The 288,358-nt window shown below is 41.6% G+C and overlaps 3 protein-coding genes and 2 long non-coding RNA genes across 9 annotated transcripts; 2 read left to right on the forward strand and 3 right to left on the reverse strand.

The window, feature by feature from the left end:
• Positions 1 to 17,940: 17,940 nt before the first annotated feature.
• On the forward strand, positions 17,941 to 44,736 carry LOC146441614 (MARVEL domain-containing protein 3-like). Its single transcript, XM_085052068.1, has 4 exons — positions 17,941 to 18,081; positions 18,729 to 18,884; positions 22,254 to 22,423; positions 35,794 to 44,736. The coding sequence occupies exons 2-4, from the start codon at positions 18,769 to 18,771 to the stop codon at positions 36,492 to 36,494; spliced, it is 987 nt and encodes a 328-aa protein (XP_084908194.1). The 5' UTR covers positions 17,941 to 18,081; positions 18,729 to 18,768; the 3' UTR covers positions 36,495 to 44,736.
• On the reverse strand, positions 18,011 to 24,740 carry LOC146441615 (uncharacterized). The gene is made up of 5 exons (XR_014849992.1): positions 24,707 to 24,740; positions 23,123 to 23,245; positions 18,583 to 18,736; positions 18,400 to 18,483; positions 18,011 to 18,103 (listed from the first exon to the last, which is right to left on the reverse strand). It is a non-coding gene; the product is annotated as an uncharacterized LOC146441615 (long non-coding RNA).
• A 3,857-nt stretch (positions 44,737 to 48,593) lies between the features above and the next one.
• PHLPP1 (PH domain and leucine rich repeat protein phosphatase 1) lies at positions 48,594 to 184,964 on the reverse strand. The gene is made up of 17 exons (XM_085052067.1): positions 183,349 to 184,964; positions 111,687 to 111,883; positions 109,567 to 109,692; positions 94,283 to 94,449; positions 84,324 to 84,470; positions 83,559 to 83,789; positions 81,366 to 81,568; positions 79,706 to 79,766; positions 77,718 to 77,813; positions 73,762 to 73,917; positions 65,304 to 65,504; positions 64,131 to 64,293; positions 59,615 to 59,745; positions 55,947 to 56,051; positions 54,824 to 55,018; positions 52,597 to 52,825; positions 48,594 to 50,665 (listed from the first exon to the last, which is right to left on the reverse strand). Exons 1-17 carry the CDS (start codon positions 184,700 to 184,702, stop codon positions 49,547 to 49,549), a joined length of 4,881 nt encoding a protein of 1,626 aa, XP_084908193.1. The 5' UTR covers positions 184,703 to 184,964; the 3' UTR covers positions 48,594 to 49,546.
• A 15,427-nt stretch (positions 184,965 to 200,391) lies between these two features.
• On the forward strand, positions 200,392 to 203,963 carry LOC146441617 (uncharacterized). 2 transcript variants are annotated; one of them, XR_014849991.1, is made up of 4 exons: positions 200,392 to 201,351; positions 201,971 to 202,582; positions 202,677 to 202,713; positions 203,676 to 203,963. It is a non-coding gene; the product is annotated as an uncharacterized LOC146441617 (long non-coding RNA). The 2 variants fall into 2 exon arrangements; XR_014849990.1 differs by having other exon boundaries at positions 201,971 to 202,713.
• An 18,683-nt stretch (positions 203,964 to 222,646) lies between these two features.
• Positions 222,647 to 267,431, reverse strand: ZCCHC2 (zinc finger CCHC-type containing 2). 4 transcript variants are annotated; one of them, XM_085052070.1, is made up of 14 exons: positions 266,134 to 267,430; positions 252,552 to 252,663; positions 249,119 to 249,195; positions 246,858 to 246,929; positions 243,524 to 243,636; positions 241,514 to 241,608; positions 238,114 to 238,197; positions 236,171 to 236,228; positions 233,381 to 233,516; positions 231,817 to 231,881; positions 230,839 to 230,933; positions 227,856 to 227,984; positions 225,646 to 227,154; positions 222,647 to 224,652 (listed from the first exon to the last, which is right to left on the reverse strand). In XM_085052070.1, the coding sequence occupies exons 1-14, from the start codon at positions 267,061 to 267,063 to the stop codon at positions 224,585 to 224,587; spliced, it is 3,543 nt and encodes a 1,180-aa protein (XP_084908196.1). In that variant the 5' UTR covers positions 267,064 to 267,430; the 3' UTR covers positions 222,647 to 224,584. The 4 variants fall into 4 exon arrangements, with proteins under 4 accessions (XP_084908196.1, XP_084908195.1, XP_084908199.1 ...); XM_085052069.1 differs by having other exon boundaries at positions 233,381 to 233,519; XM_085052073.1 differs by lacking the exon at positions 238,114 to 238,197 and having other exon boundaries at positions 266,134 to 267,431.
• Positions 267,432 to 288,358: the final 20,927 nt, after the last annotated feature.

The raw sequence follows: 288,358 nt of genomic DNA on the forward strand, positions 1-288,358 counted from the left end.
CAGGCACATGTGCAAAACATCCACCCCTCTGTCTGTGTCCATGAAGGTGGCAGAAGTCAGCCTGGAACTGAAAGAAGCAGCAACAGCAACAGAATGTAATGCATGGACTCTGTCCTCTGGGCTCTGGGATTTAACTGTCCAGCAGACAGCAAGGTTACCAAATCCTGTACAAGGTAGAAGGTAAACCACATTGCAGTAGGGCAAGTGCTACCATTTCTCTCTGCCATTATTTTGTGAAAAAAGAAGACAAGGACTTGGGGGAAAGCAGTCCCAGCGCTGCTTTTTTCCTACTTAAAACCTTACAAAGGAAGATGGAATTAAGTTTCCACAGGGAGTTCAGCAAAAAGAGGTAAATTAGTTCAGTGGTTCTCCTCTTTCTGCCCAGTCAGATGACTACAATTTTTCTAAAATTCTAATAGCACCCATGATTAAATGCTTACCTTACCACTGGAACCAAACACAGTGAGTGGATGGCAAGAACAGAAGAGGTCTGAAGAGGATAAAGACAAAATTAACATTAGACCTGATAACTAAGGTGGGTTTTGGCTGTCTAAAAAATAGGTAGGAGCACCCTAAAAAAATAAAGTTTTGCTGGGCCAAAACCAGAAAGCTCTCTTCTCAAAACATTCCTGAATGGTTTCAAGCACTGTAAGTCTCCACTGAAGCTGCACAAGTAGCAGCATGCTGTTGTCCTTCTGCGGCACCAGGCTCTCCATCCTGGAGCACCTATAGCTGCTGCTTTTGTTCTCCACAGCTGTTAAATATTTAATGGGAGTCTACAAGTGGTACAAAGTGAAGTTCATTCCGCTAGGAATGGCTGGGTACCAACTGCAAGGCATTTAAGTTTCACATAACACCTGACCCTTGGAGGAGCCAGCCTTCTGCTTGGAACTAACTTTTTGGTATCAAGAACTGTCTCTGAGGACATTTTACTCAGGGCAAAAGACCGTGGAGTCAAGATTTGTGCTCTGCAGGAAACTGACTTTTAAGGTACAGACACACTTCTTGCTATCCTGCCATATACTGAGAAGTGTTTCTGGATTAGTTCAACCAGAAGATGCCTCTTCCCCTCCGATAGGGATACCTATTCTGGTACTGACCTGTGCAGCTCATTTTAAATGTGCTGAGTTACCTCTTGGATATCCTGGAGAAATTTATCAGCCTGCCCTCTTCTGTGTTTGTCCTCCAGAACTCTTCTTACAAGCACAACCACATTAGTGGGAATACAATGCCTTGATTGTGGTGAAAATTCGTTCTCAAACAATTGCTCATAAAACTGAAAGTGTGCATTTGGAACAGAGAGTACTGATGCAAAGCCTTATAAAGCCACAGGTGACAGAGACAAAAAACCCTAGACTTCATTACTACTGCAGTGGAAATAATCATCCCTGATTTACTAAAAGTTTACTCAAAAATACCCTGAAAACAAGTCACTCATCAAAAAGCCTCTTGCTTCTGGATTCAACCCTCGAAGTCACTAGTGTGACAGCACATACCTCTAGTTGCCCAAGCATGAATGCTTAGCATTCAAACTGCACAGCCTTTCACAGAATCATAGAATGGTTTGGGTACTGAGGGGTCTTCAAAGATCATCTAGTCGAACCCCTGCCACAGCCAGGGACACCTTCCACTAGATGAGGTTGCACACAGCCCCTGGCCTCAAAGACTTCCAGGGATGGGGTATCCACAACTTCTCTAGTCAACCTGTTCAGTGCCTCACCACCCTCATCACTGCAAATGGCAAACCACAGAGACCAGCTAAACTGCTCCACTTCCTGGCCTGAGCCACCTCCACTGCCATCCTCCCAGCAAACAAGCAAGGAACCCACTGGCAGGGCCCAGCAATGCCAAGCACGTCAGCCAACCTCAGAGGCGAGTTTTGGCAAGCCCACTGCCACAGTGTAAAGATGCCAGCACCCTGTAATCCAGCAGGCAGGCGGAGCAGAGCCATGGAGCTGCAGGATAATTAATGCTGCCTTTCAGCAGGGAGCTGGGGCACAGACATGCTCTGTAATGTTTGCATCGGAGCCCAGCCAGGAGCCTGGGCTGTCTGCTCCAGTGCCCAGATGCCGTGGCCTGAAAGGGACCACTGCCTGCACTGCTCTGTCCTCCGACAATTCTGCTTGAAGTCAAAACTGGCAGCAAACCAAAGCGTTCTCTCATGAGACTGTAAATTAATGTTGCTGAAGGAAGCTGGCTAGTAGTTCATGTGGCTCGGGGTTTGCTTTACATCTGGTGTCAAACTTTGAATTCCCTCTACAGCTAGGAATAAAACAGGTGAGGTGCCTGGGCCACTCAGCACCCCCTACACATTACTAATTTCCTTTCATCCAGGCCTTTAAAAAAAAAAATCCCCGATCTTGCTACAGTTTTGAAATGTTATAGGGTTGGGGTTTTTTTCACTTAAAAAAGCAGCTGTTATTTCTCTCCAGGCTTTGCAAACATTCTCCCCATTAAGTAACTCATTTACTGCTAGCAGCAGGCACAGCTTCCTCCAGCTCGCAACTTAAAAGAAGCTGATACCTTTTACACTTGAAAAACGTGGCCATGGAAAAGAAACAGATGTATTTCAAAGAAAGATGCTAATTTTCAGCTCCTCCTCACTCCTTCACCTCACAGACCATGTACCTAATAAGCTCGTCACTCCAGCTGCTGACCACCCAAATCAGCATGATTCTTTATCCCAGTGTTTTCATTAGGGACACAAAATCAGTCTTTAACCAAGGACAAATGCCATTGCTTCCAGTTACATCCAAATAACAGCTTCCAGTTCTGGAATTAGATGTCAGTGCTGTTACATTGTAGTTGCTTCCTTGCTTTCTGCCAAGATGGAGGGGGAAAGGAAGGGCGGTCCAGAGGTCATGAAAGATATTCAAGAAGCCTAAAAAGAAAAATTTTTGCAGCTACCTCTAACATGAGATGAGACATCATCCAAGGTTCAGATAGACCTAGTCTCCTTTTCACATCACACATTTTTCAAAACATGCTACCCACTTGAGGACTACTCCCATCATCATCTCCTGGGAGCCTCCCATCAACATGAATTGGAGCTAGGCAGAGATATTTTAGTACTTGCACTGGAAGTGGAGTCATTGATAGCTGTAGAACAGCTTGAACTGCTACACAAGGCTATTCAACTACCTGAGAAAAGCCTGGGTCTTTCTTCAAGTATGTTTACTTTTCTTAAGTTCAGGTTGACAGTGGTGGGCAGCCATGTGGCTGGGGAAAAGACCAGGCAGCCATCCCAAATATTGCTCATCCCTTATGAGAAGAAAACCCAGCTGTCCCTTGCAAGTCCCTTTGAAAGCAGCATCAGAATCTGTAGTACAGTGAGAAAAGTATTAGGAAAATGGTCCATAATACACAGCTGCAACACGTATTACAAGTGAGCGTGGCATGTGCAAGCAGAGATGTGCCCTGCTCTAAGCAGTATCCCTTTCTTCGTTTATTTTGCTTGCTTGACAAGTGATGTTTTACCTCATGCTTTCCCAAGTCTTTCTGTAAGTGATTTCTCTATGCATCTCCTGAATGCCACCAACAAGGGTATGATCAAAAAGTCTCCATTTGCTTGCCTTAAAATGTTCAAGTTCTCTCCTACTGCAGAAATCTTATTTTAAACAAAAAAAAAGAAGAAATTAGGTCTTTTTTTTTTTTAGTAGATACTTGGAAAGAAATAGCTAGTTAAAAAAATATGTCACTTTTGGCAAACAGAAGTATACACACCCACATAAAAAAAATTGTCCTGTCCTTCATTTTCAACTGTATGTCCACTGCTGAATCATCCTTTAATTACAGCTGACAATTGCACAGATGTCTCCAATGCCGTTTTCTCATAAAGCCACATTCATTGCAATGAGATACATGACAGACTTCACACTTAACAGTTGTCAACATAATTTCATTAATGTGTCTTGAGTATCCACTTGCCCACCCCCACCCACTTCAAAACCAAAATTAAAACCTGCTTTTCTTCTGTCATCACATCCTCCAACAACTGTCACCACTCACTCAAGTGTTAGGAAAATAAGTCACTGCTTTTTCCATAATCCCCATCAAAAATTGCTACTTCCAACAAAAGCAGTGTACAAACAAACTCAAAGTCACAAATGAAAGAAGCCATTTTCACTTCCCAAAGACCACATCTATTTATCTTCTTGACCCATCCAATTAGGTGGTATGATTCATCGATGACTAGTAGTACAAACATACATTCATGTCTTAAGTTCTGTCAAAACATTACAAAATTAGCAGAGAGCAGCTACTGTTGTAAATTTAATGATGTACCTATGATGACTGTAGCTGCCAAAACAAATGTTCCAGCATTATAAGAGTATTTTTAATCCATAAATATTTCCTATAAAAATAGGCTTGCACACTTAGAAGACATCATCTTTATTGGGTAGAAAAGACCTAAATGTTCTCACGTATGAATGTCAGACAAGCTTATCTTATGCATATGTGGAGCAGCAGCCCCAGTGGAGACAACAAAAGTTATGGGATTCTATACAAGAAGAATGCCCATGTATTATATTTGTCTATGCAGGAATTGAGATCACGACGGAATGTGTCTACGGATGGAGCCAATTATCTGAAAACAAGAGATGTTCGCAGATTTCGGTTTTTGATTAGAGACATTTATCAGTCAAAACTACTTGTGACTCATGCTAAGATTAAGTTTTATATTAGAACAGAGAATTAAACTACCTCTTGGTGTCATTATTGAGAAGACTGATATTCAACCTGCACTCATGAATTTTGCCAACTTTGCTGTAAAAGTCTCTTGACAAGGACTTGGTTACAACACTGCTCAATTTTTATACACTCACAGGAATAGAAACAAAATGTTCAGCTCTGGCACCTCTTCATGAATACTTGAACTGAAAGAAGACTTTGAGGTAGAAGAAGATCAAGCCAGGTTCAGTAGTTCCTCCTTAGGAGGAAGTCCCTCTGAGTCCCTCCAATGGTGTCTCACTCTGCCTCTTTGCTGTCTCTCCTCTTTTGTGCTGCAGATGTGTGCACATACACAGCTGTAAGTTCAGTCCCCAGCACCAAAGAATGTCATCCTTATTGTTAGCCACATCTCCCCATCACTGGCTATATGACAGAGAGCATTTATCCTCACAGATATGTGTCCTCATGAAACAATCAGTGCTGTGAAAAAAATTTTTCCTGGAGTTTGCCTCTCTCCTCCAGCCTCCCTTGTTTGATGGGAAGATGGAACACAGCAAGAAAAGGAAATTATATAGCTGGAAGTTCCCCAGTAAACCTTGGAATAGTTCTCCAGTGGAAGAAAAACATCCATAGCAGTTATAAAATCACTTTTAATACTAATGATATACTAGTAATGATATATCTGTATTGCTGGAAGAGTGCAGTAAATCTTTCTTTGTGAATGTGATTTGAATATATGTAGGCAGCACTGTAAGAAAAATTTGAGTTCTGGCAAATGAAGACTTTCTATTACTCTGTATACTCAGCTAAGTAGACATTCAAAATTACACACAGCAACATGAGAAAAGAAGCAGTCAGACTGACAAAAGGGGGGGTTGTTTGGTTTAAAATGTATTTATTTTGTCCAAAAGTCCATCTAAATGAAAAACCTTGATATGTTATCTTTGATGCTGCTATTCTACCTGTATAACCAGTTTAATGTCCCTGAACATTTAAAGAATAGTGTGGCAATTATGTGATTCCATCTTAATGCCAGCTTTAAAACGAAGGGGAAAAATCACTTCTGTATGCCTCACAGAAGCAAATAATTGCTTTAAATCCATCTTCCTTGAAAGCACGCTGTAAACGCTCCAGTTTCAAAACAGACAGATCAATCTTATGCAATTTGTCTGGGTTCTAATTATTAAGATAATTCATAATAAAAAGCTGGAGGGGGTAGAATTAGGTGCTAAGGATAGATGTTTGGGCACACATCAACCACCAAAATGGATTGAGATCACATGAAAAAGAGAGAACAGAACAGCTATTAAACTTCTGCCTCTTCACTGGGGCTGTTGTTATAAATTTGGAGTACAGCTGCACTTAATGACTTTGTGTAAAAGCAGACATTATACAAATGGGAGAAAGTAGGAACTTCATCCAATTAGATAAGAGAATTGGCCAGCAGCCTCCAATGAACTGAAAAGCTCTTCCAACTTTAGGGATGAGAGCTAATTATAACTCTGTTTTTGTGTGTGCACCATGCTACTAAATTATTAAGAAATATTGTTCTGTCAGAAAACTATGTCATATGTACTGACTTGATTATTACCAATAGAGGATTTTCCAGAGACAGGGCTGGAAAGTGATTAGCCTTGATAACAAGAGAAGTCATTCTGCCACCAGACTTCAGGGTGCAAACAGCTTCCCTTCTTGAGTTTCTCCCAAAATTTGGGCAATCAGGTGGAATGGCAAGAATTTCTATTTCTTCTTCTTGGTACTATGGATGCAAGTTAGACAGGTTAACGTAAATAATTATGTGCCTGTTAAGAAAGGTAGCTCAAGAGATGTTCACTGTTGAAACTAACTCACAAACCACGGTATTGTTTCCTTTTTAAAATTTTTTTTAAACACACAATAAGACAAAGAATCAGAAATAAGCAAGATATAATTGGCCATAAAGGTTATCCTTTTTGCTTGACAACAATTAAATACCTTGTTCAGAGAGTAGACTGAAGTACAGAGAAAAAAAGGAAATTATGTTTCATCTCCTCCTCCATCACTCCCAAACATGCCTCCTTAACATATGATGTAATATGTAGGGTGTGCAACTCCCAGTAGCCATGGGCCAAACATCTTTCAGGGTTCCATGGCCAATTAAGTCCCCCAGCCATTTCCAGACTTTCCATCAAGTTGAGCAATTTTCAGGAAATAAATGACATTTTATGTAAGGGGGGAAAGTGTGAGAGGACATGTGCTCACTCTGAGAAAATTCATGCTGAGGACAGCAGGGAGGGGAAGTGAAATTAGAGAATTTATTAGTATTAGAAAACAGGTTCAAGCTCTGGACCCTGCTATTTCACTTTACTCATGTCTCCTTTGGAATAAGGGCTTACGATAACTGCCAAACAATATCTCTCCTTATAGCCAAACACCCAGGCTCTGTGCTTACTGACAACCTGTGCACACTGTCCTTATGAGCACGAGTTTAGTTTGGTTTACTTTTCAGGACAAGATAGAGCCACTGGCACTCTTTGAAACAAGCCAGAAAAACAAGATGGAAAAATCCCAGAGCAGACAGAGCACACCGGAAGGCTGAGACTGCTAATGGGACAGCTGTAAACAAGGATGAAAAACTCAAATACAGGATTAAAAAAAAAAAAAAAGGGCAGTGGGAAGAGTCCAGAAGAGCACTGTGTTTAAATCTAGCCAAGCCACACTTCCAAACTAATATATTCGACTTTCATTATCCCAGAAGCAAATAAAGAAATTAACTTAGATTTAAATCATCAGCAAAACAACCTCTCAAGAGACTTTCCACAATCTTTCGGACTTTGAAGGAAGACTACCAATGCCAGTCCTAAAAGTAACAGAAGCAAGAAAGAGGTTTAAGGTTCCTAAAGACAGATTCAGCATGTCAGTTTTGAAATGCTAAATAAAAGCATTGGTGTCTTATTAAACGAAAAGCAAATCACCAAGAAATCAGCTTTAAGGGATCTACTGAACTGCCACATTGTACTTGCTCAGAAAATTACCCAGCAGTTTTTTTCTGTACCAAGAAACACAAATCAGTTTTGCTTAGCAAATGCAGGAGCCAAACTCTTCTATTGTGAGGGCTTCAATAGACACTCAAATAACTTTGACAGCAGCATGGAGGGGGAAGGGTGTCTCTGACCCAGTTTCTGTATTACAGCGTCGCTTGGGTGATGGTAGTACAAGTGTTCACAGCAGAACCTCTTTTCTTTAATTTTCCTCTCCTGCTTGCCCACCACCACTTTGTTTAAATAATCCACAGATGTTATCATGGGCACAAGAATACGGTTAATTGAGCTTAATGATTGCTGGCGGCTTCTTATATGCATTCAGCTGGTGATTCTTCAGCAGAGAGCCCTTCACACAGTGTGAGAGCAAAATTTGTTTTTTTCTTTGGCTTTCTCATTTCATGGCCATTCTGAAAGCAGAGTTCTCATTTCTTCCTGAGATCTTTGCCCAAATCCTCTTAACGTTTCCGTGGGAAATTTTGAAGGTCAGGCCCTCTTCACCCGGTGGAACCTAAATTATTTTTTTCTAGGTTCTTCACCACGAAGTTTCTTGCTACTTCTCACACCACTGATCCAGAAGATTCAACTGCTCCTTTTTGTAGAACAACAAAAGGCTACAGAGGCAGGGAAGTGGACTACTGAACAAGTGGATAAATGCATAAAAGAAAGGCCCCACATACCCAGGCAGCAGGGAAATGAGGACTCCATGTGTGCAGACACCTAAGAGCAGTGTCCCTGCCAGGAGCCTGGGCAAGAGATGAACTGGGATGAAAACACTGGAAATCTGAGCAAGAGAGGCAAAATCCAAAGGACGCACATGAAGCTAAAGTCACAAGCTTTTTCTCCCAGCAAGGGCTGAAATACACTTCTGAGCCTGAACACCCACAATGAAATTTTCTCTTAAAAAAAACCCTCACTGCTAGCCATGTTTCAAACTGGTTTTCAACAGATCTTGAATTATTATGAACCCTTGCTTGTCTGCTTTTACATGTCACAAGCCATCACTAACCTGACAGCTCTCTGGCAGACTTTCAAGCATCTTCAAAAATACAAAACCAATCTTGCTTTTAATGTTTTCCCCACTACCAGCTCCTAAACCAAAATCTAGTTCAGAGATTTGAAAAGAGCGGAATCCAAAATAGATTTTCACAAATGTCATGATAATGGAAGCTGAAAGTAAAGAGTTACACTGTCAAAAGCAATCGTATATTGGGAAAAGAAAAGCAGGAACAGTTTTATGTCAGACTGTAGGCTGCACTGTGGTGTATGCCACAGCCAGGGGTAACCAACCCTTGAGAAGCCCATGAATAATTCTGCTATACATAGACTGGGATTACACCAGGTGGATCCTAGTAGAGGTGCATGAATTCCAGGGCTACTGCACCAAGAGGACCCAGGCAGTGGAAGGAGGTGAACCAGCAAAAAGTGCTAAGGAGATCCCTGTTGTACTGGACAGTAAAGCAGCCAAAGTCACAAAGAGCCTCTGTCACCAGCCATAAGACCTCTTCCCAGCTCCCTCCCTCTCACTTTCCTTGGTTCATGAGTGTTCAAAGTGCTGTGCATGTTTTTTAGGGCTAAGGAGACTGGTCACACTTGCACTAGTCATTCATACCCAAAAGACAAAAAGAAACGACTGGGACTGGAGGAAAGCCTGAAGAAAAGATGTAGCTTTTATTTTTCCATCAACAGTAAATTTGCATTCTCATTCCACTGGCGAAACCAGGTCTGTTTTTTGCTTTTTTCTCAGGTCTTCTTCTTCTTCTTCTTCTTTTTTTTTTTTTTGGGAGGGGGGGTTGGTGTTTTTGTTTTGTATACTAGGGGAAAAGACCAGTTGGAATATTTACATTATAAATTAAGTCCTTTTTGTTCGAATCCAATAAATTTTACTCTACTTTCTTAAAATAAATACATTTTCTGCAAACATCTTGTATAAATTGAAAACTCATATTTGTTAAGAAAATAGTGGTGGTAAAAATATTTGACCATTTCTAGTGATACCTTCTTTGTAAGAATTGTGGCACTTCCCTGGAAAAGGTCAGCTATTACACTAACTTCAGTACTGTTAAATTCTCTCAGGTGACAGAATAATAATTTCCTCTGCTGCCAGAGACTTCCCTCTTAACTCTGGGCTATTCTCTTTGCCTTTGTGTTCCTCAAATCCAGCTATAAAATGGGTATAAAACTTGTACTTTACAGAAGCACCACGGGCATGAAACCATTCATTATCCAAAGCTTTTGCGTACTGTGGAGGAAGAAGGTATAGAATACATAAAAACCCACTTGAATTAGGCTTTAGAAATATGCTGGGAGGATGATGGACCTGACTGAATTACTGTGCACAACTGAGCAAAGCAGTGTTGCTTCCTGAATGACTAAAGCCTTAAGAATCTCTTAGCCTTGCAAATAGCACTACAAAATCTCTAATGGGCTGCAGATAGGCAGAACTGCTGTTTTATAGCCCAGCCAGAAGACAAGAATCATTCTGCTGCTTGAGCTACAAACATGCACTGGCTCAAGCAGACCAAAAGGAAAAGCAGCCAGCACCTCAGAGTCAAGACCAACGAAATAAACACTGTCATTCCCAAAGCACTTTAATTTTATTTTCAGTGGAAAAGCCAGGCTCTGCCTTGCTTTGCCAATGGTATATGAAAAATTTGCTGTTTGATGCAGTATGCCTGTGATGTCACTTCAGCACTGGACATTCATAGCTCTACTACTGCAACCTAAAGCATGTTTTCTGAACAGAGCCTAAGCTAAACATCCCTCTCCTGGCAAGAATTGATCTCATTCACTTGCTGGTCTTTGACATCCCTCGTATAGGTTCAGGGTGGTCTGTTTGCCTCTCTCTGGAAACACAGGCCAGAGCTGAGCTCAACATGGCAAGGCAGGCAGCATCCCATGCAGACACAGGTTAACAGGGAGCAGCCGAGAGCCCAGTGCCCTCCTCTGCCGCCGATTATCAGCTGTACCTGGTATCACAGCTAGCTGTGCAGGGGGAAAAGGGAGAAAAACTGAGAAAAAGCGAAGCTGATGATTAAGGAGTAAAGAATGGCAGATGAAACTAAAAATAGTCCCCTCGGCAGTTGTAAAGGAAATTCGTTTGACAGGAGGCTGCTTCTTTTGTCGAGAGTGGTTTGTTATGCAAGAGACGATACCAACACCGGCTCTTCTTATCTGGCTTGTCAGTTTAACTGACAAAAAGGAGCAGGGTTAACATCTCTGGAGCCATTGCCAGTCTCAACATTTGTTTGTTTTCATGCATGTCCGTGTTTTAAGAGGCAGCCCGGGGATTAATACCGTCCAGAAACTGTGGTGCAAGCTCAGTTAGGCAATTCCACAAAAATCTTCAGAGTACTTACTTGTCATTAAAGGCAACAATTAAGCCCCTGCCTGCTGCTGGTTTTGTTCCCCTGCCTCCTGCTTCAGCCATAACATGGTTTACTGCTCTGCACAACAGAAAACTGAATGCCCACGGGTTTTTCCACACACAGGCAGCAGAGCACAACCTTGCCCCTACTCTGCTTTTCCCGTTCTCAAGGTAGATGACTCAAAACCTGCAGAGCCTCCTGGATACAAGAAAATGAAAAACTAAACAAAAAAAAGTTGTTTCATTTCCCCCCACTCCTTCCTGATGCTGAGCCTTCAATAGCACTTACACCTCTATGTGCGAAGGTAAGAAGTAGGAAGGAAGAGGCTTTAAAAGACACCACCTTATCACCTCCTCTCTTGCAGACGAGAAGCCACTGTAAAACCCGGAGGAGAAGAAGTAAAACTGAGGCTATCAGCAGCTTGCTGGCCAATTGCCCGTCTGAATGCAGGTGAGTCTGCATGTTCCCCATTAATGTGCCTTCTGGCATGCCTGAAAGCTTTTGGAGAGAGCCTGGTGGTCACGGCTGCCAATATCTGCTGGTGAGGAGGTAAGCAAATCACAGCCTGTCCAAGTTAAACAAGTTAAAGCCAGGACTTCGTAAAACTCAAGTGACCCACATACGGTGTGCAGGAGTGAGCACTCGGGTATGATGTAGGTGTAAGGGCAAACAACTCTTATTTGTCTTCTTTTCATAAGACTTCCCTGAAAAATTCATTTTTAGACCAAGTATGCTGCACTAAACTAATTAGAAACAGGACTCTCTCCTCTATTCCTGTTTTTGGAGGGAATGTTCATCAGCACAAACACAGCAATGCAGAAGTCCCATCTCCTTGGTGGGTAAGTGAAATCATCCTCTCTGTCCCAAACACCAAGTGCTTGGCAGAAAAATATGCAGAAGAAGATAAAGTCCAGGGTCGTTTTGGTTGAAAAGTATATAGCAAAAGTATATAGTACTTCAGGTTTTAAATGTGCACCGAGTTGAAATACTGTGGGCTTCTTTTGTAAACTAACTTAGAAATAACTTGATCCCTTTTCTGCTCAGTGCAGGGAGACCTCGGTGGCAGATTCTGCCCTAAACCAAACCTACCTGCCATGAACTGCTTGGGCCACAGGATGCCACTGTTGCATTTCTTTTTCAGAAGGTCAAAAAAAAGCGCGACAAATTGTTTTGCATGAACTGGACACCTAAATTTAATGCCTCTTATTCCTTCTTAACACATACAATTGCCAATGTTTAGAGCTCCAGACAGACTGACCAGATGTAAATAGCTCAGAGCTGCATAGGAATATGTGTTTTCATCAGGAACAAAATATCTGAATACCTTTTAAGGCTCCATTACTGAACGCAGCACCTCTGTAGGTTCATAAATTTTCTATGCACAAGAAATCTTTCCAGTGACTGCCAGAAGTGTTGACTCCAACACTGATAGTTTTGACCACAAAACAAATACCCTATTATTGGATTTTATCAGTGTCCAGATGAGAAAAGAAAAACACTAGATGGGAGAGTAGATTAAATCAGAGAGAAGGCAGGCTGCTCATAATTCCTACCTCTTGTGAAAGAGCAAGAGCCCCTACTATGTTAATAAAACTTCATAAATATTTTACTAATATAAAATGAAATGCAATGTATTCATGCCAGGAGACAGGGAAGTGGTCTGAACTCCCAGATAGCTGCTCTTGCTGCAGGTTTGTGTAATTTTCAAGCTGGCACACAGAATCAGAAGCCCAGGACTACTGAGACCTTCTGGGACTGTCGAAACAAAAGCACCTCACAAGGGTCCACCAGTGTGAACTTTAGAGGAGTCAAGACTGCAGGATCTCCACAGAGACTAAAAGTGCTCTGAAAGCAAATTTCACTCCTGAAATATTTTTACATTTAAGTGGTAAATTATTACAGAAAAGTAAGTACGCGGTTGTACACAGTCTCCGAGATCTGCACAGACAAGGGTTCCCCCAAGTTCAGCACAACACAGATGGAATTTGTGAGAAAGGGTTGTTAAGAAATGAGGGAGAAATTTTAATGCTAACAATTTCTCAGATTTCAAAAGCCATTTTGGTTTTCCTCAACGTTTTAAAAGGGAAAAAATGGCTTTAGCCTACTACAACTCCACTTAGGAACAGAGAAAAAGAAAATGAATGATAAGGTTACAGATACATCTTGGGTGGCCAGCAACAGAAGAACTTGAGGAAAGCCAGCATGAAAGTGACAGCTGTGGTGATGCAGAGCATTACTGAGGCTGATGTTACAGCTTGGTACTTCAAGCTGATGTAAATATGAAGGGGCCCACAGATAACAGCCTTTTAGGATTCAAGGCTTCAGTAGAAACATCCTCACTACCTTCAGCCTGTTTTGGATGTGTCCCAGAAACTCAGGGTCTAGATTCTGTGAGACAAAATCCTGCTTTTCAGAAAGCCATGCTGTAAGATCTCTAAATCAGAACTAGAACTAGACAATTACTCAGAAGATGCTGTGAAGGACTCAGCCTTGTAAGAGAAACAACTACCAGCCTAACAATTCACACATTTCCAAAGACAATAATAAAAGAAGCCCAAGGACTGGTTCCATTGCTTTTAAAAATAAGTATTTGTAATAGCACACACCAAGGGTGCAATATTAATAATAAATCAGTCATGATTGTTTACATTTCTTTTGCTGAAAATATTTTTAATGGTGTTATTTTTTTGTCATTAGCATAGAAAAAAATTGACCACACATAGCCAATTACTTAGTTCCCAAACTGAATTTACCTCCCATTCCAAAGACCAGGAATTTCAAAATCTCCTTAAGAAAGGAGGAAAAAAAACCCGAAACCTTCAACCCAATTCTGTTCTTGTTGTTTATAACAATAAACAACAGATTTCATATAAAAGCAACAGCACAAGGGTAGAAAATAGTGTTCCAAAGCTAATTTTAGTCCTGCTGATCTCAAGAGCTTAGTGTTCCTGTCAGACTGAACAGACTCCAGTGGTGCTGTGCCTGTCTGGCTGGAGAAATCTGTCCCTGGAGATCTATTTATAGCACCTTATACCCTGTACCTAGATTAGGTTTTAGGTTTTTTGTTTTGTTTTGTTGTGCTTTGTTTTGTTAGACTGGAGCATGTATCCAGGACTACATTGATCCAAGACACAGATGTGACCTACTAGAGTAAATTACAAGGAAAAAAAAAATCAAAACAGTTCACACTTCATTTTCTGCACATCAGTCCCTCTGGACTTCATCAGCTAGCCAAAATTCATTCCCAAAGGTTATTTCTATTACACAGAGAAATTGATGACCAAATCAAGTGTATCCTTGAATGTAACCCACCTGCTTACATACAACACAGCATCCTTTCACCTGCAATAAAGTAAGAACAAATTATCAGATCTTTTTCCTTGGTGGTTATAATTTAAATTTAGCCAGTACCATATCTAATCCCTTCATGATTTTCTCCTTAGAAACACATTCTTACTCCTACATTTGGATGCTTCTCCCTAGTCAGCATCATTTTTTGTGGCTTGTTTCACTGGTTCTTATGTCATATATAGGCATCTCAGCAGTCACCATTTATCTTGTGTTTTCTTCATGAGTTCCCAGGGAAAAACCTTTATGACATAAGGTTAAGTTTTTTATGTAGATCTCACCTTGTAATTCTGCATTAATTTTGACCCTGTTATCTCTACCACCTGGTCCCATGACTTTAACCACTTTTAAACACTAACTTTGCCCACTAGTTGCACTAAATTTTACCCAGTCCATAAAAGCAGTTCCACCCAGTCTTCCATCAAACCAAAATGGCCACATCTGAATGCTTTCAGCCCAGAAAGAGAAATATTTAACAAAACTACTGGTTATACTGCAAACAGTGGCTGTCAAAGATACTCTTATATTTCAGTCTCTCCAAAACAGTCTGTTTCCAGACATGTCTCCTTGTGATTTTTTGACTGTATGAAACCTGCCCACCAGAAGGGAGATGTAATTCCTCATGCCCCCTATCAAGAGCAGATATCCTCTGCTGGATACAAATGATGGATCTATTTCCCAAATATTTGTCATCTAGACAGGAGAACGGAGTTCATGCAGGCACCCTAATCTTTAGGGTAAGATCTGCCAAACTAGCTTAAACAACCTTTAAATAGAAACAGTAGGAACTAGAAACAAACAGAGCTACAAAGCAGTGAAACACTCCTGCTGTTAGGCTGCCTTTGCTAGCCAGATGATAGCCCCAAACTGAGAAGGCGTAGCAACTGATGGGTAGTGGTGTCTCAAACTGCAATTTCATGTCAGGGCTTCAGCTACAGTCACCACTCACTGCTGCCAAGAGAGGTAGCCCTCTTCCCCCATCCCTCCCCCAGTTTCTTCCCTGTGGGACATGTGCTTCTGCCAAGTCCTTGCTCCAGCGCACATTTGATTGCAGCACAAAGCCAATTCAACTCACTAAAACAGCAGAAAGTAAATTGGTTTTGGCTGGAAAGCAAGCTGAATTGGATTATTATGTGATCAACCAAGCACTAGGGTTGGTGCAAGACAGAGAGAAGAAGACAAACTGAAGTGTACAGCTGAAGGCAGGAACAGCAAAAGTGGTCTAGGCAAGGCGAGAACGGTAAAAAGCAAAAGAAGCTGTTAACACAGCTCAGCCAGAACAGGGAATCACACTGTTACCCCAGTTCAAAACACGTGCTTTGAGCATTCAGTTCCTGTAGCTATCTCCTCATTTCAGGGACAGTAGCTCCTCTGATACCTCCATGTTTCTTACAGGGGATTTGGGATTTAGCTTTGCCATGGGACTGCACTAACTCTCACATATCTTAAGCCCAAATTCACAAAGCACTGGTACCCCAAGCATGCAGCTGTGAAAGCCCTGGGAAGGCAAGGGATTTTCTACTCCCAGCTCTTGTGCAGGACAGCACCACAGCCTAGGGAAGCTTTCCAAAGCTCAAGATTAGCCGGGCACAGTGTCATGTTAACACCACCATCCTGTTTCCCAGGCACAGGCTGCTTTTGTCAACAGGACTGTACAACCAACAAGCCATTTGTTGCAATGCTGGTTCAATGGCTTGTCCAGACTCTCTCCAAAAAGAGATTATTATAAACACCAACAGAAGGCATCCTGAGGAGACCAGCACATTGTTCCTCTGTAAGAGAAGCATCACAGGCTGGCAGTGAGGCGACAAAGCCCCTGCAGATACACCACAGGGAGGGCTTTCAGCAGAGCACCAAGAAAGAAGGTTGCATGCTTTCAAATGGTTGTTTACCCAAAACATGGCTCTGCACCAGAGGAGCACTTATCTGCTTACATCCCCGTTCAACCTGTCTAGCATAACATGGCCCATTCCCACACACTTGCTCCTGGGGACAAGTTTCCCCCATTTTCTTTCACCTTCTCTCCTTCACTCACCCAGTCCTGCAGGGCTTTCTGTCCGGTATGCTGCCAGTCGATAGAAGTGGCTTTAGAAAAACTGTAAGGCAACCTGTGTGGACCTTGAATTTCAGCTTTATTAACCTTCACGTTTTATATCCTCTTGGGGTTACCAGATTCTTCCTCTGCACTGTAGGGCACGGGGACCTCATTTTATTAAATGTAACAAAGCCCAGGTTGTGCTATGCTCCCAGACACCAGCCCATTCCCACTGCCCTCGTTCCTCTTCATCGCCCAGCGAAGGGCAAGGAAGCTGGTGAAGTGTCTGGAGCGCATATCCCATGAGGAGTGGCTGAGGGAGCTGGGCATGTTTAGCTGGAGAAAAGGAGGCTCAGGGTGACCTTATCCCTATCTACAGCTACCTGAATGGAGGGTGTAGCCAGTGGGAATCTGCCTCTTCTCCCGTGTACCAAGTGACAGGACATGAGGAAATAGCCTCAAGCTGCGCCAGGTGAGGTTTATGTTGGACATCAGGAAGAATTTCTTTCACTGGAATGGGCTGCCCAGGGAGATGGTAAGCTCACCATAACTGGAGGTATTTACGGAAAGCGGTACTCAGTACCATGGTCTAGCTGACACGGCGGTGTTGGATCACAGACTGGACTCGATGATCTCAGAAGGTCTTTAGGTCTTTTCCAACCCAACCGGCCCTGTGGTTTAGCGATTCCGCGTTCGGATTGCCCCGCGGGGCAGAGCCGGCCCGGCAGGCGGGCGGGCGGACGTGGAGGCCGGGCGGGCACAGGAGGGCGGTCCCGGCGGCTCCGGGAGCTGCTGCGGGGCGGGACGGAGCTCGGCGCTCCCTCAGGTGAGGGACGGGGATCCCGGCCTTGGCGCTCGGGGTGCTGAGGGACGGGCCTGCTGGGGGAGCGGGCGGCGGGCGGGAGGCGAAGGTGCCCGGCGGGAGGCGGGAGGCCCGCTGTGTCCCCCCGGCTGTCCCGGGGCAGTGCCGCGCCAGGGCCCACCCGGGGCTCCCAGGTGCTCTCGGGTCGCTGTCGTGGCGCTGCGGCGGCGGGAGCGACACCGGGAACCCAACCCTTCCCTTCCCTTCCCTTCCCTTCCCTTCCCTTCCCTTCCCTTCCCTTCCCTTCCCTTCCCTTCCCTTCCCTTCCCTTCCCTTCCCTTCCCTTCCCTTCCCTTCCCTTCCATTCCCTTCCCTTCCCTTCCATTCCCTTCCCTTCCCTTCCCTTCCCTTCCCTTCCCTTCCCTTCCCTTCCCTTCCCTTCCCTTCCCTTCCCTTCCCTTCCCTTCCCTTCCCTTCCCTTCCCTTCCCTTCCCTTCCCTTCCCTTCCCTTCCCTTCCCTTCCCTTCCCGTGGGGAAAGGTGCGCGGCTGGGCCCGGCGGAATGGCTCCTGCCCGGAGCTGCCGCGGGGGGAGACCCTGAATCTTTCCCTCTTAGATGTAAACAAATAAAAGTTAATTTATCCCTTTGTATAACACTTATAAATATTTATTTACTTTATAACACCTAAAGGAGATGGAGGAAGGTCATCGGGCCTTGATCAGTCCAAATTAAGCCGAGTTGCGGGCACTTCTGCAGGGATGTTGAAGGGCTGTGATGAAGGCAAACGACTCTAAAGATTGCTCAGGTGCTTGAAGTCCGTGTTTCCCCATTTTACAGGTTTGTGCTTAATTGTACTATGCTTGAAAAGATAAAGACACTTTCAGCAAATAACAACCTGCTAATATTTGATACAGAATGATCAGGGTATAGCCTCCTGCCAACTTATTTTCGGCCCAGCACAGCTTTGTTCGTGCCTAATGTTCATGAAAATCACAGTGACGTTTGGCAGTGACTCTGTTTACACCCACGAGTGCCCTCCTGCTAGAAACTCCCAGAACAAAGGTCACAGCCTGCTCTTCCTGACTTCCCTGTGCCAGTGGCAGCTGCACACACACTCATGCAGTGCACTGGCACTTGCTGGGCTTAATACTTTACCTGAGACACACCATTCCAGAAGCCAGGATTCAGTCCTTGCTGGACACCATGCCTTGCCCTGGCCTCTCCCGAGTCAGAGCAGACCTAGTAAATAAGCTAAGGCAATAAATGTCAAATATAGAAACGTTTTTGCTTGATGAAAAGGAAAATATAGAGAAAAACTTTCTGCTTTAATGAAGTTACCTTGTAGTTCAAACGGTTTTACTTCCTTCACTTCTTAAGGAAGTCTGTACTAATTGTGAATCAGCATGAGATGGAAGTGAGTGCTGGTCAATGAATAACCTTTAAGTGGAGCAATAAAATGAACCAGTTTTATTTCTCTGGCCCAGGAAGCTATCTGAGAAGGAAAGAACACATCTAAGAAACAAGATGTCTCATTCTGGGAGTCAATACCAAGATAAGCAATACAGACACCATGAGAACCATAGATCTGATAGATACAAGGAAGACAGAAGAGCAAGAAAACCATACCCATACAATGCAAGGTACGTCTTTCCCTCCTAAGAGAAATACATCACAGCAGGTCTATAATTTCTGTCTTTTCTCTTTGCTCTTAAATAGGCTCATATTACAATAGTAGAGAAAGCCATGAAAGCATGAGTACACCATGTTTGGAACAGGGAGCTATTTTACACTTAAAAATTTAACCTTTTTTCTTTGTGTGGAGCTTGAGATGGGGCAGAAAGATAGGCTGTGTGACACAGGCAGAGATGTGAATTTCCTGGGATTATCTGAATCAAATTGGGTCACAGGTAGGTGAGGTGTGGCCACGAGTTTTAGTACCATTCCTGAAGACACTGGTCAACAGGTGACAGCAAGCTGTGGCTTGCCAAATATGCATTGCTTAAATGAGAATGTTACTTGACTGAGACCAGCACAGGGACTTCATGAGCTCTAAAGTTGCTCTAGTTCAGATGGGAACATATTCCTGTTAATCTGAAACAAAATTACTTTCAGTAGTCGCTGTCAATGGATGAGTGCTTGTTTGAGCATCTAAAGCTGTTGGCAGCACTTGAGAGTGGGTCAGGCCCTATCACCACAATAAGCAGATCAACTAATGGGTTTCCAGTGCCAAATAAACTCTTAGGATTTTACACTTCCCCTTCCAGCCTGGCCAGGCTGCAGCATGCTAGATGTGAAGTTAGGCCGTTTTCCTTTTAGGTCATGCCAGTGCATGGCTGCACTGCAGGAGAGAAGTCTGGAGTTCTAAACACCACTGGCAAATTGGCCATGGCAGTAGAGTGTTTATCACTCCCCTTTAGTCTCTGGGGACATGATTGTAGGGGAATTATAAGGCAAAGAGGGAGAGGAGATAAATATAATGAAGATTATTTAAAAGCTGAAATACTGAAGTACTCCTTGATAATAGGCATTTTAGCAAGGAAAACAGCATGAGAATAAAAGAGCAGAGAAGAGCACTGTGTGGACTACAGGGAGTACTTATGGCTAAGTATAAAACACTTGGATAGTGGTAAAACTATTGTGTTGTGAAAATAGCTAATGAATTTTTCTTCTTTTTCTCTTAAATGATGAAAAACTGAAGAGAAATGGGAACAAAGACCAGCCTAAGAATTATCCTCAGAGGCTGAATGCCTGTCCTTAGCAAAAACAGAGATTGGCAGGCAATATAGTTAAATTATCTTGAACATATTAGAAGTGAGAGCAGCTAATGCCAGTAACACATTAATAGCACAGTGCAGAGAAAAAGTGGAAAAAAAAAAACAGTCGTGGATTTGATGTGTGCTTTCTTGTTTTTTTTTCATGTCTAGCATAATGTAAGCAAAGTGTGAAAGGCTAGCTGTAAATTAAACCACGGCTTTTTAATAAAGCACTTCTCTGGATTTCTTGTTTTTGCTGTTAGTTTTGTATGTCTGGACATGTAGATCGAAAATTGATGGACGGACTGTAAAGATTCACAGACATCCCTGTGTCCACCAGGGATTAGAGGAAGGGAAGCTGCAGTTACAAATCTGTAACAGCCATGAAGATAATTCTTAGAGTCAAGTCAAGCATCTGGGGGCCATCAGGCCCCAATAAAACAACTCAAAACCTTTTCTATCAGTTGTTTTGGAGGAGTTTGGCTTAACCTAACATTTCCTCTGCTTGGTTCTCATGAAGTTCTCATGTTTTTTTGGTGAAAACTTTGGCTGATTAATCAGAAGATCACCAGATCCTGTAATGAAATGCATGGGAAAAATTTCATGGAAGCTGCAGTTTGGGTGCCTAATAGTTTCATCCCTGAGGAACTTGACTTTCTAGCCAGGGTGTTTCTCCTTCCAAATGCATTTCTGTCTGAAACTCCTACAGCAACCTTCCTCCCACTGTTGAGGAGGATTGCCTAGAATGGTAAAGTCCTCAAGGAAAACAGCAGCAAAGGTGGCCAGAACAGGCCATAGTGAGGAAAAAAAAATGATCCTAAAAGAGGATTTTTTTTTTCCTATTTGTAGTCTGTTGCTGAAATTAGGGGGTTTTTGGTTTGATTTTTTGTCTTGTTTTGTTTTCTGGCAAGTAGGAGGAAACAATAGAGAGAAGCAGCTGCATCAGAAGTACCAAAGGGATTGCTTTCAAGTTACTGGAAGTCTTATAAATCACACAGCTTATTTAATTTATGTGACACAGCTGCACAGGATGCTTTGGTAGTTGCACAAGACACAGGACAGAGGTCAGAAAAATCAGAAATGTTTCAGCCAAATAGAGCTGTTGGCAACTAAACGCGGAGATGTTAGCATTGGTCTTGTTATTGAATGTCTTAATTAAAATGTAAAAACTACAAAGAACATGATTTAATGTGGATGAATGAGATAATATTGAGTCTGGAATTGGATGAAGATAAACCTTAGTGAAGTGCAATGATACTAGGAAACAAAACTACAGTTGAAAATGCTGATCTGTGGATAAGAAATTAAAGATAAAAACTGAATATAAAGAAGACTTTTAAAAATAATAATGCTGAATGAGACTTAAAATACCCTTTAGTAACAGACTCATGCAGCTGTACCTTCAAAAAAGCAAGCTCCAATTCTCTTTCAAATGAGGGAGAAAATTTCAATTAGACCCACACAATAAAATTTGCAGCCAATGATTCTTTTAACTTGAGTGTTAGTTCAGTTTAAACAGGGAAAACTGCACTTTTCCTATAAAATAATCTGAATCTCACCAACTCTAAAGATCACCAGGCTTCAGATGTGGAGCTGTATGTCATTGCAGCAAACTGGACCATTTTGAAGTGTATCAATGAAGAGACTAATTGGAGAGAGGAGAAATTGATTTATGGTGGGGGTAGGATTGATTTTAGAATCTTCTTCAAATATCATCAAGGACCTCAAAAAATTTGAATAGACTATTTTTTTCCTTAGTTTAAAATCTTTATCTGTTTCTTTTAATAGTTTTTATTCTTTTAAAAAGCATCTTTGTGAGAGACTCCAGTTGGAAGTACAAACTTGACAAAACACCTATGACGTAGTTGTGCTACTTCACACTTTTATTATGTCAAAGTCTTTCTCATTTTTATTATATGGCCTGCTATGGATTAGCTAAAATTGTTTAGGTTTCATGAAAAGCTGCTATTTCTTCTTCCTACCTTTTGCCACTGAGCTGAGCAGCTCAGCCAGCCTACCCAGTGAGTACACTATTGTCCAAAATAAGGACCATTGAGTGCAAATATCCTTGTGAACATTGATTTATGCAAGTTTTGGGGATATTTTCTTTCAAAACAGGCAAGCAAAAAAGGTCAAGTGCCTGTGAAGCAAGCTAGCTGCTTCCACTAAGAAGACCATCTGACAATTTCTCATGTTCTAATGTTCAGGAGACACTATGACCTAATTAATAAACATTAGTTGTTTACTCCATTTTAGATCAACAAAAGACATCCGAGGTGGCCAGCACTCCAGGACTTCTGCTGTTTGCTCAGACCCTTACTCTAAAACCTCAGGAGCAGCACAGGAGTATTTTGGCCCACCACCAGAGTTTTATCCTCCCAAGGAAAGCTTCTCAATGAAGTGTTCAAAGGTATGCACAACAAGAGGTATGTGAGATTCTTATTGCCTGCCATCTGCCCTTCTCCTTCCAAGGACTTCTCTTGGATTTGGTTTCTGTGTTTAGGAGCACAACAAAGGAAAGCTAGAGGAATATTAAAACAAAATGAAACAAATGAAAAAGAAGAAAAAAAACACCACCAAAAAAAAAAGCCCACAAGAACTGAGAGAGTTGACTCAGGGTTATGCCGTTTTAGACATCTAAAGGCAATATTTATACAGATATTTAGATACTTGAAAGTACATCTCTGTAATATGCATCCAGAGCACCAGTGTGGGTCATGTGTGTAGTCAGCCAGTCTGTGCAGCAGACATAAAATAGGTATTTGCATCTGTGAGAAATTTAAAGATGGCTATGGAAGTTTTGATGCTAGTTTATTTCCAACACATTCTTCTCAGAGCTTTTGTCAATTCTGGATTTACTCCAGTCATCACTCATACATCTTTATGAAGCATCATTGCAGGAGACAAAACTCTTTTCTGGACATGAATCAAATACGAGTTTTGGAGAGATAACTTGGGTTTTCCATAGGTAGAAAACTACTGCAACAAGGCTCAAGAAAGGAGCCTTAATGTGGGAGGAAATCAGCCTTAGTAAACTCATTCCTGTAAACTGAAAAAAAGAAGTCATTAAAATATTCATTACCCTTTAAAGTTTTCCCTCTTCCAGGGGCAATGATAATTCTCACCTTTTCTGTAGGAAAGGTCCACTGCAGTCTGAGTTGAACTTGCAGTAGGGTGCAAAGTCTTTGGCTGATGTCTATAAATAGACTTTCAGTGTCCTCCAGTAGAGAGACAAATCAAGAGAATAGCTGTTGGAAGTAAATTAAAGTACATAATGTTAAATTATTGCTTCACTCCATGTAGGAAAGTTAAATAACACACTCAATTTGCTCTTAGTATTTGGTATGTGAATATGTGAACAATGTTAACAGTGAGATTAACTATTTTCTCTTACACATATATTCTGTGTATTAGTATGCAGTTTTTTTTCATCTTCAGATGTAATTGCAAACATTAGTAAAGGTTTAATGACATGGAGCTGTACTGATCTTTTATCCATGATAAAATTGTATCATCAGTTACTTCTTCAACCATACTAAATTATTTTAACTTGTCTGAAAATCTGCAGAAAACTCCATGCCCTATTTTATCAAAACATTAGAAAAATGAAGTGGCAAGTTAGTTTTAGTTTTCAGTTTTATTGGTTGTTTAGACTTATGGATATCTTAATGTGAATTTCTGGGTTTTTGGGTTTTTTTTTTTCCCTGCATTTGCTTTTCATTATTTCAGTGCATTAAACATCATTAAGATTTTTTAAATGTCCTACTTTTGGATGCATCAGTTGACAATGATGATTTTACTCCCACCCCTCCCCTAGGTATTGCTCAGTGTTTTCCAAAGATTTAATGTCTGAGTTTGCAGTGGAGGAGGGAAAAGAGATCATGCAGAAAAGAAACAATTTTACGACCAAATTTATTTCAAAAAATGAAAATATATTGAAGGTTGATAAGATTATGAGGATGTTACTCCCCTGTTTAATTTTTTGAATTACCAAGATTTAGCAGAGTTTACTAGAATTGTTTTGCAGAATTCTGTATTCCCTGCAGTCATGGTAGATACTATAAATGAAGTACATAAATTGTTTACTAAGAAGTCAGTACATAGGAGCTGCAACACTTTAAAGCATGAAAAGTTCCTGTAAATACTTCTTAACCGTCTTTTTCTTTTGCCAATGATTTATCGGCACTCTGGTGAAATTCCCCCTTTACAATCACCATAATTCTAAAATAAACTAGACTCAAACAAGGCTGGAAAATCAAGTGATGAAACACAGTCTTTTCTAAAGCAACAACTGAAAGGTGAACCTTAGTTTCTGACTGTTCACTGAGTAGTTGAGCTTTGCAGGTTTTTTTTCTTTTGCCTAGCACACCTAGGTTATGTTCTTTATGCATTTTGAGCAGTTTAGCAAACTAGAGAGGAATTCTATACAATCAAAGCTTTTAAAAGTATTTGCTCCACCCAGATAGTGCCCCCTTCATCCATGTTTTTTACCAGCTATATCCCAAAAAACTAAAGCTGAATTTCAGAAATAAGCAGCTGGTTTTTTAGGTATCCTTTGAACACCTTAGGACGTTTTAGGACCTCATTTTCCTATCTTTGTTATTCCCCCCTTCCCTCCCTAATCCCTGCCCCCCTTTTTTCCCCTTCACAATCACATTAAAACAAAAGAATCCAACCAAAATATAATGGAAGAAACAACTGATACTGACCCGTTTTGCTGGTAGGAACATTTGATACCATCTAAGAAACTTCAAAACATTCTGCTCTTTTTTAATCCTTTCATCTTGAAAACAGAAGGGGGGAAAAGGTTTGTTAAAACATTATATGAGGGATACCTATTCAAAGCCATTCAGGTGGGATCACATGGATAGCAGTCCTGGATCATACCTCATGACTCTTCCTCCCAAACAGTGGATTAAAGTGCAAACTTAGGAGGACTATCAAAGTTTGGACCAGCCCAGAGTGAGCTGTCTTCTGGAATACATTCTAGACTTTGGATTGGTGGAATTTCCTGTATTGGAAGACTGTGCTCACATCTGTTGTGTTTAATACCTCTTTACAGACCCATCAAATTTGTTTAATTCTCTACTGAATCCCTTTTTGAGTGTTTGACCTTCACATTACCTTAAGATAAGGAGTTCCAGAGTTTCTTTGTGCCACTTGAAGAGCTACTGTTTTATTCCTTAAAATGTTTTAAAGAAGGTGTCTCTGATTCTGATGGTATTCTAAATATGTAGTGATAATCTCATACATTCACCTTCTCCATGAGATTTATAGTTTTAGAGTAAAGTCTTCCCCTTTTTTCTCTGCCCCTATTGCTTCTTCACTGATTCAACAATAGCCAGTTCTGATCAGTTTTCCAGCCTTACCCCTTTTCCAGATCCATCACACCTTTTTGAGGTGGACTGACCAGAAATGCAGTAAAAATTCCAGATAAATTCTCAAAAGAATCAGGCATCTGCACATGGGCTCAGGTTCTGTAATCTTATTCTAATGCTTCCTAGCTTTTTGTGTGGTGTTTGACTATCAGTGAGCACTGAGCTGATGTGTTCAAAGAAAGGTACCTGAAATGGAAATGGTTTGCTTAGTGCCCATCTGTGTGCTCTGTCAACAGAGGGGATGGGTGTTTGTGGGTGTCTCTGTACAGCTATTAAGTGGAGGTTGCTTTTTAAACACTGATTTCATTAATTTCTTATTCATGAGCTTGAGCTCTCAGCAGTCTACCAATTTTACTGTTGGCAAATGTGAAGAAATTTTTATGATGATGATTATTATTATTAAAGCAGAATTGACCATCTCACTTTCCAGTCTTTTCAGTTCTTTAGTCTGTGCATCTACCACAGTATTTTGGTATGTAGTTTTGAGCTGAACCTGTTTGGAACCTCCACTTACAGCTCTTTGGGCCACATTGCAGAGCAGACCCTGTATTTTCGTTGGATAAAATTAAACGAGAGAGTGAGATGTAACTGCTAGCAGACACTCTGCCCTTTGGACCAAACTAGAGCCAAAATTAAGCACTTATCTCTGCCCAGAAAACATCTATGCCTTCAGCTCCACCTGTCTGACTCTACAGCTCCCCTCCCACTGCACTGCCAACATGGGCATACTGGTGACAGGCAAAACAAACCTGAGATTACTCCCTGAACTCTAGTTGCCTGAAAACTGGTTGTTTCCTTTTTATTTTCCTCTACCCACTGCTAACCTGTGAGAGGATCGTTTATCTCACAGGAGCTTGTGTCATTTAAAAGCACTGCCTTTCTTCATATATCTGCTGATTCTTTCAAGGGACTTCCCAACAACCAACTTTTGACTATTCCCTGCCATGCTGGCTTTATGTCTAGTTTCTGTATGTTGGGTTGTTTTCCATAGGAAAGGTACACTTGTGGGCCTGCAGATTACATATTCAAAAGGCAGCAGGAACACAGAAGTCTGCCACCTTCTGTTTCTCCAGTAGTGAAGGAGATTTAAGGAATAGCTTATAGACTGGTGTCAAACTGCCTAGATGGACTACGTAATTTAATGGGAATTGGAAATAAACTGTTTGTGATAAAGACACACCTTTCATTAACTAAGGAACTGCTGCTTGCAATAGCCATTTCTTACAATTTACAAACAATATATTACACATGCCATATAAAGTAGCACAAGTTGAAAACAACAACAGTGTTTTGACCTGGGGATACTAAGAGCTTAAATTCTGTCAGAAGGAAACATTCAATTTGCTTTTCACAGTACAGGTAAAATTTCTGTAGTTCTCTCTCTTCTGCGCAGAAAAACTAAATTAGTAATCATTTTGCCTTTCCAAGAACCCCCCCTTGGGATATTAGAAAATATAACCAGATTCAGTTCTTTTGTTTAGCAGAGGGAATGAGAAATGTGTTCAAGGCTGGCTGCCATCCTTCACCTCAGTGAGAGTAAAATCCAAGTTGGACCCAAGAGTGAATTGCTCATCCTAAATTGGTCACAGATATTTGGGCATTTGACCTTGAAAACCTTTAAATTTCTTTTTATTATGTATAATGGTGTGAAAGAGATGGAGCAATACAATTCCAGGATAATGCCTCCCGTAGTTTTGCTAAAACAGCAAATGTAAATTAAGTTTCTCCCATCTGTGGTCAGTATGTGACTCAGGGAATTACCTGCACTTTTGCCTTCTGTAGAATTGTACTGTGCTGGTCATGATTCCTGAGCAAATAACTTTTTTCCTTTTTTAAATTTTTTGACCCATTTGGCGTTTAAGGGAGACAACACAAAAAAGGTTACAAAACAGTTTGTGGGGCAGCAAGTATAATTGAATCCCTGTTCTTTGCTGCCATGAATACAGCTTTGCACCTTGAATAGTGTCAGATTTCTTAAGCATATTGTAGGCACTTCCAAACAATCATGCCTTTAGCCTACATTCTAACATCCACAATTGTTAAAACCTTCAGACCAATTTCCTCTCAGAAAAAGACAGCATTATGGTTTGTAACAACATGAAAAGTCTCCAATTTCAAGCATAGCCAGGAGGAAATATCAAACTAAATTTATTTGGAGGAGGAAATAGAATTAGGGAGTAACAATGACTTTCTGCAGGATACATTCATGCACTAACAAGCCAGCATTAATTCAAATGTAAACATCTATAAGCTTTTGTTTTTACAAAGCACAGTCATTTTTTTTCCTTAAAGCTATGCATGATGGGAAATACTCATAGACTAGAAAAAAATACTGAGATGAAAAGTCAGCCTAAACACAGGGTTCACACTAACAGAGACTTGCTTTGAGTTATGCTATTGTTCTCAGCCATAATACTGCTGTTGTTACTTTGCTGCGTTATGTCGTGATACTGTTTCTCTTGGAGTCAGACGTGAGAGCAGGAGGGGAGAAACATTTTGCAGAGCACTTGTATCCCTTTCAGTGCTGCGGAAATGTTGGGGGAGAATAGTGGTCTGCAACAGGCTTTGGACTGAAGTGAAAAATGTCCTGTAGCTTCAGTTAACATGCATTCAGAAACGCTGAAGGGTCATTAAATGTGCATAGTGCAGGTAACTAACTCTGTGGGTTAAAACAAGCATTTGACAAGGACATTCAGCAGCACATTGCATCTTTTTGGCAATGCAGGACACCTACATTTCTGTGGGGGCACCCAACAGGATTAGAAACTGTTGTGTTTTGTAGTCACCATCTTCACATTTTGCCCCCACAGTGTGCCGTGCTTAGAACCTTTAAATTGTGCTCAAAGCTGCCTTACAGTGTTCCTGTGGCAGTTAATTTCCATATATTTCTGCCTAAGAAGGGAGCACTAGGGTCCCCTATAGTCTCACTGTAATTAGACGGCTTCCTCTTCTCTCTGTTACAAAGTATATTTTAAATACAGTGTGGCTAACAGACTGAAATTGCCATCGAGTTTTTTAATCTTGTAATTGTGAAGATGGACGGTATTAGTAGTGGGAATTGGATGGAGCTGCGCAGATTAAAATAATCCCAGTTATTTAAAATGCTTAATTAAAGTAGCCCAGTAACAAGATACAGCAGCAGAGCTGCAGGTAACCTTCCTGTTCTGATGTTAAAGTATTTCACTTGGAGCTCAGTCCTGTTTGCTGTGAAACACAAACAGCCTTGAGCAGTTAGCTCTATAAAAACATGCAGAGGAGCTATACTACTTACAGATGCCAAATCTTACCTTTAGCAAAGTGTTGTCTTGCCAACACACGGGACTTCACTCTGCCCACGTTTTCATACGAAATTATTCTCATCCACCTTTTTGCATTGTGCTAACATGTACATGATTTTTTTTAGAGAAGGGAGAACTACAAGTGAGAAGACTCACTGAAGTTGGCAAGGGAAGATATTGGCAAAGTTGCTGTTAGGTGTGTGTTAGACTCCAGCCCGTGTTTCCCATACTGGGAAATCTTAGTTACGTTTGCTCACTTACATTACAGAAGAAGAGTTACACCATCTTTCCTGTAAGAGAACTAGGTTTGTCTTCCCCACATCTGACTCAAATTATGGGAACAAAGGAAAACTCTTCTCTTTAAAAAGTGGCTCTCAAAGCCAATTGATACAGCAGACAGGCTAGCTATTGAATGTAGCTCTATTTCTTGAGCAGGTGATCTTAGCTTGCTTAAAGGAGAGAAATCCACCTAGATTTGGAATGTTGCTCACCAAGTGTGACAGCCCACAATTGGTAAGGTGAATGAGAAGCTCAGGTTCACAGGTGCCTCCAACCTGACCTACCTTCAGCCAGACTATGATTACGTAAAGAGCAATAACACCCCAATCTTTGTACTTTCTAAAGGTGGCTCAGTTTCAGTTCAAGCTGAGGGAGTGGCCTCGGAAAGTTGGCATAAGGAACAAGAGTGTTCCATTGTTTTCTGCACTCTTCTTAAAAAACTCCTGCAAGCTGGTTTCAATACCAAGACACTTGTTTACTACTTGAAAGAACTATCAGTACATTAAGAAAAAAAGAAGCAAAAAGGCCATTTCCTGAGTGCAGAATGTGAGGGGACCATACAGAGACCTACCAGTGCTGCAAATACAATGCAGCCATTTACAGTTGTTGTATTTAAGCAGTACGGTCAAACACTACAGTTTAATGTAAGATCTTTTGCTTCCCACCCGCTCCAAAATTATGAAAGATGACTCATGTTCAGTTAGCAGGAGAGAAATCAAGAACATTCTAGAAGTGATGCTTTGAAGAACCTCTGGGTACAAGTAAACCATGGCTGTTGTTCCCAGGCAAGGGCTGGGTTGTATTGAAACTGTTTCTTACAGTGGTGGAAAAATATGGGGATAGAGGATGATGCAGTAATTGTGCAATTTAAGTCCACCCTTTCCTGTGAAAATTGGACAGCACTGTTTGGAGGATGGGAGGGTATTAAGTAGAAAGAATAGAGCAGGTGGGATAGTTGTTCCTTAAGGGAAGAGGATACACAGAAAAAACAGGATAATATATTTGGATCTGAGCACTCTGTGAGCGTAAGATTTCTCTGAGTCATTAAAACCAAGGCTGGTCATCCTTTGAGATTTCCTAACAGAGTGATTATCTTGACTAAAGAGAGACAACTTACTAAAAGGTAATAGTAATGTTTTTTCTACGACACATAAATCATTTAATTTTCCCAGTTTTAAACTATTTTTTCACTGACTTCCAGTAAGACGGATATCTCAAAAGAGCATAAGTGTGTTGGGCACATCCGTGCAATTTAAATTCAGTTGGCTCTGAGTATGTGCATCCCTTGGGTCCTCTGAAAAGCCAAGATTTTGTTGGTGTTACATTGCCTAATCCTTGTGTTTTAGGGTTGGGTTGGTTTTTTTCTGTCCTTGATTTCAGTATGACTAAGTAAAAGCTAAATCCCACCGCTGGCTGAAGAACACAGAGACCTACAAAAATAATAGTGGGGTGGGGGCTTGGGGGTCATGTCTTTGTTTCTGACAAAGCTATCACCCTTATTCTGCATCAGTGAAGGTGGTTGAATTCTTGTAACTGGTTTCAGTAAAATCTTGCTTTCTATATAAAGGGAATAATACCATTAGAAAGATATTTTAATATCTTTGCATCCAGATTTTATATTTTTGATCTCTTGCAACTGTTGTTTTAATTTCTTTTCCCTTGTACAGTTCTCCTCCTCTGTTTTGGGTACTCCCCACTTCTGTCAAATTTTGTTCCCTTCCAAAAGAAGAGCCAAGCCCTGCTTCACTTTGACATTTTCTCCCTTTCCCCATATGTTTTTCCTCCTGCCACTGACTCAGTTTAGCAGAGAGGTGACCAAAGCTGCATTGAGCTGTGCCTTCAGTCTCTGGGGAATGCCAAACCTTCCCTGGCAAGAGATGTTCTGCATTTGAGATCCTTTTCAGGACTGACTGCTGCTTTTGTAAGTCACTATATATGGTCAAAATACTTGTCTGCTCCTTTGAGGGGGGTAAAAAATTAAATAGAAAGATTATCTCTGAAAATCAGAAAACTACCCAAACTGGGGGGGGAAAGAACCAAATGACAATTTTCAGTGAAAAAGGCTTGGAGAATGATTTTTCATGCATGTATTGTAGAGTCTAACTCCTCTGTTCCCTTTTCCTGGAGCGACCCCTAATGGAATTTGGCATGGGTGCCACTGACCTGTGTGTCACCAGCCCTGCCACTGGGGTCCAGGTGTCCAAGAGGAGTAGCCACACCCCTGCAGGGCTGCCCCTGGCTCCTGCTGGTCCCCGTGGTACGTGGTCTACAAAGGAAGCAGAGGCAGAAGGTGAGCCAGAATGGAGAATGGTAGATATAGAATATCTTGGAAGTACACAGCAAGGTTCACTGAAGAGGAGGGAATAATACCAAAAGACACTGGAGGAGGAAACCATGGGCATTCAGCAGAGAAAGAGGGTGTCTCCTGTGCCAGACTTAGTGGAGTGAGACACTTTGAAGGCCTTCTCTGCTAGCCTGGCCCTCATGGAGTCAGGGCAGTTCAACAGAAAGAGCCAGAACTGTTCTGTCCTGCAAATTCATTTATGGCAGCTGCAGAAACAAAGGAATGAACAAGAATTGACCATTTTATGTACATGTGTATACACATACCATGACCCCCACACCTCAACATCCGGGCCATCCTGCCACAGTGCCTGCATGAAAATTCCTCTTTACAGCTTCTGACACATGAGATTGAGTGCACAGCTGAGTTCCTGGCTACCACACACTTAGACACAGTGTGGTTTTATGAGGCAGAGGATGCATATTTAACAGCTCACCTCACCTGAGAAGGAGAGTTTCTGGTCCTTCTCTTGTCCTGGCTGTTACTGTCCATGCTATACTCATGCCAACATGATTGCTCATCAAATATGCTGTGAGCCACAAGTTGCTAAAGTTGCAGTAAAAAACAGCAGCACACAAGAAAAGAGTTAAATACTTTCCTGCTGTTTTAATTTATTTGAACAACTCTTGGAAGGGTTTATTATGGAGGTAAGGGAGAAAAGTAGGGACTACCCAGCCAAGGGTAGGAGCTGTTAGAGTAAAGTCAGCTGCCTGTGGGTCTGTACATTTAACCATCCTGCCCAGCTGCTTTGCTGGATGGTCAAGCCCACTATTTGACAGAAAATAAAACCATTGTTCAGTGGGTTGATACCATGGAAATAGCCCAGCAAGGAAAAGAAAGGGAATGAAAAAGTAAATAGCAGATAAATAGTATAAACTGGAAGGCTGCTGTTGGTTATAGTAGGAATCCTACTCACAGCAAAAGACAACTGGATTCAATCAAAATTAACAAGTATGATACATTGAAGTTACTATCCACTGCAGATTTGGATTTTATAGAAAGAGTGAAACAATTCTCTTGAAAGCTCTGGCAACACCCTCTGTCTTGTACATAGCTGTGATTCTCCTGTGCAGGAAAAAAGCAGTGCAGGAAAGAAGCATGGAAAAGGAAACAGCAATGTGGGATCCCTGACCTGAGCCTTGTAACTTGCTCAGTAAGGAGAGGGTTAGTTCCCAAAGCCAGCTGTTTACTGTGCTGATTTTAATACAAATGAGTAACATTTTAGATAAATCCAAAGATTTTGAACCTGAGAAAGGAAAAAAAAACCCAAAAACCAACAAGCAAATAGAATGTTGAGCTGTTCAGACCTCTTATTATTTTACACTAAAATCTTCCAATGCATTAATTGTTGCGTAGGATTAGGGAATTACTGTAGAAATAAGCAACTTCCCCCTAGGAAGACTTTTTGGCAGTCTGGTTTCTGCAGGTATAACTCCAAGATGACATGGCTAACTGGCTTGTAAAAGTGGAAATGGCAGCACAGACTTGGAAGCATGCTTTGTATCTCAATCCTTTCTGCCAGCAGCTCACTGCTTGACACAGGTCACTGCTAGGATATGTGTGACCATACCTTGGGAGAGCTAAGATTCAAAACTTAACTGTCCTTTTGTTCCTTACTTCTCAAATCTGTCTATTCTGTTTCTACTAGTAGGATTTGGTATCAGCCTGTAACTGTCACAGATTAAGGTTGCACAAGGCTTTTGGGGTGCCTGGGTCTGAACATACTGTAGGGATTAATATTTCCATCAAAGCCCTGATGATTATACAAGGTCTTAAACATTTCCACTAATTGTCTGCTACGTTCATAAACCCAGCTGGTGGTCATCATGGACCTGGAATTCATTCTACATACTGCTTATCATCTTAGAATTGTCTTTAATACAGGAGGCTTTGTTATTGCACTTTCTTTAAAAAAAAAACCAAACCAAAAGTTAATCCAAGTGATACAAGTAACTGGTGAAGTAGCTGCTGCTGAACCTCTCTCCATTGTTTAGTTCCTCTAATCAATCCTGTAGCAGGCTTGTGTTACAACTGTGCAGGTACAAAACCTGTCCAACCTGAATGCCCTGTCTAAGGAAAATTTTCAGGCATGCCTTTAAAGCATCTGCTGCTGCAGTTAAAAATACAATAGGCCTACACTGGTCACGTTTGTCATCCCATTAGCAATCAGCTCAGCAAAGTTAAGGGGTTGCATACAGGATGTGTGTGAACATGTAGAAAGTTTTGGAGCAGCGACATTGAGGATTGGGGTCAGTTATAAATGTGAGGAGGTTAGCAGCAGGCAGTGACTACTTTGGCAACTGAAAATTGCCTTTTCCAAAGCTCAGCAAGGTGATGTAGAGGAAAAGTTGATGCTCAGCAGGTCAGAGGGCCTCAGTACTCATAAACGAAAAGGAAATTCTGAAGTCAGCAGCTGACTGATCATGAATTCCCAACTACCAAGTTGCCAAACATACTTAAAATTTATGTTTCCCTTAATCAAATGGTCTTTCCTCCATGTGGACTTGTAAGAACTGTTTCCTGGTGGAGCATCTATGAAATCAGTAGTCAGCCCTTAAAAAGGAAAGTGCCCTTCTGCATCCAGCACTCTCCAAGGGCCCTGAGGATCTAGGTTGACTCCCTGTATTTGGAAAGCATAACGTACAACTCAACTGAGCAGACCAAAAAAAAAAAAACCTGATTGAATTCCAATTAATGTCCTCCACAGCTACTACTCTTTCAAAATACTGTGAACAGTCCTAGTAAAGTGATGACTCTTTACCTATTAAAAATTATGAGTCTTTTGGCTGCATTGTTTGGATTTGGTACAAGGAGTTCCAAATCCTAACTCCAGGGCCAAAGTTAAAATTTTTCTTTATGTTTAACTCCACAATTATCTCCTTTGAAATATTTGAAGCCTCCTGAACAAATTTGGTAACTAGCATAGTCATTGCCCCACTTTACAGAAATGATAGTGCAGAAGGGTCAAAGAAAAGGCACACTGTCATGCAAAAATCAGCATCACCTCTGAAGAACACGTACACAGAACTGCTCATTTGGTTCCTCTTGAGCAAGAGGAACAATTTTGTCTGGTATAACTAACACTACTACCTTCCTGTGCAGAGCAAGTGGCAGCAGGAAAGGACTCATTACCTTAGTCCTCTGTGGAGGGAATAAGAAGGGGCAGAATGGGAATATCCAATAATCCTTCATTGTGGCTGTTGCTGGCTTTCTTTGGTTAGAAGCATCTGGCAACACAAGAGAGAAATTTGTTTCATTCCCTTGCGTTCCTGCTTCAGCCCTTCCTTTTCAAGCCTATACAGCCTTGACAGCAACTGAGCCATTGCTCAAGAGGGAAATGCCATGTGGATCAGTGTTAGCAGCATAAAATGAAAGCCTGTGTGCAAACCACAGATCCTGCCCCACTTTAAAGACAAATATAGGACCACTGTGTCGAGCATCCTACATTCTTGGCTGTCAGACAGCAATGGAATAATAAGATTCACAATTCTGTAATTAACTTCAGAACTTTGGAGCAACATGCCTGACACGCCAAGGGTTTTCATTTTCCCCAACAGGCAACTCTAGCTGTGCTCTGCTTCAACATCCGTCATGTTTACTAATCTTAGTCTGACCCCTAGTGAGCTGTCACAGAATAATCAGATTTAGCAAACATGAGGCACCTTCCTGGGACGCAGCTACCACAAAAATAAGTGATTTTTCTGCTTTTTAGTTTTGGGTTTTCTTTGTATTTTTTCGCTTAAGAAAACTTGGTTACTCTTACTAGTAGCCTAACATTAGAAAAAGTGGAGAGTCAAATCAGAAGTTGTAAGGCTTTCTTCTGAGGGTGAGGATGTGAAAGAGAACACGACCTAGTATCAAATTCACTTAATTTATCTCTGCATATAAGGTGGAGTTTGTCTCCTTCCCCTCCTTCTTCTTTTTTTTTTTTTTTTTTTTCCTGCAAACAACCTACTTCTTCAGAGTTATGAAGAGATTTTTGTCTCTGAAGGAGATGACGTGCAAGTTGCATCTGGTTAGATAGTAAGTTTAAATTAACAAATGCTTCCACAAAAGAAAGGTGTAAGTAAAAGCAGTAAACACATTTTGAAGAACTTAAATAACTTGCATAATTTTTCAAGCCGTTAGAAGCTTCTAGGTTTTTGTCAGCTTTAACCTCAGCATTTTGTTCATACTGGATATTTCTCGCTCAGTGTGTTTATGCCAAGTAGTTACAGGCCAAAATACAATCACTGTGCGCTTGCCTTGGCAGTAACACAAGCACAGTAAAATTTTTATGGATTTTTTTCACTGCATGAAGATCCATCTATCAAGCACACTGACAGATTAAAAAAAGTAATTTGCCCAACCTCCAAAATGTACCCACGAGAGTTGAGGCTTCTCTTTTTCTTTTTTTCTTTTTTCAAACGCTTTTCTGTAGCTGTAGCCAAGAGGGATACCTCAATATTAGTACTCTCTGTCTATGGTTTTGGTGTACTTCTGTCACCCACCTATTCCCATCTTTCTGTTCCTTCCAGGCATTTTGAAGTTTGTGGAAATCACGGTTAACCTCCTGGTGCTGATTTGCGTGGGCGCTGCCCAAGCCTCCGTTGCAGGCTTCACGTCCCTCGGAGGCCTTGGATCCTTCAACCTGAATTCAGCCTACTTCCCTTTTGAGGGCACAGAGCTGCAGGAGGTGAGGGAGTTGGACATGCAGTTCACCCAGATGAGAGCCCCTTGTGTCTATGGCGGAGTGGCCTTCAGCTTAACAGCGGGCACGCTCACCCTTGTCTTCCTTGTCGTGGGGGCAAAACCCATCCAGCAGCTCCGGACAGGGCTGCTGCTAGGCGAATGTGCCTTCAGCCTGCTGGCTGGCCTGGCGTACCTGGTGGCCGTGGGGCTCTACCTGCACTTCGTCATGCAGGTGAACTCCACCGAGGTGTGCCGGAGGCGGGAGCGGCTCTACGCGCGCCGCGGCTACACCTCCATGAGCTGCGATGTCCAGGGCGGCGATGCGGCCGTGGGCCTGTTCGGTGTCGTGGCTTCCTGCCTGTACTTCGCCAGCTCCGTGGTCTGCATCCTCGCTATCCGCACCGTCCGGGCTTTCCAGAGCCACGCAGCCAAGGCTCAGCACAGCCCCGAGGGCAGCGGTAGAGACAGAGGCGTCAGAAACCATCACACCGTTCACAGGACCTCTGAAAGCTCCAACAACATCCAGGCTCTTGCCACACTGGTGTGAGGTCAGCTCTGGGACAGTGCCAGAGAACCGGGGCTTCAGCAAAGGATGGACACTGGCAAACAGACGACCCGCCCACAGTGTATTTTCATACAGGGTGCTGAAGTGTGTACTGAATTATAACTCTACTGCTACAACATCATGTAATAAAATCGAGGTTGAATGACTATTTTAACAAGGTTTTATGCTCCACTCTCTCAAGGTGAACTCCTGCATTTAAAATGTGTTTGATTGTAATATTTTCATCCTGCGCAGAGCAAATCCAAACAGCAATGGGCTTTTAACAGGTTACAACTGCGTTACTGCCAAACTTGTGTTAACAACCACTTCCTTTCCTTGCCATGACATAAGGAATTGAACACACAGCTAGGACAGGCAGCCTTCAGCAGATCCTGTGCCTGTTGTGCATCCTGTTGCTTTATTCTACAGTGCTTACAAAGCAAAGACACCTGATTGCTTCTCTGAATCACATATGAAGTTACTCTTGTGACCTGTTTTGCCTGGGCTAGTGGAGCGTTTTATCTTTTGAGTCACGGGGGTTGACACATGCCGGTCATGTGCTCCCTGAGGAATGCTGCCGGGAGGAACTAGCTGCAATGTCAAAGGCAGCTTTTGGGTCCTTTTCCAGTTTCCTACTACATTTTCCCATCTCACCGAGTGCAGACCAGAACCTGAGAGGCATCACACTGGTCAGGTATCAGCTTAGTAAAGATACCCTTTGCTTTTGTAAGCACCTAAACAAGGTTTGGCTTGCTGACTCCACAGCCAGTGGTGGGCAGAGCCCAAATCAGGAACATACTGCCTGCCCTGGGAATGCGGTAACAATGACAGAGAAAGTGCATGTATCCTTCTAATATCTAAACAGGCGAAGCATGAGTGAACAGCAGTAATTGTATGCCCCAGGGATGAGAAAATACATTTAAGAGCACATCTTTCAATAGTGCTTTGTTTGAGGCAGATGAAATAGATCACTGGTTTTAAAAGATGAGGGAGTGAGAAAAAGAAAAGGCTGTTCTTGAAGTGCATAAGATCTGTCAGCTTGAGAGGAGGGAAGATTTTGGCCATTTTCATTCTTTTCAGTTTTGTCTGGCTCACAGTCATTGCCCAGATGAAGCTCTTTTGAACCATAGTAGAGCTTGTTTATTGCATACTTCATACAAACACATATATATACACACCCACACAGAGATCTCAAAGGATTGTGTTTGAGGCAGTATAAACCAAACAAGAAAACTTTATGGTTCTGATTAGAAGTGATTACATGAGCCTTTACAATAAGTATCATTTATATAATTCCTTAAACATCTCTTTAACACTTTGAACACCAACAAGCTCTGTAGCATTATTGTGCTTATGGAGAGACAGGAATAGAGTTTTTCCAAACTTTCTATGACTCACAGTCTCGATAGAGTCAGGAAATTAGGACTTTGATTTCTAGCTCTTTGCCCAGACCTTCTGTGGTATGCTGTAATCGGCTGGAAAGTCAGTTCCAGGGATGTCTGGCATGCAGCTAAAGCCTCAGCTGACCACTTGTTTGGCATCTCTGCCTGCACACTTGTTCTGTGCTACCTCTACACCTTGCACAGTTTGAATGCAGGCTTAGTTACACGCTTACATACTGTTATTAAATAATACAAAGAACAAAAAGCAGCCCCTTGAAGTTACAAATTCAAAAGATTAGAAAATGCTGCAGGTAAGAATGCATAAATTTAAACTTGGTCCTTTAATACATGTGCAATATGAATTTTAATCTCAAGGTTTCTTACTTGGTCCCATTCGTTTTTGGATGCTTGGCTGCCATCACTGTGTAATAGCAACAATCTTCTTGGGAGCATCAATTTCTTTCTTTTCCTTGTCTCTTTTTTTCTTGTGTCTATGGTAAAGGCCTCATTTGCTGCAAGGTAATTCAGTCTTTAGAAAATGGTGCACCAAGCTCCATTTTAGTCCAGCTGTGGACTGTTACTGTAGTGCTCATCCCTTGGACACTTGGGTCCCTCACAGTCCATCCGTTTTGGGTCCCTTTCCTCTTAGGAGGAGCAAGTTTAATGGATTTTACTTGGAGAGTCAAAAAGTAGGTGCTGAGTACAGGTCAGTCCCAGTCACATTCTCTCAGCTCCTCACCCAGTGGCTTCCCTGCACTCATCTCATGTTTCTAACTTTTACAGCCTCGAGTTTATTCCTTATAACAAAACTAATTCTATTCTCTTTTAGTTTAAAATGGTTCCCCCTTGCCCTGTCCCTGCAGGCTCATTTATCAGCCCTCTTTTATGTATTGAAGACAAAAAGGCCTTCCCAGAGCCTTCTTTCCTTCAGACTGAAAATCCCCAATTCTTCCAGTTGGTCTTCATATCCAGCCCTCTGATCACTGTCCTGGCCTCCTATGGACTTGTTCCAACAGGTCCATGTCCTTCCTGTGCTGGGGACTCCAGAGCTGGATGCAGCACTCTGGGTGGGGTCTCACTAGAGTGGAGCAGAGGAGCAGAATCCTCTCCCTCATCCTGGCCATGCTGCTTTGGATGCAGCCCAGGATATGTTTTATTTTCTGGGCTACAAGTGCACATTTCCTGTTCAAATCCACTTTTTCATCCAGCAGTTCCCCCATGTCCCTCTCCACAGGGCTGCCCTCAATCCCTTCCCCACCCAGTCTGTACTGATACTGGTGACTGTCCCAGCCCAGGTGCAGGACCTTGAACTTGGCCTTGTGTGAACTTTGTGAGGTTCACATTGGCCCATTCCTCAGGCCTGGAGACCCTGGCAGGTCACTGTGGATGGCATACCTTCCCTCAAGCATTCCAACTATGAGCTTGGTGTCATGAACAAACCTGCTGAGGTCCTGAAACACTGCAAGCAGAGGGACCCTGAAGAAAGCCCCAGCCCAGTGATTTACAGCTTCTTGAAAGTTTTGTGCCTTGAATTTGTTTCCTTCCCTGACACTATGAAGAAAGATTATTAGGAAATAATTGTGAAGAGGAAATAAACAGTGCTGTTTCCTCCACTCACCTTCACAGAGGGAAGTGTAGGAGAGGAGAGGGGAAAATCCCAGAAATACTTCACAGAGGACTAAGGCAGGAAAGAAGAAGCTTTCCTACCTGATGGGGTGAAGGACAAGCCAAATACCATTCGGGCAGTCCAAACAACCCTGCTTTCCAGCTGTGACAACACCACACTTGATGTCCTGTAGAAGACTTGAAAGCCTTTACTGTGTGAGCTGGGAAGGTGTAATACAAGGGCAGAGATTTTCTAGCAGACACATGTGACTGAGGCTGCAATAAGTTGTCATCCCCAGCTGCCATTGCAGGTGGTCTCTTTTCCAGAGTAGACTAGCCTTCCCACCTTCTGCTGGAGATGGCTGTGCCTCACCATTACCTCTGAGCAGTGACTGCCAGTTAGTACAGGACAATAATCCACATTTGGACCAGTAAACCAAGGCAGGGGAAATGGCTCCTGTCAGCCCTACTATTTCTTTGAGTCTTTCCCTGCTGCCTGCCCCATGCATATATGTGTGTGAATTGCCTGCATGCAACCTGCGAGGTCAGCACTGAAAACCAGCTCAGCTGTTTCTCTGACACAGCCCCTGAGAGCCCAGTTTCACCTGCAGCCAAAGGACTGCACACAGACATCACCCTCAGTCCCTCTTCGGTAAGGGGGACCCTCAGGGTGTACCCAGCTTGCCCCCTGTGACCACCACAGCTCCTCACCTGCTGTGAAGGAAACAGGGACAGCAAAGGCCTAACCTGTGATTCTCCTGTGGGTAGACAGCACAGCATCTCTCCACCTAAGAGCCTTGGGTACAGCAAGAAGCCTGATGGCACACCAAGCCTTTTCTGAGCCTTCACAAGGAGGATTAAAATGGCCCCCATCCCTGAAGATGTGAGGAAATGGATCCAGATTGCAGGGTGAACTGGAGCTGCCTGGCAGGAGGAAAGTCCCACTGTGGCTGACAGGTCAGCAGTGCAAGGAGCTGGGCTGAGGTGAGTAACTCATTTATCTCAGAGTTACCTGTGAGACTCTCAGCCAGCCTCTTTGGATTTAAACCATCAATTTGCACCAGTCTGCTTCAATGTGTGAGCAAACAGCTTTAGTCAATCAAAGAGAAAAGCCTCCAGCTGAGCCCCCCAGCATTAGCTACCCACAGAGGGACCAGAGGGACTCCTTCCCCAGAGAAGAGGCTCAGAGAAAAACAATATCTCTTTGAAAAAATGTGTTGCCATGCCCCGGTCCTGAAGAGGAAACAAAGGGCATAAGATATTTCAGCTGAGAAAGATAGAAAAACAAAGAAAGAAAGAAAGATGGGAGAGAGAAGGAAGGAGGGGAGGGAATGCTCCCCCTTGATCCTGCATCCCACTACTGAGTAAACTGCCATGAAAATTTCATCGTGCTGGGTTGTGCACCTTTGAGCATCCATTTTCCTAGATGTGTCCTTTATTTAAACAAATTCATAGAATAGTTCAGTCTGAGGGAAATCTTGTCCAATATAGGGCAAATCAACATCCAAGGACACAGGTCTCTTGTTCCAATGTGAAAGGCAAAACCTGGCAGGGGCAGGACAAAGAGGAGAGAGGGTGTTTACTCTTCCAAATAAGCTTAACATAACCTTTACATTTCCCAAATAATTCATGTATCTGGAACTGGAAATCTGGTGCTGCTGGAAAATCTGCATGTGTTAGGGCTTTGCCATCCTGCTGCAGAGCAGCTGTAAGGGGGGAAGACCTTTGTACCAATCCACAGAAAGGAAATTTTCAGGCAAGCAGAAACAAAAAGCTCTCCTATTTTCTTAATGACAAAAGAAAATGAAAAGAAAACATTCCTAGACTATACTTCATTTTATCTCAATTTAAGCTTTTTCCATGAGTCCTCCAGAGAAGAGTTCGAGTGTATCCAATGTACAGAAACAACTAGGGACACAAACCGGTTGTGCAACAGCAGAAACTGAATTCAAGGCTTAGCATTAAGAAAAGTCAGGATCTCAGTTTACATGGGAAACTACTTTAAATTGATGAGAATACATGCAAGGATTAGAGTACTAAAGAGCAGTTTGAATGCACTTTTTCTTTCATAATCCATGTATTTTACTCCTAGTGGAAAATTGCCTTCATTAAAGTTACTCTCTGGTAGTTTTCCACTGCAACTTACATTCACCATAGAGTTAAGCAAAGCTACAGATCCACATAAGCCCTTCAGTAACTCAGATCTCTCAATCACATTTGCAAAACTTGGATGTCTCCTTTTCTTTTTCAAGACTCAGGTAAGTTATTGAAGGGCACCAAGAGTGCATTGTTTATGACAGCTGTGACATTTGTCGTTACTCTTCTCCTTCAAAACATCCATCTCCTGGAAAAGGTGGCGCTCAGTGTATTGCAGCAGTTTAATGCCAGCACAGCATAAAAACTGTCACAGATGCTCAGCGTCATCCATCATAAATAAAACATGAGACTACTTGCAAGGTCCACCAGTTGTCAAGGCATTTGATGTAATTGGTTTTGGCGTGTGACAGTGCAAAACAGGCAAGTCACAGGATGCCCTTCATTACTACAAATGGTCTATTGATTTCCAGGGATGCTTTTTGCACACAGACCTGCACCTGCAACTGGGCTCCCCAAAACTCTCAGGCCGTGCTGAAGGGCTCCAGTGTGTGAAATGCCTGCAATGTGCTTTACAGGTAATTAGTTTTTCAGAAGGATGTAGAAAGGATGAGACGGATGCACACAGGTACAAACAGGGTGTTTTCTTTGCTCCAGAGTGCAAAAATAATTCCCCAAGAAGATGGCCCTATCATAGAGCCATTTAGGTTGGAAAAGACCTCTAAGATCATCAGGTCCAGCTCTTAAACCAGCACTGCTGTGTTCAGCACTAAACCATGTCCTCAAGTGCCCACAGCTACATCTTTTGAACACTTCCAGGGATGGTGATTCCACCAATTCCCTGGGCGGCCTGTTTCAAGGCCTGAACACCCTTTCAGGGAAGAAATTGTTCTAAACCTCCCTTGGTCTAACTTGAGGCCATTACCTCTCATTTTCTAACTTGGGAGAAGAGGCCGACCACCACCTGGCTACACCCTCCTTTCAGGCAGCTGCAAAGAATGACAACATCTCCAGAGCCTTCTTTTCTCCAGGCTGAAGAAGCCCAACTCCCTCAGCTACTCCTCGTCAGACTTGTGCTTCAGACCTTTCACCAGCTCCACAGCCCTTCTCTAGACATGCTCCAGCCCTTGTGAAACTTAAAGGGGATTCAGACTTTTACACTGCTGTGGATTAGCTCTGATGGTGAAGATTTGGCAGTTTATTGGCCCAAATGAGTAAGACCTGCTAGGACCCAGAACTCATTACCCATTTGCTAAGACTACTTGACAGCCTGCTAAGATCCTGGCAGCACTGCAGATGCTCTCCGGAGCAGCAGCAGCAGGTGTGGCTTCCTTGGCTCCCTCAGCCCTCACATCCTTGCTCAGACTCACCAGCAAATACGTCTAACACTCAGGAGGCTTCTGAGAGCCCTCGGTCAGTGCGAAGCAGACTCCTGCTGTCAGTACTGCTGCCTTCCTTCCTTCCTTGCTCAGCTGAAGGGCTCTGATGCTCCTGCATGGCTCGCACGATGGGGTGTGATCCCACGGATGCGGGATGCATCCTTTTCAGTGGCAGCCGCCGAGGAGTAAGATGCAGCCGTGCCGGTCCTGTCCCGCAGTAACACGAGGGGGAGCCCTTGCAGCTCTCAAGTAATCCGGACAGCAGGAATATGCCTTTTCCCACCCCAAATATAAACGCTCAGTTCCTCGTCAGAAAAAAAACAGGAGGCCTGAAAACCATCTCTGATCATCTTCACAAGGACTTTGCTTCTGGTTCAAACAAGTGCGAGCCACAGACTACTGGGAGTGGGGAAGGTCACTTCCTATGGATCCCCATTCCCACACATCCCTATTTCTGACGGTGCAGGATGGACTGGGGACGTCTGGAAAGGACACGCTCTCTAACATGTTCTTATCTCCAAAGCATTCAAAAAATGCCAGGGAACGACTTTGCTGTTACCTGAGTTGATTCTGAACAGTTGTGTGATTAAATTTTGCCCAGAAATGAGACAACAGAAAAATCTCTTTACCCCTTGTTAAATGAAACTACCACAGGTGACTTGCCAAAGCTTGCTTTCAGGGAGATTTGCTGCTTTCAGAAGGACAGCTTCAAAAAGGCACAGCAGTTTTTGCTCTTCCTTGACACCCAATTTTAAATACATTTGAGCACAGTATTTTGCTATGTATTCTATGCACTATTCTGTGCACAATATGTCACTATATATTCTGTCATTTCAAGGTAAGTACTAACTGCAAGTGCACCTACTGCAAGATTTTTTTCCCAATAAAATGCTTGTGTCTCTCTCCTTACGAGAAATTAAAATGAAAAAGCATCTTATAAGTCACAGACTTCTGCTACACAAGTCTCTCTTCATAGTTATGCATCCCAATTTCCTTTAAAGCATTCAACAGCATACATTTAATTAGCAAAACAATCCCATCTGTTCCACGAGTCAATACTGACAACTTTACGGTTAAAACACATTTATTTCTCTTGGTGCAGCTGTGCTGAATCTGACGAGGGGAGCAGAGCCTGCTGTGCTCAGAGCATTGTGTCTGGTGCCCAGGCTCTCATCACAGGGCTGCTGGCACTGGGAGCTCCTGAAGGCCTCCAGCACCCCATCTGTGCCCACTCATGGCCCCTGAACATCCTTAAGTTACCTACATGCCCTAAGCACAGGCCTCCAAAGACAGTTCTGCAGAACCATTGGTAAAAGATCCCTTCTCTGTCTGTTTCCTTAAGTTCTAATAAGAGACACAGACAAACAAGCTCAGAACAAAACCACCAAACATACACCTGAGGCTGTAATGAGCAGCAAGACATTGGAATTGAGATCCTAATGGGGATCAGGGCAAGAAGAGCCAGCTGAACTTCACCCACCAGCAGGGACTTCTTCCAAGCCTTGGGACTGCATGCATCCTTTCCCCCAAAGCCTGAGGTGCAGCAACACACGCTCTCTAACTGTAAACCAGGCACCCTGAATCTCCTACAGCAGAAAGCCTCAGGGGATCACCTACTCCCATGTCCCCCTACAAGGGAACAGACCAGTCCTGCCTGTCCCAGGTCTCTGTCACATTGCAGTTATTATGGAGCAGTTTCCTCATGCTGTCATGCTCCTGATGAGCTCTTAGAGCTTAAGTGTCTCCCTTCAGCTTACAATATTAAAAAAACATGGAAAAAGATGAGATAGTGTCTGCCTCGTTCAGATCCTGCCTCAGTCTCATCCTAGAGGGCAAGCTTAGCTCATGGCATGAGATAAAAGGTACGACGAGGTATCCAAGTCAACCACAGGTGAATCCAAACTTGTCAGCCTGAGAAAGGATGATTTAAAGGATGAACTATTGACCTCAACAGGAATGGAAATACAAATAAAGAGGTCTGGATAAAAGAAGGGACCAATCATTTAAACCAGGGACTTGGAGCAAACAAGGAACTTTTCCCCCACTGATACCCTAGATAAATGGAATACTGATTCTGCCCTGGGGCTGTTCTTAATTTATTTAATATTTGGGGGTTTTCCACCCCCCACCTTTTGATTGAAATGGCTGCAAAGAGTTACTTGTTCTCAGGCAGCAGATAAATTTTAACTTTCATCTTTCCATAGAAGCAGCAGTCTTGTTAGGCAGGGCATTTGAACACTTACAGCATCAGTGTAGGGCACAGCAAAATGCAAGCAATCATGAGGAACAGATTGGTTCATGCAGCACCCCATGAAACCCTCAATGCAAGCATGCAGGTAACAAATACATGAGAAACAAATCAATTAATGCAACAAATAGTGCCAGACTTAGCCCCAAAGCAAGTCAATTGAACTAACAAAGCAGGGCAGTAAAGCAGGTTAACAGAAAAAAAAGTAAATGTAGAGTAGTTTAACAGACACCAAGACTGTCCTGGTTCCAGCTGAGTCCAAAAGATATTTTTATCACCTTCTGGCCATGTAGGTGGCTTTCTCCCCCCTGCAGCCAAAGCTCTGAGGGACCTGACCCTACAGCACTGCTGAGAACTCCTTGGCTTGAGTGCCTTCTCCTCTTAAAAAAAGTGCATCTCTTCACTGACGGCTGGCAGTGTCCAGGGCAATCAGGCTGATCAGGCTGAAGTTACTGTTGTGTTCAGTCCTTTGAATCCTGCTGCTCTGCTTGAATTGATTCAAGCCTTTCTTCTGCCCCCCATACCAGCAAACTCTTCACAGAGTTATCCCAACCAACCCACTCAAGCACACATTTGCAAGCCCAGAACTGCAAAGCTGCACCCATGAGACACCATTCATGACTAGAGCAGAGATGCAGAAATTATCCCCTGCGCTAAGTGTGACATTTCATTGACACCCAGCCCCACACAGACATGCTTCCAAAGTAGCAAAGTTATGCTTCATAAATAAATACATACAATTTGCTGGAAAATTAGGTGTATGAGTTGTAAACACGAGGGCTGGAGATGAAGCTGAGCTTGCTACAAAGAGATTAGTTAAAGCAAAACTTACAGGGCTCGACAGTAGCAGCACATTCTGTAGCTGTGAGGGAGACAACCCACATGGACACAGCTGGCACACTCCGAGGGCAATAAGCCAGAGGAAGGCAATGCCACCGTGGCACTTGTCACCACTGAGACGATGGTGGTGCCCCATGCTGAATGCACAGGCAGGATTCATTTCAGGCACAACAAAATGCATTACACTAGAGCACTATGGGCAGAAAGCAAGAAAAAGCTTTTATGGCTTTTAACAAACAGCTTGCATTTACAAGCACAAAAGCCACTCAGTTACTTCTCAATACTACCACCACTTCCTATTTAAAATTATCTTCCGGGAAGTAATGTAAATATGTTCATTTCCCAGCCATCAGCCATCTACCTCCTCCTATTTGTGCATTTGTGCTTGTCTCAGATACATCTATCAGCAAGTTTCAAAGGACACGCAAGGTTTGATTACAAAGGTAATGCGATTCTACATTTTCCATGGCTGAAAGCCTTCTCTTTTTAGCCCCTAACCTTCATCCCTGCTACAGCTGTCAAGTTCTGCAAACAAATCCACATCTCTGTTTGAGTCAGATAGTTCCTAGTAGGTCAAAACTGTGCAAAATACACTGTGAACATAATCCTAAAATCATGTACAGTATTAGTGCATGTAGATGCAATCAATGATGTTAGCTTCAGCCCTCATGAGGTAAGAACATACTAACCCCTTTTTATGAAAGAGGACAGCAACATCCAGAAAAATCATGAGCTGCAAACACTATACCTTGTTTTTTAAGTGCCAGTTTAACGCCAGGGCATAATACCTTTTGCCCTTGTTTAAAAATAAATCCTATTTACAAAGATGCTGCAAGCCATCAAACCTACCAATCTAATCTGAAATGTCACACAAAGCCCAGCAGAGGGATGAAATTGCCCCTATGAATACATCAATTCTTCACATTATGACTTTTTAAGATAGGCTGCTATAACAAACATCTTTTTCAAGGCAGAGCAAAAATCCAAAGGTACAGTTCCTCCATCAAAATCCTGTCACTTTGCTGCTACAGAAGCCCTGACTCCAGAATGCTGCCGTTAACTTTACAGAAGGCACCAGGTTGAAAGGGAGAGCTTCAGTGGGCTGTCAGTTTTGACCATCTTTGCTTCAAAGTAAGAGCATAAGGAAGGAAAACACAGTGTTGCCTGGCTGGCAAGTTCTTGGGAGTCTGTCCTCCAAATGCAGGGAAGTGATAGTCTTTACAGAGCCTATGTGCATATCCTCCTATTCATAGGAGAGAAGGGGAGCATCAGTTGTCTGCAGTGAGCCAAAGTTTAGCTCACACAAAACAGTTCTCCTTCCAACTCTACTCTGCCCTCTGCTCCTCTCTCTGGGGTACCCCATGTACAGCACACCAGAGACACCTCATCACAGAGACCACAGACAGTGGCAGCAAGGTTGCTCCTCCACTAGCAGTAGGAAAAGAAAGGTAGTGTCCTTGCTAGTTATCACCTTCAGCCTCACGCATTGGAATGGAAGAGAAAAAGAGAGAGTATTTTCCGAGGACAATAAAATAAATTCAACAAAATCTGAAATATACAAACTATTTACCAAAGAACACCTAAGAATTACTAACCAATAAACCATAAACTTTTTTGTTTAAATACATTATTTAATGAGTTTTCTTTAAGAAAGAGATATTTTGAAGCTCAAATTACAATGAAGTACAATCTTCTAGATCTACAGTAGACAGTGCTATAAACATTTATCAAACCAGGTATTTTAATGTTTGCTCCTCTGTTGTTATTTTTATTAAGTAACTAAAAATTTTCCATTAACAGCAATCCTGTTCTAACTCAGCTATTTCACCCTAGAACAGAATAAGGACAACAGCCTGTCACAGCAGTCCTCTCCCCAAATACAGACCAAATGCCAAGAAGGAACAAGACATTGTCATGACTGCACACTAATTCAGCTTTTCAAAGAGTGAGAAGTAAAATGGAGCAGTTCGTTGGGAGCAATACTGAGAAAGGGCATTTCTCTTTTCCCACAGGAATTGCAAAAAGATGCCCTTTTGCTACCAAAGCCCTTTTGCCATCAAACTCGTGTTCATTCAGCACATTGGAGCAAATTTGAATTTACATAGGTAGTTTTAAATTCACTTTTCTGCCTTCTCCTTATATTTTCTCTCTTCTCTCAGTATCCAATGTTTTCCTTCTACCATTTCTTATCCCTTCATCATTTCTATCTTCAGTCACTCAGTCCCAGTGGGACAGAGCCAGAGCACTGCTCCTCTTCAGTCTTCTGGCATTGTCAATACTGTGGCAAAGGGCAAATCAATAGTGCTGAATTAGTACCAAGAAAGAAAAAAAGAAAGAGGTCAATACCTCAGAGAGTTGTTTTGTATCTTTTAAAGGCCACTTTGCACTACCTTTAAATTCTGAAAGTACAAGTGAGCTTCTGCAGTTAGTGTAAAAATGTCATCGAGCCGAAAAAGTTCAACAGTTCTTGGTTTAACTGAGCAGCATGCTGAGGAACCACATCAAGCTGCTGTTTGACAGCTGCTGCTCAGCTAGTCAGACATAAAAGCAGACATCAGGTGTAAATTTCATATTTATTATAACAAAAATTATGACATGTTCATTTGTGCATTCGGCTTTAATATAACTCTTGGTATGTAAATGTTCTACAGCAAATGAGCTCTATACAATCATGCTGGTTGTGGCAGCAGTAAGGAACACAAACAAAACGTGTCTATAAAAGTAAGGAAAGAAAGAGACTGGAGGAAAAAGTGGGTTTCTTTGAACAGTCTACACCACCTGGGCTCTAGCTAACTTGTACACAGCCACACAGTCCATTACGCTTAATGACCATGGCCCAAAGAGTCGCTTAAGAAAAAAGGTCAGTTTTTCAGGTTGTGTCCTTAATGCCAAGGCTACAAAACATGTAAGCATCACTATACAACACTGAGCTATTTACAGGAATTTCCCAATCAACTGTTCTCTCAGAGAAAATTAGTGAATCTCAGTGACTTAAGTCACCTGAAAGAGTAAAGCAACTCCTAGGAGTTAGTCTCCATATTCTACAAATGTCTATCATTTTCAAGACCAAAAAAAGCCTTTTCTCTCAAAGAAATACAGTATTACAATATTACTTAAATCATTTAGCACTGGCTACTGCCCTGCTTTTCAAACAAAACAAACAAGCCATTTTAAAAAATATTACATCATCATCTGTTTCTCAGCAATATATTAAACCTTTTTATTTTTTTATTATTTTTTTTGTTTGTTTTCCTGTTTTTACACTTGATATGTTAAGGGAGGGTTAACTATTTTAAACTTTACCAGTCAAGCGTCTCTAGAAGAAAGTCAATGAATATTAAACCTAACAAACTGAAAAGCTGCAGTTATCTGTAGTGGCCGGATAAGGAAAAGGAAGTATATAAAGGAAAAGGGTAAGGAAAACCCCTGCTGTAATGCAAGCCCATTGGGTATCACAGTCAATTCTCCTTATTTGTTAGTTTATTTCTGAGCAGTCAATAGAGTGGGTCATAGTGGTGTGTCATAATAGTCTGCGAGGTGGTCCATCGGATACTGCCTCTGCTGCTGCTGCTGCTGCTGCTGTTCCTGGTGCTGCTTCATAATCTCCTTGACCTCTTCTTCGAGCTCTGGTGGGATGATGAACTGGTCATCGGGATCAGGTTGTGCTGGAGCAGCAAAGTAGCCCCCAGTTTTTCTGAGTGGCGCATCTGTTGCAACTTCAATTAAGTTATGGCTCCTCTCATGTGGTGCCACAGAGCCGTTGCCCCGCCGGCGCCCTATTGTGCCCGTGGCAGAATATTCAGCTTTCCTGGGAAGGCCGGGCTCATCTTCATTGGCACTGATGACAATACCTTCGTCACTGGCTTCCACTGGCACTTGGAGAAGCTGCTTCTCCTTCGCTCGGCTGCAGTGGATGTCCACCTCCACTTCCACGCGGCTGCCATTGGTGAACACGCCCTCGATGGGCTCCTCGTCGTCACTGTCGAGGCCGTTGTCGGAGAAGGCGCTGGAGAAGGTGGCGCTGGAGAGCTGCCGCTGGAAGGAGTTGGACAGGCAGACAGGATGCAGCATGCAGCGCTGCTCCCCCGGGTACGCCGGGCTGTTCTCGTTCATGGCCACCTGGGGAGGCTCGTCCGAGGCCGTGGAGCCCACCTCGCTGCTCATTTCCGAGGTGGAGATCTCGCTGCTGATTTCCGAAGCCATGCCGCTGCTCGAAGATGGCATGCCGAGCGCGTCCGTGGGCCTGTCCTTGATGACCACGTTGACGGACTGGGGGAAGATGCCAGGGCTGGGGGGTGGGACCCCACTGAGCTCACAGCAGCAGAAGCTGTCCTCTGTCACGTTGAGCTGAACCACAACGGCGCTGATGCTGTCGTTGCAGCCGTAACTCTGGGCCAAAGTGCAAAGCTTCTTGGCGGCTGCCAGCGCGTCGGGCACATTTCTGACGGCCTCCACTGCTTCATCCATTGAGAGGCTGTCCCACAGCCCCTTGCTCCCCAGAATGAAGAACTCATCTTGTGGAGTTAAGGTGATGGACTGGACGTGAGGACGCGGCACAACACTGGGATGAAGGAAGGTGTACCCCAAGATTCTTGTTGAATCTGTCACACCATTCACTTTGCCATCCTGAAATTAGAAAGGACAGGGAATTGGCAACGAGGCAGACAAGGATACACAGTACCTGCCTCTCCTTGTATTTTATTGATGGATGTTTCTGCAGTACCCCCAACACTGCCAACTCACAGACAAGGAGACAGACAAGCAAATTGACTTGCAAGGCAGTGACAGAGCTGGGATTAGAGCACAGCAAAGGCTGGTTTGCAATCCTGTGCTGCACCTCCTACACCCGACTGATTTGTCATCGGCACCACCTATGCACAGACCAACAAAGCAGAAGGCTGCAACAAAGAGCCATCTATTCTGCTCCTGCAGCTGCAAGAGCCAACTGGACAAATGTTTTACCAGTGAGTCAGACCTATCCCTCCTCCACCCACGGTATCTGGCTTCAGACAGAGAGAAGCAACACACATTTGATGTAGGGGCAGGTTATTCAGTTACGAGTCTTCTTGCAGCTGCAACAATTGCAGGTTTCATATTGGCTTATCACTTTAGAAACCAAAGTTCATTTTAAAAATACTTTAAATTAAGCATGCAAGTCAAATGTAGCAGAGAGCAAGTCTGCATTTCTCAGTCAGCTGAGTTGTAGTGAAATGTTTTACACGCCCCAATTACTTACTACATTTCCACTTAGATATGACATTTCCAAAGGGAGGAGGAGTAGTATCTGAAGGGATAACATCAGTAAAAATGGACGTGTTTGAGAAAAAAATCCCATGCATGTCCAAATCCCTGAATCCTGTCCTGGTATGAATCCAAGTTGCCAGAATAAACAGAACAAGTGTCTGAAACAGCAAGTCTGGCTATCTGTCAGCCTGCTGAGGATAGCTGCACCCTGCTAATTGTATATTCAAGAACACCAAAGGTGAGGATTTACACTCTTTGGGTCCAGCTAATAACTGTAGGGGTTATTATAAAGCAGATAACCACAAAAAGTTGAACCAAGACTAAAAAAACTTCTTTAAAATTACTCAGAGGAGAAAAAAAAAAAACCAACATGTAGGCTTGTTAACTTTCCCATTAGAAGGCTGACAGCAGTGATAAGCCATCAGTGTGCATGAAATCAGTGAGTCATCTGAAGATTCAGCACAGAAATTTCCCTTTTCCTCTATGGAGCCACAGAATGAGCATGCCTCTGTGATGCACACTATGTTGGAGTGACTCCCTTTCAACTTGTCACATTTGAGATCCCAGTCCTCACCTTTCCCTGGCAAGATCAACAGGCACATGACTTACTCCACACATTCATGCTGTTAACACACACACACACCTATCCTGCTCTCAGGCACACAGCAGTGGCGTTTCTGCCCTTTCCCCCACCATTAGGAGGATTCGGTATTTATCTATTCTTCTGCATGTGTCAAACAAGGCAAAGCAAAACTGACAGCAGTGGCTTCAAGCTTCTAAGAAGGGAACAAATAGTTTTCTCCTCTCTCATGGTTCAGCTGAGCACAGGGTGAGTTTTCCTTTTGGGCAAGTGCTCTCTTCAAGAGCAGCCTGTCAAAGGGCAGTTCTGGGAACGTAGCTCAGACAGCTAAGTCAGCCTGCCAGGAGCAAGGAGTCTCCTAAGGGAAGGACGGCATTGCTCCAAGTGCTCTGCCCTCTCATCCTTTTTAATTGGAATAGCTCTTCATGACAGTTCCATCGCAGCGATTCCTCTCCCATTAGAAAGAGGGTATCTGCTTTCCTGTTTCAATGCAACATGCTCACAGCTGCTCACTCTTGAAAGCTAATCAAAATCCAGCATGGCAATGGGATGGAAAAGCAACCTGACTGCATGGTATGTATCACCTTGAAAGGAAAAGTGCAGCTGAGGAACTCACACCATGAACAGCACCTCATAGAGGTTACCGATACCAACACGTAATTTTATGCACTGCTGTGCAAAAGCTCTTCAAAGAGCATTTGCAAGTTGCAACAGCTCCCAGCTGTTCTCTAACCTCTGTGATAATGGCCTTATGCTGCTTAATCCTCTTCAGCTCTTCTTCACAACTCATCACGTAACACCTGGACAAAGGCAGAGGTTTCCCATTCCGGCAGAGAACGGTTTGGCACTTCCCCACGTTTGCTGAGGTTAGCGTGAAGCATCCACCAGGGTCCATGGGATCATGTTTTATATGGCAAAGGACAGCAGAGCCTCCAAGTTTCTGTCCAGCTGTTCCAAGTTTCCTGGAATTTAAACAAAACAGTGATTGTTCTTTAATTGGAAAACAAGTGTTAGAGGCACTACAGAGAAACAGCCGCTGTTCCACAACCACAAGCATTCGGGGCACTGACTCTATTGGATCACTGGAGAAACAAAAGTCTCCACTGAAGACTGTGACACTCCAGCAGCAGCACTGCAGGGATCCCACCTGCAACTCTGAGGCAGGGTGTTACTTTCCCATATACAGATACTCAAATATGCTCAGTTTTAGAAAAAAAAAGAAATCTTTGCACTTCTAAGAGTTTCACAGCTGAATCGTTTCCTTTACATCTTATAGATGTTTGTTTTGAAGATCAGATAGAGCTTTGACTTCTGAAGTGATGGATTTTATTACAAAAATAATAATTCTGACTGCAAAAACCTCTACTTTTGAGCAAAAGCAGAAGGCAGAGATTCACTGTTTTGTGGTATCTTCAGGATAATGCTCTTAAAAGTTATCAAATGATGACCAAAAAAAATCACAGTGGCTGTGAATTCCACTGTAAGAAGGTACATTTTTCATTTCTGCTGTCAGGTACTAACCTGTTAAATATATTCTTAGAAATGTTTAAGCCTGCTTTTTCAGCAGGAGCCACAGTGGAAAAAAAAAATCTATGGATAAAATTGAAGTTTTCAGAATCCTGCCATTAAAATGTAAATTAATTTCAATATTAGACTGTGAAAAAACACCCACTCTTCCCAGCAGCTTGTTTATCAGGATCTCACTCCTACAGTAATTAGAAAGCTAACTACTAATATTTACATTAAAGCTAGGTATAGCTAGTAAGAACTTGAAATTCAAAATCCTGGAGAGAGAATGAACAACTACATTTGCAACAAAGCTTCAATGTGCTTTTAAAATTATTTGTTACAAATACATTTTAGGAGTGCTCCATATCATCTGTAAACATCAGTGAATGAATGACTAAATGCAACTGGAATGAAAACTATTTCTGGTTCTCCAAAGAAGTGGTTAGCTTATTTTGATTTGACACAAAAAAAAGAAGAAATATTTGTAGGAATACCACATTCCTCGTAAACATCATTATTAGCAAACAAACCCACTTAATAAGTACTTCCAGTACTCAAATTTGTTATTATTTTTGAATATTTTAAGTATATGGCAACCACATTCTCAGAAGTCTGAGGCACTGTTATAAGCAATTATAGGAAGTGTTTTCTCCCTTGTGTCTCTAAGATTCAATGACACCCTACTGCTTCCCTATCTTTCCCAGTGCAACAGCTTCAGTATTTTTCCTTTCCAAGGGTGCAGCCATTCAATGATAAGCAATTCTACTTTTAATTTGATCCATTTACTCAGTCTCTAAGCTGCTTATTTGTTTTCTCCTTTGTTTCCCTGACCTCTTCGCTCTCCTCTGTTCAATTCCCTTCATACTCCTCCTTCACTCAGTGTCTCCCTAGGCACAATTTTCTTCTTGTGTCAAGAACAGCCCACACAGGTTCCAAATCACTACACAGAACTACTATTACACTCACAGCTATTGTATCACATTCTCTCTGGATGGGTCCTGCTCAAATAATATTCAAAGGCCAAAGGGATTTCTAAGAAGTCAGACCATGTATTTTAAATATTTGTGTAGCCTTAAATAACCCGGACTGGTATTGAGGAACAGAAAGGATGAGTTCAGGCTTTAAAGGCAGTAGTAGCAAGGAAATTCAAAAAGATGATCAAGACATTCATACCACTGACTTGGTTATGGTCAATTGTAAACTTTAACACTTTGAGAAGATACCAAAAAACAATAAACCTCTACCCACCACTTAGTCATGAGCATTTTAGTAACTTAGCAGGTGGGTTGGTGTTTTTCTTGTTTGGTTGGAAAGGTGTTGGGGTTTTTCTCCCCACACCTGAAAGGAACTGAGGACAATACATTGAAGCAAGAGCAGGTGCCTGACCTGAAAGCAAAGAAACTGCACAGTGAGCATAGACAAGGTAAAAAGGCTTCAGATCCAAGACTCACCTCTGCATAACGATGAAAGTGTTGATCATGTATTCCTCCTCATTCTTTGTTTTCTGCAGCTCTTCTGCCAGGATGTCGCTCATTGTGCACTGCAGCAAATAGGGCACTTCCACATTGCGGTCCCCATCAAACACACCATAAAGGGCCTCCCGGTTGTCACAGAAATTGTTGGCTGAAAGTGCTGCCACACACAGCCTAGGGAAAAAGCAAAGCAGGAAAACATCAGGGGTTTTATCCCACTACTAGTTTCTCTACTTGTCATTTTGACCACAGAGATGCAGCCTGGTCTGAGTGCCAGCTTTAACTATCTGCTCATGGTGTTTCAGGACTGCCTTCTGAGCTGTGGAGATGAGTCAGACCCATAAACAGTGTTAACATGTGGAGAGAACTATATTGGAAGCTCAAGCCAAGCCCTAAGGATTCTTCCTCCTTTTCAGCACATGAACAAGTCCCTTATTTGTCGAAATAGGAGGGAAAGTATCTCTGAAACAACACCAATTTTAACTGCACTTGCTGCTCCAAAAGCCATCCTTGGGCTCTAGCACGCTGATGACCAACTTGTGTGTTAAACCAGTTAAGAGCTAGTAAAGGCTTGCTGGCACTTGCTAAGGAAACCTAGGTAGCAGAAGATTTCTAAAAAGGTATTTGAGGAACAAAGAAGGATTCATCACATTGCCAGCAACACAGAGACTAGCAGACTCTTGGTACATTATTTGTCAAGTGCTGCCTTAGTCACAGGAGCACCACACACTATGAATATTCAGAGTTTTGGCCATTCTGTCTCTTCCTTTAGTATCTCTGATTTGCTTGGTAAACATCCTTTGGTTGAAGATAAAGAAGCTTTGCAAAGAGGAAAATGCTTTTAAACACTCAGATCTTTTGCAAGTACCAGAGTCTTGCACAAACCAAATGTGTCGGCTACACTTGTATCTTAGCAACTTCCCTAACAAAGGCCCAAGTGGAGAGCCAGGCAGGAGAGCTCGATACACAAATAGAGAAATGCGGCTTGGCCTCTGTGAGCCCTGAAATATCCCCAAAGCTCCCACTGAGGAAAGGATCTCTGTCTCGGCACAGAGGCTCTGCTGTGGGATGCTCATACAACAAAACCCTGGCCAGGCCATACTTGTTCTTAACGCCAGACGCCTCTGTGTAGCCGTGACTCCACACCGCCGGAGCTCCCGAAGCGTCACCCGCCGAGGGCTGGTCGATCTTGAAGCACCGGATATTGCTGCAAGGAGAAAGGAAAGGGGAGAGATGCAATGGATGGACTTGCTGACATGATCCAACTGAAAATGTGAAGAGAACACCTTTTTTACTCTCCCAGTTCTTGGTAACACATTTAATAGAAGAAAACGAAGCAGGACGTCCAAAGTGGTTACCTTTATATGTCTGTATACAACAAACAATAACTAAACCTCTATGAGGGTGTCAGCTGCACTATTTTGCTTAGCTGGCTGATATTTCCCTGCCTTCACCCCTGAGGTATTTGTTCCACACCTGGCCCTGCAGGAATACAAAGCAAATTTGTCCCTCAGTTTGATGAAAGCCAATACCAGAAAGTGACTTTTTTAACTTATACATCTCTCCCACCCATTTTAACAAGAGATCTCTGGGCTCTTTTCATTGTACTCATATGACATCTCCTGTGTGACCCACAGCATCCCCTACATGGAAAAATAAAAATTAAAATAATTGTTTAGAAACAGCAAGATGTAGTAACAGCCTTTCATGAAAACACCCACAAAACAGAAATCAGCTCCATCCTGATCCTGCACCAACCTGCAAGAGCCAGCCTGCGGTCCTGACAGCAGGCACAGCCCTTCTGCATTCCCCAGTTGTGCAGTCCAATTTTCGCTTAGGCCCTTGATCCTCTACCCTCCAATTTACTACCAACATAGCCTTTAGCCTGAATTTCAAGTATCTCCTGGAGCATAGTAAAGACTTTAAAGGGGCCCAGCCCTCTCTGTTTATACTCTTCTCTTCGCAGCCCTGCTTTGCTGGGGAGAGATGACCTACCCCCTGTTCCCTACTGCTCTCTTCCAAAGGCAGGAAAAGAGAGCTCCCCCACATGCTGCAGACACTTCAAAGGCACCCGAACCTTTCATGAACCAAATGAAACATAAAAGGACACAAGCAGAAAGGTCTAACTGTTCACTCTGAGCATTCATTTTTGCTCTATCCAAATCCCCACCTGACCTGAACACATGGGAAAGTCCTTGCTGCATTGCACAGCCTTCCTCAAATAACCTGAAGTACTGTCACATCTAGTTTGATTTCTTTTTACCTTAATAGCCAGGATATACATCAGAGAGGGCAGACTAAAAGCCAACAAATTACATAAATAATGTTAGAACCACTTGTGTTTTAAGTTCTTGGTTTTGCAGCCTTCTGTGTGACAAACAGGATGCAAACATCTTGCCACGAGCACTAAAAAAGATTACCTAACCCCAAATCAAACTGGAAACCCGGATCTCTTCTAAAGTAGCAAAGATTTAATTCTGTTGCTCCTGCAAAGCAGGACACACATGAGCAAACACACTCTCTTTGCAGACTTCTCATAAAAGGCGCTTATCTCCAGGGCAGAGGAACTAGGGGCACAAAGGTTTCTGTTTGTTTCTTTTTTAACCGGGTTGACTGACCACTGGTTCCTGGGCAGGTCGAGGACCCAGAGTTGTCTCAAGGCTTCCCAGCAGTGGTGAAAAAACAAAGCTACCTCAACGCACTGCCTTCACCCTCTTTAGGGGCATGGGTACAAACAGACCATGTGTCCAGAAGGGAATGATAGCCAACAGAACATGCTATGCAGGCAATATAGGCTAAGGCTTCCAGACAGAATGGCTTATTTTCCCCTTAATTTAAAATTAGTTACAATGGAACTAGATGCTCTTTCTTAAAAGTCAGAGTAACGGCATCTTTTTTTTCTTCCTCTTTTTCATTTAAATTGTTAATGAAAATTTTTACATCCGATAAATCACTTGGCAACATCCTTCTAAGTATGCAAGCATTCTTTAAGATTTCCATACATACTAAAAAAGCAAGCATGCATGACAGGACTCTTCTCACCAGCACCGAGAATACATATTAACCTACTACCTGCTTGAATTCTGCCAGGGCACAGATGGAGAGCTGCCTTTCACATGCAGGAAGATATAAAAAGTATCAAGTGCACAAGTATTTTTGTGCCTGCCACAAAAATCAAGTGAAAGAAGCACCTCCTCCCTCATAGTCAATTATAGCAGTATACCATAAATTAAGGGTAGTATATCAGACACTGAGAAACCCCTCAGGAGGCCTGAAATACCTGTGCCTAATGAACACTAGTGAACAGAACAGACCGGAGGTCTTAATAATAATTTCTTTTTAAAAAAAATCCAAAACTTTAAAAAAAGGAAAATAAACCCATACCTCCACACCCAAAACAATTAACCAAGCAAAATGCACAAACAAGAGGGAAAAGTTTCCTGTGAATTAAGGATCACATGTATGCCAGTGAAAATATAGCATATAACTGGGCCACACTACTCTGCAGCTACTTAGGATTTAAATTTGTACAATAATGCTACCATGCGTGATGCCTGAATAATAATGTGGCAAGAGAATCTGTGTCCACCTTGTCTGCTGGGTTATACACAAGAAAAGCTCATCCTTCACTAAGCTCCATTCACTAAGACACCATTCATTAACTCTATAAAAGATATATATTTTTTTCCCTATGAACCAGAGCAATATTACACACTGCTTCTTCAGGTAGAGTTCCTGTATGCAACGAAACAATTCTTAAAATAGAGGCATGCCCCTTTTTTCACTGGCTGCTGCAGGACATGGATTCTTGTTTTTATCTGAGAACTCATCATTACTCAAATTTCTACTTATATTTTGAAAATCTGCTGATTCAAGCTAAAAGTAAAACTCACACCATAAGTTTCCCTTGCTTGCACAAGAGATGAGTGTTTGATCTTAATTGTTTATAAGCAAACAACATGAAGCAACTGCTCAACCCCTAAAAAGTACATCAATTCTCCTTCAAACCATTCAATGTTTAAGAATAAAAGAGATTTAGAAGGAAACTTGGAGCTGGTGCAGTTTCATACAAGACATAAAAAAAGCTCAAGGCAGCACCAATGTCAACAGATTATCCAGTTTACTTCAACAGCTTCCCAACACACTGCAGAAGGGGGACAGAGCACTTGGGGAATTTCAGTTATTGGATGACACTTAAGTCCTAGGGCAGGAAACAAACAGGTAGACAGGGAGGAAGCTGAGAGTCCCAAAGCAAAGGAACCAGTTTTGCTGCAGAGTGGGAGATGCAAGTCTTCAACAGTTTAAATATAAAAAAATACATAATTTCTAGGACAGAAGCAGAGAGATATGAAGGGGAACAAGAAACAGTATGTGAAGAGGTAAAAAGCAGCACAATGGCAAGCACAGATCCAAGCAGATGAATATGAGAAAAAACTACAGCAAGCAGCTACTGACATCTCATTGATGGTATAAAATAGGTCTTTTGGCTGGATCTAATGTCAGAAGTAAAATGGAATCAAACTGGCCCAATAGTGGGTACACCAGACTAGAGACCCCTCCAGGAGTTACAGCTGAAAGCAACTGCACTGAAGTGGGTAAAGTCATCCTCTTCAATGAAGCATGAATTTCTGACCTATTCATACAATCTGTTACTTTCTGATACACTGGCAACAGGGAACCATATTCTTTAAAAGAGGTACCACTTCAGTGCACTGTGGTTTTCACATCTAGAATCATTTTGCCCCTTCCCCACTCTGTAAGGTAACTTACTTCAGCAGCTCTAGCGTTTTGTGATCCAGGGCTAATCTGGGATTTCCAGTCAGGTCCAGCTCCTGCAGTTTTGGAGGCAGGTTTTCAGGCAATGTGACTTCACTCAGTTCATTGCAGCTTAGGTCCACACACTGCAAAAGGAAAGCAGCCAAGAAAGCAAGAGAATTCAGCTGTCATCAAGATCATACAAATTTTGATTAAATGTTTTAATGCATGTTTCATGAGCAATAAAGGCTGCAACCAAGACCTAAGACCATTCATTTAAGTAAGTGGTTCTTTTAAAAGAAATTCTTACATGGCATTTAGCCATCTTGCCAGATGTCTGGGACACCTAGAAATATGTTCCTTCCATTTCCATCTCTAGTCAGGTGTCATCTTGTCACAAAACCAGTAAGTTTTGTCTGCTCTTCACAGAGACAAAGATGGTCAGTGGATTTTCAAAGTATTTAAGAAAAACTATTATTAATGAAAACAGTCTCTTAATAGACAAAGGAAATGGAGATAAGTACAGCTGGGGCTTCTAAGCCACTGGCACAGCAGTCCCTCCTCCAAAGTCAGCTTAAACCATCAAGAGTGTTAGCAGCCTCCCAGGAATTCAGTATTTACTGAGGGATATTAAAATAAGCAGTGTTATTAGTGCATGTGGAAGGGAGGAGAAGAGGGGGAAAGGAAAAAACATTGGAGCAGTTTTAAACATGGTTTTAATTAGTGTCATCTTAGATGCATTAGTATTTAAATACATAATCAATAAAACAAGTGAAAAAAAAAGTTTGAATATTTCAAAAATACAAAGCAGCAGAGAAATTTGCAGGCTATCCACCAGCTAAGTACAAATTGGCTAGAACAAGTGCACCGAATGACAAAATCCCCAAACATTGTTTAAAGCTACATATCCAGATTAAAGTCAAAACACAGGGAAAAATAGGGCATTTGAGAACAAAATCAACTTTCTAAACCCTATTACAGGATGACTAGTGTAGTATGCACAAAAAACTGCAAAAAGAAAGTAATTCTGAGAGGACAGAGCAGGTTGGTATTTAACAGGGGACAGAAGAACTATCCACATCTTTCTGAAAGACCATTTTCTTCTTTCAAGCTGCAAAAGTGAAAGACTTCAGAAATTTTAATAAAGAGCTGAAAGGGGCAGAGGGAGATTTTTTCTAGCTGCACATTTTGACCATTATGTAATTTCCATCGACACAAGAGAGGCACTTTCATTTTTGTAGGCATATTCAAAGACATCAGTTCCTGAGCTGGAAGCAGACAGAAGATAACCTAGAAAATCCTGGAAAAGAAAAATCTCCAAACACTTTATTAAATAAGCGCAATGAAAATAAAAAATTTCTGACCCACATCTTGAATCCTGAGATTGTCTAATATGGAGGCTTTATTATCTATGAAGAACAAACTGCTGACGTTATCTAAGCCTGATAAGGAAATCAAAGTTTAAATCTGTCACGCAAACAAAATAGTAGACAGCTTAGCAGCAGTTATTCCAGTGAGCCTTTTCCCTCTGCACAACTCCTTGCTGCTTCCAGAAAGCCAGTAATTACTTTGCAGATTAAGGAAGCTGCCAGCAGGCCTTACTGTGCTCAACACCTCCGTGCCATTACTTATTTAATGGAAGAGCATGCTAGAATGAAAAATACAAATACCAGTAATTTCATTGTTCTCCTTAAATGCCCAGTGTGCCAAAGATAGCAACACTATACAGCAGATCCCTTGGTCCCTAGGCTCCAGTGAAGATAGCTTATTTATCAGGTTGGAATTTCTTAGGTGTTGTTCGTACTCTTTGAAGAAAAAGCTAACTGGGACTTGCTGCAGGTCTGTGTTAAATTTAGTCCTTGTTCTACTCCCCAGGCAAGCAGGAAAGTTTATTTCCTAATTTATCCCAATTTCCTCCTTTGTTATTTTAATGCAAGCTGGTTTCACTCCACCCATGCAGCACCAGAACAACAACTGCAACTGCACACAGGATTTTGCACTGGATGGGCCAGCTGGAAGACAGGGTTTAATGTGAGAATCTGCTTAGGCTGCTGCTTTCACAACTCTGTAATTGCTGTGTTCAAAGCTGGAAGGGACTTGGGTTATTTCTGCTTGTAGCTGAATGTGGTCACACCAGTATTAACTTATTTGGCTTTTTTCTTTTGTAAGGCAGGGAAAGTGAAGTCAAACAATAGCTGCAAGGAGCAGTCTGCTGGGGCACTCACTCAGGTGTGTGTGCTTCCAGCTGCTCAGCCATTCACGGAAGACATTTCAGTGTGCACAGGCAAACCTAGCTCTGACAGTATAAATACCTGTCATAAAAGACAATAAAATCCCTAAAAATGTGTTGTGCAAGATATTTCTGAGGTCTCCACTGGACTCTTTAAAAGAGAGGACAACATACAACTTCTGTAGCTTTGGATGTAGTGTGTAAAAAAGGCTTAGAGACAATTATATCTTTAAAATGACCTTGTGTCTGGAAGCCCTGGAAGATATTGCCATTGTAAAAGCATCATCATTTACACTAGTTTTCCTTCTGAAATCATTTCAGACACCACAGTAACTGCTGCTACTAACTGTTTCAGTGACATTGATAACAAAACCAAAATATGTCAGCCTCTCAGGCTAATTAAATACAGAAGCAAAACAGCCATTACCTCAGGTAACAGAGTTTCCCCAAGAGTTTAGTGTTTGAATGCCACTTCAGTTTAAATTAATCATCAAATATGATATAATCACAGAGGCAACATGAGACTGTATGACTCTGTGCTTTGCTACAAACAAGCTTATTTCACCAAGTGACCAAATCCATAGTTAAAGAAATAAATTCTGCACTTTGGCATATTTTGAATGCTCTCCCGTATCTAAGAAGGAGCTTGGGTAAGGGCAAGAAATGGATACAAGCAGGCAGCACAAGCTTGATCTCCAGACTTACAAACACTAAGCCTGATCTAGAGAAATTACCAAAAGGCACCTTCCAACAAGGTGCCCAAAAAGGCACCTTCCCATCTGGCAACTGTATGAACTCATCTCATGTAAGTCAAAACCAGGCTTGAGTACTGACCAGGCATTTTTCTTCCACAAAGGTGGAGCCAAAGAACACTTTGCACTCTTAGATTAAGCCACACGTTATTCCTTCATTCCCAAAACACTTAGTGACGTCCATGTCTCTTTCTTCTGCTGAAGAGAACCAAACCATAGGGAACCAGTGGGAAGAAACTGCCAGCTCTTCCAAGAGCATTTTGCTGCTCAATGTGGGGCCAAGTAGCACTTTAAATGTGACACTTCTATAAAGCATTCAGCTTTCCCCAAGACGCACAAACAAAAGGAAAAACATGACTGTTCCCTATCGGCATGTTTACATTACCTTTTTTTTTTTTTTTTGCGTTAACACCACCCTCATATTTTTAAAGAAACGTTTACCAAGCAGAGTCTCACTCCCCCACCCCAATTCTTCCTCTAAGAAAAAAGGCTTTACTTCTGATTGATTCTAAATGGCCCTCTGCTTCCTCTGGCTATTGTTCCAAAGAGGGAGGAGTATTCAAATACCCACGAGTTTGTTTGAGATTTCCTGGCTGAAACCACAAAGCTCATCTTTACATATACTTGCTTGTCCAACAGAATTATTGCTCCTGCTGCTTTCCATGACCCCAGACACTGAGGCACACACAGCAGGCTGGGAACTTAGCCTTTTGACTTCACAAAGTGCCAGAAGGACACTTAAGTTGTTTTGAGTCCCTGAATAGGTAATCAGTTCTCAGCCTCAGAGAAGGACAGATTTTTCGCTGTATCACAAGATTTGTATGCTGTGAGACAACTGTCTCCCAGCTCTGTCCAGCAGAAAGGGCAGACAGTGCAAACTATTCTGCACTAGAGCCAGGCGAGAAGCAGGAACTCGATTCACAAAAGGTAAAGAGTATTGTTCATCAGTGTGGTCAAGTGAAGAATGCATCCCTCAAAAAGAAGTGTCAGAAAAAGTACAGAATTACTTCTGGAAACACAGGAGACAGATTAGGTAATCCCCCCGTTGTGCAAAATATGACTGCAATTAGGAAAATGAAAGCAGATTGCCTAAATACTCAAATCCTGTGCTCCTGGAATTTATCTCTGTCCCCAAGGCTTATCCTGTTCTGCAGCTTCAGCGGTTTTTAAGATGCGCTCTAAACTAAGTCCATTCCTACACAATCAACTAATTGCCAAAGCAGCAAGAGTTAATTACGCATAGCTCTTGCCAAATGTGTAAGTTGCATCAAAACAGACTGTCACAGGAAGACAATTAACACTTATCTGGCAGGAAAGATACAGCGTAACCAAGGTAAGCATAAAATCAGATTTTGAGGCTCTTCTTCATTCTACTCTGAGGCTGCACAGGGGCAAATATTTTGCATATGACTTCGGAGGAGAAAGCAGCTGTCAGATCCCCATACTCTCTGAGCATATACAATCCCATAGCAATGAGAGACCCGAGGGCAGAAGAGAATTGGTAAAATTGCATTACGTTTGCTTCTTCCAAAGCACATTCATTCCATACCTTTATTTCAGAAAGCTGCATGACTTCTGGGAAGACTTCAATGCAGTTGGAGTGAGCAATTACAGTATGCATACGTCTGCAGTTCATGATGGTTGTTGGAATGGCTTTCAGTTTGTTCCCACTAATATCAATTTCCTCCAACTCTTCCAGCTTGGCCATTTTGCTATGAAAACAAGAAATTGAGGATTTTTCTTCTAATAGATGTATATTTTATTTTGAAGCAGTGATAAGAGCAATGGTTTTCATTACTTTAAGAGAACAAAATCGCAGACTTTGATTCTTGGTCACAGCAGTGCCTGTCACCTCTCCTCATGTCAGATGCTAACACAGTTGTGGAACAAATGTGTACTTCTTCTGTCAGTGTTTGTTAATGCTACCTTCCAAATTACTTATTTTACTCCCATTCCCCCTGCTCACCAGCTCACTTTCACTCTTTTTCCTCCTTTCATTGCCCAGTTTCTCACTCCATCTCTCCATCTCACATTTTTCCCTTCCCCTTCTAGCACCCCATTCAGCCCTTCCTCCTGAATTCATCTCTGTCCCTTCTCCTTGCTGCTGAAGCCCAGCTGCTCAGAATATTACACAAGGACAGAGATGTCTCTTCCATTATTTATTGGCATCTCTTCTTCAAGGTTGTACCCCATCAGCTTTACTGCACATCTTACACTTGAAAGATTTCTGATTAAAACAGAGTGAATTGAAAGCACAGAAATTGCTGCCAAGGCAGAATCTCCTTCTGGAGTCAAGAGGATTTTTCCCTAGTGGAGTTTAGTCCACTTCCAGAGGACATTTCCAGACATCTGTGCTCGCAAATCTCTTGTGAGGAGAAGCCCACCAGGTGTAAGCAAAGTGACCAAGCCAGGGAAAACAGAGGACCTCCTTGCTTGACTTCCAAAAGCATAAAATGACCATGCTGAATTACTCCAGCTGAAAAGAGTCTCAAGCACCATGAGAACTCACCAAGTAACAAGCATCCCTCACTTGTCTGTGTACTGCAAGAGAGGCTAGCAATGTGCAGGAGGGCACAAGCGGGGGAATCCACCCACTGCGGTACCACTACATTCAAAATATAGCCTATGCCACCACATTCCTGGGCAACTCAGTTCTCACTGTGAAAATATTTCATGATGCCCACCCACCCGTGGGCCAGAGGCAGTAAAACAAGTTCCTTACCTTGCAGGGAAGCTCTGTAGGCGATTGTAAGCCATGTGCAAGATTTTCAGGTGTGGGTGGCCTGTTAACAAGGGTACGCATTTATCTGTGAGGTTGTTATTGGTCAAATACAACTCCTGCAAGATGCTATGGGTTTCTTCAGAAAGGGTGGCTGGAGGAAGCATTTCCAGTTTGTTGGCAGAGGCATTAAGAAATCTCAGGCTGCAAAGAGAAGTTACATAAGGCAGTTCAGTCAAACATCCTGCAGGTTTTGTCTAGAAGTATAAATGAAAATCTCTATTTTTAAGAGTTAACCTAAGCTAGTTGTAAGGCAAAGGTCAAAAGTAACAAGTTCACAACAGACACACCAAAAGTCTAGCATTATATGAGCAAACCTTCTGATAACATTTTAAATGACCACATTTTTAAGAACAAAACATCAGCAAAAGGAGTACATCAAAGTGCCTCTATCCTCAGTATCTCCGATATGACTACAGATGTACCTACAGGTAAGAGCAATAACAAACCACATCATTTCCATACTCATTACACATAAAAATGAATTCTGTATTCAGCATCAACGAACCATGAGAATTGCCTTTCAAGTGACTAAACAAGTAAATGGTAAAAAAGCCAGCCAATTTTCCAGTATTTTAAATACAGTCTGGGGTGCAGACAGTATTTTGTTTAAACCTGCAGGGCAAATACAAAATATGAAAAGTACTCTTTGAGTATTTGGATAAATAAAGATGCATCAATCACAACAAAAACCTAAACCTACGACCAAGCAGTAATTTGTCTTTTAAATTTTAAAGAGAGACAGTGCTAGTAGCAAATTAAAGTTATATCCTTGCTTGCTGATATGTGCAGCATGAGAACCTTATCTCTGTGTAGCTTTTCTGAGTGCCCTTGCCCTGTACCCCAACAGAGCAGAAGCCCATGTTTTTGCAGTCCCACCACAAGGAATGACAACTGAAGAAGCACAGAAATTGAGCTATTCTTTGTCCCCCAAAGGACTTTTCCAGGATGAGAACAAGACCTGCTGAGGTATAGGCACTGCCCAGTCCTGCCAACGAAGTCCTGCAGGCAGACGATTCATGTTTGTTAGGGGAGTTTGGTGATCACAGCAGCACTGTAGATATCCTGAGTGCTAGAATTCACACCAGCAATTCCAAACAAATGGAAAAACAGCACTATTTGTCCTTTGGTAACCAACTCTGGCATGACCATGCCTTTTCAACAGATATGGGACCTCTCTTCCTTCCTCCTGTTTTCAGAGAAGGCTGCCTTGGAGCAATACAGAAGAAAGTGTGTGCTTGCCAGTTTGCAGTGACTGTGCTCACATTAGGCTGTCCTGCTCGTACCAGCTCATGGGAACGGGCAGCTGCAGAGGGCAAAGCTGTATTCAAGAAACAGGACTCATAAATGTGCTGTCTGAAGGATGTAGAGCCACTGATTAGGACACAAAAGGTAAGTAGGTGTGTTCCTGTCATCGATCTTCAGAGAAAGTGATAAAATATTGATGGCTGCTCCCATGCACGCAGGAGTCCACAGTGACCTTTAAGGTCTATTAATGAATGAAGTGGATTTGCAAGAGTAGCAGCTGGTTCAAACTTGCTCAGCAGTAAATAAGGGTCAAACATGCTACAGGAGTCACGTGGAATGCCAAAGGATTAAAAAAACCCCGCTATTTTCATTAGAAGCAAAACCCTCTCAGCACTGCACAGAACTGAAACTAGGTTAGCAGTTTTACACAGACAGAGGAGTCCACTTCAGAGAAACACAGTTTAATCCTCAGGCTCATTCATTATTCACAAGGGTGCTAAAAATCCAGAGGAGGAAGGGAGGAGAGGAAGGATTAGTACAGAGAAAGAAATAAGCATCTGAAAGGGTTTTTAAATTTATTTATTTATTCTAAAAACATGCTGCTCAATTTCACCCTTTAGCTACACACTAAAAATATACTAAGCTCATTCAAGGCTGGATCATTAAACCAAAGCATACCACATCAACAGATCCTGTACTTAATTAAACACCAGCAAGTACACCTATTACTAAAGTACAGACAGTTACTACTTTGGCAACTTCAATCTAATGTGCATGACAGTCTTCCCTCTCCATAAAATAAAAACATGTTGATGAACATTAAAGCCACGGTATTTTTTGTACCACTCATAGTAAAAAATGGTCATCTTTAATTCAATATGAAAAGGCTTAAGTAACAATTAGGTTTAAGGCTGCTGGGAAAAGTGAATTTTCACAGGAATACAATGGGGATAAGGAGGTGACAGTAAAACACACCCCAAGAAAGGTCATGTTCTCCTGAAGAAGAACCTGCATCTCAGTTTTGCTTTTGCAAGCTGCATTAGAATTACCTGGAGTGCTTCACAGGTACCAGCAGCCAAAGAGGAAATTTAGAGAGAATCATAGCCGATGGCTGTGAAGTCTGATCAAGAACAGCTAGCCCAAAATACACCTAAAAGCTTCAATTAAGAAAAGGTACATTACTCTGATACAGCTGAAATTAATATAGTATTCTATACGGCAGCCATTTTGTATTAAAAAAATTAATCAAACATTCTTCTGTTTTTAATAAACTTTCAACATTGGTGAAATGTAACAGAAGATTTCAATTTGTTCCCTCACTGGTATCAAAAGTGAATGGAATCTGTGTCTTCCTGTCAAAAATACATTTTGATGCATGTATTTTCCAGTGGGGAAGGGAGAGAGGAGAGTTGATGCTCCGCACACACACCTTTCCCCCCCACCCTGACCTTTTGCCAAATCTTCTAGAGAGTGATGCAACAACCTTGGAAATAAATCCCCATCATCCTAACATACAGATTAGTGCCCTGTTGTGGACAAAGTTTAGGTGACTAGCAAAAATCTTGCCAACAGCCTAGAATGGGAATCCTGTGGCAGCAAGGCATCTCACCTTAAACAACTGACTGTCAGGGTCAGAATGGCCACACACTCATCTCTGTCTGTAGATGACAGCTTCTGGAAATGAGTGTGTTGCTTGCTTACATGTTTTTAGACCAGCTGTTACATTAAAGTGGCAAAACCACTCTAAAATAGTAATTTTTTCAAGATATTGCCTGGATTCATAAATAAAAATAAAATTAAATTTAAAAGGGACACTCTTCTTTGGGCAGAGAAGAGAATGAACTGTCAGATTGCTACTGCCGACAACTTATCAATTCTGTGCTATAACCTTATGTTAAAAAACAAAAAACACTCCCCCCCTGAAAAAAACCCCAAAACCCTCAAAAAAACCCCAACAACCAAAAAATCCTAGCAAAACCTAAAACTGTAGCTGCCCATCAGGTTTTCCCTCATGCTGATTTAACATAGAACTCCTCTTCTAGGTTATTTCCACTCCCCTATTTCTTCATCCTTGTGCAATGCGCCAGCTGCTACCTTAGAAGGCACATCTTATAAATGCCCTCCAGAGGAGTGGAAATTTACTTGGACACAACTGTTCCCATCTCTCTTGTGCATGCACTTAAACTGATTCGTGTTCCTTGAAGATATCCCACTCATACCACTTATCAGATGGAAGCAGAATGTCAAGTATTAAAGCTCAGTCCAAAATTAATTGTTTCCCTTTCCAATTCCACCCACACACTATACCACAAGCTCATGAAAACAAGCTCATGAAAACAGCATCACTACAAAGACCTGGATTCAGCAGCCTGCGCACATACCAGAGTACAATACAGCGAGGAAAGCATGAATTAACAAGTACTAAAAAAGCATCACAGATGAAGAAATGAAGGTGCTGGAAGGGAGATGTCTGAATTCTTCCGCTTTGACAAGGTGAATATGCTCCTCTGGAGTAATAATATAAACAGTGATCTCTGTCTGGAGTAAGTCACCTTTGGTTTTTTGGGTATTACAGTACAGTCCCTTGCTGGACTTAACTTCTCAAAAAGACAAAATAAGAAAAAAGATTGTTCCAAAGAACAAGCTAGAATCAAGGATGTGGATTTAATTCAACTAAAAACACCTAATATGCAGTCACATCCATTCCCTATTTATACCTAGAAGATTCTGATCCCAATTTGAACTTCTAAAAGCAGAGGAAGAAAATTTTCTATATAAAACTGCAAAAGCTTTGAACTTTGTCTACCAGTGTCTACCTCTAGCACATACAGAAGCTAAATACAGACAATTGTGAGAACACATCATCTCTGAATTCCTCACCATTTTCTGAGGTAGCTTGACAAACCTGCCTTGCTGTGTGAGACACAGCCATCACTGAAAAAAATCTAAGTTTTCCAAAAATCTTAGGAATATTTGACCTTAAAAGGAGGAACACAGACAACAGCATTCACTGGTGAAGCAGCAGCAAACCAAAACCACTGTGTTTAGCTTGAAAGTACTGATAAGAGTTGGAAAGCACACTGCAGTTACAGAAAGAGAATATGCAGAGAAATTCAAGATCTCCAGTTTGGCCTATGCCCCAAGATCTCCATCAGTACAGAGCAATCAAAATACAAAATTTCTTCTTCAGTGCCTTCCGCAGAGACATGCCCCCAATTTCAGATTGCCTAATACTAAAATAATTTATGATTGTGGTAGCAGGTGTGTGAGGAAGAATCCTGTAAGCTAAGCATGTCTGGGGTGAAAAAGAGAGGGGGAAAAAAAGATCACAGCTGTTTTGCCAGACTGTGCAAAAGAGGGTATTTCTTATTTTAAAAATAAATAAATAAAATAAATTAAAAGACAGAAACATTCAAGAGAATCCCCTTCCTGTTGATGGACTGCCAAAAAAACCACTTAACCACTGCTGTCTCCTCAGCTCTTTCTAATCTATCTTTAGCTATTTTATTAACTGGGATTTCCCCAGTTTCTAAAGTACCTGCTTGCAAATCCTTAACCTAGCAACAAAGAGACAAGCACAGCTAAGCATTTCTGCAACACAAGCATGTGCATCAAACACTCAAATAGCACTTGGCATTCATTTGACTTTGTTTCCTCCCTCACACTTCCCCTGCATGCAGGATAGGACTGAATACTTGCATCACAAAGAAGCAACCACAGTGGGTGGAAATGGCAAATAGCAAACAAGAGAAAATTTAACTGGGTCACCTTCCAGATCTCCAGCAAAAACCAAACCCAAAACAAATTAAATAAAATAAATTCAAAACAAACAGAAAATCAAATGAGATAAGAACAGCTGAACAAAGCTGAAAACAAGAATCATGCAGACAGAGTCTAGACAGGCTCTGAATAGCTGACATTGGCTTAGCCACCACAGCTGGCCACTACCAGACACTGCAAAACAAAGCCCAAGGTTTAAGCTGCGCACATCACAGCTACGCATCTTCACCACACAAATGCTTTAAGCAGTCCGATGGCTGCTTTAAGGGTTGATACTGAAAACATTCCTTCTAACTGGAAAGGATGTTTAGGCAAGAGACAAACCCTTGCCCATCTTACCACTGTGCCTTCATTTTTAACTCTGCCGTGACCACTGTCACTGCTTTTGTACGGTGCCCAGCTAAAGCTCTTGAATACTAATTCATCTTATCTGGAGAGCACTTGGTACAATAGTTTCCATGCCATTAAATGGTAGTTTGCTGCAAGCTGCTCAAGGAAGGCAGTAGAAAGTCTGTATGAGAATCAGACAGTGGGAAAAGGCATCACAACAGATGCAGCAGAGGATGGAAATGAAAGGATTCAGGAATGCAGGTGCACGAAAAAACGGTTCAGGACCCAGTTTGGGAGTTTTCCCCATCAGCTGCAGCACTTGCATGAATTCTCTGTTTTTCCAGCATATGGTAATGAGAAGTGAAGAGATTATCTGGCTGCCTCTGTGGCACTCATCTTGCCAAGAAAATCCCCACCCCACGAGAGAAATCCTCGCTAACATGATCAAGATGTGCATACTTTCAGTGCAAAAAACAGAACCAAGTTCTGTTTCAGTCAGAGAAATATTTCATAGGCTAGTCCTCAATTTCTCCTCAACTAACAGTTTAAAATAGAAAATTAACTAAAAAGCAGACAAACAAAATACCCCTAATTTTACTCTTCAGCAGCAAATGACATCTTTTCACTGTTTTTTGAAGGATTAAAGCAGAAAATCAATGTTCATAAATTCTTCTATGAAGAGAACTGAGCTTTTTTAGTATTTGGTGTTTGGGTTTTTTTTTTTTTTGGTGAAAGTGATAGTCTGTCTTTGTGCACCAGTGCACCAATTTCCTTCTCTTCCTCAGATGTTCTAGATGTCAAAGCCCACCACTGCTTGTGCTGAAGTTTGCCCAAGGCACTTCACACCCACTTTGTCAAATATTCAGCATTGAGAAAGAGAAAGCGTTTATAATTCACAGCATGAGACTTCATATCCAGACAAGATATCATCTGTCAGTTGCACAGACCCAAGTACCTTTCAAAAAAAACTGAAACAAAACAAACCCTAATCTTGTCAAGGCTGCAAAAGGCAAGTCATTTTATGCAGAGATGAAGGTTCTGTAAGGTAAAGTGATTTGTCCAATATTACACGCTGGGTAGAGACTGTGGCACTCCACTCAGGAGAACCAGTTCTCTTGGCACGTCTGGCAGTACAGATTGTGCTCCCCAGGGAATGCTTGGAGAAGAAAAGCATTTTACCTTTTTAAAACAACACAATGCCCTGAACACCTTTCCAGACCCATTTCTGTTGACACTTAGCTGCTGACAGATGCAAGCATTTGAAAACAAAAGGAAAGATGTTTCATGTAGGAAATTCCAAGCCTAAAACTCTGACATTGCACACTAATCTATTAATCTGCACTGCTGTTTTCCTTCAGAGTTCTCACTTCTGCAGCAGTCATAGGAGCATCAGCATGGACAAGCCCTGCCATCTTAAGTCCAAGGGTAGGGATCAACGAGGAAAACACTGCCCAAACCAACTGCTTCTACTCTCATCACCAACAAGGGAGGCTGCAATGGTGATGAGATGCTGGAATGGATAAGCCCTGTTTATCTCCTGTGATGGTGCATGATTTTGTTAAGACCTGTAGAAGACTTTGAGAACAAGAGCCCTGTACTGCTCAAAAGCTGCAGAGAGGAAAAAAAAAATCCCCAGTAACACTTAACACTGTTATTCATTATATTCTATAATTCTACCTCTTCCCAGCATATTCCGAGTAAACTTCTGGGAATCTATCCCCAGTCCTGGTTTTAGCTTGTACTTGTTCATTTTGGCATCACAAAAAGAAAAAAAAAAAAAAAAAGAGAGGGAGAAAGGCTGCCTACAGATGAACCGATGAGTTGCAGTACAAAAAAATGAGGTTCCCTCTCTGCCAAAATTGCACTACACTACACCCTAGACCTATAACATGTTTTTAATACAAATTTTACAAAAAGATTCCTCTCGTTGCTTTCAAAGATGCCAGGAGCTCACTGAAACTTAAAGGTTTCTTTCCAAGTTAACATATAAGAATTTCAGCTTGGGAGAGGTTAAAGAGGTTATTTAGAGAGCATCTCAACCACCAACCTAATTCTCCAAGTGAATTCCAGGAAATTTAAGCAGAGGCTCCTGACAGAACTAACAACAGTGTAAAAGTAGGGTTTTTGCAATACTCTTAATTGGGAAAGGAGCTCTGCCAGTGAGATCACCACCTCTTTTGTTTCTGTACCTCTCAAGGAAGCCAGGAGCTATGCATTTCTTTTGTCACAGCTAGGATCAGAAATAAGACCCCACAGCACACAATCTGTCTGTTAAATTATGCATGTGTTGAGCATGCAGAAATCCCATGACTATATGTGGAAGTGAAGAGGTGCAAGGAATGCTGACACCAAGCAGGGCCAGCCCATCCACCATCCCCAGACAATGCTACCAACCTCCTATATTTCAATCACAGTCACTTGAAGAATGTGTTCATATCCAGAAAAAACAAAACAACAAAACCTTAAAGACTCTGATACTAAAGAAACAGCAGCATAAAAATAAGAATCCAGAATGGAGATCCAGTGGTGACACCAACTAAATCAATGAAAAATATTTGAAAAGCATAAAAAATTTCAAAAAGCAAGGACAGGGGAACAACTGAATTATTCTGACAGCCTTATGCACAGATTTTGTTTTGTTTGACAGGTATAAATAAGTTCTAGCCTCTGACTGAAGGGAGGAAAAAAAAGCTTTCACACTCCATCAAACAAGCCTAAGAAATATGTATTTAAAGAAACTGCCACTAAACCATCTCAGTGTATGTAGTAGAAAATAGCATGTGCTTAACTTTACAGCTAGATTTCAAGAAGTAGGTGTTCAGCAGGAGCTTGGTGGAAAAAAAGAAGCAACCATATAAGGAAACAAAACCAGAATAAAAAGAATGTGTTTTGGTGAGTTGGGCAGACATCTGTTCTTACCACTCAAGGCTTGGCAACTTTCAAATTAGGGGAACCTCAGATTACCCTTTGAACCAGGAAGTAACACACAAAACAAGATTCATCACATGCAAGTGAAAAATACCAAATTTCTTTATGATTTTACCTGTCTGCTTTCAAAAGCAGGTTAGATGGCAGTTCCAGGAGCTGGTTGTGCTGCACGTCCAGGACCTCCACCTGCGTACGCTCGAGCCGATCTGGGAGCCTTGCTAACATGTTGTGTCCTGCCAGCAGCTTACGCAAGCTACTATTGTAAAACAGCCTTCAGAGAAATAAAAGACACCAAAAATGACAAAAAGTTCAACGGAAGAGTTTCTTTGATAATTTAGATACGGTATAATGGCTCATTACAAGAAAGTGATTCAGCCAGCTGATTAGCACACATGGTATTAATTACGCACAGATCCAAGAATGTCTTCCCACTCTCCACCAACTTCTTCAAAAGATTTTCAGAGACAGGGAAGGTGGCTTACAGATGATTCAGGAGTGAAAGTAGTGACAAAGGTTTATTTTATGGCACTGTATAAAACATGAATACAGAAGCATGACAGTGAAGGAGGTAATTGCTAACAAAGGCTGCAGAAATCTGCACATGTGGGATCCCCCTAGCTAATGCAAGCACTTCAGAAGTGGGGGTGAAATCACCAGTCACCCCACAAGTTTCGTAGTGCTCTACTCATCATGTGCTGACTCATAATCCAATGCAATTCCCCACCCCCACAATTTTTCTTTTCTGTTAATACCAGACTTACATAAAGCCTCCTTTCCAGTTCTATGGCGAATGAAATTTATCTAATCGGCTTTACTTTCTTGAGCTTTTACAAGCAATAGATGACCTGGAGTCCCACCTCCCTGCTCCATTTTTTGTGGGGCTGGGGGAGAAGGGGAGGGGAGAAGAGGGCAACATAAAGAGAAAAATAGGCATTCTGATCAAACAGTATACCTAAATCTGAAGCATAAGCAACAGAATGAGGACATGCACCTAAAGACACCAAAAATGGAGCCATTCTCAATTTTGAACAGAAACTACTTTCAGCAAATTAAGAAAAAAAGATTATTCATCTGCCACCTGTCTTACATCTGTTTTACATGCCCACTACTGTACTGTTTAATCTGGCAAGTCCATGCAACATGCTGACCTGCTTCAATCAAATACTCTCAAATTACTCAGCATTAAAGCAAAAATCTTCTTCCCTCTGTCACAATGACCCAAATACACATAACAAGCCTCCCTGCCCCTTCCCTACAATGCATCAGGTCATGGGATTATTGTGCCAAAATCATCAATCAAGTACGCTGAGTATTTTCCCCTTGACAGATACCGTCATTCTCAGTATCTGCATGCCAGTGTTAACAGTTATCTCACTTGGCTGGATTGTCTGACTTATGACCATGGATACAAGTCAACAGCCAGCCCTATCATTCCAGTAGGCTCAGCACAGGGTGAAAAGACCTACCAAAGTGATAAGCCTATCTATTGTGTATTTGTTATTTAACCATTTTTGGTTTACTCTATTTTCACTTGAAAAATCCCTCAGTTATGGCAAATATATTTGCCTTTCTATTCTACTTTTTGAGACTGGCTAGTATTGTGAACAGCAAATATCAGGGTAGAAAGCAGAATTGGTTGACAGCAAAAAAAAAATCCCTTTGGGGTTTTTTTGGGATAGGTGGGGGCAGTGCCATTTTAAAATAAAAAGCAAAAGTTCAAACTGTGGCAAAAACCTCAGAGATTTCCTCTTTCCATAATTCAGAACTGAGTAAATCTTTTGGGGGTTTTTGGTTTTTTGGAGTTTGTTTGTTTGTTTGTTTTTTTAAATTTGCTTTCTCTTATTTTTCAAATTACACAGGCACCAAAGGAACTGGGCTGCCTGAAAAGGGGTTGAACCACCAGCATTTAACAAAAAAAGCTCCTAATGAGCCTGGGATGCCTAATTCTCAGGCTGGGTGGGGAACCAGGATGTATGGGCAGCTTTCCCACTCGCCCAATTCCCACTGGAAGTTTTGGTGAAATCAATAAATTCTAAGGACAAGCACGTCATTCAGCATCAGCATCTTCTCAGAAAACATGGTTTGGGGTAAGCATTCTACCAATTCCTTTAGTAAGCAGCTCTTCAAGAGACGAGAATGTTGAATACAACTAGATCTTTAAAAAAAACCAGACAAAAAGGAAAAAAACCACATACGAACATCTATTCACTGATGGCAACAATGTTGTTTTGGCAACTCCTAATTGAAGCATTTCCTTTCTCTTTGGCAACATCATTTTTATGCATTTGTCCTGCATAGCTAAGACACAGTACCCTTTTTTTTTATTTTTCAGTACTTTCAAAGCTGAAACAGTTACATTACAGTCCAGGGGACATTTTCCCTTTTTCCTTAATTGAGACAAATGCTAGTACAGAAACCTCTATCTCAACTGCTTCAACTCTTGTCTTCAAGGACTATTTTTCTGTTTCAAGAGGCAAACACACAGCATCAACTGTAGTTGGTTAAGATCAGATGCAACCTTCACCCTACCAGGAAACTGCTGGTCACTCCAGGCTTAAACATTTGTGTTAGAAGTGTCACTAGCAGCCTCCTAGGTCAGCCCAGCTTATTCACTTCACAGGTTTTCAGAATGCTATTATATGTAGAAGAAAGAGCCAACAGCAGCTCACCTGAACACTTTTAATGAGCTTTTGCTTGGATTTACTTGATACTTAGGCACATTGAACCATTTGTATTTGAGTCCAGACCCAAATCTCCCTGAAGTTTAACAGATATTCAAAGAATGGAACAGAACCTTAAAACTGAGCTGACTTATTAGGAGCTAAGCTATCTAGACATACACTACAAAGAACTTTCAAAGATAAGCTATTTCCTGGGGTTAATGATAAGATGGCAGGAGAGACAAGTGGGATGTTGACTGTACCTAATTTCAGCTAATCATTAATCTCCCAGAGATATCCGGTATGCCTTGATAGGCCTGGCTGTTATGAAGTGCAAATGAAAGACAAATGAACTTTTGCACCCCCACCTTCTGAGTAGGCACAGCTTCACTTTTTGTGTGTGTGTGAAAAAACAGAGTGATTAATAGTCTGCACATCAGACTGTTAGTTTGTTTGATAAATCTCCTCACATCCTCTTCTACCCATATTTCTGAAATCTATTCTCTTCCCATTCCTGACACTAAAACTGCCAAGTTTACACCATCTTACACATTCATCTGACTCAGAAAAAACTATCATTCTTGGTTTCTGAAGCTCTTCTGTGCTGTACAGCTCCTTAAGGAAAATATTTGGACTCGATGATCCTTGTGGGTCCCTTCCAATGCAGCTTATTCTCTGATTTAGTAGCTCATGATACATCATTGTCTTCCACAACATCTCTTTTAATGTGTACAGAACAACCAAGAATGACAGTTCTTTTCCAGTGAAGGCAGCAATTTTAAAATGCCCAAACCAGGCACCTAACCAGTATAAGTCATCCAGAACTGGTAATGCTCTTTAGAACAAATAATAGTAAGACCCATTCAATATTTAAACTCAACTCCTATTTTGCTTCCTCTTCACTTCTTTTCTATCATTTGTATTTATCAATTTTAATTTTAGGCTTCCGGACAAAAAGAGATCATCTTGGTAGTGAAGGCAATTGGTCTACTTGCAGGAGTTGCTTGATGAGGCTTTACCTTCTCTAAACCCTTTTTCACTCAAACAGGGCTGTGAACTGGAGTCCCCAAGCATCACTGAAACTAAGTTACAAGTGCTGGATCTCTAAACTGTCATGCAAAGTTATGGCTGTAAATATTTAATACTCAGTATTAAAAATGAAGGGCTTTCCTGCCTGAACAGCCACATGAACAGCTTCAAAGTTCAAAGGCACTACTTTCTCTGCATGAAAGTAGAAGAAGAAAGGCTGGGTGGAAGCTTGAGGCATGACGACACTCCACAAGGTAAAAATAAAATCAAACAAAAGATAAAACAGCCCTGACAGTCACTGGAACAAGCTAAACACTGAGTCAGCAATTATTTTTGATTGTTTATCCTGTTCCACATTGTGCAACTGGTCTGCAAGACTTACCGGGCAGGCAGCTCGCGTATCTGATTGTGGCCAACATCCAACACTTCCAGTTTCCTGCTGTCACACACCCACTCAGGCACGTTTTCCAGGTGATTTCTATGAATAAACACAAAGAGGTGTAACTAAATGGTAATTGAGATGTAAAGCTATTAAGAATACAGCCTCAAGAGAGATACAGATACCTGCAGGAAACAAATCTGCTACATAGCATGTTTCCTGTGAGATTGTATCATCCCTCCCTGTGCAAGGGCACTGCCAATGCAGTCAGGTCCTGAGTGAGGGGGCAAGAGACCTAACAGAAGTGTCATCTCCCTGCATGTGCAGTCAGTAAGAAAATGGGAAAAAAAAAGCTTCCATATTATCAGGGGAGTATTAAGAGTATCAGAGTACCAAAGCTGAAATCTCTCCATGGAGAAGAAAATTTCTGAGATACTCCCCTGAAGATATTCTCACCCCACACAGCTGAAATATCTCTTTGATCCCTCAAATTCAGTCCTGAAATCCTTACTACCATTCTTTGGCTATCTCACTGAATAGAGCAAAAAAATTTTTGTGTGTATCTTTCCAGCCAACTGTTTTGCTTTTCTTGCATTTGTCTTCACAGAAACTAAGCCTTCTGAAAATTAATGTCTTGGAGGCAAGGTTTTCCAAATACTGCACCAAAAACATGCAAATAGGCACTGTGGGGCACTCCTCCATCCTGCCTTAAAGACAAAAATTAGCAGCACAAGATACATGGAGGAGACTTTGTGCATATGCATTCACATAATGACTACTTCAGTCGGCATAAACAGATGCAAAACTGGGCATCAAATAATAGTCAGGCACTCGCAGACCAGAAGTTCAGGAATAGGATGCTTACAAAGCATGAATACAAATCAATCATGTACTCATATCCTTTAGTTTATTCCTGCAATAGTCCTCAATCAAAATATGCAATAGCAACCCAACCCCTCTTCTGAGATAGCTTCCTTTCTGATCTCAAATGGATTTCCCAAATTCCAAGTAAGCCAAAAAGCTAGACACCCTACCCACTTAGTTACAATACCATCACTGAAATAAAGCACAAAAAGGGTTTTGTGATCAAAATCATGCATTCTGCACCAATTTCACTGACAAATAAATGGAGAACACAGCTTTATAAAGATCACTTTTCAATAAATCACTTATTTAGTCACACCAGTGTGTTACATTTAGGTGCACAATGTGAGTAGCTCAAGGGTGATGAAACTTTCAAGTTGATGGCCACTAGCCCAGGTTAGCTCACTAATTGTTATGATCACCCTCAATAGCATGAGTGCCTCAAGCAGGCTTTTTAATGAACGAGATTATCACTTCAAATGCATATGAGTAATTTCTTCAATAAGACAGCCATTAAGCACACGTATAAATGTTTTCCTGATTCATTCCTGGAACTGTAAAACAAACTAAAACACCTCCTTTTCCATTTCTTTCCTTATCCCACCTCACTCATTAAGGTGGAATTTACGTATGCATTCAAATGGCAACTGCAGACATCCCTGCAGCAGCCAGGGTTGCAGAGAATGACAAGGAGCTGCAGGAGCTGCCAAGCTGATGAGTACACTATCAAACCATCACCTACGCTGGGCTTACAATGCAGACATATCCAGAAAGTAACTTCTGTATCTGTCTCAGATGGGTGTGTGCTTGAATCATCAAGTCCTAACTCTATAAGACAGGAAATCTTTAAATCATGGAAATTCTTTAACTATAAAGGAATACACATTTTGCTACTATATTTGCAATAATTATTAAAAAAAAAAAAAAGTAAATCTATAAAAATGAAACAGGGAAGAAGTGACCAACAGAAAAAAATCACATCCTTTAACTCTGGAAATCAGTCTTTTCTTACCCCAAGGTCCAATTCCTACCCCCACTCTCACCCAGCAAGATGCCAAGTGAATGTCATTGTTCCATAAGTCTCTTTGATTTATATTTCACAGGTCCAAGAAAAAACATACTCTTACCTAGAAATGTCCATATAAGCCAGGCAATTAGGAACTGGATACACATCAAGGTGAACAAGTTCTGGGGGGAAAAAAAATATATAACAATAAGAGTGGTGATAAAGATTTGCCCTTAAATGACTGTTCCTCGAAAGCTATTTTAAGAGCTAACACAGAGATTTCAGAGCAAGCCAATAACCTAAAAAATTTCTGAAGATCTGGACCTTTGTGAACCCAGCTCTGTTTCTTTATGTCTTAGTACATTTGCTATATTACATTGTACTTGCTATGACAGACACTGCATAACTGATCAGGGACAAGAAACTGGAATATTTTAGAAGCTTCATGGCACATTATAATTTTTTCCATTTTTGTCACAAGAGCTGTAATTTCACCTCCACCACCCTCTGCCCAGAAGAGTCAGTCACAAAACTGCTCTACTTTTTTCTCACTGGTCACTTGAGGTACAAGCACTGGAAGGGAACCTCCCCACCCTGGAACAACAAGTTACAGAATACCACAGAGTCCTTCAGGTCATGGCAAGATCCCGAGTATTTGTCAACACATTACATGAGCCTTGGCATGACTACGGAGCTCCCAATTGCAGGCAGCCTTACAGATCTTTCATAACACAACTACAGCTGTAATGTTATTATTGACCCAACCAAAATATAGTTCATATCCTAAGGTTTTAAGTACCTAGTGCTTAGTATTATGTTTAAAAAAAACCACAAAAGCCAAGCAGACATTTATTTAAGCCTACTGAAAATCAACTAAAGTAACAAGCAGCTTCTTCGGAAGATGAGATGAAAACAAGGTGGCCCAGGGTGCAATAAGAGGGCAGCCAGGAGGAAGAGCAAGACCAAATAGGCAGTTGATTGCAAGGCATAGGTTGACTTGGATTCTCAGCCCACATTGAACAGCACATGCTCGGATTATGTTAACTTTTCTCAGCTACAAAGATCCTGGCACGAATACTTAATGAAGGCGCAGGCTTATATACTGCTAAGATGACAGCCTTTTAAAGGCAGTTCAGACTGCTCATCAAATTCACAGTACTCCGACTTTGCATTTTCTTTAGTCCACGCTGAACTACTCCATCCAAATGATAAAAATGGTGGCACAATCTGAGTATTTTAAGTAATAGCAGTTTCCAGAGAGAGATCAAACACACCCTGTTCATGAAACACAGCAGTTATTCAACTACAGAAGGCTGCATCATTTTTATTATCAAATATGAGTCGATGAAGTTACTCTTTATGAATTTCATAGCTTTCTGGACAGGGCAAGCAGCTAGAGGGAGCAGCAAAAGTATATATTATTTTGGTTTGTCTCACAAATGGCCACTTGTTCAAACTTTCTCAGTGCTGGGAAAAGCAGTAAATTCCTTATTGGTTTTAGTAAAGCAACACATCAATGCAACCAAAACAACAAATTCAAGAACCATTCCCTACTGACAGAGAAATTCTTCTCTAAGGGTCTTACAGATTTTTAGACCTCCAAATCGTGTTAAAGTTGTTTCTGAAGCTCAGAAGTGCCAGTAGAATGACACAGCACACGTGAAACCCTTTTATCTAGGACCATGTCAAGAGCCTCCTCATTACATGCACTGCACTCCACAAGCATCCCACAGAAAACCAGGTATGTGATAATGCTACAGCTGCCCTGAAAATGCACTTACCATTGGAGGAAGCGTACAGCGCTTTGAGAAAATACCCACTGATTTTGAGGGTCACCAGCTGGTTCCGTTCACAGTGCAACACTTCAACATTATTAAAAACTGTTGCATCCAGCTCCCCAAGTTTGTTGTCTCGCAGATCCAGTTGGGTCACATGATGCAGAAAATCCACTTCATCAGCCTCCAATCTCCTAATTGAATTCAATCTTGCAGACAAAAAAAGGAGATTAGGTGTAGTTATGTGGCAGGCTCCTGCTGACAAGCCATTGCTCGCTCTACAATCAATCAGTTGCACTGGATTAAACTAGCATGCCTTCAGGTTCTGATCAAGGTTGATTTTTAGTATTTTCTCCTTTGTTATGTTATGGTTTTCATCCTTTGAAAAGCAGGATGGATATGCTCTGTAGTTTTATCCATCATGACAAAGGAATGATGACACCAAGCTCCTTTCTAAACTACTTTGAAAACTACTGATGAAAAGCTCTGCAAGAAGCTCAGTATTACTGTTACTGTGCCTATAAAAATAAGAGATGATCTGGCTGTTATTTGTGCCCAATAGTTTGGAAAAGAACAAAACCTCTAGAGCTGGCCAATCATTTGTGCTGGAAAAATCTAGCACATACAAGTAACCAGCATATATTGGAGACCCTTGCCTTATTGAAGGGCCAAATTGAGATTTATGAATTCCCATGTATTTGCTTCTCGTCTCTCCACATTTCACAGCAAACAAATTCAAAGACCTGAAAATGGGTGTTGAAAGCAAAAACCCAAGATGACTGGGTCTGACAGATAAAGAGAACAGGTTTTATCACATGTTCACCACAGTGCATTGATACTGTCAATACTCAGCAACTTCCCTAGAAGTTATAACTGAATGAGATTACCTATTGCCCAGCAATGTTTAAGACTGTAGAGCTTAAGTGCTTTAAGACTGCACTGTTTAAGACTCAAAAGAGCTCAATTTCAAACTCCCTGCTCTGAGCAGAACACTAAAATCAGTATAGTATCTTCTGCTGGCCCACTAAGCTAGCTGAGCCCTCCCCAGCACGGAGGTTCTGCTGTTGCTCCTGCTTTCAAAGCATTGTCCTCCATGTAACAGTTGTGCTACATCTTCCAGTTAAAAGAAAAAGGGTAATATGTCCCCTCCAATGCCACCTTAACTTTTCTATTTTCAATTTGCAAGCAGTGTTCGTTTTTGATTTCACTGAAGCAAAGCACTTCACTGTACAGCAAGTACAACATTTACTATTTCAGGTAATGCCACAAAGAACCACTCTTCACTGCTTGGTGCAGAAAGGATGTGGCAGACGACAAAAGGGCTGGAACTGCACCTCTGGAAATCATGGCCAGGTCAGCCATAAGATCCCTACTCTGAGGCAAATTTATTTGCTTTTAACATATGTACAAACACACAGACAGATTATAACCCTACCAGAAATACTTTAGAATTCATCTACTTATTTTGGCTAAACTTATGCTGGCCCTTCCTTGACTGCAAAGTCTGACAGCTACACAGCAGTACAGTAAAGTAAGTTTTATCTTAGTTGAGCTTAACTATGTAGTTCCAAAATTCACTGCTATGTGGACCTCATGGTCCTGAACTGAGTCTTGCCCAGCTGGTTGCAGAGTTTGTCTTCCCCAACAACTAAAAGAATAGAGAACCACCTGATAACAGAGCCATTTGTAATAAAGATCTGTTTAAACTCTTTTGATAGTATCAATAAAATAATGTTACTCATGGTGCTCAAGGCCTTTTAACATACCAAGAGATATCAGGATATTTATTTTTGCCCTTTCACCTTCAATGCCCTTTTCTTTGCTTCACAAATCTGTAACATTTCAGATAAAAGCTTTTTGGGTCAGGAACTATCCTGTATTTTACATTAACACTGCAGCAACAAGAACTGCAGGAATCACAAGCATCCCAGGATCTGTTCTGTTTGATCCTTTGGTGAAAACATTAATTTCCCCTAAACTCATTTTTTTACCAACTCATCCTCATAAATGCTCCCACTTCCTCAACAAAGAGTGCTAAGTCATGGCAAGTACTGGGAGTTACATAACACCACCAGAAACATGGTTCAGTGGACAGACACAAGAGATTTATACCCAGAGGCAATTCTGACAGCCAACGAGAAGCCATTTCAACGCCAGTAATTTAGGCTCACTTATTCTTCCCCTTTTCCAAATACCTACCTTAGATCCACATGCTTAATATGAGGCATCTTTTTTAAGACCTGTAGATTCAGGGTATCCATGCAGTTTCCTGACATACAGAGCTTATCCATGGCAGTCAGCTTCTCCAGCACTCCTGGAATGTCAGTGAACTCATTGAAGGACAGACTCACGTAACTGAGCTGATGCATATGCTCCAATTCATCAGGAAGGGACTGGAGAAAGTTGCCATCCAGCAAAAACGTCTGTAAGCTATTAGAAGAGGGAAAGGGAGAGTGAAGAAAGTGAGTGACCTGTTAAATCACATTTCCTTCTTATAAACACACAAATCTGCTGCAGTTACAGTGACATAAAATATACAAAAGGGCAGGAGAAAGTAAAACGTTAATGAATAACGTTGTAACATCTGCTACAGAAGATATCTACCAAATAATTAAAAGCTTTGGCAACTGTGAAGTGTAGGCTGTGTTAGACAGCTCTATCTCCAAACATCTCCAGAACTACAATTTGTATGACAGCTGAAGAACATAAGCAAGAAGGCTTTAAGATTTTTTTCACCCTGAAGGTGACCCTTGTGTCAAATGCTGGAGACTGGAAGAGCTTTGAGACACAAAGCATGCCTTCCCTCCACCCACAATTGCTTCCATATGGATCTACAAGCCAGTCTGCTCTGACAAAACCCAGTATATTTAAACTGTTTCTCGTAGCAGGAGTATGTAGAGTCATGAAACTGCTTGCTGTCTTTATTGTCAGGCTGTGTATGTTAAGTTCTAAGAAGGTACTTGCTTGTGCATTTCGCCTACAACTGCTGGAATGCTTCTGAGGGCATTGCAGGACACGTTGAGTTCAGTCAGGGTTGGGATACTGCAGACTGCCAGTGGGAAGTCTCCTAAATTATTATTCGAAAGGTTAAGGCTCTTCAATTTGGTGAATCTAAAATGAGATAAAAAAAATAGAGGAAACAAATAAGTAATCCACACCAAGTCGCTTCACAATAATTAAAATAAGGCAAGTTTCCTTATGTAAATACAAATCATGTGCATTTTCAGTTTATATGCTCAGAACAACCAGGGACACTCAAGTTCAACACCACTTGTAAGAGTTCACTCATGTTAACCTGACAAACAGACCCTCCTGAATAACACATTAAATGTATTTTCCAATGAGTATAACAAAAAACAAACCCCTTGCTATCCTTATGATATATTTCACTTGTGTGATATCTCAGCACTAAAGCATTGCTATTTTTCTGAACACATTTTTTAGTAGTAAAACTACCCTTGTGACACAGGTTACAAGGTGCAGGAAATTTTCAGACTATTTGAACACTAATTTTTTGTGATGCTGCCGACCTGTGCTCAGGTCCATCCCTGTTTGCCTTTCAACCAAAAATTTTCATTAGAATAGACTGGTTTGAATACAACTGGGAAATATACTGAATTAAAAGAGAATTTAGCAAGGCTTCTGTGGAGACAGAGGCAAATTTTTAAGGTCTTGATTAAGCACAATGTCAATGCTCACACAAGTGTCAAAATTTTGTCCTTGACATGTCACAGAACTTTTAAAAGCCCCTTGGTTTATCACATCACCCAACAAAGCAACTTGCATGTGTTTGCCTTATTAAAAATTACCAAAACCACTTAAACAAAAAACCCAAGAGGAAGACAATCCAATTAGCCAGCCTGCATGCTCAGCAACATTATTATGGTTGCCTGACAACCACTGGGAGGTGTGCCTAAAGCCGAATGAAAAGATCTGTGTCAGATTCCGATAGATGGGAGGAAGCTTCTTTTCTGGCACAGTTTATACCAGGACATTTTATTTAGACTTAATTTTCCCTTCATTAAGGATCAAGTCCTTTATAGGCGTGAGCAGGCTTTTATATAACTTCACGATGGAAGCAAAACTGCACCTATGAGTGCCTATTCCACATAAAAGGGATCTCCAATAGCATCTGCCAGTGTATCCATGGCCTCTGCATCAGCCCAGCACATTCCTACCTCACAAAACTTTGTCCTCCTCCAACCAGAAAACATGGATGGCAAACTTATCAAGCATTAAAAAGTAAAAGTGTTTTAATGACAAGACCTAAAAACCCTAGCAGCTACTGCAATCAACTGGCACACACCTTTAGTACTGCCTACATCACACTCATGTCACTGACTAAAATTCAACTGAAAACGTAAGCAGCACCTTTGGTAGGCTATGAAATACCTATGGTATTTCAGTGAAGGCTGCTGAGTCCCAAAGGCTGTAAACACACATAACATTTACACAGATTGGCAGCAAGCAAGGGAACACTGTAATCTCTTGTGGTATTTTGGTGTAATGATGGCAGGAAAAAAAAAAATAGAAAAATCATTGCCAGAGTTATCACAGATTTTGAACACCCTGTGCCATGCTGGAGGCAGAAGTTTGGAAAAATGTTAGATGGAGACTAAAGGAAATCTTGCAATCAAATTAGTGCTGCACAGGAAAAAATGCTACTGTGCAGAAACAATGATTAGTCTATCTCTAGAGGGAGAACTGTAAATTAAAAAGGAGGCAAGGGTAAGTTAACTGATGTTAATAATGTATGCTAGCCAGAAAAAAAAAATGCACATTTTAAACACTGTACCTCCATAGTCCTCTGTTTTGAGAGAAAGGACTTAAAAATCTTGAACCTAGAACTGAAACACACAATCCTGCATTCATCTTAAAGATAACTGTAGATTTATGCCACAGATATATTGCCCTGAAATCTGGGGTGTTTCTGTGGTGGAACAGCTATCCCACATCTTCCTCAAAGTTAGCTGCAAATACAAACAAGAGTGCTCCAAGTAGTGGACTCTGAGCCTTTAGAATATTTTTTCCCAGTATTTAGGTAAGTACAAAAATAGTAGTAAAGCTGAAAAGACTAAGTCATAATAACTAAGCTGCTGGAGAAACATCAAAATGTAACCTTTCCAATTTTCAAGCCAACCATGAAAGAAGAATTAACTCATTTAACAATCACACCAAGGCTACAGCCTTTACCTGTGCCACTCTGTAGTCTCAAAATGATAGTCTCAGGGCTTTTGTCCACTAAACAATCTACCAGAAGATCCCAAATACAATCTTAAGATAAAATAACAGAAGGTCAAAGTAACAGAGGAAAGAGGACTGGGGCAGCAGGTGGTAAAGGAAGCTAAGAAATACAGTCACTAATTCCAGTGTAGTGTTCAGCTTCAAGGTTTTCTATACATTCTTGTGCATAACTGCCCTAGGTCAAAGAGGGGAAGGACAAAAATCTCCCCCTCTGTGAAATATCTGGATTACATCTCTACTACCTCTAACGTGTGTTTTAATATGTGCTTATTAAGGATCTTTGGTGAGTAATCTAAATACTCAGGACACAAACTAAACTGGTTATCAGCTGTATCTAGTATGTCAGCACATATTGGATAAACTCATACAAAATGCACATAGAAGTGTACATCCAAAAATCCACACATGAAAGGTCATTGTTAATCCACATTTACAGAAACGCTGAAAGACAGACATTATAATCTTAGCTAAAGTTAAGAGATTAATTTAAGACATCTGGCCAGAAACAGGTATTTTCTCCCCCCATTGCAAACACATACATTTAGAAAATGCTAAAGTCATATTTCTTCTCATGGAGAGCTGTCAAATACAGAACATTACTGAGCCAAACTCGCAGGCATTTGCTCAAAGTTCAGATCTAAGCCTACCTCTCATCTTTGGCCACTCACTTCCTACTATCCATATCACAAACAGGCTGGTGCACTTCCATTACTGAGCACTGCCATGCTGCACATTTAAAATGCTGAATTGTTTATAGCACTTCTTATATCTAGACAGATTTACAGTCAGTCACACCACCAGCACTTATAGCATCAATGTAAATAAGGTAGAAGTATTTTGCAGACTCAAGTTTTCTGTTGCGACTGAGTTTGCAAAGTGTCAGACTTCCAATAGATTTTAAAGAGCAACATCTTTGCTGTTTTCTCACATCCAAATCTTTACTCCTATCAGAAGCAGGCACACACATCAGTGCTGCCCACATGGCATTGCTACAAAGAAAAAAAGGCACAACATTGCTTGTTTGAGGCACGACAGTGTAATAACCTCATATCAAGTCCACACATGTGTTTTTTGTCCTCTTCTCCCATCTTCCATGGTTCCAGACTTTGTTATCTCTTAGCAAATGTCAACCTGAAGGACTGCATCTCTCAATACACTACACTCAGTTAGCTTACTAAGCTTTCCACTGTAATGGCCAATATATAAACACTCACTTTGCTGAACAAGAACAGCCCTACTTTAAGCTAGAGCAAAATGTTGACATGTCAACCCTTGGGTTTAAACATGCAATATAACCGAACACTAATTGCCCTAATTGAGCCAAAAACTCTCCACTTATTTAATCCTGAAGCTGCCACTTCAGGAATGGCTTTAGTTTGACATACACAAAATAAGGAGAGGAACTAACAAGAGAAGTTTGTACCATGGCAAAGCAATGAACTGACTGACATGCTAATTTCAAATTCAGACCCACCCAGTGTGAACAGCAGAGGAATTTCCATCACACAGTACAACATTTGTGTTCCACTATGTTTGGGGCAAGAGGAATAGTGTATTCCAACTGGTGGTCATACACCATCATTGAAATGCAGCTATAACAGACTCATCTGACAAAACTGGTCTTGCCCGACTCTCACAAAAAACAATTAAAAAGCAGTATTCTACTACACCTGAAAGAGAAGGCATGGCTTAATAAAGAGCTCAGTCTAAGGAAAACAATCACTTTCCCAAAACTGTCTCCAGAACCTGGGCTGTCATGACTGTGCTGTGGTTACAGCTCAGTATCATTTTCAAGCAGCAATGTTAGTGTCCCTATTTTCAGCATCATTTCTGAGCAGAACAATGGTGTTGGCCTTGCAGTGCTGTGACAAGTTTTGGTACCGACAAGTTTTGTTCACCTTCTTGAACACCTGCTACTTTGGCCACTAACTTAAGCATAAAGAGAATTTCCATAGAATTCTGCCAAGGCAGTTTCTTCCTTGGAAATAAAAGGTGTGATTTACTCCCTTGTTGCAGCTGTGTTGAATTCCCCATCCATGGCCTTACTGCCTCAGAGAGCTGCTAGCCTAGTGCCAGAATTACTGTCATAGCATTCCCCTTCCAGAAAAATCTCGCTGTAAAAGTCTTAAATTAGTAAGCCAGTTCAAAAGAACAAATAATCGGATGTGAAGTCAAATTCAGACTACCTCCAAACTTCACAACAATAAAGCTTTTATTATATTACATGGTTGGCAAGAGTACCATAAAGACAAGAGAACCAAATCTAAGTTTTGTTAGTGGAAATAACCTGAACTTATACTACAGCACAGTGCAGTTCTCAATTTTGGCACATACCTACCACACAGTGCTTCATATGGGGAGAAAGACTGACCACAGAGGAAGGACAAAATTCTTAGGAAAAAATAGTGAAAACATATTCACTTCCTCTCTATTGGAAATTTATAATTAAAATACAAGAGCATTAAATAGGGATGGACTTCCAAACTGACACACGTTTAATTACATGATGAAAACCACTACTTTGGAAGCCATATCAGAAAAAAATACACAAGTAAATTGGAGATTGATACACAATAACTGGATTCCATAAATATATTCACTTGTTGAAACATTACTTGGAAGAGATACTGCTGTACTTAGCCTTACAGTTCACTAAAGTGAATCCAATTAATCTGAGTGCAATTTCAACTTTTAGACTACACTATTTTAAAAAATGTTATTTTTATAGCATGTATCTTACTGCCATTTATTTTTTTCATACCACTATTAGGTTCACTACTCCAATTTAAATTTAATTTAAATTTAATTTTAGGTTCACTACTCCAATTTAATTTTAAAAATTAAAATAAAATAATTCAATGTGTTTCAGGCATTAAAACAATTTTGCAACTGTCCCCACTTAGTCATTTGCAGAGACTTAAGTTTTATGATTTAATTTTTCTTTAATTAAATATCACTGATTTTTGCTGGGTGTTCACAAGGGCACTTTCTTGAGATCACAAAGACACGCAGGAGTTAAGTAGAACCTCGTCATGAAGGTTTGGAAAGATGCACTAACAAAAGCAAACTCTTCCTTCAATGTCATTACGAGCTAGATAAAACAAAAGCAGTGAAGTTACATAAACAACAAATTCCAATTGCCACCTTTAGCATTACAAATAATAACAAAAAAAAAATCCAAAGCTACAAACATGAGAAGGTAAGTGCAGCATTAAAATATAGCAAGCACTGGATGGGGTTTGTCACTAGTAGACCTCTGGTTGTCAGTATCACACCAAGTTTTTCTTCTCGCCCTGCTGCTTAGATGGCTGTGCTTCCACGTTTGACTTCAAGTGAAAGAGGAGAAACTGTATAAATAAAGTACAGCTCCCTGGCTCCAAGACCAACAGAGTTGCAAGAGGAAGCTCCCTGCATCTTCACACACCATGCAGCAACCAAAGGTACTCCATTTTTTTGTAGTAGCATGCTCCACATATTAGCTGGATTCATTTGAATAGCTCAAATTCATTTGAAAAGCTCAAATCTTTTCCAGTATATCTGCTGGCAGTGCCCTGTGGGGCCTGACAAGGGCGAAGACATATAATTGACATCCAACTTGATGAATTATTGATGTATAATTAATCCATCCAACTTTCTTTGCTAATGTCAGTTTCATATACTAAAAGCAATAATCACCAGGAGTACCTCAATGCACTTTGAAGCCAACCAAATGGTAGGCTGGAGACTTTCCTCCCTGCTCCTCAATCTCTAGGTACAAGCTAAGATCAAGCTGCATCTCACACTGACTTCTAGCAATCTTGCCTGCTGGGTTCATAACAGTTAGGTTTGCAATACTGGTTCCTCCTTGCATGCAAGTGTTATCTGAACAAAGATTACATTTTGAATTACCTCCTTACTGCACAATGAATTTGTAAGGAGGCTTTAGCTTGAGGTTGCCTGAAATTCTGGGTTTTCTGATAAAAATTGGAATTTGCAAGGGATTTCAGAAACACTTGCATCAGTAATTCAGAGTGCTCTATACTCTCATAACCTAAAAATGCATCTTCAAATTCCTGCCACTAGCCCCAAAGTGTTTCAGCTGAGATGCCAGAGAAGGCAGTACATTTCTAAAGAGGCTCCGGGAGAGAAAAGATACCAACTGATCTTAAGATAAAAATCCATATAATCACTGTTAAGAATTAACAGCCATAATCAGAGTAATAATTCATTCTTTAGATGAAACTGGCAAGCATAATTTTATTTATTGTTAAAACAGCTTTGTGCCTTATTACATCTCCCTTTTTTCTTTTCCTTATTTTTCTTTTACATCTGCAACAGTCTTATCTTAAAAATCCACATACTGATAACTTACTTTGCAACATTAACAAGAAAATCATATTCTTGATGCCAACCGCTTTTTCCAAAAACACCAACTAAAGCAATTACTTATAAAGCATTCTCAGTCCAGTGAAGCAGAGCAACAGTAAATAAACACTATGGCCTATTCATTTGCTTCAAACCTAGAGCAACAGTACTGTGCAAAATTAACAAGCCTGAACTCTTGTTAGCATTTCCACTGGGGAATCTCCTCTGTTCTCCAAAAGAGAAAGATTCTCTCCTGTAATTTAAAAACGATTCTGTGAGGGAGAACAAGTAGCATCATTTGCTACATTTTTCAGCACAGATGAATTTTCAGATGGCTTAGTTGTATACATAGTATGAAATACCTATTCCCTGATAAGCAGGAAAAAAATAGAGGTAGCTCTATTTACCTTTCAATATTCAGACAGTTCAGCTATGGGAGTTCACAGCTGCAGACCATCTACAGCAACAAAAGGGGGATGAGTGGACAGTACAGCACACGAAAGTGCAGCTACTGGGAAGAAAGTACATCTACACCTCTGTACACCTCCAGATGCCACGTACTGAGCAGGACTAAACATTTTGTGCAGAAATGCAACAAATTATATTATTCTAACAACTGAAAGGAGCAACTGCATAAAAAAATAGAAATTCCCTTTTTTCCCCAGTACATTCCTGACTGTACCTGCTGTGTCAGTGCATATGTCAGCATGTCATTACTATGACCCAGCTGTTTGCAAGTCTACTCAGTGAATGGCTGAAAAGTTGGGATTTTATTGTGTCTTTGACACACTTATTTTGAAATCCAGCATTCATTAAATTACCACCTAAAATGATTTATTAAGAGGAACTGCAGCACAAAGAACTGCTTATAGCAAGACAAATTTTCCTAGATGCCTTCCTGACCAGGTTTTATTTTAAAACTGTACCAGGAAGGGTAGGTATATAAATGCCAATGTATTTTGTTCACAACATCCAAGCTCATGGCTATTTTGGAGCCTTAAATACCTCTAGGCTTGATTCAGTGGTGCTGTGCCTTGCGTGCGGCTGCAATTTAGCAATTGAGAATTTCGTATAAAAGCCAACTGTACTGAATCAGAACAGCAGAGATTCTGTACTTGCTTTGCAGTGGTTTGGAAGAACATGGGTGAACAAAAAAAGACTTTCGGTTTATTCAGTGAAGTTTTACCTTGTGTCACCCCTAAAAATCTGAAAATGGTTTTCTGGAATTGGATTGGGGAAAAAAAAAAAAAAAAATCAGACAATGTGTGTTCACAGGAATGACTGAGCTTCTCTTCACTTTGAACACATTTTGATACTGGGTTTCACTAATAATTTCAAAAAGATACAGTGCTCTCCTCTTGCTAGATATCTGTGTATTCAGTCACTACAGAAAAGTAGACTTACTAGCAGTCGAACTGGGTCAAAGCTTTATGCGAACTCAACAACTCAAGTTTTCCCACCCAAAGGAGAAGCCAGTACTGTGTTTCCTAGAGCAAGAAGGAGAACGGAAGTACCCCCAGGGTCAGGTTCATGCTTTTGCTGCCATAGGGAGGCAAAAGACAACTCTTGGGGCACCAGTTTTCCTAACCCTCAGTAGGAGCTACCACTACTTCACACAGCCCATTCCACTGGCACAGGAATGGAAACAGTGGCAACAGCTTCCAGCTACTCACTGCCTGAGTGATGATGATGATGATAAGGCTGCAAGACATCAGCAGGCAAAGAGAAATGTCAAGGGGCAGAAGTTTCTGATGCACTGACTCAGATCCACCAAAACAGTGCTGTGTAACCTAAGATTTTTTTTCCTCCAGAAGTTCCCAGATCATCCTTGCACCTTCTTGCCCAGCTCAAACCAACGGAGGCAGAGCAGACTATTACTCACTGACAGAACAGGACCAGATCACAGAATGAGAGACAATCAGTTTTGCACCATCTCAATTATATGCCACTTGTCCAGATTTTCCTCATGTAGAATCTCAGAAAACAGGAGAGTTACATTTTGTCACCTCTTTCACTCGGGTATGTTCAGGCTCATGTTAGTGAGAAAAATTTTAACAGTTTATTAACTATCAGCAAGACTCATCAACTGTTCCTAGAACTGCAGTAGCAAGAGAACATTAAACAGAGAATGAACATTGCCCATCACAAGAATTATCAATGCTTTTTAATTCCAAACAGAATTAGATGTAGGTACATGGACAAATCCAAATCTAATCCAAACAAAAGTTAGCTGTAGGTACACAGACAAAGCATAATCAAGAATCTCCTTTACACTTTCTGATATTTAAATAGGAAAAAATCATAAGAAGCTATTAGAATAAAAGACATTGATTATTTGTCCCTGTTCATCACTATCTTATGCTAAAATTCCACTTGCTATCTGAGACCTATGCTGACATTCACAGAACATTTAATCCAGTCAAAATTCCTCTCCAGACTGTGTTCATAAGGTCTTGGAATCACTGCCTGCTTTGTTTGTGATGCAGACTTGCTGGGTTCATTCATTTTCCATTATGCCAAATTTTTTGTTTTTCCAAAATGAAATTGGAATGATATAAAAATACAACAGCCCGCATAATCCATCTTGTATTTTTCGGTTGTTTTTCAAAGAGGAAGGAATTTAGAAATGTGGTTTAAAGCATTTTGTTTGAACAGGACCATCCACAAACATAATCCTGAGGTACTCTGCAATTCAGTTACCACCGAAATTAAAATCACAGCTTTATATTCAGTATGGGAACATTCATCTTTGTGAATACAGAAAGCCTGCTGATTCCACAGAACACATACATTAAATCATTCAGAGCACCAATCATGCTGCTGTCTACCCATTTGTTACATTCTCAGATGAGCTGCAGTGGAAAGAACTGGAAGGTCACAGCTACTAAGAAGAATTAGGGTTGAGCAGAGTAGAAAGAGGACAGAAACCAGTCTGAATTTATGAAATCAGGGATTTCTTTGCTTGGGGAGTAACAAAAAACTTCTTCACTTGGTCAGGTGCAGTACTGTTCCTACCTAGAAAGGCTCCCTTTGATGGCAGTTTGCCAATTCACACTCACACAAGTCAAAGGTTGAACAACTACAGTCTGGCCTCAGTACATAGATAAAAACACCTTATGAAAATTGCATTTTGGGCTGAAAATATCCTTCTGTTTCCAAGAAAAACATTAGGTTTCTTATGAAAGCCAGTCTGTTTCTAACACACAAAGTTAACCAATTCCTGAAGCATTACAGTCAGACCAATGTTCCACAAGAGGAGGCAGTAATTTTTAGGAAAGTTCTGTAGATCATGCCTCTAAGGACAGAGAAAAATTAGTAGAACCATACCACTTTACCTTTGTAATTCACTAAGCGCTCTACTTGTGGATGGGCTGGGGTTTAGCCTCAGGAAGTTCTGCTTTAAGTTGAGATGAGTGAGGTCTTGGCTATAAAACAGGTTGGCAGGCAGGTGCTCCAGGCTGCAGCATGAAAGATCCACTGAGCTTATGCGTTGTGATGCAACCTGGAAATTAAGTACAATACCAATTTATTAATACTATAATAAAAAAAGAACATTTTCTTCACCCTTACCAGCACAAGATAAACTGTTTTTTAAGCCCAGCAGAAGTCAGTGTTGGCATATATAGCTGATCTAACACAGTTTACATAATTGCAAGTTATGTCATGATCTCTTTCTTGCCCTCAGTGCTTAAACCAGGTCCACAGAGAGCTACCAGCAAGAAAAAAACAAAGCTTTGTCAAACTAATATGTGAGATTGATCCATTTTCATTTATGATGTTTTGTGGTAATTTACAACCAGAAAGAAAGGTAAGATACTTGATAGAAGTTTTAGTGAAGTCCTTTGGGTAGCATTGCCTCCTCCGAGTAAAAGCAAGGGGTTAGCAGTCATCACTGTGTCTTGGTTTCGTATGTCCAAGGTGGATATTAAATTACAGAAGAACAGTTATCCCATTTACATCTTACTGAAGAGAAAAAATAACCCAGCAGCAAAGCACTGAGTACTCATCTCTTCTCAATTAGAATTAGAAGACTGTCCAAAACAGATAAAAAATGTGACAAAAACAAAACTGAGACTTGGAGGTTTAACACCGTTTTCTAGAAAGAGAAGATAAAAATAAAACAAATACAGTCTAGAGAGGTTAAAAAAACCCATACCTAGCATCCTTCCACAGAGACCTACAGCCAACTACTTCAAGTAATGGCAACTCTGCCCCTTTCCAGATCTCTAGGATACACGTCAGTGAACTACATCCTGCAGTTTTATTTATTTATTAGGGTTTACTAAAAATAAATAAATAAAATATCACCAGCGAAATCAAAAACAAACCCAAGATTACAATGTAAACTGCTTATATTCTCTAACACTATTAAATATATTCCATCATAAAGTAAAGTCACAGACATGCCACATGGCAAAGCACCACCACAGAGAAATGCCCGGCAGTTGGGATGGTGGGCAAGGTAGAGGGGTCAAATGCTAGAAGAAGGAGAGACATTTTTGAGTAGGCATGGTTTAACCAAAGCAGGAGAAGCAAACAATTCCACCACCATTTTAAACTTCTGGGACTGCACCAACAGGGCTCAAATGGTTACATGTTCTGCCAGCTGCTCACACCAAAAGAAGCTATTGTTTCACTGGCCTTTTATGCTGGGATTCTGGAGGCACAAACACCACATCTAAGGGGCAAAAAGAGGAAAAGACCCAACAACTCCTAATTAATGCCTAGTGACATAAGAGCTTTTCAACTCCGATGAAGGACACACCACTCAACCCTCTGGGTAGAGAGACAGTCCCTGCCACAAAGTACTCTGAAACTAGAGGCATCAGGTTTTGAGGAGGTAAGGGAAGTAGCTTGCCACTGAAAGGAAGGCCACAAATTCTTTTTCCTCTCCAACGCAAGCTACACAGGCCTTAGGATAAGTGGCTGCTGTTATAAACAGCCATAAGCTTCGAGGGGAACAGACAGTGCAGTGTTTTTCTCCAATGTAGCCGTTAATAATCCAGTCCTCCCACAGCCATTAAAACTCTTGAATTTTTGTTACTCAATTAGTTCACTCCTTTTGTTACTGTAGCTAGTATTTTTCTTCCCCATGGAGTATGAGACAAGAATTATTCATTGGCTATACTGAGCAGTCATTTCTGAATGCTGGGTATTCAGTCTGTTTTATGCCCGGTGCTGCACGGTTCTGATCATGCTGCAAACACGAGAGATGAAAAACTGCTGACACCCATTAAATTAAAAAGGAGGAATGTTTCATTTCAGGTGTAACACTTGTATACACTGTTGCTCCAGCTACTTGTTTCGAATGTGGTATGAACAGCAATAAGCAACACAGCAGTACTTAGCAAGACACATTACTCTAAAAATATCTAAAGTACCAGAAATGGTAACTCTGAGTGGGAATCATGATAATGCAGCTAAGCAAAATCAAATATACAAATTCTACCGTCACCTCAAAAAGACTGCAAATCCGTTCTTAAAACTGTCAAACCCTGAGGAATAAATCTACTTAAAAGTAATTTTGTTTTTACAGGTTGTATGTACTGGTCATTTTTTTCTTTGACTTTTTCTTAAATGAATACTTTATTATACAAACTGTTTCATTAATATTTTCATGCAATTGACAAATATTAAAAGATGCTTCAACTGAAAAATAACTGTAAAAGTTAAACCCACATTTTAGAAGGTGTTAGTTCAGGAATCAAGTGTAATTTAACGAAGCCTTTTTGTTACCTAACAGTACTCTAAGAATTAACTCCTTAATTGTTACAAGGAAGGCTCATATGCACAGCTATTCTCAGAGACTAAGATAAAGACTTTTCATTGCTCAATACTGTTCTATAACAAATTAATACAGAATAGAGCAACAAGATGAAAAACAAAGAGGAACAAAGGAGAACATCATCTTAGCAATATGTTCTTTCATTCACCAGAAACTTTCACCAGTTGCTTTGAAGTTGAATACTGCAATTCTGAAATTACATTGCTCTGAAATCAAACAGTAAAGAAATATTTCAATCTTGCAACTGTCTTCAATTGACTTAAATGCAGCAAGACTGTGCAAGCTTGTGTTTGCTATTGTTTATTAAAAGCAAAGACTTATTTTCTAAAAGATGATACAGTTCTTTAATAAAGCACTGGGTTTTCCTGACTCACTATGGAGAACCACTGCAGAGATAAGCAGATAAAGGATAGGAAAATGCTGAGTAGAATATCCCTCACACTCAAAGAATAAAAAGCATGTGGAGAAAAAGACATTATCTGCAGAAAGTCATGTTTCCACTGGAAGAAAACAAAAACAAAAACAAGACATTCCGCTGTAAATAAATACCCCACAAATTATCTTGGCTGCATTCAACAAATCCATGCTCCAACAAAAATAGTGAAGAGAGTTGGTGTGGTAGCATTGCTAGAGGGAAAGGATTTCTATATACACAGGGAACCTGCATTGTTAACCTGCTTGTTATGGTTTGTTTGGTGTTTTCTTGTGAAAAATTCTTAAGTACAGCTGTTTAATATGCTATATGTACATATATAAAAATCAAAACACAAGCAGCACAATTCACAACTGCACAGGCAGAAGCTGCCATTGTCCAGACCAAGCCCTCTTGAATGTTCTCCTCATCATAGCCCAAACTGCATACACCCTTCACACTTGTGTCACATGAAACCACTGTTGCATTTCCAGCACCAGTAAAACTGAGGAAATGGCTGGGGCAATGACCTTCTTGGAAGACAGTACATCACAAACTCTCAGTGACAGGAGCTACAGCAGGAGCTGCAGAGTCAATGCCTGTCTTTGCAAGACATGCAACATTTGACAGCTGTGCAGCTCTAACACAATGCAAGGTCTTGTACTTTTTAAAGTCCATTTCTTGGTATATTTAATAATCAAAAAATATAAATAAACAATGCAAAATATGCTGCTTTCTCCACTCCCTGGATATCATTTTTAAACACTTTACAGTCCATCATTGTGTTGCAATGTCCTCCACGGTAATACCAGAGGAGTAGTAATGGGCTAAGGCCACAAGGAATTTTGCACATCAAACCACAAAGTCCAGTGGAAGATTTTTTTTCCCCCCCAGCTCCTGTTGCAACCTTAGTTATGCATCACGGGCGTACACTGTTGTAAGGTTCGGGTTTTTTTCCAGTCTTCATATGAATACAGCAAACTAAGTGCAGTTTTGAAGAAGTGATATAAAATGTAGTACATGTACTACAAAAAGCCTCGGGTCTACCCATTGCAAACACCAAAAACCTGTCATCATGCTTTTAATTTCCCCACAGCAGCAACAAAATGCAGATTTATTCCACAAATACCACCACAAATAATGCTGCTGCAGAGCACTCTGCCTCCCTTGGGCAATACGCCTTCTGTTCCTCCCCACCTGAGAGTTGCACACGTGCCAAAGAAACAGGAGTCTCCCAAATATGAAAACTCAGTTTTATACATGTGTTACTTGTGTCACAATCTATCCACAAGTGAAAACAATTCCAAAAAGCCAGCATTACTTCAACTAGAAAAGGTTGGCCGTAGTGTTTTGATTTTACTTTTTCTTCAATTACTATTTTTAAAAAGGAATCGGTATTTCAAGACTTGTCAAAGTACAGTATGGGCTCACTGTAAATCTTCAGCAGCTGGCAACAAAAATACAGAAAAATACTTGCATCAACCCAAGTTCTTGCAGCTTCTTGCTATACAGGGCTGAAAAACCACTTTGCTTTGTCCATCAGTATAATGACACCTCTGTCACCAAGCTATGCAGCAAGACTGATTATTGTCTTTGTTTTAAAATCTTGGCTATGCTACAAAAATGATCTGTTGCTGACAATGGATGTCAGCAATGGGCACAGCTGAACCCAGCTGTATGGACAAACATGAGTCTTGTTTACACAAGGACATCTTTTGGTGTGACCTGTGGTGTGAATTTAAACCAATGTAATTATGTCTTTTTCCTGTTTACCCTCATCCCATTCCCTATAGTTCTACTCAGATAAGAAATTACTGCTTAGGACTTCAAAAGAAGACAAAACAGCTAAACAGCCCACACTGCACAAGCAGCCAAATTCCCAGTCTGTTTGAACTGAGTTGACAGTGTTAAATTATACCTGCAACGCAAAGGCAGTTTAATTTTTCTCCTTTAGGATTTGTTTTTAAACAGTTTGATAATTATCACATCCCGCCAATAGGCTGCATAAGCCTTAACTAAACAGTGACACATTGTCTTGAAATACCTAAACTAACTTAGAGCAAACAGGTTCTCCTCACCTCAGAACTAACCTTGCTTCAAATCCTTATCCTCCTTTCTATTTGAACATCAAAGCTTTGCTCAGCAGAGAGGCTTCCCTCCACTGAGCTGAATTCCTCAGCCAGGAAGCACACTGGTGCCCTCAGCCACAGCCAAGAGCTGAGGAACTGTTTAGCCTGGTAAACAATGTAATGCCAAAAAAACTTAATGAAGGGGAGGGTATGAATAAAACATTTGCTTTTTCTTTAAAGTCATATATTTTCATTTTTAAATGACAACTGTTAAAATGGGCGCAGCCCAAGGGTAAAAAGGTACTGGCTTTTCCAGCCACTTCTTTTTGTTTTCTTACAAAAGCTAAATTAGATACATGCCATCTCAAGCTAAGGGCCTTGCACAGAAAATATAAAACCCAGCAAAGCCTTGAAAGCATGTCACTCAGATCCACAAACCCAACAGGCAATGCCATAGGTCAGAGTAGTAATGCCCTACTAGATGAAGGGCAGAAGCGTACACCAGTCAGCAGCACTCACAGGGCACTCTCGCCCCATCTCTCCTCTGCAGGTGGTAAGAGCCAAAAGCCTCTGGTACAAACATCTCATGCCAGCAAGACTCAGAGGCACAAAAATTATTGAAACTCGTTCCTTCTCTGCTCCCCTTATCTCTGAACAAAGTTTCATAAACAAACAGCTCACTTCTACTTTTGGCCCTTGTACAAACCTGTAACAACGGAAAACAGCATTAGCAAATAAATGTGTGGAGCAGGAAATGTGGAGGGGATTACCCACAAGTTGGGCTCCTTTACCTTCTGTGATAGGAGACCAGAAAAAAATTCATAAATGTGAAAGTCAGTGTTGCAAGTTTAACATTAATATCCTAACAGCAACAATTTGACAAAAAGGTGACATCCATCATCTGTAATTTAGAAATGCTGGGTAGTATCTGAAGTCATTATCAGAATATGAGTATTTTTGTTCATCCTGGAGGAAAAGTACTCTCTTTTCAGAGATCATGTGCTGGTGTCGATATTACCCAGGGAATGATATCAACACTGTACCTTGGTGGTAGTCACACTGGGATGCTCACTCTTAGATCCCTCCAAGGACAACACTTAAGATGCAACTTGGATTTAAGTGCCAGTAATTAACTGTAGCATTAAGCTACTTATAATTCAGACATGTGAATCTCCATTTGGTGGAGCAAGGAATATTAACATCCTTAAAACAGCTTGACTGAAAATAATTCATTTGTAAATACTGTCAAAGAGGTAACAGTCTCATAAAAATTAAGAAATACCCCTTTTTCTTCTTACTATTCTTGTTAGATTTATTTTTTTACAATGACAAGCTCCTGCACTGCCAAGCAAACAGACTTTGCAATGAGCCGCCCTCCAGCAAGGACTGACTTTCAGCATTTTTTCATTTCAGCATGGGAAAATCATGCAGCAGATCCTCATGGAAGCAATACCAAGGCACATACAAGACACTGAGTGCAAATCATGCCTAGCCAATCTGGTTGCCTTTTTACGATAGAGTGTTGCAACAGTCAGCAAGGGAAGACAACCAATGTCGTCCATGAGGACTTCTCGAAGGCCTTCAATGCAGTCATGATGCACACAACATCCTTATACCCAAACTGTAAAGACATGGATTTGAAGGGTAGACTACTCAGTAGATAAGGAATTAGCTGGATGGATGTGGCCAAAGCTGTGGTCAACAGCCCTACGTCAGGTGGAGGCTGGTGGAGGGTAGTGCTCCTCAGGATTACAGGTCTTGCAACTGGTGCTCTTTAGTATCTTTATCAATGACAGTGAGATCAAATGCATCCTCAAGTGCAAGCCAACAGATGACACAACAGAAGGAAGAGGCTCCATCCAGAGGGATCTGGACAAACTTGAAAAGCGGGTCTGCAAGAGACCCGTATAAAGCTCAATAAGTCCAAGCCCCAAGAGCTGCACCTGGGTCAGGGGACAACCCCAGACATAAGTACAGACTGATAGAAGTCATCCCTGAGAGCAGCCCTGTGGAGGGGGACTTGGGGGCTCTAGTGGATGAAAAGCCAGACATGAGCCAATATTGGGCACTCACAGCCAAGAAGGCCAACGATAGTCTGGGCTGCATGAAAAGAGAGGCAGCAAGGAGGTCAAGGGAGATGATTCTCCCCTTCTACTCTGCCCTTGTGAGACCTCACCTGGAGTGCTGCATCCAGGTCTAAGGTCTCTAACACAATAAAGACATGAGTTTTTAGAGCATGTCCAGAGGAGGGCCACAAAGATAATCCAAGGCTGCTCAGAGAAGCTGTAGATGCCCCATCCCTGGAAGTGTTCAAAGTCAGGTTGGATGATGCTTTGAACAACCTGGTCTACTGGAAGGTGTCCCTGCCCATGGTGGAGGTTTTGGAACTAGATAATCGTGAAGATCTCTTCTAATTCAAACCATTCTATGATTTACTACAGATTTCAGACTCTTGCCAGTAAGACTTCCACTAGATGTTCACTTGTCTGAGTTTCCCCAGTCCCACATGGAGAGGGCAGTAGGTGTTTGTGTTAAATAAGAGATTATGCTAAGTCCTCAGTTTCTGATGTAGGTTCTCCAACACAGCTGTATCATATGGATTAATTCTACAATGAGATGAACTCTATTCATGCCATTATTCCACTGCAACTCAGACAGGTCTTCTGACCCAAGTGTTTTGTAACACAAATAATCATCAATATAGCTGTACTGGCCTGCGGCCTAAAATTGGTATCCAGCACTCTTCTCCTTGGAGACTTTCAATCTTCTCCACTGACTACAGAAGAGGTCTAAGGAGAGCAAACATCCCTAAAATTAGGTTTTGCTAATAATTCCTCTCCTTTTTTCCTTACTGCTAGACTTTCAAAAGGTTTTCAGTGTTACAACCATTCCGTTTCAAGACCACCTCCATTATCACCTTACACATACCAAAGTACTGTGCAATATGTCAGTTCCTGCAATCCCCTCCCTTCTCATGGGATGTGTTCACTGCAGACACATGGTTCCTCTGAGCTTCATTAAGAGCAACACCACATTCACTCCCCCACTTGCTTCTACTTCTCCACTCCCAGAGATTACTGAAAACACTTTAGGATCCCTCTGGATTGAACACACCTTAAAATGTAACATACATAACACCTCACTGAGCTTCTAGGTGATGCTTTCCTGTGTTTATGCAAGAGATGAACAAATTCAGCTTCAATAATACCAGAACCTGATTTAGAGGCTTCAAGAGTCCGTACATGAATGCTATTCCAGATGTGTGGGCGATACCTAGCTTTCTGTTCTCACTCTTGGCTGCAATACTTCAGTAACTATTATTAACTGAAGGCAGCAAGCCCAAAACAAGAACCACAGACTCTCTAAATTCCAGCAAAGAAAAAAAAAAAAAAAACCAAAGCAGTGAAGCTATAATTTCCCTAAAACAGAAGAGCTTGAAGTCATCATTACAATTTAAAATCATCTAAACTATTCTGACATGCAAAACTAATCAGCTGAGACAAAATACCAAGTTTCCCTCCTGAACCATTAAGAGAGACAACATGAAACACACCCAGAAGTTCATTTCCAAAATGTCAACTAACCTCTAACAACAAAAGGCACAAAAGAATAGGCTTTGCAGGGAAAGAGGAGGAACACTTTCAAGTGTTATCATCAAAAGAGAAACAAAACTGGCTTCAAGTTTGTTTTGCCTAATCTTCTGCTTTCACATTTGAGATAAGAAGCCACCAACAGCAAGAATGACTAGGTATGACTTCAGAGCAAAGGTCCCAAGTACTGAAGATTTCACCAAACAGAGAAAAGGAAGTCAAGTTCTGCATGGAAACCAGAAGTTTGTTTATGTTTGAGTACGGGTAATCACCACCAAAAGGAAGCTGTGGATTTATTTTTAGGGATCTATTTTTAGAGAAAGCATTATCTCAATATTGTCATTTTATGGTATTAGGGGAAAAATGGTTTCCTTGTACTAAACTTAGAGTCATCATATTTCCTCTAAGTAAGGATGAGCTCAAAAAAAGGCCCACTGGAATATGAGAAAACCTTTCTGGGTTCTCTTTTCTTCACTAGATGTTGAATCAACTTTTCCAATAGGCTAGGCGCTGCTTAGTCTCACAAGTGTGAAGAAACCCCAAATAGTTATTCCCAAAGAAAGTAGGCATTGGCTAAAGGCTGCTGTGCTAGTGTCACGATGCTGTCTGATGTTGGTGGTATACTAAACTAGGTCATTTTAGAATAAAGACTAATTTTCCAGCCTCCAAGCAAAACTGGCATAAGAAACAAACCGACTACTTCCTGGTCATTTTCTCAGTGACCAGCATGTTCCCGACCTCCAAGCCGTCCCCAACACACACAAAAACAGGTAGCTCAGAATCACAATGGTATATTCAAACACATGGACTAAAACTATAAAGCCAGAAGGAAACATCAGAAACTCCTAACTGCATCACAAATAGTCTGTTTGTTGCACACAACCATTCTCTATAGAATGACCACAAGTGATAACCAACTGTCAAAGGTAAAGGCAAAAATACTAATCTAGAAATTCAAACTGCATGGAAAGTAAAGCTCTTCACAGTATTCCTCCAAAAGAAGGTTATCCATTGCTTAGGGGCCTAAACAGACATGGAGAGGAGATAGTGCATCCAGTGACATACAAGTATGAATTGGCAGCACTGTAACAAGTAACATCCCAAATAACTTAAAATAAACTACTTTTTATCCTTGCGTATAATTTTTCCCTACACTCACCATGGACACTCTGTGATCAAAGCTCTGGAAAAAGGTATCCTGAGCCCTAGAAAAGGGCTCAGTATGCCTTAGAAAAGCCTGTCCAGTAAGCCTTAGAAAAGCCTGTCCTTAATGCCTCCAGAAACAACTGAGTCTTGGTAATAAAAATCACTTCAATGATGAGCTCTGTGAAGACAGCTCATTATAGTATCCAGAAATACATATGAAATAGGTCAATCACCTAGAGGGCAAGTCAAGGCAAGTACAATGTAGGGCTAATTTAACCACGAGAGTAGTGGCTTCAAGCTTTCTCTACAGACTAGAGGCTGTATTTTGTATTAAAAAGCCCTGCAAAGTCTGTGTTCTACAATGAAGCTGGTGCAGAAGTTCCTCACACAACTTTTCCTCGTTGACCACAGCTGACATGAGAAAGTCAAACGTTAACATCAGACAGTATCTGACATAAAGGTGAAGCTATATGCACAAGTGGATATGCCTTATTACCCATTACTTTAATTACTGAGCAGAATCTTATACGTTGAAGGAGAAAACAGTCCCACTGTTGATTATCTTTCCCTATCTCAAAGGTGGATGATGCACAGCTGAAAAGCAGGTACATCGTTTGCAGTAATACTTGAGTGTTGCTCACTGCATTTCCTCAGCACCATTCCTATAAAACACATCCAAAAGCTAATCATCTTGGTCTCCTATTTCGGAAATATATTTGCACATCTGCAGTCACGGTCAGGAATTGATTTTTAAATTCTGTAGCAATTATTTATATAAACGTGGTTGTAGCACCAAGCATGTGATCAGAACTCAAACCTTATCTCTTCATCATAAATAAAAATCATATTACTAGAGTTATAGATCGGCTTTGTCCTCTTTACAGGGTTCATACTCCCCTTTTACAACAGTCTCTGTACACAACTGTCAAACTTGTACCAAAAAAATAATTAGAAGACTAAGGCAGATGGTCAGAAATAGATAACTTTAGAGAAAAAAAAGCAAAACCAGTAATTTTGTATGGCTGCTGTAGGTAGATCTCTACACAAGCTGAGGAAAGATGGAGACCGGCTATAGAGGCTCCTGCATTACTTACTTGTATAAACTAAATCCTAATCTGTTCTTATTTTCTGCTAGTTTCACAGTGCAAATAAATGTATGAAGAGAGCATTCTGCACTGACATGAAAGGAATAAGGCTAATATGGCAGCACGCCCTTCTCAGTTAAATTTGCTATTCTTGCTATTTTTACCACGTTTTAAACATAATGTACACTGACATCATAATTTAGTCTCTCCTTTTTCGCAGCAGGCTATCGTTTGGAACACCACACACTTCCACAACAGACTTTAACACAAAGGTGACTGAAAGAGGGAAAGGAAAATACAAAAGCACTCAAGAGAAAATTCTTAAATTTCATAGGCTTCAAAGCCTATTTTTGGACATTCCTTGTATTTTCAACAGGAGGGCTCTTCTGTGTGTAGGCTCCTAAGCCCCACACAATGACTTATTCCCAGCCACAGCTGCCCAGCTCTGGTGGATGGTGTGCAGACACACAGGGCTGTGTGCCTGTGCATCTCTCCCTACCTGCACAGGCAAGCACTATTTAGAGCCCTCATCTCACATCGCCTCTCTCCCTCCATCTGCCCCACTGAACCGAGCACTAGAGCAGGAAATAGTTGTCACGTGAAGCTGTTGACATACTCCCTGCTCTCCTGCAGCTGAAGGGAGGAGTTCTGCAGGGTCAGATAACCCATCCCAGCATGCCCAGTAGGACACACTATTTCCAAGAAGATAAAATTCTGTAATGCATCCTGGCATAAGCTCTGCAATACTGAATTTCTGAGGCAGACATCAACATCCCATTTTAACTGCATGCCTTGGAACATAGAGGACTGCTAATCATTTTATACTCCAGCCAAACCATCCTTATTGTGAGTTGTGTCATAGGCAACACTCACAACAGAAATTTTACATAATGAATGATGGTTAGGTTTAGCTGTTAGAAGCATCAAACAGCAGGCCACATTCCAAATAAAAGCCTCACAAGAGCAAGTCCCACCACTCCGTAACACCTTACATATAACACCCCTCTCTTCTACATTAAGGGTGTAGCTTTTTAGCTTTTGGAAGTGGCAAATGAGGAACACCCTCATCACGTGCTCCTCGCTGTTAAATACACGCTCTTTGCCCCGTCCTTCTGCATTTGACATTCAAGTAGCAAACAGTGGCAAATTAGCTGTGCAAGTAATTGTGCCAGTTCCAGAACCACCATGACAACTTCATGCAGACAAAATTCTTCAAAGCTGTAAAGATGTTCCTTTCTTTCCCCTCTGCTCCCCCTCCCAGTTGCATAAGCTTATTTTTCAACATTTGGCAAGAGAACAAATGCATTAGATCACAAAGGACCAAATCTGTTGCTGTTGTTTTCCTTTTAAGCGTCCTTAATTAGGCCTCCAGTTTTAGTAAAGTTAAAGGAAAGAAATGCACTGTGGTACAGAACTATCAATATTAACGAACAAGATGCATCTCCAGCTTTTAAAAATATTCTGTTTGAGGCTAAATCAGCATATCTAAAAGTGACCTATTTGGAATAAGTATGTCACCAAGTTTGATATTTAGGTCAGTATTTGTGCAATAATTCCAGTCTGTCCTGAAAACAGAAGTTCTCTTCACCTCAGGACACATACATACAGGAAAACCAATCCTAACACCTATTCACCTTCCAAAAATTTACTGAGGCAGAGCACGAGAGCTGTCTTGGCTGTGATAGATTCCCCTGTTAGAATGAATCTGATTATACCGCAGCAATGCTTATTTTTAATTAAATTAAACCTAAGCCTTTGCAAACATTAATTCAAATCTTTTCTAGCACACACATATTTACTGCAGAAGTGATGCGTTAGGATTTGTCTCTTTCTGAAACATCACTAAAAAGTCAACATTGCCAATGTTCTGTGGGGAGAAAGACTGCAGAGCAAGCATTCTTTGCAAGTTTTCTTTCAAGATTGAGCTTGTTATTTAAAAGTTAAAATAACATCATCTTCTACCTCTTCTGAAGTATACAGAAGACAGACATGAAAATTTTTTTCATAGTTAAAAACTGAACTGAGCAATTTTAATGAAATATTTTACCAGGGATTTCCTTCTGCATTAAAATTTATAATTAGAGCTTTCATTACACTAAGTAAGAATCAGAAGCCTCAGTTTTCAGCAGCAGGAGCATACAGGAGCATACAGGACTGCAAAAGAACTATCACTGAATATAAGTTAACACAAACTTTTGAAACAAATGCCATTAAACAACATCTATATTTAAAATACAGTCTTAAATATTATTCATAACAACTCACAACAGTGAAAATACTATATGCAACACCAGTATTAGGGAAGAATCTTAAGCACCATGTGACCTAGCCCACAGCAAGCAACTAGAAACTAAGTTTCAGAGCCATAAGATCTCCCTTCCTAAATTTGCTTTCCTTTAGAAATACAGTGCTTCACACAGTATTTTCTTGGTTAGCAAGAGTATTTCAGCAGCTTTGAACTTGTTTGGTTTCCAAACACCTGAGGCAGAATACTTTGTATAAATGTTGGGGTTTTCTCCCAGCATGACAATGTTAGTTTGCCTGAACTAGAAAGCTGAAGATTCAACTTTCATTTCTTTATACACGTAAATCAGGTGTGTTGCAACTTACAGTTAAGCACTTTGACACAAGCAGCATCAGCTGGAGGAAATCTGAGTTACTTTTCCAACATCACTAGTTTCCCTTTTTCTGTTCTTCAAAAAGTGCTTCCATGCAGCACTTCCCACATGACTGCCTTGCATACAATCATGTTTGTCTGTTTTTCAGTTTAAGGACAGGAACGCCAAATATCAAAAAAAAAAAAAAAAAAACCAACCCTTTAAGTGGTAAAATAGTGTTTGAAAACCCATGAATGCAGAATGCCAAGCTTCAGGTTTGGGGCTGGGGAGTTGGGGAAAATGCCTCATTTTTCCTTGAAGCATGTTTTACCAACTAAAAGAATAGCCTAGTGAGTTTCTTCACTTCTTTCAGAAGTGAAGACATTTGAAACTGTGTATTTTCTTTCTACACTTACATAAAAATGGGAGGTTATCGTGAGTGCATGGGGATATGTTCTCATGCTGGCTATCATCCCGATGCTGTTAGTCATTTGGGTGAAATAGAGAGAAAGAGAGAAGCACAGCATGGCACAGAACAAGCTTATGCTGCCAGTAATTCAGACGGGCTTTCTGGCCATTTATCTCTAGCTCTGAAGTTCATTGTTTTCCACTGTTTTCCTCACTCATTAGATTTGCCTTTCGTTTATCTGATGTCAAACCCTCTGGAGATGAAAGGACACTACTGTCCCAGAGACAGCCCCAAAGCAGCAAGAACTCAAAAACCTGACAGACCGTGCCTCACCATCTCACAAAACATGCCTTGGGGAATTCTACCTTGAGGCTTAACAGACCTAAGAAGATATGCCAGAACAGCTTCTTTAAAAAGAATTTTAAAACTTACTAGAAAAAAATCGTTAAAATACATTTCAAATTATGCATGTGCTGGGAGGTGCACTAGTTACTGTTTGAAGAAAGTTTGACATAAAATCTTTAAAAAGCCCACAGCCCAAGCTGTATCATTGGCAACAGGCTGGATAATATATTATTGCAATCTAAAGACAAAACAGAGCTAGTGCAACATGAATACTGCTACATAAAGCTAAGTTACTTTAACATGGTAAAGAGTATGGACAGTCCTAACAAATACAAATACAATGAACAGTTTAGGCCCAAATACAAAAGCAAACAGAGCGTGCTGACAGCACAGCAAAAAGAACCTGCAAAAATATGGAAAATACAATGGTTGAAGATATATAAGGCTTTATCAAAAAAGTGACAGGGACCAAGAGATAAAACAGACAACTGCAAAAACACCTTACAACAACACAAAGTGGAACTGAAACATCAAACGGAATAACGCAGGCTCTGAATTCCTATAATTAATTTTGTTTTAAGCCCAGCATAAAATTTGCTTTACAAAGGTTTTAGTTAGTAACCTTTGTTCACTGACAGAAAATTATTTGCTTATTAGAAAAAATCCAAAAATCAAATAGTTATAAAATTAAAGAGAGGTTCAGCAACATTTCAAAGCAGGAAGAAAATCCTTTATTCTGGCAATTTCATATTTAGGTTCTGTGTAAGGAATGAATTAAAAAAAGCCTTGACATTATTTTAGGTTTTAATAACACTGAAATAAAGCTTTTTAAACTGAAATATTGACAGTTATATTTGTCATCCTTCTTGTTGTAATGATCTCACTAGATCCATCCAGCTGGATCAAGATAAGGAAATGGAGAAAAGTTCAGCACAGCGCTTTGATTACACAACCACACCAGAAAGAAGTCTCAGTGTAAAGGCAGAAAAATTCACCTCCCTATTGCCCGTAACCAAGAGCTCTCAAATTGAGTATTTCTGTGCAACACAGAACACAGAACAGCAGCAACAGCAGTTCTTGACAATCAACTCAAAAGAGGGACAGTACTGCTGCCTGGAGAAGAATGAAGGGGGGAAGCTCTCCAAACATGCCATTCCCACCAGACTTAGCACCCTTCTCACCTTTGATGCTTGTCGCAGCCATCGCAGATATTCAGTGAAGTTATCGAAACAAATGTAGTAGGTCTGGCTTTGAGGTCCAGAGGAGCTAAATGCTAAACAGTGCTGGTGCTTTTTCACTTCTTCCACCTACAGCAGAGACAAAACTGTGAGTCAACAAGAGTCAAAACCCTCTTTTGCAGAACTCCCCAAAGCAAAGTTAAAAAGTGCCCAAGAGGAGATCATCAAGTAGAACTGGACTAACCATGTCAAATACCCAAGATGGATCTTCTCTGTCAAATATTCATGAAACCTACACAAGCAGGAATGAGAACAGAAGGAGGACAGAACCAATGGAGAAAACCACCAAGAACATCAACATTTTAATAGAAACTGAACACCATAAAAGGTTTGCCAGTGAAACACATTTAAGGCTGTTTTTATGCAACCTAAAAAAATACAATTTATACTCCTGGGTTATTAAAAACAGGCTTAAGAAAATGCTTCTTTTACAGCCCAATTAAATTCTTTGGCATTTCTCAACTTGCTAAAAAACACCCAGAATACATCATTCTGCTACCATACACGAGAAGTCCCACACAACTTATGGTCTCAATGTCTCAGCACAGCATTCTGGAAAGCCTTTGCAAACCAGGAAGTGCAGAGTATTTATGGGGTTGAGGAAGAATATTTTTTGAGCAATAATTTAAAAAACACTTAGTTCTGTGCCAAGCACCCTCCTCCCAAGCTTTGTCAGCAGAAGCCCTCAGTACATTTTTCTGAGCTTAGTTATCCTTTTCTTTTAAAATTTGTTGTCAATTTTCTGGTTAACACAGTCTGCATGTTTTACATCACATAAAGCATTTCTGTGCAAAAGCTACTAAGAAATTCCATGTTAAGCAATTAAAAAATGTACACAATCTTTTCCCTTTCTAAATTAAAAGAAATCTATTGAGATGAAAAGAATATTCATCTCAAAGAGAAGGCTGATGGGAACCTGAATCCTGTCCTTTTCCAGCAACCTAGAGCAAATTCACAGAATACAATTCACTGTCAAGAGTCCACACAGTGTTGCCAAAAGAGGACAATGTCTCTTCTTCAGTATCTCCAGGGAAGAGTCGGAGAATCATGTGAAGAATCATAAAAGAGGCAAGAAAAACAGCTCCTAGAAGGCAGCACTACTTTTCACACTGCTAGTATAGAATATTAATGGATCAACTCTAGTCTGCATATATAATGTTGTGTAGTTTGTTTCTCTCCAAATAACTCTTTAGAATTTATCTTACCAGTATATAACGTAAAGGACGATTACTTAACGTAATTCATCCTCAAGCTGATGATTCTCTTCCCATTACCTTGGCTAAACAAGCCAATAACAGTACTCTGAAACACTATGTAGGTTGAAACAGTAATGCTGTAAATCTTACTCTCTTCACTACAGTTTCACAGCAGGGTTAAGGTGGGAAGGGACTTCTACAGGTCATCTGGTTCTACCCCCTGCTCAGGCAGGGCCACTTAAGGCCAGGCACCCAGGACCGTGTCCAGATGCTTTTTAAATATCTCCAGGGGTGACAGAGACTCCATCACCCCTCTGGGTAACCTGTGCCAGTGCTCAGTCACCATCACAGTGGAAAAAAACAAATTTCCTTATGTTCAGTCTGGAACTCCTGGGTTTCAGATGTACTCTATCAGAAAAAAAGTTCAGTTTCAGCTTTTCACGAGGAAAAATGTTTGTTGCTGTTAGCTTACAACAGACCACTACTCATACAATGCTGAACTCTCAAAACTCCCCCAGTGTTCAAAATAAGCCCATGCACTTATTTGGTAATTTTCAGAACTTAAAGAGTAACCCAGCACAAATAAAACCTGGATGAGGAGGCAAGGCACAGATCATACACAACAGACCTACATGTATCCTTTGTGTGCTACTGCATATATAAACCATTTAACACCACACACAAGAAAAATACACTAATTGTGCATGCATTGCTTTTATTTGTAGTTTTAATTCAAACATTCTAAATTCTTTGAAAATCCCATTTACAGAAACAAGTTTTTGAAGGGTCAGAATCACCCTAATTGAATGCAATCTTCTCTGCATAAAGAGACAGGGGTTAATCAAGCAAATAAATAAAATATCTTACTTTTCCACCAATTAAAGGGAGGACATGCATCTTTCCAGTCTGGCTTTCTTTTACTGATGAGACAATTAGGCATGTTCCACAAAGGATAGCTTGGCGTCTTGTCCATCTGTTGACTGGCAAATGAATTTTCCCTTTTCGAACATTGTACATTCCTGAGAGCTGAATCCGTTCGGAGCTGCCAATGCTGTGGGGCTTTCCTGCAATAGAAACAAAAGCATCCACTTAATCACAGACAATCTTTGCCTCTTTCACTCAAGTCATCCTGAGACTTTATCAGCAAATTTTCAAGCTACAAACTGTAGCATGACAAATGAAATACAGCTTCAAAATCATGCAAGGAGGTAATTTAGTATTAGCTTCAGTACAGTCTTCTTCTACAGGTACAGGGATATGACAGGTTGGTATCACGAGGAGCAGGTCCCATTAAATAATTTGCAATAGTCATAGAAGCACCAGTTAATGGTATCAGCCTTCTCTAAGGAACCTGGAAATCAAATGATCATCCACAATGGTACATAATTGATTAATACTGTTGAGTTCAAATGGCCTGTTCAACTGCAGAAGGGGGTGATGTACTGCAAGCTGACCTGTGTCTTTGCACTTCTATGTCTCTTCTGGCTATCCTTCAGGCCATGATTTGAATAGCTTCAAAAGTTTCCCAAAAAATACAGTTCCTACTTTCCCCAGCTCACACAGCTCAGTCCAAACCCCACAGCAGAGGTAGCACACTCAGCCGTTATGTTAGCAGATGCAACCTAGATGAAACCCCCAAAGACCCTACTTTAGTCTGACTAGAGATTTGGAAAGAGCCAAGTTCTTTTGTCTGTATTACAATGAATTCCCTATTTATAATAATTTGGATTATTAGCATAACTACCAATTAGACCAAATCTGTTAAATGACTTTAAATGTCTCAGATTCTACTAATCTAATCTATTAATAAGATTCTACCCTGTAGAAACCATCATGAGCAATGGCAACACAAAGACAAGCATCGCTCATCTCTGTTCTTTCAGGATGTGAACAGGAGGCACAATTTACTCATTCTAATCTGAAGTATTTATCTACACGAAGTTACCCTATCAAACCCTAAACAGTCCAGCCCAGATCTGAGTCATCCAAATATATCTAAGTCTTTTGCAAACAGAGACAAGAGCTAATCATGTTCAGGTTAAACCAGTTCAAATTTATGTAAGAACACTGGTGTTGTTGAACTTTGGGAGGGAGCTCCCCTGGATAAACAAACCAAAGGGTATGATAATTCCAAGGAGCTTCCCTATCATGATAAAAGATAAATCACTAATTTTCCTGCACCAGTGTTTACCAAAATTCTTAAATACAAGAAATTAATAACTAATTAGGACTCCAGAAAAGCAGAGAGTTGATTCTCTGTTTAACCCCAATATTTCAGAGCACTGTCAGCTGAACTACAGCAGTGACAAGTGCTACACGCTATTACTTCAACTTGCTATTATTCCTGCTTGCATGACAGCTCATTTGTCTCAATGAGTCTGCTCTTGCCTCCAAATTATGTACGGAAAGATAGACGACACCTACCACATGCCCTGCCCACTGCCATTCTCTCAGCCCTGCCTAGCCCGCGCCAATTCTTGTCCTTATCTTTAAAAGCAGGCTTTTTGAATCTTCCTGCCAATTTAATGAGCCAACACTTGGCATAGTTACCCTCAAGCCTTGCTCTGCTCTAATAAACACTAGCATTTAGGCTACCAATGTCTGCCAGTTTGGATCTGCAGGAACATCACAGTTGCTTGAAGCTGAAACACTGAAACTTTAATGCCCACAGGGTATCAGCATCAAATTCAAAAATAGGTGCTCCAAGAAAGCTGTAGTTTCACTGCCAAGCAAATTCATATCTAACCACAGAAGCCATGGATAAACTCTTTGCCCAAGAGAATAGAGGGAAATGGGACAGCTGTTCCATGCAAAGCTACAAGACAACTGATAGAGAATACAAGTGAGTAAATTAGAGCAACTCAGCTTTAAACACAAAAGCTGAATCAAACATTACATTGGGAATAAGAAACATTTGGTTCTTAAAGTAACTAATAATTTACCTAGCTTGCGCAGAACAATGGGCTTCATGCCACAGAGCACAGATTAAAAAATTAACCATACACACAAACAACCAAATCTCTGTAATGGAGTAAAAGGTGCCTGGTAAGTATTAATAGCACAATTGCATAAGGAATAGTTGTCAGGGATGTGTGCAGCTTCACCTCAAAAATTATATTTATTTATCATCTTCTCAGGTCTGTTTTCTAACTGTGTGCTTTAACTTCACTGGAAAAGCAGAACCCACAGTTGATAGAAACCCCTTAACATTGCAATGCATAACCTCAATCTCTTGGGAAGACAAGCTCATTTAGCATTAAAACATAACCAAATGCACCTTTACCCATTCAGAAACAAAGGGCATTATTTGCACTTAATATGGGCAGACCTGTGTCCTGGAAAACACCAAACCTCAGAAATCTTTCAGAAATATTGTAACAGAGTATGAGCTCTGGCTACAGTGCTGCAGCCAAGAGGCTTGGTAGGAAACAACAGCATTCCGGAACTATCAAATAGTAGCATTATCCTGCCTAGTCCAGTGGTAAAAACACTACCACAATGCATACTCACATTTCACAAAGGGCACTAAAAAAATTAGTCCTGGAAAAAGTTATAGGGGAAAATAAATTCAGATGCCTGAGAAATCTGCTTTCTAGGACCAGATTCTCTTGGACTAGATATATGAAGTTAGATACAACTGGACCTGTAAAATTACTCAAAAGTATACAAAGGGTAGTTCTTAAAATTTTATGTAGATTCACAGAGGTTTTAAATCACAAGATGCAGTAACAATTAGTATAATTAGTAAAGGTTTACTAGAAAAGCCAGAAGAGAGCTACTACTGGAAGTATTCATGCTAGATATGAACTGTATTTTCTTTCAAACCTCATATTTGACTGGAAAATTACTGGAATAAGAACCTTCAGTTACTCCTACAAATTAAAAAAAAAAAATTAAACAACCCCTTTGAGCTCAAAGGAACCCTTTAAAGGATTTAAGGTGCTTTTCCCCAGCAAATACTACCCTTTGCTAAGTGAAAGCCAGAAGGTTCTTGAGAACATACAGAAATAAACACTGGGCCTATTTCATTAAAGGAAATGGTTTCTCTCCTCCTATTCTTGTCTACTTCACTACATAACCAACCATCTGGTTGGACCAGATGATCTTTCAAGGTCCCTTCCAACCTGGACTCTTCCATGATTCTGTAACTTGAAAAGCCCATGTTTAATATTGGATCACATGTTGTTGCCTGAGACGCAATCTGCTCACATATCCAGTTTTCTTCCTGCTAAAGGGTTGTAATCATTGATATCTGATAGTATCACAGTGTTCTATTATCATGCAAGTGGGGGAAAAAAAAAAAAGTCAAAAGCCACTCGCTTATTTTGATTTTAAGCATAGGTTATTCAAGGACATACCAACTAGTTGTGGAACTAAATTCCTAGATCCCTAAATCTGCACCAGTATTTTTTGCAGGTAACTGAGCAAAAGACGTTTGAAAAGCAGCAGCTTTGCCTACTGAAAAATAAGCTTGGACAGACTGCAGCTTTAAAGAGCTCAGGTATTAGCTGTCAAGAGAGCATAAAAGCAGGAAAAGTTTAAAGGACAGTGAGCTCTGCCACAGCTCACTGGGCAGAGCCACTGGGCTCGCTGGGATAGGTTTTGGAAAGAGTGTTAAGTGATCTAAGGCTGACTGTTCCTCACTTCAGGGAGGAAAGCTGCAGGTGGCAGAGTCTCCTGCAAGAGGGCTTATACCTGACAGGCTGGGGAGTGGAGGATGAGGAAAACGCTCAGAACTGTACCTGCCTTTTCTATGACCTGGAAAATACTCAAATCAGAAGGCAAATGATCTTTTTTCTTCCAAGTGTACAGAAGAGATGGGGAGCAATTTGGACTACACCAGAATGTCTTCAGGCTACGAATCAAATACCACAAATTATGGCATAACTGCAGCATCACCACCATAAATCTGTTGGTTTTGAGGTACCTTGCCAGGGCCAATGGAAGCACTGTTTTCAGTAAAAGCATCAGCATTTCTGAAATTATGTTCCTCAATCTGCCTCACAGACCTCTGATTCAAGATTTAGAAGGCTGCATGAGATTCACAGACAGATTTTTCTTCAGTTTTAACTAACCCTGAAGGGAACAAATGAGTTTTCACAGAGGCCTGTGATAATACACCAAAGCCAACAGTCGTGCAGATAAAATGGTAATGATGATCCTTTGTGACTTGAAACATAAATTTGAATCCTGCCAAAAACTTTAAATGTAATTATTGTTGCACTGATCAGAGTGAAGGCAAATATGCCAGAACATCCAGAAGAGTCACATACCAGAAAATGTTTTTCAAACGCTAAGCCCAACCAAAGCAGTTTGAGTATTTTAGCAAGAAACCATAGAAAGATTATTTTTCATTCCTGTCAGGTCTCCAAGACTACAGCGACTCCTAAGCACCCCCACAACAGGACTTTTGTTCTGCACAAGGCATTAGAAGAGATGCCTCAAGGAATTATGAGCAGACCACTCATTTGGCTATCTTGATATTCATGGTCGAATTCCTCTCAGTTTTAACTTGTCCCAAGTCCTGGAGGGAAATTATAGGGATTCAAAACAAGCACAAAGAAAAGCAAGTAATTTGATTGAAACAGCAGGACTGTCATTGGAACCACAGAACTTACCCTGCTTCATAGGAAGCAGGATAGGTTAGGATTGATCTTTCTGGGATGTTAAAGAACTAAGATCTCACCACGAGCAGCCTGAGGAAGCTCTGGATATACAACATACTGACATCCCACCCAGTGCAGAAACTTCAAACCTTATTAAATAAATACCCACAGCCACTTGCTTTGGATTCTGGAGTAAAGCTCTTTATCCCAGCAAAGGAAGACATATGGAATACATTACCATCAGAAGTTATAAAATACCAGCTCATTACGGGACATAAAAGTACTTGGGGAGAGAAAAAGATCCTCTCTTCAGCTATACGGCTGATTAGGTTGCAAGTACTTAGTATTTCCCCCTGTTTGAAATGTACAGCCAATAAAGTCTGCCTCTAAAGAGGGACTTAAGACATTACCAAAATAAGAGTGGGGAAATGTGTTGACATGAGAAACACGTTCACTTCTGTGCAGCAGGTCTTATTTTTATTACTAATATTGGTTTGATGGAATGAAAACTAAAAATTCCTCGCGACCTGCATGGTGCAGGCAGCCCAGCCAGCTGGAGAGACTGCCCGCCCTGAGCCATCTCGGGTATTCACCAGTGGCAAGAGAGGCTTAAGTTATTATTCAGTAGGAATAGCGTGGAAGTTTGAGACTTTTCAGAAGTGACTGAATAACTCTGAGTGCCTAATTTAGGGATGTACTTTTCCTGCTACAGCTGGGCAGCTATAAAGGTCGTCATCCTCATCTGCACACTGTTGGGCCCCTGGCCCGAGGCCAGCATTGCATCAGCCTGACCACATCAGCTGTTCCTCGCAAGCTGTCCCCGAGCCCTTTCAGACAAAACAGGCTGCTTTAATTTCTTGCTTCTCTTTTTGACTTGAGAGGCCTTAGGGACAGCTCATGGTGAGTAGTTCAGCATGAAGAGCAGAGGAATGGCACATAGGGGCCAGAGCTGTGACACAGTGGCTGCTGCTGGAGAGGATATCAAACCCACCCACGGCTTTCAGCAAGTCATTTCAGAAACAAGATATTTCACACGCTAATATTCTGTGAATGTCAATTCCTGTATGCACTGAGAAAAAGAACACCCAAAAACCACCATTCAGTTTTGAAGACTTTGGTCTGAATGCACTTGGGAAAGCAGAGCTATTTCCTAGCTGGTCAGGGGGAGCCAGCAGGGTGAGTGGAAGCCCCTGAGTTCACACCTGGAGCACCATCCCCACCACAGCAGTGAACAGAAATCAGGAACACCTCACCCCGCCTCGCCTGCAAACCTGCAAATCAAAGCTCAGCACTGGTCCTGGCTAAATATAAGTGCAAAGAGGCCTCAATTAGCTCAAAATACTGAAAGCCCTTGAGTGTCTTTGCCCACCTTTTGGGAAACTATGCCACAAGTGCTGTTGCTGAAACCTTACTGCCAGGTCATTCTACAGATTTCTACTTTTGCTCAAGCCCTTCCATTAAATACAGATGAAGCTACTGCCTGCAATGTTTTTGAAGCTTCTCAGTCATGTAAGGCTGCTTTCCCTTTCATTCTTGTCAAACTAAGGACAGCAGTGATGACTTCAGGCAAGCCTCAGTGCAATGAGATGTATAAAAATATCGCATCAAGTTGGATATTTTTAAAAAAGAAAAAGAGGGTGGCAAAAGAAGCAAAAAAAAGTTCAAGTAAAACCTCAAACTATTGTACTGCTCTCTTTTTTTATTTGAAACTTACAAAGAAAACCTACATACAGATCTATGCTTATTAGAAGTATTTTTTTCTTGTTTTCACTATCATAATTTTGGAACAAAAGCACAGATTTAGCAGGTTTTACATTTAACTAAGAGCAAGTATTCACCTTGCAGTCTCTACCAGCAGGCTGCTTTTGCAAAGGTAACAGACCAAGAATATATATCAAAGTTTTGCCTGGCAAATCATTCCTAAATCAGCAATTGAACTTTTGCACTCAAATCTACTTAGACTCTTAAAGATTCCTGCAAGACTTAACACAAGGCTGCAGGTTGACTGTATACTGCTTTGTCAAAGAAGGACTTGGTCACCATTATGCTGTTCTTGAGGGCATGTAACTATCAGCATAGTTACGTAGTTTACTCTTTATACTCCTCATTTTACTGCACTCTCTATTATATGGCTGCTGAGGGAAGCTCTGAAGTAGTTAAGTTTCCTTTAGGATTTAGCAGTTCAAGCTCTACTACTTGAAGGCTGTTACCTTTTCACCTGCGAAAGAAAAGCAGACCCCAAATGATAGATTTTACTGATCTATGTTAAACTTGTCCTTTTCTTTAAAAAACATTCACTGAGACAAAACTGGCAGAGTAGAAGACAGACAAGCCTTTAGTCTTTGCGAAACATGTTCCTCCTACTTCACGGGAAGATCATCCTTAAAAGCAAGCATTACCACTATGTGATATGACACAATAAAACATAGTTACTAGTTTTATAGCCATAATCCTGCCTTCCACTTCAGAGTGAATCCTCACTGGAGGAAAGGTTTGCATGTATTTCGTAATCCAGAAAATATCCCTCTTTCCCCACTGAGACAGAGTTCAATCTTTGTTCACTTATCATTCCCTGTATCTTGTTCTCAAAAAGATTCACCATCTTGACACAGAAGCCCTAAAACCATGGTATCAACACTTCAAAGGATATCACAAGCAAAATGTAATAAAAATTACTTTTCTGAAAAGCTTTTCTATCAAGTGTCATTTAAATTCATGGAATATGGTTGTAATACCTTTAATGTCAAAAACTAAACATCAATCTGCAACAAGCAAAAGCTTCTGAAGAAAAACTAACAGTGATTCAGCAGAATTCATTGAAAAGTCACTGTTAACCAGCACAACTCCTACACTAGGATGACTTAATAAAAGCAACAGGGTAAAGCAGGATATGTAGCAATGGACAGGACGCTACTTGCAATTAAAAGCAAGCAAGCACAGTGGAAATTTATCTGGATTACTATGCAGAGACAGCAAACCTAAAGCCGTGGAAGGCAATTGTTCTGACCATAACAAGTGAACTCCAGATCTAGCTGCTCCCATGTGTTTTGACAGATTTTAACGTTCAGTTTGTACAAGCAAATGCCCATAAACGCAGACTCACCCCCATCAAACTGAAAACCCACCATTCCTAAACTCTTCACCCCATCTATCCCTACAGACTACTCCTGCAGCTGAAACATGAGTCCTTCACATTCAAACTCTCAGACCTATGCATTCCCATTCACTTCACTTGTCTGCAGGAAATCCAGCAAGTTACATGCAGTCAGGGTTGTTTATTTTAGCAAAATAAAGGCATACCTGCTGACCGAAATTCTGCTAGCATTAAAAATACACCAGGGTGCATTCTGTTGTTTTGTTCAAACATCTCATTTTGAAGAAAGTTCATAAAAGGGAGAGAGTCGCCTGCCTTCTAGCAGCAAAACTCAATACCAGCTCCTTTGGGAAAGAACCATATGTCACCTCTCCAAGGAGAAATAACTGAAATATCCTGAAAATGTACCATCAAAAAAAAAAAAAAGTCATCTTCCTCCTGTGCTTTAACAAAGTTGTAAAAAGCTGCAATATTGGTCTAGAGGCTTCCAGAAATGTTATCTAAAACAACTTTCCATCTTGAACTTAGGATTCATTTAAGGAAGCTACAAAGTTCTTCAGTGACATCATCTACCAAGTATTTTTGCTCAAAGTAAATTTAAAACAGAGTTAGTCTTACACAGGGAAGACCTGTGCTAAAATCTGGTCAAATTCCTCACAAGTATTCTTTAAAAGAATACTACAGCAATACATTTCAAGCTATCCCTTATGAAGATGGCCTCAAAAAACTCCACTTTCTGAACAGTTTTACAATTCTATGCACAGATACTAAAGAGGTCAAAATGTAATAGACGGGGGCAAAAAAATAAGACTTACAAACTTGCCAGTGCTTGCCATGACTTTTATGATAGCACATACAGCTTCCATAGGATGGGACCCAATGCATGCTCAACTGATCTTTCCCCTTTCTTCCTGATTCAGACCCTACAGAGCACAGCTGAACAAAGTGCTGGAAATGCACTTTTTTTGGTGAACTCATGCAAAAATTGAATTCTAGTTGTTGTATTCCCAATGCACAATAAAGCCACAAGCACAGTAAAATCCCTGGCATCCCAAAGGATACTTATGCTGTCTAAAGCAATTGCTGTATTGGCAAAAGCTCTGAGCTAACCAACTGTTTTAGGCAAAGCTCGAGTCTTGATGGAATTGAAGAGTAAAATTACACTGAAGTTAACAGCAGCTTTCAGGTTTTATCAGTGTTAGATGCTCAACATGAGGCATGGCAATGTAAGCTCAAAATAACTACTTGAACGCACACTCCTCTGAAAAAGAAGAATGACAGCCCCTGGCAGAAGTTCATCTGTATGTCTTAGTACTACGACAAGAAGATAGAAATCCATGCTCCTTATCAGCAAAAGTTGAGCAAATCCCCACACACCCTTGCACGAACCTGCCTTGCCCTAAGGATGGAAGATGTGGGTAGTTAAACATTTTGAAAAAGCTACAGAGGAACACATGTGCATGGTACGTCAAGAACTGTTTTGTATTAACTTCATACATAACACAAATGTAAACTTTCAATGTATTGTAGACTAAAATTCTACCAACTGCAGGATGATTAAGCTATGTGTTAAATGTATTTATGTTCCAAGTACAATGATTTTCTCCTTATTCTTTCATCAGAAGAAACAAGTCAGGTATCCTACACATCTAAAATGTAGTAATCTAAGTTCTTGTTAAGGTGAAACATTTTAAGTATGACACTTCCTACAACAGATCATTGTACCACTATTGTTGCATAGATGAAAATCTAAATTCAAGGTTCATCATAGGACCCAACTGATAAGCAGCTCATGTCAATGCAGTTCTGTACAGTACTGCAAGGCTATTACTAGCATATCTCAACTAGGTCTAGTTTAAAAAATCCCAACCATGATATGAAACAATACTGAAAAATGTATAACTTGTCCAGTCAAGCTCCTCCAAAGTTTAGCCTTGCAAAGTGAAGGCCAGAATGCTGGATCTGGAATTGTCAACATCTACAGTGAAAAGCCACAATATCTAACAAATAAAAAAGAAGAGCTAGTAAATAAAGATTGAGTGACTGCTTTAAATTGCACAAAGACAGAAAAATAAAAAGCCAGAAGAAATAGCGCAAGCAATTTGTCAGAGAATTATCTGTCATTTAAAATTCAGCTTCATTAACATGAGATTTCCAAGCTATCGCTAGAAGGAATTCTGGCTGACCTTATAATCCAATCTTACTCCATTATACCAGCCAGAATGTTCACAACTTGCTATGTAAGCTTAGTTCATACACTTTATGTCTGTACCTTGGCTGCTTTTCCCCTGTACTAGTCATCAATATTTGTACGTGCATGTGATTTTATGTAGTATGTTCATAATAACCTTTTTTTTTTAAAAGCTAGTCAGAGCAATAACTTTTTTGGTTCTGACTTCAGTAAGTAGCAAAGATTACATATTCAGCTGAAAGTGAAAGCTGCAACAGGCCACAAGGACTCTCAGTTGCCTCCTTCTCCCTCTCCTACAACACTGTAGAGACCATTCCTAACACCACCCTCACCAGCTCTTCCTTTTCACTTCTCTCTTATCAGCAAGAGCAGCTTCAAAGAAATCACACAGAAGCCTGGATGATGAAAAAGGTGAGACAGGATTTGCAGATACCCTTGGAAAGTTTCACTACCTGGACTGCTGCCTGCTTACAGCCATCCACCTTGTTTCCTTGCTAAAGAACATAGACCCTTTGATTCACCCTAACTCGACTTCAATCATTCAAGTGTTTTCTTTTTTTAAAATTTACATGACAAAGGCTGGATTATGCTGACATACATTAAACATGTGTGTCAGCAGTAACACTGTGTCTTCAGACCACATTCCTGAGGGAAAAAAAAAAAAACAAGACAGGAGAAAAAAATGCTGATTTTATAAAGTAAGAAGAAGGAAACAATGGGGAGAGATATGCATCATGAAGAAAAATGAAAGGGAACATTTTCCCAAAGCTTTTCTACCCTTGGAAATAGGCAGAGAAGATTTATCACATGCCCAGAGATATCAGGTTTGACACAGTTTCTTCTCTTTCCTACCTCAGAGACCAGAAGTAACTGGATAGCATATGGGAATTGTCTAGGAGTGCACATCATAAGGTTTTATTACAAAGGAGAGGAAAAAAACAGAAGAGATTGGCTTTTTCCATTCCCTTTTTAAATTAAATCAACTATCACACATCTGAGTCATCTCCAAACCCATCAGTTTTTTGTCCAAAGCACTCCATGGGTCTGTGAAAGAACAATCACAAGTGCTAGCTCATAAGCCTGACTACACTCTAAAGTTTCTTCTTTGATGCTATACATCCCTATAAGAAAAATGTTGAAAATTTCCACACCCGTAGCAAGAGGAGAAAAAGCCTGTACAAAGGTCTAGTTCTACAAGTACACAGTCAGATTTAGAGCTCCTGAAGCCTCAGGAAGTTATCTAGGAGAAATCCAAACAAGTTCATAAATTTCAGCTTTGACAGGAAAGTGAATGTGCTAAAAACAACCTCAGTAACTTAAACTCATCAGAGCACCACTTTAACTCTGGTTCACGACAATTTTAGAAAGGGATCCACAAATACCCACCATGAGTACTTTGTAAAACACTAGTAAGATCAACTTGAAGCTGGGGCTACTTGTCAAAGTTTTCTCCTCTTAGTGAAAATACCCAGAAGAGTCTGAAATGTCCATCTACATATGAGAGGACCCCACCCTGAAAGTCAAGCGGCTTCTCTACTGCCATTTGAATCCAAGACCGCTCAATACCACAAGAGCAGTCCTGCCGGACAGCGTTCAGTGTAATATACAGCACAAGTTCATTTAAGTATATTGACTGCGGTCAGACCATAATGGTATTTCATTTTTCTGCCCTAGAAATGAATGCTTTCTCTACCATTGGAAAAAATATTGCAGCTACACAGAGACACTAGTTAAACTGTTTACTTTGAAAAAAGTTGAGCAATTGAAACTGTTCTACCCTCCATCCTTGCCCAATGCTAGCATCTAAAAACAAACAAAAAGCCCCCAACAAAACCGAAACCATTCCCCTCCAAAGCACATCCTTTGAAAGTTCAGCACATCTTAATCTTATTAAAACTGTATCGAACCCTCCACCCTGTAATCAGGGGAAAAACCTAAAATATGCAAGTTCTCATTTAAGCAGGCTCTCCATCTTGATCCACCCACTCTCGCTGACCAATTGCCGTAAGTGCCTGGGCCCTTACAGAGGAAGGGATCACATTACATTTGTCTTTCTGAAAGCCATTTCATAGGTCACCTCCATGCAGAGGAATGTAAATGGCCAGGACTCTATGATCACATACCCTAATGGGAGAAATCCTCCCCTGTGCTATCTCACCAACTGCTTCACTGAACTGAATACAGAGGAAGAACACGAGATGGTGGATCAAAATCCCCTTGTTTGCCTCCCCTTTCAAGAGACCTACTTCATGAGTAGCATCCACAACAAGGATCACTGTTAAAGTGCTTCTCTCTAACAGACACGTGAAGCTCTGCTGCCAGAAAGACCACAGGAAGTCTGTGATGGTATCTCATTCACAAATATTTGCAGGATTAAGTTTTAAAAGCATTTGGACAGATTTTGAAAAGAAGCCTTCCCAAAATGCTATCATTTTGATTCCTCTGCCCACTCACCCTCCTTTGAGGGAGAACTGAGACTCCTGAAGACTTTTTTTCTTTTTTTTTGACACTTCCTATTCATGTTACAAGTATCTTCACCTCCACCTCAGCAAGAAAAAAAAGAGGTCAAGAATATATTATACTTGCAGCACTTTACTTTATAATGTCACGTGAACAAAAATTTGTTCAGCGAAATTTATTATTTGGAGCAAAACAATTTTAATTATGAACTATTTACTTTGCACATGGAAAGCATGTTGGGTACAAAATTTTGGGTACAAACATTGTCAACCTCCGAAAGAACATCATTCTGTTATACTTTGGATCAGCAGAACTCATATGTTTTGAATTTTTTTTAAATGGAAGTTTCATATACAGTATTGTTACACTAACAGATTTAATAAGATACTCTAATTTCTAGGCATTTTAACCAGTAGATGATTTCTAGATAGTTAGCAGATCACATTTGGCTACATAAGGACAATGAGACTTAAAGTGAAACACCATAAAATTATTCAATGTAGTGTTTTTTATGAAAAAAAATCAGATCACAGAGTCATAGAATATGCTGAGTTGGAAGTGACCCATCAGGATCACTCAGTCCAACTCCTGGTCCTGCATGGCACCATCCCCAAGAGTCACACCATGTCCTGGAGGGTATTGTCCAAACACTTCTTGAACTCTGTCAGACTGGTGTTGCGACCACTGCCCTGGGGAGTCTGTTCCAGTGCCCAACCTCCCTCTGGGGGAAGAACCTTTTCCTGATATCCAGTCCTGTCCTGACAGCAGGCTTTCTCTGGCTGGAGCACTGAGCAAGGGAACCCACAGAGCCTCTACCACCAGCAGAAGCACCTCCCCAAAACCTTGAGGAATCAACTGCTTGACAACATAAAAAGGCAGCCACAGTTATCAAGAACTGCTTTCAGCTTCAAGGAACATTGGCATCAGTAATTTGATTTTGCTGTCAAACCCAGATGAGAAGGTGGCTTGTGAAGTCTTACAACAGGGGAACATCTCCAAAAGTGTAATGGGAAGTAGGAAGGAGAGTGAGAATTGCCCGTCCAATGCCGGAAAACATTTCCCCTTATTGCCCCAGTTTGTCTTGCTCAACGTTCTACTCAAATCTAAGTTTTTGTATTGGCCTCCTGCTGGCTTTTGAAGCAACTAAGTCAGTGACCCAGAATGCAATTAAGGGAAAGGAACTGTGTTGTTTACCTCATCCAATTTGCATTTTGCATACTAACTCATAGTATGAAAAGCTGTTTAGACATACTTTGTCTTGCTGCTCTACTGAACTATTTGCTATTAGAATTGTTAATACAATGTGAGAACTCACTGAGGTGAGTTTAAAAACACTTTGATTCACATTTACTTTAATCGTCTTTTTCCTACAGAAGCATACAGTTGTTTAGACTGTTCACAAGCAGAGAGGCTTTGAGCAAGCACAGCAGCTGTACTCAAACATTTATACAACTTTGCATTTCAACAGTTCTTGGCCAGTTTTTTTCCTTATGATCACTTTCTTTCTACCACTGCGAAATGCTTTCGCTATTCCTTTGCCTCAGGTTTTGCCACTTCCAGGGCAGAACTTGCCACTGTCTCCACAAGCTGGCTTCAGCAGTGGTTCATGTGCTTCCCAGCGATGAACAGACCAAAGTCCTCTTAGGAAGGCTTATCCCATAAACCAAGACCACAGTTACCTAGCATAGCAGAGATCATTGTCCTGAAGCTACCTTAAATTCATGGTAAAAACTATATAAAGTGCATTACTAGTCCAATGCTCAACCAGGAACCAAGAGTGCCATATCAGTCACAGAGCCTTGACAAATTTCTACATTTGAAATAAACAACAGAAAGCTTGTCCCAATAAACTGTAGGAAAAAGGCCCTCAAATTTGTAGGACACCACCAAGGAATGCTGGCTAGCATATTCTAACTCAGTAATAGGCACAGCAAGCCAACCAGAACTTGCTACGGAAACAAAACTGGCCACTCTTCTCCAAAAAATAGGCTTTGCTTGAATTTGAACTTGGAGGTTTCACCTCCAGGGATGCAATAATTTAGCAGCTGTCACTGAGGTCTTCTCTTACTGAACCATGAAGTCTGAGGACTTCATGTAGTTTCAAAATCCTTTGAGTATCTCTGGAAAATAAACTCATCAGTCTACCAGAGCCTAAACCCTATAGGAAACACAATTTTTTTTTTTAACAACTTCTTAGCTTTTTAACTGAGAAACGTTTTTCTTTGAAATCCAGTCTGAAAGAGATACTGATTTTAACAGCTTAATTTGAAATAGTCAAATCTATAAAACTTTGTAATTTTAAATTAAGAACATAAATCACCACTGTACTGCTGAAAAGGACTGTACTGCTGTACTGGATTTTTTTTTATTTTTTGTACTAGAAGTAGTTAATTGATAATGATCACGAAGATGATCTCTTCCAAGACATTTAAAGCTAATGCAAAAAATCCACATGTGGTATTAAGTTTTCACCATAAAGAATCCAATGCACAGAAAGAAAATTCTCATGTTCCCTCAGCAAAGTTGCTTGTGGACAATGTCAAAATTATATGAGAGCACTGTGCTAGGCCTCAGGATATGGGATTGAAATTCAAGCTTCTATCCCTTGCTTTTCTTGACTTGCAAAATTTTATGCATTGTTTACCATTTTCATAGAAAAAAAAAAAAAAGGAAAGAAAGCACAAGCACAAAATTGCTTCTAAATCTTTCTATGCAAGCTGCAAGTAGAGCAGCTGTGTTCATCCAACACTCATTAGGGGGAAAAATTGTTTTGGAACAAAGTAACTACAATTCAATACTTGAAGTTAGACATTTTTCAAAATCTGTTCACAAACTGCACAGTCATAACTAGGTATGTCACAATGATAATCTCTGTACAGTAGCTCAGGATTACATTTACGGTTCTTGGAAATAGTTGCAACAGTGTGTTTCCTTGTGACTAAATATAAACTTCCCAGAGACACATCAGACAGGCTCATAACTCTTCTGTAAAGGAAACCTGCTGAAAGGTAAAAATGTGACAGCAGCAGTTTTAGAGAGGGATCTGGCCAGAGAGATCGAAATTATTAAAAAAGCGCATTCAAGAAATCTGTCCTTTCAAATCACAGGGCTCCTTATCAAGTCACCTTCAGCTTTATCTACACAACCCAAATAAAAAGATTCTGGCTGAATAAGGCCATTATTTGGTCTACTCTTCTAAATTTCTCCTTAAGCTAAAGGACAGCAATGCTCCAAGGCAATGCTAAATTTATTATTTAATGCAAACAAAAGAAGAACAGAACACATTTAAGACACATTTCTCTGAGGTATATTACTGAAAGATAAAAGATGCTATCAAGTACAAGACTTAACCAGCATGGCATAGATAGCTTTTTCCTGCAAATGTACCCAAAACCAAAGACCCTACCAAGCTGGAAAACAGGGCTTGCAGGCTCCAAGGCTGCTAGACACTTTTCACCTAACCAGAACATCTGTCTCTTGTGTATTGTCTTGTTGCGAAGTTAAAAAAGCCTACCCAGCTTCTACAGGAGAAGCATAAAGCCACAATACCACTAATTGACAAAAGACAACTTCAATTTATTAAAATTACACAGCTATGACCAACTCACATACTTATGTAAGTAAAATTACTGTCTCCTCTCCTTGCAGTGCTACCCAGCACTGCAGGGTAGCAGACCAGAAGTAACATTTTAAAGAGTACAAGCCAACAGCATTACACCAATCTGTAAAAAAAAGTATATTCAGTCTTTGTCATTAGAGATTTCATTTTCTGGTACTGTTCCTCTAGTACAGCACATAACATATAATCATGAAGTCAGAAAGGCAAAAGAAACCCATGAATCTACCAAATATGAAAATATTCTGTGACCAGATCCTTCGACCTGGAACTAATGCAGATTTGTCTAGAGTCTGTAAAAACACAAGTACATTGAAACTTAGGGCCTTTTTGTTATCAATTCCTTCGTTTAAGGGTAAATTATTAAATACTTAAACTATATTCAAGCAAAAAGTGCAAACTTTCTATGGGCAGACAGTTTTAGCTAGCCCTCAACAGACATCTTACATCACTATGCATCCCTAGTCCCATTCTCTTCTCTCTTCTGTATCCATAGATGATGATCCAAATAACATTTTGCAGTCTGCTATTATAATGCAGTTCGGCTGATTTTTTTCTCTGTCTTTTTATTAATGCATTACCCCAAGACTTGTCATCCCACTGCTCTGAAACAAAAATAGTACACTTCTGAAGAGAACTGAGCCACTTGTTCTTATAAAAAGATTATCATGCCAGTACAAAGGTTGTTGTTTCTAACCAAGTTACTCAAGCATCCTGCAATAAGCCATTCAGAAGTTCATCGTTACTTGTCCAAACAGATTAGTCATATTAGTGCTGAAGCAATGGCATTATGTAAAAGACTGCTTCTCTCTGATCTGCTTCATTAGCTCCAAATCATATTTACAAAATGCAGCATCCTACTTCAGCATGTTTGCAGCAATCAGCAGTTAAAACACTTTCTTTTACCATCACCCATGATATATGAACACATGGGTGGCCAAAGTATAGCCCAGGGGTGCTGGGCTCTCACAACTGCCTGCTCACTTAAGAGCACAAAAGGTAGAGCCCATGGAAACCAGGAGCTGTAGCTCTCATCACTTCATCTCAGTGTTGGTGGGTTTGTGCAGAGGGGTAGCCCACAGACAGACAAAGGCAGCAACAATGTGCTGCTCCATTTTCTAGAATTTGTGCACATTTGTATCTGCTGATGAAACTGAGCCATTCCCCAATGGACAGAATTTAGATATTTATTCAACTTGACAGAATCAAGCTATTTAACAATGGGAGGAGAGCAGGGATGAAATAATGGGACTAGGATGTTATGAAGTGCAGAAAAGGTAGAATAAATACTGACATATCCTATTGTAACACTCAGGCTGACATTATCGAGTCGGCTTCGGAAACTAGGACAAGTGATCTGAATCATGACAAAAAGGCTTTCAAATATACACTGTCTGCTCTTTGTTTGGATTTGAAGAAAGCAAGCAGCTTCCCTGAGCTGGTGGGTACATTCTCAGAGCTCTTCTCTTGAGAGTCATTTTCAATTTACCTATTTAAGGTGGAAAGTTTTCTACAGAAAACAATCAAGCAAGTTAGCCTCTGCACTTGTGTGCTGTGAGAAACCACATAGGTTATGGATGTGCAGTCAGCAAGGTGCAGTATGTAGGCCAGACAGTATTTACTGGGAAAAAAAATGCATTGTTGTTTATAGGGTGATAGTATCTTATCTGGGATCCTAAACCTGGTTCCCATAGCTCACTACTTGCTAAGGAGTGGGGGTGGGAAGAAGACATAGGTATCTCTCACAATAAGTAAAAGGAAAACTTTGTGGTTGGTTCACTACCTTACACTGTAAAGAGGAAAACATGTTCCTGAACCAGGTTAAGAAAATTCATGGCTCTGGCCAGACTACACTGACAAATTTAACCACATCACTACCCTCCTTGACCACTTATGAAACAAACTATTTTCAAGGTTACTGAAACTTCTGATTCTTGACGCTGGCACAAGCCACGTGACAGCAGCAGAGCTTCCACGCCTGTCCCTGCTGCTCTGCATGCCCCACACACCAGCTCAACTCAGTCTCTTCCACCATGACATTCTCAAAGACTACCAGAGCCTCAAACTTGTCCCAAGCAAACTTACCTGCCTACTGGCCTTCTTAAGCAAGATTTATTACTTTCTCACATATGTATTTGTGCATATTTAAGTTCAAAGAAGGAGTTCGCAGATCTGCACAGAAGTTACTACCTGAGTCTGTATGTGAGCAAGAACACTTGCTGCTTATCTCAAAAACTCTCAGGTCTACTGCATTAGCTGCACAGGAATTATCCCTACCAAGTCCCTCTATCAAGACCATGATACTTTTTTGGTAGATGTAGAAACGGACAGGAGTCTGCACTGTGAAGAAAGACGTACTTTCCCCAAAAAATCCTTACTGGCAGTGGAGGAGTTAGTTCCACTCTTGTTAAGTGTTCAAGAGAGTAATTTCTTCCATTTCAGTTTCTGTTGAAGAAAGGAAATAACTGTCCAAGAGACAAGGCTAGTAAATAGCTAATGGTCAACGGAATTTTTGAAGAAAACAACGCTCTTCTGGAGGGTGCCCATCCCTTGAAACAACAAATGCTGTTTCCACCACCATCTACACACACAAGAGGGTTAGAGGTGCCTAAATGTACAAGTCACAGGTCCTCAAAAAGACCTGGAAAATAGGTTCTACCCCAAATTCTGTGTCTCCATTTCACATCCCTGGGTTTCTTTTCTAAAAAGGACCACACCCATAAAACACAAGCCGTGCAGTTTCAGGAATTCCCTATCTGTGATATTAAAACCAGAAATGAAATGCCATACTTGGTGCTTTTTCTTTTAATTGAGGTTTTAACTGGGGAGAGAAGAGGTAGCATCAGATTTTGCTGGACAGTGATTCACGGGTGAAAGCTATTTAATTTCACAATTTGCATAAATTTTCCACCCTTCCATTAAAGCCTAAGATTCCTGTCCTAGGTTGCAATATTGATGTAGTTAAGTATTCTATTACCACCAGCTGTGGGCCATTAGCTGCTATCACCCACTCCGGATGACAGGCAATGGGCCATCCGTTAGCTATTATCAGCTGTTAACGACCCACCCCGCATGACAGGCAATGGGCCATCAGGGACCCACCGTGTGACTCATGGACTTATCTCATCCCATTGTGAGATGCTCTGCCCAGGAGGGAGGAGCCAGGTGTTCCCACCTGGATATAACCTGGCCTTGGAACTGCCTGAGCTAGCCCTGTCTACTGGGTTCCCAGAGGACAAGAGCTACCACTGGATCTTCAGCTGGAGACTAGACCTTCACAGGATCACCGCTTCAACTGGACTACTTCAGTTGGACTGCTACTACCACCCTAACAGGGTGTTAGGTTGTATCTGACTTTGTCAGTGCTTTTCCTTGTATTATTTCACTTATTTTTAATTTCAATCTTGACTTGTGATCTCCCACTGGTTTGTTTTCAAACCAAGACATATTTTGGCGCCCAACGTGGGGCTCGACCTGGGGAAACTCAGAAATCCTATCACCACGATGCTCAGCTTATCTATATGGGTGCTTTATCTCGCTCTCTATATCTTTCCTCAAATGGGAAACTATCTGCCCGTTGTATTGCTCTTGTTACGATCAGGGCATGGCATGAAAATTGCTCTATTTCCCCAGTTTAAGTACTCCCATATACAGACCCCTATTAATCCAGCAACTTCAGCCAGGTTGCTGCACACAGCAAGAACAAAAACAAAAACTAACTCAAAAACCCCCACTCGAAGCCCAAAACCAAACAAACCCCCAGAATATTCCCCACGTTTTAAAAAATGATTTATAAAAGGGATAGACATACACCAGACAGGCATCTTGAATATCAGTTCTCTGACCAGACTGGCTATATCTGGATCACTCTTTTTGGCATGTTCTATTCTCACAGCCACATGAAACTATTTTCCACATGCCACAGTACAGATCCTAGCACCTGGAATACAAATGCTATGCTAGGTCACGTGACAGCAAGGGGGAAAAAAGGTAACATTACACCAAAACTAATCATAGTGTCATAGACCCTTCCTCACTATGGTCTCCCATTGTTTCCCTTTTCCCATCTTCCTACCACTAACATGAACTTTCAAGGTCAGTCACCTCTGTGTAAAGCACCAGAGGATTGTCAGGGTTTTAAGATGCTCAAGGCAGATCTATTCTAAGGATATTGCTCCAGATTTGCAAGTAGTGTTTTTTGCTTCTTACCCCATCTGCTGTAGAGCATAAATTCTGCTATCCAAGATTATCATGCAGAGATCACTAGGAGGGCACAAAGCTCTTTCTCAGGAGCAAAAGAGCCAGCAAGCTTCCACTGTGCACAACGGGGGATACACGCCACAATGAGAAGTGGCACTCAGACAAAAGGCAATGACACCCACATGGTGTCAGCTATCAGAAAAGCATATACATGGAAGACCCCTCTGCTCTGCATAGCATGCTAATGTGCTGCTAGTCTTCAAGCACATGAGAAGTCACCTGCTTCAACATAAAGCTCTCTTTAAGACTAATTATCTTCATTTCTTCCGAAGCCTACAGGAAAAGAATTCCACAAAGCTAGAAAGCTTAAAGTGAGTTTGCCCATGTTCATTTCTCAACCAGAAAACAGGTCCTAAGTCTTATGTGCACACTTACTTTTCTACTTGCTCTAGAAATGCCAGTGGCAAACAGAAGCATTAAACAAAACAGCTCCATGCTCAGATGAAAGATATCTTTACTTCAAACACGGATGAGATTCCACAGCACATGCTGTGGTTTTCAGGAACAGAAAGCAAATCTGTCACTTGGAGACAGATAAGCCCATCTTCTGAAGGGCCTTGATGCTGACAAACTTCTGCAGCTAAAAATCCAGCTCAGATAAAGTTTCTTTTCCTGAGCTAAGCTACCTCAAAGTTTAGCATGAAGTATGCCTGCAACAGAACTTCAAAGTAGCTGTATACAAAATAGAAATAAATTTTATTTCCTGAGGGGGAAAAAAAAAAAAAAAAACAGCCTATGTTCAACACTCAGTTTTGATGAAAAGGGGGGATGGCCCATCTCATCCATAACTTTATGGATTATGCAAGAGCAGATACTTTAAGTTTGGAGCACAGTATTTTATTAAAAACTAGATAAACCAATTTTCGTTCCACATAAAACTAAACTTCATCAGTAAGGCACAAGAAAAAGGAACCACCTGCAAATTTGAAGTGTTCCAAATAAAAATCTTTGTCTGTGGTTTCCTGGAGACAACATTCTTCTGTAACATTCATAAACCATCATTTTGTCCCCAGATCCCTGTGCATTCTTTAAGCCAGAAAAAGAGTAATGAGTCACGGCTATAACTTAAAACAAGATTCCTAAAACCATACCGGCAACTTCAAAGTGGTAGATCAACTTCACCACCTTAAAAGGAAAAAAAAAAACCCAAAAGCTGAAGGCTGCTGATGTTCAGTATTTTCAGAGCCACCTCAGATGTGGCATCAGCAAACACTGCCTACACAGAAATAGCTGATCCTCTCCACAGCAGAGGAAGCAGAACTCTCAGCTGAGCAGAAATGACAATATTGCTCCTCAAATATCTCACTTGAATTAACACCTATTGCAACCAGAGACTACACAAATTCAAATACATACATTCCTTGGTTATGTCACAGCTGAATGGGGAATAGGCTACTCTGAAGCAAATGCAATTAAAATTTTGTAGGTTAGAGTTGCTCCTGTCCATTTTCTTTGAAATCCTTCCTCAGAAATTTGGGTATTTCACACCAACTTCAGCTTAACTTTAGTATCAGTCTTCATGACAGACTTTATGAAAATACTTAGATCCTGTTTTTAAATTACATGAAATCCAACCCAAGTCCTGTAACTTGTCATTTCCTTTTTACAGCTTAAATCCAGCAGTGAAACTCCATGATCAGAGGACAGCTGGAGAATGTTTAATCTCTTTGATTTCTCAGGCTTTGTTATCAAAGCTACAAAAGGACTACTGCATGCAAGGGCATTAAGGCTCACACACCACACAAGGGGTACAGGACAACAGGACCAACCTACAAGGGAGGAAAAAAAGCCACAAGGACATCTCAGCTGCACTTCACCACGTTGTCTAAAATTAAAATGGGGGTTAAAACAGAAGTCTGCTCTCCTCCTGTCTCAGCCTTCCTACCAAAGACTTGCCATGTGAAAGATAATAATGTCTTTCTTCACTCAACTGACACAGCTATTAGTGAGGAACGCAGACAGAAGTAACTCTACAGAAGCAACATTAACATACATGGAATCAGTGGCATGACGTGGCAGCAAAGAGCAGAAACAACCTGTCAGATACTTTCTCACAAGGTGAGAAAGTTAGGCATGTTTTGTGAAGGAGTATCCAGGCACCAGAAAATTTAACAAGGGTTTACCTTGTTATGTAGGAGGAAAAAGAAAAAAAAACCCACAAAAAACCTATACTTTTTTTCTGAATGCTTTTTCATCAGTAGTTTCACAACAATGTAAAGAGAACTGGAATGCCACCTTCTTTAAAGGAAGAGTTTTATTCTGCCTTGTCAGATAAATTGAAAGCTTATAGAAAATACGGTAAAACTGACTACAGGATAAATTATTCAGTGTAATAAAGTAAAAAGTTAAATAACTTTTTAAATATGAATAAAACAATTTAATAAAAAAATTGTTACATCAAAATTAGACATTTATTATTCCACTTACCAAACAATAAAAATATCTGCTCAACAGCTACTGTTTAACAGTTATTCATCATTTGATACTTAAAACAACTAAACATTTTCAGCCTCTCAAAAAAACCCCCAAATTTACTGCTTTTTGTACTCTGTTCATTGAGTTTGCTCATTTAATTTCTAAGGGCTCTCAACTTTCCCAAGTCTCATTTTTGCTAATTAAAACTGCGATATATCGTGTATGCTTAGGATTATTTCAGCACTTCTCCATATCCATACACCAGCTTGCAGCATAAATCACTATTTTATCTCCCTTGAAATGGAAGGCACTTTCACCGTGGAGGAGGAAGTGGGGAGGAAGGACTAGAAACCCCATCTCTGATAATAATTTATCAATGTAGCAGCCTGATAATTTTTTTTTACACTACAGTCAACCTAATTCATCTTTTTCAAGTAAGGGAAGAAGTTACTTTGGAACTGACGTCCTCTTAACACTTTTGAAGACAACTTTTGAAGCCATCAACTAATATTTTAGGTAGTTTCACATGAAAGCAATATACAGGGAAGCCACTCTTAAAACTTCTAGCGCTGATAAGCATTTGGTATGTTCACCATCAGCTAGAGCACACAGAACAGCAAGTATGTTAGTTACTCAGAGAAACATTTTTCATATTCGAGGAAGAAACAGTATATGTGTATGCTGTTGCTGCATTAGGCAGTCTAGGTTGCTCTGCTGCTGCTATGGGGCTGTTTTGTCAGCAGTGATGAAGCACTGTGTTTAATAAAATTTCAACAGTAAAGCACATAAGCTAGGTCTCAGTAGAGTGGCATCAACAATGTTAACATGAGTTTTGCAAATTGCTACAGCCACTTGTCTTTATGTACAGGCAAGCAGAGCCACGTGAGCTCTGCAGAGAGGTGACTTACTTCTGGCCCTTTCTCTTCCATATGAGCAGTTCAAATTGTTTCACCACAAGGTTGCTATCTCCCCAGCTCACCTCTGCAACACCTTCCCCTTCTGTCTTTCACAACCCAAAGGATGGCTCCCTGACTCGTTTCCCTTTACTGACTGATCTCTCCATGAAATGCCCAGCCACCATAGCTGCATGTTGCTCCTCAACAATCTAACTTTAGCAATACTGATACAGAACAAACATTGCCCTCCTCCAAAACAAAATAAAATAAAATAAAATACCCTGTTAATTCACTCAATATACAACCACTTTGCATACTGCCTCTGTACTATGAATACAGGAGGGAGCATCCCCTTAAGGGTTCCTCCTCAGACCATGGTTTCTTGACACCAGGTCACCAGTTCAGCAGCAGGACCATCCTAAAGGTATTCTAATCCCTTCTACCCCCACTTATGCAGTTAATTTCCAGTGTTCCTTTCCCTTACCACCCACAGCCATGACAGTACATTTGTTTGTGGGAACACACAGTTTGTCAGACCATGAAATTATCCTGCTTCAAAACAGCTTTCTCTTTTTAGTTTTTCTAAGCTACTGTTGCTCATTGAATCCTTTCAGAATCCAATACCTTGCCCATCTCCTTCTCACCTTGTAATTTCCACACCTGCTAAGTGCAGGTGACTTCCCTCACATGTTAAAAGTTCAGAGAGATAACAATAGTCACGCAGCAATCTCATGAACCAAATACTTTTGATCTAAAATCCCAAACTAACCATAATCACTACAGGAAGTTTCATTCCATCCCTCCCACTATATAAAATTATACTTCTTCAATCAGTCTGCAGAAGTGATGGCAATGTGTGGTTTTCAGTGGAAACACTAGGAGAAAACACAGGGGAAGCTTCCATTAACTGGACATTTAGCAGGAAAACATTTGGGCAAGAAGTTCTACAGGTACATGTGATTAGCCATATGTTCATTTGCATGTCAACATCCCAATCAGAGACTGAGAGCTGAAGTAGTCTTTAGGATCTGAGAACAAACTCAGAAAATGTTAAGACTAACAACCAGTTGAATATAACATACCCAAACCATGTAGGCTAAATCTGAATCTTTCCCACGGCAAAACACCACTTAAGGCATGTACAAAGTGAACACTGGTCTCCAAACTACAGCTAGGGAAACCCTCAAGCACTTCCACAAAACCAGTTTAGATTAAAATGACTTACCTATAAAAGAGGAGCACAAAACCTACTTCTCAGACAGATAGTGTCTCAATAAGGAAGAAATTGACCACAAGTCCTCATTATCTTATAGGTTGCATTTATTTGGGAAAACTTGCTCAACAAGTTTCATGCCTATGAAACAAGGCAATACTGAATGTAGCAGCATTGAAGCTAGGACATTCCAGACCTTGATGCCAGTGTAGGTATCATTCCTTGGCAACAAAAATCTCAACATTATTCCTTTCACACAAACAACCCTCCCAGATGATACATGGCACCAGAGCATGCTGACTGAAATACGTGTTAAACCTTTCTCTGAAGTAGAAAGGCTGCTGAGCTGAAAGGCCACTCTGATGAAGCGAACAGCAATGCAGAAACTTACCTTACATGAATGTCCTAAAAGCAGCTCATGCCCTGCTTTTTGAATGCTCTACAGGCTCCCTGCCCATAGGTTTAGTGCCTTGAAAATACCGTGCCAGAAAAGTGGGCTATTGTCTTAACTAACTAGGAGGAAAAACAGCAACAGCCAGGAATGTCACTGAAAAGCAAGGTCATGGAAGCTGCGTGTAACAGTCTAGCATCTCCATCAGACAACTGACACTTCTCACAGAAGTCTGACACCATTTGGCTCTTTCACGTAAGTATCAGATATGAAACCTTCAGTTGTTACTGGATTAATAAATGCAAAGATTAATATATTGAGTTGGTATTGCTCATGTAAGAATGATATAAACTAAGAGGAGAGTCTTGCATGGATATTCCTGCCTAAGCAACACATCCTGGCAGAGTTATTTTTACGCTGCTGTAAACAGACGCATTCCATTCCACCTGTAAGGTCAGCAGCAGCACCTCTGCACTCCCTCATCCATTTGTTTCTCATGAATTTGCTCCAGGTTAGTTTTCATTTTAAATACCTTGCAAAGAGTTTTAAGCTTATCAGAAACTGATGCAAGGAAAAATGCAGCAGTCGAATTTTGTTGTGCAGCAGCCCCCAAAACAATAGACACCTTGCAGCTGAAACATCTACAATTCTGTTTAGCTAACACTGGGTTTAGCCCCAGGTGCAAGAGAAGAAAAAGGAACAGTGACAAGTTTGCTAGTGTTTTCAGTTTTCACAGTCTGGAGATTTATTATGCTAGGTGTGTGTGATATTGTGCAACCCTCTCACAAGGAAAAAAAAAAGATTGAATAAGAGCAGAAAAAATATTGGATTGCTTGTTTTTCCTGTAACCCTGAAATAGTTTTCTTATTCTCATCAGAGTAGTTGTAGTATTTTAAAGAAATAGTAATAGAAAAGGCAGTAAACATGATCAACTGGAATAACGCCTTCATTAACTTGTTTGTATGTGACTTTCCAAATGCCAAAAATTTTGGAAACTTACCTAGCATCTATTAAAAGATTCTATAAACTGATTGACACAGAATGGTGTCAGTCGGTTTGGTAAGTTTCCAAAGTTTTTGGCATTCAGAAAGTTATATACAAATACATGAATAAAAGCATTATTCCAATTCATTATGTTTACTGTCTTTTCTATTAAATTTCTTTCAAATATTACAGCATCTGGAACAAGTGCTCCTTCTGTTCCACAAAGGCTACAAAACCCATGATCTCTGACAAGGTATCCTGAAAATCAACATGAAGGCTTGCTCTTTCACTTAAAGAACTACTTTAACAAATAGCTGGGATTATGGGAAAAATTCACTGAATTCAGATAAAAATTTAAAATTGTTCTGAAACCAAATGACAAGGTGTCACAAAGTTTTACAAAAAACAAAACAATAACAAAAGCCACCAACACAAAACAAAAAAAACAACAACAACCAACCATATGAAAACTATTATCCACAGAAAACCTAGACTTCCATCCATACTAGCATGCCTTAAGCACATTAATTGATCACCCCCCTACACTTACAAAATTCTTAAAATATCACTTCTCAATTTACAATTTATTGTTTGAGCCCTCAGGCCTGCTTGCTTCATCTCTGAGCTCTAGAATTCATTCGAAGAGTCAGATGGAACAGCCACAGCTCCCTGGTGGAATATCCCATTCTTGGTTAAGCTCACTTTTTAAGATTTAGCTTAGTGCCAATAGCACAACACACCACAGCTTGCTTTATAGTTACAGTTAGTCTTGGGCCAATTACACTCCTGTAGCTTCTTCCAAGGGGCACAGACTTGTCTACAGAAAAGACAGTGAAGAAAAGCAAAAATACTGTTACCAGTGTTTTCCCTGCTGGAGACTCAGGTATCCTTCACACACTGAAGTCCTACAACATTGACCTCAACACCCTTTCTATCCTGCAGCAATCCTGCTTCAGCAGAGCCACAGCACACTTCTCTGCTGCAAGATGGAGGTGAATCCAATTTTGTGCTTTCTCCAAAGACACTATCCATCCACAAAACCCTCCCATGTTATGATGTATTCGTTCACTCTTCATACCCTGTGCCCTCCCAACCTAAGGTATGAGCATGAGAAATAAAAGAAAACCCAAAAACTACCAAGTCTCTGAGATTCACAGCTTTGATAGCTAAGACCCCTTCTTTGTCTTAGTGCTAAGCTGCTACCTATAGCATTTGTAGCATATTTTGACAACTACAGAGTCTTTGAAAGAGCCTTCTTTCTTCCATCACTGATCAAGGATAGATAATGCAACAAAAACAGCATTCAAGATACAGGAACCACAGGACTATGAGGTTACACATAGAAGTCTGCTCCATCCAGTACACTAAACAAGAAAAGGTATTCCTCTCTGAAGTAATAAAATATGGACCAGGTACTTCCTCAATCATTTCAGAGATGGAAACATTTAATTAGCGCACTGTAATTATCTACACTAAAACCAACCCAGGAGCCTGGAAGAAAGTTCCTCTTTAGAGACAAGATTATCACCTTTGCCCTCAAACACCAGTGAAATCTGCCCTCTAAAGTTCACACCATCTGCGTCTACAGGAAGGGATACTGTAGAACTAGATATATTGTAAGTAACAGATAACAAATACAAGCATCACTTTTAGAATAAATAACTTAAAGAAAATTACCTTAAGACATTTCAACAGCGATTAGACAACATTTCAGTGACTCATCTTATTATAGCAGACCACAGGAGATCAGTGTTCCATCATTAGGAAAGCTATAATGATTCACAGGCACCACAAGAGGGACAACTGTGATTCAGCTACAGGCCCCTTAAAAGAGGAGAGACTCCAGGGAAATCTCCTACAGAGCTCTGGTACTTCCAGGTTCACTGCTGGCAATGTGGGAGCTAGATGTCAAGCCAGGAGTGATGGAAAATTCAATTTCACATCTTTCTACACCACATATTGATCAACTTCTCTCAGTTAAAGCATGATCTTCAGAAACATCCTTGCTTCTAAGCAGCCATTTGTAAAAGAGGCAGGCAAAGAAAGCATTTGTTTTTCAAATACTGAAGAACAAGGGAAGGAAGAAAGGGTGAAGGAGAATCACATGGAGGAACAATTGCTTTTCATCACACCAGGAAGTGCATAAGGACAACTTGTAATTGGTATAATCACTGCCTCTGCTTCTCATAAAGGATTAGTTTTTCTAATTACTGTAAATATTTTTATTGCCGCAGCTCACACTGAACAGTAAACAAAGCTGGGAAGCAGCTCTTACAGTCCAAAGGACAGAAGGAGCGCATCTCATGGTGCAGTCATTTCAGACTGCAAGGGAGCTGCTGGCCTTGTGAGCCAGCCCCATCCTCACTCCTCTTCCTCCTCCAGCCCTCCCTCTAACAGACTGAGAGGCAACGGCTTGGTTCTTAATGCCAGACGTGATTTCTCCCCCACTACTTCTAAATCCAGCTTCTCCATAGCTGACTGCAACACTACTCCCACCTTTCCCTCCTGCTCCCCTGCAACCTGCCTTCACTTCCTTCCATTAAGTTAATCCACACTTAATCAAGACCAGAAAGCAACACAGCTGCCTAACAAACACACCTGCCCCACTACACTTGCCACTCTGCTTGTTCACACTTGCTTATCCTGCCTTGGTTTTGTCTTGCCTACACACAGATCTCAAGGGCAGGAATTAGTATTTTGTACAATGCCTAGCACTGCAGGAACCCAATCCAATTAGTCACAAGCACTCCTGCACAATGTATTATTAAATGTTAGCTTGCCTATGTACCAATTTTATTGTTTTTAACAGTTAGACTGAAGCTACATTCCTAACTCTGGTTATTGAAAAAGGCAGCTTACATTCGGAAGCTTAAAAAAAAACCAACCAAACAAAACACAAAAGAAAAAAAAACCTCCACTACTTCGCCTCCAAGAAACAATCTTTGCTCTAAAGGTTCTTCTACCTCACTCCTATCCTATGCCTATTCCTTCTATCAGTGCTACTGAAGTAGAAGAAATGAAAAAAAAAAGAAAATAAAAAATCAGGAGAGCTCCACAGCACTGGAGGAAAGCCATTCTTTTTCCTAAGTAAACTAGGTATTTAAGGCCTTCTAGGCTGAAAAACAGTCTTCAAACATACTGTTTTATGAGATAGTAAAATAAGCCCATTCATACGAAATCCACTTGTTTTTAACCAAAACAGATGTAAACTCATCCCTCCAGAAACACAGATCTTTTGCATGTGCAGCTGAAAATGGTAATTCTGCTAAAGACTTCTAGCAAGTTTTTGATAGTTTCTTCATACTGTGCAGTAAAATACTATCAGATCAACTGGTCAGCAGGCTATAAAAGATGCAGAAGGCTCAAGGTGAGCCAAGTCTCCTGAGGGTAAGTAGGGATGCTTTCAGTGACAAGTGTAAGAGAAGTCAGAGGGAGCAGCAAATAACTGGAGGACTGGTCATCAATACACAGCCAACTACACGAGCTGCAGAGCATGAAACCATGCACCAGCCAATGTGTAAAATGTGAAGCCATGAATTATCATGCAGGTTCAGGTAACAAACCAGCTGACACCTCTGACAGCCATCAGAGGCCAGTGGACCAAGGACATCGGCAATTGAATCTCGTTAACTTGTGAGCGATTTCCTTCCCAGCCACTACCTTGATTGATGAGTGTCAGTTTTGTGGGTGGCATTTTAAGTGGAACATCACTGTAAATCCACAAAGAGGTGTAAGGAAAGTGATCCTATAAAGACCCTTCTTGAAGAGAGCTCAGCCAAAGAAAGTCATGGGGTGCCAATGGAATAGGTGGCAGCTATGAATGGAACCAAGGAAAAGAAATTAAATGTTGTTTCTCACAGGATAAGTTTATTAGCTGAAAAAGACAATTCTGAAAAAGTAACAGACCCTGGTCTAGATGAAATTCAGATCTCTTTGGCTAAGTAGGAATGGCTAACCATCAGCCAGTCTGCAAAATATTTTGAAGCCATTTAATTCAGAAAGACATCTTTTTACCTCTAGACAGCTGGAGAAAAACAAAAATCCCCCACAACAACAGTGAAAAATACATTTAGCATGTACTTGCAGTAGCTGAATCGAGACACACACAGTGGTCTTGACAACAGGTTAGATTTGACATCCCTGTATAGCAATTTTACACACATGAGTCTAGAGCATTTTCCCACCTGAATCAGAAAAGTTCCATGCTGCTAGGTCAAAATGGCCTGACTTCATCCTTGAGAATATAAATAGACAATAGTACATAGGATTAAAAGTGTTTTAATACTGGTACAACTACCAATGGAATAGTATGGCCAGCTCCAAATGCACAGTTCAAAGACTAAAATGAGATCTGATAAAATACCTCAAAAAATAAAAAGATTGAATATCAACCTTTAAGTGAAATCCATGAACAGTGATCTGTTTAGTTGATTAAAATGAAATGGGGCAACTCAGTCTTCAAGTCTCCTCTCTGCTAGATGAAAAATTCAAGAATTCCAGTCTGAGAAATATGTAACAATAGGTAGTGATGAAAGCTGGAATTATGCATATTAGACTACAAGACAAAGCAAAGTAAGTGCTTTCTTAATGGTGAAATAGTTTAAAAGTCCCCTTAAGAACCCCCAGGGACACAGAAGTACCTTTTGCACACACACACTGCAGTTTTGATTGGGTGCCAGAAGCTTTTCTAAAACAAAAAGTCATTCCAAACAAAACTTCATGTAAAGGATGAGTAAAGCTTAAGAAAGAAGCTAGACTAGCTCATAGGAAGTTTCATTGACCATGCAATTGATCATTTGTTCTTGCAGGCTCATGGCAGAGAACCCTGCTTATCAGCAGGGAGCTGAAAATATATGAAGTTTTTTTACACCAAAGCTGGTGTCAAGTCCAGGCACTCTAAAGACCTTCAAAGGCTGAGGTCTCAAAAAAAAAAAAAAAAAAATCTCAACCTAAAAGTCATTATCAACCAAAGCAATTGTTACAATGGTTTCCACCACAGATGCTAAAAAGACTTACATTTTTGGACAAGATAACACACAGAGATATATCGTTAGAATTTAAAAGACTTAACCTTATCAATGTTATTATCTAAGCAGCCTTTCTGTTTCTTGCTCCATGAAGCAAAAGATAGCAGCATCCCCTCTACTCTCACACCAGACAAGCCTTCTGCAAGAATAAATCCAGTCCCTTTCAGATATAAGCAAAATAGTGTCTTTTTTTGGTTGTTTTTTAATTAAAGACATTTTACAGGATCTGACAAACTTTTTTTTTTTTTTAATCTGAATTAAGAAACAAACAAACCAGCCTTAGCAGAGGAAAATGGAGCACAGAGCCAGGTAACACAGACAATGCACAATTAGTGCTGAAGGTGCCTTCAGTCATCACAGAACATTCCAGGTAACAGTAATTCAAAAGTAATATATTGCCTTCCATTACCATCACAGAACTTATGTTCAGTCTCCCCTTTTTCTATTAAGTACTTTGCAAGTTAAGGGCATGCAAGAATGCCAGGAACATAAAAGAAACACAGAACAGCTCAAGGGAAGTCTCACACCTTTGCATTGCGTTTTGTGAACCTACCAAACAACACTCTTTGCCATGGGGAATAAACATCATTGACTTTCTTCACATGAATAGGCCATTCCTGAAAACTGCTATGACTCTGAAAGGAAGGTCAATAGAGTTCAGAAGGATGGACTCTCTACATGCTGAGGATTAAGTGACTTCAAGTGAGTCACTGCAGAGCAGCTCAGAACCCTTCTGATCTCTTTAGAGAAGCAAAAATATGAAAAAAACCACATGCCAGCAATGTATGATTAAAGATATTTCACTACTCTTCTCCACCATGCTGTCACCACATTGCTGATATGTCTCCTTTGTTCTCACAACAGCTCTCATCTAAGCCATCTGCATTAACTGTTTCTGAGTACTTACTTCACTTTGTAACACCTAGGAATCCTCATCATAGCACAGGAACCCACTGTGCCAGGTGATACCTAAATAAAAGCAGCAAATTTACACCCACAAAAAAACACCCCCAAACATGCACACACAAAACACATGCCTGTCCCAAACAGCTTGCTTCTTTCAAGGCCACCATTCCTCTGAATGCCTCCACGTTCCTGTGAAAACCACAACTAGAATCTTTGTGTATAACACAACTAAGAGATTAATTGTCAGACAAAGTGAATCTACTCAGTAGTTACTGTTTTTACACCCTCTAACCTCAGTCACACTCCAAATGCATTCTAAGAAATTCAGAGCAGAAGGGAAGCGCACATCCCATTCCACAGAAAACAAGGTTTTTACCCAACAATTACAACTTTCTGAATTTGCTAAGAAGTGACCTTGGCAAAAATAAACACTCCTTTTCATTTCCAGTCAGAGTATTATAACGAAAATTGTCGAAGCAGCACCCACTCAAAAGATGTTCTAGATCAACACTGTCAATACTGAGAGCAATGACAAGGAAAGAGTTTCCTACTACCCAGATGTCAAGAAGACATGCAGAAATAGTAAAGTTCCTCTCACCAGGCCTCACAAGTGGCATATGGTTCCTTCCCTTCACATGCATTATATCTGTCATCTCCTGTTATACAACCATATTACTGTACTCAATGAGAACTCAGGAGCTCGAGCTTGCTTACAAGCTTTTCTACGTATCAACAGAAGCTACTGGACTTGCAAATATTACTGTCATACAAAGAAAATCCCACACCGCATTGAGTAGTAATTAAGATGTTGAGGCTGCATCAGTTAAGCCTTCAAAGTTCTTTGAATTATCAGCTAAAATGTAACATGAGTACACAAGGGAGAGGTTAGAAAAGAAAGGCTGGAACAATCTTCCACTCTGCAAAAGAACATTCACACGTCTGAAAAAGGGAGTTTACTTGGGTAAAGCACTAACCTCAAAACACGGGGGGGGGGGTCTTTCTCTGGAAATGAGACAAAACTATCTTCTAGTTAGCAGCCTCTGCCTTACTTACTCCTCAGATGCACAGCACACTTCATTTCTCCAATATCACATTAAGTGTCTCACATGCTACCAATTACCACCACAAGACAAGTATCATCTTCATCATTCTGCAGACAGTTTAGAGAGACAGCCTTGCCCCAGGCCACAGTGAGTCAGTGGTAGAAGCAGGATCTCATCATTGCTCAGCTCCTTCCTTCAGACAGCGAAGTTTTACTACTCCTACTGTCTTAAGAAATGGTATCTTGATTTGCCAAAGTACAACAAAATAAAAGAAAGATCTAGAAACCAAGAGAAAAATAATGGAAAAAACCCTGCTGTTTAAGTAACTCAGTAAGTGCCATGACTAAAAATAAGGGTATAAACCACTCTGTTCATATGACGCTAACTACAAAGACACTCGCTTGCTTGCAGTCACTGCATCTCTAATTTCTATCACAAATAAAGCATATACTCAACAAACTGTTTCCTTGTCATTACAAGCCTGATTTGTGCACAGAAAGTTTTCCATGCTGCCTGCAAAAGGTGGACAATCACAACGAACATGTCTCCAAAAAAAAAAACCAACCAATAAAAGAACCAAAAACCCCTTCCCTTTCAGTTTTCCAAGTGTTGACTACAACAGTGGTATTTTTAGTACAACTTATGTAATAATTGGATGAAACTTGGGCATTTCAGGACTCGATGACAGCCATGGTTTCCTTCTGGTGACAATTTACATGCAAGTCTGTTTCTGCAGTTCTTGCACCTCTATAATTCATTTGCAGTGGAGAAACAGGAAACTGGAAAACAAAGCAGCAAAGCCTAGTTCTGGGCAACACCACACATTTAAAATGAAATTTTCTTTTTAAAAATGTAAAATATGCTTTTATTGAAAAAATGCTTTCAAGTCTTTGAAGATGACACTCCAGCACACATTAAGATGGCAATTGCTTTGCATATGACTGAGTTGACAAGGCTCTGCAGTACTGATGTAGCACTAGAGCTTTTACCAACTGATTTAGAGCTTTGATGTGGCTCAGGCTTTATAAAATACCCTGACACAGTGCATAGTCTCTGCTGACAGAAATAGCAAGGGTTCCTTCAGCAGCAGACTCTGGCTGGTCCATTTTAAACCTGCAGTCTCCATGGTAGAATTTCCTCATCTGCATCAGATTGTTCTGTTAGCAGCTAGTGAACGAGCACTTAGAGGGGATATCATATACAGTATTTAAAGCACTGCACACTGAACTACTTCCCTCTTGAGGTGACATTGAAAATAAGTAACATTTGCTTTCATTGTCTCCAGAACAAGAGAAGAAAGCCTTTATCTATTTTACTCATCAAGCAGAATATTGCAACTTAGATGAGACAAAAAACCAGCTAAATTAGAGCAGTTTTAATAAATACTGCCTGGAAATAGTAACAGTTGCTTTCACAGCCTGTGTTGCTCCTGTGCTATGGAAATTGTGTACATTTAGTGCAAGTAGAGAAAAAGAAAAAAAAACAGAAAAAAAAGAGGTGGCAACTCTCAGCAATTTGTATGCTTAAGCATATTTTCCCTTTCATCTTTTCTGTCTGTTCCATTCCATACCCTTCATTGCAGTGTTCCTGCTTTCTAGAGTCCCAGCTGCTATGAGAGAAACACCAGAAGTTATCCTTGTCTTCCAGCTATGACTGTCAACCTTTGTTTTCCCCATCTGCTACCAGTACAGCACCCTTGAACTAAAGAACATTGATCGTCTTACAGAACAGAGTCTGACTTGAGACTCCTGCTACTCCTCTAACATAGAAAGTTATTATTTACAACAGAAAGTCAAGCTATATGTGTTGATAAGCAAGTAAGCCACACAAAGTCATCTGCAATGCTCCAATACTGATTTGCCTTTATATACGGTATATTAAGCTTTTCCATCATTGAAAGCTGTTCTACAAGACACAATGGACATACCAGCAACAATTTCCCAGAAGGCTGATGGCATTATAAAGGAAGAGTTTGTTTTTTCCCCTCAGCATTGCTCATGATGATACATCTCTCAACTCAAGAGTGCAAACACACACATACAAACAGAGAAACATGTCTCCTCCTATTTGCCAAAAAGCCAACCCAGCCCTAAACAGAAAGCCAGTGGGATAATGGTAATCAGCCCGCTGCTCACTAAGAGGGATTTCTGTACAAGTCATTGAAGCTTTGCTACTCCAGGATCCCAGATGAAAACTGCCCTTGGAGGGACGTGGGTCGATGAAGAGAAGACTCCCTCTGGTCAGTAAATACCAACTGTAGTTATTTCATACTGTCCCTTTAAAAGGCTGGAAACCATTCCAAGTGTGCCTGCCACACATTAGTGGCCAGTTTGACAAAATCTACATGCTACCTTACCTTTAAGAGCACACAGGTGACATTCAGACTGAAGCCTTTTAGAAAAGGATACACAAGGTTTCCTACTAACTGATTTCATTACTTCCGTGAAAAAAAAATTCTACCTACCAACCAAGCAATCCAGATGGATTACCAGGGGACAGAAGCCTCTATTAAAACTTAATATTAGAAATGTCAAATATAGGCCCACCACTGAATAATTCAAAGCATGAAAATGTCTCTCTCACCTCTTGTCACCAGTTTTGAGCAATTCTTTGGCAACCTGTAACAATCAGTTTCAGCAAATGGAGGTTGGGCTGAATACAGAATGAAGAGGGATGTGGGAAAAATAAAAAGAAAACAAAACCCCATGAAATAAGGAAAGAAAATCTCAGCTGCACAAGGCCTATGTATGAACTCTGGCTTGAATGAGAAGAAACCATCTTTAAACATGCCTGAAAAATTCCATGTACAGGACTAGCGAACTTCCTATTCATGGAAGAGGACTAGCAAACACCACAATCTTCTACCTTCACAATGCTCCTCTGCCTTACTAAAGCAGTTCAAAGTTTCAGAAATGAAAACATATTAATGTAATTTTTTTTTTTTACAAAAGCATAGTTTCATTAGAATAACAAGCAAGCTCTGGCGTATTTCCATAATCTTTTCTGTTTGTAAGTGAAATATAATTGTAAAGTGAAAGAGGAGTATCAAGTATAAGCATCTTTTTAAGTCCCAGCATTTCAGGCCTGAAAAAAACTAGTCTTTCAACTTTTCAATCCTGGTCAGTTCACTAAAGTTTCTTCCTTCTCAATATCAGCAGTCTTCCCAGTTAGTAACAGAAAATGAACTAAGAAGCAGCTTAAGAATTTGACCAATATTGGCTTAGTTATGTTGGCAAGTTCAGCAAAATCTGGTCTTCATATTGTGTCATAACAAAAGCTGAAGTAACTATTTGGTATGGAAGGAAACTTGATCTTAAATCTAACAAGAAGGAGCAAACTAGGAGGAGCTCTCTCAGATTTTCTCCACTCCCTGCTGAAGATTTTGCTGAGATCTATCCAAGTTTCTCTCACCCTCCTCATAAAACACAATCTTAAGGACTCTCTGCATAGCAGTCAAGACGTCATTGTTGGCAAAACTTCATCTTGTACAAGAGAAACCAGTATTCCAGCAGCTCGTGGTACTAACGAGTTCTTTAAGAACATTCAGACGTGGGTTTGCAATTAAATTTAAAAACCTGTCACCAGTCTTTGTAAGCCTAAATAGGAAGGTACCAATTACAAGAATTCCCCATTATTCTGTAGACTGCTAACTTAGCAGGAGCACACACTAGTAAGAATTCCCAGGGACATGGAATACCATTCTTTCTCGCTGAAGAGCTGCAGAGAAGCTGAAAAGAGTGTTTTTACCCTGCATTCCTTCTCTTTTTGATTTCATTAAGTCACGATTTCAAGACTTAATTTCTCAAAGCAACCCTATTCTATTTTTTAATTTAAGCAGCTATATTTGGAGAGAAACCACACAGTTATTTAACAAGACCAGAACCATACAATCTATTCATTTTTTGTGTCTGAGAGAGTGCAGTTACATTCTGAAGCGTAAGCCACTCTCACTCTGGTTAAGACATTAGTACTTTCCCGGGTTTGTGTGCAAAGAAAATTACTACTGGAAGTTCTGCTGAGTACTACACTACAAACAACATAAAAAACCACACTGTATGTTCATCAGGCCCACCTGATCAGGCCCACCTGTCTTATAGAGGGCTGCAATCAACTGCACGGTGCCCGAGTTTTTCAACTTGCTTGAAAGATTTGAGACAGCAAAACAATTCTCTTCTTCCAAATCTCAAACCCTTACACAGTCTAAAAATCTGTACAACAGATTCTTTAGCTATAAATGAAGGGTCCCAATTTGAAACACCAGCAGCAATAAAAACCGAAGAATAGCCTGAAGCAGCCTAGCTTAAAAAAAATTCTTGTTTAAAAAAATCATTAATCTGAAGCCTGCAAGTGACTTTCTTTTTTTGCAGTAAACTAGACTTAAATTCCAGTCTTTAATAATAAATACCAAGGATCCCTCTTCCACAATAAACACACATCAAGCTCACTCATTTTGTAAGACTGCATTAAGTATTCAGCCAGAAATCATGCAGCAACTCCTCCTCTTGTTTTACGATGAAACATCCCTTAGTCTACACAAAGCCCAAGAGCTGGAGCATGAGAAAGAGCTTGTCACTGGCACCCCATCTGAAGCCTTCATGAAGCAAAAGTCATTTCCTAAACCTAAAACATGCATGAAAGTTAATGAGAATCCAATATGGGCAAAACACAGCACTGGAGACATGTCATCCAAGGAAGTTAGTTACACTGTAAAGCCTTTGCTGAATACTCAAGTAAAGATGGAAACACAGGGATAGGATAGACGCATTTGAGAAACGAAGATTTATAACATGCCAAATAGTCTGGCAATGGAACACAGTCACAGAAATAAAATGGATATCTAAAAAGCCTCAAATTTAGGGGCAATACCAAGCTGGTTTCTCATTCCTTTTTGCCAGCAAGTCAAATTCATAACCCCCAAAATTGCCTTTGAAAAGCTAAAAAAATAACAAAGGAAAAGGATATCCTTGTTTTCACTTGCATCCTATATGAAAATAACATCTTTTGTATCCTACATGCAATCCAAATCCTCGTTACATCTCAGCGGGGCCAGGAGCTGAATATTGGACACAGCTGCTATCTTCCAAGAATACAGTTTCCAAACTACATTTCCTCCAATTATGTATACAGTAAGATTTTCAGTTGCTTGAAAAGTGATACAGAAGTTTGATATTTTCACTGAAAGAGTAAAATACATACATGTCGCAAATTTCACCAGAATACCGAAGTGCTAAAGCTGTTAACACTCCTCGCCTCACCACATACACATACAGCCCTACCTCTTCCACAGGAAGACAATTTAATTGCTTTCATTTTTCCTGAAAGTAGTTTAAAGAATTTTCTTGAAATTTTCTAAAAATAATCCTGAATAAAGCAGATAGTCTGTATGGAAAATATAAACCCATGCAGTCTGGCCATCTTACCAGTAACTGCATTGCTCTCTCTTATAGAGGAAAGCTGTCTGACAATGCAAACAAATTCAAAATCACTACCAGTTTTGATTGTATTGAACAAGCCATAAAATGGAAAAATTTTAGTCTTTTAATTGCTTCCAAGATGCCTTTTTTTTTTCTTTGCTGCCTTAGGTATTTGCGGCAGAGGATATAAATCCAGACATCATGGTCTGTGTGTTATTAAAAAGCCTTCTCCATTTCTTTTTTTAACTTACAGGATGAAATCAATCGAAACAGAAAAAAGTAGGTATGAATCATACACCTTAAAGAGAGGATCTGCTTTTGACTACCTAAAAGCAGAAGCATTTTTAGAGACAGCAACTGCAGCTCATATACACCACTATGGACACCTCAGCTGCCTCTAACGCTGATCACAAAAAGCTGTGTAACACAGTCTCTACAGGAGGGATCAGAACTGCCCTAATATAACACCCTCACCTCCTCTCAGAAGGGACTTCATACAACTCCACAGTGCCAGCACATGGAAAGGGAATAGACCTTGTCCAGCATTGTCCCCCAACACCTCCATCACAGCTCTTTCATAGTGCTCAGTGATATGGAGAACACTCTGTAGTGCCTGCTCTTGTCAGCACCCTCATGAGAGCAATGATGCTTCCCTGCACTTGGATGTCTGGAAAAAGCAGGAACCCAGGTATGAAAAATGAGCCACTGTCCCTGTCAAACCTTGTATTTCCCCTGCTGGAGAAGGAAGGCAGAAGAAAATACGCTAGTGAACACCAGAAGCTCTTTTAATCCGTCTTTGCTAACACTTTCAATTTCTCAAGAAACAGAATTTCCAACCCTATGGTCAATAACTTCTCAGGATAACTACTCAGCACTTCAGTGCTGCTGTGATTAGAGACCACAGCCAGGGAATGCACTCCACGTGTTCTCTACCCTGTCACAAAGCAGTCTGACAAGAAAGATGTTTCTGCCAGGAACATTTCAGGATGCAGAGAAAAAGAAACAAAAAAACCCAGAAGAACCCCACACCACCCAACAACCAAGCAAACTAAGAAAAAAATTCCTACTCAGCACTCTATCACAAGACATCTCTTTTACCTCTAAGTTAGCTGCTAGATTGCCAAAGCCTGCAAAAAATTACCATCAAAAACCTAAAAAGTGCAGTTAAATAACCCCAGTAACTAAACAACATTTTAGAATCAGATCTACAGTTTGTCTTTGACCACCCAGGCTGGTGAGCAAGAATTTGACTCCACCAGTTTCTCAGCTGCACAGTCTGAAGCCAAAGCCCTCTCTCCCTCAAAGAGACAAATAGTTGGAAGCTGTGATGTTCTCAGGAAGCTGAGCTATTTGCTGTAAAAAATCTGCTTAGTAGACTACACATTATCTTTTGGGAGGTGGGATGAAATATTCATTTTGGTCTGCATAAGGCATCCATCATGCCATATGGATGCCCATTAGTTCTCGCCCAGAACAGGGCGTAACAACACAGGAAGAAAATCACAGCACTGGAATGGAGAAACCCAAATTATATAGCCGTTGAGAATGCCATCAAGAACCTTTCTCCCCTTCCCCCACACCACATGCTATCTTGCATCTCCAAGTACTACACAAACGAATGCCCAAGATTTAAGGTACCAAAGGAATGCATGGACTGAACACCCTGACTGTTTCTGGGAAGACAGATCCATCGTGATGTCACAAAGCTACTGAGCAAAAAGGTGACTAGCAACATTCATTGAGGATTGGGAGTCCAAAGTCTGGATGCTCAACTGTCCCAATACAGAACTTTTCCAGATGAAACCACACATCAGGGCACAGGGACAGAATCATTCAGACAGAAATACATAGTCAGTCCCAGCTACAGAAGGAGTTAAAATACAGCTTTCTTACTGGAAGTGTTACATGCCATTTTTCACCTCACACACCTCCTCAAAACCAACAAAACAGAAACTTGCACGAGGTCTCATTACATGAAGGACTCTGCTACACAAAGTGGGAAAAGTAGACTGGAATAAACCAGTATCACACTCTTCTGCATGAAGTGACAGCACAATCCAGCTCTCTACAGCCTGGATGACTGTTACCCAGGAAAGCAGCAGAAAATGGCTCACTTTGAGAACTCAAGTGTCCTCTTTTACCCCAGAGTAATTACAGAACACAGCAGACATTCATTCGGGAGAGCAGAGTACAATAACTGTTTGTTACCATCAGCACTACAATCTAGCATTTATCTAAGCCTATCACACACAGAACAGACAGCACAAAAAATGTTCAAGACAGAACTCGAAAGTACTATCTGTAAGAAACAACAGTGAAAACCCAAGCACCAGGACTAGGGCTTGGCCCACAACTCACAATTTAAGAGCCCAGTAATCGAGCATACATTTATCCAAGCTTTATCTAAGATGCATTAGGTGTAGCTGGTCAGAGAATAAGCAGCAGAAAAACATTTAAATCATTGTAGTCTACTGCTAGTAAGGGAAGTTGCATCTTACTCAGCAGAGGCACAGGCTTTGTGAAGAGGAAGAGCCCCCATACATGTTTAACATCAGAAACAATCTTATGAACTCACAAAGTCCATAACCAACAGAAATTAAGGTGTCCATGCCTGCATTTACATTTTTTCTGGGAGGGTCTCAAGCTTCTCCACATTGAAGCTCAATCTCAAATTCTAAAAAGCACAAGTTATTAACTTTTTATGTTTTACCCAGATGAGAAGTCCAGATTCCTTTATTCCCCATACATCCTAGAGCGGTGCAAATTTAGACTTTCCTAAATCAGAGACTTTAACACACACAAGTCCTGCCCCAACATCCACTTCATTTTACAATCACTAACAAATTTGCCCACATTAGGACTCAGATTGAGAAAACTGTTATCCCATGCTGCCAGACAGATTTTAGAACAATCGGACTCTATCTTCTAAACCAACATGTAGCATTTTAAGAGCTACCTTGTTTACATTAAGAGCAAGACCAAAAAACCTGGTTAGACTGGTGTGACGTCCCAGTTCCCTCCTTACTTGCATGCCCTTAGATTCTGCAGAGAGCTGGACAACACCGATATACTGCATGGGAAAAAGAAAAAAGCAGCATCTATCTCCTGCTTGGAAGATTCCTGTACCATCTTCAACAGGATTTCAGAAGCTATTCTACTACATCCCAGAGTAACCTTGCACCCAGAGATAGCAAGGAATTCAAGTAACAAACTCAAATAACATCAGTAAATACTTCACCCTTTCCTCTATTACAGAAACACGCGTAAAACATTTATAAACATTATTTCTAAACATATTCTGTTCCAAATGAGCAGACTAACTGTGGTGCTTAATTTACTGTGGTAAGTATATTTAAGTCTCTAATTTTTAAAGACTGCACATTGGCTGAAGGAATGCAATTAGCTGAATACAAATACTTGTTTGGACTCGTGCAGAACAGCAACACATACTTTTCCAGAAGGGCACACTGGATTAAACATGTAATTACAATTTTAACCGTAGTAGCACAAATAGACTAAACAAGCACTGTTCAAGTTACTCATGCTCAGCGTCAAAAAGTTTGACCCCCGAAGCCAGAAGTACATTCACAAAGGAGAACCAATTTTTCCTAACAGCCAGAAATACAAACACAAGTTTAAGCAAGCTTACAAATCCTGAATAATCACAGTACCCTTAGTCAAGGGTAATTTCTGCATCTCAAAAGTATCAGCTCAGGCATAGAAGTAACAATTCTATTTCCCTTTCCAGTGCTTACACTTTTCAATAGATGGCTATAACAATGGCACCAATAAAAGACAATTATTTCATTTTCACACTAAAAACGTATTTTAAGTCAAACTTTCCCAGACAAACTTTTCCTTCCACCAAAAATTCCAAGATCTAAGAACTCTCTTCCTTAGCAACTTTCTGCCAGAGAACACTCATAGCTTCAGGAGACAATTGTCTTTATTTTGGCTCTTCCTATGGAGAAATACACTCAGTCAAATAACCTGCAGCTACAGCTCTTACTCAAATCTCCAGAAAAACAGGTACAATTTCCATTTTCTAACAGAACCTAGCATTTGCAGCAGTACATAGATACAAAAGATCTTTAATGGAATACACTCTCTATGTTTTATTGCAGGTCCAAAACAAACTACTTCTGTACTTGGCAATAATTCAGCTCCAAAAGTTTTATGGGAGAACTATGGCTCCCTACTAAATCCATACAAGGTTTATCTCCTCAGTGAACCAAAATACTATTAAAATGAGATGCTCAAGACAAGACTTCTGCTACTCTGAAGTAATTTCTCAGAGAAACTGAGCCTAAAAACTGTCTGAGTAAGGAACCACACATGTGAAATAATGCTCAGATCTGTAGGCTAGAAAGGACAGATTTTCAGAAGTTCTAGGTGCCAGCAGCCTAAACTGCAATAGCCAGTCCCAGGTTCACTGGCAATTTCACTGGATTAAGACTGCAGACACAGTGGTTGGAGCAGAGCTCTGGAGGTCATTAGCCCCACCATCCTCTTTGGATGGCAAATAGCATGTCCCTCTGTCAGAAACAAGATCTGGGGTCTGTCAGCGCAACCAAAGTCACAGCAGAGCCAATCCTCCTGGAAATCATTTCTGGGCACCTGAAGGACAAGGATGTTACTGGGACGAGCTTAGACTGCACTCAATCAGCCTGACTGTATTCAAGGGGCACAAGCAGGCACGTGGTACATGTGGCAAAGGAAAAGAAGTGGATGTTTTCCACTACTGTTTTTGAAACACCTTTTGGTTGGTCTCCCATGGCATCCTCTGTTAGTGACACGAACTGAGTAAGTGGAAAATACCACCAGGTTCAAGGCTTGTGATCAGTGGTACAAAGCTCAACTGTCCAAGTTCCATGAAAATAATTCCAAACTTCAGGTAAAATCTTGAAAAACCTAATCTAACCGGACCTGACCTGCTCTGAGTTAGAAGGGAGACCACCTGAGACTCGGAGATCCCTACTGACATAAGTTACACCATCATCTCCTCTTTGGCTTTTCATTAAAAAAACCCAAAACGTCTGTTGCAGCCTGGGTTTTCTTTATGTCACATTTCTGTCACCCTGCTGGTTTCAGCAGATAAAATGGACTAAGATCTACAACAGAAGTACTGTGGAAAAGGACAGCAACTGCACTGCTTAGAAGATTCACAAGACTTTCTGAAAAAAAGGCTCAACAACAAGGCTCAACACGGTATTCTTCAGTCAAGAATCTCAAACTTGGTTCCTACTGGGAATTAGTAACAACAAAACCCCCAAACAAAACCCTCAGAGACCTGCAGCAGAAGAGCTGAGAGGAGAGATGACAATACAACCATTACTGGGCTCTTGCAACAAACCCATTCCGGTAAATATGTCAAATACATTTAGACTGTGAATAATTTAGAAAAAGGTCCCAAAACAGAGTTCATACAGAAAAACAAAACAGAAACCAAACACAAAAAAGCTACCACAAAAAAAAAAAATACCCTTAACTCTCTGCTTACCCAACTGAACTAAGTGAGCATCCTGAAAGAGGACAAAAAAACCCAAGTTTACATCTTGCTTTTCAAACTGACAGCAACATCTTATCCAGGAAGCCAAAACTGAATAGACACAACTTCAGTTCACCCTCCCCTCTGTTTGCATTTATTCCCATAGAGGCACTCTGGTATAAGATTTTAAGCACCAGAAGAAAGAGAAGTAATAGCATCATTTGCTGGATGAAGGCCAGGATCTCAAATATCCACTCAAGCTTGCATCTCTAGAGACAATGTTTGCTCCTACCATAATTGAGTTATGTTCTGCGCAATGAGAAGGTGAATCAATTATGTTCACCACTAAACAGAAAAGCTTAAGTATTCTCTCAAGAGCTTAAAAAATTGCGCAATGGCACCTTCAAAATATTGTTTTTTCTTCTTTTTTAAAGAAATAACACCACTTTAATTCAATTTCTGCTCTTCCTGAAAATTCCTCAGCTTACAAACCCACGAAGTGCACTCAGATTTTCATCTGGCAAGTCCAGGCAGCTGGGACTCTGTATTTTCAAGTTTACAGTAAGTTCCTGATTAAGTAATTCATGTCAAAGGCAGCATCTGATAAAACTGCCATTTAAGCCTTTGCTAAGACAGTAAGGAAGTTAGCAGGGAACAATCATTGTCTCAGACATTAGAGTCACAATTTAAAGGAAGATTTTAATCATGTGTATAAAGAAAAGTATTAATTCTGTAAGGTCAGTGGATCTATAGATTTTTATAGGTTAATCCTCCATATTCCCTGTAATATTGGCTCATTACTTAGGCGTACAGATACAAATTGAACAAAACCACTGGAACAGGGCTTTGATTAAGTGCTGCTTCTTTGATTCTGTACTTCTTCAGATAGAATACACAGGTTGCCCTACTCAGAAAATAAATTAAAAAGCCAAACTGAAGACAGATTTCTGCACTCAGTTATATATCACAATTAAAATCGATTTTTGTTTAGTCACAGAAGTCAGTGAGCAAAAATCTTAGAATGTTTAGAACTGTATAAACTGTCTTGGAATCTTAGAACTGTCCCACAGACATGAATTAAGCCACATATACTGCAAACAGATACAGGTAGGTGTATTTTTTGACTACTTTTTAGCTAGAAAAAACAGCATTACTATTAAACCTATCAAATAAAGCCAGTATTTTTTCCTTTGCCATGAATGCCCAACTCCACAAACTAATGAAAACACAGCTGGTTTATCTAAGATGTAGTTGCCACATCTTACAAAGGAGAGTGTGATTACTCTCCTTGTGCTATCCAAGGTAAGATAAATCCTAAACGTGTCCTTATAAAGATTGAAGAATCCCTTAATAAGAATTGAGTAAACTGTTTTAAAGAATGGACATAACATTTATAAGACAAAAGACTAACTATTTGCAAGTAGATAGATAGTATAATCTCAAATCACATGGATTTATCCTCCACTTCTGACAAGGATACTATTTACATAATTGAAAGTCATCAAAACAAATGGCAGTTCCCTACTAATATTATGTATTAAAAACTACCTGATGGGATCATTTGGAGAAGTCCTGTAAGATGCAGTCCTTTCTGTAAGAATGCAAAGTTACTTTTCTAAATCATACAGCTGAAGATTCTGCTATTAAACTCCATCTCCTGTTTGTATTTTTAAGCAGTAAAAATGGAGAAAAAGAACTCTGCAGGAGATGCTGCCACAGATAAAGCTGTGGTGGACTTTAATACCAATGACTCACTGCATACTTCTCAACTCCCTTACTTCAATAAAACAGCTGCAGAATAGGGGAGGACCTACAACAGCCACAAGCTGGAGAATGAGCCTTGCAGTTTGAATTATTGCTGAAAAAGCAGCAGAATGCTTTTGCAAGCTTTCCCAATGTTCCACAAAGTTATTTCAAATCTCCTTGGGATACTTGTTCTTCAACTCTGAAATAGTTAATATCTTTTAAAGGCAAAATACCATATTCTAAAAATATCGATAAATGAATCCACTTACATAGAAAGTTTTGCTTAAAACAGCTTGAAAGCAATTTTGCACACATGTACTAATTCGGACAAGAAAATATTTTTCCATGCAAAATTGCAAATGAATTTTAACTTCTAAATCACAAGAGACTTAATTCCCAATTCAGCAATACAAACATTAGTAACCTGGAAAGAGATTTTCTCACTAATATGCAGCTTTCACAATCTAAGTTAAGAGCTTTCTGTTTATTATTAGACAGCCCTTACACACATAAATCAAAGTAAAAGACCCACCACTAATAAGTTCTTAGAACTCTAAGAACACCTCTGAGCTAGATCTGTAAAATCCAGTATCCCATTCTCCCTCAGCTCCACACATACAAATGGTATTCCTCTTGCTTTCTATTCTTGGAAAAATCTCAACAGTCTGGTCTAATTTTGCCTCCAATTCTTTCTGCATTATATTCAGCCAACTTCCACAGAGACACACAGTTCATCTGTGAGAAGTCTGTCTTCAAAAATCCACGTACCATTGGCTTTTGCTGTACAGTGCCCCCACCTCCTACATAACCTTTGATTAGAACAATTTACTTCTATCCAACTCTTGAGTTTTTCATGCAGCCTCTACACAGTGAACTCCTCCCTTCAGCTGGCCAAAGTCAAACCTTATCCACCAATTAGTTTCCTCCCACTAAAAAAATGTTTTATGAATGTAATAGAAATTTAGAATCCAGTAGGAAACATTTCTGAGTCTCCACCTGAGCTGATATTCTAAAGGATGTACCTGCTCAGTCACATGGGTAACAAAGGATAACATTTTAAGCCCCGAGTGAGTCCAGCAGGAAAAAAAGACAGTAAAATGTATTTCACATTATTGGACATTTGAACAAAAATTCAAGAGCCGCATTAGAGAGAGGTTTACTGCAAGATACCTGCCATTATCCTTTACAGATAGCAGATACCTAGATAAAAAAAACTAGATAAACCATGGAATAAAACAAATCCAGAAATCACATGAAGTATTATTAACACCTATAGAAGTATTTATGAAACTAAGCCCTTTCCCCCTTTTCCTACAGAAGAGGACACTAGGTACCCTCCCTGAAGTCTAACATCCAAAGTATTCCAAGTTCCCCATTATCTACATAACTCACTTATCATGAAAGGCTGTCTCTGCAGCAACATAAGAATTATGTATTCCTGGGTGACTCAGAAAGGTCAGAGACCTAAGCACTAGTAAAGCAACCAAAGTTACCTGATTTTAACATTGCAGTTTTACACTTGTATTTTTTCTCCTCCATAGATAGAGATATACACATAATTTTACCCATTCTAAGATAAATACAACAGCAGGGTGCTACACATTTCCCCCCTCCATTACTAAATTTCAAGAAGTCACCCAATTTTCCCTCCTAGCACTGCTCTGGTACACTTCGATGGCATTAGATACTGTACAAGAAACCAAAACTACACTGAGGGACAGGGGAGAGAAAAGCAAAACATTAAATTAATCACCAATTACTTCCTGTAATTGTGGCAAAAGGAAACACAGCAAAAGTGAACTATTAAATGCAGGTGGTAAATCTGTGACAGTAGCTATAAGTTAAAGAGAAATATTCTGCAAGCAAATCTGATATTTAAATGCCTTCAGAGCTGTTTCTTCAAGTTGGGATATCAGAAACACCCACAAAAGAATGCAGATACAAAATCTGACTTCCCAGGTCCAGTCAATTCAGGGAAATTTAATACAAATTTTCCTATCCTTTACAGCTCAATCTGTTGTTGACTAAAGAGGAGCTGACTGGGCCTACAGCAGTCAACAGCAACTGTGCTTGTGGTGACCATGAGACACGGGAGCTCAAGATCCTGAAGGGAGTGAGGCAGCAGAGCAGCAGAGTAGGTACTCAAATACATGAAAGCAGACTCTGGCTTATTCAAGAAGGCTGTAGGAGGAACACCCTGGCAGACACCTCTGAAGCTATATTTAATAGGGTAGAACTCATCCCACTGACAGCAGAATAACGTCACATTCATTTCTTCTCTAGGAGAAAAAAAACTTCAAAGCCATGGTTTTAAACAGGAAAGATCTTAAATGCTAAAAAGTGGTGCAGCACTGAGAGATGATGTTAAGCATCTATGGAAGAGTATATTATGCACAAACTAATGTCTTCTCTTCTCCCTGCACAGCTCATTTGCCTCCACAGCAGGCTAATTCTGAAAATCTCATTATAAGAAGTATTTGAGAAACTCTGAGATAGACATACCCCTAAAAAAATGCCCATTTATGGAGTCAAATCACATTTATTTTCCTTATATTTCAGTTCACAGTTCAGAGATGGCTGAAGCAACCTTGTGTTAGATAGGATGAAAGCACCAAGTTCTGGATTGTATTCAACCTCAAGCATTTAAGTTTAGATCAAATCCTCTCCAAATTCCATTTTGCTAGCATCTAAAATCACCTCCTCACTAACTTTGTAAACTCCATTCTCAATTACTTGAAGCAGTCTTTTTCTATAATAGTCACCCACTTCCAAGGAGAAGAACATGGAACTCCAGTATATGCAGTACTTTCGAGGGGATCAGAACAGTGTGTGTTTCTTTTCCTGTTTTACATAAACACCTTAACCAGTGCAGCTTTAGGAGAGCGCTTCCTTCAAGAAGTAGATCTCATCACGGAGACCACTGAAGAAAAAGGGACAATGTAACACACACATCCCCTTTTCTTTTCTCCCTTTTTTTTAACCCCCCACAAACTTATCTTCATTCTTAATATGTTTCTTTCTTAGCATTAGAACAAACAGGTAACAGCCACCAATTCATTTTGGCTATAGTCTGAAGGTGAATTTCAAGGAAAGCAATGAAGAATTGTGCCAGAAATTCAAACAAACTCAGCTTCTTCCAACACAGTGTCTGAACACACACAATCCTCCTGTTAAAAAATAGCTGCCCAAACTACCCTGTTGCGCTGTTAGTCAAGTGGGCTGTTCTCTAGCCATGATTCTGGGAGAACACACAGCACAGAACATATTCAGAAGTGTTTGTGTAAGTACCACTACAATGCAGACAGAGAAAGAGACCTTCTTGAATCTCTCATAATACATCTGTCTTAAATTTAAGCAAGCACATCTGATTAGTATAACAACAACCTGTTTTTAATTTGTGTTTTAAAATCCATATTTTACAGCCAACACGTTCTACTCTGGAAGTCAACTCTCTGTGTGAACATTTCACACGCATGTCAACAAAACTGCTGCAAAAGGGGCTACATAGCTATTTTCTACAAAAACACTAGTTAGTAACTGGTCAGCTTACACAGGCTATCAATTTTAGATAAACCTCACCAAGGCAACACTGTCCAAAATCAGGCTCTTTTACTCCCCCCACCCCCAAAAGCCCCCATGCCACAAATACCACTCAGACACCCAGAAGAAACACGGAACTCCAAAATATCTAAGAGATTACTTCTTCCTACTGAAGTTTTCTATCTGGTGCTCTGATTTCTTCGTCAGCAAGGCAGGCCACAAGAATCTTTTTCCTCATAGGGTCTCCCAGGAAAAACAAACACACTCCATAAAGCAAAAGGACTTCCTCCAAGCATTTTGGCCATCTGCACAGCAGAGAAACTGAGTGGGAGAAAAAACCAAGCACCAGTGCAAAACGCTCAGTTTTAATCAACCTCCTAATATTACACCATTTTCATGGTGTCGTACCACTAATTTCTCCTACCTTTGAATCTTTTCTACTGACCTCTAGATCCAGGGGATGCCAGTGACACGTCAACACGATACTACCACTACTGTGCAAGTTACCCTCAAGCAATTCTCTAATCTGCACCAAGTGCTACTTTGGACGGATTGTTTTGTTTATGCCTGGAGCTTAAGTCTTTAAAAGTTATGCAAGTTAGGGCATCCAGGCTTAACCTTCAATTTTTGCGTTCAGAAGTGCAGTCTTCTTAATTTCAAATTCTTCCACATCATGGGTGGACAATTTTTACTAGTCACTTAAGAATTTTGAAAACGTTTTCTTCAGTTGTACTACATCATACAATGCTCTACAGTAAGAAAACTTTGTGCAGAGTTAAACATATATTAAAACACCAATTACACAATTAGCAAATCTTTGCAAGGTGACAACCCAGCACCTGGAGAGAAAACAAAAGAGAAGGTCAACTTTTCCCTTGAGAGTTTCTTAAAAATAGGAACAGAAGTTTGTTTCACCTATCATACTGATGCAGCTCCCTTTGTTTTGGAAAAGAAGTTTTATTTGTGCAGCCTTTATATATACTTTATGATTCCTATACAAAAAAGCCCGATCAGTAGAAAGGTCTTAAACTTCAAGAAACAAGACACTACAGATTTTGTGTTCTAGCTTTGTCCCTTTGTACCCCTACAAAAGCTGGTCACTGAACTGCACCCAACTTGTCTTTTTTCAGCATCCATAGATTAAAATAAACAGGTGAAAAAGACTGGAGTTTGACGGTTTTGATTTATTAGTGCTAAAATTACCTTAACATACTTAATATAGAATAACAGCAAAGGTTCAACATATTACTAACTATATCCTGCAATAGGTGGATTGGATGGTATGCAGCAGGAGTTGTGGGAGGACACTCACTGAAAAAGGTATCACGTAAATATTTACACATTTATTTTTAAGAAGGTTTAAGTTAGAAGCCTGTGAGATTTCAACAAATGTTAGAGATACAGGCAAACTCCTCATTTCTTATAGTTCAAGAATCAGATTTTAAGATGTTATAAAAACAGTGTCACATCAGCACCCTCTGATTTTGCAATGACCATTATACCAAACCCTTTCAAAAGCAAAATGCACGTGGGCTAGAGCAGACAGTTAGACACCTTGTTCAGCTATACAAAAGATGCCCAGACACAGGTAATGGCACTGACGTTTGTTTATCGTAAGTCTTCTCTGTAGCCCTCTAAGTGCCAATAGGACAAAAAGGAGATTATATGAAGCACTACCTCCTGAAAGCTACAGATCTGACCCCCGGAACCTTGTTTTACAGACTCTGTGTCTTACAGACATTAGGATGGAAGAACTTGCCTATGGAAGGCAACCCTGTAAGTGGTATGTCCTAGAGAGCAGGATGAGACCCATACAAACTGCACCAAGCTCAAAAGGCATCACTTCTGGGTGATGTCAAAGCAAGGCCTTGTTACTGCAACTGAAGAGAGGAAATTAAAAAACAAACAAACAAACCAAAATAAAGACTCATCAAAACAAAATTCATCTACTATAAAGATTGGCCAATCTTGAAAAAAAATACTGCACATTACTCCACAGGGAGGAGTAAAAGACACTATGCCAACAGGGCACAGAAGTGTTACACACACCACAGTAAAAACCAAGCCAGCATGGCTACATGCACCCACCCACTCAGCCAAAGCAAGATTTCCCCTTTCAAAAAGTTTTATCCCATTCCTACTTATTTCTGTGGGCTGGAAGAGACAGCAGACAATAACAATATCCTTTCAAGACACAGACTACACACATTTTACTTAACCATGCCCAGCAGCCCAGTAAGAATTAGGGTGCTCTCCTTTCAGTATAGATTGAGAAGAGTTGGGCACAAAGCCCCACCTAAACCCAGGATTTCCGGCAGTGGCTGCTTCAGGAAGCTTTCTAGAAGAAACATAATAGAGCACTCTCTTCAATACAGAAATCCCTTGAAAGGAAAGAAATTTCATTTTCATTCAGCCCAGCCCTTTGGCACTCAAGGGTCAGAGTTGCCTGAAGCTGTGCAATCAGTGACAAACTCCCCAGAGCCTCCAAGAACAGTGATTCAAGACAGCACATTATAAACCACCAGTCAAGAACCATTCCCTTGCTGTAAACATATCCACTTTATTAAAAAAAAAAGGATTATCTGTTCTTCCATGCTAATTAATAATTAGTAATTTTTAACAGGCAATAGGGCAATGGAGTTGGCAGAGCATTCTGTACTGCCTCCCCCCTTGGGAAATTTTGTATTTGCTCTCTGCATGCCCCATTGCCTGCCCCTCAAACCACTACAGCAACAATGCCCTTGCCTACGACTGCATTTTTTTATTCTGCAGTAGAAAATATATACAGCCAAAAAAAAACTCAGGTAGAACTCCAAAAATCACACCTATTTAATCTCAGTCATCTACATAACTGCTTCTGAGCTTGAAAGAGACACTGTGAAGTCTGATTAAAGTTTAAAGTGTACAAAAATTAGAGCAACACACTTGATTGGTAGGTAGTGTTTCCACAGCCTGTTATGAAGACAGGCAGAAATAAAGCTTAAAGCCAAAGACATTAAAAGACAACTTGTTTCCTTCCATTTTATTAGAGATCAAAAATAATTGCTGCCTTTCAAATCCCACCCAGCCCCTCCATTCTTTCTTCTAAATTTTACATTTAGAATCCTTAAATTCTGATTTGTTTTTTTCATGGAGAAGTGAAAAAAAAGAAAGAGCTGAGTCTTTCATGCAACAACTTGATTCCTCAGCAAATTAAGTTTCTGGAAAAGCACTCCAATGATTTCTTGCAACTGGATTACAAGTTAACAGAAAAACAAGGGATTTGTGGCTACTGAAGTTTTGGATGATTTAGCCTAACAACTTGCTGATGCAAACTATTGTATGTTCCAACATCAGGGCCACATGAAACATCTGTTTTAGTACTCACAACCCACATGCAGCTCTGGGACAGTCCAGTCACTTAAAATGGAAGAGTGCTTGACAGCTTTAGATAACGGTGTGACAGCACAGCATCATGCCCAGCCAATTTGCTAGAAGGTTTCCTTGTGTGCAGGTGAGCACCTTCTCCCTGCAGAAACCAAAAGGCTGCTGCTCTTGCGACTTTCCACAATGTCAGTCATACCACAGAAGAAAAAGCTCCACATTGCAATCTCCAGCATCTAGCTTCCAAGAGAGAACGCTCAACAGAACACTAGAACTCCAGTGGTTTCTGGATATGCTACAGAAAAGCCCTGCCAGGAGAAGCCTGAGGAGAGCTCAGAGGCAGCAGGAGCCGCGTTGCAAAAGACAGCTGGAATGAACATGACACACAGACACCACCCCTCCCATGGAAATACTGCTTGCAAAGGGCAAAACAGCTGAGGAATAATATGCTTCCACCTTTTCATGTGTGGCAAGGACGTTCGCTTTCTGCTAGTATTCCTGTGACGTGCAGGGAACCTTGTACTAGATGCTCTAGAAAGGCATCATATATAGACTGGGTGAAGAGCTTCAGTACTGAATGAACTTTGCACTCAAGCACACTTGGGACAAAGGATTTCAGTGCTTGCGTTTATAGCAAAGTTGAACAGCATATATAGCCCAGAGAGACTATTCTCTCATCACACTCATGCTTTACCTACACCATCTGGAATCTACCCGGCTTGTGGCTGCCCCTGCTCAGTCAAACCATCTTGTTTACCCTCTCATAGGCAGCCATCAAAGAACTACCACGGCAACTCATTTTTTGTTACTATTCAATTGCTCAAGAAGACAGCATTACCTCTTTTTTATTTTCAGGAATGCTTACTGTTAGAGATGAAACAACAAAATGAAAGGGAAGAGGAAAAAAATCAATTTATCATTCCCCCACACAGTTTTAAGATCAGAACTATAGAAGAAACATGTGTGCTAAAATGTTTCTCACCATTTTCAGGAATATGGAGGGGAAAGGACCAGGTGCCACAAAGTTTGCCATCTTGCCCAAAGCCTTCCGAAATTTTTCATCTCAAAATACTTAAGAAAAAGTTAAACGTATTTTAAAAACAAAGCAGACAACATGGTGCATCCACTAGAGTTGTCTACACCATTTCTTTGCTCACAAAAAATATGTAAGGCAAAAGAAGAACACAGTACTGTTGTATCAGCAAGATTATATATTTAAGTTTTATCTTCTATGGACATAAGAATCCTAGAGGAATTCTGAGTCTCAGCCAAATCAGTGTCTTTTATAGTCATCATCAAATGCAAACACTGAAGACCTGTGAATGAATATATGCTTGTATTTTCCAACTCCTAAGGTTTTGAAGTAAAAATATTAAAACATTTTCAAGAAAGGTGCTACAAAACAACTACGACAGTTTTTAAACTTGCAAGGAAACTGAAAAAAAAAGACAGAAGCTTGCCAGGTGACAGAGCATAACAACATAGCCTCCATCTGACTGTCCTGATTTGCCCCAACTGCTACTACTCTGCGTGTTATGCTCTTGCAAAAGACAGTGCAATGATGACATTAAAAGTGAAACAATGACAGATAACCATTATCACCATAATAAAAGTATGTCTAAGGCCTGGTTAAGTTAAACAGGACCAGAGGGAAATTCCAAAGCCTAATTTTATCCTCTTAAGTATCTAGATATACAGACATGTTTGCAGAAATATTTTCCATTCACATGATGGCTACAGCATTAATTACTATCTTACATTCTGCTAAACACACACACACTGTCAAGTTTAATGTTACAAAGGCATATGTTTCAACAGAGCATATCCTACACCACTGACGGTGGGGAAAGGAGACAAGCAAGAAATAGCTTTCAATAAACAATGAGGTGGTTTTCATATGTAAAGCTCATCCACACAATAAGCCTTTGACTCCTAGTTTACTCGTGTGATAGGTCCCCAATACCAGATTATAAAGCCAGAGGGAACAGCACAATCCTATGGAGACTGGTACTTTCAGGTGAAAGCATCTTGTAGCAAGTGCTCAACTTGCTTATATAAGCCAGAAGCTAAACAAAAGGACTTGGCGTTACAACAGAACAGGCAACTCGGGAGAATTCATCTACTCACAATGTTTACAGCTAGGAGGAGCAATAGCATAACTACACATGTTCGAACACCCCATTTTGTAACAGCAGTCATTAACTCACCAGAACATGCTATAATAATAAAAAAAGATGGGAATTAGACTTTCTGTGTAGTCTAGCTCTCTTCGTACTCACAGTACTGTCAGACTTTCAAATATAGTTACCTTAATAGCCTGTATTCTGGAAGATGAAACAAGCTAATTTCAAAACAGTCAAGTTTTCTTCACACTCTTTATCTCCATTGTCCACTCTGCTCCAACAGAAACCCATAATTTGCACTTATTTCCAAGTGATGCCAACTCACTTCTTGGGCTGCCTGGCAACAGGAGTTCTACTTGCAAACCTCCCCTCAACTGACAAGCTCCCCTCCTCCACTGCTCAAGAATGTGTGGAATAGCTGAAGCTATTTATCTTCATTTTGCTAAAGACTTTCACAAGGTGTTGAAAAAACACCAAAAAACCAACCTTGAAGCAAATCTGTGCTTGCATGCACTTTTTTGTCTTGTTATGAAATTGGGTTCACAACATAAGTTTAAGTAGCGACCTTCTAAACTCTGAAAAGATTAAAACCTTATATATAATATGTAATTTTATACATACAGGCAAGCAGAAGGTTTTTAATATAAATCAGTAAAAAGTAAAGCTGCCACAGTACTTTTAGAGCTTAAAATGGTAAGATGTTCTAAAAGGAAAGCTGCCATGGATATTCAGCACCAGTATTTGTAAAAGAAAACAGAAATCAAAACTCATAGTTTGAAAGTTAGGGGGGAAAAAAGCAATATGAAGAGGCTAATAGCAGCAATTTTATGCTCCTTGCTTCCTTGTTTTTCCTAGAACAATACAGACATTTGGCATTACTTCCTCAGTTGCATGTGTGGTAACACGTGCCATAATCCATATGTAAATGCTCTTAACACACCACGATCCAGAACCTATGACACCTTGGGAAAACTACTTCATTCACAAGACTTTTAATCTCATGAAGAGTAATTCAGACTCATCTCTACTACCTGCAAATTGGAGCATGGAAAGAGAAAAGGGAAAAAAAAGCCCAAATACTCACTGACAGTATAAGCACAAAGCTTTTCCTTACAGAAACTACAAAGGAAAGGAATTAAACTCAATAACACATTTCTATTTTCAGGAAAACACGAACCTGTCCTACAACATCACAGCATCAAATTAAGTCTCACAGCAGGGCAATCCTTAAATCCTACGCATGCCAGAATCCCAGTAAAGGTGGAATCTTATAAAGATGATTACTTAGCCTTAAGGGAATACAAGTTTAAAACATTATTTTTAAGGGTACACTGGCTTGCAAATTCTGTACCCCAGCACAAAAATGTGTATTTCACCACATCCTATGTGCCAGACATACAAACTTTGCATTCCTCACCTCCAATTCAGTTTCCAAATGAAACATGTTAGATGTAGCCCACCCTGTCTACAGGAAAAGCTTTTCATCTAAGGACTTTTCTGCCATTAAGGTGGCAAGTTGCCTATCTCCACTGCTCCGTCAAGCACTTCTCTCTCAATTTTGCAACAGAGAATCCAGAGACAGATTAACAAGCAACCACCAGGAATGTTTGTACCACCCCAATTTTGTTGGTTTTGGTGAAAATGGCAACTTGCCCAATATCTGCTATACTCATCCTAGATAGCTGTGTGCCTTCTACAATGCCTCAGCTGTAGCAGCAGAAAACCCACACCAATAAGTCACTTTCCCTTTTCCAATGCCCTTTACATATGTCAGTAATGTCTATCACTGTGGTATCTAGCTACAGAGATTAGATACCACAGATCAGAGATGTGAGACAGATCCTGGAAAGTGAAATGAATGCTTAAGTTTGCAGAGCATTTTGTAGCTCCTGACTGCTAGCTTTGGTGTAGTCACTGTTTTCTCAGTTTTGTTTCACCTTCTTGGCCCCTTTCTCCCTGTACCCTTCCCCAAAAGAAAGCCACTGTTACCAGCCTTCATCTCATCAGGCAGCAAATACACTTCCACATCCCCTCCTTGAGAAAGCATTAGTATGAATCTGTGAAAGAGGACAAACATATTGGCTAGAGCCTTAAAACTCTAATAGAAAAAGAATTATTTAACTTGGGCAAGTTAAGTGCAAGCAGCCAGCTACCACATGCCAGCATAAAGTTTTCCTCATCAAACTCAGCACTTCAGAATATCTAAGACTACATGTGCTAGCAAAGTACCGATCTAACCCTATTCGGACAAATTCGAATATAACAAAGGATTCAGCTATCTTGGGGCTGTGGACTGTGAACTTCTCATGATTCTTTGCTCTTTCTCAAGAGCTGCCAAGTGTATAAACTATTCCCATTATTTACTCACAGATTAACAGTTGGTAAATTGGTCCCAGGGAATTGCTGAAGAATTTTCCTTATAACCATTTCCCTTGCTTACAAAAAAAAAAAAAAAAGCCAACCACACAACGCCTTCCACCCCCACCCCCCCAACCCTGAATGAATGTGAGAACTTCCTGCACTCAGAACAGCATGAATAGACCTGGCAAGTAGTCAGGGAGATAGTACAGGCCCATGAATGCTCTGAATTCAGCTTCTGTGCTGCCGCTAAATTAAAGGAATTCAGGAGCCTCACAAAGGCTTGGTTATTTAATTATATTATAAAATAAAAGGCTGAATCTATTAGACAGCATACGAAAGAAACCCTTTCCCGAGTGCCTGCGCAGAACAAGCAGCCCCAGTGACTCTGCCTAACCTTCTCCCTCTCCTCGGGGTGATGTCACCACCACACTGCTGCCAGATCCAGCAGAGCTGCCGATGGTGGCAGAGCACTGCTCTACCTGCAGGCAAGAGTCCTTATAAGCTAGTCTAAGACAACCCATGCTTCTCTACCACATGGGGTTTTTTACCTTTGCTCCTCATTCTACACGAGACTTGTGACACTTGCAAGCAAGCTACAACTGTATTTACCTCTGTACCTTCAACCCCTAACTAGATGAACTCATACGTCACCATTCAAACCCTCTTTTCATTTCAAGTGCCTTCAGCAAAAACCAAAGCAGACGTTAATAAGAGTAACAACTACCAGTAAACACTGAGATACAAAATCTCTATTTTTCCCCAATCATCTGCTACCTTCCCCCCCTTTATAACTACAAAGGAACAAATACACTCAGCAATTTGCCTTACAGGTCATCAGGAAACAAAATCAGAGCAGCTTCCTCTTATTAAGGACTCTGTTGCTCATCAAATCTCTCAACAACCTCACATACACACAAGAAAATGGATAGGGCAAGAATAGCACAGAGGGAAAGATCAAAATGACCCAGAGCACCATGCACTCATTTTTACAGTTCAGCTGGCTGTGCTTATGATTTGGGAACCCAGGCTGGTACACGTGACACCTTTGCTGACACCAGTACCTCATCCTTGTGCCCTGCCAGAAAGCTGACAGCCCTACATCCTGCCAAACCACAGTGAAATGCTCAGGGTAGTGGCCATGCTGGCATGGCTTAATGACACCTACCACCATGCTTTTCACTAACAAGAAGGGAAGCAAATATTCACATCCAGAGCAAAGCTGGCAGGTGTGTCTGCCTGCAGACAGTCCCACAGCAGTGCAGTCTCCTAAGCATGAGTTGTCAGAAGGACAACTGTAACTCCAGCGTGGAGAAGCAAATGCACAAGAGAATCCAAAAAGACAGAACAGGATGTTTATGTATGAATGATAACACAAGGTATTTCCCTGCTATGGATGAAGACATCGTTTTATTCAGACATTTCTGCTACATAAAGGTTAGTGGGTATTAACTTTATCCCAAGCATTTGTTTTGGTATGGACAGCATCTATATTAGTTGTGTAAGTTAGACATTAGTTTCCAATCATCTTTGGACAACTACATATTTTGCTGCACAGCAGTACAGTCATGTATACAGAGAACAGCCCAAAGTATTTTCAACTCAGAACATGCCATACATGAAAATTAATGGATACTAGAAAGAGTAAAACCTGAATGCAAAAAATGCTAGTGCAACCAGAAATCCATAGTGCCAAGGCACAATGGCCAAAGAACCTACTGAAAAGTATGTTAAACACCATCTCTGATTTAGGACCGCAAACATGCAAGGCAACAGAACAAACTCAAAGTAATGATTACCACATTTGGAAAGGAAATTCCCCAGCTCCAAGTGCAACATGATGAGGAATCCCACAGAATGAAGAAAACATAGATGCAAGAACAGCTCACCTCTATAAAAATTACAGTTGTTCTTGTGTTCACCAGCGACAAGGACACAGCATCATCTCTGCATCCAGGGTTCCCACATTCCAGGTGCAGAATCCGGCACTTGCCCTATTAAACTTCACATGGTTGGTATGCAACCAAAGGTATGTGCTTTTCTGGACAGAAGTCTGAACACTGAGCTCCCAGGACCTGCCTACCAGGAATCCTACCTTTATCAGGGCTACCCTAGCAGCATTTTCCTTCACAATTCAGAAAGGACAATGATTGCTAACTGCATGTTTTATTTAACTTATCTAGTTGATCATGCCTAGCTTAGCTGGTGACAGCAAACATCATGAGAGCAGTGCCAAATGCTGAATCTTCTCCATGTCTGCTGTACACATTCCTAAAAAAGCGTAAGCTTTACAGACATGCTGCATCTAATACCACTGTTCACAAGTCAGTTTAATGCTAAAGAATCAGTACATCCAACTCTAGGTTCAAAGGCTATAACAGCACAAACTCTTCTACCATCAGCCGTAATTCTTATTATGCAAAATCAGCCTTTTTTTCCTTTCTTTCATAACCAGTTTTCAAATTCTTCTAATACACAATCCAGCCCACAACCTTGCCTTTTAAAATCCTACATTTGCTAGAGATGCTCTGCTGAATGAAGAATATACATGTGACACAGGATTTTTTTATTTAAACAAAAAAAAAACCCTAATACTTTTCAAATGCTTGTTACTGTAATATAAAGGTACAGTAGACCTTAAACTGGTTTAAGGCTCTGTTCTTTTTATCTCTTTTGACTACACTGTTGACTGATCCTACATTGTTGACATATACAGAGAGCAATTTGTTGAATTTGTTATAGACATATGCTGTGACTCTCTGGAGAGAATTTTACTGACTTGTTTTTGCAGCCCTGTGTTAGCCATGCTAGAACAAATACTCTTCTCCACAAGTAATGCAGAGGTAATGTTTAATACACAGCCTTATAGATACAGGGGTGAGAGAATGAGAAAGACACAAAGAGGCCTGCTGATGCATGCAGATTTAAAATAAACCCTCCAAAATCTTCAGTAAGAGGACTCAAATTGTACAAAACGGGTGAGTTGGTAAATGCAGCCAACAATGTCCAAAAAATTCCAGTAGAAAAAGCAGGAGGAAAGGGGGGGGGGGAAGAAGGAAAATAAAAAGAAGGCAAAAGGGGTGGAAAGTATCTATCTGCCTGTTCTAGGCTGAGAGGATCTACAGTTGATCTCTGCTTTGCAATCTGCTGACGCTCTCAAGACAGTGCTGTTCACAACTAAGGTGACAAACCTGCATTCCCCATTTCCACAGTGTAAGTAAATACTATCAGTTATTTGTCAGGAACTCAAAATACATCTCCTATTAACACAGGACTGAACCAGCGAGATGTGCTGAAACTGCTTACACTCCAGCACTGTACAAAGGATCACATCCCACCCAGTGCGGCAAATTAAACATCATATATACCTCAGGCTCTAGCAGACTGTTTTACCCAGAGAAACATTTACTCAGACACTCACAGAAGAGTATGACCTAGTCCACTGCAGGCTACAAGGTGTCTTAATCTCTGTACTACAGTATCTAGCCACACGGATCAATATATTTGCATTCTAGGTTTCACTTACAAGAAGCTGCAAGTCGCAAAATAAACTAGGATCTTGTATCACAAGGATTCAGAAAAGAAACATTCTGAAACATTTTTCTTACAAGAGACACATTCAACATGTAACCTGTAAGGCAAAACAAGTAAAATAATTTAGCGTACTCTTTTCATATTAGCAGGAATTAAAGTTGTCATTTGATTAAGGAGATTAAAGAGACACACACAAAGCAGTTCTCAGTGCTATAGCCTAATCTTAGCAGAGATGAACATGTTTATACAGATGATACCATTGTTCTGGAAGCCATGAAATGGAAACACTTTCTGTATTTAACAGTCTGAAATGCATCACAATAATCTTCTGTTTATTCACAGGGAATATATAGACTATAGGTTCTAATTTAATTGATGCAGACAAGGGACATTTTTCATGCCACCAAACAAACATGCCTGCCCCCACCCCCCAAAAAAACAAACAACAAAAACTCCAAAAAAGAAGATGAGACACATCCCCAGCAACTTCCCAGAACTTGGACATTTCAAACATTTTAGATTCTAATTTTCAGTCAGTTCTTTCTTTTATTAGCTAGGACACCCAAGACAAAAAGGTTAACTGCTTGCTCTGAAAGGATATAAGTTCAGGTCTACTTCTAAATAATGAACTTTTAATCCACACAACCATACTATGAGCTCCATGCTTTTATCAAGACAGTACATTAGAAGTCCTCAACTCAGGAATAGTTTTGTATAATTACATACTACACAGCTTTCAACAAACTCCCGTTGGTATTTCTGAAATGTTAAATTGCATCTCCCATACAAATATTATTAACTTCTCTTTGAGGCACATCCTGTTTGCAACCTGCAAACTACCATGCTTTAGTGTTTGTAGCCATGAAATACTGGTACCAGAAGAAACCAAGAAGTCCTAGACTGTTAACTTCAGCTCATTAGGCATGCTAGCTATCTTCCAGATGTTCCACCACCTCATTCTTAACACTTTTTGTCATTAACTTTTTTATTTCAACAGACAAGCTTTATAGCATGAAAGCAAATAGACACACATGCAGAAAGTCAACAGTCACACACAATAATTACATCTCAGACAACCTAATAAGTTTCATAAATAAAATGATTGCTCACTGATGTCCCCTAGAGGTCTGTCTGTCCCACTACGTAACATACGGAAGGAAAAATACTTTCCTACGTCACTTACTAGTCCTGCACTTCAGTCACAATAACCCCATGTGGAGCTGCAGGCTAGGGGCAGGGTGCCTGGAAAGCTGCGCAGTGGAAAAATACCTGGGGGTGCTGGTTGAGAGAAGCTGAACGTGAGCCAGTGTGTCCTCATGTTGCCAAGAAGGCCAATGGCAGCCTGGCCTGCATCAGCAATAGTGAGGCCAGCAGGACCAGGGCAGTGATTGTCCTCCTGTACTCAGCATTGGTGAGACTGCACCTCAAATCCTGTGTCCAGTTCTGGGCCAGTCAGTGCAAGAAGGACACGGAGCTGCTGGAGAGTGTCCGGAGAAAGGCAGTGGAGCTGGGGAAGGGCCTGCAGCACAGGTCTGATGAGGAGCGGCTGAGGGAGCTGGGGGTGCTCAGCCTGGAGAAAAGAAGGTTCAGAGGGGACCATATCATTGTCTACAACTGCCTTAAAGGACAGTGTAGGCAGTGGTCTGTTTTCCCAGGCAACAAGTGACAGGACAAGACAAAATAGTCTCAAGCTCCACGAGGTGAGGTTCAAGTTGGACATTAGGAAGAATTTCTTCACTGAAAGGGTGATTAGGCATTGGAATAGCCTGCCCAGGAAGGTGGTGAAGTCACCACCCCTGGAAGCATTCAAGAAACAACAGGAGATGGCACTTTGTGTTTAGTTGGCATGGAGGTGTTCAGTCAAAGGTTGTGTTCAATGACCTTGGAGATCTTTTCCAACCTTAACAATTCTATGAATTTGAGTCAATAATCATAAAGTAATTCATGACAAAGAGTCACTGGTTCATCTGACTAATCATCTAATAAGCAAGTAGATTGCATACATAGTCAGCTCTGCTGCTTGTAGGACTCTAAGCACAAACCCAATGCTCCTATTTACTATCTGCTGTAAGGAAAAGGCTAAAAAGGATCTGACAGTAAGACAAAGCAAGTGCTTGACTGAGAAAAACAAAATTTCATTGTACCCAATTCTGATCAGAAAACTCACTGTCCACTTAGATACTTACAACTTTCAAGGCAGCTTCAAAACTGAAGAGAGCTGCTTAGATAGAGCTCCTCCATGGCTTATATAAAAGCAAAATCGTTGCTGGTAAGAGCTTCTAAGCTTTTCTGTACCATTTATATTAGAGCCAATAATAGTTTGAACTAGGCATAGTTATTGTTTAAAGAAGCATGCAGCTTTTTCAAAGGAAAAGAGTCAGTATTATTCTCATCAACTGAAGGTGTCTGAATCACAGGTTTTGTTCCACCCTTAATGCTGCATCTACAATTCTCTACTCCCCAGAGCACACATTCAGAAAAGGAGTGGCCTGCTACTTATCTTAATTACAGGTCTTACTATCTCTTTCTTTTTGGACACAAAGCTTCATAAATCGAACAAACAGGAAGAGAAACTGCATTCAGATTACATAATGAGGTTTATGTAAATTGCACCTACAGCCCAGGGTCTTGAACTTCAAAGGCATTCCAGCTCCTCGTTACCCCTTGGACCAAGGCCCATTGTTTTGTCTTTATTTAAATAAGTTGGCACAGCATTTGGAGTGCTCGCAGATGAGAGGAACTGGTTCAAGCGGCTATTATGGCATTTTGAGAATTATGACTACAATCCAGAGCCTAGTAAAGTTGAAGATTCCTGTTGCCACTGCACAAGACCAAGAACAATTAATACCCTGCAGAGGGACAAATTTACCCCTGGCCCACCAAAAAAAAAAAAAGTTGAGTTAAACTCTAAAAATCTTGCCCACTTACACAATTTTCATTTTCTTTCTACCAAGAATTAAACTAGATAAAAATGGAGAGAAAAATCCCCTGAAACTCAGTATTTTGCATCAATATGTAAATAGTTATTCTTAGCTGTCAAATCGAGGAACGCAGTTAGTTGAGCAATGAGTATTTTCAGCATCCCTCCAAATAAGTCAAAGCCAGCTGGAAGAAATTTTACTTCCCTATCGACAGAAAAAACTTCAAAGAATAGTATGCTGCGTTGTGAAATTAAATGACTCTTCACTCCAGGAGGTCTTTTTTCCTGATTTTATAGCTGTCATTTTTAAACACGATGTCCTCCAAAGAACAATTTTTGCCCCCTAAATAATGGGGGGATGGAGCAGGAAAGGGGGTACAAAAGCCCCAAGAGATATACCATTTCCATTCTTTCTCATATATTTAACTACATCCACAGGAGCAGAATATCTTGGCCATCAGATCCCAAGGGTCAGGACTAGCTAGCTAGCTAACCAAGGAATCAAAAGGAATCCTGGCTGGGGCAACTGGCGTAAAGAACTTGGACTATCAACTTATGCAACTAAATGATTTTATGAGACAGTGGCAGAGAGTAGAGAGGGCCCTGGCGACCACATCCATGGCTGAGTAACAGACAAAACCCCAAAGCGCAATTACTAACAGTGCCTTTTTTAAAAAAAAACAAACACCACAGTGGGTGTGCCAGCACAGACACCACAGAAAGCTAGTTCTACTATTAATTTTTCCTACCTGAAATCTTGAATGAAACTTCAGCAGAGCACAGTATTTTTATGCATTTAAAACCCACATACAACCCTCCATGCTGGTATGACAGCTGCTGCATTCAAAACAGCAGGTGATGTCTTTTCTTTACATGTAACAATTTATCATACAGCACACAAATAATATTAAGTAAACTAAGAGTTAAGTAAAATATCTCATAAGTAATGATACTTAAGTTTAAAATTCTCAGACACCTAAGATGATTTATTTCATCACATAACAGCAATCAGTGGGAAAATGTTCAATTAGAATTTGCCACGAGTTATTTTTAGAAAATCATATCTATGTTAAGATACCACAGTAGATAAATGCCAGCCCAATTGAGAAAAATAACTAATCTACAACGAATACAGGTTATTTTCTAGTGAAAAATGTACAAATTATTCTCACAAAAAAGGCAACACTGCAGCGAATTCAACTGTCCAGAAAAGCTATTTAAGGACAAAAGTTACACAAAGAATAAAACATGGCACTTTGGAATGAAGCACTCAACTGAAAAACCTAGAATTTTCCCAGGAATTTTCTGCCATAAAATTTACTGAGCATAACTGCCCCAAATCTACACACAACTCTGACACTACCATGCAGTTGTAATTTTAGCAGGTATCCAATCTCACAGATGATTTTCATAAGCAAGATACCATTCCTTTTTGTTTTTTTAATTAGGACCATTGTCCTCCAGTGATGGCCCTTAAATATCCTGTGAAGAACTTAAGTGTTTCAGAATTCCTGTCTTAGAGCCAAATATAGAAAAAGTTACGACACGTTCATTTTTCATTGAGTTTGAAACCTTTGAGTTGTTTATGAAGGTTGGTTGCATTTCTCTTAAACATCTCAGAGAAAGAAAAACTAATCTGAAATCCCTCAGACAAGACAGCGCAGTTTACAAACCTGAAGATACTTTGGTACACCCACCCCACCCTTTTCACTTGAGTTAAGCTTCCCCACTGAAACTGCAATTGACTTCAAGCATCAAAATCTATCCCATTTGAATACACACACACACACACACGCAAAATATTTTACCAAAATATACTCAAAGGTAACTGCACCATTCAGCTCTTAGGATTACAGAATTCTTGTTATTAGAGGGCTACTCCAGACAAATGGCTTCCCAGAGTTCAAATCCTCATTTGAGCAATAGTTCTAAAACACAGCAATGAAACTGACTCAAGGGAAGCTGAAAACAAGTACACGAGCACTTTGATCTGATCTAAAATGCCAGTGTGCCCCACTCCACAAGCAGTGAAGTAATGAAACACTGAAGACTACGTCAAACTATCTCTGCTTCTGCCCAAGGCAAACAGAAGGTCAGTTTTTGGTTTCTTTTTCTTTTTTTCCACTTAATTAAGATACTAATAGCTTAAATAGTTATTCAAAATGACCCCTTAAAAACAGAGGGGAAATGAAGCTGTAAGCATGTGAGGTACAGGTTCACTCCAAATTAAAAAGCTGAGTGTAAGAAGTAGCAGGATTTCCAGCTCTAAACTTCTGTGGAATTCTGTATGCATGTATTTTTCAAACTGACCTGCTCAGGCAGGTTGCCTCTCTTCCACAGGATCACTTAAATAACAAATAAATACCTCTTTATATTGTTTCATAAAGAGATTTTTTAAACTACCAAAGTAGGTTTTGATAGTTAAGAAGCACACACCAGTTGCTAACACTGGTTCAAATTAATCTTACTTTTTTGTACTATTAAGCAGTACCTTCCCAATAACCATGTAGTGCTTTAGATGCATAGCAGTCTGTCAGTGTCCTAACAGAACAGATGGATGCTTTAATTACAGAAGGGCTCTTAGGTATATCAGCAATTCCATCATCAAGAGGATGTTTATGTACAGTTAAAAAAAAAGGCAAGAAATAACTGGTAAAAAAATGCAAGAGGGACAGTGTGAGAAGAGAAGAGAAGAGAAGAGAAGAGAAGAGAAGAGAAGAGAAGAGAGAAAAAAGAATGCCACATTCTGTGCTGCAGCAGTGAAGAAATTCAGCTCCTGGATGTACCAATTTAGGTACTACATATTTAGTATATATAGTAACTGCTATGTACATCACACTAAAATCTCCCGTGTTGGTACTTAACACGTACTTAAGTTATGGATGCTAGCCAGGAGTACAACAGAATTTAAAAGTTGCAAAAACCATTGTACTTAACAGCTGTCACATACCAAATCTCAGCTGCGGCTGCACCAGCATTCCAGCACTATCTGCACGGCTCCTCCTGCGCAGAGGAGAGGCTGCTGCGCCCTGAGAGCCCCCTGAAAGCTGCCTACCTCAGAAAGACCCCATTCCACCAGCAGATAAGCAAACGGCTATGCACATGAACAGGTGGAGCTGGCCAGAGGCACTGCAACCATTTTAAACTTTCCTGCAGAACAAGACTAGGAATGTCATTACCTTGGGACCAACATGGACCAGGCCTGGATTTAAACTGCTATGTAGCTGAAATGTGAGAGTTTCCCAAAGAGGCAAGTTTTAGGTATTACTTCTCTTTGCAGCAGATGCCAACACATAAATGATTACAAGGTAAAAGAATGTTCATCTGAGTCACATTAGGAAGAAAAAAAAAAAAAAAAATCAGGATCATAGCAGCCCTAGGCAGAGGTTGTTTTTCCTTTTGGTTTCAGACAAGTTCACTGAGACCTCTCCTGTCTAGTCACACCTGCAAAAAGACATCCACTCACATTAATGTGAATTAATTTCTTTCATGTTAAAGAAGATATTGGATGTCAGAACTATGTCAGTGCTCCAAAAGCAGATCTTTAGGGCACAGCTGCTCTCCCACACTCAGTTAATAATAAAAAGCGTGTCTTTGGCATGCTTCCCCCCCAAATGGCACTTAGTCACCTTAAATCGAGTCTATCAATGTATTCAATAGCTGAGCTGAATTATTCACCAAGTAGCACAAAAAGCAGCCAGCAATACTTTTCACATTCCACAAAGCTCTGCATTGCCAGGCCTCTGGCACCTTCTAAACTAAGCATCTAGAACCACGTTTCCATCCATCTATCTGGAAGTCTTAGCATGACCCCAACTACAAGGTATACTTTTTTTAAAGACAAGCAAACGCAATTGCTTAGAGCACTGCAACTGATCCTGACACTAGATCTTTGCATCCTCTTCTTTACTGGACAGAACATCATCCCTCATAACATACTTCGACACTAAGCTAGATTCATTTTTCTTCACAGCTTTCTAAAAGACCACGTGAGCCAAAAGGATCTCTTCCCAAATAACATCTGACAGCCAGATGCAAAATTAACACCCTTAATTACATCTGGCATTTCTTAGTATTCTGCCTATAGGCAGTCATCTACTGAAAAAGTGATATATTTGATGACACCAGCAGGTGCAGAAGCCCTATGTCACATCAGGGGGCAGAGAATTTAACGGTGGCCAAGTGCCAGAGTCAGAAACAACATCACCTTTCAGCACAAAAACAAAAAAGCCTCAAACATCCATTGTCCTGAACCAGTCTTCACGACCAGGATCATGTTACTCACTCTCCTTGCCTTGCAGGAGCTCCAGAACACAGCACTGTGTACAGTTCTGTGCTTATTTTTGATCTAAAACAAATAAGCAGTTTTACAGCTTTTAATAAGATTGTTGTATTAGTCTGTTTTTCCTTCTACATGCAAATTATAGGGAAGTCAAGGCCACTGGGACAACGATTATTTTTATGGAGCAATAAGGAATACTATAACTTGTTTGTAAAAAGCCTCCTGGATCACAGCCACTCTTGGGGATTTAGGAATACTTTAGGAAGTCTGACCTAATCGGTCTCCCAGCGACAATATCATGACTGTAATTGCGCTATGGATTCTTACACAGTTCCATAACTCAGTCACGCAGTATCCCAGCAGAAAGCTATTTAAACATATCAGTTTAAATAGAGATTAAGTATTTCAAACTTTGAGGACATTATCTTATTGTTAAGATAGATTTCAGCAGAGAGAAAAATGCCTGACCAATCACTAATGCCCAGTTTTGTTCAAATTGATGTTACAGGGAGTAGGATCAGCCCCTTAAAGCTGTAGGGGATTTTGTTTTAGCAGTGGTGTTATCCTTTTAGTGCTTAGAGTCAAGACTGAAGAAACCAACCACATTCACACTTTTAAGGAAGAAAATGAGAGGAGACACCAGAATAAACATGCACTAACCACATTCTGAAACAAACCAAGGCACTCTACAGGAAGCACTTTTACCTTCTTAGTGTCCCATTTTGGTTTTGAGGGTTTTTAAAAGACCAGATATTTCATTTACAGAATATTTGTGGACTGCTATTTATTAAGAAAACTGTTTTGTCACAGCAGAAAAATCTGATTCTCTGCAGTTCTCCAAGCAATAATTTTTTTAATCTGTGTTTTCCAGATTCCACAACAGGAGAAATTACCAGCTTACAGCAATCACTATAACTATTTGCTATACTGTCTTATTTGAAATTTGTAATGGTAAGTTTCAGTACAGTCATCTTCCAGTCTTAAAACTGTCTCTCCCCAGAAATAAGAAGAAACCCAAAATCATCACTGTGCTCTGTTCTTCTCTCCCCACTACAAGGGGATTAGGTGAAAGAATTCCTTTTAGAAGCAATGCAATAAATCCAACCTAGGTTTATGCCATTTCACATCAGTACAAGACCAGTATCACCAAATCCTACTGAGACAGCTTGCAGGAAATTACAGGGATAGAGATGCTAGTGGTTCTCTATCCATTGGGACAAGCCAGGCCGCTTAAATCAACGAAGTCCTAGGCAAACAGGAAATCACTGTTTTAAAGCTTTCCTTAGGGTATGATCCTGGAGGATCACTTATTAAAAAGGTACTTCTCCTAAGCAAAACACCTAACTTTGGGGCCAAAAAAACTGTTCCCCTTTCCAGTGTAATTTGGTGTGTATTCTTTTTAAGTGTCTCCTTCCCGCCCTTTCATCTTCAGGGTGTGTGTGTATAAAATAAGGAAGCAGAGATAACTCGCCAAGACAGTTACATAAAATCAGTATGATTACATGTCAGTAATATTTTCTTAGCTGTTTTTGGCTGGTATGTTAGATGCTGCAACCTTTCTGTTACAAGCACCTGATCACAGGTGTTTTAGATGTTGATCACAGATCCCCTCAAAGAGATAAGAATTTCAAAAAACGCTGCACTTTTGAAGTACAGAGGCATACTTGTTAGCATATGAACTTGCGTAAGAAATTTGCATTAATTTAATCCTATGTATGCTCACAGAAATACCCTTCCACCCAGTATTTTTGTACAAGGAAGTCTAAAATGTATGAGCTACATTAGCAGTCAAGTTGAGACACTGAAATAAAACAGAGTTGGAACATCCTCATTTAGCATGTAAAATTAATCATTTAATGCATTAAAACTACATGCAAACAGGCTTAACCGTGTGTAAGACTTTGCTGTGTTTCCTGATTGTGTTTTCTTTAGAACACATCCTGTTAGAAAAGGAGGCACACAGCTGTCCCAATTTAAAACACATGTGTGCATCCCCATTTAATGGTGGGAAGGGACTGGAAATAAAGGAAGCAACATCCCTCCCAGCATCACCTGCTGATTTCCATCCTCAACAGCACAGGGCAGAAACACGAAAGACCACAACCATCATCTGAAAAAAAGTATGTTAAGCTACTTTCTAACCCCAATGCATCTAACCTATTTCTGTCAACTCCTTTAACAAATACTGCTTTTGCACTTGTTATGCCAGGGTCATTGTACAATCAGAAAAATCTGAAGAAAAGCTGAACTGACCACTTGCCACCACTCCCACATTCTCTTCTGAATAAAGAAGGGCACTTATCCAGCGTACCACTCTCCTTCCCACCCCACCATTACCGACTCCATTTGACATTCAGCGGAATTCACTCGAGAAAAGAATCTCTGTATTTCTCAGAGTTAAAGCACTGAATTCTCACGGTTCATTGAAGGACCATTCTGCTCAGCCAACCCAGCAAGGGGATGGATGGCATGTGCTACTCTGCTAGCATGACCTCATCTCGGGATATCACATTTACCTATTTCACAGAAAAACTTACTAGGTATTTGAATGCGTACTTGGACATTAAACAATTTCTTACTTTTGAAGAGATGTACAGGACAGTTAAAATCCAAAAAGTTCCGAGATTACACTAAGTCTTTTACACAAACCAACTCAACTGACACACAAGGTATTTTTAAACCTCCCTAAAACTGCAGAAGATTGCATAATTACAACGTGGGAGCTAACTTTTCCACCCAACACTCTCCAAATCCTGTACTGTATGTTGTAACATCAAAGCTCCATTACAAAGCTTCTCCCTTTTCATCACAGAGCTTTTGACCACCCCACTTCCAAAGACCGTGACCTGCGCTTCCTTACTTCTATCGCTTACTGCCTCAGTCTCTCAGTGAAGTCCCACCACTCTAACGGGAAAAATTTATGCCAACAACGCAAAGTGCAGGATTTTGTTTGCAGGAATGCACCGCTCTCAGCGCAGGCATCTGCGCACCCCGCACTGTTATAACCTATTTCAGCAGCAAAAACTGCGCGGGGCTTCCCCCTTGGGAGAGAGCCGGTCGTGCCCTCGTCTCCGAGATGGAGCGGGCTCGGCGCTCCCCGGAGCGAGCACGCAGCTCCGCTAAACCGTGAACGAGCTGCCGGCATCCCGCAAACATTTGGAACAGCCTTCGACCTCCCGTGCCCGGCAGCGGCACCGATGCAATTCCTCGTCACTAAGGAAAGCAGTAGATTAAGGCTGATCTAACCTCGAACGCCCAGTGCCGCTGCTGGGAACGGGAAACAACACAAGCGCGACCTCCATTACCGAGGCGCTGAAGGGAGGGGAGGCTGCCCAGGGCACAGCGCTGGGGCAGCCCGAGCGCCGCTGACACGGCGGCTTCTGCCGGCAGCCAGCTCGGGGCAGCGCTTCGCGCCGCCGCCGAGGACCTCCCGGCACGGCCACTCCCCGGCGCGGCGCGGAGACACCCGCGGGCCGCCTTCCCCGTGACAGGGGACAGCCCCGGGCCACCTGCCCCGTGACAGGGGACAGCCCCGGCGGCGGAGCAGCGCCCAGCCGCCCGCACGCCCTCGGCTCACCCCGGCGCCCGCCGCGCCAACAGCCGGGGCGGTGGGCGCGGCTCCCGCCCCTTCCCCACGGTCACCCTCCGACCCCGCTCACCGGCGTAGAAGCGGATGAGGCAGCCGGTCTCCGAGTCCATGCCCTCCTCCTGCACCCGCCACAGGTCCCGGAAGCCCAGCTGGGAGAGGTAGTCGTTCTGGATCTGCAGCGGTTTCTCGTGGGCCTCCAGCCGCCGGCTGGTCTCCCCGTGGAGCTGCACGTACAGAGCGGGCGGCCCCGCCGGCTGCTCCCGCCCGCCGGCCGCGCCCGCCGGCACCCCCACCGCCCGCCCCGGGGGCAGCTCCCCCGGGCAGGGGGGGGCCCGGCCCGGCCCCGCACCTGCTTCTTCCACCCCGTCGGGGGGCGCCGGCTCCACCTCCAGCTCGTCCGAGGAGGACGAGCCGCCGCCGCCGCCGCTGCTGTAAGGGTCCAGCCGGTCGGAGACGCTCTCGGCGCTGGGGCTGAAGCTCTCGGTGTCGGAGCCGGCCGGCCCCAGCTCCCCCAGCAGGGAGGGGCAGGAGAGCGGCGGCCCCGCAAGGTACAGTTCGGCCGGCGGCGCCCCGGGGCTGAAGTCGGAGGGCGCCGGGCTCGGCCGGCCGCCGGCCAAGTCGCTCTCCTCGGCGCCGCTGCACAGCGGCAGGCGGTCGGGCCGCGCCGCTTCCCCGCAGCCTCCTCCGGACAGCCCGCTTCGCGTCCCCCGCCGGCTCCTGGGCTTCTCGTCCGGCTGCAGCCGCAGCCCCTCGGCCGCGGGTTCGGGCGGCGCCTCGGCGGGGCCCGCCGGCGGCTCGGGCGGGGGCTGCGGCGGCGGTGGCGCGCCCGCCTTGCCCAGCACTCGCACCACGCTGCTGCCGCCCCGGTGGCCGAGCTGCTGCAGCCGGGCGGCCACCTCGGCCGCCGTGGTCTCCAGGGTGCAGAGCACCGGGCGCAGGTAGCAGTTCATGTGCCGCTCGTAGACGTGGACGCAGCCCCGCTGCAGGTCCCGCCGCACCCAGTCCCGCTCCGGGGGCTGCAAGGGCTGCAGCTGCCGGGGCGGCTTCAGCAGCAGCAGCGCCTTCCTGTCCAAGCTGCGGGTGCCCAGCGAGGGGGCCGGGGCGCCGCCGGCAGAGGGGGAGGCGGCGGAGAGGTTCCTCTTCAGCCTCCCCCGCCGCAGGAGCAGCGAGTTAGCGCTGCCGGCCCCGCCGGAGGCCGCCGGAGTCCCGCTGGCCGCCAGCGCCGCGGGAGGAGCGAAGCCGCCGGCTCCCCCTCGCCTCCGCCGCGGGCCGCCGGCTGCCTTGCCGTCCAGCTGCCCGCCGCCGCCCGACGGCTCCGCGCCGCTCTCCGCCTGACTCCTCCTGCCCGGGGAGCCGCTCTCCGGCTCCCCACGCCCGCTTTCCGCCGTCGGGGCTTCTGCCGCTCGCTGCTGCGCGGGCTCCATCGCCCGCGGGGCCGGGGATGCCGCCGCCGCCGCCCTGCTGGGAGCGCCGCTCGGCGCGGCGTGGGGGGGCCGAGCGGAGCGCGGCGCCGCGTCCCGGGGCTGGGGGGGATTACGTAGCAGCCGCGGGAAGCATTCCGCCGGTGCCCGGCTCAGTCCCGCTCCCCGGCTGTCGCCAGCGCCATTAGGGAGGGAGGGAGACGGGGAAGGAGCGAGCGATCCCGCCGCCGTCCGCCGCTCCCCGCGCGCGCGCGGTTCATGAATATTAACCAGCCGACGGGGAGCGAGGGAGGCTCGCGAGGGTGACGCCACCGCTCGCGCGGCGGGGCGGGGCCTCGCCGATAAACACAGCGTGACTCCCAGCCGGCCGGGCGGCGCGCGGGGGCCGCTGGGAGCTGTAGTCCCGCGCCGGCCGCAAGTCCCGGCAGTCCCGCGGCTTCCCGCCGGCTCCGGGGGCCGCGCAGGCTCCGGGCGGGAGGCCGGCCGGCCCTGCGGGAGGGCGGGAGGCCGGGATGTGCTGGGGGTTGCGCAGCTGCCCCGCGCTGGCCCGCGGAGGCGTAGCGTGCCGCAGCCGCTCTGCACGGCGCGGGGCTGAATCCGTGTTAAAATTACTGCAGGACTTTGTCCCGCGCTCCGTGTCTATCCCGTAGGTCTGGCCAGAGGGTTTTGCGGGTCCGGTGAGCGCACTCGGCCCGCTCTGCCCAGCCGGACACCTTCTCCCCGTTGGCTGCCGCGGCGCGCAGCCCAAGCCCTGGGCCCAGGCAATGTCCTCAAAGAGGGAGATGATTTCTCCTGATCCAAGATGGAGAGAGACACGGAGATGTGGGTGGGAAACACATACATGTGTATATACGCACACATACCGTAAAAAGAGCTGCTTTGTGAGCAGACACAGAGAACGTTTCGCTGCCATTAGCCTGTCATTGTGTTTCAGGGACTAAAATTACCTAAGATGCCTACTTGTAAAAAATTGCTTAGAAGCAGCCATTGAATAAAAACTTTTTTTTTTTTTTTTCAAAAAACATCTCCCATGATTTAAAACTAATTGCTGAAAAAGAAAATTGGAATCAGATACATTCCATTTCGAGTGGAAACGTGAGTTTTTATACTGCAAGGACAGCATACTATGGAATTCAGAGAAATCTCTTAGTGCTTCTGGAGATGGTTTAGCTGAGTAATGACGGCTGGATGGGGCTGTAACTGCCTGGGATCTCTCCTTTTTAATACATTTTGTAAAATCATAGTGAAGCATCCTGCCAGATATTCATCAAAAATGCAATAGACTGCAATAAATTCAGAGTTCTGGGCAATTGACCAGTTGTGTCAATATTAGGGGAGATAAATCATCACCAAGAACCTGAGATAAACTCTAAGTGAAACACTATTTTTAGTTGGTCGGTCTTTTTAGTGCACACGTATAGTACATGAACCATAAATAAACCAGAACCATAATAAAATTAAAGTTTATGCCTCCTAATAAAACATTTCTCCGCACTTCTGTATTACTATCTTCATATCACCTAGAAGCAGATGAAACAGGGCACAGAAGACAGGTATTCCCCAAGGAATTTGCCCTTGGGAAACATGTAGCTAACTTTTAAAAGTTTTTTGTAACAACAAAGCTGATGTTCACCTGTGTGTGAAAACCACCCACTCTCTTAACAGAACAAACTGAAAATTAATGTTGGTGTGATTGTGGAGTTCGTGCTGCCTTGTATCTAGAGCTTCAGTCACCACCAGGAACATCTCTGGAATTCAAGAGCACAGACTGACCAAAGATGACAGCAGCACTTGGCCATTAAAGGCTTAAACTGCTGCCCAAAACCACTCTGGCAATAGCAGCACGCAGCAAAAGTCAGCACTGAGTATATGAGCTCCTCTTCTGGCTGCTTCATGCATTCTGATTTATTTCTGCTGCTTTGCACCACCTTTATGCCACCTACTTCACAGAGGTTACACCAGGTTCCCTGATTTAAACGTGTGAGAGAAATGTTCTCCACACATACACAAGAAGGGAACAGTAAGGTTTAGGGACATAATTATTAACAATAATACTTGAAATGTTTCTAGAAAGCAGTTTCCAGCCCTTCTCTTCTTTGGTGGGAGTGGCGAGAGAGATCTAACTTTCTCAAGCTGTGCAAATACCTGAATGTTCATGCACACCCAGAAAACATCCAAAACACAGAACCAAAGAGAGGTCTCCTGGGGCTTCCAGTTTTCTCCCTTGTGGCTGGAAGTACCACATCCTACATGTTAGGGAGGTCCCCCTAAGATGGCAGATAAACAAGCTGAGCATCAGTTTGAACTGAGCTCAGCTGATTTGTCCTCTGTCCTAACTGGAAGACTGTCCCAGGGCCACCCTGTCCTCCCTGTTGGGAAATTCTTTCCAATTTTCGGCCTGAATTTTAATTACACATGGATAGTATATGCACATTTGCTCACATGCCAACATTGCATTGCCCTTTGACTCAAATAGTTGTTTTGGCTTTTTTTAACTCCAGAGCATTTACCCCAAGGTGCTTAGAGGCAGCAACAGTATTCCCTGGCAGGCTTTGTTTTCCCCCTTTGATAGACTAAACATGTTGTGTTCTCTGAGGGGATAGTTCCCATAGTGTAGGAACACGCAGTTAAGGTCATTTGGACAGCCTTGGATCAGATCCTCCATGGTCCATGGGGTGGATTGGTATAGCCACAGGTCTGGATTTACTCCATGAGTCCATGCAGAGCAGCCGCCGCCTGCGATACAAGTCAGAGAACTGGCCTGGGATTGAGCTGACCTCGCCCTCCCTCTTGCCAGGCTAACTCACCACTGCCAGCAGCCTCACTCATGAAGGGCTTTATGCAATTAAAAAATAAAGTAGCTGTACTAAAGTCCTGGGTGCAAGGGGAATTGTTGGATTTATTGCTGCCCTGTGAAATTTGTTCAGGAGCAGAAGGCTGCAGTGAGGCTCCCGGCATCCTATGAGCCCTGAGTTGAGCCATGAGGAGAAAAGAGAGCATGCAGTGGATTTTCATACTTTGCTGAATATGAAGGCGGCAGTTTCTGTAGTGGCCTAGCACCTCCAAATGTTAGCAGTACCCAGCCTGGTTATTTTTGCATTATGCAGGGACATGTGCTTGAAATCTCTAAGTATATGCATATTTAAATTGAACTCTCCGGCTTATGAGAAGATTCTGCTATTTTCCATTTCCCACTATCTGATATATACTCTTAAACTCTCCTGAAACTGCGAATTTTGATAGGGATTAACTGGTGTTGTCAGACATGGGAATGGAGTTTATGAAATTGATGTTTGTCAGGAGGAAGTGGAAGGGTGAAATACACATTTCGATTTTCTGAAGTTGGATTGATGACAGCTGTTTGGAAGACAGGTAAAATGAAACACGGTGGTTTGCAATCTGCAGTTTTCTGACCAGAATCTGGCCATCTTGAGGAGGAGTTTTCCGATTACAGGAGTTGGCAACAAAAAATAAGGGAATAAAAAGTAATTTATGGGAGATTCCTATAAATTACTCCATACTAAAACTCTTTGTACTGAATGAACAAATTACACACTCCCACACACAGGTGCAGGAAAATGCTAGAAGGTCTTGAAACCACAAGACTTTTGAGGACAATGTTACATCCAGAGTTAACAGACCTTAGCTGAAATCCTCACAGAGGCTGGAGCTGTTGTAATCTTCCCTGCCTACGTTTCTGCTGGCAGCTTCTGTAGCTACAGCAGGAGGCATCAGGCTGCCATGCACATCCCCAGAGCTGACAGAGTAACTGCAGTGGTGCTTGGAGTGTGTTAATTCCTGCTCAGCCTCTTCTGAAATCTGCCTCCCCCAATTCTCACAGATTCCTTTAAAGCCCTCGGGGATACACTGTGCTGTTATTAGATGTTTCTGCAAGGGAAGGGACAGATTATGGGCCTCAGCTGATGTCTGTGGTTTTCCTTACTCTTTCATTATGAATGTAGAAGAAAGGACCAGGTCCAGCTTTGATTCATATTATTGCCAGTTCAGTTCTGTTCTTTGTTAGCATTGTACCACTTCATTTCTGGTAACATCTTGGTTTAGCGACAGTTAATATTTTGTCAGGCAATTCAATGATGGTTTATTTGTTCTGTCTATTTTTTCTGAAATGTCTGCTTCAGTGGGATAGTAAACAGCTTTTGTAGACTCAGTTTTACTATGAACTATGCTCAAAGGGATTTTTTTTTTTTTAGTTATGTCAAATACACAGTGAATACCCAGTTTCAGTTTTGTTTTCAAAGATATAATTGCAAAATAATGTGCCATCATTAAACAGGAATTGCTTAATCCCTGGTCGTTGACTACAGAAAAATTGACTGACAAGTCAGTTGTGGATGAAAAGCTGAGATGAGTGCTGAGAAATGCTAGTGTGGGAAAGATTATATTTATACTTTCTCTGCTATAAGTCATCATCAGTGATACTGCTAAACGTTCATCTATGTTTCAAGAAGGTATGAATCACTTTAGTGGTTCCAGTTAACATGTGAAGGTGGAGAGGGAGCTTAGAGAGAAAGAATTTAATGTCCTTCAACCCTGCAGAGTGTTAGGGAGCATACTCAGCTCTGTTCTTTAGTTGCCTGTTTTTGTAGTAAGGGAGAATTTTTCTACAGATGACAAAGCAAGAGACTTATTTCAATGTCAAAATGCTGAAACAAAAGACATTTGCCGCTGTATGTGTAATTCAAAGACCAGGAGATGGATAAGCAAAGGGACCATTTCAAATGTAAGAATATAATAACTTTCTTTCTAAAGAGAAATTGAATGTTGTCATATGGAAACTGTTCTCAAAATAATATTTTATTTTGTAGGGATTAATTTAATTTTTTAAAATACTAGGTATGCACCTGTACCCCTCATCCATATTTACAATTGCCACAGCTATAGGAACAAATTGGATATACAGATAACAAGGAACTGAAATGTTATGCTGATTGCTGCTCCTGCTGTGAACTTGAGCGCAATAGTGTGTATATGTTCCATGGCAGTTGTGCTCATCTTGGGGTGTAAGGCCTTCAGTGTAGTAAGGTATTTAAGATGGTGCTTATTCAGGGAAACTTTTATGTTTGAAAGTGTTCTTATATTGAGCATACGATTAAGAATTATTCTTGAACAGGGACGTTTCCATTACACAATGCCTGAAATATAATTTAACGGCTGTAAATGATCTTACAGTTGCCCTTTTGTTTATATATGCAGTAGCACTGAATTCTTATGACCCAGAAGGTTATTTGTACCTATAGCTCCCTAAATAATTTTCAGCAAGGTTTGATCTGTATTTCTGATTCCAAAACCACTTCCATCCAAGTAATATCAACACTACTACGTGTTCTTCAGCAGTGTACCTCAAAGCATGTTACAAATGTGAGTAAGTGTAAATATTTCCATAATATGGAGAGAGGAGAAAAGAGGCAAGTACCTTCTTGGCTGCACATTAGACCATTCTCAAGGTGACAGGCACAACTCAGGTCCCTCCATTCTGGAAGTGGAGCCCCAGGCTGAGAAACTTCCTTCTTGCTGAACTGGGGTCCTGTCCCAGCTCCCTCTGGGCAGAGGGGCTGGAGCCAGGTGCCCAATCCCACTGAAAGGTTGTTCAGGTGACAGTGGTTCTCATCTGCAGTACACGCCCACTTGAATTTCAGTTTCTTGTAGAGCTAACCTGTGTTGATTTCAGCAAGGCAGGATTGTCCTAAGTCATTGTCAGCGGTGTGGTGTGGAGATCCTTTGATTACACAAATGTTTCCTGTTTTGACGTGCACAGGCTTGTCTCTGTTAGCATTGCAGTTGAACAGTCGGGAGGTGCAGCTTCCTTAGAAAATTTTGGAATTCCTTCTCCAGCACAAACTTCTTGTTCTCATCACATGAAGAAAGCGAGGAAACAGCAGCACCTCCATTGCAGTTCAAGGCAATGAGCAGCTGATACTGAGCTAATCGAACAGCAGAAAGCCACCAGCGCAGAGGAAACAAACTTGAGGAAAAGGAACCCCAGTTTTGTTATATATGGATTGATTACAGGTCTATGTTATACATTCTAGTGTTATATTAAATACTGTGTCAAACTAGTATTTTACAGATTTTGCTTTTAATTTGTGTTGATACTCTTTGCAAAGCCAGACCTTGTAATTGCCAGTAGACTCTACAACCCCATACACTAATCCTCTTACTGTGTTTTCTACTCCTCCATTTTAAGCCATTTGTTTTGTTTGTTGCTTTTTTAAAGAAAAAGAGCTTTGCTGCCTGTTAGATATTAATGCATTAAAATATTCTCTTCCAGAACTTTATAAATCCTTCTTTGTAATTATTTCTTTTTATCTTTCTTGCTCATATGGTGTCTTAAGCCCTTTTTGTTTCAGAACCCTACAACTCCTCAAGGTACAGTATTCATCACTACTGATAGAGATGGATTAACGTGGATTCATTAAGCTGCAGCAAACACAGTGACTTGAATGTGATGGTTTTACATAATGCCCTAAATAGCATGACTGGCGCATTTGAAGTGACCCAAGAGATTCCAACATTTTTGGTATCAGCTTTTCACGATGTTAGTCATCTCCCATTAATTCCCTTGTAAATATCTTAGAGGATACTGGCTGTTGTTTAAAGGCTGTACATAAAGGCCTTTCATGTGAGACTGAGGATATGTTTCCTCCATACAGCAGGTTTGGCAATAAAGTTGGCTTAGAAAGGTCGTGCCCCTACTCATTTATATTTGCCCCTTCCACATGGTGTGTTTCCACTCCAGTGTGCCAGGATAGAGGGAGCAGCACTGTCAGCAGGGTAATGGGAATGTTCTGCATTAAAATGAATTGTGCCTGAAGAGTCTCAGGTATCCCTTTAATACAGTAAGAATCTATCACATAAATGCAAGTTATTTATTTGTGAATGGCATAAGCACTGAAGTGAGAATAGCATGGGGGAAGCTAAACCCTCAAAATATGTGTTACTGATGATTTATCCTAGTACAGAGTGCTATCAACAGCTGTATCTACAATATTTACTTGAAGTTTAAACAAAGATGCACATAATGCCCATTGAAGGAGCCTTTTTTAATTTATTTCTTCAACACCAAAGGTGTCTCTTGTTAGTGGTAAACATAGAAATACTCCACGGAAATTAACAAAATAAAGCCTTATACAATTAAAATATTGGCAGGATCTACTTTGAAGTTAATACTAAAATAGCTCACCTTCACTTCTGTGGCTCCCCAGGGAGCCTTCTCAGAAGGGCTTTCAGGAAATCTGTAGGGAACATATCTGAGCTGTCTTTGATGAAAATGATCATAAGGAGTTAAATCTAGGAGAGTAGGGGTTTTTTTCTTCTTTAGCTATTCTAGTGACAAAATGCCCATTGACTTCTCGGCTGGCAGCCATGAACTTCTGTGCAGAATTGCTTTCATGTGCTCTGTCAGCAGCACATGAATGTGGCTACCAAAGGTGCCTTGGCTTCAGACCTCCACCCCTCCCTTGCACACTCGCTCAGCCATTTCAGCTATGACTGCGTAGTCACAGGGCTGTGACATGCTATTGCATGAGCTTAAGAGAGCTCTTTGTAATACACTGGAACGATGGGAATGAGCTCGGTATTCATGGGTGAAGTTAAACAAAACTTCCAGGAAAATGAGTCTATCATTTCACCGACAGATCATGTGGGTCCCCATACAGTAACCCACAGTGGGGGTCACTGTGGTGCCCTGCTCTGTGCTCTCTGTCAGTCCATACAGAAGATGGCCTGGGACAGTCAGGAAGGGAAGCCATAGGAAAGGGAGAACAACGAATATTTTAGCATCCAGGTTTGACTGAGGTGAAAGCCTGCATTGTTAGCCTTGCAGATGTTGGTCAGGATACAGCAAACTACAGTCATGCGTATATAATTAACGTCCAAACTCTTTCAGAGGCAGTATCATCCTGCTTTTGGCTTTCCAAAGGTGTCCTTTGTTGCTTTCTAAGTGCCAAGGGCAGATCTGAATTCTCTGGGAGACTCCACCTGATCTGGTCAGACAAGGGTATACCAGATTCTTCAAACTGATGTGAATTCTCATTGCTGGAGTAGAATAAGTTTTCCCAAGCCCATACATGCCCAGGCACTGTCACTGGTAGCATGTTCCTCAGGATGTTCAGTGCCTAACTACTCCACAGATCAAGACGTGCCTTGGGGTTAAATTTTCATCAGCCTCTTGATAAGAAAGGCAATGAACCCATTGTGAAAACCAATTGGTGGCCTCCAAGCAGTTGGGAAATCCTGTGTTTGAAAGTCAGCTGGATTTTTAGGAACATTGTTTCTGCCAACAGGTACTGATAACCTGCTTTCAAAGTCATAGCACAGACTTCACCTTCCAGCAACCTGACATGCTCCTTTGCCACACCAAACAGATCTGTCCTGCACCAGTAGTGGATCTGGAATGCCATACTGCCAGGAAACAAAGCTTTCTCTCAAGCATTCATTTTCTGACCCAAAAAAAACAAAGGTGGAGCACAAGGTGAAGAGTTTTCTTGCCGAGTTGAAGAGGCAGAGGGATGGAGCTGCCTTGGTACCTGTGACTGTGAGCAGTTAGGCTTTTGAAAGAAGCCCAGCATGGTGGGGTTTTCCATGTGGTTGGTCCATAGCACAGCACACAGAGCCAGCCAGGGAGCTCTTCTCCACAGTGATTGCAGTCAGGCTCCCGGCCAGGGTTCACATCCGCCATGGCTTAGCACAGCTGGGCTGCAGGCATTCCTGGATGATAGCCAAGTATTTGGTGTCCTACCATTCTTGGCTGCCCTTTTGCATTCTCTTCAGCTCAGATCCCAGCATACAAGGAACTTGCAGCGGATTTTTAGGTGACTGCTGGAAACCCATTTATCACATCATTCCCCCACATGGTGGCATTGCTTGCAAAAAGTATCCTCTGATTCCCAGTGCGTGATGCTTTGTTCTCAGGTGCTTTATCCAGAGTTCTGCTGCCTTGAGGGAGAATTTACCATCAGGCATTCCTGCTCCTCTTCACTTACTCTGAGAATGAATGCTCTTCCAAATCAGAAGGATCATGGAGGTCTCCAAGACCAGCAACCAGACTCAGGAGCTGTCAGGGAAGCTGTGTAGGAACATGCAGAGGGCAGCCACTAGAAAGGGTCTACTTACTCTCCTTCTGTCATCAGTGGTGGGGACCAGCTGTCAAAGGAGTAATCACACTGCTCTGGAATCACCATGGAGTGACAGAGGTCAGGCAGGCACAAATGCTGGCTGCTCCACGACCATCCCTGAAGGGATGCACTGCCTGAAGAAAGTCAAGGAATTTGGAAAGCCTCTATATGAGACGTCCAATGAACACATCTCACTGCAGAGAGGAAGCACTACGGTGGATGACCTCTGGACCTCCTCAGATGGTCATCCTTCCAGGAGCAGGGCAAACATCAGAGTGAGATCACATCATCCAGAGCCTCGTCATGTACAAAACCTCGGTGAGATGAGACCTGTCAGGCTGGAATTAGCAGCCTGAGTCACTCGGCGAGGAATCAGTTGTCAATGTGGTTGCTGCTGAACGAGTGTAACGACAGATTGTCAAATACCTAAACAAGGGCTGCTTTTTGGCAAGAGTCGAGATACTGAAATGATTTGTAAATCATTTGCAGGATTTCCTACCTACATCTTTTCAGCAGTATAAGTGGATTAGACTACTGGTCCTTCCAGATAGCGTCCTGCAGCAAAGGGGTTGTTACCACACACTTCAAGGAAAGATGAAAGGACAGAGATGGTAGATGGTGTGGGATAACCAGTCTCAGAAACCTATTCCCAAAACTGCAGTGGTTTGATGCTGGCTTTACCCCAGAAGCATGAGTGTAAATCCCTTCCAAAGCTCTTGTTTATTTTTATGCATGTATTAGCAGTCCTTTTTTGACTCCTGCTAAGGTTTTGGTTGTGATGATACTAGGTAGGAAGGGATTTGGCTGAGTAATTGCATGCTGTGCAAAAAAATTATTTCCTTTTTATCAGTTTTAAATGTGTCCATTTTCAATTTAATTGAATATTGCCTTGTGTTTAAATGGTGGAAGGGAAACCAGCATCATGTGTTTGTGAGCAGATTTGCTGGACAGAGACTGGGATTGGTTTCCCACTGCTTCAAACCAGGGGAAATCACAACAGAGTGGAATAAGCAAATTAAGGGTTCTGGTTAATCAAACTCAATAGTAATTTGGAACAAAAAAGAAGTGTTAGGGGACTTAGTCCTTACAACACACCCATATTTTTTTCTCTGCCTCCCTTCTCCCTTTTTCTTTCAGGAATGATTCAATACAATATCTCATGAGAAATTTATAAATTTCTAATTGAGCAAGCTAGTGGAAGGTATCCCTGCTTGTGGCAGGGAGGTTGGAAATAGATGATCTTTAAGGTCCCTTCCAACCCAAACCAATCTGTGCTTCTATGACTAAAAATCAAGGCAAAAGTCCAGGCAAAATCAATCAAACACCTGAATCCTAATGCTTTGTTCCAGCTGTAAAACAGTCACCAGAACATCCCTTATTAGGGGGCTAATTAAGTGTGATCTCTTCTTCTTTCTTGTAAAGGTTATTGGAAAACAACTGAAGCAATGTCTTTGTCATAGTTTTGCTGAGAAAGTTCCTTCTTTGGCATGGTAAGGGTAATTGTGATAGCAAGCTGCTTCTGTTCCCAAATTCCCTGATGTGCTGGGGTCATGTTGCATATTTGCACTCTGCTTTAACAAGGAACAACACAGACAGAAGGGCTTATTTTTGGTGTCACTACATTTCGAGCAGATGTTATAGACTCAATTATCCTGGTACTTCAGCTGTAACATTGCATTATTCTCTAAGCTCCGTATCTTTGGCTGAAATTGTTTTGTTGGAAGACGCTGCTTTCTGTAAGCTGATGGTTCTGCTCCCCCCCTTCATACACAGCCTGGCAGCCACCTTCAGTAAGCAAATTTATCATTTTGGATTGCTTCTGCACCGTAGCTAAATATCACATTGAATGTACTGCTAAACAAAACACGTTTTATAATGAGGAGCATCTGCCCATTATAAGAATATCCAGCATTTTAACACAGGATCATTAGTCACCAAGAGTAAATTGATAGGTTATCAAGTTCTGCATATTTCAGTCAGTGTTCAAATAAACCCCACTTGTGTAACACAGGAATATTCTAAGTTCAGCATCCTCACAGTATAGGTGACTATCTCCATATATAACAATGTTGTGAAACAGAAAGACACATCCCGCAGCTCCTGAATCACAGCTTTGAAATGCAGCATGACAATTATTTCATTTTGAGGCCAGTGGTGATGAGCTCTGTCAGCACAGCAAGTAATTAGAAGAAATAGGGATCACTTGACTCATCTTTTCTTCCTGCTTTTGCCAAATCTTTTAAAATACCCTTTTCATTATCTAAAGATTAATCCGTTCATCAACTGCATCATATTGTTCTGGAGTAATGTTTGTGAAAAGGGGCTCTACATTTTTAATTTAAAGGTATTTTTTTCTCTTTGAAGCAACAAAATCATTCAAAATGCTTTCTGTAAAGGTGATGTTGTTTAGAATGCATAAATGGAGACAAAAGTCAGCTGGTGTTTAGGAAAATAATGAGTCAAGCAAATAAAACTGGCAGAGGAATCAGCCAAATGGTAGCTCAAATAAGACAAATCACATATTAAAAAAGAGTTGAATAATTTTCTTTTTAAAATCCAGCTGGACATGCAATTCCTTATCTCTGTCACCTAACATTTGCCACATCTTCTACTTTATGAACACATACACTTTGCGTGGTAAAAAGGCAGAATCTTTCACTACAACATATAGCAAAATGTGGCAGTTTTAAACTATTTCTGTTATTAAGTAGGGTTATAACAAGAGGGAGCTTGTTAAAATTTTATTATTTTGCTAGCAACATTCTCTAGAAAAAATACGAATATATTTCCTACACTTGGACTGCCTGAACAGATTATCCAACAATTACATATTAATTATTAATCACCCAGTGTTTCAAAAGCCACCCTGTGGCTCTCTAGTGCAGGAATTCTACTGCTTTTGCAACCTAATGATATGATTTTCCCAGCTGTGCTGTTGCAGTGCTCAGCCAGACGGAAGGCTAATGACAGAGGGACACATAAATTTATAGGGATGCATAAGGTTATACCTCACCTTGCTTGGAGGAGGTTATGAAACAGTAACCTAAACAATTCAGCAGGCAAAATAACAGAAAACTAGTTAGATGACAGATTATAGTTAGAATTGGAATGAGCATGTGCTTTAAGTGATCTGTATAGGGATTAATGGAGATACCTGGAAATAAGCAAATAGGGAAGAAGATCTTTTCTTCCTGCATTCCCCAAGAACGCCTTTTCCGACTCCATGTTTAAGTGGCAAGCCTGAGAACTGTGATTTGCATTATCTGTACACATTCTTGGCTGTACATGGTTACCACTCAGGAAAACAAGATTGATTTCTCATTTCCAAGCACATTTATAATGTCTGTGCAAATGAATGTAGGGCATATCCTGGCTAGATCAATATTTATGCAGCCTACTTTAGAAAGCAAGGGAGTTGCTTCAGAGCAGCAGGGGATCTTGTAATTTCTTTTCCTATGGTTTCCTCTTTTCCTGGTTTTCAGTGAAATTTGTTTGCATAATGCTCCATGCTTGCTGACAACTAAAGGGAGTTTTCAAGGCACCTCCAAAGGGCCAAGCTGCTGCTGGCACCAAGGCAGTGCTGAAGCCTGGGGCATCGCTGGGGTGGAGGGAGGTGTGGGTGAGCCCAGGGAGCTGCGGGTCAGGCCTCTGGCAGGAGGTTGGCCCCAGGAATGTGTGGTTGTGGCAAGGTGTGAGAAGGCAGTGAGGGTTCATGGCACTCCCCTCAGGGACAGGGGCTTTCCTTGCCAGCTGGTGGTGGAGATGGTGGCTTCTGCCCCCTCCCTCCAGCTCTGTCGAGCCACTTGTCTTTGGCTTTGCACACTTCATTCCACTTGTGAAAGAGCAACAATTAATTATCCTAATTAAACCCAACTGCAGAATATTGAATACTGTGGTTTGTTTCATGCTTCTAGGTTCACCTTTTTCGTGCACACATTCCCCATACTGTTGTCACAGCTAATCTCTTTCATTCATTTTGAAACGGTGGGCAGGGGTCCAGGGGAGAACGGAACACATAATAAATCAAAAGGCAGTAGCAAAACATTAAAAAGAGCCAAGCTCCCAGCAGTATGCCAGCATCCATGTTTAAAAGGATCTTCCTAAACAGCTGTTCTCTCACAGCACAGCTTTCATTTTCTTGATGCTTAGGAGAAGGCGACTTCACTGACCCACAGACAGAAGGCAGCCTTTGTGAATAACCTTTGCTCTTCCTTCTGCCATATTTACCAGAAATGTTTTGGGTTTTTTTTAACCTGACTTGAATAAACTCAAGGGCCTTCAAATGCCCCTGGTAATGCAAGTTCCTGCACAGTGATGCATGTCTTTATAAATTAATTGGTAGATGATTACCAGTAACTTTACAATATTGGTATCTTCTGATTCACTGTCAAATTAATTTGCTATTCAGTAAAATACACTTTATGCATAGAAAATATTCCTTGCAAGCACTATTTTTTTTTCTAAAGAATCTCCGCCATGATGCAAACATGACAAGCTCTAGGCTATTAAATATTCTTGATTTCCATGGCCATAGCACTGAAATGCAGCATTAGCAAATACAATATATTGAATGCCTCTGTAGTGAATAATTCCATTTTTTTCAAGTGACTAACTAAGCAATAAGAACCCTGTCACTTCTGTGTTGACAAAGTATCTTAGTTACTGAGTAGCTATAGAGATGTTTTCCTTATGCTTGACGTAATTATCAAAATGCCTTCCATTAGTGGGTGAAAACGTTAAGGCTCAAAGAGTAATTCCTAGAGTGTAGTTCACTGCTCACAGGGACATGTAAGTCAGAGTGACATAGGCCAGCTTTGCACCCACAACTGAAAAGATATTTCTTCTTGCCATCAGTCCCTTTGGAGCAAGCTGGATCATCAGAAACTGCCCTCCAAATCAAGTTTCAGATTTGGTCAGCCTGAGGCACACAGCCTAGAGAAGAGACAACCACAGACATCCAGGGGCATAAGTCACAAATTACTTTGTTTCTCTTAAAGCTCCAGCTGCTGGAGTTCCGTGATTAGGTAAGGACTTAAACTCTGTGTTTGCATGTACAGAAAAGGGGGTGCAATTGAAAGTATGTGCAAAGCTTGCCCTAACAGCCCCAAACCCAAAAGGGTACTGGTTTTGCTACTTCCCTGATCTATAGGCAAATCTTTCTTCATGGTCCCTGGCCTGTGCTATTTTCGTTCTTAGGGGTGGTTCAGCAGCAGCCCTGCTGCTTTTGACTCTCTACAGGTCTTGACTCGCTGGAGCCTCTGGCAGACAGCCCGAAGTTGGATGTGTTCTATGGCCTGAAGAACAAGGACTGCTGCACTACAGTGGGGGACATTTCCTACTTGGCATTCATGCTGTGCTCTGCATGGGTGATTTTTCTCCTACAAGTGATGTGTAACATGTAGAATTTCAGTCTGAGCTGTGCTCAATGAAGAATGAAGGTTGGAAGGGATCCCAGTGGGATATTTACTGTCTCTTACTGACTTGGGGTATTATAGATACAATACAAAAATATTACTTATAGTATAATGTCAACAATAATGTATAAACTGTACCCATGTTGTTCCAACGGGTTGTCTCTTGGATATGCAGTGACAGAGACTCCACTGCCTCCATGTCTGGCTGCAGCCTGTCCTCTGCCCTGCTGCCCTGACCAGCTATAATTATTTCCCAGTGACTAACCCGAAACTGCCTTGCTGCCCCACAGGCAGAGAGCAAAATAATTGCCTTCCGCTTTGCAGCCCCACATGTTGAAATACCCTTCTTTCCTTCTTCAGGCAGAACAAGGGCAGCACACTTGGTCTTCCCACACAGGTGATGTACTCCAGGCCCCCTGTCAACTGCGTGGCTGCCCCTGTGTCCAGCTGGGGTGCTCTCATTCTGGGAGAGCCATACCCCAAAACCTGACTTCCAGCAGGGTAGAGGAAAATGGCTTGTGCCTGCACTTTGCAAGCCATGCCCTTGTTGGCACATCCCAGTGTGGTGTTTGCCTTTGTCTCAGAAACATGGTGCTCCTGGGCTTTAGCTCACAAAACAGTTTCCTGCCCAGCAATCTGCCAGCCAGGCAATTGCCTGACTAGATGTGTCCATTGTTGCTGCCTGATAGCACCATCTCACATGAGCTTGTCCCTGTTCTGAATTGCACCCTGTGTTTCCCACTGTCCCAGCATCCCCTCTGTGACACCAGTGACAATGCCAGCCCTGGCACCAGCCTGCTGTTCTGGTACAGCCACTGGGCCCACTACAACTCACCCTTTTGCTATGATTTCATAAGCTTTGTGTCACCCTCTTGCAAATTTCTCTCTTGAGCTTACTTATGATGAGGATGGCTTCAGAGACACTGTCAAAAGCACTTGGAAGCCAAGATATGTGACATCTCTTTCCTCTCTTTTTTTCTGTAAGACTGATGATTAGCCATAAAAGGAAATAAATTTGCTTTAACTCATTTAGTGCTCATTCCTTTTATCACCAAGTGTAAACTAGTCCATATTTGATTGTTTGCTCCAATTTTTCTAGGGCATTGATATGAAGTTGGCCAGTTTTCTCCTTTGCCCTCAGTTTTAAAAGCAGCCTCCTTATTTGTCCATCTCCACAAGATGGAGTTTGATGAAGTCAGTTTGATGTATCCTCCATCAAGTCTTACAGACAGCTAAATACTCATGGCCCAGAGGTGCCATTAGCCAGGTCTTCGAGTATCTGAGGTCAAAGTATCGCTGCCAACTTGCAAATAATTAACTTCTGCATGAACTCTTTCCATGTTGGAGTCACCCATCTTACCCACTGGTGCAACTGGTGTCTTGGGGAAGAGAAGTAGAAACTAAAGGCACTGAACACTTCTTCTACACAAAGGACCACAACGAAAGAATTCCTGTTTCAGGAATTAGAGATCATAGAATTACAGAATGGGATTCCTGATGTGATTCACACTAGAATGTGGATCCTGGTGTCTCTTGATAATTCCTTCTTATGACTTGGCCCTTGCTTGCCCCTGCATGTTGGGGCAATGCTTTGTATGTGCTGCCTGTTGGCTTGCCAGGTCTCCTCTTCCTGGGCATTTCCCTCCTATGCTGAGGATGGAAGACTGCAACCATTAAAGAATAAAAGCTTTTACAAAGCAAATGAGTGAATCATGCCCTGGTAGGTGTCACTGTAAATTAGGAGATTTCATGGAAACAGCATGGTCCAGGCTTTGCTCACGGAGCCAGCACAAGAGAGTTGTGCATTCACAGATCCACACAGATGTGGCCATCCCTGGTGCACCATGTCCCACCCCAGCTCGCAGGACTGATGAGGCCAATTTCTCACAGTGTTCTTTTCATTGACAGGAGCCGGTTCAGAATGAAAAACTCTCTTCTGCAGCATAAATCAGCCCTAAGGAAACTCTGTGCTCAGCCACAGGTTTAATGCCAGAGCTGTTGTGCTGTTTCGAATAGGGCAGCAGGGACACCCTCAAGGCACCACAGGGAGAGACAAGGAGACCGTAACAGGAATACCATGGATTTGACATCATCTTTGAATAAGGTCAGTGGCTGCTCTCTGCCACTCTACCCACTTTTTCCTTCTCCTCTTTGGCTGACCAAAAAGCACAAGCCAACCATGTTTTGTTAGTAATGGAGAAAAATGTCTCTTTTTTGACAGAGCTGCTGCTATGCATCCCCATAAGTTCCATGAGCAGGTCTGCTCAGGAAAGCTATGCTTGATTAAACTGAACCCTGGCTTCCAAAATACTGGAGCAAGGGCTATTGTGGGACTTCATCCAATGTAACTGTGTTTTACTTTTATTGCTCCTCATCTGTTTTCCCTGATTTTGATAAGGCCAGAGAGCACCTTGGCTCAGCAATCTCTGCTCTCAGCAGTACGAGGACAATCATGCACTGATGACCTTACTGAGTTGCCTGTCATATAAAAACCCTTCTGCCACCTGGAGTCCTGCCTGCATCCCCTTTTCTCTCTCCTTCATGAATATTTATGGTGTCAAAGCTAGATATTGCATGAATTAGTATGGAACTTTAAAATTATACAATGAGCAACTGCATACAGAATGAAGTTTCTTGGCAATTCTTCCACATAGATATATCAGTAAGATTCATGTGTGTGCAATTCCCAGGGCGAAATAATTTTTTTTTTTTTTTTTTTTTAGGAAGGGATAGAAGATTAATGTGGTTCTCCAGACACTTTCATCCCCAGACTTTGCTGGTTTCCATTCTACTGTAAAATGGTGATAGTGCCCTGCCACTCAATTTGTATTTTCCTTTGCATGCACATTACTTTCGTCTTTCTAGGGTTGTCTGTTTTACCTTCCCTTTTTGTGTCTCCTTTTTCATCTCACATCTAAGATCACTGTTTTGTCATGAGACAGTGTCTTCCTCAAAATGCATCAATAATAGAGAAAAAATGGAGGAGCCAGTCAACGCTGCGGTAGGCGAGAGGAGTAAAGTAGGTTAGGCAGTTAGCATTCATCAAATATTTAGTGAGTGATACAAGCCGAGGCCAGCTGTACAGGATCTTGATATGTTTTCTCTGTGTACAACTTGGTTAGTCCATCACACAGGTCCCTGCAGAGCACCCCAGCACTTACCCGTGGTCCTGACCTACATTTTGCATGGTGGGTGTGCTTGTCTTTCCCCAAATGGCAAAGCCCGGTTTGGAAGAGGGTTTTGCTCCCATTTCAAGGCACCTTCAGCCATGCACAAGCAGAAACCCAGCATCTGGCCCCTGCTTGCCTTGGCTGTGACATGAGCTGCTGTTGTAGGTAAACATTCCTAAGCTCTTACTGTAAAATTGTCTCTGTGTTTCCCCTTTTCTTATTCAACCCTTTCCTCATCCTACTTTTTTCCTTCTTATAGCAGACAGTGCTATGGGAGAAGCCAGCATTTCCCAGTGGTAAGATCAGCGAACTCGCATAATTTCTCTAAGCCACAGTGCTGGAAGGTTGGGTTTGTCTTGTGTTGGGTTTTTCCCCCCAAAACACCAGGAAACCTGCTAAAGAATTACCCTATAATGTCCAGGGAATGGGTTATCAATTCAAAAAGGCTTTAAGATTGCCAGGGAGGTGAAGCCAGCAAGCACTGTGCCACACCAGGCTTTGTCATGCCACCCCAGCGAGCTGGGGGCTTGCTGTGCCTCTGGGTCCACACAGTGTCCACAGCCTGCAGGGCCTGGAAGATCCCTCCTTACACTGGGCTTTGCTACCATGCAAGGGCCTGTGACTGTTCAGAACTCACAGATACATGAACGTGGGGCAAACTGCCTTGCCTCATCCCTGAAATCCCATAGTGTGCCCTTTCCGTTGCCAGCTCTTTTCCCCCAGCATCCTGGTGTAGGTGTGCTGCTTTACTCAAAAGCTCTTTGCTGGCATGTGGATTCCTCTCTCTTTACAGCAAGGCTGGGGCTCCTGACAGGTCCTGCAGTTTGTCTGTGTGTCCCTATTCCCCTCACTGAGCTGCCTGCCAGGAACACACACACCTTTTTGGCTTCTGCAGCCCAGACTCGAGGGGTTCTGCTTAGCAGGTACTTGCTGAGTGCATCCCTTGGCTTTCATTGCTGTTTATCAGGGTCCCTCTGTACTGCAGCTCCCTGCCAGGCAGCTCCCTACGTGTAGGGCAGATCACAAAAACGTGAGGCTTCAGGATAAGCAGCGAGGGCTCAGGAATGTGCTCCAGTTTGCTAAAATTGCCTGATGAAATTTGGAGCAGCAACTTCAGGCACTTGCAAAGCATGTAACAAAGGTAGCATCCTTAGGCAAACATAACCCTAATTTCTTCACATAATAATTAAATGGGCAAATTTAGGAGAAAATATTAATCCCTGTCCATAGAAGACTTGCTTTTTTTTTTTTACTCCAGGCTAGAAATATCAATGGAGTTACAGATTTGTCGACGCTTGCACAAGCACAGCCAGAGCAAGAGAGCTGAGTAAAGGCAAACCTTTCCAAAAGAGAAGCCAGAGCCTGCTGTCGCTGGCAAGATGTGGGGTTCGAAGGAAATGAAGATGAGTGAGATTGCAAAACTGAGATGCCTGCGCTTGCAAATCACTTGTAATGGCTCCAGAAACGACTTGTCTAGTGCTGTTGTTTCACCTTTTACCTACCACTAGGTATGCACCTCAGCTCATTAAAGGGCTGTATCGAGACATATAATTTGTTTACAGCTTGTTAATTGCCATTATAATAACAATAGCATGATACATGCGAAAGCACGCTGGCGTTTTGGTGGTGGCATGCAGGCAAGCCTCCCCACAGCAGCTCATTGCTTGCCCAGAGCCCGGTTATGAAACACTATTTAGTCCTATTAGGAGTAATTTCGGGGGCAGGTTGGGGAGCACGAGTCTTCCCTTTGCCACAGACAGAACACACACAGTTTAAACTTGTTTCCTTCCTAATTGCGGGTGAGCAAAGCACAGGCACTGTTCTTTCCACCTGGGTTATTTAGGGTTTGAAAAGAAGCAAATGAGGGAGCCAAGGAATTATAATGTGAAGGTGGTTCACTAACTTTTCTATCCCAGGTGTAACACATGCAATTGTAGAACTTCTTTTGCAGCAGGAGCAATGCTTCCTGCTCCCGGCAGAACATCCTAAGCTGTTCCTCTGGGTACCAGCTCAGAGATTACTGCTTTCCTTTGGCCACAGTCCTTAGGCTGACCTGAGGTGAATCAGCTCAAAAAAACCAAAAGGACAGAAAGGGAAACAGGAATTGTATTGCTGGCTGAGCACCAAGTGCTAATGGGAACTTGGCTTGCCTGTTGCAGGGTGCAGATTTTGACTGGGATGCTGTGAATCCTCATAATGTCCTTCTCTGGCATTTGGTGCTTCTTCTGAAAAAATATTCAGACCTCAGAATTTGGAAAGGGGCTTTGCACTTATTTTCTCTTAAGAAGAATTAAAAAATGCAGGGAAGTAAAAAGGATTCAGAGCTTTTACAAAGTATACAGACAACTATTTCCTTTGACCAGCTTTACTAAGTACAGCCAGGTTCTGACTGAGGGACAAAAATGCTGTTTTTTGGAATGGGAACATTTTTCCTAGTTGTTTACTATCCTATTAACTGGTCATGAAGGATAGAGCAATTGTCAGCAATGTGCTCTGTGAATACAAAAATATATTGGATAAACTCTATCACAAGATTTTGCCTTTCAAACATTCTTCATTACGGCGATGACTATTTGCCAAGAAATAAAAGATATAAAGGGAAGAGGTTCTATTTGGTACAGTCATAGATCTAGAACAATTATTCCATGGTTATAAAAAAACCTTGCTGTTTTCACCGTGTATCTGGGGAAAATTTCTTTCTTGCCAAGAGATTTTATGAGAAGCACAGGTTGTGCTATAAAATCATGCTGTATTCTTAGTTTAATCACAGGGAGCTGTTATAAAATGCAGAGAATGAAAGCATGAGATGAAATCTCACGACTGTGTGTGAATCCACTCTTGTGATGGAGGACAACTCCTGACTTTGGTTTTCACTGCAGTAATGTGTAAGTCCTGACAAACACTTTCAATTCATAGCATCTGCACAAGTTTCATGCTACAGCTCCAGGGGCAAATACATCATGTCACAGCAGTGGATTTCCCCATCTTCATGACATCAGCTCCTTAGCAGGGCATTTAGTGGCTGAATGCCTCAATTATGAGAGTGGTCTCTTCCTTGGTCATTTTTCCCAACATGACTCCAGTACCAAGCTCCTTCTGGCTTCCCATGTATGGCAGAAATCAATTTCTGATTTCCCTGAAGTCATCACTAGATCTATATTTGCAGCCAGGGCTGCCTTGCAGAGGGTTTCTGTAGCAAGGGGAGAGGCTGCTGACATCAACTCTGTCAGCTGTCAGCCACAGCACATCTGTCAAAAGCCTTGCAATGTGTGCTATGCAGAGAAAAGCCTTCAGCCCTCCTAGTTTGGTCTTGTGAGGCTCCTAGCTAGTCTTAGGTGTCTCTGCCTGGAGGCGATTGTCCCCTAGAAGAAAGTCTGCTGGGGACATGGCAGAAGATGGCAACTTTATCTGTCTCCCTGAACCAACCAAGATGCTGCAACTGCAAGGGATTTACAGCAGGATTTTTCTAGAAGCAATAAGAAAAGGATTCTAAGACAGAGCTCACCAGGGCACTTCTAAAGCATCCCTCTTTCCATAACCCAGATTAACAGGAGCAGTTAATTTTTTTTTTTATTTTTTTTTTTTTTGCCTAGGATGTGCTCCTGTGGCAGCACCAGTATCCCTGGATACAACTGACCTGTCTTGAGGAAGCCAGGTTTGATAAGGATTTCTTCCCCTGGCTTTTCAAAGTAGGAAGTTTAGGTTTTACTGTCATCACATGTAGAAGTGTGGTTTGTGGAGCTGTCACCATCATCCAATGCACTTGGATTTTGCTGCCACTTTGACTTTTTTCCCTGTGCTCACAAGTGATGTCTCCATGGAAAGCTATCAGATACCTTGCATGGCCCAATGGAGCAGACACCACATATTCATTCAGAAGTGTTATCATTATTCCCTCAGTTATATCAAGCCCATTAACCTTGATGCAAAACAAGTTAAAATGTTGTCATCTCTTCTGGGACAGTTGCAGGGCAGGGGTGTCCACGTGACATACCCAGCTTCCACTGTTTGGGGCGTGCTTTGTTACCTGGAATAAATTAGTTGGAGTTTACTGATCGACAGTACAGGATCCAGCTGTTGTGTAACTCTGGAAAAACCTTCTGTTGTTACACAATATTGCTCAGTATCACCCCCATCTATGATACAACTGTGCAATCAGAGCTGTGTTGTGAGCATGAGTGTATTTGTACACCACACATCCCTCTTCCTGCCCGACTGTCTGCAGACACACACATCAAACACCACTTGCTTGTTTGGGCAAACGGGGAACAATCCTCTTTTTCCCGCAGACTGTGATGGAATTGGGGTTAGAACCTGAAGTGTGTTCATGATGATGATGATTTTGATTTGAACTGCACAGGTGGATGCTGTTTTACTCACAGGAAAGGCAACCAGCCCTTTCCCCAAAGTACCTATTGGCCACAGGTCCCCTGCCCAAAATGAGTCTTGCAAATGAAAATGTGGCTTCCGGGCCAGCTCACTCCTGACGTTTTCCATCTGGGATTCATAAACCCTAGGTCATTCCCATTTACGTCACATGAAAAGAGGAGGAGAAAACCTGCTCCTGCCAGGCACACGCAGGCACTGGCCAACCTTTGTACCTGGGGTCAGTGGAGGTTTCACCACGCCAGAGGTTTTGCTCCACCTGGAGAAGGAAGCGAGTCAGGTGCCACTGTCCATGGGCACGTGGGGTCACTGGTGCTGCCCGGGGCTGTGGGAGAGAGCAAGTGCCAGCTCTGCTGTGGCCTTCACTGGGGGTGGGAATGTGCAGTCTCATAGTATGAGGGTTTTTACTCTCATCAACCTCAACACTTTTTCTTTTTTTGGAAAAAAAAAAGTAAAAGGAGCAGAACACCTACTCTATGTGCCTTCTCCCTCACGTGCTGTGGGTGTGCACATGAGCATGAAAGAGCCATGCATGGTGTGGGGCTGTTTGTACCCTGCTGTCAGCAGCTCCCAGGGCTCAGGGCTCTGGCACCAGTCACACAACCTGATGAGGCATTTCAGCTTTGCTGGAGCTCTTGGCTGCCCCTTGCCAGAGCCCACCCAGGGTCACTGACAGTGGTGTCTCTCTGTACAGCCACAGACCTCAGGCTGTGATCAGTATCTCCAGACACAAAGCGTGGACACCAGCATGTGGCAACACAGCTCCTTATAGGGACCCTCAGAGAGGAGCAATAAAGATCAGAGCTCATCATTTTGCAGCACGTAGGGATCAGTTCTTTTCCCAGAGCTCTTGCAACACCTCAAAGGCAGCAGTGAAGGAGAGAAACCCCAGCAAATGTCTCCTGATGGTGTTTAAGTCCTCAGCTCCCACTGAAATCAGAAGGCATAAGTTAGCCTGGAAGATCTGGCTTAAATGAAGCAGGACATGGTCACACTCCAAGTAGCACGGTGGTGGAGGAGACAGCAATCATAAATCTCCTGAATCCCAGCCTTGTGCTCTTTCTTCCCAAGTTCATGAGTGCTTAATCTTTGAGAAGCTTACTCTAAGATTTCCATGTTTGTTTAAAGTTTTAAAAGGAAACCTAATCACCTGCAGGCAATCCTACATGTTTGGGTTTTTTTTCAGCCCCAGATGCAAAACAACCCTAAACCTGCTCTGCAGATCTGCTGACACAGAGGAGATTAAATGTTATTTTGTTGGTCTTTTTAAACCCCTTATTGATTTTTTCCTGGGTTCATGTAGGGTTCACAAGTGAGAGTGTTGGTCCTTCGAGTATGACTGTCCATTTTAAGTGCCACTTTCTTTATTAAAGGAGAGGCTGCAAAAAGAGCAGTATGGGCAGCAGTGCTGGAGGGCTTGCTCATGGCCCAGAGCCCCACCAGCTTCATTTGAAATAAGTTTTTCACCTGATACAGTTAAAGCATCACAGAGGGTGGTGTGAAGGTTGCAGCCATTTTAATCAAACGTGGTGCTGTTAGTTTCAGAGAGCAATGAATCCAGAGCAATTGGCCTTCTGTGAGTGGCAGAGGGCAAGGACCTACTTCCTTTTGGATCTGCTGTCCCACCTCAGTTTATAATTGCCTGATTAGTCTTGACAGCAAGAGGTCAGACTCTGTCCCCAGGGTGTGGGTACAGAGCCACTGCACAAGCCTTGGGCATCCTCTGGGCACCAAACCTCTGCAGGATGGAGCCACATTTTGGAGATGCTGGAGCAGGGCTCACACCAACACCACTGTCCTCAGAGACACCCACATGTGGCTGTTGGTGTCCCTGTCTGGGAAAAAGAACCACCACAGAAAGGAGACCCCAGAGCTGAGCTGGGGTGAGACCCTTGACCATCTGCACAGCTGGAGCATCAACCACCAGATAACCCTGTCAGCCACATCTGCTGGAGGTGCTGCCTGGCTCCCAAGCCACCACCTTTGTCATGGTTTTGTCAGAAATCTCATTCTTTGAAATACTTCAAGCACGGAAACTGGAACAGCAAAGGGAAAGAGATTAACATACTGAAAGAAAAGATGCTGCACAAAGAGCTTCTCTGGCAATTTCAACATAAACAAGTGATACCTGGTAGTACTACAAGGGAATAAAAATGGGGTCTTATCTTGAGAGGTGTTACACAAGGGTGATTACACTTATACTTGTAGCCTGAGCTACAAGTATACACATAAATGAAACAAAAAACCAGGTATACCTCTTAAAAAAAAATAGAATCACACAATAAATAGAGTCAGAAGGCACTGTCTGGCCCAATCCCTACCCAAAGCACAGTCAGCTTTAAAGTCAGAGTAAGACTTTGCCGGGAGAGCTTTGCACATCCCTGCAGGAGACACTTGGACCACCAACCCTGTAAAGGTTGTTTGATAATGCTTAATTGGGATTTCCTTGTATATAACTTCTGTTAGGTGCCTCTCATCCTTTCACTGTGCACTTCCAGGGTGAGTCTGGCTCTGTATTTCCTGCAAGGCAGTGTCAGACAGCATTAAGGTCTCCTTTCAGCCTTCTCTTCTTCAGGCTGGACAAACCCAGTTCTCTTGTCCTCTCCTGGCATGCCACATGCCTCTGCTGGACTTGCTCTGGTACCAAGGACCCTACAACTGGACATGGCACACTTAGATGTGGCCTCACAAAGGCTTCATGTTTTCTTCCAGAGAGGCTGAAAATTTGTTTGGTTTGGTTATAATCTAGGTTTTCTAAATTTAAGAGGTCTTGCTTTTCCTGTTTAAATACACTACTGGCTAATGCTAGACATATGATACTCAGAAGGATCCTTCAGCTGACCCCACGTGGCTGCTCCCTTCTTCTTAGCTGGTTTCTAATTGTCAGAGCAGGAGGGCTCCCGAACAACCTTTTATTGAGAGAAGTAGGACAAAATCCAGCCTAATTATCACTCTAACAGAGCTAGGGCAGTCTGGAACAGAAGTCTACAGTGAGCTGTGGGTGATGGTAGAGGTTGCAAGCCTTGGGCAGGAGTCTCATGACGTCTCTTAAGCCCCTACATTCCTCTTCACCGCTTTAAAACACAAAACGTGTGCTTGCCCTTACCTCAGTGCCTGCAAAGCAAAGCACAGCCTGGGGCAGCAATCTCAGATCACACTTGGGTGCCACTCCTCTTTTCCTGCAAATATGCGGAGTCAGGCCAGGCGAGGCAGGCAGCTTCTCGCACCCCTCTTTCCTTGCCCCTCCAGGCACGGCCGCTGCTCCCACATGCACCCTCTCTCTTCTGCATGGTTCATTTTTCCCCATGGTCTGACTTACACCTCCTTTTTTTTTTTTTAATTTCTTGCAACAAGCTCCACCTTGGCTCTGGAGGGTGACACCGGCTTCAGCCCAGCAGAGAGTGTGATCCAGTTTTGCCCACATGTTTCCTTTGGGGTAGCCTCTGTGCACTGGGAAAACATGGCAGAAAAAGCTGACCAGGATTGAAGGCTGAGCTGGCTTTTATTCAGATAAGCAATCAGGTCACATAAACGCTGTTGGACATGATCAGTTGCATGATCTCTGCAGGCAAGTTCTTCAGCAAGGAGGACAAACCCTTCGGTGCTCTGCTTCACAGCAGAGCCAGAGCTTTGTGCATCCCATGGCCAAGTCCTATGGCACTTGACTTGGGCAGGGAGGCAGGGGCAGCTGGGCAGGAGCTCTGCAGCCAGCTTTGCAAAGCCTGGCTTGCTCCTCTGTACCCTTGCCCTGGGACTCTGTGCCTCCATCCATGCCTCCCTCCCCGCGGGCCTGAGGCAAGCCGAGGCACATGGCCAGCCTCTGGAGCAGGAGCCAGAGCTCACAAGCAGCTCTCAGCCTCAGGATGTTTCCCTTTGAACAGCTTGACAGCAAAAGCTTTCATCCTGGGGAAGACTGACTTGCATCTGCGGCTCATCCGCCCGTGATATCGGGATTTGCCCACCGGTGGCTAAACCCTGGCTTTGGCTTTTAGGTCGAGTGCCCGAGTGGGGCGGAGCTGCCGAGGTGGCCTTGGCCCCAGCTTCCATCCCCCTGCTCCAAAGGTCTCCCAGGACAGCCCAGGATACACGGGATGCCTCATAGCCGAGTTGTACCTTGGCAAAGCTGCTTAGTATTCATCCTCCGGGGCCAATCGCTGGCTATCACACAGAGCAGCGGCAATTCATGAGGAAGAAAAGGCATCTTTTTAAAAAATAAAGTGGTTTGGGTTTTTTTCCCCCTCCAAGAAGCCTGCGAGGCAGAGTGACAGGATGCATGAAGAGAACATTTATGCAGACGAGCAGCATGGCCTATTTAAGAGCAAAGTGAAAGAGCAATTATTCTGCAGCTCCATTCTGATGTTAACCAAAAATAAAAATGTCAGGACTCGGCAAAAGGACCACACGCAGCCAAGGAAGCAGCACAGGCAGTGGGGGGTTTCACTGGCAAAGGGACCCTGAGTGGGAAGCCAATGAATGCTGAGGCTCCCACTCACAAAATCACCAGCCCGGGGTTTGCAGGAGCAATTGCCATGAGTAAGAGCATTAACACCCCTTTGCAAGGCAGCCTGGAGGCAGTACAGGAATAAAGCCAATTCCTGTTGTACTCATTTCCCCATCCAGGAAGCCACGGCTAGCTCTGCCCTCTGTTTCTGGCCAGCTGAGCTTGCAGGGCCAACGCTGCACCTCAGACATGGCACGTGGCAAAGCTGCCTGTCCCTTCTGCAGGCACAGCCCAGCAGCTCTTAGGAAAAGACTTTGGAAGCGTTTGCAGAAGCCACCATTAACTTAAGGTGAGAGAGAGCTGTCAGTTTTGCCTACAAAACAGCTATTTTCTCATTTTTAATTTCGATGCCTAAAGGAGCTTTTATTTATCCAGGTCTCAGAGAGGGGAAGAGGAGACTAAGCTTAAGGGACAAAGGTACCTGATCTGTTACACAGGTTTCTGAGCAGAAACCTCACCAAGATGAGCAAGGGCAGTTCACAAAGTGTCAAAATACCTGCAAGTTTCAGCACAGGTGGCCCTCCACCCCCACTTACACCCTCCACTCTCTGCAGTGGTGGTGTTCTGTGGAATTCCCTGCTCCTGTGCTTCTGAAATGTGGTTCTTAAAAATTCACCAGCACTTGTGAACTCTGAGGCCCTCAGAAGCAGATTCCCAAAATACCCTGCTAAATAGCTCCCAGATAGCTTAAAGGTAGCTCTGCTGAAGTCCAGGGTAGCAACTGTGCTCTCTTTTTTTTTTTTCATTACGCTGAGAAACATAGTCAACAATTTCATGATCACTGTGGCACACTACCACATCCCCCATGAGCCTTTCTCATGTACCTAGGGGCAGAAGGGTCAGCTCTGTGTGGCCAAGCTGTTCTGAGCCCCATCCCACAGCCATCAAACAGGCCTGATTCAGGAGCATGGATGTAACCCTGGGCTCCTGCCACCAGCTGGATGCATTTCTCCTGGAGCAAATGCCTGCTGCAGACATCAGGATCTGTGCTTTCAGCTTCATACTGCTGTTTACAATCAGTGAGATGGGGGACAAAAGCATCTCTGTGTCTCATGGAGGCATGGAAGTAATTATACAGAGAATTCTTCAGCGCTCAGATAACTTGCATTTTAAGACCCTTCTACACAGTGTAGCTGCCTCCTTGAGTCATGGTCTGTAAACTCAGTAAGAGAAGGAAAAAGCCCCATGCCACGAACATCCCCACAGCTGGATACTCACAGGATAGGACAGCTTTCCCTCTGAGCAGGACAGGGTTAGGGTTAGGCATATTCACCCTCTCACAAGGGACATGTGCAGAGCAAAGGCAGAAGCACTAGGAAGAGAAGGAGAGTGCACAGCACCAGAGGCAGAGAGGAGCCCCATCAGAGGCAGGGGTGTCACCTTAGCTATCAGACTCCAGCAGGTGTGCCTCCATTTGGATGCAATTCCTTTTGTAGGAAGTAGAGCTGAGGGGAAATTTGATAAAAATAGATAAAATTGATAATCAGTTGATAGTTGATAATTTTGCCTGTTGGTTCCCCTGTAAAGGGTGTGCAGCCAGAGCCTCTTTCAGCTGCCAGCACCTGGGTCTCTCACTGCCACCAGAGCCCCCCACAGCTACTTGTGGCAGCAATGCAGGTAGAAAATATGGCTCAAGACATACAGGAGTCATCCACATGTCTGGAGAGGCCTGCTGGGATGTACCAAGGTTCCTCAAATGATTTTAGAGTCTACACCTGGGCTACTTGAATCCAGCCCCCTGTCTGCAACAATAACAGAGCATTAAGTAGAACAGGAGGGTCAGGAGCAGCTTATCAAGGAATTGCAACGATGAATCTCAAAGGGGAGTGTCCTCTAGCTCGTGCTTTGCCTGCTTACGGAGGACATTTGTATCAGTGGTGGGAATGAAAGGCCACCAGCTGAAGCACAGTCCTGTGGGACATCTAAGACCTGGTGGCACTGGCTGGGTTGGGGCAGGAGATGGAGACACATTCCCACCTCACCAGAATTCACTGGGAGCTGCTGGAGACACAGAGTCACGGAATATTCTGATTTGGAAAGGACCCACAAGGATCACTGAGACACACAAGCAAAAGCCTGGAAGGCTGGGACAGGGAAGGAGTGAACCTTCTTGCTTGTCATTTGTCTGCATACATTAATCTGGAAGCTTTCTGCTGCTGTTCTCTTTTCAGCTGGCACTTCAGCATGAGGATGTGAAATTTTCGAAGGAAGGAGAAGCACTCTCAGCCTACCTTCAAACTACAACCTGTGGTTTTTTATGTAACAGATGAAAGAGAGAAACCTGCCAAGGAAGGACAGCCTCGACTCCCAATGGTGGTGGTGGCTGCAGAGGTCATTTGGCCCAAGCACCTCGGGGAGGAGAAGAAGCCAATTTCCAGGCAGATGAGGGCACTGCCAAGTCACTAGGATCCCTCTTGTGCTGGGTGAGATTTCCACCAGTGCTCATGTCCAAGCCTCGTGTTTCTCCTGGGCTGCAGCACAGCCAAGTTCAGCCCTTCCTGGGGCAGCAGAAGGATCCAGAACACACCTCCACTTCCACCATGTGCCATGCCAGGCTAGAGCTCAGCCATCCTCCTGCCACCCACTTGGCTCCGGTGACCACTGTAGTGACCACCTCGCCTACACCCAAATTTCCACTTAAATTCTGCAAGGGACACACTGACACTCCTGTCCAGTGCCCCATTTCCTGGACACAGGCAGGCCTTGCCTCCCCACTGCACCTGATGCTCCCCACGGGTGGGAAGACGAGGGCAATCTGCTTGATGCTCAGAAGAAAATGAATCTGGAGAGAGAGTGTCTCTGACTACATTTTCTGAACTATTAAAGCCCTTTGAGCTGAAACATCACATTATCCAAACAGAACATGATGCTATAATAAACAACATAGAGTAAAAATACATAAACTAATTAAAAGAGAAATAACTTACAGCCAGTGAAACCTAAAACAACAGGATGGAGCAAGGTCTTTGTGGACACACTGATGCAGACATGCAGCAGCATACGAGACTCGCAAGGAGATGAAACAGAGCAAAACCACAGGAAAATGGCATAACGAGGAAGAGAAATTATTGTCCAACTCCCCCAGCAGCAGGCCTGGAAGCAGGGATTTTGTGGCTAATCCCATTGCCTCACTGTGAGAGAAGTGAGGCAAGAATTTGGGATGTGGTAGCACAGTACGGTTTGTGGCCAAAAATTGGATGAGACCCAACAGAGGCAGCACAATAGAAGTGGAGATGAAGGGGAAAATGACCTTTTCTTTCATTTGGATAAGCGTGCCCAGCTGAGCCCAGGTTGCTCCTCACAGGTGCTATTGCACACCCCACTGGTGAGAGCCCAGCCAGAGCTGCTCTGATCTCCACAGATAAAACAAAGGGCAGGCAAAGCCCTAGACTGGAAACAAGGAGGATTGGAACATCTCTGGAAATGAAACAACCCCCCCTCAATGCATTTTGCATTTGTAAGGCAGCACCACAGGATAATTGCTGCTCCTTGTCTTGGGGAGGGAAAAGTGACATTTTAGACCCTGAGTGCTGACAAGCGCAGGCAAGTGAGTTTTCAGCTGAGATGACAGTATCTGTAAATTAGAGAAATCTGTTTTGCTGTCTTTGATAAGGCAACTGCAGTCTGGTGCCGAATCTGCCCTCTTTCACCTGTCCCTGCTGCCTCAGGGACACGATGTAATATCTTCATAGGTCTCAAGTGAGCAGTGAAATCCATAACCACCCAGTTTGATGGCTTCTGCACTGCTGCACAAACACTCGTGTGGAAGTGTGGCTGCGAAGCCCTGTGTGTTTGCTGGAAGGCCCCAGCCACCTCAACCAGCACCAGGTTGCTTTAGCTCTCCATTTGTTGCATGACAGAAATCAGTTCCAGAGTACCTGGGACTGAATTTGAACCCAAACCAGCCTTAAAATAAACAACATTTAGTGCCTCTATTAGCTACCTTTTAGTCCAAGTCTTTCCATCTCTTCTCCCCTCTGCCCAGCTGTGTTTTGCTCTCTGCAAACTGGATGAGCTCCATCTTTATTTGCCACCAGCTGTCTCCAGGTCCACAGCCGATACAACAGCTGTAAAAAAGGAAACCATGACTTACCTGGGAGAGGTTTTAAGGCAGCACATTGCAGAAGGAACCTCACCTGAGATGAAGAGGTGCTTGCCAGGGGTTGCAGGACAGTGAGGCTGCCCCACGAGGGAGAGGGACCCCAGCCTCCCCACAGCCCCCCAGCAGAGCCAGCAGCTGGACACTGGTCCATCGGCAGCCCCAGCCCAAAAGCAGCAACAGAGCAGCTCCAAGGACCACCCAGGGGTCTGGGCAGGAGCAGCAGGTCAGGGAGGCACCCAAAACATGGGCCTGAGACCCTCCTGGGACAAGCTGGCCATCACTCAGCTGGGATGAGGCACACGGACAGCACCGACCGGGCAGCACCAAAGCCCCTGGCTGAGCCAACCCGGGGCTGCTGGGCCCAGAAGAGGCTGGGCAGGCTCATTAATGCTCATTAGAGCTCCCAAGGCCCAGCTGTTCATTTCTGCATTAGCTTTGGCTTGTTTTCCCCTCATCCTGTGGCGAGCAGCCACCCCGCTGGTGCTCTGCTCTGCGCAGCGGTCGGTGCAGCGCAGCTCCCACTCGGGATGGCCAGGCAGCTGCTGTGGCTCCCCCGCCATCCCTCCCTCCCTCTCCTGCCTTTCAACTCTCACGTTTCCCTGTATCAAAGGCACGGCCAGCTGTAAAAATAATATCCTGGCACGGATGGAACAATACGGCACAATATGCAAACACCTAAGCAGAGCAAAGCGAGGCTGCGTGCGGCTCGGGAGAGAGAGAGCGTTTGAAGCAAAATTAATTTTGTTTAATTTTATTAAAGAACCAAGGGTGCTTCCCAGCTTTTAAGTGGCAACAGGAGGAGCCTGGCATGTCCCTCCATCAGAGACAGACGCGAAGAGCTCACGGACCAAAGGGAAGAGAGCATATGGAATGTGTTACCCACGTCTGTCATTGAAGTAAGGCACTTTAAAGAGTTCAGAAGGAAACTAGATACATTTCCAAACAAAAAAAGGCTGAAAAATACGGGGTGAGTGACAATGCCCAGTGGGGAGGGGAGAGGGCTCCCACTGCCTTCCCTCTGACTGAGAAAGCCTGAAGCACTGAAGTCTTTTGAATATTGAAGCTGTCTAAAACTGGTTAAAGATGTGCACTGAAGGGCTGAAAGATGAAACCTTAAGGCATTAATCAATTAGGGGTTTAGGGATATAAAAAAAAGCAAGGGTCCACATAAATGAATAAACTTTCTAGGTGCCCATACTCTGGCTATACACACCATTGGAAATGTCAGGCTGGCTTGACCTACTCTGTCCCAACTCTGGCTCTTCTTGCTTGTGAGAAGAGCACTGGCTAGGGTGGGTTTGTTTGCAAAATAGATCAAAAAACAGAAACAACTGAAGTTTGTAAATGAAACTTCTGCAGCACAGACCACCAGCAAGCAGTCCAGGTCCCACCGTGGCTCCCTTGCAACAGATCTCCTTAAAATTTAGCATGCTGGCCTCAAAACAAAAATCAGATTATTAATCAGAGTTTGAGAAGTATTCGTGACAATCCCTTTTCCCTATTTTTTCTTCCATTTCAACAGAATCCAAAGCCTTTTGTACCTTGCAATCCCCTGCCAGCAGGAGCAGCAGGATGCTCACCCCACCCATGTGCAAACCCAAACCTGCTCTGAAGCTCTCTAGTGCTGTTCATGTCACCTGCCACTGGCCAGGAGCTGGCATCCCCCTGGATGCCAAAGGGGTTCCAGGTGCTCTGGAAAGAGCAGGAAGGTGAGGGCAGATCACCAGCTGAATGCAGGTTGGGATGTAATCTGCAAGCCACAGGATGGTCCCTGCTGAAGTGAACTAAGCACTGCCTGCCTCTGCTGTCTTTGCTGATGGGGCTGTTGGTGCAAATGAAAACAGAGGTCACAGGGTGCCTTGAAAACCTTCAGAAATTGAACATCAGCATTCTCTTTCTTCTAGCTCCTGTGCCAGGTTTTGGGCAACAGTCCCTGCATCCTGATGCTGAAGGCAGAGTGCTGATCAGGGGATGAGTGCCCAGCTCCTGCCAACCTGCCAGGTCTGCCCTGGGCGGTGAAGGTGGCACCTTACCACCAGTTGTCCCACACAGGCATCGGCATTAGGAACCTGCTGGCAACAGATGGCAATAAAAGCATTACAATATTCCCTTCCACAGTCAAGAACAAAACTTAGGAAAGTGCTGTTCTTAGTCTCTAGCAACTTGGCTAGACATCTTTGGCTTGGACAAAGTGACAGCTTTGTCACCTCAGGGCAGCTGTTCTCCCCAGTGGTGCTGGAGGCATGACAGCCTTTGGGAACCAAGCTTTAGTTGTAAGAGTATCCAAGCACATTTGCTTTCCTGTCTAACTCTGAGTTAACATCCCATTCTTCGCCTCCTCCAGCTAAGAATGTGCTAGCAATGAGATATCCTTCTGCAGAAAGGAAGAAAAATGTGATTTCAGTGTGCAGTGCGAAGTCCCAGCTCTCATTTAGCTGCCTTTGCAATGGCAGCACTGGCACAGGCTCACACTGTGATAGCTACCCCCTTGCACAGGTTATTTCATTTTTAATTAGCAAGCTGTATTATCACCTGGGAGTTTGCATATCACACATTAAAGCATTTCAAATGGCCCTCCAAGTCCTTCATAACAATGTTTAAGCCATGAACCATAACATTACAGTCTCTGACACTTTCATCATATGCATGGTTTCAGCACACATGGGAAAGAGATTTTAAAAGGCTAACCTGAGCAAAAGTGAGATGAAAAAACCCCAGGCAAACACGTGAATGAAAAATGGAAAGCAAATCAAAGGCAGACAACACCTAAAAGAGTATCTTAGCTAGCTCTGTGTAGCCATAAGAATTATGAACACTGTAAGGTTTTAAATGTATTGTTCTAGTCTGTCCCATGTCCTCATAACTCAGCCCTGTGAAGATTGCTGGAAGGGCCCATCTCCTCTGTTCCATGTCTGATCTGGTCAACTGCACTGTGGTGACACACAGAATTCAGCTGGTTTTGTACCAAATCAAGGCAGTTGCTCTTTGAAGCTCTTTGCTATGAAATTGATCTGAACTGTGGTCAGAAATCAAGTGATGTGTGGAAATTGTCTCACCCAATGCCTGTTCCTATTTTTTTTTGGTGCTGCTGTTGCTTTCCTCTGCCCTTCTCTCCTCATGTTACTGCTCTTTTCATCTGTGATCTTTATTTTGTACGCTGACAGAGGCCAGGATGTACATGCCTGGTTTGAAATACCCAGGAGTCCTTGACAAGATGTACCTTAGAGCCAATTTGGTCTTAAAGGAGCAATTAAAATAAGTCCCATGATGTTTTCATCCAGAAGTCTTGCCACTGCTAAGCTGTTTGCTCTTTTGCTGTGGCACATGCATATCCTGTAAAAAACATTTTAAAGAAAGGAAAGGAACATTCTGATAGCAACACAAATACTTTTATATATTATATTTACTCAGCCTAGACATGCCATCAGTCTCAAATCTTAGTTTCAGTCAAAACAAAAACTGAAGTTGTTAAAATGGCATCAAACAACAAACTACATAAAATAAGACTATTTTAATGTCGTATTTAATTGTGTAAATGATATATTATATTATTATACATATTATATTTATAATATAATTATTTTCCTAAGTTCCTAAGCAGTAATTTAATACCAAAGTTAAGTGGCAAGTAAGTTTTTAAAGCAACAATCCTTATCTTTCTGTAGTCACATCAATGAGCATTGGTAGGAGCTAATTCTTATCTTTGTATCAGTCTTCAACATCCTCTGCCTCAGGGAAAAAACATACTTTAGAAGTCAATAAAAAATGGACATTTTAGCTCAGAGGAAAGTTCTAAGATGAATGCACAAGTGGTTAAGACACAGCTTTCCTTTTACCAAGTTCAGCACTTTTATTCAGCCTGTGCTTTTGTACCTTGTGTTACTGACTAATTCATAGAACAGTGACCTTTTACACCAGTCAGGAAACACATATTGATACTAAATATAATAGTTTTATTATGTTCTGTCTCCTGGGCAAAATGTTCCCTAGCATGAGATATTCCAGATAAATGTCTGATCTGTGGACCTTCAGGCTAAGTAGAGAGAGATAAGTAAGAGACATTATCCTCAAAGATAACCAGACTGCCTCAGGAATTGCTCTCTCTCAAAAAAAAAAAAAAAAAAAAGCTCCACGGTGCTCAGAAAGCATTCCTCACTGTATGAATGCAAGTTTCTAGAACCATTTTAATCCTCAGTAGTTCTTAAGACACAGATTTCACATCTGGCTGCAATTCTCTGGGTCTTCAATATTCAGTATGACACCTGGGCTATTTTAGCTCTGGTTTGGGTTGGAAGGAACCTTTAAAGGTCACCTAGTCCCAACCTCCCTGCACTGAGCAGGGACACCTTCCATTAGATCAGGTTGCTCAGTGCTCCATCCAACCTGACTCCAAGTGTTTCCTGGGATGGGCACCTACCTCCTACCTGGGCATCCCATGCCAGTGTTTTGCCACCCACACTGTAAAGACTTTCTTCCTAATGTCTAATCTAAATCATCCTTCTTTTAGTTTAAAACCACCTTCCTGGTAGGCACCCTGTAAGTATCAGAGGCCATAATAAGGGCTTCCCAGAGCCTTCTTTTCTCCAGGCTGAACAACCCCAGTTTTCCCAGCCTTTCCTCACAGGAGAGGCACTCCAGCCTCTGATCATCTTTCATGGCTCTTCTCTGGACTAACTCCAGCAGGTCCACGTCCTTATGTTGGGGAGCTGACCCAGAGCTGGACACAGTACTCCAGCTGGGGTCTCACCACAGAGCAGAGGGGCAGAATCACCTCCCCTCAACCTGCTGGCCACACACTTACCATGCTTATTTCTGTGAGAGACAAGAAGTAGTATGCTCACCATGTGAGAAAATATACAAACATGAGAAAACCAGAAGCAGAAACAAGCATTACGAAATTGCAAGTCAAAGCTTACTTGGACAGCATGAAGATGCTAAAACCAAATTAAATGGAAGCATCTGAAATTATCTCAGTTGTTAAAGCATGATGCCAATAACACCAAGGTCATGGGTTTGATTACTTAAGAGCTGGACTTGATGTCCGTTGTGGGGCCCTTCCAACTCGGAAAATTCTGTGATTTCTGTGATCTCATGTGGTACCTCAGAAGTTCCCTTCCACTCCACTGGTGGAGTTATGCTGCCACCTATTGTGAGGATGAACCTGAGACTCGTCATTTTGCTAGGCAACGTGCTTGCAGTAATTACCATTTGTCTTTCTCTTTTTTGTACTAGTACTTTCTTCAGAAATATCTGCTGCTGATCAATGCTGGTGGAAAGGCTGCAGACGTAGGTGGCCTTTCAGCTTGACCAAATCCAGGTGTTCATACATTCTGATCTCCAATTTGCCACAATGTAGAGTTTAATTTGGCTCTGTCTGCTGCTGTCAGCTCAAAAGCTGATCCACAATGAGAACCCTGTTTCTCTGCTCTGATCAGTGGCTGAGGAATGGAGCCATGGGCAGAGAGGCCACATGCTCCCCCTGGCATCATGCTCCAAGATGTGCTTTTCCTTCCTCCCATGTGCTAGGAGCACAGGACTGTATGTTAGTACCTGATGCCTGTTCCACAAAACTGAGACAGCCCTTGAGCTATAGCATAAACTCATGACTGTGCCTTTAGGACACCTCTTCTTCCACCCAAGCACAAGGGCAGCCCACATGGCCTTTATATATATTGTGCCCGACTCCAGCAGCCACAGATACCAGCTGTGAGCAGAAAGCTCTGTTGCCCAAAGCTGCTTTTTTATGCACACAGAATTTAGGCAAACTTACTTCAGGAGAGCAGCCTCAGGAGGCTCAGGCCAGCACAGCTCCAGAGGCTCACACCACAAGCAAAGCTGAAACAAACTACAGTGGTATTTCCACCTCTCTAAAACTGAAGTAGCTTGGCACAGGTCAAGTTCTGCAGTTCTCAATGTGCCTTTCCCCGCCTTTTTACTTCCCCTCCACCTTGGCACAACACATAGACACTCAGTTCCTTCACCCCTCCAGTAGTATCAGCTAAGCCTAGGCACTAGGCCACCTCTGCCATCTTGAGGACTCTTAGCTGGTAAAATGAGGCCATCTGTTCTGCCACAGCAAGCAGTGTGCATCACCACACTCCCTCATGCTCCCTCTTTCCAATCCTCCCCATGGCTGCCTCATTGTTCATTTTTTCTTCCAGCTTTAGGAACCAAATGGTTCCAATCCACAGCAGCACTGCAAACCAGGAGCAGTGCAGTACTCCTGGATGGCTGCTCAGGGTAACCAACTAGTGGGATTTTCTCATTTATCTTTTGGGCATTCAGCAGCTTCCAAGCCACTCAGTAGGAGAATCTCTGGAGCTGCAGCTGGAGTGAAACCTGATTGCACAGGCACCAGTGGTGCAGCCAGAGAGGACAGCCAGGTACAGTCAGGTCTCCAGCAAAACAAGTACCAGAAGAATGAGGTGTTTCTGCTGTTTGCTGTGCCACAGGGTATGTATTTTTACACTTTTGAATTCAATCCAGCCAGGATCTGTCAATGTCAGGGCTGCTTGCAGCACAGAGCAACGAGTGTACCAGCAACCCAAGATGGCACTCTAAGTAGCAGATGGCATTTTCAGAGTAGTATCACAATTTACAAACTCCTTGGACAGGTGCTTGCACTCCCTGTGTCCAGGGAAGGGACATGGGGCACTTGCAGCAATGGAAGCTGTGTGATAGTGTCTGTGTGACTCAATACCCCACTGTGATTATGTGAATAGCCTGAAAAAGAGAGGTTTTGTTCCAGTCTCATCACCTTAGCTGGTTTCTCCAGAAGTAGTTTGTTCTGGGGAGTATTCTTCCCTCCTCCCAGGAACTCCTGTTGCCCTTCCATCTCACTTCCTGGTCATTACATGACTGGGATACACATCATTTGCAAGGCAGAAAAATAAAAAAGCAGGTTTAACCTGGCTTTTAGCCCAAATCCAGCAGTTATCAGGTTATGATAGGCTTAACTGTTCTGAAAGAGCTGATTCCAAGTCCTGGGTCTATCATACAAGAACAACGTGTTTCCACCAAGAGATCTACTGTATCTTAAAGGAGTTTAAATCAAGATACAGTATCTTGACTTCAGCCACAAGACTGACCTCAGTTTAAGTCAAATACTCTCAGCTTTGTCTCAGAAGAGACAAATTCAAACCAAAATGGTGGCTTGCCAAAACCTTACACGATCCCATCCCTACACCCAGCAGCAGTGATTCATCATTCTTAGTGATAAAGGACAGTACATGCACACAGGTACTTTTTTTCTTTTTTTTTATTGCTGTTAATTCAAGGAAAAAGGTTGCATAAAATCCAATCTCTTCTAGAAATATAAGTGACCTTTCCAGTACATTTCAAATATCAAAGTATATGGTAAACATACAAATAAAGAGAAGGTAACATACCTCCTATTTACAGTACAGTATTTTAAATCATAAAATAAGTTCCATAAAGTACAACTGGCAGGTAATTCACAATACAAGTCCATTGGTGGTTTAACACCCTCACTTCAACTCAAACGCAGTTCATTCATTTCAAGTGGTCCAAAAATACCCAGATCAAATAAAAATTTTAATCAAAATAATTTTCCTTTACTACTTAAACTTTTTTTTTTTTTTAAATTAAAGCTTTCATCTACCTCCCTCCCCATTCCCCCCCTCCAAGAAAAAAGTTTCAAAATGTACACTGGTGCTATAAATATAAATGCTACCTATGAAGAAATGTAGTAATCAAGCTTTTTTTTTCTTCAAGTCTTTTGTTTGTTTAGCAATTTATTAGATGGCGGAACCAAAGACTGATTTTTATTTCATCCCTCTACTGGACACTGGGTCTGATTTTAAGAAAAAACATTTCTGCCATGAACTGTGAGGAATGCCAAACCCTATGGATATACAGTGGTAGTTGTTCATCGGTGTTGAATGCAGCAGTCAAAAAACACACTCGTCTTCCAGATAACCTCAGTGCACTTTAGGAAATCAAATATTACCTGGAAGCAATTTAGTACATATATTGGCTTTTAAAAATAAAATAAAAAATACAGCAGCATTAAACTTACTTACTCATGATACTGACATGTTTAATACCATCTTAACACTCATTTCAGTCTTTCACATTATACCGTAATTACGCATAGTGGTAAATTGTTATAAAATAGTGACTTTTCTATTTGGTAGACAGGTTCTAATACTAATACCTGACTATTTTGTAGAAAACCATAGCTTTTGTTCAGTTTGAAATAAAACATTTACATTCTAAGTACAATGCAACACTGTAATAGTTTAGGAAAAAAATATTCAATCAAGTAATGTTCATTCTGTGTTGACACGATGTAGAATAGCTTTAAAAAAGGAAAAAATGCTGTCAACTTTCATTACAAATGCAAACACACTGAGTACAACATTCATACCATTGTTTTCACCTTTGTTGCTGAACATACAGGCTAAAAAGCTACAAGGAAAGAAAAATCTGTTGATTTAAGCTCGTTCATTTTTCTAAATCTGTTCCAGTCCACACAGTTTCAGCCCCTTCCTGCTCTATGTATTTTCATTTGTTTGGGCCTCTCGAGAGCTGCGCTTCTGTATTATTATCAGGTATAGTACACATACAGTATTACTGTGTTTTCCTTTGGACTCTGCTAATAGGATGTTTGAACATCTCCCCTCAATTCATGAGCACTAAATTTAGAGTATGGGCAGGGTCTGTATGAACTGCTAAACACTCATGCAAGTCCAACGAATCCACGTGGACAACCAGGGGAAGAAAAGAAAACAGCAGCATAAGGAGAACTGGGAGGGAGGGAAGAAGACTGTGGTGGGGAACATGACCAAGTTTCTTCTTTCACCATATGGCTGCTCCACCAGTGATGTCAGAGGTCAGAGGATTTATTTTTTTTAAACTGCAGTAAACATTGCACAAGTCTCAAGTCTTCAGTGCAAAAGCATGGTTCGAATGCTCTGTCTGATTGTTTGGCTGTGTGTGTGAATTACATGCATTACGCAAGCCTCTTGTAGAACCAGGAGGAGATCAGGGACTCAGCTTTCTTCTTTTGTATGGAACAGAGGCGCAAAAGCAATGAAAAATTCCAAAAGAATATAAGACCGGGAATGTCCCAAAACACAAGACCAACCTCCCCCTCCCACACACACCTTCCCCCAATTCCCCAAGCTTCAGTTTAAGTAGGCAATGTTTACTTGTTTCAGTCTGCAGAATCCAAGGTATCATTGGAAGGGGGAGGGGGAGGTGCGTATCTCAGTCTGTAAGTGCCTAAAACAGGAAAGAGAACTACTAAGTCACTGCTCACAATTAAAATGGATTACAAAACCACTACAAGGTATCAAAATGGACATGCTCTTCAAAAGGCACTATCATCCTGCACTCCTTTTAAAGTAGGTCCTCAGACTTTATCCTATTTTCTTTCATCCTCTTGCTAGAACTGTAGGTTTAAAAAAAGATATAGTGTAGATAAAGGACTTGAGCTTTACTGGAAAAATGCAAAGAAAAGATGGTCCCCATCAAGGTTCATCTTTCCTGTTCCAGTCCAATCAAACTACAAAAGTCAGAATGGGAACAAGAGCAAGAATAAAAAATAGCTTATGCTCGATGCAAACCCTGCATTTTCCCCATTCTTCTGGACGGAGAGAGAAATGGAAGCTATTCCTTTGATATTTAGTTCCAATTGGTTTCTGCCTTTTTGCTGCAACTTGTCTGAAAAGTTAAATGTATTGCATGACGGGGCACAGAAGGGTGGCTGATTGTGTAAAGGTTAGCCCTAGAAAACTTAAAATATCAAATGGCCAGTCTATTGGTTTCTCTTTCAATTCTCAGAAGTTTTAGGAATCCAAGGTCATATCATAGACAGCAACTGGTATCTTTCACTTTTTGCCAATGAATTCTCCCAAAAAACACCCCACTGAATGGGAATGGGAAAACTGAAACAACATGCAAGTCTGAACATAATGCCAAAAACAAACCGGTGAAAAAAGAGTGACAATTTAGGACTGGTATCATTTGACTTTCCAGCTCCGAATCATACCCATTTTCATGCTGCGAGCCCCGTTCCCTCACGCTGTTCTACAAGATTTTCAGGCAGAGATAGGATACTTTGCAGTTTTAGAGCAGGTCACTAGTGCACAACCATTTACACAAAACATACACACGCACGCACACCTTTCTGCAAGACCAGAAACAGCACATTCAGAAAGGTAAAGAGAAACTGCTAAACTCAAAAGCAAGTCCGCTGGGAGTTATCATGATTACCTTGTTGACTGGCCTCCATGGATGACTGCTTACAGTCCTGCGCATAGTGTCCACTTACACCACAATTGTAACATGAAACGTTCCCATTCTTCTTGGGTCCCGACCCATTTGTGTTGGCAACTACGTTAGGTGCTGGATATACAGGATAGAACCTCCCAAATCCTGCCATCTGCTGCATACCATAGTTGGCTTGGCTCCCCATCACTGGGTCATGCATAAGCCCGTTTGCATACGGAGACTGAGGCAGGAAGAACGGAAGTTGTGTTCCATTGCTTTGATGTGCTTGATTGAGGTAGCTGCCATTGCAAAGTGATGGCAGAGTGAAGAAAGATGGAACTCTGTAGACTTGTCCATGAAGTGGGTTATGATAAAAATAGCTATTAATCTGAAGGCTGCCATTGGTCCCACAGCTACACCTACGTCCGCAAGAACCGCAAGGGCCAGATCCCAACTGCTGCGGAGGTAACATTGTCCCGTTAGTGTTATTATTCCCAACAGCGTTTATGTAGGATGTGCTGTCACTCTGTGCAGTGCTGTGTGTTAGAGCAGGGCTCGGGCTGGGGGCAGGGCCTGGCGTGTGGGTCGGTATTGCAGGAGGAACAGTGGACTGGACCTGACCGATGCCAAGGCCAGCGGACTGGGGTGGAGAGGAAGTTGCTCCAGTGCTCAGCACGTTTGTATTCTGGCTGGGCAACACACTGGAAGCGTGAGGGCTGCCTGGCAAAGCATACGAAGCTGGTGGAGGTGGCGGTGCTGCTGTGGAGAGGCCAGCTGCTGGAAGAACTACCTTGAGATTGGTAGGCTGAGGGATTGCTCCTGGGTTTCCCTCAATGTGAGGCACCATTTGATTCAGTCCTACCACCTGGGATGCAGGTTTTGTGATGGGATCTGTAGTAGGAACTGGGGATCCTGGGAAACTACCTGGATTGTGGACTGGGATAAAGGCAGTATTTGGTGATCCAATACTTAAGTTTCCTGTCGGCTGCTGTGGTCCATTAACTGTGCAACTTTCTGATGATCCCTGCGGAGAGGGGATTTTCAACCTATGTATTGCCAAATGCAATGCAGGGCTACCAGGCTGGACAGAATGTGGAAGGAAAGAGGATGGGACTGGCAAAGGGGAAGCCATCAGCTCAAGGCGTTTCTCGGGTTCACCAGAGGTCACTGGGCCCATTCCCGTGGGAGGGGAATTCGCAGACTCTCTCACCGGCGACACAGCAACAGGTGTGCTAACCAGCATTCCCATGGTTTTACCATCTGTAGATATGGGTGGCGGGACAACTGCTTCAGGCTTTTGGGCAGCGCTGTGCATCACACAGTGTAAGGCAGGCATGAAGGAAATATGCTGAAACTTCGCATTCAAAGGATCTTCTGAAAGGCTCCCATTTTCATTATTCACTGAAGAGATCTGAGCAGATGACTTGTTCATGTTTGATGAACCGACAGCACTGTAGCCTGTAAACCTGGTTGTATTTTGATTCCCAGAGTCCTCAGAATTGCTGTCTGTGTCTATGGGGACAAAAGTATTTGTCAGTCAGAAAATGAATCTCAAGCAACAGAGAATCATGCCCTGGACTCATTTACCCATATAAAACCTATTGAGTTTGATGACATGAATGATAGTTATGTCTTCTCAAACTACGACAACTCTGAGATTCTATTCATTCACCCAAATTAAGCTGAGTCCAACTTCCTGACTTGCCTATATCCACCTGCCCAGCTAGCTACTGTGTCTTTTACTTGTGTATATCTGCAAATGTGAAGAGTAGGACACAGACCAAAGTAGGAACTTGCATGTCTCTAGATAGATATTAACACAGCTTATTTAAATTTGGAAGGAGTGGCAAACTGTCAGTACAAAAAGATGGAACTCCCAGACATGCCACACATAATTTCATATAAATCCAGCCCCTTTCATGCCAAAGTTATTGGCATGCCACATTATTGTACTGTGGAAATCTCTCAAGACAGCTATACCACTGAGGCCAAAAAATTACTACATATGTTTAGTAACCTTAAACTTGGTGGTATTTAAACAGTGCCAGAAGCCCTCAAAGTGCCCAGTCATGAAATTCACAAAGCAAAATGTATTCTGTTGCTAATTCACAAAAAAAAGTAGCTAATCAAACTGAAAAACTAATTCAAATTAATGCAAGAGAGAGATTAGTTTAGGAATAAAGTCATTCATGCACACTCTCCATAAATACAACCTCTGTCTTTTTCTTCTTCACTATCAAAGCTTTCCCTCCCATCATGTCGTGGACTAGAAGGAGAACTGTAGCTTTCAGATGATGTTTCTCCACACGTATCATGACCAGATCCAGCGTCCAAATTCAGATCTAAAAATAAAATAATTGTCAGTTTTATTTTTGATCTCAGCATATGGAAATGAGGTTATTTTGGTTTGGTCACATCTCACACTACTTGAGATTTTTGTCTGTTCCTACTTAATTACATCTGTCCCCTGTATTCCTACCACTTCCACTCCCAGCACTCAGGTCTGGTCTTGTCCCTGAATTTGTGATGACCGAATCCTTGGTGCTAAAGTAGGTGACACTGAAAATTGATATTTATGCAAAGCAGTGAAAAGAATGATGATCCTTAATGATTCCTGTGATGTTTATACCAGACTGTACTACAACATTAATTTCCTCTGAACAGTAGTGATCCAACATTCCCATTTGCAGAGCTGCAGAGCTCTTCGATGACACCAGCACAGGCAGAAAGCTAACTCAGCGGGACACGTCAAAACAATGCACCACTGCACAACTCACTTTTCTAGAACAGACTTTAAACCAAACTCTATCAACAAATCCTGTTTAAAGAAAAAAAGGTGAACTGAAAAAGTGGTAAATTGTTTTCTAAATTCTGAAAGGATCATGGGACACTCGTTTGCTGGAAACCAGCTTTCAAGGTGGGTAGTTACTATGGTTCGGCTTTCAAATTCAGCCTCAGAGGGGAAGAAAAATGACAAATTCTCCCTCTCTCAGCATCTATGACAGACACTAGCTGGAAACTCCAGCCCCCCAAAACATTGGTTAGCAAAACTTCAGGACAAAAATTAGAAGAGTAATTATTATAATAACAACTTATAAATTTTTTTTCCCATTTTCTACTCCCACTGAAAGTTTACCAGGTTGGGATGGGTCATCAAAAAGCTGCCTTAATGCTTTAATTCTTAAAATAATTTCCTGGATTAAACCCATAATTGGGTCAATTATTTTAACAAGCACTTAGAATCCTTAATATAACCGGGAGCTTCAGTGTGAACCTAGGATCACAGAGTCCAAAGTGCTGGTCACAAAGTATCAAGTCTTAAAAGTTACCATGGTAACTAACTGATGCTTCAGACAAGCTCAAAATAGGGATGAAAAATGAAAGAAAACATGATACAGTTCAGAATTACACACTCAAAACAGGGCATTTCAAACCAAGACCTAGGCAGACATTCAGACTGCAACATGAATTTTTTTTGCTCAGACTATGTCTCCAATAAGTATCTCAGAAGACATTTTGATGTTTATACACTGGTAGAAAGCTTATCTCTGAGCAGGACTTAACGGCTTCCAGCCTCTGTGCATTACAGCTTCATTTTGAAGCCAACAGTTACCAGGAGCCACAGTGACTCACATCTGTAGAGTGGTGGGTAGTGAGCAAACAGAACCCCTATGGAAAAGCATTCCCTATTAGCTTTTCAGAATCAGAGAATCAACTACATTGGAAAAAAACCTCTGAGATCATCAAGTCCAACCTAGGACTTAACACCACTTTACCAACAAAATCATGGCACCAAGTGCCATATCCAGTCTTTTTTTAAACACCTCCAGGGAGAGTGACTCTACCACTTCCCTGGGCAGCCATTCCAATGCCCAGCCACTCTCTGTGAAGAATTTCTTTCTAATGTCTAGCCTAAACTACCCTGGCACAGCTTAAGACTGTGTCCTCTCGTTCTGTTGCTGGTTGCCTGGGAGAAGAGACAGACTACCTGGCTACAACCTTTCAGGCAGTAGTACAGAGTGATAAGGTCTCCCCTTATGCACCCCTGCACCACCCTCCTAAAGTCATCATCAGCTCATAAAAGCTCAGTGCACTTTGCCTGACTACAAAAATAATAACCATTCAGAAATGCACACAGCAAAGCTCTGTTGTAGAGTGTTTTCTTCTTAACAACCCTTAACTATAGCTTTCCAAAATTGTTCTGGTGTTGCTAAGTTTGTGAACTGTGAATTCTTAAAAGTTTTAGTCAAACGTTGTTTGTAGAAGGTAAAAACTTCCACAAAACACATCAATAATTCAGAATGGGACGCTGATGGAACTCTCCAAGGTAAGAAGCAGTGAGAAGAATGAATAAAAGCTTAATCAAGACTGCATCACAAGTGGAAGCAACAGAAAGACAAGGCACTTTTAAGAGCCCTTTCAACACTTAAGCCAATTAGCTGGTGTAGAAAAACGTGAAGTCTTTGTCAACCTTCTGTCATGAGAACTACATATAAGAGAGGCAAGGTTGCAACTGATATCAGGAATTTAGAAAACATCAAGATGGCAAAGTCACTGGGCAGCACAGACCTTCAGAAATTTGTAATAATGCTTGGAGACTCAATTTACTAAAGGAACACAAATATAATTTTGTCTTACAACTGATGGATGTACACAAGTCTTGGCCTAGACACTTCATTTTGCTGGATTGCCATAACCTGAAAACCCTGCTAGGGCAGCATACACAGTTCTGTGTTGTAGCTCAGTGGTCACTTGGTCTAAACACTACAGTTCATCAATGGTTCACACCAGAAGTTTCATACAGGTTCCTTGTGGGCCATTAAACAACAGATGAAGAAATTAGTAGGCTGCAAAGAGAACACTAATGAAAAGATGCTCCATCTCCACACTCAGACTGCTAAATTTCATATAGAAGTAACCTAACAGTAGCTGTTTCTGCAACTACTGCAGCACATAAACCAAATTATGGAGACTTCAGTAGTATTTTGCATGAAGAGACAGACTCCAAGAAACTGTATACACAAGACTGAGTCAAGTGTGTTCTATACAGCAAGTCAAAGCACAAGTTAAACTGCCAATATGCTGACTTGCACCAGAACATTTTTCAGACTCGTGATTTCCCCTTTACAGACGACCTTGAATAAATCAGCAAGGCTGCAAGTTCTGTTTCTAAAAACTCTGGAAAAAGCCCCTTACCTTTAGCTGTCCCAGTACGGATGTGCTGTGATGCTGCCACTCGAACTCCATTGCTCCTGTTAGTCAACCTGCAGTCAGTTTTCTTTGCTTTCTCCCTGTGTAAATAATTTCACTTTTTTTTTGCAAATGCATGAGCACAAATAACCAACAATGAATGAACATATAATGCCACTGGAAACAAATGCAGTGACTCCAGGCCAGAAATGAATCTTTAATAGATATAAAAACAACTTTAGATAACAAACAATTAAATTGAGGCTGCTGGTGCAATATACCAGGAACTAAGCTGCAAGCAGTATTACTTAACACTATTAATAAAGATCTATGTAAGAGAAGACACAAAAAAGGAAACGGTGCAGCAGTCAGTAAAGCGATTTTTGAAAGCTGATGTATGTAATGCAGCCCTACACTAGTCTAGCATAAAAGCATCTGGCTATGGAGTAACAAAATGACACAAACTTGGAAGTAGGCAGAGTATTAGATAAGGGTGGAAGTGCTTTCACTTCTCACAGTGCAGAGTTGTGTAGCCAGCAGGAAGTTCTGAAGCCCTGTGATGTGCAAATTATCTTCAATAAAATCTTTCAGCCAGCTACCATCCACTGCATAATGTTAAAGGTTGCTATCAACCCTCATTTGATTTTCAGTGTATTCTGGACAGCTTTACACCTTTTAACTTTCAAATAAATATAAAGGGGAAAAGGCACTTTAGTATTGGTTAAGAACATACTTCCACACCTTCATCTTTTTGTTAAATGACAAGTGATATTTTGAGAAACTAATGCATTCCCTTGCATTGTATTTTTCAAGTTACTTCTTTACAGAAAATAAAATAAGGATTTTTGTGTAGCCTAGTCTCAGACTATGCCAACTCTTGTTCCATCACAGCAAATGAAAGCACCCAATTGCTTGCAGACTCTGTTTATCAGAGTGAATGCATTACACTTTGTTTCTGGATTACCAGTTACATTGGAAACCTACTTTTCCAGCTGTGCCTTTCCTTTCTTCTTGCTTACTGTAGGCAGACTTCGTTTTTCCACTGTGTGCTAGACAGGAAATAGAAAGATGCCAGTCATACAACAGAATTTGTGTTATAAAAGCCAAGAAAAAGCCCCCTTCTAGACCCACAGGCCCACGAGTCCAAGATTAGTGTGCTCACAGGCGCTATAACCACCCAAACACAACCACTTGTTTAGTTTTTCTGAGTCTGTAAAACAATGCATCTTGTCTGGTGTTTATGCCAGTATCAGCAAAACACTCAGCAAATTACTACTTGCAAATATGTCAGAGATATCAATCAAATTATTGTTTGCATGCTGTTTTTCTTCCAGAGGATAAAAACAAATATGTTTCATCACATACCTGCTAAAAAGGCCAATCACCAAGCTTGAGAAGCTACCATATTTGTTGATATAAATGGAATTATTTGATAGTAGGGGGTGGAAGTACATGTGACAAATTATTTCCACATAGCGACAAGCAAGTACCTAGCCTTAAACTGGAGGTTTATGCTGCTAAACTAAACTCTAGAACACAACATAGAAGCACATAAGAAAAAGCATAGGATCTACACAATTTTTGAAGTATGCCATTACTGACTGTTATGAGTAACTCATATTTGGCAGGGAAGTAAAATTTATAAAAACTCTGAAATAATTGCTGAACAAATCACTGTATTTGGACTTCCTTCAAATAGCTTTTTGTCTGCTTTAGTAAATTAACTTTTTTCTTGCTTCAAGCTTGCAGTATTTCAAGCTTTGATGCAGCCTACCATTTCATGTTTAGAAGCCAATCTCAGTTTATTACCCTGCTTTATGAAATAAGGAAACTATTTTTGTTTGGCTTGCTATTCCACACATAATGATCAATAGCCAAATTCTGAACATAGATAAGAGTAATATTAAGCAATTCTAACATTCAAGATTTTTCATATATAAGCAGTGAGCAACCTTCCTTCCCCCAATTTCAATAGTAGATAATTTTATTTATAAATAATTATTCTGCTTACCTATATTCACAATGAGATTTAGCATTGAAGAGATACAAATCCCACAAGAAGTGTATATGCATCTATCCATTAACTTTTTTCAAAGATTAACACTTAAATAATGCAAGTAGGATAGAAAGAATATGTTTAACCTGTTGTACCTACTTTAGCAATAATATAGTTTAGCTACTTATACTGTTCTAGTTTGTTCCTTGCAATAACAGAAATTGTGCAAGCGTTCTGGAATCCTCTCTGATGACAACACTACAGTAACAGGAAAGTGCCTGATTAGAAATTAACATCAGACTTTTCCAATTACTTATATTCTGCTGGGAAATTTTATTTACAAATTCATAAATAAAATATTCAGCTTTCTGAGACAGTGGTAAGGAATTATGAGGGGTTTTCTAATCAAGGTAAGTCAGTAGCAACTTCAACACTTATTTTGTACAATTTTAGGATGGCTTTTCATCTTTTAAAGCCAAATCTCATCATATGTAGTGGACAGTCTTTCCAAGTGTCTTGGAACATGGCTTTGAAGAAAAAATAGCAACACACCTGGTCAAGTAGGTTAGTACAGTGCTCTGGGTGCTGCTGGACAATACAGCTTTTCCTTCTCCAGTCCATTACCCCATTCTGCTCTGAGTGCTGTATGTTAAGGCTATCCAGTGAAGAACATTTTGCACTGCTAGTGCTGCTGAAAACAAAAAAAGCCCCCAAAGTTACACTGATGTGAACAAACCTGCAGGCTTTTCTTACCAACATACATACTTCGCATCATGTTGGGAAATTTTGCTTTCAAAATACCCTAGGAATTTTCAAGAGATTTAAAAGATGTAAATTACAGCAGTTCTTGTGCTCTAAGGTTATACTCATGATATGACCATAACTGGAGTTCCTTTTTCATCTGTCTACTATAAATTGATGTAAAATTTGAACAACAGAATTTTTAGAAAATAGTAATTGAGGGAAGAGTTTCCTTGGATATTTCTACACACAAAGACTTTGCTATTTTCATAGTAGATGTGAGGAAATTTTCCAGATAGAAATGTATGCTGAATTCATCTTCTTTCTTCCTTATCATTAATGACAAAACAGGATTTACTTTGTAATTCCTATTTCAGAATTCATGAGATATTTAAGAAAAGGAGCACAGTTACCACAGATCACGCTGGAGCTTTGTTTGTTTCAATTTCAAAATAGTCATCTTGTTCTGCATTTTTACCTTCAGTAATGCTAGTTTTGAGTAGTGCTGCAAGAGAGGAGTTGCATTTGGCATTTACTTTGGACTTTACAATGATTTTCACTGAAGTTTTGCTCTACAGCAGACTGTCAGAAGCAATATTTAACTAGGTCTGAGACCACTGGTCAACAAAACTGCTGGAAAAACAGTTAGGGTTTTGACAGAGTCAGTAGGACAGGGGGACCTATAACTTTTTTGTGTCTCATAAAAAATCATGCCTTACTGCTGGCTGGATGCAAAAGAGAAAAAGAAAAAAGGAGTTAACACTTCCAAATTCTCATCTAAATACTTATGTTGATAACTGAAAGTGCCTTTTAATTCAAGGCTGTTGGCAAGCTGCTTCATTGCTGCACTATGAAATGTTACTCAGTTCCCATGATGGCAGAAATCCAGCTCACTTGAAAGCACAAGACATACTGAAGTTACAGTAGCTACTTACCGAATACCTCTGTAAGGGCTCAAACTACTTTAAAGATACACAACAGAATATTTTTTTAAAAATCATTTAAGAAGATGGCAAGAATCCAAGAAGGTCCCAAAAGGCAGACACAAGCCCCTAATTGCAAAGATAGAAGCAAGGGCACTTTAGAAACTTCTGCCAAGTGGAGGTAAATGATTTCCCTGCCAAATCTGCAGTCATTTAATGGAAACTGTGATACTACTAAAGTTTTTATTTTGTATGTTTCATCTTGTTTCTACCAGTAAATTTTTGGACTTTTCAAGAGTAAGGCTGCAATGGATGGAATGAAAACAAGAGGTAGACAGATGCACAATGTACCAATCCTGTTTGAGACTAACTGCTTGTGACAAAACAGCTTTATGCATATTTAGAGCAGAAAAGTTTCATTCTGTGCCATTTCTTTACAACCCATAAACAACAGGCACAGATTTTAAGGAGATGGACACAAGGTAAACAGGAGAGGACTAACAGACCTCCAGCAGTCAAGCAGTAAACACAGCTTCCCCTCTTAGACAAACAGAAAATAATAGTTAGCTAAAGGACTTTCTTTCACAGAACTTTGTGGAAAGGTCTGTCCCTCTCTTTCTACCTAAAAGATAGATCCTACAGTCAGCCTTAGTGTAATTCATTATACAATGAATAAGAAAAAGACAATTTCTTTTTTAATAACTATATGCTACTAGGTTTGGATCCTGCTCTTATGACTTCGTAGAAGGCTGTGCATCAACCACTATCATCACGGATTTTGTCAAGATGACACTTTCTTCTTGAAGAAATACAAGTTGAAAGTAGGACAGTTAAAAGCCAAAACAGATACAAACCACCACTAAGTTTTCTTGTGGTAACTTCACATGAATTTTGTCTGTTAAAGGTCCATGGACCTTCAATAACAGTGTTCTGTGCTATGTTTATATTCTACTTATTGCAATTTCAAGTAAATTTTCACCACAAGATAAATACCTTTTACAGATAAATCAACACAGAACAAAATTGTAAATCACAGTAAATTCTGTATCCACTTTTTTTTCTCTTAATAAAGTTGAATTATTTTGCACAACTATGTGCAAACATATCCAAAGATTTTGTTAAAAATATGAATTCCCATTAGGCACATCAGGGATCTGAACTCATATATAAACTACTTTAACAGAGTTAAGAACTGCTTCCACTTACAAAGGACATAAACCAGCAAGGTATGCATGCATTTGCTAGTAGGCAAGGGAAAGAATGCATTACCTTCTCCTATAAGGTCCTCTTTGAAGCTACTTAAGCTTCAAGTCAACAGCACTGGAAATTTCAGTATAAGTATGGGGGTGTGTACACATAGGAAAAATACGCACCATACAGATTTATGCTACTCATCTTATAAACACAAATCAAACACCAATTCAAACAGTGAAGATTCACAAAATTTGAAAGAGACATCCAAATGACCTAGACCTAGAGTTAGAAATAGGGTCTTCTGAACTATTTTTCTTATACAGATGAAGTTAATAACTACCTCCCAAACAACAAAAATAAGACCAAAACACCCCACCCCAAAGAAACAAAAACCCCACAAACAAGCTTTAATCTAGAAAGATTAAAGCTCTAACAAAAGGAAGTTCAGACATGTAATATGGTCACATTACATCCTAGTACCTACTTGGCAACAGGACTTTTTCCATTATGTTTCTTGTGAACTGCTGTGTGCTGCATTACATCTGGAAAAAAAAAAGAAGCATAATTTCAACAGCAATTCCCATTTCATGTTTTAGATCAATCCAGCAAATTCATCTTTCCATCACTATCAGGCACATAGCAGAAGATATCTTCACTGAACAAGCCAGGCTTGATTTAGAATGCTGAAATTAGCAGTTGTTGCATAGAGGACAGATCAGTTTGTATAGATGATACATAAACAAGACTCTTTACCTTCCATTTCACAGAAGAATGAAACAGAAAGAGAGGAACTATGACAATGTCAATGTTTGCTCACCTCTATATTTAATTCTAAGAACTGAATGCATGACTGAGTATCACCCAGTATGAAAGAATGGAGAGAGAAGAAAGGAATGAGTCAGAAAAAAAAAACATTTTGTAATTTCTTCTGAACTGCTGAAATTAATCTCAAAACTGTCACACATTCTGAATAGCAAACAAAGACAAGCCTTACACAAAAATATTGCATTCTGAACCTCAAAATTCACTATGCAAGTAAAACCTCACAAATTACATCTGAGAAAAAGAGATACTGCCTCAAGGCCAGGCTGGATAGGGCTTCAAGTAACCTGGTATAGTGGAAGATTCCCTGCCTGTGCCAGATGGTTTGGAACTTATATGATCTTTAAGGTTGCTTCCAACCCAAACCACTCTATGAGTCTATGAAGAAAACTAAGAACTTTAGAGACACAGTCTACCTTTTTCTTTTAGGCAACTGTTAAATTTTAACAAAAGCAACTTTCCTTAATTCCAACTATTGATGATCTTAGTATTCTTGATACCTAGGGTTTTGCCTAAATTCGTCTCAAAGCTACACATAAGTCCAAATTACAGTTTAAAAATCTGAGAAAAAACATCATGATTTTTAAAGTTCTGGTAAACACTTCACTAAAATAGCACAAAAGGTGTTCTGAAATAAATTTGTAGTTTCACCAGGTGAAGACATTTATGTATTTTTAAGAACAGTATATAAAAGACTATGTGAACAAGATATTGTAAATTTACTTGGTGTGTTCTGAACTCTAAAGAATATGGTAATGACTCTTCTCATAAGAAACAGTTGTTCAAACTACATATGTAGGTTATTGAATGCAGAGAACTTCAATAGAAAACTTCTTATTAGTTATTAATGACAGCACTGTTATCCTCTTTTACATTATGTGAAAGCCAGCATAATTGTTCAATGGTCCGTGTTCCCCTGTAATTTCCATTTCCCATCCTTTCCACCTACCAGGAGTTTATACTTGTTTGCTTCCAAAAACAATGCAAAACTGGCTTGCTGCTCCTTTCAGAATGAAACCACCAACCAGCCAGCAGGCTGCTGCTTCCACGTGTGAACTGTTTTTGAGGCATTTGTAAAACACCAGCTTTCAGACTGTGATCAATGCACACTACAGTCCCAAACTTATTAACAGTCCAGAGTATCAAAGCAGCATTGGTTAAGAACAAGAAGAGGAAAACTTGAACATCCTTTCTGTGTAAAATTAGAAGCTAAACAAATTTGGCATATTTAATGCAAAACAGCCTGCAACTCTTGAAATAATGCCCTTAGCTCTGAACCCTGAAAACTGAAGAATAAATAGGTAAAGACATGGAAGTCTATATATAATCTTGGCTCAAGTAAATTGCAAAGTATATATTCCTGGCTGTTCAACACAGCTGTCAACTTCTGCCTTCGAGCTGTCTATGAATGCTCCCACTCCTTAAGTTATAGAGCAACCTCTTAAGGAAACTGCTGAAAGTACACAAAAAATTCTTCATTTGCATAGCAGATTTCATTCAAAGTTTGTACCACTTTATACCAAAGAAGAAATAAGTCAAGTGTATGGTTTCCAGAACTGAGTGTCATAAAATATCTCAAAGAACCACCTTTGAGAACACAACTACCTTCCTCCTGACTTGAAGCTTCTGAACTGTCCTCCTTGAAGTGTTCTGTTGTCTTAACCGTCTTCAAAGAGGGTTGTAAGTTACCTGCAGAGAATAAAGTTCATGTAGTAACTTTACAGATCTTGAACAACTGGACAGTTCCTGAATGCTTGCACTAAACTGGAAGCTAGGGAAATGGAAGACTGAACTTACTGGTTTGCATGTGGCAACAATTTGAACATTGCCTCCTTCAAAGCAGGCCATCTCCAAGAGACACTTATTTTGACAAAAATAGTGTCCACAATAATTTTAAAGCTATGGTACAATTTCAAAAGGTTGTGATTGTGATAATTATTAGAGATATTCTTTCTATGCTGCACTTCTGATTTTTTTAATAAACTTTTTGTGTTACAACAGGAAATGGAAGGAGACCAACAATAGTTACTAGCAGTCTTCTGCAATAAATTACACTCCTCCATTGTCCAATCATTCATCTGCCAAAAGAGACCTAATTTGGGTCAAAGTCTTCTAGTGCCCTTAGCACAGTCTTCACACACAATTTTTGCCTTTATATGCCAGATGGGATAAAAAATAAGCAGGAATAATATTAACAATTTTGTTGCAAAAATACCACTGCCATGCTCTGAAAAAGGCCTTAGTTTGGTAATGAATCTAACTCTACGAGTCTACTCCTCCCCTCTCAAGAAGTTCCAAGTTAATGCAGGCAAAAGCATCTGAAAGCTGTTGCTTAGGAGCTTGAAACATTGATAAGAAGATCCTTCTGAATATCATCTGCATTGAAAATACTAAATCCCCAGAGATCATGCTCTCATGTTGGAATCCAAAGCCTACTCCAACCTGGAAAAGTGTCTAAACAACTGACATTATGAACGAGGAGGGGGCTAATTGATTTCTTCCTTAATGGAACCATAGCGGCATAATCAAGCTTACTGAATATTCAGTGTGAGATCCCAACTATTATTTAAGGTATAAAGACATTTCACCAAATACAGAATTTACTTCCACAGAGGTTTTGCTAAAGAACTTTGTATTTCTGTGAAAAGGTATTCATCCATGATGAATACCTACATAGATATAGTGACTGAGGACCAGTTTAAGCCACAAATGCTTTGTCTGTCAATTAAATCTGCATGTACTATTTGACAACTATGATGGGATTTTTCTTAAATATATGCTTCCTTCCTCAACACTGTCATCACATGCAAAACATGCCACTACAGACTAACTTGCAATAATAAGTAGCAGGATTCCAGGAATCCCAAACAGGAGACCTAGAAAAACACAGAAACCAACAATAAAAAAAAAAACCCTCACAAGCCACTTAACTGAGGTGATTTTGGCAACATCACATTTTGGTGATTTTTGAGTACTTTTGTCTTAGTACAGCTTCTATTAGCCTGTACCACAGGAAATGTGATTGTGAGCTACCCTGTCCACCTTCTCATAAGAAAAAACAACTATACTTAAATTTATCACACTCATTCTCTTCACCAAATGTTTTCTTAATATCTAATAACTCAATGTCAGGGCCTGAACCATGCCAATGGGCTTTGCAACTCTTCCCTGCTCCCCCAAGGGCTTCATTTGCCCATAGTGAAGATCTAATCTGTTGCACTGTAATTATGCAATTTGGGGTGACCGATGGGAAAAGAACTGGCAGATACCTCCTCCATGGCCTCCAACCTTTGGCTTGAAAGCCCCATTTGGGCTCAGGCCCTTGCCTGGGGTGCACTGCCAGCACACCTGTGCCTGGACATGTACCTTGCTGATCCTGTTCTTAACCCTGACCTACTGACTTGTTTCTCTGCCTTGACCTTAGACCTGACTCACTACTTTGGACTTGTCTGGTAATCACCAGGTTCTTGCCTGCCCCTGGTCCTAATCTTCCTCATAACAAGTTAAGCCTAGTGCTTTCTGTGTTATCCATCAGAGAGAACAGATCATCCTCTTTACATTATGACTCTTTGGTATTTGAAGACTTAACTAATCTTCCATTTGAGTCTTTCCTCTTCTCTGCTAAACAATTAAGTTCCTCATCCTGTCATACATTCTAGATCTGATAAATCCTCATGAACTCTCATGTAGCCAATTATTATTATTATAAAAATTATCTCACATTTACAATCACTTTTTAGTCTATAAGACTTCCCACAGAATTGACATTTATCTATTCTACCCTTCTGACCTACCCATCCTGCAGATCATTTCTGCCCAGTCAACTCTATCTTGATGGAACTCTTTTTTGAAACCATTTCAAATTATCACCATGTATAACAATGCATTTGCAAGTCCTTCCCAACTAGATGTAGTCTCAAATATGCACACCCTGTCAAGTGTGCCCATCATTAACACAAATCTTTCTGGACTTTGGGAACTCTTTTCTCCCCATGCAGCCTTTCAATCCAACAGGGGTGTCAACTTTCACAGCAGCAAATTCCAGCCAGTCCCACAAACACCCTGGTTGTTATTAGTTTAACATTTTCACAAAACTGCCATGTAAGAATGTACTAAGTGTAACTAAAAAATGTTACAAAATTACCTACAGCTTCTACCCTACCCACAGTGCTTCTATTTCACCAGAGAAAGAATACATCTGTCACAAATCACACACATTATTTCAAACTAAAGTAAGCTGTCATTCCTCTACTTTTTCCCAAACAAATATGAGCAGCCTGTTTGAAACCTCCAAACTATTAAATTCCTTACTAAGATTTTCGGCAACTTCTGAGGCAGTGGCCTCACAGCCAGTGTCTCAACTGTCATAGTGTATAACATGCACTGAAAGAATTTGAAAAGATTCAATGGAAACAAAGATCACATCCTAAGGCATCCACACAGAGAAGCCAAGCTTCCGTCGCACAAACAATTTGTAATACACAAGTAGGTTAAGAGGGTCGCCAAAGAAATCTCTGCAATGCAAATGCTGGAACACAGCTCTGTATGTTCTGAAATTAGGGCCATCCCATTATTTATGTACTCAAAACAAATCTTAGTTTAAATATCAAGACAAATGTTTTATCTACAAAACAAAATAAAAAACAGATGTGTTTTTTGAGCTGGTTCAAGCTTTTTGTTCCAAAATTTAAGATTTTGTGAGAGAAAGAAGTGCCAAACTGTTGAACATACTCAATTCATAATAGCCTATTTGAAGAGCATGATGGTACAGAGAAGAAAGAAAGAAAGAAAGAAAAGAACACAAGCTGATGCTACATAGCATGTTCCCACTGCCAAAAGCATGAGCATCTGCTCAAGCAACTATTCATTGACCAGGCATTCAAATACAACCAGTGGAATATAACACAACATGAACACAAAATTATAAAACTGTAATTAGGTGCAACAGCAAGAATAACTTTTTATAGACTTTTCATGATATGAAACATATTAGGGTATTTCTTACTGTGAGTGTGCAAAGATTCTGATGAAATTGATTGGAAGAAGTTGTATACTCTCTGATTCTGCAGAAAAGCTTGCGATGTATTTGAAAATAGCTGCCTGAAATTCAAGTGAGAGTTCGTTAAACTAAGTAACAGAATCATAGGAAGAACACAATTTACTACAGTACCATTTAAAAGCAAAATAGACAGTTCTTAAGAAGTCCAAACACTTCAAATTGCACGTTCAGCATAAACAATGCTAAAAGCTGCTTTTAAGCTTTGCTGTTAACTGCTAGCGTAAGCTTGGAGTACAGCCAGTTTAAGAAATTGGTATGATGATATTTTTAAATTTAAAAAGGTAGATGCTTTTGAGTCATCCCAATTCAACTATTTTAGCCATGGGTAACATTTTACATGGTTATTCATTTTATTTAAAGAGGAGTTTAGACTGAGTCCAAAAGCATTGGACTTTATATTTTAACTTTTTTAACTGAGAACACATTTATTTTCCCAAAACAATGCATCTCTTTCTTAAATATATTTGTATGGTTAAATACGAAGTTGAATTCACCTATAATGTCAATATTTGAATTTCATAATTATCTCCAGGAGCAAACGGTAGAATTCTCAATATTGCTCTGCACTGATCTGAGTCAGTTGCCAAGAGGTCAATGACAAATTCTATTAGCTTCAGATAAGAAAACAGGCCAACAATGAGTGGTTTTCACTTCCCACACACCAAAGTTTCAGTTATTACTTGCCAGAAGGCACTACCCAGTTCTATTTCTTAGGAGGAGGGGCAGGGGAGAGCAATTTTTGGCAACTGGGCACATACTGAAACACCCAAATAAGTATATATTTATGCTAAAACTGACACTGATAGAAAACGGCATTTGAATACAATAATGCTATTCTCTTGAGATTATTAATGTAGCATTCCTGTATAGTAACAACATAACTTGCAAATTGTAATTACAGTTGCTTACTCTAACACAGTTGGGTATGTTCAAAGGTTATCTTCAAAGTGACTCTCTTGAGTTTGTAATTATTATGCAGTGAGGCTTCACAATCTTTCTGTATTACAATATATCCCCTTCAGTCAACCTCTGCTTAACAGGTATATTGATTTAAAACCACTATGTTTATTAGCCAAAATTGTTCACAGAGATTAATTTTTGGCCCTACAATCATGCCAATAAAGACAGAAAAATACTACAGATCAAAATTTATTCAAAAATTGGCAAGGGGGTGGTTGGGGCTCAGAGCAGCTCCACATCATCTTTAATTAAAATATTAGGATAAAATGCTAGAAGCCACAGAACATTATGAGGAGGAGTTTGAAAAGCAGTGCCTGATTCTTCAACTACCCCAACTCAAGAGACACTGCCTAACATGATGAATAGTTTGTTTTCAACAAGGTTGAACAATCCTGGCTGAAAAAGACAACCATAAAAAGATATCCGTAAAACAGAAAGAACAAGTAGGCAAACCCAAATTCAATTACAAAATTGGCCAACATGTCCCACATCCCACCAAGCTCTCTCATCACTAAATAGCAGGTGATGAGGTATGGGCCAGCTTTTGACAAATACATGAGCTACTTTGAATTTTATATACATGCTTCACTATTACTGTTTTTTCCTTTTAAATTCTGTTCTGTCTCTCACTCTACCCTGTCATGAAAGTAGAACATATGTGCTCCGAGTTACTGTTTCTAGTATTTCTAAATATACCCTTGTGTAAAGGAGACAATATCCTTCCAGAAGTGCCAATCATTGCTATATAATGTTGCTTAGGACAAATATTTTCATAATTGTACAATTACTTCCAAAGAAGTAATTCTAAGTTTACTAAAAGTCTCCATTTAAATAAAATCTAAAGTAGTCAAGAGCATCTATTTCATCACTGCCTTCGCATTTTCTTTGCAAATTGTGTTTAGGTAGCAGAATTTCCACTGTCCATAGAACTCCATCTAGCTTGACTTCAATCACTTTTCTGGTGACGCATTTCAGGCTATTTGCTAAAACATTTACCTGATTATGGGCTCAAGATCAGCATGCCTTCGTTCTTCCCTCTTCTGAAAACCCTGATTTAGTGCTCTTAAAATAGTCTTGTCAAATGCTTCAGAAGACAGTTCCTTTGGGAGCTGAGAAAAAGGTTGATGTGAAAAATGAGCAGCTGACATTTTAAAGACAATATTTGCTCACTATGAGTTTTATACCTTTTGGTATCAACAAGAAACTCAATTGTTCCAATTTGAGTAATGTAATTTACAGACCAAAGGTACAACAAATCAACATCATCTAGTTTTGCAAGGGAAACACTTTGCTGTAAATCCTCACAGCAAATCCAGGCATAAAACTGTTTAAAGCTCTATTTGAATTACATTCAGAAATCTATCAATACTATACTCTTTTCCAGGATAGTTTACAGCCTTTTTTCATTTATTTCTTTAAATATTTCACACATAGAAATTATGTCTGAAAATGACACGAAAGAAAATAATCAGGCAGGACTGAATGCACTGTATTTATTATAATCACTTAGCTAGATTAAACAATTTTAAAGAAACAGGAATAGAAAGGGAACTGTTTCAGTTAAATAATATACTAGACTTCAGCGGGCAATATTGAGATTAATCAATAGCAAATCCCTCCCTGGCTGCTATTAACACTGAAACTTCTTATCGAAATTCTTACAACTGTTTCTGATGCCAGTAACACAAAGTGAGGTCTTCGGATGTTCTAGTTGGGAAGGCAAAATTCTTGCTACCAAAGAGCACATCTACTTTATATGAAGAATATTCCCCAAAGTTTTTTCACATTTACAACTTCAAAAATATTGTACTTAAGTCCATCAAAGCTGATCAAATTTGTTCATTTACATTTTTTTTCAAAAGTATTTTAATTTTGGGGCAATTAAGAGTAAACTGCCACTGCAAAAATGTTTTTTTTACTAAAGTTCAAAGCTATTGCTAATGTGGTTAACATCTGCCACCAATTATGATCAACAGCACTAAGTAATTTACACTAGAGCACCATCTTCTTGTATATCTGGAATACACCTGATCCAGAGTGCCGCTGGATATTGCATCCTGCTACTGGTACAACAGCCCAGTGCTAAGTAATCCTTTCACTGAATGAAGTCCTGCTAGCAGAGGGATGCTGTGTCTGATGCACATAAATTGCTTGGTAACATACATACAAGGAACTTTCGGAATCCAGACAGACAGGTGCTGTCAATATCATATTAGTACAGTGGTATAGCACCTGAAATGTCTTAGAAAAACCAGAAAGGTTTGAAAGCAGCTGTTCTTAACAGACCTGTTGGCTTTAGTATGCATTACTGGGGAACTCTGACTGAAGAATTAGTCAGTATTAGCTAAAAGGTACCAAAAAGCTACTGCAGAAGCATGGCGATGAGCAAACCTCCTATTCTAGTATTTCCTAAGAAGATCTGTCTCTGAAAAGAGTCAAATTTTCTCTTTAAAACTTCCATTAAAAGGAAGGCAATTCCTTCTGTAGTTGAAGATTCAGTTATACAAACCCAAGATTAGGTGCTTAGCTTGGGGCAATGAGATAGCCTTGTTACTTACAAGCTTATTAGTCCTTCCACATACATGGGTAATTTCCTATTTGCGAAGAATTTTTCATGCTTATCACCTAAGAGAAGGCAGTCTTCAATATAAAGCATCCAAGTTATCCCATTTACTACCTTAGTTTTCCCACCAATGCTTCTATCCTGAAACAATGCAGCATTGGAATTTTCCATCAAGTATTCCGACCATTCTTTTCTGTCCCTAGGAAACTGAGCATACTATTTAACAGTGCCATGTAGACTGGAACAAGAACAACAAAAAGCCAATATGCAAGGGCATATGAAGTGGACATTCATACTTCATGTTTTTTTAAAGCAAGGTGTAAGTTCTATCCTGCTTTAATTAACAATTCTCTCTTACTTCTATACTTACGCCTATCAAAGCAACATAAACCAACTATAATTTTCAGCTGTGCACATTTTCCACCTCTCTCTGAGGTAAGAACACCTCAGAAAACCCATAGCAGCTCGTGGTTGTCTTCGTCTTGTTCTGCCATCTCCTAGACAATGCTGGAGCAGTCAAGCCAGCACATGGAACACCCTACATCAAACAGCACAACTCTGCAACATTCTGGATCATGTCAGTTTTCCAGCTCCTCCTGGAAGCAAGTAGGTTCTAGGAGGTCCATTTCAGACACTGTGTTTGTCTTACACAATTAGGAGAACAGAAGGTATGCATCTGAATGCTCATCCCAGAGCTGCACAGGATCCTGGATGAAATGCTGCTTTTAGGGTTCTCTTCAGATGCAGACCAATGTACCCTATGCTGTGGGATAACCCACCTGCAACCAGACATGTGATCCATAATTCAAACCTTCACAAATCAAGCTCTAGGAGCTCTTAGAACTAGATATTCCAACTAGATTAAGGCAGTTGTGAATACTCACTGCTTCATTTCTGTAATGGTGGAAAACAATGTTGCTAATTTAAACAGTGAACAAGATAATGACCTTTGTACAGTGACTGGCTTTCCACTTGCAATTAACACTGCAGTTAAGAACACCAGATGCCACCAAAACATGTCCAAAACAGACCTCTCATTACTGCCCTGAACAGGGAAGAGTTTAAATAAAGATTAATTTCCCAGAATAGGTGGAACTCAACCTATTAGACACTGGCAATGAACACACAGTTCAAAGTCATCACACTGATGGGGTCTGCACATGGCCTGTGCACACAAGTATTCCCTGCTTAGAGCAAGGGGGAAAACAACTGAGAGAATTTTTAGTTGTTTTAAACATGGACACACATGCACATACAGTTGCTATATTTTCCTCAAGTTTAAGTCCTTGTGATAATGAATAGGCCTGCCTTTTTTCTACTGAAGAATACAACAATTAAATTAAAAACTATTATGGTTATGGCTGTGTCTCACTAATTAAAAATAACAAATGAAACTCTTTAAGGTCCTTCTAACAGGAATACAAGCAAATGACCAGTGGTTGTACCTATACATGACCTCCATGGGAAATATTAAAAATTCATCAGGTAGTTTTATGGAAGTTCAGTTAAAACTCTAAGAGCCATTTCAGATGAGACAAACAATCTCCTCCTGGTAAACTTCCTAAACATTCTGCAGAGCTGCTTCTTCTGTCAAGGTCCTTCATCACAATTTATGTAATTTAAATGGTTAATACAATTGTGAAGTACAAAAATCTGCTAACATGCTTTTGTTTCTATAATTACATCTCAGAAATCACAGCTCTCCCAGAGTACTTCTGAAGTTATAAACCTGATGTGCAAACACTACTTTTATATTTTATTACATACTTTTAGCAGGAATTCCTGAAGCTCCTGATGTGTTTTTGTTACACACGTTACTGAAAAATCGGACCAAGTTACCTAGAAAAAAGGGAAAAAGAATGAGGAAAGTTTCTTTTTCCAAATATCAAAGCAATTAGCTTGTCATAACAATTCCACAAATATGACAATCTCAGAGTTAACCCTTGCAATTAAGCAAACATCAGGCAAAACAGGCAAAATGCCACACTCTTTCAAAGAAACATACAAATTTTGAGTGTCTATTTCAGGATCACCTTCATGTTATTTGTGGCTAAAGGGAGCATTAACAAATCCAGGGAAATGCAATAAAGTCCCTGAAGATTACTGACTTTGAAAGAAGCCAGGCAGAGGGCTCTGTAATTATGGGACTTGTATCAAACAGACATCATTAACCACAATAAAACAGGTACACAGAGAAGGACTGCAGGTCAGATATAGTGGATTGAGCTCTCACTGCCACTACCAGGAGTCAAAATGAAACAAAAAAAATCTCTACTTATATTACCTATAAAATAATTGTATCTGCCTCAGACTTGAATCTTACACAGTCATATAGAAGTTGTTTTAAGTCATAAAATGTACTGCAAGTAACTAATGCACTCAGGAATCAGACAATGTTTTGGCATATGCTTGTATAAAATTTCAGTAGCTTATTGTTCTGACACGACATGCAAGTGGTAAAACAACACCTTTACATGCATGTTTTGAGTTAAAAATAAGTAAGCTTGGTTAGATGAGTGCTGCCCAGCTTTAAGCCCACTTCTGGGCTAAAGACTCCAGTTAGTTACATGGGAAGATTCTGTGTAATGGGAGTGGACACGACAATTACAAACATTCATTTACTCCCAAGAGCTGACAGTAATACCAACCACCAACTGCTTTCAGCTTAGTCCCCAGAAATGCCAACTACCCTCGGTGCCCTCAGCTGGGAAGCCATGACTGCAACTGGTGTTACAACCTTAAAAAAGCAGTGTCTGGGCAAGCACAAAATGATTTGCAGTGAAAAGCACAGTATATACCTGCACAGATGAGGAAAGGAAACTCTTTTCCTAAAAGAACTGAGGTGGAGTTTCAAGATTACTGAAATACTTCCCAGCATATTTCCACATTCCCCCTTTAACAAAGAAATTCAAAAACCACTGTCAAATCTGCCTAATGTGATGAATCTTTAGAATAGTTTTTGACTTTAAATACTGATAATCCATATAGGCATTGTGTACAAATGTGTCCCATCTACTATTGCATTTTACCTCATGGTCACTTCACAGACTATTTGGAAAAAAAAAAATCTATTACAAGGTTGAAATATTTGGGCAGGTTAACCTTAAGGACTTTGAGGGCTATGTTCCACATATTACTGTCCTCAACAAAAGAAGAGTGCATCCCTTTTAGAGAATACAATACCAAACTCTGGGATCAACATATCAACTTTCAGCTCAAAATGCCTTTTTTTTTTTTAAGTTTGCCTCTTCAAAGACCTCCTGTAACCCATGTCAAATAACCTGTTAGACTGTTTGATGTAAACCATTCTTTTTCAGGTGTAGAAGGGAAACATTTAACTTTATCTCCAAGTCTGGTATACTACCAAATTCACATCTATTGGCAAAATGACACATCGCGTTAGTCAGCGCTTGCTAAGAAAATTACAACTTTGATTCAATTAAAACATCACCACCAACAGCCTTAGCAGCTATTATCCAACACATGCTGCCCTTAGCTACAACAATACATGAAGACTATACCACATAGACCTTCCACTGCGGCCATTTTCCAGCTTGTTTGCTTTCACATTAAGAAAAAAAGTCCAAAACAAATGAACCAACCTCCAGTTTTCTCAAAAAGCAGAGGAGCCACTTCATATGGTAAACACTCAGAAACAAGATCCAAGCCGACCATATGACTCCAAGCAATCTACTGCTGCAGACACAACTGTGGTCCTGTGCCATTTGAGCAAATGACTGACTGGTTTTAGAATTCTTATGAATTAGCAAAAGCCAAATTTCCTGACACGATGTCATGTGCCCAGCTATGGCTGATGTTTTACACCTTCCCACATTATGCTCTCTCACTTTAAGCCCACAATTATATAAAACACCTTATTTGCACACAGAAGCCAAAAGAATTACAGGATAATCCGAAGAACCTTAAAATTACCTCCTGTGCAGGTTTTTGAAACAAGCTGTATGTATCTACAGTACATAGATATCATGAAGACAATAATTTTAATATTCTGGAGATTATTTGCTTACTTTGAATGTGTACTCCAAATGTTTGTCAGCCCTTTTTCTTGATACGTCTTTCAGGGTTATCTTCTCAATGTGTACAGCTGAAAGAAAAACACCTTATTGTGCACTCCAAAACGGACAGTTTGCAAATCACTCCCTACTTTCCCAGGCACTCTGAAGATGCCCGTAGGCTATATCCTGACTCACACAACTCCACTCTTCCTTAGGAGCTGTTTTATTGCAACAAACTGCTGGGGGCAGATAGAACCTTGCTCTCTCTAAGTGTTTCTCTGGCCTAAGTATTTCTCTGGCCTAACCACAAGCTCTTCATTGCACATCATGGGAATCTGTGCATTACCCAAGAGCTTATTTACACCAAATGTCACATAACTACAACAATATAACCACTGTAAGTGAAAAGACAATAAAAGGAAGTCAAATGATGTCTTTACTCCAAGAAGTAACAAGTGCTGATAAAAACCACACAGTGCCTTCTACATCCACATGTCAGAAAAATCAAGTAGTAATGAGGGCAAACTAAGGCTGAATAACCACATTTCTGAAGGGCACTTAGGGGAGAAAAAGTTAGGAAAGGCCTAAAGGAGACAGAAAGGAATGTCATCAAACAGCAAAGGAAAAAAAGAAGCAGAGAGCTACTACAATTGTACTGCAAACAGTGTCATTAAACTGAACTGAGAAGGAAGAAAGGTACTGTAGGTACTTGCTACTTTAACATTCCTTCCCCACAGCCTACTGTATTCAGCAACAGGCAAGTCCTGGCTGTGACCTGGCAAGCAGTAGCACCATGTGGCTTTCAGGGCCTGGAGACTTTCTTGAGGGCACAGCCTTGTTCAGCTAATGCTCCATATAAAAACCCTTATGTAGTCATGATGGGCTTTTCACTTCTGCTGCTATGATGGTCCAAGAACGCAACAGAATTTTATTCTAGCGCAAGCCTGAACACATCTTTATATGTCAAAAAAAACCCCCTTATTTAAAAGCTGCCCAACCTGCCCTACATCATCAATGCTTCCCTTCAATGCTTTTGAAATTCTTTCTTTTTTTGGAGGGAGGTGGGTGGTGTTAACAGTTAATGCTTTCCTTTCAATTTTTAACTGCATGTTTACATTGGATGTATCAGGAACTACTTATAACAACTGTATTTTTTTCCAAAACAAAAATTAAACCTCCTGCAATTGTACGTTATGAAGCTTATTAATGGATATTAGCTAATTACCATCTAATATAACATAAACATTTTATAATTAATTCTGTTGCAGTTACAATTTAAGTCTCATCCCCATCAAACATGCCATTTCTAAGAGAAATAAATATTGGCAATTTCCATAAAGGAACAATAAGCCAGAAAATAAGCCTAGTGATAGTGATACTGCTTCCAATTTTTTTAGCAGAGAGATAAATACTGAGTGTACTGGTGTACACTGCTTGTAATCCTCTAGCTGGGAGTTAGGAAGACAGACCATCATTTTTACCAGTTAATGAAGATTAATTATTACAAAGTAAAGAAATCTGAAAAGAGCTAAGGATGCCAGGCAATATCATACATCAATATTTAAGAAATGATGAATGTTCAGTGACCTTAATTTTTACCTGTCTGGTATAGGTTAAAGTGCTGTTAGAAGAAGGACCATGGCACAACCTGAGTTTTGGCACAGTAAAATTTCTTAATGGCTAACGTTCAAATCAATACTGGAATTCATATTCATAAGTTAATTAAAAAGTTGATTCCCATGACTGGAACTGAGAATAGTGGTTTAAATTGCATTCCACTACATGCATATATTTAGCATACACAATTAGGAAACTAAGACCATTAACATTCACAGATAAGCTTTTTTCCCCTAATGAGACTGTGCTTACTTTAAACTAGTGAATGTTCTCAATGTTAAAAATTTATCCTCGGGTATAAAAAAATTTATTATATGATGTAGTACCTTCAACTTCCTTAACTTCTTTCTGCTGCATGCTTCATCGTACTACATGATACAACAGGTAATTACACTGTTGTTGCTGCACAGCTTTAGTTCTACAGTTTCAACAGAGTCCTTTGTAATTCTGTTCCCACAATGACATTTTCAATATTCTAAAAGACTAGACTGAGAAGAAATGTTTGAATATACGATCCAATGATGCGTGTTACATCTCTACATCTATTCTGGACACAGCACATGCATTCAGGATGATTAAGTAAAGCATGTATACATGACACTACTTCCATTGTAAGTCTAAATCAAGATTTTTAAAATTCATATTCTTCACAGCTGGAAATAAAAACCAAATTTTACTATCAGTGGTATTTCTAACCCAGTAAGGAGACTTCTGTAGCAGGGACTCTCTATTACATAACTGTGTAGCAAATATCACAAAGTTATTCTGATCCTTCACTGTGTTTTCTCACTAAGATAATACAAATGCAGAAAAATATTTAAGCTCTTTGCTAGATTAAATTATTCAACTTTTTTGTGCTTCTATTACTTAATTTGAGAGTTTTACTAAAGAGATTCTCCCTTTTGGGTTTCTAATTCATGAATATGAACACTTTGAACTCCGTAAAAGGATTTGAAACAGGTTTGTTCTCTGTAATCTGCCATAATCTTTCTCTGTGTTTTTTTCTTTCCAAGGAATCAAAAACTCTCAAATCACCTGCCTTCAAAGTGCAGTTAAATCTCCACACTAGAGACAAAAGGACATTTTTGAGGACAAAATGAATAGCAATCATTTTTCCATACTGTTGGCTCCTTACTGCAGACTATCTGCAGACTATCTGTTGACTAATTTTGAGTAGACAAGTGACTTGCTAATCCCCTTGAAAAATAAAGGGTAAGAATAAATCTGTTTTCAATAATGCTCATTTCTTCAAAGAGAAGAAATTGTGCTGGCTATTGCATATCGGAGTTTTGCTTACGCTCAGAAGCCTTGTTCTTATTCTCCCCAACAGAGCCAAAAGACTGATTTCTGTGAAGCCTTTCACTTATCCAAACTGCCACTTCCATAAAAACTGCTAATAAGTGTCTTTTCTTTGGCTGTTTTGTTTTTAAAGACTCATCAAATACAAGGGAATCAAGCAGCAAAATCTATTGACTGATTCACATTATTTTCATGTTTAGTTTTGCTTTAAAAATCTAAATGCTGTTAATACAGTTGCATTAAATGTTCTTGTTTTCTCCCAAATCCTACCTCTTTTTTCTGTGGGAAGCCCATTTGCAACCAATTATCATGCATGCATTCACTAGTAGTTAACAGCTAACACAAATGACAACGTGTTATAACAAAGAAAAGACCAAGTAGGCGGCAGAGAAGCTATTTTACTTACCAATCACTGCAGCCTCTCGTTCAGATAAACAGCCAGAGACATACAAGATGTCTACAACTCCAAGCAGTTTAATGTTCAAAAAATCCTTAAGGCCTTCCTCACAAGGAAGATCAGCCAACATACCTTCTCGCTGAGGTCTGTGGGAAGCCATTGGGAGTCCATCGTGAGGTGCTGTGGTTCGTTCTAGCAAACTGGTCTCATTATTTGACATACAGTCACCATGGGAAAAGTCATTCTAAATTGACAAGGAGAAAAAAAGAAGTGTCTTAGCAGTAGGTCTATTACTAAAGTTTGCTCTAAACAGCCTGTATTACAAAAAAACCCACAAACCCACACTTTATTTGGTATTCCACAGGACAAAAACCTGAAGCTCCTGACAGTGGCAAAAAGGTGGTCATTTTTCAGTTCCTATTTTTTAATCTGTTTATCCAATGTCACCTATAGGCTCCAATTTTTCACTGACCTTATTTTAAAAAGAGAATAAGGTAGGGGAAAAGGGTATCTCAGGCTGGACAATTCAAGATCATTAGCTCAGAACTTCAGTGATAATTTACTATTATGAACTCTTTCAATTACTAATGTGTCAAGTCATCTACTCACTGCAGTCTAAATATATTCTCCTCAATTAAATTCATGCCCTGTATCTTCAGCCTGCCACCTCTTCTATAGAGGAAATCACGGATAACTGCTTGGACAGTCTATGAGGGCATGTGGTCCTGACAGCTAAATCCATGCATCTCTTACTAACTAAACATTCAGAACACAAGCAGTTGCCACCAACACCCTCACTTTCATACAGAAAATGACAGACCAAAAGCTCATCTCCCCCCACATTTACATGCTGACTTCAAAATTATATGCCAGCAACTATTACTGGTTTAATACAGTGCACAAGAAGGGACAGAACAAGAAATCATATGAGACAGATAACGTGGACAGATAAGTAAGAGAAGAAAGAACAATCTAGGCTAACAATGACAAACAAGGAAAAAGTAATAGAAGAATATGGACTACAAGAGGTTTCTCTAGGGTAACAAGAGCCTATATAATTATTTCCAAATTAAGATAAAACATTAATATATCAATTTACACATTCTTTAATGACCAGGTCTTGCTAAAACAAAAGAAAACAAACTCACAAACTGACCAATTAAGCTAAAATTCAGTAATATTTTAGAACATCCAGCGACATTAGATGCAACTGCTTAATTCCATTTTCAAGGAAACAACACATTGCCTTAACAAGGTACATCCACAAAGAACTAAGAAATACAGGAAGTTACTACCAAGTTTTCAGATTAATCTGTTTTAAGTAAAGCATCTTTATTTATCTGTAGTAAGTAATACAACATATGAACTGATTAAATAACAAGTTAAAGGACACTGAATGCACCAGAAACATTTAGGAACTGGTCTTCATGAAAACTAGAAGCTTCCTCTCATTCAGGATGAAGAACACTGCTCCACTGAAAGACCTTCATAAAAGATGGGTAGAGTAAAAATATAAATCTCCAGAGACTACTCTTTATTTTTAAATGCAAGAAGCACAATAATAAGCGCCAGAATATTTGTGGTTTGTTGGTTTTCAAGGACTTGTGCAATGTGATGAAACTAATCATCAGCCAAGACTAGTTACCGTATTTGTTGAAGAGGACCCCAAGACTGTCACAACAGAAACACCAGAATGAGGAGGCGCACAAGCGGCAAAAGACATCTGAATACCCTGCAATTCTCCAACAAACTTCTTCAGATGTGACACACAGAGCAGCTAAAGCTGGCTTCATCTTACTAAACCAGCTTTACTTCACCTATACAGTGTGGGTACAAACCGTGGCAACTCCTAATAGTATATCCAACACATGTAGACCCAGAACATGTACAGGCATCAAGCCTGCCCTGGGCATGCTGGTAACCTAACTTTGATCAGAGGCATCAACAGCAGCACACAGTTAGCAAGTGCCTTTAGACTGCCCCACAGATGGTCTGAGGAACTGAAGGACATCTTAGCTGTTTTATATAAACTAGCATATGGTTTGTGGTCTGGACTATGCATCAATAACATAAGGTTTTGAAGCCATCAGGTTTAAAATATAAAGCCTGCTTTGCTTCCTTAAGATAAAACTCACACCAGTCCCTAGTCCCTCAGTAAACAATCTCAGCAAACATCTTATGAGCGCAATGTCAGATATGGACTAAGAAAGGGAAACAGCTGCATGTCAATGAGATTGCAATTTTTAACAGCTTTAGCACATTTTCAAGTTTAGTTTACTAAAAAAAAAAACCCAAACAAGCCAACACACAAGCATACTCTGGAGAGAACCACTTTCAGAACTCTTAAAAAACCCCACTGATACTGTTTCAGCAGACATTTCATAAAAATTTTGTACAGAAAAAGTGGAAGTACTTTGGTTTGGTTAACTCCTGATCTAAAATCAATCAAATTTAAAGTCAGACCTTTTGCCATTCAAAGTCGGGATATTTGTTTTGATTAATGGAAAATAAATTACAGTCTGTTCTAAAAAATAATTGCTAGTTAAAAAATCAAACTGTGAGCAGTTTTTAGGAGAGATATAGAAATAAGATGTACTTGAAAAAGTTTTCACATCAAAGAAGCATTAAATACTGCTGCTTCACCTCCTAATACTAGAAAACTGCTTCTCACCTAGCACACACATCATCTTGCAACAGCATTCAAATACTTTTGCAGTGAATTATTCTAGAATGGTTGTTTTTCTATCCAGAGCAGCAGTCTGTAACAGGCAAACCACAACTGCATTTGAACACGCCTCTAAACTGCAAAATATTACATTTCAAATATTTTTTAAAGAATTGTATCGATGATTATAAAATAACTATAATAAATTCATTATTTATTCCCTTGAAGAATTCTTCACCTTGAAAGTTAACCAGCAATAGGCACTGTGTGTATTCTGTGACCGCTGGCTTTCACAATAGCTAGTGCAATGCAAGAGGCAGACAGTGGGGAATCCAGGGCAGTTCTAGCTTTACCTTACAGCTTACAGCCTGCAAAGGCTGTCCCTGTGCCAGCTCCAGATCCTGTCTTAAGCTGCATTACAACTCTTCGCTTTTGGTGTTACCTGCTGTGACAGCTCTACATCAAACTCACAAGTGAATAAAATACAGGTATCACCGTCAGAGCAGACAACTCCAGGGGCACAAGTGACTGGAAAGTCTACGCAATCAGAAGGGCTGAAGACTACTAAGAGGCATTGTGTGTTGCTTCCTGGTGCTAGTCACACCAGGAACATCTTTGAAGCCCAGTACACTGCTAGGAAGGTCATGCTGGTCATGAACTAAAGGTACTCATCCTTTCCTGCCAATGAATACAACATATCCAAGTTCACACAACACATGCAAGCATAAGGTTAACTCTCACATAAGCCTTTGTCACTGTGAGACTTCACTGCAGCTCACAGTGCTGCTGCTAATGATTAAAACACAGTGAAGCAAGAAATGTGGGTGGCTTCAAACAGACTGCCAGATAATTAATTTGATAATCACACAGATCCTTGTGATAGGCTGGAGGATTAACTACATTTCTCCTTGAAAGTGAAACGAGCTAAGAAAGCACCCTAAAAATTATCTTCTCTTACAACCTAGACCAGAGTTTTGCGTCAAGCAGATCTGTCCTCATATGGCTGAAAGCAAGTGCCATGTTAAAAAAAAAAACACCTTATCACTTGAGATATTTCCCAGGACTGTATCATAGAATGTTTTCAGTTTGAAACGCCTTTAAGATCACCTACTGCCAACCCCTCTGCCACGGGCAGGGACACCTTTCAGTCATCCGGGTTGCTCAAAGCCCCATCCAACCTGGCTTTGAACACTTGCTGGAATGAGGCAATCACAACTTCTCTGGGCAACCTGGCCCATTATGTCACCTCCCTCACAGCAAAGAATTTCTTCCTAATATCTAGGATTTGGTTGGATTTCTAGTTTGCAAGCATACATTACTGGGTCACACTGAGCTTCTCATCAAACCACACTCTCAAGTCCTTCTTCTCAGGCCTTCTCTCAGTCTATTCTCTACCAAGCCTGTATTTGTGCTTGGGATTGCCCCAACCCACCTGCAGGACCTTGTACTTGGCCTAGCCAAACTTTATGAGGTTCGCAAAGATTCCTCTTCTCAAGCCTGTCAAAGTCCCTGTGGATCCTTCCCTCCAGTGTGACAGCTGTACCACACAGCTTGGTGTCATCAGCAAACTTGCTGAAGGTGCCCTTGATCCCACTCTCCATGTCACTGACAAAGATGTTGAGCAGCGCCGGCCCCAGTACCAGCTCTGAGGACCTCCAGTTATCACGGGTCTCTGCTTGGAACACTGAGGCCTTGAAAATGCAAAGATAACTCAAGTGCAACCATCCAGCCAATTCCTTATCCACCAAGTGATCCATCTGTCAAATCCATGTCTCTCCAGTTTGGAGACAAGGCTGTCATGGGGGACAGTGTCAAAGGCTTTGCACAAGTCCACGTAGATGATGTCAGTTGCTCCTCCCTTATCTATCAACACTATCACCCCAAAGTAGAAGCCCATCAGTTTGTCAGACTTTATCTGCTCTTAGCAAAGCTATGTTTGTCACCAAACACCTTATTTTCCATGTGCCTTTGCATGGTTTCCAGAAGGATCTGCTTCATGATCTTGCCAGGCAGAGGTGCAACTGACCGACTTCTAGCTCCCCAAGTCTTCTTTATTTCCCTTCTTTAAAATGGGGCTTATGTTTCCCCTTTTCCAGTCAGCAGAAACTTCACTAGACTGCCCTGACTTCTGAAATATGATGGACAGTGGCTTAGACATTTCAACTGTCCATTCCCTCAGGACCTATGGATGCATCTCATCAGGTCCCATTGACTTGAGCACCTTCACATTCCTTGGATGGTCATGAACATGTTCTCCTACAGTTGGTTGTTCTTCACTCTCCAGATTCTGCCTTTGCTGCTGTGACTTCAATGGTGTGGGCTGGAGCACACAATGGTGAAGACCGAGGCAAAAAAAGTTATTGAGTACCTCAGCCTTGTCCATCTCCCAGGTGACCAAACCTTCCATTTACTTTTGGAGATGGTTCACAATTTCTCAAGACTTCTCTTATCACTAATGACCCTGTACAAGATTTTGTTGTTACCATTGATATCCCTGTCTAGATTTAGCTCTCTCAGGGCTTTTGCTTTCCTAACCTGAACCCTGGCTGCTTAAACCGTTTGTCTCTATTTCTCCCAGGGTATCTGTCACTGCCTTCCACTCTTTGTAGGCTTCCTTTTCATGTTTCAATTTGTCCAGAAGCAGCTTCCTTATCCACAGAGGCCTCCTAGTATTTTTGCCTGACTTCCTTTTCATTGGGATGCATCACTCCTGAGGCTGGACAAGATGATTCTTTAGTATCAATCCGTTTTCTGGAGCCCCTCTTCCCTCCAGGGCTTATTCCATGCTGCTTTACCAACCAGCCTCCTGAAGAAGAGTCCAGGAGAGCTTGTGTCCCGAGATCCAAGGGTGCTTGTCTGTAACACAAGCACCAAATATCTAAAGTGGTGAGCCATCCTGCTGAAAAGGATGTTGCTCTGTCTAATATCATATGAGCTGAGCAGATCTCAGCTAGCCTACATGTGACAGATGTCCAAACTCTGTCTTCTGTCAATGGAGAAGACTGATCAAAAATTGTTATGCTGGCATTGCTTTGGCAATATGTAGTGAAATCTGTTATTGGATAGCCTATTAATCATCATGAGCAAGTGATTAATGCACATAAGGCTTCTGATGCTTGCACTGCACTTTCATAAAAGAACTATTCATTCATCAGCTCTGATGAGCACTAACAAGGGAAACACACTTGCAACAGCTGGACAGCTTGATTAGTTCTACATCCCCAAATATGAAACATTATTTTTCTTCAAGACTACAGTAAATGTGCTATTAGGGACAGCACTACTCAGCCTTGCAGGCTGTGCAGATGTAAACTGGCACAGCTCGTTCATTCATCTACAAGTGGGAGCTGACAAACAAAACCAGATGAAAGAAGGCATCTTGGAAAAAAGCAAGGTCTAACTCATGATCGTGAGTTATCAACTACAGCATCTGCACCTTCAAGAAAATTGAGTGATGTCAGAATAATCATTAACGGATGTGGTGCCAATTACAAGACCAAAGCCATGGTTTGCTTACAACAAACCTTGCAAGCTCCTATCCTCATTGCTTCACAGCTGTGATACACAGATGCATCAATACATAGCTGTGGTAGCATAAATTTTCAACACTACCTCTCCAGAAGCAACAACCAGGTGAAACTGCCTGTGTATTTGTTTGCTGCTGAACCCTCTCCTGGAGACAACAGCTCTTTCAGCAACTGTATCTGTACCCCACCTCTGTGGGGGATGGCTTGGATACAGGGATAAAATATTCTTATAACGCAAATTCAGCATATGCATTTAATACTCACAAATGCAAACATATAGGCAGCAATGCTTCAAAACCTGTTTAATCCTGACCACTGTTGACACAACAGACTGCTCCCTAACAAAAAAAATCCAGTACTGTTTTGGACAAGCTGCTTGGCAAATGCAAGATCAAGACTGCAGACAATTGCCCAACTGACACTGCTGCTAAGCCATGCTCCAATCTGCAAGCTTTGAACTATGCAAAGGCACTGTCCAATTGATATGAGATGCAGAGAGCTGTTCTACAAGACTAGAACAGAATCAGCCTCAAGATCTAAGACTACAAAAATCCACCAAATTATCTCTCTTTTGGCCAAACCAACCAACAACTTAGATGTTTCCGTGTTAACTTGTCTTTTAACACACATGATCAACCTCCAGAACAATAATGCTTATTCCACATAGAATCACAGCTGGAGAAATGGGCTGACAAGAATCTCAGAAAGTTCAGCATGGGAAAGTGCAAAATCCTGCACCTGGGCAGGAACAACTCCCAGAGGCACTATACACTCTGGGACCTAACCATCTATAAAGCAGCTTTGCAGAAAAAGCCCTACACACCATAGAAAAAGAAAAAATATATACACACACACATGTATGTGCGTGTTTATATATACACATCTGAAGGACTGGCACAAAAAGGATGGAGGCAGGCTCCTTTCAGCAGTGACCAATGACAGGAGCAGAAGCAACAGGCAGAAACTGAAACACAGGAGATTCTGTCTGGACATCCGGAAACACTTTTTCATTTTGAGGTTGTCCAGAGAGGTTGTGGAGTCTACATCCTTTGAGATACTGAAAATTCATCTGGACATGGTCCTAGGGAATGAGCTGTAGGTGGCCCTGCTTAAGCAAGACAAGCTCCAGAGGTCTTAGCCAACCTCAGTCCCTCCATGGTTCTGTGACCAAACATAAAATCCCATAATATGCGCAATGAAAGCCTGGCTGAGCATACCATCCAAATGGATTATGCGCAACTGCCCTACTAACTCGTATCTAATAAGCTGGACTGGCATAGAGAGTATGTACAGGTGCCTAAAAGTACTTTAAAGCATATCTGCTTCGTGAAACTATGTTAAGACCTCACCTGTAAGAGGCAGCAACAAAACACTACAATGGAGACACAAACCTGACAAAACATCAGCTGATTCAGGCAGGAAAACGAGACCATATGACAGCTTCAGCAATCACATACTGACTATCTTGTAGCACTACAAAATCATAACATTTTGAAAAAAAAGCGCATACCCTCTTCCATCACATGAACAAATTCAGCTCTCAAGGCCTGTGACAATTTATATTTGAAGTACTAGACATGGCAGCTACACCTATGATTTACAGCGCTGGGGGAATACACCTTTGCGTCTGTGAGAAACGCAGTGCGCTCTAAGTCTCATCTGCACCTGAGCTCTTAACAGGAGCAAAACTACAGTTTCAGTCCAACCTAGCTAGTCCATGACAAAGTAGAGAACTTGAAGCTGTAGCCATCCAAGCACCAGTTCAGGTGTTACTTTACTCCCAGGTGGTTGCTCATCCAATAACTCTGTGCAACCTCAGTATTCTTGCTATTGTCAGCTAAGTGAATAAAAAGAAAATTACTTGAATGTAGCAGTTGAGACTAATACAAAAAACTATTCTCATAGCAGTCTAGAGTGACAGGAAGATTTTAAAAACATTTGCCCCTGAAGAGTGGTTCACTGTAGTTCAGTCAGTACTGAGAAGGGACAATGCCTTCATTGCTACGTTTAATTACTGTCAGAGGGCAATATGTCATTTTGTCCAATCCTTGACCTCCAGCATAGTTTGAAAGTATTCTTTTATGTACACCATCTCCAAATAACAGAAAATCTCTCACTCTTAAGACACTTCCCAAGACATTAAATTTTCTTTAGCTGTTCAAAGTATTTTTACTTTCTTCTCCCAAAAAGACAAGATTAAGAGGTTGAGGAAAGGCAAGAAACTCACAAAGGAATGCAGTTTCCAGCCAGATCTCTGAGACAGTGCTCTGTCAGTTTCACTCTCCGAAAGTCTAAACTGTTAGACTTAGAGGATACCACAGAAATTCACCAACTCTTGAAGGAAATGTAGATATTTTGTTTTAATTAGTTAATGAAGAATCAGCTGTAGCATTTTCTAGGACAGCTATGGCTAGAGACTGACACTGGCAAGCAAACAAGGTGACAGATTTAATAACGCAGAATCCTACAGGCTCCAGAGGTTTCACAGACACAATCATCTTACTCCCTCTGTCTGCACCCTTTCTCTGCAGCTCTTTAGAAAAAGTTGAGAGTCCTCCAGACTCTAAGCCCAGTCAGATCCTGCTACCTATAAATAAGTCAGCATTGGGCATTCCTGAAAACCGAATCACAGCTTAACTGCAGCAATCCAATTGCAAGCATTAGGAAGTCAGGGGTATATTTTCAATACTCTCAGTACTCATTTACTATGTTGGAGAACAAACTGTTAGGGACAACAGTGAGAGGCTGATTAACTCTGGTATAAAGGACTGGAAAAGACTACAAACTTGTCCTTAACACCTCATACTTAGAATTAATCAACTAAAACATCTCAAAGCAGTGAAAGCTTTTACTCTGCGACTTCCTGGAGCATCAGCATGCACATTTAGATAGAACCCATTTGTTTTAGGCATCGTCTTTTATCTAGCTATGACTTCCTTTCCAGAAGACTTCCAGTAATGTTTCTGGAAATTCTCAACTCCTGTTTGGAGCCAAAGAAATTCCTGTTCAGAGACAAGGCTGTTAGGATCTCTGAGGCAGCAGGAATACTTTTTATCTCAGTATGCAAAACTTGTAAAACATTTGTATTTCCCTGGAGTGTACCACCATTTAAAAGATCTTTACCAAGACTAAAATGATATTTTTTATCTTTATGTTTCTTATTTAAACCAGACTCTGAAGACACACTTTTCCTTATACTCAACTTTATGACGCTAAAAACAGTGCACTGCAGACAGAGCTCTTAGATTTTAAAATTAAATTCTACTACCTTACTCTGCTGCAAGCGACTGAAGATCAAACATAAAAGCACTGTTCTAATTTGCAGACAAAATATCCTATAAATAGAAGTGTACTGAGGAAAATACTCCGTAAATAGAAGCTTTGTTTGTAAGTAGAGACTTTTTTCTGTGAAGAATCCTCCAGCCAGCTAATTATAATACTATTCAACAAACCATTATCTCCAGAAGAATGCTTATTTCAACAGAACTTTAGTTCTATTACAGTCAAGTATGCCTGATTAAATGTTCCAGCGCCTAATGCAAACCACATTTATTATATTTGTAGATATTCAGAGCTCCTTCAGTATTTCAGCATTATGATCCCAGACATCCGATGGGATGGAAAAAGATAAGCAATAAAGCCAAACTGCTTTAATAATGACACACTTACTAAACAAAAGGAATCAACACAAGAATTAAGATATGTGTTATGTTACTTAAACCAATACACAGTAGTATCAACAGAATCTTTGCACATTAATGCTTCTTTTATGACCACAGAAGTGAATGCTGCTGATTTATTCTCACACTTCAACTTTAGATTCAAAGTTGATATTCTGCAGCTTAATGCACCAATGACTTTTCTCCAAAAGGTGTTATTACAAACCACACCTTAAATTAAGAATTTGAAAATAGTATCAAGTATTTCTACCTTAAGTAGAAAACTTCCCAAACCTTATTTCAGAACACTTTATAAAGAAACAAAATTTATGCAAATGTAAGGAATCCTAGCTCTGCCCATCCCACTTCAACAGTCCTACCTCCCACAACTTTTGAATTCCTAGACCATTTGCTACCGAATTTGTTAAAATGTATCACTAAGAAATGTTACCTTTTAAAAAGATCCTTGAAATAAGACACCAAAAAGAGGAACAACCTTATTAACCCTTTGTCATGAAGCAACTTTATTTTGAGCTCAATTTTACCAGACAACACAGACTCTATCCAGAAAACATAATCCCAGTAAGGAGAAAAAGGAAATTGCTTTACGTTCTAGTAAATCACCCACAAATTCTTTGTAGGTGAACCTCTCAAGCCTTGGTGTTCATTAAAGCTAGATGGTACAGCTCCTTGAAACCTCAAACCGAGCCATTTTGTTAGATATGCCACGTGCAATAGCACAGTCCTTTGCCCTGAGGAATTCAGAATCCAGGACTGCCGGACCACCTGACTAAACTCCAAGTCTCAGCTCCCTCATTTCTGCAGACTGATTTCACATTCCTGCTGCCAGCCATAGGAATACATTACTATTTCACGGCCCACGTGAACAAGAGCTCCGTGCCCACCTTCCGACCGGTCAGCAGCCGGGAGCTGAGAAGCACGGCAAGAGCAGAGCTGCGCCGGCAGCCTCTGTGCACGGAACTGCCGCCGCGCCTCGTGCGCTCGCTAAACGGGCAGGCCAGTCCCCGCAAAGCCGCCCGCCGCGCTGGGGAGCAGGGCGGCGGGCCGGTCCCGGCGGGGACGGAGCCCCTCCCCGTTATGCAACGGCGGCACCGCCTCTTCCCGGCGGGACGGGCCGGGCCGGGCGCCGCCCCGCGGCACGTGACCGGGAGCCAGCCGCCGCCATGATAGACGGGGCGGGAAGCGGCGGCCGCCAGCAGTCACCGCGTCCCTGTCCGAGCAGGGGCTGGCGGAGCGGCTCCCCCTGCCCTCCCTGCCACGGCGGGGCAGCGCGGAGCGGCAGCGGGGCTGTGCCCTCACGGGGCGCGGGGAACCCGTGACCCACCCGTCGTCCCCGCAAACAAAGAGAGGGGTCACCCCCTGCGCCGGGCCGTGGCGGTTCTCGGTGGGCTAGGGCGCCGTATCCGGCCCCGCTCTCCCTCCCGCCGGTCCTTCTCCCCTCGCCGCTCCCGGCTGTGCCCGTCTAACGGGGGAGGAGAAACTCTCCGGGCCCCTCCCGGGGCCACTGCCCCCCGCGACGGGCATCGCCTGCCCGAGCACTTCCCGCGCGGCCGCGGGCTGGACGGGGAGCACCGCCATCACCCCGAGGGCTGCCGAGTAGAGCTGCTTGGGCTGCCCGGCACGGAGCGGGTTATTCCCAGAGATGGAGCTCAGCCCTTCTGACAGAAGTCCAGCCGAATTAAATTTCAGAGAGGTCTTTATGAACCGTTCTAGCTCACAAACGCAGAGCCCTGAAGGCACTCAAATTTCAGAGATTAAAGGAGGATAAAAAGCCTGTAGACACCGGACAGGATTTTAAATCAAGTTCAATTTAACGCTACGGCAGCATTTTGCCAGGGAAGTCTTTAACCCTGATTCTTGCTCCATCTACTCCAGCGTTTTATCTGCGAGGGTCCCACCGTCCCCGTGGAACGTGGACTGAAAATACTCAGCAGAAACCCACCGATCCTTCTGTTCCCTGTCAGCCATTACTTCCCAGAGAGGCTGTGCAGTATTTACAATTAGCCATTAAAAAGGGGGGGAGGGGGAGGAAAGCCTACAGAAGGGTTGCCGTTTCACTGCTGTGTCGACTACGGAGTATGTGATGTGCATGTTCAGCCAAGCTGACTCGGGTCTCTCAGTGCTCCCTGAGTAAATAAAACCACCACAACTTGGACAGCTGCTTTTATGCTGAAGCCAGAAGACTGCACAAAATTGACTTAAATTCCACTAGTTCACGGGAGCCTGCTCTCCCAACTGCATTTGGTGGGACGCACTGAGCAGCTGCAACTGCTGTGCCAGTTCCAGGCAGGAAGTATGTTTCCGGTTACCAGCACTTTAAACCCAGAAGGAACAGTGTCCAGTCTTACCACTTCCTGCAATTCAATCTTCTCCCCGGAAAGATGGACTTTCAGGATTAATTTTGTGATAAAACTAGACTTGATGCAGGCCAATGAGCAAAAATAAATACTTTTTGGACTCATGCTCTGAATTCATTGGTGTTTCAGTCCTGTAACATCTGCCCACTAATTTATGACCTGCCAAATACGTTTTGGCCTTTAAATGATGTAAGCATTTACTTAATATATCTGAAGGCTTCGAAATTCATCCCTGTCTCCCCCAAGTACTCCTCAAGAGCACATCCCATCTTTAGCAAACAGAAGAAGGACCCATTCCTTTTATACAGCCAGCAACGTAAAAGTTTTCTATAAGTGGCTGAAATTGATTGCACTGCAAGCAAACTTAGAAAGAAAATCCAAAAACCCCAACCCCTACAGCTTCGTACCCTTTTCTGTCAAGGACCTCATGAAAACCTGATGGGTTCAGTGGAAGAGTACTATAAACACCCACCTTCTAGCCCTTCCTTCCCCTTTGCATAAGAGGCCATCTATAGACCAAAAACTGCAGAGCTCCATGAAGATGGCTTGGCTGCATACACATGGGGTAGATTTTAAAGCCAATGCCTGTCAAGAGGGCAGCAGTGAATGGCACTGGGCAAAAACCTCTGCTTGAACAGTGCTACTGCACAGGAGAATGCTTCCGTTGTCACTCACTGCAAGTCCTCATCCCCGGTGACAGCCACCTCCTAGCAACAAGTGGCACATCTGTTTTCAAGATGAGCTTTGCTGTTTCCTGACAGCCACCCAAAAAAATAATTTTCCTCTGCACAGAAGATCCAGTTGTGACATTTTAATTCGTTGCTCTAGTGGAATCATTACCACCCCTTCCCCAACGTTGTCAGCCATCTCACTGAACCTGGCGTTTCAGAGAACCAGCCTTAGAGCTGGTGACCTGACTGCTGCCCTGATTCTTGCCAAGTTCAAGCCTGTGTCTCATTTTGGGAAGGGGCAAAGGAGCAGGCTCCATATAAAAAATATTTCGACGTTTTCTATTGGTTTTTAAGCCCCTAGAGAATGCTCTCTTAGGCAATCTGGTCTCTATCCAGCATTCTTATTATTATTTCTATTTTTACAAGTCAAGCTGTTGCTTGTACTCCTGCATCGTACAGTGGCCTACAGCGTACGAGGCAGCCAGTTCAGTACTGTGCACCCTGCACTCCAGCACGGCAGAGTTCCAGAAAAAAAAAAAGCAGTGTTCCAGAAAGCATGGCAGGCTAGAAAAATCAGCCCTTCCCCCTCCCCCCCCCCCAAGAAATTCGTAGTAGACACTCCGCAGCAGGCTGTGGGGGCGGCCGGGGCTGACGCTGCCGTGGCAGGGGGAGGACGGGAGGGACCACATCCCAATGGGGGGGATTCGGGGAAAGGCAAGCAGCCGCTCCTACGAAAACGGGAGGCAGCGATGGAAGAAGGACGAAACCACCCGCTGAGATGGCGCAGCAGGAAGAGCGCAGGACGCGGCGTTACCTGGGCTGGGTGGCGGCCGAAGCCCTCCTCCTCCTCCTCCTGGTCCCCGCACAGGGCCCTCCGCAGCCGCTCCAGGTGCTCCCGCAGGGTGACCCGCTGGTGGAAGGAGAAGGCCGGGTGCAGCGAGGCCATGGTGAAGAGCAGGAGCAGCTCCTCCTGCGCGCCGCAGCCCAGGCCCTGGGCGGCGGGAAGCCCGGCCTGCCCGTTCTCCGCGGCTCCGTCCATCACCACCACCACGTCCCCCTCCTCCTCCTCCTCCTCTTCCTCCTCCTCGGCCGGGGCCCGCCGCGCTGCCGGGCAGCTCTGCAGGATGGAGTCCACCTGGGGCAAGAGGCGGTGCAGGCGGCCGGCGGCCTCGCGGTTCTCGGAGCCCAGCAGGGCCAGGTAGACGATGAGCTTGGAGCGCACGGCGGGGTCGCGGAAGTCGCCGAGCTGCCCGGGGTCGCTGAGCCCGTTGGCCTTGGCCTCCGAGTCGCGGAGGCAATGGTAGTCCTTGCGGGCCAGGTCCTCCAGGCAGGAGCCCAGGAATCGCAGCTCCAGAGGGTTGCACAGGTCCAGCAGCCCCACCATGAACTCCAGGCGCTGCGCCGAGCCCAGCACCAGCCCGAACCACTCGTACACCGTCTCCTTGTCGGTGCGGGCGGCCGCCGAGCCGGGACCGCCGCCGCCCGGAGCGCCCAGCGAGGCGTGGGGGGGCGGCGGGCCGGGCCCAGGCCCCGGCCCCAGGCCGTGCAGCCGACTCGGCCTCTCCAGCCCGCACCCCCTCCCCGCCGCCGCCGCGGCGCCCCCGCGGGCCCGGGGCACCTGCTGCTGCAGCGGGAGGTGACAGTCCAGGGCGCCGCCGGGCTCCTTCAACCCCGCCGCCGTCGCATCTTCCGCCGCCGCTACCTTGTGGCTCGTCTGCTTCAGGGGCAGCTTCATCTTCAGCATCCTCGGCGGCGGCGCGGGGGGGACGCGACGCCCGCCGGGACCCGGCGGCAGCGGGGAGGTGGCGGCGCGCGCGGCGCTCAGGCGGAGCCGCTCATGCCGCTCATGCGGCCCGGCCGGCGCGGGAGCGACGCGCGCGCACGCGGAGCGGGGGGAGGGCGGCCACAACGGTCCCGGCGGGCGGGGAGCGGGCAGTGGGAGGGTGGGGCGGGGCTCGAGCGCGGCGGCGGCCGTTCCCCGTCTCCGCCTCCCCTCGGCGCGCTCCCGCGGCGGTTCCCCCTCTCCCCGCCCGTGCCCGGCGCCCGCGCAGAGCCGGTAGGCGCCGGCGGTGGAGCGCTCGCGGCCCCGGGCGGGCGCGGCGGGAGCGGCTGCGGCCCGAGCTCCGTGCGCGGGGGGAGGGGGGCGCGGGCGGGGGGCAGGGAAGGGGGGGCCGGGCGGAGCCCGCGCGCGCCTCTCCGCCTATGGGCGCCGCCCGCGTCAGCGCGCGCGCCCGCCCGCGGCCGGGGGCTTGGGGCGCGAGGCGGGACCGTGCGTTGTGCGCGGCGCCGCGCCTCGGGCTCGCGCGGCCAGCGCGGCCCCGCCCCGCCCTCGGCCCGCCCCGCGCCCCGCGCGGACACCGGCGCTCGGCTGGGGAACGGGCCGGCGCCCCGCGTGTGCCCCGTGAGCTCCACTGGTCACGCCGAGGCGAACGGGTCAGCAGTTCGCCTGCGGGCCTCCCCGTCTCCCGGATGAAAGACTGCCCCGAGATAAGGGCGTGCGCTGGCTGATGGCTCTGGCGCGCAGAGCCACGTGGGTTTGCCCACAGCCGGCGGAGCGGGCCCGGAGCGGTGCCGAGCCGGAGCTGGAACAATGCTGAGGGTGGAAGCACGGCTGCTACAGGCCTCGCTAAATTTTATCTTATATTTTCGCAATTCTAATGCAGTTGAGACTTCTGGTATTGTAAAATGTCTCCTTTTTAAAAAATTACTGTTGTTACAGTATCATGGCTTTCCACCAAGTTTTTTTTTTTACAAAAAGGAAATAGAGGGAATATTGCAGAAAAAAAGCATAGTACAGCAAAATGGCTTAGGGATACTCCGTTAGGAAATAGCAGGCTTGCTGTACTCTCATTCCCCCAGTTGTGCTCCCAACTGTTGTGTTCCATGATGAAAAGCCTACAATTAAAAGATTAAGCAGTTCTCTGAGTAATCAGAAAGTTGCAATGCTCCTCGCTTTGATTCCCACACACTTACATAAAGGAAATGAATTTGAAACGACAACCAAGCCTGTGGCTTGCTCAACTGCACAGTGAAGAATATCATCATTTTTAATTACAATTATGCAGAGCAGCATGCCTGATCTGCTTACAGCCACAGAGTATAAACTATCAGAGCTGGCTGCCCCTTACCTGTTTGTCCAGGAGCCGATGGTGCTACAATGAAGAGCTTATCAAACAACTAAGAAATTGTCATGCAGATTATGATAGTCTTGTATGCATCCTTCAGATTTGCCACACAGCAGTCTTAAGTGGTGGTTACAGACTATACCATTTCCTGCATTTTTGTGTATGTACAACAAACATATGTATTTTGGTTTTGAAAATTAAATTACTGATTTGAAGGTGGCTCATGTTGGGTTTATATGTTTTTAATGGCTGCTCAGTCTTCTTCTAGTGACAAAAAATGGACTTGACCCTGACTCAGCACAGCTCTCCTCATTCAGTGGCATCACAGGAGCACTGTCACTGTCCTCACCGCCTCTTCAGGAGTGGAGCAGGGAGTGGGAAGTGGGTCAGACCTCATGCTTCCATCCCAGACTGCCAACACTTCGTTGCTGGTCCCAGGACTAGGGAGGTGCAAGAAAGTCGCACGAAGTCTCATAAACTTGTTTTATCCTCTTTCATTTGATCCTGTTTGCCAGTTGCAGCTGGGCTGGACCTGTGAATCATTCCAGATCCCTGCAATCATAAGTCAAAGCAGCTATCATAATGCCACAGTAGAATATTTTCTTATGTTGTCATTATGAAGCAGTAATTCTAGAATTACAGCAATTCTTGTCATATTATTGTTATATTTTTTTTCCAAAGAAAAAATACTGTGACTATCTTGGGGGATGTGCCAAGCTGGAATTGTGGAAACACAGAAATAAGGCTTGAGGTTTCTGCTTAATAGTTTGAACAGATATTTAGTCTGAATAGAACTTGCAAGATCAGAATTACAGTGATCCAAATGTTAGATATAACATTTCCTACTTTAACAATCTGTGATTCAAATAAAATGTCACATAGCTCCAAACAGATAACACCATGGAGAGTGAAAAAGGAATTTATTTTTGTGGCAGTGGGCAAAAGGGGATGGCAGAAAGAGAAGGTTCACTGCTCCATTCAAAAATCCACAAAGGTAAGGTAAATCACCCACTCATGAGGGTAGTGGTTGAAAGTACATTCTCCTGGTCCAGAAAACACTTGAAGCCTATCCCTATTTGTGACAGTTCCCAAGCTGATCCTTAGTTTCACAAAAAAGCTTAAGAACCCGATTAACTCAGCTCTCCTTAATTTCCCCTTCTTAATGGCTTTAACTATGATACTTTAGGAAAACAGATGTGAAACGTGTGAAGTCAGAAAAGAAAAAAAAGAAAAACAGGAAAAGGAATGTTATGAGAAAGCAAAAAAAAAAAGACAAAGATAGTCCAAGTGGGTCTACAAGTAATTCAGTAGCTGAGGGAGGTGTCAGCAAGGGAGAGGCCAGTGCCAAAAGAGAACTGAAACTTAAGTGCCCAAGAGAAATGAAAGTGAAACTCCGGACTGTGAATGGAATGAGGACATGGAGGGGAAGTGCTCAAACACTGAGAAGTTGATACGATAGACAGGAGATGCTACTGTAAAATTATCTTGCCTATGGCAAGTGCCCTGGAGGTTTTTTAACCTGTCTTTCTTAAAAAAAAATGTATAGCTTGCATAGGTCTTTAATGACTCGGGCCCACAGTCATGCTGACTTGGAGTGAGCAACTGTACAGAGCCTTAGAGGGAAAAATATGTCAGTAATCTGTCTGAGCTGAAAGCCAGATGACCTCAGATGCAACACAGAGCAGGCGGAGGAGCAGCAGGACAGTGCTGCTGGTTCGGGAGCAGCACTTCTTTGGGAAGTGGCTTTCATTAGAGTACAGAAGGGTCTGGCCTGACACCCCAGTCAAAGGACAAAAAGCCATGTCCAAGCGAGCCGCAGTTGCCACAACTGGATTTGCAGCACAAGGAATAGTGACTTTTCTGAGTCTTCCCCACCTGCTGTATTTTCATCTGTACATCATAACCCCTCTTTACCAAAGCCCCAGAGCCTCCCGAGTGTAGAGGCTTCATTACCTGTCTAGAAATGTCCTTACTGACAGGTCCTTCTGTGAGCCTTCTGGCTCAGCTTTTCCACGTGGCTGTGACCATCACTGTTTGGATGCATGAGCTGTGGAGAACACCAGGAGACACACAAGCCCTGGCGACACAGTTTCCTGTACTTTGTGTGCCACCACAGCAAGCAGAGGCAGCCACGATGTGTCTTTTGAGTGAAACATCCTCTCTCACTAAGTTCTTCCAAAGAGGTCATCAGCATTGTGTGGTTTTGTTCAGCAGACCTAAAACTTCCCCAGCAATGCTTTCAGATGGGGGAAAACCAGTAAGAAAAATAAACAGCACAACAGGGACACTGGACTGAATGCTGAAGCCAAGGGACGAACCAATAAAGCAATCTTCAGCTCTATTAACATACATTTCCTTTCTTTCTTCTTTTTTTCTTTTTTTTTTTTTTAATATTGGCTTCTTACCAAGGCAGTCAAAAGATTTTCCATTTATTTCAGCCGTATATAAAATCAGTTTCACAGTCTCTGTTTGTTTGTTCCTTTTCCACTACTAAGGATCTGCTAAAATTGTTTAGTAAGAATGGGAATGAAGTTGATCTGTGGTCCATCCAGATAGGGATGCTGTAGGATATGTAGATATGTATTTCATATATATCAGGATGTTTTTTTCACATCCATACTGTTCCCCAGCTATACTGTCTCTGCTACTAAGTATTTTCACTTTAAACAAAGGCTCAGTGAGCATCTGCGCATGGACTCCTATACTACAGGTAGAAGATACATAAATAAGGAAACAAATCTTCTATCCTCCTTTCCTCCTTTATTCCCTTTCTCTTCTTTCCCCCAGTTTATTCCCTTTCTTCTCCTTTTCCAGACTGTAGGATGATCAATTGCTTCTTTATACAAAGTTTGCAGATGTGTTTAATCCACTGTCAGTAACATTGTCAGGTCTCCCAGCCAAACTCCCAAGGTATAAGGGAATCATTTTAGGCAATGTCAGACAAATGTCACACAAAAGAAGACAACCTGGAAGAAAATATAAGTTCCTTGATAAAGCTTTGGAGCAATTTTGGTGACTCATGATTTGTCCTTTATCTCATTACAGCTGGCATTTTTTGTGTAACTTTTCTTTTGTTAAATAGCAGGTAGTTAAGTTTTTGCCCTGGGATCTGGAAGAAAAAGCCTTGAGAATGTAACAATGTGAAATTCATTAAAAATAAAACCTGTCAAACTGATAGGTTATTATTACTTATTTTTTAATCCTTATTGCTGTGGTGGATTTTGAATATTTCAGCTGGCTTACTCTTTCAATCTCTTTTTCAGCAGGAGTTGAGCAGGCTTTTGTTTGGAAACTGAAGATGTGTGTAAGAAAGGACTTTTTTAATACGCATGTCTGCAATGAAGACATGCATATTAAAGACATTTAGGACTTTATATTCAATATGAGTAGTAAAATGCAGAAGGTGACCCATAGACCTAATTATGTTAGCATCCAGTGTAGGAATAAACATACAATTTTAAACACAGTTTTTGTGGGTTTTATGTTTTTTTAAATTTCGGATTTAAACTTACTGAAAAATTAGTTCAGTATAGGCAGAGGGTGTGTTCCCAGGACCAGCTTCACTATGAAAGACTATTTCTAAACTCAAAGTTGTTGGTTATTCATTTGCAAAGGTTGTCTGTCCCAGGCCTCTTTGGCAAGCTTGCCAATAAAGGTACTATTATGAAACAGGGTTGCAAATTTCAGCTCCCCATTCAAAGGAAGCTGAATTGAGGCCGCAGTCTATATTTTACATAACTGTCAAAGGTGAATTATTACTATTTTCGACTGGACCCAGCTCAGAAACCTGTGAAAGATGGAAACATTACCAATCTGCTAAGATAGGGGGGCCTATTTCAACTTTAGTGCAGAGTTCTAGCCTGTGAAACGCATGCCTGTCTGTATTGGTTTGCTTTTCTCCTTGTAAAGTTATTGAGAGAATTTAAGGAAAGGTAAACTTGCGGAAGCACTGGTATATTTATATCCTTTGGATCTTCTTTCTGGCCAGTGGTTTCATTAAACTGACTGAAATTCTCAGTGGGATTTTACCATCACAGAGCACAGCCTGCACTGATGCGGGTCCTCCTGAGTTAAGTCTGGTATAAATTGTGCAGTACCAGGATACATTGTACCGAGAACTGAACTCTGCACACAAAGCTACTACCCAATCTAGATGACAATGCTGTTTCGGGGAAGAAAGCAATGGGCTTTTTAACACCATTCAGCTTTGGGCTTTCTAATGTTTCAGCAAGGACAGTGGTGAAATGCCTGCGACTCCACATTGTTACAGGTGAGCCATCAGTGTGTTTTGACAAGAAGCAACACATGAACTCATGAACATGAGCAGCCTGCACACACAGCTCAGTTAATGCCAGGGCTTTGCTGTCACGGGAAGTCCCACTTAAATAAGACCCTTTAAGTGTATGCCCAAACCAGCCAGTCTCTGTTCTGTTTAGCACTGAAGTACATCCTTAAAGTGTAAAGCACTGAAATTTAAACACCTACACAGAGAAGAAAAGACTTAGGCCACCTTAAACATCTGATGAAAGTTAATTGAAATCTGTTCTGAAATGAGGGCTCGCAGAAGGAATGTGGGTGTGGCTCCAGCACCAGGCCTGCCTGATATTAGTCATGTACATGATAATTATGTATGCAACGAACACCCGGGAATCAAACTGAGAGGTTTATTGGCTAGATTATTTCACAATTTCTACACTTGGGCCAGAAGGAGGAGAAGAGCAACCTGCTGATCAAACCATATGGAAACCACCATGTGCACTGGAGGATTTTCAGAGCAAAACTCTCACCTGTATGGATTCCAAGGTACCAGGGAGAAGGCACTATATCCTGACCTTTAAAATGTGCAGTCACAGTCACAAAGACCAAGGGATGCCAGCGTGATCTGTAAAGAGTCATGAGTCACTTGTGAGATTTGTGCTGCAGAAGGAACACATTATCCCTTTGCTCTGCCAGTAGTGCCAGTCTCTTTCTGTCTTAAATGATCCATCTGCTGCTGCCCAAATTAGACACACAGCTCTCGCCGTCACTGTGCAAAGCCATCGCCGACAGTGCTCAGAGTGTGGTGTTCTCCGTAGCTCAAACCTTGCTTAGCATCCCACCTGCAGACAGGGAACCCCGTCGTGCCAAGAATGGCTTATGTCCCACCGAAGCCCTCAAAAGAGGAATTGTAGCTGCAGCTGCCAGAGACAATTAGTCAAAGCTGGGACACTGTGGGTCTTTGCCAAGAAGCCCAGCTGAAGGGCAAAAGGAGTGATCTTCCTCTGGGGTGGGAGTTGCTGTCATGAGCCTATGGATGAGATTGGGTCTGGTGGAAAAATGACCACCTCAGCTGCACAGCTCAGTGCTACGGGGGTGTGATGTGGTTGTCTGCTACTGCTTGTTTGTCTTCTGCTCCAGACCACTTTTTGGCTCAGGGTACACAGCATCACTGTTCAAAAAATCCTCGAGCCTCAGCACACATCACTATGCTGTTGCTGTTTGTACCCACTGCATGCATTAACCTGAAAACAGTGCAGCAGTGCTCAGCAGAGGAGGTGTTACACACTGACATTCAGTTATGGTGACGTAGGTTGTGAAAATAAGTAAAATCAAGGAAGCAACCTTCATTTCCTTATGCTCTTTCCCACAATACATGTATCTATTTTGAGGTGCCCATAGTTCAATTGTCCTGGAGAGTTTTTCTATTTGCTTTTTGGAGATGTCCAGTGCTCAGTTCAGCTGTGAATCCCTGCTTGTAAAGCAAGAGTTCTCCATTTGGCGACATCTTGGGAATAAAAGAAGGAATTAGAAATCTCTTGATGTGTAGGTGTTTCATTCTGGAGGTGTTTCTGGCTTTCCACTTCTGAAGAATGAGTAGGTTGCCTTGAAATAATGACATTTGTGGAAGCTCTTTAAGTCTGATCTGTATTTATTAGGACTTTGTAGTGTATAAGCGGGATGTTTTACAATCTGGGGTCTATGAAGAAAAGCATCACAAAATTTACTCCAGAAAAAAGAAATAATTCAATGAATAGTTGAGAGGATACCTCCTACAGAAGGAAGAAAGGAATCTACATAAGCTCTGGTTCCTACTCAAATTAATAGCCCCACTTCAGTAGTTTTTAATGGTCTAAGGCATCAGATTTACTGTTTAGTGTCAACATCTCAAATCCCGAGCAAAGCTGAAGTAGAGGACTGTGGTACAGAAATATCAAAAGCATGTCTGGGCACTGAACAGCAGCTTGGATCCCTGGAGCCACCAGGGCAATGCCCTCAGCTCAGCCAGGCTCCAGCCTCACCCCCTGGGGCATTGCAGACTCCCACCACAAAGCCCTCCTCTGGCTGGGTGGTTTGGCTCTTTTGGTGGTGGCCAGGCTCAGGAGCAGCTGTTTCTTTTCTGTAAGGAAGAAGAGGAATTTCTAAGTAGAGAATAGAGGGTATTTTCTGTACTCATGAGGTGAGTGGGTGTTCTCCTCATTCCCACTCCGGTTCAGCAAGGGCACTCCAGCATATGTTTAGCTTGAACTTGAATGTAAAAGTGATGATGTTTGTGATTTGTTTAGCAAAGAGAGAGGCTTCTTGTGGCTGAAGCCCGAAGTCTCTTTTCTTTTTTTCCCTCAGTTACAGGCTGTCATTAATACCTGAAGACAAGGGAAGGGTCACAGATTATCCCATTCCATCCCTACCTCAAGGGGTGTTTTCAACAGGATATAATTATCATCAACAATCATCTACTAACTCTTGAAATAATAGTTTTGTCATGCCTAGCTTTCTCTAGCATGTATTGAAAGAGCAATCAGAGTTTGAAAAAGGAGTACCCTTTCTCTCCCAGAAATCTGTGAAGTATTGCAGGCTCTGAAGAACTAAAAAGCATGCCTGAGAAATCACTGGCAAGAGGCTGGTTTCTAAATTAACAAATTTTTAAAACTTTTCTGTCAAAAAACTTCTTAGCATCTTCTTCTCAGATGAGCAGTTTCAAGATTTTTCTGCATTTTTTCTCCTCTCTGTGCCATTTTATTCACAACTTCTTTCTTAAATACTTGCCAGACAGAGACATGGATATCAATAAGCTTCAAAAGTCTTTTGATGGCCTTTGAAACCCATTGCCTTAATAAATCTTTTCTTAGCCCAAATGATGCTTTCTGGCTGTGATCTGTGCCAAATCTCTTGGTCCCTCCTGTTCCAGCCATCCCTTCTGCTCCTGCAACATTGACCAAGCAAGGTTGCTCGATGTGTTTCCTGCAGAGGTCCCAATATTGCCCGAAGCAGGGGAAGACATTGCATGTAGAAATCAGTCTCCCTCAAGGACAATATGGACTACTGTGTTCACCTCCAGTCCCCATTCAAGAACTTCCTTTTCTTCTATGCTATACTTCTACATCCATTTTGGTGATAAACTCACCTGGCCATGACAAAGACTTTCTCTGTATTTGTGCAGTGGCCAAAGCATTGATCAAAGCCTCTAGAAAGTAATAAAATGCACAATAAAATAGTAATTAGGAAATCCTGTCTTAGGGACACATGTTGTTTTCTCTATCTTTAATATGCCTGATGTACTTTGAGACACCGAAAGAATAGAAATCTGTAATGCTTTGAGTGTGCCTGAAGATGATGAGAAAGCCGTGATGATAGAAGGCTCAAATTGGAAAACGTTGTGAGCACACAGTCCACAATGCAGCACCCTTATCTGTCTTGACAAGCTGCTTTATCACCTCCTAGAGAAAAGGTGGCAAAATCAGTTAAATCGAATGAATTACCATTGCAGCCTTCTGCAGGATCCTTAAAAAGGCACTTCAGCTTCTCAGGAAAGGATGCTTTGTGAGTGCATTTTAAATCATTTCAAGGGTTTAACTTTTTACCAATTTAATTACTAATCAGTATCAGAAGCCAGTTGCAACATAATTTTGTCAAATTCTTTCTTTCTCTACATTTCCTGTTTTAAAGAGTCTCTGGAGATTGCCCTTCTTCAGTCCTGAACGCTCTGTTTAAATATGTTAAAAAATAATCTTTGAAACGCAAAAATCTAGCTTGGATATGTAGTTTAAATCTGGCATCTAATGAATTCCAAGGGGTTCCCAGATCCCTCAATTCCTCTGAACATCACACTCTGACTACTTTAAAAATTCTACTGTCCTAGGAGCTCATGTTTTTTAAGCACTTAGAGAGCATAGTAATGAGCACGAGAGAAAAGCTGAAAGAATATGACAGAGACATGAATTTCAAACAGCAAATGCCAAAAAACCTGAACATTACTTTTCCTTTTAAATAAGCTTGCAACCATGAGACAAAAAAAAAAAAATTGTCGAAACTGATTTGAGACATGCAGCTTAACAAGATGTTTCCTCTCACTAGGTCTCTGGAAATGCTTGGACTTCTTTTGCCATCTGCAAAGTGCTTTTCAAACATTGTTTACTTGATCTTAAGCTTCTCCTGGGAGACCAGTGGGAAATTAGTGCATTCTTTTTCAAGGTATAGAAATTGAAACAAACATAGATAAGCCTCATCATTTAGGAATTCATTCCCAGTGGATGCAATCTCTTTGGCAATTCTATCTTCAGAAGTGATGGCTGGAGGGAGCAATTGGAGAGGACAAGAATGGGGAAATTAGAAAGTTTCTAGAGGAAGTGAACTTTAATGATGAACAGAGATTAAATAAGAAGAGTATATGAGCTGGAATCATGCTGAGTAGGAATGGTTACTTGGAAGTCCTGTATAATGTTTGAGAGTTAAAGTAAAATGCATAGGCCTGGTGGGGCAGTGGGAGGTGAAGTGGAGCCTCAGGGGAGCCTGTGTGCTCTGAAGGATGTGAAGGGTGTGTTGCACAGCTCTCCTCGGGCTGTGGCACCAACCCTCCCGTGTCCCTTGTCTGTCTTCCTGTCTCCCGTCTGTGAAATGGACCTAGTACTCAGGCAGATTTCCCGAGGCAGGGGATAAAAGCAGGGTGAAAACACTGAAAGAAGGAGGGTGTTATGACAGAAGTGAGAAATGCAGCTGCACCTCATTGCCTCTGGTTAGCCAAACACTGACCCAGTACATGTTTTAGCACTGTACAGTAAAACGTACCCATTACATGTTTTAGCACTGTCACTTCTCTGTTTGGTCCTGGCCAAAAAACATTTGCTTGCAACAAAAAGATCTACAGGTTGAAAAACCTCGATGGCATACCTGAGGAGCACACGCTTACCCTGCCATGTGACATCATCAGAATAGCAGTGGTTTACTTGTTGGCTGTAAGACACCGAAGGCAACATCGAATAGTTTGCTTCCCACTGACTTCTCTCTCCTGTGGCCACCTCGAAGCTTTAGCCTGAGAAGCCTGGCAGAATTGGTCCATAGTGTGCAGTTAATTGCAGATTAAAACTCCTGCAGATCAGGAACTTTGCCAATGAGATAATGTGAGACAAAGAGTTTAGGCACTCAAGTAGACTGATTTATCCCTAAGCAGTATCTGCCCTTTTAAATATCATCAGAACAGTCAGAATTTTTTACTTTAATTAAAAAAAAAAAAAAGAAGAAACCAAAAGGTTTTGAAAATTATCCTACATTTCATCCAGTGTGAATTAGTGAATGGTGTCAGACTTCAAAAGAATTGTTTTTCACAAACAATATTATTTGCAATCAATTCTCTATCAAATTGTGTCATAAGGGATACAGCAGAAGCAGGACATTATGTTAGGAATTATTCCTAACCCACATTACCTATCCCTGTTGACACTCAACATGAAGATCCATTTTACTGCAGTGTAGACATTTAAAAAGGAGCTTAAAGTGGAAGTAAGATGATTGAAACCAATGAGAACATCCAACAAAATGAATTTGCATTGGAAAATGTTGTCTTGTCAAAGCTGAAATGATTTGTAGGGATGCATTGGTTGTGATAAAATTCTTGATGGTCTCTAAAAACTACAGCATTACCTTCTTACTGCTGACCGGGACACAAACAGAAACAAACATTGGGATTTTTTAATCTTGCAATAGATGCCTCAACACAATTTTGTTCTGCTGCATAAAAATTGTTTTGAAACCTAATGCAGCTTGATAACACATTTCCAAATGGTGGGAGGGAATTCGTGTCCTGAGGCTGGCTACAAATTATACTTGTGTCTTCTTTAGAGCCCATTTACATGACTATAAGAGTGCAGAACTGCTGTTGTATAAGTGAGACTTGGAACACGGGGAGTATAATCTCAAGCAGAACTTGCATATACACCCACAGTGTAAGTACTGGGCACTGTTTGCTTTTATAGATGTGGCTTTCTGTGCCAAGAATCCTATAAAGACAACCAGCATAGGTGTCATCAAGCAACAGCTAATAAAATAAGAACAGTTTAAATAAATAGACCCTGCACCAGCGTTTGTATCATCATTTTATGTACCAGAACCCCTGTCCTTCTGCAAAGTCCATAAAACTATCCAATTCCAGATACTCTTTATTCTATAGGTATAATGGACATGCATATTTTTGGTGGGAAATGCAGCCTTTTAGGCTCATGCAGTCTTTAGCACACAGAAAAGTCTTTCAAACTTCCAAATTCCAGACCTCACCAAAAGGAAAAGTAGCTGACAGGAAAGCAGGTCGCATCAGTTACAGAAGGCAATTATGGAGAACAGCTGGAAAAAGAAAAATGCAAAACAGCCAGGTGTCAGCCACACTGAGGGAGACCAGATAGAAAGGCTGTGAAGGAAAGTAAGGTCAAGAAGAAAGCATAGGACAAGAAGAGATGCCAATGATTTCCAGTGCTCAGGAGGGAAGCCTGAGCTCTGCTCCTGTGTCTGACCTGTTCATGTACCTCAGCTGTGTAAGGCTGCTGGACAACAGTGTCTGCTGCTGGCATCTTCCTGACTCTACTGCAAATTAGTTCAGGCATTGAGTGAGGAAAAAGTTACAGGATTTTTTTTTTCTTCAGCTTGGTAATTTCAGTTTTATGTCTGTTAATTTTCTGGTTTTCTCTTTGAATTGTTCTCATCATGAGACAAGCATTTTGTCAGGGCAAAGCAAGTGCCTGGCTGGACCTGTGCTTGTTCCAGCTCTGACTTAGACCAGCTTAAGCTGTCATGGAAATACACCCAAGATATTTTCTATGCCCAGAGTGAAATCTGCAGGCTTGGGTCAATGGTAGCTGCTTTAGAGCTATTGCTAGCTCTACACTGGGAATATCTTTAAGGTCAAAACCTGTTTTTAAGCAGACATCCCAGACGTAATAGTAATTATCTATCACATCTGAGCTTACTTAAATGAGCAATCAATTTGGCTGAGGCCTTGTCCCCTAATACACATGCTTTGAAGTATTCAATCTCTATTTTCAATATTCTTTTTATTTTGAAGGGTACTTCAGTCACTGCCATATTGAAAACAAGAATTTTTGCACAGTGGTCTGCTGGCGGCAGTGGTGGTTTTAATAATTTGCATGTCTAGTTTTGCTCAGCACTTTGGGCACCTGGCCGTGTGTGGTGGTGGTGCTGAGCTGATGCACATGGCCCCAGTTCCGATCCAGGACTCCGGCAGACGCGATGAGCAGCAGCCTCAGTAGCTGAGCCCAAGGCACTTCGACTTTCTGCCCATCGGGGGCTCTCCTGAGTGCTGGGAGGAGCCAGAGCCAGAAAAGATGGTGGCAGTGGTATCATATGAGACTGTGTCATTCCTGTCTGATGGGGCAGAGCAATGACGGATCCATGATGTCTGGGGGATGCATGGATGTGGGAGGAGTGCGTCTGCTCAACCACTACAGTTCATGGCCATTCTTTGCAGAGTTTTGGGAGACTGAAGCGACCGGCAGGGCTTCTGATTCCAGGAAGGAGAAGATGGGAGAAGGTGGGGGGTGTGCATATGTGTGTTAAATATTACCTGAAGGCTGAAGTAAAGGCAATCAATATACTTTTTGGTTAGGCAATTTTATTTTACTTTTTCAGACCGTCTTTCTTTATGCACTGCTGGATGGAGCAATATAAGAAAACACTGAGTTATTCAGTATCTGCTTCTCCATAGTGGTGCTTTCTGCTGCTCTCCTTTCTATACCTCCGTGAGGTTCTTTAGTCTCTGAAGTTGTTGTGATAGAGGAAAGAAGCTTATCTTCCCAGACTCAAGCAGAGGAAGGGGGATTTATTTTGTCTTCACTTTTTCTGGGGAGAGGGGAGGACTTTTTTCTGTTATAATTCTCTCCAGATGATCTGATTGGTATCAAGCCACAAACTTGGTAAGCTGTCACTGACACTGTGGGACGACCTCCTGAATCTGTAACTACACAGCTTTATAATAGCACAGTATGTAGGTGTGGCTTTCCTTGAAATCAGTACTTGATTGACTGCAGCCAGGTTACACACACAGTGCATTTTATTTGTGCTCCCTTTTCTGAGACATTCACATAAGAGCATAGACGCTAACATAAGAGTATTTGTATGTGCTAATGTACAGGTGAGTTATACTGCTCTATAAGAGCTGTAAGACACAGAGTTACTAGAATTGAATAACTTATGAATGTTTATCAATTCATAGGGGCATCCATTTCCTTTGGACTAGCACAGTAAAACTTATTGCATATTATTTGACTGACCATTTTCATCTGCCAGCAGACAGGGAAGGGGCTGCTGTAACACAGTAGTGCTGGGGTAGGACTGAGAGGGATTGCTCACCTACATGGGGCGGGCTGGTAGGAGAAGTGGTCAGGACAAAGTGACATGGATATGCATAAATTAACTGAACAATTGGGTGGAAGTAATCCATATATCCCACAGAGACAAAGGGTGAAAAATTACATAAGACTGAGGGGTGGGATACCATCATGAAGTGCCTTGGTCCCAATCACTGGTTTTCACTCGCATTTTAAGCATGCAATGTGAACACAAAATGCTTCCCACGAATCCCCTTTGTTGTTTGTTACACTGTGTGTTGACTGGTGTAAACATAAGTGGTTACAAAAAATGCAGTGCTAATCCGTTAGCAACACCCAGAAAAAAAGCATTTTATGTCCGTGCAAACATTCCATCATAAAATCTTACAGCAAATTCCCAAGAGCAATATACCAAAGCTCAGAACATCTAAGATGAGTGGGCTTTTTTGTCATCTCCCATCGCAGGTAGAAGGTTGAGGTGCTAAGAGATGTTAAGTACCTGGCTGAAGCTGAGGAGGCTTGAGCATAATCTAGACCAGTAGCTCCCACCTCTGACTTAGCTCAGCAAAATAATATGACATCATAGTTTGAAAGAGGAAGCAAGAAAAGAAAGCTGCTTTGACGAAATTTTAATCTTAGTTTTAAATTACAGTGAGTAGGTAATGGGAACATAAATTAATAATGAATATGTGTGTGGAGGGGAAGCAGCGAAAGAAGGTAGACTAGGGAGAGGTCTAGGGATTAAACTGATGAGATGGTTTTCTACTAGCTGTGACAAACTGCCCAACAAAAGCGTAAGGGAAGCACATAATGGTGTGACTGGAATGAATACACACACAGGCCAGCTCTAATCCTGCTGTTCAAAGTAATGAGAGTAACACTCATCAGTGCAGATTTACAGAATTGACAAACTGGTGGGACTTTTTGCCTCCCAAGGCATCTAATACCACTTGGTACCTTGGGGAATTCCACCACACAGCTCTGGGTTGCAGTGTCAGTCAGGGCATCGCTGCCTCGTGGATCTTTGCACAACACTTTGTCACATAGGCAGGATGCACTCCCAGAAAAAGGCCCAGGCACTGACCTGGCTGGGGAAGTACTTCACCAGATTGTACTGATGAGAAGATCCAGACTGGCCAACCAATTATTAAGAGAAATGAGTAGGGTTTTTCCTGCCTTTGAGGAAGAATCCTTGCTTGTCACTTCTAATTAGCCAAATCATAGCTGTCATTGTGTTCAGCAGCTCATTAAATACTAGGAGTCTGCTTCAAGTATTATGGGCAAATCAAAGAGACAGTCTTGATAAGATTCTTTCTTTAAACCAGAAAAAATATTACTTCTATTATGACACTTCACTGAATCAAGCCTTTGTTTCATCCAACCTCATTTTTCCCCTGCGTTACACCTTTCTACTAATATCTAAGGACTTTAGTGGTGCTGTTCTCAGGAAAGAAAGAAAAAAATAAAGTAAGATCAATAGATGGACAGGCATGCTGACCTCTCTCTTGCAGCCAGGATGTCTGAGTACTGCATAGCAACTATCACACAGGCTTTAGTTCAAATACAGTGTTTCACAAAAACACCTTTTCACCTTTCCATATTGGTCACATTTTTTCTTGTTTTGCTGTTTCTCTAAAGAAAATGCAGACTCAAACCTACTTAGATTATAAACCATTCACTGTAAAGCACATGGTTATATACAAAAAGCACAGGAATAATCTGTAAATTAAAGACTTCCCTGTTTGAATTCTATATTAAAGTCTTACTCCAGCCACAAAAACTGTGGGTAATAGTTAAATTTCAACTACTCTTCCTCTTCTTAAATATTTAATTATAGAAAGCCTTTGGGATCTTAATCAAGGGTGTGGATCCCATTGTACTCAGCACAAATCCAGAACAAAAGGATGGAGAGTTCACAGCACAGATATAAGGCCAGGTGGAGTGGACAATAAATGGGGAAATATATGGAGCCAATGAAATCATATTGATCTGTGTGCAATGTCCTGGTCTCAGCACCCTGGTGGCTTAGCCCTTTGCTTTTCTTTTATCAACACCATAAAAAAGCAGGGTTCTTTAAGGTAGCTGGTGAAACCAGTTAATAAAAGCCTTGTGCATGCCTTCAGTAAACCCCATTAAAGCAGGAAAAGTGGTGTCAGAGAAAATCTGGTGTTAGTAATTTCCTTAGCTGTTCAGAAAGTGGAGACAGTGCAGGGTCTAAGGAAGATCACGTTGAGGGGCTGTCCCTTTGGATGGGGACAGGGATGGTGTTACACAGAGCGTGGGCACTGAAAAAGGCAGAAAGAGGGAGAAAGGAGCCCAGAATCAAAATCAGGGAGAAAGGCCAAGTGGGAGCAGTTAGAGACATGGAAGACGGACAACATATGGCAATAATATTGCAGGGGATGGAAATAAAATGCTGTGCTGTTTAACAGAGGAGCACAGAGGAGAGAGGTCAGGTGGGGCAGGCACTGGATGGAAGCTGAACTCTTCAAGTACATTTGAATCTAAAGTAAAGAAGGCACATAAGATGTGTGTAAGGACACTAATTGCAGATGCTTCTACATTGCATGTGATCCTGGGAGCAATATAGCTACACTTATGTGGGACACTCTCATCCCTGTATCTCTGTTATTAAATACAAACATACTGTTTACTCTCTCTTTCCCTTAGAAATACCAAGGCACCCTGGGGAAATACACTTAAGCTTTTATAAAATCATCAGCATGCTGCTTGGTAATTTTATTCCCATCTAAGTCCTGCTATGTGGTTAAAGCTGGGCCACGTGATTCCTGTTAAAGCAGAACACTGTGTCCCACCTTGAAAGACACACCATGTTCAAATCTCCACAAACTAATAGGTCTGAAAAGGCAGCAAGTCCAAGACCAACACAACACTGGGCCACTTGTTTATCAGTCTCGCAAATGTGCAAGTAAGATGCGGGCTTGTCAATAAAACACGCTTCAATCTAATTTTCTCCAGTGAAGAAAAATAAGACACACAGAAAAAGAAATAGTTTTTTCTGGTGCCTGAATGTCTATCAGTTCATTTTCAAAATCTGCTTTTATTTATCCTCTGGTTTTCATTGATCTCTGGCGATAAACATGCCAGCTGATAGAACTTAGTTTTAACAGACAGTTTTTCTTCCCGCTGCCAAAAGTGATTTGGTTTCCTCTATGAGCAGTGCTTGGGAGTCTTCAATCAAGCTGAAGTATATCTCAATTCAGTGGATTATAACCAAATTAAATACAGCTTTGCTCCAAAAGATTTACTTTTTTTTGAGTCTTCAAAATGAATTTTCATTCCTTTTCTCTCTAAAACACGCAGGTTTATTGACTGCATGTGTTGTTCTCTGAAAGCCAATACGTTTCTTGCTGCACCTTATTATGAATCCCTTCTCTCATCTTTCTCATCTGAGCACCACCCCACCTGCCTGCTCTCTCCTTCCTCTCCTGTTTCCAGACTCAAACCTTCCTCCATCACCCTATTGGCGTGGTCATCTTCATATGCCCAGTTCTCCATGTCCCCAGCGTGGGACAGAACCACTCGGAACACACCTGGGAGGCCCTTACCAGCAACATCCCACAGTGATTTTCAGCTGGGCTTTGTGGGCTCCTGGGCCACCCACTGGTTTGCTGATGCTGCTGTTGAATCCCTTTTCCTAGGGTGCTTTCCCCAGCTTATTTCCTCCTGAGCCTCCCTGTGTACATTTGGGTATTTTTTTTCTGTCGGAAAGCCCCTCAGAGGCAGCTCTCATTCATCCCGAGGAGCTGAAAATCCCTTTTACAGCAGAAGAGTTAATTCAGTAGGAAATTCCAAGGAGCAACAAATTTAAACATTGTTTAATTAAGGAAAAGTGCTTCTCCTATGGATTTGATGCATCCATACACCCCAAACACACACTCAGGTGTTGCAATGCCTTGGTAGGACATACACAGCATGCCACGTTTGCACTGTGAATACTGGCACTTTTCATGTGAAACAGTGGGAGCAGGAAGACTACTTAGTCACACTTCTCTATTTGCATACCAATACGTCTGAGGTTTCACACAAGGACTTCTGAATTTCCCCTCTGACTGACACAGGTAAAGCACAGGTACATGCCAGAGAGGAAATGCATGCCAAGAATATATTTGTACCTGTGCCTGCTCCATTTGGGTGCTTTTCTCACCTACAATGAAGCCTCCTAGCCCATTTAAAGCAGGAGGGTTACAGATTTGTTGCTCAAACAATCCAACATATAAAGCAACGGCTGAGTTGAATCTTGACTGAGCTTCAGTAAATCAAGAGTTAGCTGAAAGTGATTAACTATGACTTAGTCTTCACTTCAGAGGAGTTGGTAGCTCGAACCAGAAGGGGGATAAGGACTTGCAGAGAAGTGCTTCTGTTTGAAGCCCTAGAGCTGTTATTGTCTGGTTGGTTAATATTAGTAGTAGCATAAACTGAATTAATTTCATTTGGTAATGGTGAAATAATGTATCTATAAACAATGCTCAACACCTTATGTAAAAATATTTACAACTGGAAAAAACAGAATTAAAGTTTACCTTTCCTGAAATTCAACTTCCTCCCATTATAGAAATTCAGTTTTAACATTGTGGTGAAGATGCAACAAGCAAAGCAGTACAATTTATTAACAGGTTAGGAAAACATTCCTATGACACCATTTCACTTTTAAGTGGGAAACACGTTCTGCTAAGAACTCAACTGTCTGCTTCAGTTTATCTAACATCAGCAATCTAAATATTCTTTGATGGGGGCTAATGGAGCTTTTTTGTATGCAAATTCCCACAGCTCCCTTCATTTTCTTCTGGTCTAAGAAAATGAAAGTGATTTATAATGCATGCAGCCAGGTGCTCTTGAGTATCCCGTGTCTCCGGGGCACGTTGGATCCTAAAGTTCTGGCAGAGCCAGGCGTGGAAATGGGTTCCTTGTCTCTTGGCTAGCAGGACCCATGGTCAGAACACCCCAATCCCGGCCTCATGGCGAGCAGTGGAAGGGCTGCTGCTCACAAGGAGGAGGAGGGAGGAGGACATGGGACCAGACGGCAGTTGTTTAGCTTGGCCCTCCTCACCTCCCGCGGCAGCCAATCTCCCTGCCAGCATCCAGTCGTTCCCACAGTAAGCCTGGTCTTAGCCTGGGATGCTTGTGTTCGGTTATTAATTTGGATGTAGCTGAAGTTTTCCTGAGCAGCTCGAGCCACAGCACGGGAAGCACATATTTCAGCTTTCAGCCCGGCCCAGAGTGAAGCAGGAATCCTCTGGCAGGAGGAAGAAGGCAGTCGTTTTGCCCCGGGCCTGTCTCCTGACTGGATGGTGAGGGTTGGTGGCAAGGGAAGGTGGGCTATGCACAGACACCCACAGGAATCTCCTCATGGAAAGCCTTCGGCTGCCTAAGACACTGGGCTTGGGCCAAGTACCCTGGAAGTGAAAACAGCTACTTAACAGTTTCATAGCCTTCTTTATGTTTATTTGTAAAGCACTTTGCAAGAGGTGAGTTAACATTAACTCCCCCTCCATAGAGAGCAGAAACGGGCAGAGGTGTCTAAAAGCACCTGGGAAATTAATGACAAAAATGTAGAGAGAAGCTGAGGCCTCTCATTCACAGGCCATGTTTGGGGGGAAAAAAAAAAAAGGAAAAAGAAAATTAAATACACAGAAGGTAACAAAAGCACATCTGTCTGTAAAATTGTTTTCATAGGATCACTGAGCTGTGACTGCAGCTGATGTCGTTCAAGTCTGTAAGCAGACAGTGGTTTTACCATGAGCTCTCCTGCCCAGAGGAACCACATCAGAAAGAGTCATTTGGACAGAAGGGAACATGGCTTAGATACTGAGAACCTGACTTTATTTCTTATTTCAGGGTGACATAAACCTTCAGAGGTCTGTACCAATTAGATCGTAACTTGTCAATGATGTGGTAAGTCACCACATCTCCATTTTGTCTAAGAGAGGTTGAAGTCAAATTAGTGCTTCACTTTATTGATCCTTGAAGAAACACAAGAATATCTTGATCTGTTTCAAAATGGAGTATCAAACCCAATATCTTTATAAAACCTAAATAATGAGTAGACTTACATCCTTGCTCAAAGCCCCATAACACACAGCATGTACCACACAGCATATACCACACGTACACACAGTAAAACATTCTACAAAATAATGCTGCAACCAACCCAATGCAAAGTAACATCAGCAATGGCTCTGAGGGAAATACTTGTCAGAACCACTCCTAGAAAGTGTCTGTGGCTGCTCTGCTCTTTTTATTACCAGGGAAGAGTTTGATGGCAGTAGAGTGAGCCACGCTTTTATTTGTTGCATAGTTCCCCTGTGGTACTGCCTTATGTTGTTAATAAGGAGATACAGCGTGGAGATACCTAGCTGCTCAATGTAACTGCACCCTTGCAGCATCAGAAGCACGCCTGGAGAAATGAAGGGATAACTTCATTAGCTCAGCCAGCAGAGGGAACTGCTAATCAGCGCTAATTGCTCTCACAGGTCTAACAGATAACCTACTAAGCTCAGTAAATACCCAGTAAGTCATGGCACTTCACACTTTCTATGCTGTGTCAGACTGTAAATGACCCAGCAGATTCCAGCACTGTGATCTCCCTCCACAACACTCCTCCAGGCCTTCATTTCCCCTCACTTTGACCTTATGGCTTTCTCCCGGAAGCAGGCTGAGCTCTGAAGTGGTTTTGGCACAATGGCATTTCTGTCTCTTTCTGGTCAATTGAGTACTCAGATAAATGAAAGTCCTGCCTGAAGCACACAAATTCTTTTCTCGCCTCATGTCTTCTCATTCTCCTCTAGTTCTGCTCCTGTCCCAGATATTTTCTGTGAGGCAGCAGCTGTACAAAGCAAGGGTTAAATCAGGTAGCTCATATTTAGCCACAACTTTGCAAAGCCAGAGGCAGGCTTGACCCACACTGACTGGCTTCACAAGCAGGCTGTGAGCTTGCACCACAGTGCCAGAGCCACAATGCCACAGACAGTTCCTGGGCAGGTACCACTCCTCCAGAGTACCCCTTGTAATTTCTCCCAGTTTTCCACAGAGGAAACACACATATAAGGTGCAAAACACTCTTTGCTTAATAACAGTTACTTCAAAAGCTCTGTGGTTATGAACAGCTAGTCAAGGTATGGCTTGTTTGCATCCCCTTCCCTGCCTCACCCCAGGCTGAGCCAGTGTGCTTCATATCTTCCAACGTGAAGTACTTCCCGTTGATATCAATATGCTTCCAAGAGGGCAAATGAAAGCAATCCCTTCCATCCCATTTGTGATAGAAGTCCAAGTTGCTTCATCCAGTGCTCATCCTGCTGTTTTATTT

This window comes from Lichenostomus cassidix, chromosome 2, assembly GCF_008360975.1.
Source record: "Lichenostomus cassidix isolate B80296 chromosome 2, HeHo_3.0, whole genome shotgun sequence".
Lineage (NCBI taxonomy): Eukaryota > Metazoa > Chordata > Aves > Passeriformes > Meliphagidae > Lichenostomus > Lichenostomus cassidix.

Coding starts and splice junctions, on each gene's coding strand:
- LOC146441614 (XM_085052068.1), top strand. CDS start 18,769: ATGTCTCATTCTGGGAGTCAATACCAAGATAAGCAATACAGACACCAT. Junction 18,885..22,253: donor CCATACCCATACAATGCAAG/GTACGTCTTTCC, acceptor ACTCCATTTTAG/ATCAACAAAAGACATCCGAG. Junction 22,424..35,793: donor AAAGGTATGCACAACAAGAG/GTATGTGAGATT, acceptor TGTTCCTTCCAG/GCATTTTGAAGTTTGTGGAA.
- PHLPP1 (XM_085052067.1), bottom strand. CDS start 184,702: ATGGAGCCCGCGCAGCAGCGAGCGGCAGAAGCCCCGACGGCGGAAAGC. Junction 109,693..111,686: donor TCCCTTTAATTGGTGGAAAA/GTAAGATATTTT, acceptor TCTCTGCTGTAG/GTGGAAGAAGTGAAAAAGCA. Junction 56,052..59,614: donor AAAACGCTAGAGCTGCTGAA/GTAAGTTACCTT, acceptor TTCTCCTTGCAG/CAATATCCGGTGCTTCAAGA.
- ZCCHC2 (XM_085052069.1), bottom strand. CDS start 267,063: ATGCTGAAGATGAAGCTGCCCCTGAAGCAGACGAGCCACAAGGTAGCG. Junction 241,609..243,523: donor GATCTTGAGCCCATAATCAG/GTAAATGTTTTA, acceptor CTTGAATTTCAG/GCAGCTATTTTCAAATACAT. Junction 231,882..233,380: donor GTACTAACCTACTTGACCAG/GTGTGTTGCTAT, acceptor TTTCCTGTCTAG/CACACAGTGGAAAAACGAAG.